Source organism: Monodelphis domestica, chromosome 5, assembly GCF_027887165.1.
Source record: "Monodelphis domestica isolate mMonDom1 chromosome 5, mMonDom1.pri, whole genome shotgun sequence".
In the NCBI taxonomy this organism is placed as follows: Eukaryota; Metazoa; Chordata; class Mammalia; order Didelphimorphia; family Didelphidae; genus Monodelphis; species Monodelphis domestica.
This window is the reverse complement of record NC_077231.1, coordinates 16,743,220-16,991,815: the sequence shown is the minus strand read 5'-3', so window position 1 is coordinate 16,991,815 and position 248,596 is coordinate 16,743,220. Positions and strand designations below refer to the sequence as shown.

The following is a 248,596-nucleotide window of genomic DNA, read 5'->3' as shown; positions in this document are numbered from 1 at the left end:
AAAGTCCTTTTGCAGATTTGTTTCTCATTTTTAAAAGAAGTACCCAAGATACTTAACTTGCACAGTGCTATATGGATTTACATTTTCAGGAAAAATTTTTTTCATATAAGTAGAAAAAAAATAACATCAATCTTAAATGAACAAAAGGTAACTTTAGTATCTTTAGTGAACTTTTGATATTTAAAGCTTTGTTAATTGTATGCCTCTAATATTTTGTAAAAATAAGCCTTATATCTCATTCCTAAACAACTAAGTATACATTTATGAGCCATGAGTATTATAGGATATCTTTACAAATGCAGGAAATGCTTATTTATTGTTTGAACAGGTCATAGTTCCAATAAATCCTTTATTTTAGTTTTTTCAAATATGAATACCTGGGACTAGCCTGATTCTGTCTTTTTCCCACCCTACCTATGTGTAATTCCAGGTTGGGAGCAGTGGATCATATAAATTGGGGGAACACTTGCTCCAAGTGCTTCCCTGGATATCAGAAGAGCTACATCAGGAGGCTCAACTCTGTTCCAGTTAAGCATCCCCTGCTATGCTGAGTAAGCACAGTTTAAAAAAGGCACCACTCCTTACTTATGAACCATGGAGGCCAAGTGCTGGTTTTCTTTATTTTTTTAATTTAATAATACCAGACCCCTAAATCAAGAATAAGCATCTTTCTAGATCCTTTTTAGTGGGATCTTAGGGCATTAATTCCTGTTTACATTTTATGGTTAACACTAGGTAGATATGACTAGGTAGGGGTGACAGAAATGTGAATGACACCTCTATAAATTTTAGAAGTTAATTTTTGATATAGGTTCTCCATATATATATAGATAAAGAACTAGGTTAGAATCAGGAATATCTGTTTTTGAGTCCTTTCTATTAAGCCATATTAATTTTATTGCCCTAGGAAAGTCCCTTAACCTCATAAATATCTTCAGGCAATTCTCAAAGACTTTTAACTTGTAAGAATAGTTGATCTTTGGTAGATGGAGTCTTTTTGCTTCTTACTGTTCATATAGTTTAATCATAGATAAGGTTGAAGGGAGGAAAAATGGGGAATCTTGAGACTAAGTTTAAAGTGTTTCTATATACCATTAAAAACAGTAGGGTCTTAGGTGATGTTCTGTTCATAGCAGATCTATTTACTGTGAAGTTAACCAGAGTGATAGAAGCCAAATGAAGCATAACCGACAAGGTGCTGGTGAGGTGATATGAACTGTAATTCTTAGCTTTAGAATTATCTGATTTGACTAATTTATCCTATAGGCAAAAACTATTCCATGGCATTTAGTGTGACTGTGGTACAATGGAGGGAGCTTTGACTTTGGGGTTAAAGGATTTGGTTTCTGTTGTTATCTTTTTTCCTACCTATCTGACCACAGGCAAATCATTTAACCTACCTGGGCCTTAATATCCTCATCTGTAAAATGAAAGTGTTGGACAGGATGGCCTCTGAGGTCCCATCTAGCCTGTGATATTTTACCATATTGAATAACCAAACCAGCCAGGGCTTTATAAAGAAAAGCTCCTCATCAGTGATAAGCATGTCCCCTCATAATAATAACTTAAATGAATAGTCCTTTAAAGGTTGTAAAGTACTTTCCTTTTAATAACCTTTTAGAGATTAAGAAAACAGGCTTAGATGAATGAGGTGAATTTTAAGTATGGTCACACATTTATTAAATGACTGTTAGGATTTGAACCCATATCTTAGTGTCTAAGTCCACTTCTTATTGCATTACATCATAGCTTAGCAACAACAAAAAAGGAAAGTTCTATGCAGTTTTAGTTTCTGTACTTTTTATAAATGTAAGCCAGAAAATGTTCCCAAAGGGTAATGTAAGAACATAATAAGACAGACTTTAAAGGAATTATTTTCATCCAGAAAGATGTCTAGAAAGACTCAAAAGTCTAAAGTGTAGGGGCAGCTGGATGACTCAGTAGATCGAGAGCCAAGCTTAGAGATGGGAAGTCCTAGGTTCAAGTCTGGCCTCAGATACTTCCTTGCTATGTGACCCTAGACAAGTCATTTCACCCCCATTGCCTAGCCCTTACCATTCTGCTTTGGATCCAATACACAATATTGATTCAAAGACAAAAGGTAAGGGTTTAAAAAAAAGTATAAAACATAGAATTCCAAATAAAAAAAATATATTTGTGCACTGAATTTTGATATTATAACGGTACAGTCCTAGGAACATAGATTAAGAGCTGGATGTTAGAAAACCTTCCAGTCTAATATCATTTTATTGATGAAAAAACAGACCAGAGATTAAGGGACTTGGTCTAAGTCTTTTAGGTAGGAAGCTGAAAGGCAGTATTTGGAGCAAGTCTTCTGGTTTTATAGTTGACATCCTTTTCCATTGTACCAAACCACCCCTACGATATAATTTTTTGAAATTTAAGAGAGGAATATTAGACGATCATAAAGAACTATGTTTTACTTGTTACCTAACTTGGACTGCAAGCCATTCTACTAGTAGACCATCAGTTATGGGAAGTTTATATGCAAGGGGGATGGTCACATTCATAGGTCTTCTAGGAAAATAATTTTCTTTAAATTGGTTTCTCCTTATCTTTTGAAATTGGTGATAGCACTGAGAGGAGGTATTTCACCAAGACATCAAAGGCTGAGTAGAATGGTAAGTGGGACCATCACTGAAATAATGTGATAATTCTTATGATGTATGATTCCGAAAGTGTGGAATTTTGAAAGATGTGGTAGACCACTGAACAGACTTGGAGTCCAAAAAAATAAACCTACCTTTCGATCTTGCTAGCTGGACAAACAAAATCACTTAATCTCTCAACCTTAAGTTATCTGTATAAATGGGGATAATAATTGAATATACTCTTCAAAGTTGAGAGATATAAAATGAAATAATATATGTAAGACCTCTTGCCTAATGAGCAAGTTCATAGATGCTGAAAAATTCAAAGTAATACTTTAAACATAGTAATTTTTGTTTATCAATTTTCAAAACTATTTAAATGTCTTACTAGTGCCTTAATATAGAACAATCCTGGTAAGTATAAGCTCGAATTGGTTAGACAATATTGCTAATAAGGTCAGAGGTCATAAACATGCTCCAGCTAGTCAATTTAATGCAGATAATTTAATACACTATACATTTAACCTTGATCTGCCACCTCAGATATGAATTCTCATTATTCAAAGTGATAACTTAGGCAAGAGACAGAATATTTGTAAAAGCCTATGAATATTACTAGAAAAACGACTAAGCATAATTGATTTAGGCTTAGTCTCCAAATGCAGCATAAGTGTATTTTTAAAAATGGCTATTGTACCTGCTTTCCAGATATCATTTAAGAGATATACATTGAAAAAAAAATTTTTAATTCAGTATCCACCTTCCAACCCCCAAAATCCCCCCTGCCCCCCCAAAATTGAGTTCTGGTTGTTGGCCAGGAAAGGGGGCTTTACTTTTGAATTTCTGCCTGTCCTTTACAGGATAAACTCATATGTCCACTTATAGGAAAAGCCTTCTCTGATTTCTACCACCATTCCATTTAATAGTTTTCTCATTGTTTTAAGATCTTCAGTAATGAATTCTAAATTCCTCCAGTCATCCTATTCTATTTTTGCAGTTCGCTTTTTTCCTTATTTGGGGCCAAAATATGCTTCCATATAGTTTACATCTGTTGGGTCTAACCTCCATTCCTAGGACTAGACAAATACAAGCCCTCCTAATTCCTCCATTCTGCACAAAACAATTGTGAGGCCTCAGTGAAATCTCTTTAACATCTAAAGTTTTAGTAAAGTTCACAGAAATTACCACACTAATTCATTTTCTACATTAACAACTCTTCAAATAGTGAAGGAACAAGAAGTTTTACAACTCATACAGTGGCCTGCTGGTTGTGGTACCTACATCAAGGCCAAATACATTTTTGGTACCTTATTTTTAGTTTCATCTTTCTTTCCAAACTCCCTATTACAATCTGAGGTCATGACTGTCCTTCAGTCATTCATGTTTTTGGACTTCTGGTGACTTCAGCTTCACACTTCAGTTCCCTCACCCCACATCCACATATCCAGTTGCCAAATCTTATTGGTTCTTTCTACCTATCTCACATCTGTTCTCGCACAACTACAATCCTACTTGTCACCACATCTAAACTATTTGTTGTTAGCTTCCTAGTTGGACCTCTTGCCTTAATCTTCTCACTCCAAAGTGATTTTCAGTAAATTCTAGTGACTAGTATCAAAATATTTCATCTTATTTTTGAAATGTGTATTTACATAAGTAATTTATAATTTAGAGATATACACTGGAGGAATAGGTAGTTATTTTAGTGACATCTAAAAAATTTGGAATGAGCTTTATTTTTTTTTAAAAATTAAACATTTAAAATAATTTTTTAAAATTTCGAGTTCTAGATTCTCCCTCTCCCCATTCCCCCACTCACTTTGTAGGCAAACACTATATCAGTAATACATGTGAGGTCATACAAAACATTTCTATATTAGCTATATTAAAAAAAACTTGAGACAAGTGTACTTCAGTCTACACTAAGGATTCAGTTCTTTCTTTGGAGGCAGATAGTACTTTAACATCATGAGAACTTTGGAATCGTCTTAGATTATCATACTGATCAGAGAAGCCATGTTTTTCACAGTTGATCATCAGTATACATTACAGAATTGCTGTGCATAATAATGGTTCTTTGATTATTATTGAGAAATGGCTTATTTTTATAAATTTGAAATGAGACCTTTGTCAGAGAAAATTATAAAATTTTTAGTTGTCACTTCATTGTCTATGGTACTTTTTTACAAAATGTAGTTTCCTTGATTATCTCTTTTAATTAGGTTTCTGCTTTTGCTTTGTCTGAGATTATGGTTGCTACTCCTTTTTTTACTTCAGCTGAAGCATAATAGATTCTGCTTTAGTCCTTTATTTTAACTGTATATGGTTTTGTGTTTCAAGAGTGTTTCTTGTACGTACCATATTGTTGGATTTTGGTTTCTATTTCTGCTATCTGCTTCCATTTTATAATTCAACTCATTCTATTCACATTTATAATTATGATTACTATATATTTCTTTCCTCACTGTTTTCTTTTTATCCTCTCTTTTTTATTATACTGTTCCTCCTCATCTATTTTTTTATTCTATTTAATTTTTTAAAATTAATTTAGAATATTTTTCCAGGATTACAAAAATCATGTTCTTTCCCTACCCTTCCTCCACCCCCCTCCTGTAGGCAATGCACAATCCATTGGGTTTCACACGTGTCATTAGTTAAGACCTATTTCCATATTATTAATATCTGCACTAGGGTGATCATTTCTCAAGTCTATTTTTACTTCTGACCACTGTCTTAACCAATCTGTGTGTGCATGCTTCCCTCCATTACCAATTCCGATGAGAATGAGATTTAAACATTGCCCCTTCCCCCCATTTTCTCCTTCACTATAAAAGCTTTTTCTTTGCATGCCTTTTTTTATATAAGAAAAAATTTCCCCTTCTCCCTAGGCATCCTTCTTTCTTACCCATTCAATTAAAAAAAAAAATTTTTTTAGTTCATCCTAAACAATTAGATCACATTCAGTCCTCTATGTGTAGACTCTTAACTGCCCCCTAATGGTAAAGTTCTTAATAATTACATGTAGGCCTTGAATACCAGGCTATTCATGTCAGGCTTAAATAGTTTATATTGAATGGGAGCCTAATTAAAGTTTTGTGACATGAAAAGACTTTTGATTATGAGGACAATTTTTAAAGGTTGGATTGTATAGGGGAGAAATTACAAAACAATCTCAAGTAGGAGCTGGTTAAAATAATCCACGTGAGAGGTAATGAAAGCTTAAACTAAGATAAAATGGGATTCTGGCTTGCATTTTTATCCTGAAACAATTTGTAATCTGGCAGATTGGAGATGGAATCCCATATAATGGAAACCAGTGATAAAGAATCAGAACTCTTATTAAGAGATTCTTTGGAGGGTGTGTGTCTCTGTGTGTCTGTGTCCCATATAATGGAAAGCAGTGATAAAGAATCAGAAGTCTTATAAAGAGATTCTTTGGAAAGGGTGGGTGTGTATGTTGAAAAGTATTTTATTCCCCCCCCCGAAAAAAACTAAATAAATATAAGCACAAATAAAGACATATCAGTGAAAGGAGGAGGAAATACTCATTTTTATTCAATTTTTTTTCTTAATCAAAAATAAAAATGTGATTATTTGATTAATTAAATTATTGAAATTGCTGAACATAATCAAAATGCATAGCCAGTAATTTCTTAAAACTTTTGTCCCCATCCCAGTGATACATTTTGATTTGTATATTTTAAAATCATATTTGTTTTGTATCTCTATATTTCTTTAGCTAGCATCTGAAAAAACTCAAAAGATTTCTTCCCACCTGCTTTGTCCCAGAGTTGGGATGAAGTTAAATACTTTGGACTGTAGGAAATTTGGGCGTTTTCCCAAGAGGACCCTCTTATGGAGCCCAGGGATTGAACCTTTGATTCATTGGTTCAGAAAAATAAATGAGGAAACCTTCTACCATTGCAGATTCCCACCTTTTCTGCAATTTACAGGCTTAGAGAATTGCTTTTGACAAAGAAGTTAGTAACTTGCTTAGTCATGAAGCTAATTATATATCAGAAGGGAAACTTGAACCCAAATCTTAACTCTGAAGTAGGCCTTTCCTATTCCATTCTACTTTGTCTTCAAAAATCTCTAATCTTATTGAATGTCATCCCAATATTTGAATATAAACTAGCTGTTTTATTACTATATTTTGCATACATTATTCTTTAGCAATTTAGAGTGTTTACTCATTGCTCTTTTAGTTGTTGAAAAGAAAGTTGTTGCCACCAAAGTCCTTGACACTGTCAAATAAGTTCAACATCCAGAAATGGATAGTTTTATCACTGGAAATTATGTTAAAGAAGGGAAATTAACATCTGCTTTGATGCTATATGCTAAGGGCAATAGGACTTCTCCATTTTATGTGCATCAGAAATCTCTCTGTGTTGTTTCTCCTAATAGAATGTGAGCTCTTTTGAGAGCAAGGATAGTCTTTTTTATTTGTATTTCCAGTCTTTAGCAAAGAGCTTTGCATATAGTAAGTAGTTAATAAATTATTTTATGCACCTATTCTACTCCAAACAAAGGCTGATTTGGAGTCAGAGAACTTTGGCTTGAATCTCAGATCTGCCATAGGGCTAGGTGACCTCTTCCATTCCTTCCCGCTTGATCTGTGATCATATAAATGAACTGTATTTTTGGAGTGAGTGGTTTAATACCATCTAGCAAGCACTAATTACTAGGAAAGATGGGAAAGAAAATGCTATAATAGTGTTTTGAAAAACAGTTGTTCTGATATCATTAGCCCAATCAAATTAGCTTGTTTCATACTTCACCTGAAAATACAATAAACTTAACACTAATCAGTATGCCCAAGATTATAAACTCTTCCTCTGTACATAGTATACTTAACACTGAGTCAACTAGACTTATCAGGTTACTTATAAATAGAGCAATATTTTCAATCTAAGAACTATAAATACCTAGTTTTAAATCCTGCTTGACTTAATACTTTTATAATATATTCTAATTTTCAATTAAGAAATGATTTTTAAATTTGTCTCTGAAAACCACTCCCACCACTTGCCCTAATTGAAGTAACAGCTGGATGAGGCCTAAATATAAATAGGATTTACGGTGAAAATGGAGTTCTAACTAGCACAGTGGTATGATAGAAGAGGATAGGGAAATGATTTAGAAAAAAGTAATAGGCTACTTGAGGAGTAGTAAGTAAAAGGAATTTATATCAAGTCTGAGCCTTGGTTTAAACTTATATCCTAAATACAAAAGATTTGTGTCATGAACATGTTTTTCTTTAGTAATATTACTTTCCTAATTAAGGAACTTTTTTCTACCAAGACTTGAATATATTAATCACATGTAGAAGAAGGGGAGAAAGTTAAAAGATTAGCAATTTCTCCCTACAACACTTGTTAATGAGTTAAGAATGTTCTCTGTCCTTTTTTATTTTTAACTTTTAATTTAATCCCCAGAATGGTGCCACAGTACACCCTTGCCCTTAAAATTCACATTTTTCAATTCTATTCTTTGACATGTTTTGTGCCTTTGACAATACCAAAATGTAGCAAAGGGGGGAAAAAGGAAGGACAAAGACGTTATTTCCACATATATGAATGTCAAATACAGTAATTGGGTAATTATTCTAGGATCATTTTTTCCTACAAAGTTCATGATTATGGCTTAAGAGATTGCAATGAGGTTTTATTTTCATTAAGCATCCTCTGGAATATGAAGTACATACAACATGAATTGAGAAAATAGGAATTGAGATGAATACATGACTACACATATGCCCTGTAACAGGTAAAAGGACAAGTTCCTGCATGATTTCTAATGTTTGATGGCCACAGTTTGGTGTGTTCAAGGAGCTCAACAGAAGATGCCTTAATTTTGATTGTTCTCAGTGCCTGAAGGTGCTGGATGCCCTGAAGTAGGAAAGGAATTTATAGCAGAGGCTCACCACAAAGTACCAGATATTCCGAGCCATCTGTGATCTTGCAATGAAGAAGCGCCAGATGATGAGGAAGACGACGGTGTTAAAGAGGTAGTAAATGTTTCTGAGCCTGAGAAACAGACACGTGTGATTTAGGGTGGGGGGGAGTAAAACAGTACTCTAAACCTTAAAAGTATTAAGCACCTACAAAGTATGTAGAATTACATTTCAAAGAATGTGTCCTATTAAAGGTTAGGACATAAACTGTAAAAGTGTCAGGATTAGGAAATTCTTAAGTAAAAGCTATAATAAAAGCAAATTAATTTATAAAGTACGAAGCAGGCTGGAAGTAGTTTATTTACATGTGATAAAATCAGTGTGTTTGGTTTGTAAAATGGAATTGATGTATTAAAGAATTTGGTACAATTAATTCCCCAAACAGTTAAGAATGAGATTTTTTTTTTCCTTAGGCCAGGACATCTTGCTGAAGACTCTTACCTTAGCTAATTTTCAGAGAATTCGCACCTGATCTGTTCTAGGTCTTTGGTCTAAGGATATTTTCATATTTCGTGTACTCTAAGTGGAAATGACTAACTCTAGCCCAGTACAGCAGAGCTAAGATTCAGTATTCTGTTGAGTACTCTGAAAGAGTACTAATAGGAATAACAATAGTAAAATTCAAGTAATTAGAGAATTGTATCATCTAATATGGAGCAAGTGATTTCTAAATCTAAACTATCCAACATTGCTAATATTATCAGAAGCTACATTGACACTGTATGATTCTAGTGCCACAAAACACTGAACTCCAAACATTCTCTTCCTCCCCCCCTCCCCCAAATAATTTGGATTTGGCCTAGCAATTCTAGCCTCATCAACCATTTAGGAAGCTACTTGATCATTGGCAGGTCTTTGGTGATGAGAATACACCATTCCTCTTAAACTGTACATTTATTCTCATGTGAATATGCCTAATTAAGGAGCAAGTTCCACCCTACCATACCCACACACAAAAAGTACCACATCAATCATTTTTTATATGTTGGGGAAGGAGACCACTCCTTTTCATCAGTGTAAATGATTGGCTAAACTTCTGAATCAGAAGTAGGCCAGCTAAGGAAAGGTTTTGATTAGTCCTTATAGATGTACTGAATGTTTTTTGTACATGGCTGTCCTGAAGCCACATGTTCAGACAACCAGTGATATAAATGCTGAAAGATAGCTTCCTCTTTGTTTTTATTCCACTGATTGAAAATATGTTCCCATGCAGGAAATTTGAGGTTACTTGGTGAACCCTTTAAGCATCCCTTAAGTGAATATGATTGCATTGCCTGGCATGTGTTAAGCACTTAAATGATTTATGTCTCTATTGAACTCTCAAATTGATGTTTACTTTAAAAACAATTATTTTATTGCCTCAAAAACATTAACTTTATTGCTTTAAAAATAATTGAGGAAGAGCAATTTTAAGTTGAGTCTTAGTTGTCCCAGTACTACCGCCCTGTAGACACTTCATACTTAGCACAAAGCCAGAAGAATATTGATGTAGAAAAATGCCCTCTGTAATACACTTTAAATAAATTTGGAGCAAGTTATTAATTCCATTGGTAAAATTTAGTTAGAAATTCATTTAAATCATGCTAGATTCTGGATATGCAAAGCAAAAAATAAAATCAGTTTTTGGCCCTCAATGAAGTTATACTCTAATAGAAATAAATTTCTACTAAAAACAAACTTCCTTTAGATTTATTGCTTTTTTTTAAAGCAAAAATTTTACATTATTACCAGGTACTCTTAGAAGCATGAAATTTTATTAGTTGCTTAATTTTTTGAGAATCAACTTTGACTCCTTCCTATATTTCTTGCTTCCTACTTCTAGTAATTTATGAGGAAGACTACAAAATTTTTCTTTGTATATGAGAGTATATCTTTCAAATTCTACTACCACTTGGGTTCAGGTTCTTATTACCTCTTCCTCAATAACTAATAGCTTCTCTCTCTATCTATTCTTCTCTTCTCTCTTTCCTATGTTATCAAGGCAGATGATTATTCATAAGAACATTTTTATCATGTTAATATTTTATCTTCTCAAAAACTTTAAAATAAAATCCAAATTAAGCCTAGCAATTCAAGGCAGTCTGAGCTCAACCTCTACTATATTTTCCATTGTTCTCCAATTTTTACTCCTTGCTCCAATCAGGCTAATAAACAAATACCATAAACAAGTTTTGCATATTTAAAACTCCATGAGGAACATCTTTCAAATCCCTAGCCACAGATACATAAACACTCAGATTTGATTGGAATGGCCTCCCCAACATCCAAATCTTGTCTAATATCAACCCACAGTTTTCTTTTTCACAGTTATCTCTTTCAAGAAATAGGTTTTGAAGTCTTTAAAAATTATTGACTAATCCTCTTGTTTTGAATTTGTCAAATACTCTTCTGTTTAACAATTTTTTTTATTGCCTCCCTGCTTCACTTATAACTTCCTTGTGGTTATACAGTTGGTAGTACTCAATAATTATTAATTGACTGTTGATACTTACATTCTTAAATGTTTCTTTGCTGCAGGAATCCCAGCCATATCCTCCTTCAGTAGGTATTTCTTAACTCCAATGCAATAGTTTTCAGTGTACTCCAGCCAATTCAAGTGGCGCACATCAAAGTTGAATAACTGAAAGGAAATAACTGGTTTTACGGCAAAGACTGAATAGTTGAGCAGTAATGAATAATATAAAATTGAAAAACTTTTATACATAACCAAGTTTTGGAGAGTGGAGATTTAAGTTTGTTTTTGCTTGGGGAAAGACTAATGGTAATGGTGGAAACCTGTAATGTAGAAAGAGATGAGCAAATGTCTTGCTCTAACTGGTTACATTAAAGAATTATTTAAATATTTATTAAGAATGAAAGGAGAGGATAGAAACCAAGGGAGTGTATATTAGGGAAAGTTTATACATTAAATGAAATTAGAGCTATAAAAAAAAGAATTGACTACTTTAGAAGGTAGTGATTTTTTTTTTTTTGAGGTGTTAGGGGAGAGGCTGGATGACTACTTGTAAAGCATGTTAGAATGGGATTCACTTTTGCTGTTAATTGGACTAGAAGGCTTCCAACTCTAAATTCTAGACATTTTAAAGAATTTGAAGGGCTGTCACATGGAATTGTTGAGGGCTTGGACTATGGTAATACCAGTGGGACTGATAAAGAGGAAAATAAGAGACCTTAGAGAGAAGGAAGAAGGGAAGAAGAAGAGAGGGAAGGATGAAGGAAAGAAAAATAAAAATAAAAAAGAAAGTTTCAGTTTGCACTCTTGAGTCCAATAGCTTTCTTTCTGGAAATGGATAGCATGGTTCAACATGAGTCCTTTGAAATTGTAGTTGGCCATCTCGTGTTTCTTACAATATTATGTAAAGGGTCAGAGGAGTGGTCCCAGTCAGTATGTGACTTTCCAGCAATGTTCTTGGTTGCTTAAGTAGGTTAAGCTGATTACCTATAATTTTGTTTGTGCTGTTAATTTACTTGCTTTGCAAAATTTTTCTACACTAACCAGCATACTCTAAATCACCATAAATTCTCAATTAATAATTAATAAAATTATCCAAATTAATAAGGTTGAACATAATACTTACTTTCTGGTCTTCATTACTCAGCTGAGACATTAACATTTCTGTATTATATGTACTCCATTCCCAACTGTGATTAATGAAATACTCCAACATGGAAATGGTTTTCAACATGCGATTCATGAGTTTTGCCATTCTGAAGTAGAGATTAAACAGAAGTCTCTCAATTTTTCTACAAAATATATCTACTGGACAACCCACACTGTGAAAAGTTATCTTTAAGTACACACTAAAATTATTTTGAATTATTCTCAAGAATATATAGAGTTTTAAGTGAGAACTTTTAACTCTTATTTCTTCATATATTCCGTTAGGTGAAGGAACTGAAAAGAATCTTTAAATGCTTCAGTTTTCTTAGACCGCCATTTCTTTTTTATTCTTTACTCATTTCCACTATTCAGGTCTTCAGCAGGCCCATCACCAAAATTTTTAAAAAGCCTCAAAATTTACCCTTTTACCTTTATTAATATACATAAACACATACACATACATAATACATGCTTTAGATGTAGTGGGGGAAAAAAAACAGAATTCTCTATCCAGCCCAGAAACAATCTCATCTGTTTATAACATTGCATGATATTATACATTAAAAAAATGATCAGGTCTATGGGCTATATAGAGCACTATGATCATAATTACCCATATTATAAGAGCCAAAACTTCATTTAGTATTTATGAAGCCCAAGTAAGCCAACTTTGATAATATCACCTTAAAATGTAAATTTTTTCTATACATTTACCAGGAGTCAAAGCACTAGGAATATAAAGAAACCCAAAAAGACAGCTCTCCTCAAGAAGCTCAAATGCTAATGGGAGAGATGACATAAAAAAAATTGTGTGGACAAAAATACAAATAGTATACATGGAAGTTAATCCAAGAGGGAAAGTGCTAGCAATTTACACTGTAAATTCCAATTCCTCAACTTTTCAGTTCTCTTCCAAACCTTTCCTTTGTTCTAACCAGTCTCTTTTCCCTATCTTGACTCCTTGAACTACTTCAACTCTAAATACTTTTCTGAGTCTTTGGTTCCCTTATCATATCACTGCCCTGTCAAATTTTGGCATTGAATTGGTGAGTCTTAACATCTACCACTTTACTTCAATACAAATAGTGCTGAACATAGGAAGAGAAAATCACATATCTGTTCTGACTGGGTCCATTAGAAATTTATGTTATACAGCCTCATCTATGATCTCACTGCTACTACTATGTCCTACAACTCCTTTATCAGCTCTCTATCCCTCTCTCCAAAGTGGTTCCCATCAAACCTTTTCATCCTTCCTCAAAACTCCCATGGCTCACTTCCCAGCTGTGTGACCCTGGACAAGTCACTTGACTCCCATTGCCTAGCCCTTACCACTCTTCTGCCTTGGAGCCAATACACAGTAATGACTCCGAGACAGAAGGTAAGGGTTTAAAAAACAAACCAAAAAACTCCCATGGCTCACCTTCCCAGCTGATAAATTTTCATATTTTATAGAAAAAGAGACCATTTGCTTGAGGAGTCTCTTCTACCCCATACCTAACCTCTTAACATTCAGATGTCTTCTGCCATTATCTCCTCTGTCTCTGTCTCACACAAGGAAGTGTGAGTCTTTACTAAGACCCAACTCTTCACAAGTCCTTCCACTTCTTCCCATCTCCTCTGACAGATTGTCCCTCTCTGTCATCCTCACTCTCACGATTTATCTTCAATCTCTCCCAGGCTTCTGGCTAAATTCTTCCTGCTTACAAATACATCTACATCTCTGCTCAAAAACTTCTCATTTGATCCTTCTAGTCCTGCTAATTATTCTTATTTATTTCTTCTGCCTTTTTGGCAAAACTCCTTGAAACAGTCTTCATCTACAATGGCTACCTTCATTTCTCTCCTCTTATTATTCTTAACCCCTTACAATCTTGTTTATAATCTTATAATTTCTCTGAAACTGTTCCTCTGAAGTTATCAATGATCTCTTGATTGTCAAATCTAATGATTTCTTCTCAATCCTCATTCTTCTTTACTTCTTGTAGCCTTTGACACTATTGAGCACTCTCTTTGAAATTTGTCTTCTTTCTAGGTTTTAAGGACACTACTCTATCAGTTCTCTTCCCATCTATCAAACCACGCCTCAGTTTATTTTGTTAAATCCTCATCTAAGTTATATCCATTTAATATAAGAGTCTCACAGAGACTCTGTTCTGGCTATTTTATCTCTATTCACTTATTGATATCATCAACTCCTATGGATTTAATTACAATCTTTATGCTAATAATTCTCAAATCTGTCTATCATCCCTTAATTTCCATGCTGATCCTCAGTCTTGTATTTCCAGTTGTCTTTCAGACATCTTGAACTGGATGTCGTGGAGTCATTGTAAACTCAACATGTCCAAAACTGAACTCATCTTTCCCACAAAACCTTAGCCCCTCACATCTGTTAATATTTATGTCAACACCATTCTCCCAGTCTTTCAGGTTCATAACCTAGTTGTTTTCGATTCCTCTCTGTCACCCCCCCCCCACCAATATTCCTGCCAAGACATCAGTTTCACCTTTGCAAATTTCTCTAGTCAAGAGTTTTTGAATATTTTTCATATAATTATTGATAGCTTTGATTTCTTCATTTGAAAAGTGCTTATTCATATCCTTTGACCATTTGTCAATTAGGGAATGGTTTTTCATTCTTATTAATTTGATATAGTTTTCTATAAATTTAGTAATGGAAACCTTTATCAGAGAAATGTAACATCTCTTAAATATACTTTTTCCCCTCCTTTGATATTATCACTGCTCTAGTACATACAGCTCTTATCACTTCACACTTAGACTGTTATTTTGCTGGTAGCCTGCCTCAATTCTCTTTCTACTTCCATTCAGCTATAAAAGTTATTTTCCTAAAGCACAGATCTGACCATGTCATGCCTTACTCAATAAATCCAGTAGCTCTCCAGGATCAAATACAAAATGGTCTGTTGAGCATTCAAAACCTTTCATAACCTAGTTCCTCCCCTTTCCCAGTCTTCTTACACCTCATTCTCCAACATGTACCACAGTGGCACTGGGTCTCCTTGTTATTCCATAAAGAAGATATTTTTCTTTTCTCTATTTTTCATTCCATTCCTGGAATGCTTTCCCTCCTCTTATTTATTTACAGATATCCCTGATTTCCTTCAAGTTCCAACTGAAATCTATCTTTCTTAGGTAACTTTTCCCAGCTTCTCTTGATTCTAATGTTTTCTCCCATTTAACTATTTCCTTTTGGTGTTTGGGGTGAGGACTTGCCAAATCCTTTTCAGGACTGCTTTCCTTTGGCGGGTCAAATTGTTCTCTTTTCGCTGACCAGTTCTCATAGCTCCAAGAAACTGTCACATGCACAGTGACCACACCCTGTTAAACTGTCTTGGCAGGTAAGCTAAACCAAATTGAGGATAACTCACTCATTGGTGAGTTAGGTAGGGTGTCTGCCCCAGGCATATGAAGACTTACCCCAGCATAAGGAGTGAATGAGAACAATTTGACCTACTGGTCATGAAGTCAGCAGAAGCATGTACTGTGGATCACTTAGATTGGTTAGACATCAAAGAAGGCAAGGTCATCTTGACTTTTGTTTTTCCACTGGGCTTTGCTGACCCTGGAAGAGAGTCTTTGTGCAACTCTCACTTAAATCTAATTTATCTGCAAGTCAAAAGATATCACTCATATATCCTTTCAGTCCTCTTTTGAGTGTGAAGGCCCACAACCATTTATTTTGTATATAGTAGCTTGTTATATTTGTTTGTGAGCTACTTAATAACAGGAACTGTCTTTTGCCTGTTTTTGTGTCCTCAGTGCTTAGCACAGTACCTGGCACATAGTAAGCACTGAATGAATGTTTACTGACTGACTAGGGATGAGGAGATCACCAGGAGAGTCTTTCTGCAGAAGATAGACTTTGATCTAGATTTAGAAGGAAGCCAGGAGGCAGAGGCCAATAGGAAAAGCATTCCAAAAATGAAGAATAGCCAGTGAAAAGAAAGGGAGATGGGAAATGTACTATTGTGTTAGAGGAAGTAAACTAGTGTATCTAGATTGCAAATTGCTTGGAAGGGAAAAACATGTCAAACTTGAAAGGAAGAAAAGGGTTAGATTATGAAAGCCAGACATAGGATTTTATATTTGATCCTGGAAGTAATAGGGAGCCATGGGAGTTTATTGAATAGGGAAGTGAAATGGTTAGATCTGCATTTTAGGAAGATCACTTAAGCAATTGAGTGGAGGATGGATGGAGTGTGACAGACTAACCAGGAGGTTACTGAAATAATTTAAGTAAATATAAATTAAAAGGTAAATAATGAATTAGGATGGTAGCTATGTTAATTGACAAGACTCGGCAGAAGATTGGATATGTGGGATGAATGTCAGTAAGGAATGTTATAAGTAATGGTGATATTTAAGCCTGAGTGTTTAGAAAAATGGTGGAAGTTAAGAGAGAAGGATAAGGAGGAAAAGATTAGATCAATTTAGTGTTTTGATATCTTTAGGACTTATCCAGTTTGAGATAACCAAACAGCAGCTGTAAATGTGAGACTACAATTCAGTGGAGAAATTAGGGAAAATCCATATGCTAATCTAACTCATAAGAGCTAGAGAAATCACCACACAAGAAATTATATAACGAGAAGAGGTCTCAGGACAAATATTTAGGTGACACCCAAGGTTGATAGGAGTGATCTAGATGAAGATTCAGCAAAGAAGATTGAAAAGCAGTCAAACAAGGCAAAAGAGGAACCAATGTGTACAAGAAGGGAGGTTTATCAGTGTAAAAGTTTACAAAGGAAAACAACTATTAGATTCAGCAGTTGTGTGCACTGTCAGTTGAATAAGGAAGCTGGATAATGCCTATATTTCCTTTCCCTTTCTTGGTTAAACATCTTGAGAAAGATCTATGATCAGTCTCTTCTCCTCTTGACTTATTTATTAATTCTCTGCAGTCTGGCTTCCTATCTCATTAGTAAGAAAGTGAGGATTTTAGAGGGGTCAGTATGCTGGAGAAGAAGATAGTATAGAGGAATTTGTTTTGACAAAGGGAAGAACCATCTCTTCATGTGCAAGTCAAGTGAGAGGAGGAAAGAAGAAAAATAAGCTCTTGGTAAATGTTCTCATTTTTTTGGTAAAGTATGACCCAAGGACCTCAGATAAATAGTTACTATGGGAAGTTTGAGGATGGATAAAAAGGCCTTTGTGGTGATTGGGAGAATAAATTGATTAGAGATTATAAAAGGGATAGTCTTGATGCAAGGCTCAGTTTAAACTGTGTAATAAAATTTTAGGCATAGTTTCATGATTTTCTGTCTTTTAGTAGCACATTAATAGCGATGAAGTTATTGGATGGTGGAAATAAACCCATTTGGTACAGTGTGATTGGTGATAGTGCAAGGGATCAAAGGACTAGAGTGTAGTGTAGAGAATAGTGTAGAAATGGACTAATTCACAATGAGGTTGAGATAATAAGGAGGAAAGTATAGCTAGTTCAGGGATCTTGATCAGTTCAGAAAGAACTGAGGAGGACTCGGAGAACTCGAGGAATTAGATAGAGGTCATGGTGTAGATGAAGAACGGGTTGAGGTTGTAAGAAAGAAGGAAACATTAAGAGAAACTATGCCTACAAATTTATTTATTAAGAGTTAAAAGATTTTGATCAGATAAAGTAATCTTGGAATTCATGAATATGGCAGTGAAATATATGTGGGTGAAGCTAACATCTAGGGTATGAACTTTGTGTAACTAAGGTAGAAAGGAGGAGAATGAATGAGACACTTCTCACAATCTTACTATTCCATGGATTCAATTATGTGCCAAGTTTTATATATATACATGGTAACCCAAAATTACAAAAATATGGTATATAAATTTTTTATAAGTACAATCCTTTAAAATTGTCATTGTTTTTCTTATCCACTTTACTGTCTTTTCTGTCCTTCATTTTTCTCCTTGGGTATTTTTTCTGGATCCTTATACAAATTATAGACTTGCACAACAAAATATTGCTTCTTCAATTCTTTCTCTTTCCTCTTTCAATAAGAACCTCAAACAATAACCCAAATCTGGTAAATACCAATCTCCTTGAATTCATAGCTTTACTATTCCTTTTTTCCTCACAACTTCCTGGATGGGAGCAGATTGGCATTATTTTCACATTGCCAAAGAACATTAAGTAGCGATAAAATTCTCCTTCCTTAGGTTTTAAATTCTATTAATCAAACAACGAACACCAGACATCATAGTGCTCACAAAAGGGCCAGAAAAAAATAACATTATTTAAGCATAAAGTAGCATAAAGCTGATGATTATAATAACAGAACTATATTTTGTACTTTTCTAGCCAATTTCATACACTTCAAAGTAAAACTCTTGATCTTCAGAGTCTATAAGCCAAAAGAAGGGCATAGGGCACAATCTTCTTATAGATGAGAATACTGAAGGTGGAAAAGTTGGAATCACTTGCTTAAGTCATTTCAAAATGACTTGGCCAATAGTCAAACCCAAGTCTACTGGCTCCAAATCCAGTGTTCTTTCCATTAATTATATTCTCTTATTTTTTTATTCGTATCTGAAGGGTGCTTATACCTTCAATGTATTCCAAACTCATTCAGCATGAATTTAGTTTGCCCAGGATTCTACCACTCAATGACACTTTTTCAGAGTAGTTTGTCTTCTCACCTGGGTTTTCTTCCTGTGAGGCGAAGGTAGAAGTCATATATCACTGCTGGAGCCATGTGACTAATTGTGTTCCAAAGGTAAGTTGAAAAGCTGTTGGTTGTAAAGTCAGCCTTTGGCCTCCTAAATGCTTTCTCAAGAGGAGCTTTTTCAAAAGTGGCTAAGACTTGAAATCCTGGAAAAGAGAGAATACAATCAGTAAGTTCAGTTATGATAATATAACACCAAATTTATTGGAATATATGAAGTATTATATAAGTGAAGGGAAGTAACAGTATTTATTGTACTTTTTAATGATGAGCCCCTTCTTTCAGAAAATAAGAAATTTTTCCTTGTTCATGACAAAAATTAATACTCTAAACATGCTATTCCCAACTCTATCTACCTTTTTTTTTTAAATAAAGACAGAAAATTGGGTTATTCTCATCATTGGCTACATAGAGAAGTTGACTTTGGATATTGACTTTAAAGAAAAAACATTCTTTATTCCCAGATAAACTTGACACTGCCTCTAAGCACAAAGTCAAGTAGCAACCAGCAAAAAGAAATATATGAGTATTCTGTATAAATGTTAAGGAAGTAGTCCTCTCTGATGAATTTTAACTCTTAAAACAGATTTATTAAAAAGTGTTATGAGAGACTCTAACTGAAGTTACTGTCATTAAGACTCTAGGAATACAACGGATCCTTAGACTATAAAGAATTGACAATTCTGCTCAAATTGTGTTGATCTGAACAATGTAAGAGTCTCTCATAACACTTTCACAAATCCGTATTAGAGTTATCAGAGGACCAAATGACTGAAAAAATTAAGTTAGGCAATAATTATTAAGAATTCAAGCATTTTACTACACCTGGGATACAAAGAAGGGCAAAAAGTTCACAATCTAATGGAGAAGATCACATGTAACAATATGTAGAAATAATAAGTTTTACTCATATTTATAGACTCCAATCTATCTTCCTCAATATTCTGTTTCACAAACGGGCTTATTATTAGTTACCAAACTTGACATTTCATCTCCCAACTCCATTCATGAGCATAGACTGTCTCCAATGCCTGGAATGTATTCTCCCCTCATTGTTGCCACCTCCTTGAGACCATTGCTGATTTACTCAGTTATTAGTGGTCTCTTCTTTCTCATATTCTTGTATTTGGCTTATCTCCATACACCTTGTATTCTCCATTAGAATGTGAGCTCTTTAAGCTTAATGTTTAATATTTACTTTTCATTTTCCATCATTTAATTTATTGCCTTTCACATAGAAGGCATTATTAGATGTTTGTTAAGCTGATATTGGATACAATTACTAAATTAAAAGAAAATGTTATGCTGTATTTAGTAATATATTTATACATTGATATGCATATGTATGAATTTATAAATTATAAATAGATGGCTCAAATTACTAGATACTGACACCAAAGCAAAATTTGCTTTTCTGCAACTTTTACCCATCGTTCCTAGTTCTTTCCTCTTGGGCTGATGAGAAATATCTAATCTGGTGGCACTCCTTCAAGTACATGAAAGACAGATATCATGTTCCACTAAGTCTTCTCTTCTTCAAAATATAAACATCAACTTTTCTTCATGTGACATAATCGTAAACATCCACTTATTCTAATTGCCCTTCTTTGGATACAGGTTTGGCAAACAGAAATGGACATACCAGGCCTGATCACAGTGTAGAACTTTCACATCCCTAGTGCTGGTCACTTTGCCTTTCTTAATGCAACCTGTTTTAGATTTTCTGGCTAACATATATTGCTGACTCATATCAACTTTATAACCTATTAATCCTTAGATCTTTTCTAGATGAACTCTTTTATACTTGTGAAGTTGGTTTTTTTAGCTTAATATAAGACATTTTTCTTTACTAAATTTCATTCTGAAGCAATGAGCTAGCCTTAGTCAAAAAACTATTCAAGGCCTATTTTTGGCATATGCTGGCTGGGCTACCATAGGTAAAAGTTCATTTAAACTTTCAGGGTAACAGGCAACTCTTAAAGTTATAGACAGATTATCAATATCTCTGAGAGGGTGTTTCCAGACTTATTAGGCATTTACAACACCAAAGGGGTCTGAATCTCTTCCCCTTCTATCTATTTTTCCCCAGTCATAAAATTTGGACTGATATTCTATATTAAGGTATTTCTGGATCCTTACTCAAAGTCTAAGTAGTCCCAATGTCTAGGAAATTTGCATATGCTGTATCATTTGCAAATTTGACAAGCAATTCATATGTTTCACTGATTAAAAAAAAAAAAGTTAGTGCAGGGCCAAGCACAAAATCTCTGAGACAGTACTGGAAACTTTCCAAATTGACCAACCTAAATCAAATCAATCCAGCAAGCATATTTAAGCACCCACTATAGGTCATGCATTGTGTTAAGGAGTGGGGCAACAAAAAGAGGGGTGGGGAAGGGGAAATAGCTTCTTTAGAGGTGCTCTTGGGGAAGATAACATGCGAAAATGTATGTACACACAAGATATATGCAAGGTAAAAGAAGATAATCTCAGAAAGAAGGCAGTATGTGATTGGGAAAGGCTTCTTTTAGAAATTATGATTTTAGTTGAGACTTGAAGGAAGCCAGTAGAAGAATGAACAGGAAAGAGTGAAAATTCATTAGAATCAAGGAACAGCAAAGTGGACAGTGTCACTGGATCACAAAATAAGTGAAAGGGGCAGTAAGGTGTAAAAAGACACCAAAGATAGGAAGGGGACAGTTTATAAAGGGCTTTAAAAACCAAGTATACTACAGGAAGATCATTTTGATAGCTGAGTCGGGAATGAGCTAGAGTGGAGAGAGACCAACCAGCATTCTATTGAAATAGTTTAGGTGTGCAGTGATGAAACTTGTACCAGATGGCAGTATCAGAGTAGAGAAAGGGACAATGAACAGAACTTGATAGTTGATGGAATGGTGAGAAAGTGATCAAGGCTGGATCCTGGGTTACTAGGAGGATAGAGGTGTTCTTGTACTGAACTTTAAGATTTCAATAGGCAATTGGAGATATGAGACCATAATATAGGAGAGAAGTTACGGCTAGGCAGATCTGCTAGTGTGACAAGCCCTTTTAGTCTAGTCATTCAGCCAGTTCTAAATGTATTTAACTATACTGCCTAATTTATATCTTCATATCATGTCTACTCTGTTCATCCATATATTTTGTTTTAAAAAATATTAATTCAGTTTCATTATAGTTTTGTTGACATATAATTGATAAAATAGTTTGTAACAATTTTCTTTGTTTTCTTTTCATTTCTACTCTGAGTCTCCACTCTTCCTGATTGGTGATTCCATCTCCTCCTAGGTTGGCAAACCTATGGCATGTGTGTCAGAGGGGGCTGCTCCCTTCCCCCTCTCCACATAGGCCTAAGGAAATTTCTCACAAAACCTGTCCCTCTATTCAGCAGCTCAATGGGAGCACTTTCTCCCTTCCCTGTCTGGGGTAAGGCAAGGGAGTTCACTTGTGGTGTGAGGGTTGCATTTTGGACACTCACTCTCTAAAAGGTTAGCCATTCAGTATCACTTCATTCCTAATTCAACTTATTCAGTGAATTTCTCTACGTCCTTGCGAACCATCTTGCCCACACTGTAGAACCCATCCACATACACCTCCCTTTGCATTTTTCATCTCACCTTTTATGAGTCTCCCCTCATTAGAATATAAGCTTGAGTGTAGTAATTGTCTGCATTTTCAGAAATTAGCACAATGCCTAGTGCATAGTAATTGCTTACTAAATGCTCTATCCATTTTCTGTTGTAAATTCTCCTTTTTCATCTTTCATTTTAACTATTTGGTTTTCTTCCCTTTTAAATTAAATGAGCTAATGGTTTGTCTTTTATTGATTTTAAAAAACAACTCCTAGCTTTATTTTACTTAATAGGTTTTGAGTTTTCCCCCAATTTTATCTAAATCCTCAATGGCAGAATATTAGGTTAGTGGTTAGTCAGTTAGCAATAAGCATTTATTAAGAATCTACTTATTATGTTTATGTAATATTATGTTATAGGTTAAAAAAAGGCACTCAAAGAATTCACAAAGCTATTGAAGGAAAAACCATGCAAACAATTGTATATAGATAAGACATAGAAGATAAAATGGGATAGTCTCATTAGAGAAGGCCTGGAAAGCTTGTTGATGAGATTTTGATTGGGACTTGAAGGAATCTGGTAAAGTCGATGAGGAGGGGGAGAGCATTGGGAATAGCCAGTGAAAATGCTTATTTGGGAGATAGAGTGCTGTTTGTGAAGAACAGCAAAGTCAAATACAGAACAAGGAAAGGTGAACTTAAGACCTGGGAATAATTTTTCTCTAGTTTATATTGTTTTAATAGGAGAAAGAAAAAGAGAGAAGAAACAAATCAGGAAAGAATGAGGAAATAGAGTGAGGCAATTACTATTTCTCTTAACTCAGATTTCAAATACATCAAGAGATGTCTATATAAGCATGAAGGCAGTAGGGAAGGGAAGCTGGAATCTCATGAACCTCACTGTTATCTGAACTAAACCAAAGAAGGTGGAAAACACACTCAATACTCAAATAGGTTTGATCAAATGCTGATAATTCTCAAAAGCATAATAGGATCTTATATTTTCTATGTCTTTCAGTCAATTTTGAAATGATAAAGATGTGACCCATTATAGAATGTCATTTGTGAAACTCTACTTTTTCCTTACTAACACTCTTATTAAGAATGTTCTCCAAGGGGGCAGCTGGGTAGCTCAGTGGATTGAGAGCCAGGTTCAAATCTGGCCTGGCCTCAGACACTTCCCAGCTGTGTGACCCTGGGCAAGTCACTTGACCCCTATTGCCTAGCCCTTACCACTCTTCTGCCTTGGAGCCAATACACAGTAATGACTCCAAGATGAAAGGTAAGGGTTTAAAAAGAAAAAAAAAGAATGCTCTCCAGTTGAGATCAGATGATTATTTGAATGACAGATTGGAATTATTTGAATGTATGGATGGGAAAATAAACATATTTGTCAATAGTTGCCTATATATATTTTATATAGATATATACACAAATTTATATATAAATCTGAAAGCTCTGGATTGAATCTTTGACATTTCTGTAGAATTTGAGGTTTCTTTCATATCAGTGGCCTGTGGAGAGTTGCAAAGAGGACCTTCAAACAATGGCTGCAAGTTCAAATGAATATATAAATGCCTGTGTGTATATATGTATATATATATATATATGTTATATTCAAATAGTGATTACTGATGTGTGTATGTATGTATTGTGGATAGGTACACAACCCTTGATCATATATTACTGTCCTCTATTACATACACCCATAAAACCAATTGTTGAATATAGTTATACACACACACACACAAATTCTGATCAGTGACCAACCAGAGGACCATCATATTTATTTCCTGATAAAGAGGTAAAAGACAAACTTTTTTTTCACAAGGTGATGGTGTGGGTATGTTTTGCCCAACTATACTTGTTACAAGGGGTGTGGCTTTTTTTATTCATTTGTTAAAAAAGTTTGGAGGGGAAAAGGAGCCATTGTGATATCAAAAAAAGGGCAATTTTCCCATTTACAAAAAAATGCATAAAAGAGAAAAGAATTAAATAAAATAATTAGGACAGTTAAAAAATAATTTGAGAATTTGTTACATTTTTTAAAGCAAGTGGTATGAAATGGAAGTTCCTGGTTTCACATATTTTTGTGTTTTGTTATATATGTGAAATGCTTGTTTTGTATGTGTGTTCAGAATAAAAATATGAAGTTAAAAAATAAAATGAGTAAAGCTCCTAGGAGTCATTCAGGTTTCAACATTGCATATATATCTTTAAAAGTTCCCAAAATGTTTGTCTATTACTAGGCATGAGTTTAATTTTATTAAACTGAAATATCTTAAATGTTAAAAAATCATAGAAAGTCCAAAAGTAAGAAATACTTGGAGATTCCCCACAAATCAATCAGAAGGGAAATGGGTCAAAGATTTAACCCTTTCACTTTGTAGTTCTGTAGTCTAGGAATCAACCAAACCATTGAGGAAGTAGACTCTACTAGGCCTCATGGTCCACATTACTTCTCTCTAATTCTCTATCATATTCCTCACAGTAAATGTTCCAAATCTTTTCTCTTCAAACCTCTCAGACTACCCCTTTCTCTACCCTCTCATTAAAAGACATCACTCTATCCTTTACTATGAAAAAGGACCATTTGCCATGAATTTCCTCTTATTTACTTAATTTAGTTTAATGCATTAGCTATATCTCAAAATCCCTTGACATCATCCCTTATTCTTTCCTCATAGGCTGGTACCTAGTAAGGTAATGCAATGGATAGAGAACTGGACCTGAAGTTAGAAAGACCCGAGTTCAAATGCAGTCTTAGACACTTACTTGCTGTGCCCCTGGACAAATCACTATTTGTCTCAGCTCTTCATATATAAAATGGGGACTCACTGGAGAAGGAAATGGCAAACCATTCACTGGATAATGACTGAACAAAAAAAATGAATAGGTAGCCTTTTTACCCACCAAGGCCAGTCTTGCATGTTATTTGCTCCCATCCCTTATTTTTCTCCAGAATCTTGTCCCCATAATTGCTTTCTCTCTCTCTCTCTGATATTCAGTGTCTCTTCATGTGGCCAATAAATCCTTAGTTCTTAAAAAATAAGCCCTTATTCTTTAAAAAAAAAAAACCCTTTACTTGACTCTACCATGCCTTAAAGGTATCACTCTATATCTTTCTTTTATAGCTAAAGCCCTAGGGGGGAAAAAAACCTTTATTTTTGTCTCCATTTCCTTTCTTCTTATCTTTCAGTCTTTTGCAATCTGGTTTCTAGGCTTATTATTGAACTCAAATTCCTCTCTCTGAAGTTATCAGTGATCTCTCTTCGTTGTCAAATATGATCTTTTCTAAATTTTTATGCTTCTTGACCTCTACAACATTTGGTACTATTGTCCTAACTATTGTATACTTTTATTTTTCTGAGATTTTGTGACACTATTCCCTGTCTGACTACTCTTTCTTAGTCTCCTTGAATGGATCATCATTAATATCATGCCGTCTAACTGTCTTACCCCAAAGAGTCTATCCTTGATTATCTTCTCTCACTGACCTCTTAAACTCCCAAGAGTCTGATTAACATGTCCGTATAGATAACTTAATGATAACCTTTTATCCAGCCACAATCACTCCTGAGTGCTAATCTTGCAATATCAACTCTAAAAGTCATTAAATTGTGCTATTTAAATGCTATACATTTTGTACATTTCCTAGTAGTAATATCCATTCTTACAGACTACAGAATTAAAAACAAAAGAAAAGAGAATAATGAAAAACATGAAATGATACAAAATGTAGAATTCAACTGATTGAGAAGAGAGGGAAAACTAAATCAATCCAGTTTCATTGGGTCAAGGTCAAGAGATTTAAGTTAGTCTAGTGACTAGACTAACATGACTACTCAGATAAAATGAAAGCATATTGAAATTGTTTGTCCCAGGTGATTTATATGCTATTGTAGAAAACTTACCCAGGTCTATCCACGAGCAAGGATTGAGACTTCCGCTTGTGCAATGGTAGATTAAAATAGATTTTGGTCTGGAAAATAAGAGGAAAGTTGGATAAGTATAGCATTATGGTGAAGAAAATAAAATTATGTCTCAGGAAAGCAACTGTTGCTTAATAATAAGTAATGATTTTGAGTACCTTAGAGTTTCCTATAAAAGCCTGGAACATTCTCATTTTTTGCTTATACTTTAGGATTTATTTTGCTAAGTGGATTAGCAAAATTAAGCTGAGGTGGGACAGTTTAGGGGTCAAACATATGATGACTGCTCATGTGAGGTTTATGGGGATACAAGATATACCATGGAGATGAAAACGTTTATAGCCTACAAGTAACTCTTGGACATATTTGCAGAGCAAACAATTAGGCGGTGTTTTTTTCTTAATGTAATTAAGATATGTTGGATTAGGAAAAAAATAAATATTTGATTTTTCACATAGTAAATGACATTCTACTAATTATTATGAAATTATCTCCTAGAAATGAAAAATTGGAGCTATTTGCCATGAACTTTATCCTTTTCCATTTTCTTCATATTCTATCACATGTGTTTTCTGCCACTTTCTTCTCTTTATTCCTGTCTCACATGAACCTTACTCCTCAACCAGCCTAAGTCTTCTGTTTGTTCAAGTAATCCTATTCCATCCTGTTTTCTCCAAAAGATTGTTCCCTCACTCATCCCCTCCTCTCTTTCACTTATTTTCTGAAATACCATAGCTTGTTTAGCCATTCTCCAATTGAGAGATATGGCAGAAGAATTGGAAATTGCAGGCAACACGTAATGAGCTGCTACTATATTTTTGTGCATATAGGTTCTTTTCCTTTTTTTAAAAAATCTCTTTGAGATACAGACCTAGTACTGTTATTACTAAGTCAAAAGATTGAGTTCTTGTGCTGAAAGCTAGGATCTTTGCATTTCTTGAACAGTGTTGTGTACTCAATCTCTTCCACTGATCCACCACACAATTACCAGTACCAGATTGTTGGTGATTACTACTTTGAAATATATTTGAGATCTGATATGGCTAGGCCACCTTCTTTCACATTTTTTCTCATTAATTCCCTTGATATTCTTGATCTTTTGTTCTTTCCAATATAGATGAATTTGATCATTTTTTCAAGGTCTATAATTTCCTTTTTTGGTAGTTTGATTGGTATGACATTGAATAAGTAAATCAAATAAAATTTTCATTTTTGTTATTGGCTTGAACTACTGATGAGTAATTAATCTTTTTCAAGTTATTTTGGAAATGTGTGTAAATTTTTTTTGTAATTATATTTGTATATTTTTTCAGTTTGTGTTGCAGATATACTCCCAAGTATTTCATATTGTCTACAGTTATTTTAAATGGAATTTCTCTTTCTATCTCTTGCTGTGGAAACTTGTTACCAATCTGTGGATATGCTGATGATTTATTTGGGTTCATTTTTGATCCTTCAATTTTTCTAAAGCTATCAATTATTTGAACTAGTTTTTTAGTTGATTCCCCATAGTTCTCCAAATACATTATCATATCATATGCAAAGAAGTCCTGAAGTTATTTCCATAAAGCATAGATCTGATCATGTCACTCCCCAAACCCCTGATTTCTATTGCCTTCTGGAGCAAATATAAAATGTTCTATTTGGCATTCAAAGTTCTTCATAAACTAGTTTCCTCCTTCCTTTCCAGTCTTCTAATATACTCTTTAATCCAGTGACATTGGCCACCTGGATGTTTCATCAACAAGATGATCTACTTCTCTGCTCCAGGCAAAGCTGTCCCCTATTCCTAGAACACCCTTCTTCCTCCACTCTGACAACTGACCTCTCTGATTTTTTAAAATCCCAACTAAAATCCCACCTTCTCAAGCTTCCTCAACCCATTTTAATTCCAGTACCTTCCTTCTGTTAATTGTTTCCTATTTATCCCATATATAGCATGTTTTGTATATACTTGTTTTCATCTTGTCTCCTCCCGTTAGATTGAGAGCTTGTTAAAGGTAGGGACTGTTTTTTGCTCTTTCTGTTTACCCAGAGCTTAGCACAATACCTGGCATATAGTTGGGTCTTATGGTTGGTTGATTGATTGACTCCTAGGGTCAAATAGACAAATAAACCCTAATAACAAAGTTCCACACACAAGCTAATAAGAACTTTTAACATTGTTCTGGTAATAAGTTTTGAAGTGCCCTTGACTTCCCTGAAAGATCCTGTGAGAAATCGTAGTAATGTAGCAAATGCATTAGATTTAGAGTCATATGGTTTGCTTTTTTGCATTTATATCTGTGCTTAAAAATTGTGTGGGCTTATACAAATCTCTTAACCTCTCTTTGAGGCTTAGTTTTTTCATCTTTAAAACTTGATTAATATTAATTAAATTAAGCAATGAAACCAAATAATTATAAATGTATATAAATAAAAATAATTATAATATTAATTAATTTCTAGCAAATATCAATAAATAATTAATAAAAGTGCGAACAATATTGTCAACCTTATGGAGTTATGGTGAGAAAAAAATCACTTCATAAAAAATACACAAAGCATTATATAAACATGAGGGGTTTTATCCATAACTAATTTTTATGGGCTTATCTACTGAAACTCTTATGTCACTAAATAAATCTCTCTATTTACTTTGTACATGACAGAAGTAAAAGAGTAACAAGCAGTAACTGCAGGATTTGCTACAAAGCTTAAATATTTAATGAATAAAACATTTAATAAGGTACCCTTGTCCTTTATATGGTATTATACTCAGTCCTTTAATATTAAGAAAGGGTTAATAAACACTGCTTAATTGAGATCTTCCATTAGAAAAATCTTTATTTTCATATATACTCAACACATTAATCTTACTTGTCACCAATATTACCATAAACACATCCATACCTGTGAACCGCAGTGTGCCACCCTACTGCCAGGGTGAGGTTAATGACTAGATCCACTGGGACTACATCTGCCACAGCTCTTGGAGTGGCCTTTATGGCTCGGAGAAACCCTTTCCCAGTCTGCATAATGAGCAAGAATATGATTACAATCAGAGTTTTCAGTAAATGATATAACTCAAATATCTATAAATTCAATTTTTAAAGTCTCACGAATATTTTTTGGCCCTCCTGGGGACTGACTATAAAAGCATCCCTTTGCTCATCAGATTACGTCTAAACTCCTCATCCAGTGTAGAATGGTTGAAAGATTGCTGAGATTTGAACCTGGGTTCAAATGCTGCCATTGATACTTATTAGTTGTAGATCAGGCAGGTGCCTAATAGTTTGTGGCTACTGAAGCTCTGTGTAACTGTTTTGGGCCTACACAAGAATAACTGCTGGAGACAGATGTAAAAAAACCCTCTATTTAATAAATTTTGGGAAAGGTTTGAGGAAAAGTAGGGAAAGGTAATGAAGGTTGAGGATTAGGATTGATTCCCTAGTCTTAAAGGGTTCTAAGCTTTTTCCCCCACCACTAGTCTGCAAAGGTTGGCTTCTTGCTGGAGAAACTAGAGCTTCTTTAAAACCCTCCTTAAAACTATCACAGGGTCTATACTAAGTAAGCTATGCTAATCCTCTCAGTTATATAAATAAGTTAACTGTCTCCTTAGATCTCTTTCAGATTTAAATCGGTTCGGCTATTCACTCTCTCTGCCCACTGCCGGCCCTTCCAGGCCTACCTAGGCTTTAGGCCTAAGCAGGGCTCAAAATGGCTTGGCCCTCTCAGCATCCACACAAAGGAAAAACAGTCTCTCTCCTCTTTGCTGTTGATTTTCCCCACAGACTTATTCCAGAAACTATAACCTGTTCTCCTCCTTTACCTGCCACTTGCTTTTTTCAGTGTTCCAGGGAAGAGAACAACATTCTTCTTAACTAGCCTCCTTCTAAGGAAAAAACCTCTAGGAGTCCGTTGGCAGTTGGAAAACCCCAACTGACTCAGACTACCCAAAATTCCAACAGGCATCCTTCCCAAGATTCTGTCTGGACTTAAAGAAACCTTACTCCACTATTCCTTATCCTGTCCTTAGCTGTTAAGATCCCAATTACTCGAAATGTTCCTCATTAACCCTATGGCTTAATTAATCCTAATACATGCCTAGTACCCTGGGCAAGTAATTTATCTGATTATTATATTAGGTTAGCCCCCTAAAACTATAATTTGCAGAGCTGCATTGATAGAGGACATATTCTCACTTGGAATTTCATATGCCAATAAAATCAGAGTTTGAAAAAAAACAAACTTGTAGTTTTGATTTCACTCTGTCTTTGTAAGATTGAAATGAAATAACATGTGTAAAACGCTTCACAAATTTTAAGGTGCTACAGAATTACAATCTCTAGAGATTTCAAGGTCTCTAATTTAGTCCTTACCAGACCTTGTCTTCTACTATCCTCTAATATGAACTTTCTTCTAAATACTCCAACATTCATGTAATTTTCTCTACCTGGAATGTCCTCTTCCCCTATCGCTAAACTTTTCTAAATTCTATCCGTCTTTATTCCATTTCAAGGCTCACTTTGTCCATGAAGCTAATAGCTTTTAGGCTACAATGGTCTCTTTCCTTCTGAGCTTCCCACAATTCTTATTGTCATATTAATGTATCCTAAGGATATCTGAAATTTGACATAAAACCAAAACTCAACTTGTTATCTTTCACCCCAAATTTTCCCTCTTTCCAATCTGTTATTTCTATCAAGGGTACTACAATTCTTCCACTCCCCAAGGTTTGTAACTTTGATGTTATGTTAATATCTTGATATGTTATCTTGCTATTTCCACCTTCATTACATACCTGCCCTCTGGCCTGTGTTATATTTACATATATAAAATTATATGTGTGTGTGTACATATATATATATATTCAGCTACTACCTTTGTTCAGTCCTTTTAACGCCTCATGTCTCTGTTTCATGTCTCACCATTTTGATACATTATACAAGCTGCTGCCAAACTGATTTTTCTTAAGTAAAGCTCTGACCATGTTATTTTCACACTTAATTAACTCTCATTTGTCACTAGAGGAAAAATATAAACTCACATGTTTACCTTTTAAGGCCCTTCATAACCTGACTCCAAACATTTTTTCAGCTTCATTCTTCTCACATTCTGTGATCCAGCCAAACTGGCTTTCTCTCCATTCCCCACACATGATACTCCTCCTATGTTTGTGCTTTTGCACTGACCATCCCATATGCCTAGGATACATGTCCTCGCCTCTGCTTCAGAATTCTTTTCTTCCTTCAATTTGCAGCTCAAGTTTCTATGATAAGTTTTTACTGATCTTCCTAACTGCTAATTTCCTTCCTCCCAAAACTGCCTTGTCTTTAATTAACTTTTTTTTTCAATAGTCTGACTATTGAAGACCCTATTTGAGGTTTTCTTGGCAAAGATACTAGTGGAGTAGTTTGCCATTTCCTCCTGCAACCCTTTTTACATATGAGGAAACTGACACAAACTTGAACTGAATTTAAACTGAAATGAATTGGGGCCAAAAAGACAGATATTGAAAGTGCTCCTAGAAATGGGGCTATGGGGAATGAAAATATTCAGTCTCAGAACCCTGGTTATATAACTGTCCATTGATTTGTCCAGGAGGGAGCCTGGGAGGTCCTGGAATTACATTTTCTCTATTTCTCCTTTTGCCCCCAAGTATTTGGAACTTTGTACCCAGACGAATTTATTTAGTGAAAAGTTGTTGAATTTCAAGTGTTTATAATTAGACTTTAAGAAAAACTCTGACCAAACAGAGCCAATGTCCAGTTTTGCCTCTCCATAAAATAAATTGTTTTCAAACAAAGTGGAAAAAATAGAAATGTGAAATAATAGGACACACAGTATCCTGGTAGGTCTGCATCCTTTTGGGAGAAAAGAAATCCCTTGAAAGCTCAAAACCAGAAATGAATGCAAAAGTATTAAGATATAAATCTGGGGAAACACCACTTAATGGGTTACTACGTCTGTTTGTGGTAACTTTTTCCCCTTATGACATAATCCTGGGTGCTAAGTCAAATTATAATAAAATCATTGCATGTTAGAGTAATTGCTGAGTCTTTGGGATAATTACTAGGAGTTACATTAGAATCCAGGTCTCTTAATTTTTAGTCCTGTTTTGTTAGCCACACAAATAATGCTCTTACAGAATATGCTTTTAAAATAAAGAACATTTCAAGGTAAAAAATGGATATACATTGTCAGAAATTTTCTTAACCAGACTCCTATCTAAAACATATCACAGCCCCTATTTCCCATGAGCAAAATAAGGGTGATGTGTTTCAACCAATGTTATTGAAATCTATATATGTATATACATATTTACATATATATTTATACATAGTTTCTGCTTTCATAGCATATGTTTTTGTATATTATATTTAGTGTTTATATTATATGTGGTATAATATACAAATTATGTGTACATAGCATATGCTATACTATTCATAGTATTGTACATATAGTATATATACCTCTTTATATAAATATTTACTAAATATACCCTGTATATATATATATATGTATATATACAAACACATGTACTATCACTTGCTTAAATCCTAGAGAAACAAATTATTTTTTCATGTATATACATACCGCAATAATGAGTCCACTTGGTCCATTTAAGTTATCCACCCAACCCTGAAAAAGAAAGTTCTGCATTTTACACAAAGCATGCATGATCTGTGAGGTTTTTCTTTTTCTGAAAATGTAAACAATCTCAAAGCATAAACTAGCTTTGCCCAGTTCCTACCAAGCCAGAGAGTTTAAAATTTCAATAGAATAGAATCTCAAATGATGTTGTTTTAATTATAGGTACCTGGGGCAGTAGACAAAATTTGTCTTATATGTACAGTGGCATTTTATGGGAGTTTGGTTCTAAAAGCTTTTTTCATCAAAACTACCCTTGATAATCCATTAAGTTGCTCATAAAATGCAGTATGTTATTTTTAAGTAGCTGTAGCTAGAAAGGGGGTAGGGTAGCTTTAAAAGAGGGTACTCCGTATCAATAGATCTAATGGCTCTAGGATGATTATGGAAACAATCGAGTATGAATTTTATTTACACTCAGCTAACTTATTCACCAAAAGAAAGGGCTAAACTAGGACTTCTATTCAAAAGAAAAAACAAAAACAGGTAAATACTAAGTTGGCAGGAAAATTTAGGATGGGGGGGGGATATTCTCAGAGGACCTTCACATATAAGTACGATTATACTATAGAATAATACCCCATCACATAAGGGTTTCTTTTTCTTGTTATAAAGCAAGAGAGAACACAAGAAGGTCAAAGAGAAACACATCAGGGGAAGTTTAGTTAACCAATTGAGACTTTACCACTTGTTACTTTTATCAGAAAAAGCTAGATGGAAAACCAAACTGTAGGGTTTGTAAGTTGAAAAATCTAGACTTATACTTGTTCCTACAAAATGCCTGCACTATAGGAGTTGTGCAAGAACTGAGACCAACTCAAGTAGCAGCAAATGTATGTCTCTCCTATTCATTTTAGGGCCTACACTCATTGAAGGTAATGGCAGGGCACAATTTTTCTTTTCTTCTAGTCCATATCATTAAATTCACATAAGCTTAAATGCCGTATTATACCATTCCATTGCTCTTAGTCTTTAGATGAATAGAAGACTCCAGTAAGTTTTTAATGCACATATTTTTAAGGTATATTTTTCAATATCTCAAAGCAAAGATCACTGCCACAGGTCATGGAAACTTTCTTCTGAAACTCAAGAGAAGTAAATATACCACATTTCTGCTTCTAAATTGAAATTTCCCACACTATGATAATGGCAGGAAGCTAAAAGTTAAAAATGGATTATTAAACTTACAACATTCTTGAGACTGGTCTAGTTCTAGCTAAATACCTGAGTCACCCAGGACTACTTCAGCTGGGCACCTTATTCTCATCGGCAATGGTCCTATGTAATTCATACTGGGTTTGAGACAGACATGGGTAGTGGGAAGAATAGAGAGAGAACCAAGGCAGGTAGAAACCTGGATTCTTGTAGCTTTCTTGTTAACTAGGGTAATGTCCTTCCTAAGAGATCCTCAGATAAGATTTCTTAAATATATCTCCTGAGTTTCTGTTTGAAATGGACCACTGTTCATATCATAAGAGCATCTCCTTTAGTTCCCTGAGATGGAACCCTAAGAGGAAAGAAGGCTGTCAAAGTAAAATGAGTCAGGAAGCAAAACTAGGTTGCTGAGGAAGTGGGTGGGCTTACTGGAAAAGGCTCTTGCCAGCTAGCTCCAACGATGGATGGTCTTATGATGGCAATGTTTAAGTTCCCACTTTCTTGATATACCACCATCTCTCCCAAGGCCTTGGTATATGTATAAGTGTTGGGCCGATTTTCAATCAACTTGGGTGTGATTTCTTCAATGATTGAATCATCTAACCATCTGGAGGATAGAGAAAGGAAAAAGAATCCTATTGGTTTCTATTAAATGTGTCAACAAGAAAATGCAGGAAGTCAGCAGAGTAGGGATTGCTCTTAAGGTTTGTGGGGATTTTTTTAGTTAAAAAAATTTTTTTCTATAGCTACATGATTTATGAGTTGACAAGCAATTCATATATATATATATAATAACTCAATACCTGTATTAGTTCTTAAAACCTATTTCCATATTATTCATTTTTGTAATAATCTTTTAAAACTAAAATCTCAAATCACATACTGATATAAACAAGTGATAAATTATATGTTTTCTGCTGCATTTCTACTCCAACAGTTCTTTCTCTAACTGTGAATAACATTCTTTCTAGTAAGTCTCTTAGAATTGTCCTGGATCATTGCATTGCAATTAGTAGCAAAGTCTATTATATTTGATCATTCCACAATGTTTCAGTTAATGTGTATAATGTTCTCCTGATTCTGCTTATTTTACTCTGCATCAGTTCATGTAGATCTTTCCAGTTGGTAAAGAAATCAACCGGTTCATCATTCCTTATAGCACAATAGTATTCCATCACCATCATATACCACAGTTTGTGTTCAGCTTTTCTCCAGTTAAGGGACATCCTCTCATTTTCCAATTTTTTTTTGCCACCACAAAAAGCACAGCTATAAATATTTTTGTACACACAGGTCCAGGCCCATTTTATTTTATCTCTTTTGGATATAAACCTAGTAGTGGTATTTCTGGATCAAAGGGTATGCATTCTTTTAAAGTCCTTTGGGCATAATTCCAATGCATTAGTATCCCAATTTTGCCACATTCCCTCCAACATTTATTATTTCCTTTACTTTCATATTGGCCAATCTGCTAGATGTGAGGTGGTACTCCAGAGTTGTTTTGAATTTTATTTTGCTAATTAGGAGGGATTTAAAACACTTTTTTCATGTGATTATTGATAGTTTTTATTTCATCTGTATTTATATCCTCTGACCATTTGTCAATTGGGGAATGGCTTGATTTTGTGTGCATTTGACTTACATATATATATATATATGTTATATATATATATATATCTATATATAAAAAGAATGCTATCCACATTGAAAGTTACATATATATATATATATATATATATATAACTTTCTCTCAATGTGGATAGCATTCTTTTTAATAAGTCCCCTGGGATTGTCCTGGATCAGTAGCAAAGTCGATTATTTATGATTGTTCCACAATGTTTCAGTCTCTGTGTACAATGTTCTTCTGGTTCTTCTTATTTCACTCCATATTAGTTTGTGGAGGTCTTGCCAGCTCATATGGAAATAAAGCAGTTCATCGTTCCTTTTTGCACAGTAGTATTTCATCACCATCATATACCACAATTTGTTCAGCTATTCCCCAACTGAGGGATACCCCATCATATACTGCTGATGGAGTTGTGAATTGATCCAACTATTCTGGAAGGCAATTTGAAATTATGCCCAAAGGGCTTTAAAAGAATGCATACTCTTTAATCCAAATGTAACTTTTTCCGTACTATTTTCCAATTTTTCCAGCAGATTTTTTTTTGTCAAATATGAGTTGTTTTTTTTTTCCAAAAAGCTGGTGTCTTTGGGTTTATCAAATACTAGATTGCTAAGGTCATTTACTCCTAGTGTATTGATTTGCCCTACTTTTAGCCAGTTCCAGATTGTTTTGATGATCGCTGCTTTATAGTAGTTTAAGACAGTGTTAGCAAATGTATGGCACACATATGAAAGATGGCACATAAAGCACTCTCTGTGGCCATGTGTGCCACTCCCCCCCTCCAGAGTTCATTACTAGAAAAGCAGGAGGACTTGAGCAGGGCTGCTCCCTTACCCCTCTTCCTGTGCCTGATGATATTTTTTCACATCACCTGACCTTCTGGGTGGCTCACAGGTGGCAGAGCTGGAGGGGAGCAGAAGGCTCAGGCCACTCCTCTCCTCCTCTTCACCTGCACTGAGGATATTTTTTCATTTCACCTACCCCTCTGCCCAGCAGCCCAATGGGAGCATTTTCTCCCTCCAGTGTGGGGGAAGGAAATTGTGGAGTATGGCACTTGGTCTTCAGGGGGGTGGGGCACAGCATGCAGTCTCTAAAAGGTTCACCATCACTGGTTTAAGATCTGGTACTGCTAGGTCACCATCTATCATGTTTTTTTTTTATCATTAGTTCCCTTGATATTCTTGATCTTTTGTTCTTCCAGATAAATTTTGTTATTATTTTTTCTAGTTCTATAAAATAGTTTTTTGTTAGTTTGATAGGTAAGACACTGAATAAGTAAATTAATTTAGATAGGATTGTCATTTTTATTATATTAGTTCATCCTGCCTATGAGCTATTAATGCTTTTCAAATTGTTTTGATCTAGTTTTATTTGTGTGAAAATTGTTTTGTAGTTGTGTTCACATAATTCCTGAGTTTGTCCTGGCAGATAGATTCCCAAACATTTTATGTTGTCCAGAATGATTTTAAATAGTTTCTCTTTCTGACTCTTGCTGCTGAGTTTTGTTGGAAATATATAAAAATGCTGACAATTTGTGAGGATTTATTTTGTATCCTGCAACTTTGTTAACATTGTTGATTATTTCCACTAGAGCTTTTTAGTTGATTTTCTAGAATTCTCTAAGTATACCATTATATCATCTCCAAAGAGTGATTGTTTAGGTTCCTCATTTCCTACTTGACTTCCTTCAATGTCTTTTTCTTCTCTAATCACTATAGTTAACATTTCTAAGACAATATTAAATAATAGTGGCAATAATGGGCATCCTTGCTTCACTCCTGATCTTATTGGGAAGGCTTCTAATTTATCCCCATTGCAGATGATACTTGCTGAAGGTTTTAAATAAATACTACTCATTATTTTGAGGAAAGACCCTTTAAAAATTCCTATGCTTTCTAGTGTTTTCAGTAGGAATAGGTATTGTATTTTGTCAAAGGATTTTTCTGCATCTATTGGAATAATCATTTGATTTCTGTCCATTTGATTACTGATATGGCCAACTGCATGGTTGGTTTTCCTAATATTAAACCAGCCTTGCATACCTGGTATAAATCCCACCTGGTCATAGTGAATAATCCTTGTGATATATTGCTGTAGTCTCTTTGCTAGTATTTTATTTGAGATTTTTGAATCTATGTTAGTTAAGGAGATTAATCTATGATTTTCTTTATCTGTTTTTGGTCTTCCTGGCTTGGGAATCAGTACCATATTTATGCCATAAAAAGAATTTGGTAAGACTCTTTCTTTGCTTATTTTGTCAAATAGTTTTTATAGTATTGGGATTAGTTGTACTTTAAATGTTTGATAGAATTCACTTGTGAATCCATCTGGTCCTGGGAATTTTTTCCTGGGGAGTTCATTGATTGCCTGTTCAATTTCTTTTTCTGATATGGGATTATTTGAGTATTCTATTTCCTCTTTTGTAAATCTAGGAAATTTATATTTTTGTAAATATATTCTTTAATGTCTTAGCTTAAGTCCCATATTCTGTGTAAGAAACTTTTTTTCAGTCCTTCTCACTTTGAGTGCCTTCCCTCTAAAATTACCTATATATTTTTCATCTATATTTTTCTTGTTTGTACATTGTTATTTGCATGTTTTCTTCCTCATTAGAACGAAAGCTTCTTGAGACCAGGAACTGTCTTTTACTTTTGTAATACTTGGTACCATTCCATTTAAAATATCAACTGAAATATAAGTGTAACAGAAAAAGTATAAACACCTCTGAAAAGACAAGTTATGATATGATATAATCTAAGTCCCTTGGTGCCACCTAAGCTTGTGTAGACATTTTGTATCTAATTTGGTCTGCCCATATATGGCCAGGAAAAATCTTTTCAATTGACTAGGTAACTAGAACTGAGAAAACCTTCAAAAAGCACTGGGTTTAGTGCCTCAGGCATTCTCTGATTTATCTTGGTTTGATTCTGATGAGAGATAATGCTGCTTTAGGGGGAAAGGGAGCAGCTAACATATTAGAAAACAGACACTATAAAAAGATTCTGGTAGGATAGCAGAAACTGAATAAGATGAAACATAACATAGGGGCAGCTGTGTGGCTGAGTAAATAGAGAGTCAGGCCTGGAGGTAGGAAGTTCTGGGTTCAAATATAAACTCAGACACTTCCTAGCTATGTAAATCACTTAACCCCCACTGTCTAGCCTTTATAGCTCTTTTGCCTTGTAATGGATACTTAGTATTGACTCTAAGATAGAAGTTAAGGGTTTAAAAAATTAATAAAGATAAATGCAAAAAATCTTACACAAGTCTAAAAATTCAGCTTCACAAGTACAAAACAGGAAAGGAAATCTGCCATTTTTAGTGGACTGCAATCTCAATATGTTATAGCAGCCAAAACAGCTAATGTAATCTTAGACTGCACTAAGAAGAGTAAGTGTTTAAAGTGAGAGAGATGTTATAGTCTTGCTGCACTGGGCCTTCATATCAGACTGCACATTGAGTTCTAGGTGCATCGAAGTAGGAAGGGCATCAATAATTTGGAAAGCATCCAGAAGAAGGCAAAAAGGGTAGTGAATGGCCTCCAGATCATGTCATATTTGGATTGGTTGAAGGAACTGAAAAAGAGAAGACTTGTGGAGATATGAATGGAGTGTAGCACACAATAGCTGTTTTCAAATATACACATAAATATATACCCACATATGATAGAATCATTGAGTACAGCCTCCTGCCCACTATAGGGTTTATATCCTACAATTATTCTTCTTGAATATTCAGACTACTTAAATGTCTTTAAATGGCAGGGTGTTCACTGAAACAAGGCAGTCAGTTTCATTTTTGGACATCTCAAATCGCTAGAAAGTTATTATATGGAGTTAAAAATCTGTCTCCTTGTAGCTATTTGTTCTAACATTTTAATAATCCATTACCAACATCAAGTCTAGTAAACCATCGTGAAAGACCCAGCAAGATATGACCTTAGAATTAGACAACAGAATTTCATTATTCTTTTACTGAAAGACAATACATCACTAAACTACAATTATAGGCTTCAATATAGATTGGAGAACTCAACAAATAAACTGTACTGGGGCCAAACCATTATTACAGATTGAAATCTTTATTTCCTGCAGTTGCTTAGCATAACGCTATTACTTAAAACATTAAAAATATCAAATCTGGCCTCATACACGTCCCAGCAGTGTGACCCTGGGCAAGTCACTTGACCCCCTTACCACTCTTCTGCCTTGGAACCAATACACAGTATGGATTCCAAGACAGAAGGTAAGGGTTTTAATAAAAAATGAAAAAAAAAACCTTAAAAACAACACCTTTAATAAATATTGACATACTAAATAACTAAAATTGCCAAGCTATATGAATCAAAAGATTAAAAAAGATGGAGCATAAATAATAATCCTATGAGAGTAAAATCAGGTGCACAGCAACCCTGCTGCCTTGTCACTGGAGTTGTACTGAGAACATTTTCACTGAGGCTCTAAAAGATATTTACATTCTAACTTTGAAATTCAAGCATTGAAAAATTGTTTATCCAACTTAATAATTATTATAATAATAATAACACAACTTTATGAAAAATTTAGAATGTGAAATGTAAAAGATAATGGGAAAGTGACTTATCCCAGGACTGTTTTGCTCTGTAGTTCACTGAAAAAGATGAGATGGATGAGATAAAATTGCTTTAATAATAATAATAATTTGTGAGTTTATAAAGAAGAGTGAACTTCAGCTATATATTTCTAGTTCCCTGATTATGTCTTCCTAAGTATCTAGTAGATGCCACCTTTTTGCAACCTACCTTGATTGATATATTGCATGATTTCTACCACTTAATTGCATATCCTGCATCAATCTTATAATAATAAAACTCTCCCAGTAATATATGTTATTTGTCACTTATCATCCTGCCTGCAGCTGTTGCTATACCGAGGATGCTTGCAGTCCAGTCTATGAAAGATAAGTTTACTTTTAATTATTTAGCCACAAAAATGAAATTACTTTTTAATTCTGCATATAATAGTAATAGCAGGATAGTAACTTGTTACAGGAAATCTCTCTGAACCTTATTGAATAAGATAGGAAGAATGAAATGAAAATGATGACTAACATTTATACAGGCCTTTTAGTTTCACAAAGGATGTCACACACATTATCTCATAAGACCAAGCTAGATAAACCCTTCTGTTGCCAAGTGTGGTTACAATAGGGTGAATGTGGGTTAAGCAAAAATGATCATATCTTACTTCTGGCCAATTTTTTAGTCCTTATTTTATACAGTCCTTTACTAATGCCTTTCCATTCCTCATCATGGACTCTACTAGGACCCATATTTCAGATCTAGAAGAGTTAAGTCATATGGATTTCAGGACAATTTTTTTTAACCATTACTTTTTGTCTTAGAGTCAATACATACTATGTATCAGTTCTAAGGCAGAAGAGTAGTAAGGGTTAGGGTTAAATTGGGTTAAATGACTTTCCCAGGGTCATACAGCTAGAAAAATATCTGAAATCAGATTTCAACCTAGGATCTCTCACCTCTGGGTCTGGCTCTCTATCCAATGAGCCACTTAGCTAATCCAGGATACCTCATTCTTAATTGTTATGAAAATCCTGGCTGCATGGAGGCATGGAAAGGTAATAGATACATCTCTTTCTCTATGTAGTAAGATGAACTATCCAACAGGAGGTTATCCCATGGAATGTATTCATAGCTCCTATTCCTGGACCACATGGGGACCTTTATGATCTACTTCTTATGATCTCGGCATGTGTGACTCAGTGCTAAAGGGATTATATTTTGAGATGACAGAGTTCCCTTTAGGGGTAAGACCACCTGATGATTCTGAGGATATATAAAAAGGATTCATCATTAGGACTGCTTTGGGGCTGCTCCCTGAGAAGAGGATGGAAGAAAGGAAGCTTGTTCTCATCTTTATCCTAGTGCCCAGGAAGCTGTAAATGCATGGCAATTAAAACAAATATGTAACCTACATTAGCCTAAGCCTTGGTTTTGGCTGCTTTTTGATGTTTTTTATTTCCTGATCTTAGGCAAATGAATAACCTGAGGTAGATGTATCCATTTGGAGACAAATTTGTGAGTCTGAGAGATCCAAAAATCCCTCTGAGTTGTAATTGAAAGGCAGCAGAGGAACAGTTTCTTCAATGTTTTTGCAGAGGATGGCCACTGGCAAGAGGATTGGCCTTAGGCTGGCCATTTAGCAGATATGTATTGGGAGTTCCTTGGACCCTGCAGATCCAAGGTAAAATGTAAAATACCTAATTAGCAGTCTTACAAACTGCTTTACATTTTGATGTTTTACATATTAGTCTCTCTTCAAATGGTAATAGAAGTTATGTATTAAGTTGTTGAATGCAGTTTAAGTTTGTACTTTGGCATATGTGCACTTATGTGTCTTAGTTTAGGGTTTCATATGAGTGCAAAAACAAGTTATTTGACCCATATCTGATATACATCAAACTGAAACATCTTTGAATACAGGCCTGGCAACAGATTTTGTGTCCGTCAATTGAGAACTATTATCACCAGATGCCAGTCTATGAATTTTTGGCTAACAACTCAAAAACTATCTACCTAGTTGCAAATTAAATACCATATTCTTGAAGAAGGAAAATATTAAGTAATTATCCAATAAAAGCCTCTATTCTAAACAGACATAATTGGGCTGAACCTGCCAATTAAGATGTATTGATCTATTTTTCTAAATACTAAGTTTTTATATAGGATTCAAAACCACTAAAAATGAGTATCAGTTGAAGATGTCTAGTGATAAAATGTTATAAACTAGAGGCAGTTAGATAATGTGGTGGATTAAGTATTTGATTTGGAGACAGAAAGACTTGAGTTGAAAACTAGATTCCACTATGGATGTCATGAAACCCATTTGCCTCAGTTTTCTCTTTTGTAAAATGAGAATAGCAACTAATTCATAGGGTTGTTGTAAAGACAAAATTAAATAATATTTGTAAAGAACTTTTAAACCCTAAAATGTGAAATAAATGCCATCTACCATCATCATGATTATTATCTCTCAGACTCTAAAAATACCACAATTACTGCAGAAAAACATGCAAATTTACATAAGATTATGTTCTGAGAAGGCTTTAAGCCCAATACTTAAAAATTGTTTGAAATTGTAACATTGGCAGATTTTCATAGGGGCTGTGAACGTGGCAAACACTCTTAACCTTTCCCTAAAGGTCTGCTAATATAATGCTTAACTCTGGTGTTTGGGTGACCTTTGATACCAGGAGAACATAGATTTACCAGGATGGCAAATTTTTAATAATTAGCCTAGGGATATGCCTTTTTAAATATCTTTTATCAGTCTACCTAAGTTTATCACTAGAAGTTTGGGTACAAGGTGATAAAAATTTTTGAAACTAGTAATTCATGAAGAGGAACAGATCACATTCTCTTATCATTCCATTTCTCTATATGCTTTAATACTCTCCGATTGGTTCTTCCTCCCCACAATGACCGGCAGTCTCTCCATTATTCAGCATTTTGCCAGGCCAGCACCTATGCTTTCACTATCCTCCCAATTGCAATCCCTTAGTGACCTTTTAAAATTCATTATTCTTCTGCCTTTGAGACCTTGCTTCATTGTCTTATTGCATTAATGCCTACTAGTCAAACCTCAATCCAGAGTCCTCCACTCCTACTCATGTGCAACTGAACAGAGCTGGAGGAAGTAATGCACTCATATTGACTGAATCCAATCCAAATTTATGTTATCCCATTTTAACTTACTACAGCAAGACCATCCTTTCACTCACCACTACCTCATTCACTCATTGTCTACCTCATTCTCAACATGACTATACCAAACATTTTAATCACTAAAGCCTATCCTCTGAATTAAGGCTTTCACCTTACTCTTAAACATAAATTGATAGATTATTTGCCAAGTATTCACTCTTCTACCCGTCTTATTTCACACACAACCCCTCAATTTTATCGCCCATACTTTATTTACTTTTGTATTTAATGAAGAAGCTGCCCTTATCACCTACACTAACCCCTCAAATGCTATCCTTTCTCAATTTGCCCCCACTATCATCTTCCTTATTTACCCAATTGCTCCTCAGTCATGGATTCAATCATGCCTACTAACTCTAGATGTGCTTGATGGCTCTCTTTTTTTTTTTCTTTACACACCCTCTCCCAGTGACCTCATAAGCTTCCATGGATTCAATTTTTGCCTCTATTTCCTTATCTGTAAAATGAACTGCCCAAGGAAATGGCAAACCACTTGAGTATCTTTGCCAAGAAAACCTCAAATGGGGTTTAGAAGAGTCAGGCATGATTGAAAATTACACACCAACAAAAAAGAATGTGTTAATATTTCTAGAAAAGCAGATATTGGTTGACAAAAGGGGAGAACTGGCAAAGGGACTCTAGTGGGGAAGGATGTGAGAATTAAAATTAATATACAATAACTCAAGTATTATATTTATAAGATTTATTAAAATAAAAACTAGAGTTAAAAAGGAGTTAACTCAAGCCAAGATCTCGAGAAAGAAGAAGGAGGAGGAGTTACAGAAACTTATAAGCAATAACACAAAGACACGTTAAACAAAGGGAAAAGGATGCAGGGGAATATAAAAGGAATTATGAAGAACATAGTCCTGGGGTTCAAGATTTCCACTTATACAAGGAAGAAAGAAAGGAGGCAAGGGCATGTTGGTGGCTTAGTGGGAAAAGAGCCAGCCCTAGATATAGGAAATTCTGGATTCAAATCTAGCTTCAGACACTTCCTAGCTGTGTTACCCTGGACAAGCCACCCAACTGCCCAGCCTTTATAGCTCTTCCACTTTGGAACTGATTCTTAGTATTGATTAGAAGGCAAGAATTTAAAAAGGCAAGAAAGAAATTAGGCAATTAAAACTGATGAGAAGTTGGCAGAAAATAAAGATTCAAAACAGGAAACTCTTAAGTATCACACTCATCAAATACACAGCCATCTCTAACACATAAAAGTGGTTTAAAAAATCCAACAATATCCAGACTACTTATAAATCAAGTATTTGAATTAATGGTCAGTTAGATGGCACTATGGATAAAGAACTTGGCCTGGAATCAGGAAGACCTGAGTTCAAATCCAGCCTCAGACATTTACATAGCTATATGACCCTGGAAAAGTCATTTAACTCTGTTTGCCTCAATTTCCTTATCTATAAAATAAACTGGAGGAGAAAATGGCAGACCACTTGAGAAAACCCAAATGGAATCTTAAAGTATCAGAAAATGATATAACAATTTGAATAATTAATTCAAAAAAGAGCTTTTCTTATACCTAGACATGGTGACTCAGATATCAAATTTTCTCTTTCCAGCTAAGTCATTTAAAATCTTGACAAGTGGGGGGGATTCTATAGCATGTTTTCCCTAAAGATATATGCTCCCAATTAAGCAAATCATTCACTTTTTTTGTGTCCTCTGGGGTCATTAGATGACTTTGGTTCTACAATATCATAGATATTATTGGGTTACAAGTAAAAGCGTTATCCTTATAACTGTAGACAATGAAGACATTTGCACTGATTGAACTGGATTATTTTGCCTGAATTCAATTTGAATTTTTTGGAACATTAGTAAATGAAACTTCAACTTAAAACAACCTTGTCTTGAAAAGGCAAATTACTCATGCTTTTGATTTATTTCAACATTCTCTTGGAACTTTTAAAACTAAAGTAGCCTCATTTTAGAATAACCTCATAATATATAGTCTAACATAATATATATAACATATAGAGAGAACCTCATAAATGGTGTAGAGGGAAAGAAACAGAATATGGAAACATAGTAATAGGTCTTATTCTGAGAGCAAGCCATTGTCTTTAGAAGAAAAGGATCCCTGTAAAGGATGACAGAAATAGAGAACTACTAGAAACTGTTTAGTTTTTGCTGAATGATCAGAAGGAAAATAAAGATTACCCTATTTGGATAGGTCAGCATCCTGATGCCTTTCTACCAATATCTTAAAATTTTAAAATAGCTTATAACAAAAAGTACAATTCTTGTCCTTTTTGAAGAGAAATCTTTCCAGCTTGTAGTACTTTTCTTCTCAATTAGTCTTCTCACCACTATTAAGCAATCTTATCTTTTGGGGGAAATACTGCTTTCATTGGAAAATGTAGAATTATTGCCATTTCTGATCTCAAAGTGCCTTTTGGAATTTTGCTCTTTTTCACTTCCCTTTCTTTACAACCACATATCCAAAATTATTTTTCCCTTCCTGAAATACGAAAGACCAGTGGCACTGATAAAGTAGACAGAACTAGCATCACATTGAAGAGTATCTTACATTCGTCACATCATAGTCACACCCAGGTGGTTTGAGAAGTAGGAGAAATTTCTGTAGAAAACTAGAATAGGAAAGGTCATAATTAAGGTCATAAAGTCATAATTAGATCCAACTTACTCTACTGAGTCAATCAGTTTCTTGGGTTCCACAGAACATGGGTAGATAACTTCATCAATGTGCTTCAGGTTACAGTTTGCGTAGGCAGTGGAGAAATGGATGAAGACTTCGAGCTTTGGCATCTGGCTGGCCATTAACAGAAGCTGCTGAGTGGCAATGACATTGAGTTGCAAAGCATGTCTAGAGGATAGAAATAGAGGTAGAAATAAAAACAAAGGGATTTAGCTTGTTTTTATATTTCTGTAATGGTGGTTACTGCAGTAATTAATTTTTCTAAAAGCTCATGTTGACTATACCTAGTAAATTCTTTCAATCACAAGAATGATGATAGGGGTTGAAACCCTCTACCAACACCTTCTCTGCAACTTCATAGTTTCAAAGACTTGCCTATGGCACTGAGAGGTTATGTGACTTGCAATCAAGTAACTGTTAGAGGGAAAAATTGGACCCAGGCCTTCCTGGGTTTCTGCAAAGGGTAGATCTCTATCAGTTATGCGACACTGCCTTTCATAATGTAGATCATACTTAAAAATACATAATATTTAATGCTTACATGACGATGCTATACTTCATGAATATGAGCCACCCTATGAAGCACCATACTTAACAGTTTTATTTATAAGCAAGAAAGAGAAGGAAGATTTCCTACTGCTTTTGATATAAGTAGGACATCAGTGAAGTTCTCTGAAAATCAGACATCATGGAAATGGAAAACAGGCCCAAACAAATGGAACAGGTTTGTGTAAAGGGCACTATAGATTGAATGTGTCTAGAGGAAGCTTAGAATCTAGAATTAAGAACTCAGACTTGGAAGGGATCCGATAGGCCACCTAGTCCAATGTAGCAGTTATTTGTCCACAGAGTTCCCATCATTTAAATTATTATCTTATTTGCTATCCATACATAACTTCTGTTAATATAGTCCCTCACTACAGCTAGATAACCATTCTTTCTTCCAAAAGATTTGCTATCCCATTTTCTAGAGTAGTTATTCCAAACATTTTAATCTCTTCTCAAACCCTTTTTGATACTCCAGTCATTACCACAGATCTTGCCTTATATTTCACTTAAAACATCTAAGCCTTTCACCAACATTTTCCCTGTTTCTTTTCCTCTTTCTGTCATCTCATTCAAATAGCTTCTCCTATTTTTATTCATTCTAGCTTGGATAAAGAGGTGGCCTTTTTTAACCTCTCTAGATGAACTTGATGGCATCCCCTTCTACTTCAGCAGCATACTGCCTCCATTTTTATCCCTCTCCCCATCTTCTATCTTGGGGCAAACCCTTATTTATTGAACAAGCCTTTTAGATAGAAATTATATTCCAAGGCATTTCAAATGGTTTGGCAACAAAAAGCTACACAATGACTAGATGATGAAATTTCTTAGTTTGCATTTCCTAGTACTTGGTATATGAGATATGTCTATAAAGACATGATGCTGATTCTGTATATCATAATGGCAGCTGCTGGTTCATCTTTAATGGAGTGTTAGATAAATTACATAAAATTTGAGATCTGACATTTTATGTTCCTTTGTCACAAGTTAAAAATAGCTGTGGTATTTTGCTTTCAGGGCTGTTGTAAGGTTCAGTTAAATAATGTATGGATAAAAGTGCTTTGCAAACTTTACAATACTATGGAAATATGAAATATTATTAGTACTATGTTTAATCTAGAACTGTTCAATTCAATTTAGCAAACAAAAGTCCTGGAAAATAATCTGCAATGAATTAAAAGCAGTGGTATGGAAGCAGAGTGGTATGGAACTCTTCTCATACTGGGTTGAAGTTCACAGAAGAATTTGTATGAATGGATTTTAAGGGTTTGAAAAGTCGATCATAGCATAGTTTCATAAGTATTTTTTTTCAAATGCACAACTTTACACTCAACTATTGTCCTAAAAGAAAAGATAGCTAGATGTTCTTTCAGGCTTCTAGTTTCAGTCATAGATTATAACCATCTTATTTCACAAATAAACATAGGGAGGTGAAGTGACTTGCCCAACAGATTAAAGCTAGAGGTAGCAGGGCTGGGGCTCAGATCCAAGTTTCCTGACTCCTGGCCAAGTGTATTCTTTCAGTTGTGCTACAAATCCAGGATTTAATCCATTTAAGGCATATAGAACCTTTCTAGAGTCCACAGAATATCCTTAAGGAAAAGTTTGCCATAGGATGCTTCCCAAATATTAAATAGCAATACTTCCAAAGCTAAAACTTCTTTCCTCATTTCTTTTTTCATTGAGCTGATTTTTTTTCTCTCCCTCATTATCTCTCCCATCAGTGAATTATATCCTAGGAGAGGATCAAAATCTAACCCATGTAAGAGAACTTGATGAGGAGACTGTTAGATGAGTTCACTAACCAACCTGACCACATTTATAGGTATAATACCTACTTATAATAATGAGCTCATTTTAAGCCCTAAGGTCCACTTGGTTCCTGCCTCTTTAACTTGAGGGAGTTTTAGATGAAAAGTTCTTAGTTCAGGCACCATAGCTCCAAGCATCAAGTTGGGAAAGTTTCTAAAGTTTGGGCAGAAGTTGAATATTATTCTCTAGATAACCTTTGGCCTCTGTGATAAAGGCAAAATTCAGTCTACCAGAAACATCTAGATAACAAAATAGCAGATTATGTTAAAGCATCTGTGAATAGTCAGGAATTAGGAGGAAGGGTTGGAGGAAAAGCTGACCTTTTCTTGAGATTTCTCATAGCCCAAGTCCTCTTCCTGAAATGCCTATTGAGCCAATAACTTTCCTCAATATTTTTCTGATACATCTCAATTCACTTCTCTTTTCTCTCTCTCTCTCTCTCTCTCTCTCTCTCTCTCTCTCTCTCTCTCTCTCTCTCTCTCTCTCTCTCTCTCTCAATACTCTCAAAACGGAACACAGAATCTCTTTTTTCCCTCCAATTCGGAGATAGCTTCTTCCTTTTATGTATACTCTCAGGGAGACAACATATATACAGCACTTTGCAAACCTTAAAAGCACTTTGCAAAAAACTAGGTAACTGTTACTCAGGGTACAATCCAGTGTCTCACAAAACAGCTTTGGTTGATTCAATGAAGAGTATAGATCCTGGTTACAACAGACAATGACTGAGTCAATAAAAAGTTATTCCTATAAGGCACCAGAGAAGATGGGGCATCAACCCCACTCTTAAATTTATGAAATGGATTAGGATAATTAAAATTTCTAATGACATGACTTGATGAAACTTGTTTCCTCACCTTGAGGAAAGTGAAGTGTTCTAATTTGTTCTTCGGTCTGAGTTAAATGATGATGATTTTAATCACAAGTAATAGGTGCCTAAGAAAAACACTACACCAAATGACCAGTTCCTTGGGCTTAACACAGTTGTGAAACAAAACAAAAAACAAATGTCACTGCCACTGGCTAAACCTTTTGGGACTTTGTTTTGTTATTGTTTTAATATAGAAGCCTGGTTTAGGCCTGATTGCTAGATCACATCAGATTTCATTGGATTAGATGGCTTTATCCAGACATTTAGTCTTTTTGGCCATGATTTTCTGTTCTGAATCACCAGTTGCTAAAAAGAAAAAAATAGGAACATACCTTAGTGAGTCATCGAAGCGAACTGTGGCAGCACAATGAAAAATGATATTGGTGTGGTCCAGGAGTTCCTCTAAGTCTTCCTTGCTAATGCCCAAATCTGGCTTTGTGAGATCTGCATAAATAGGTCTAATCTTCTCGAATATATTGGGGCAAATTTCTTTGGCCTTTTCAAAAAGCTGAAACACAGATGTAAATACATATACTTAGTCATTATTTAATTCTCCCTTTTCACATTTTTGAATTAATTTTGTAAAATTGGCTAGGTTTCCCAACAAACCCAATAAAGAAAACTATTTTTTTATAATCCTTACCTTCTGCTTTGCAATTAATACTGTGTATTGGTTCCAAGGCAGAAGAGTGGTAAGGGCTGGGCAAGGGGTGTTAAGTAACTTGCCCAGGATCACACAGCTAGGAAGTGTCTGAGGCTAGATTTGAAGCCAGAACCTCCCATCTCTAGGCTAGGCTGTCAATCCACTGAGCTAAAGCAGCTGTCCCCTGTTGTTATTTTTTTTAAGTTGTGTTTCACTCATTTTCTGTACTTCTTATGCTCCAAACAAAGTAAATAATTTTTAAAAATGATATACAGACCACATCAACAAGCAAACCAACAAGAACCACATGATTATCTCAATAAATGCAGAAAAAGCCTTTGATAAAATACAACACCCATTCCTATTAAAAACACTCGAAAGCATAGGAATAGAAGGGTTGTTCCTAAAAATAATAAACAGTATATATCTAAAACCATCAACTAATATCATCTGCAATGGGGATAAACTAAATCCATTCCCATTAAGAACAGGAGTGAAACAAGGATGCCCATTATCACCTCTATTGTTTGACATTGTATTAGAAACACTAGCAGTAGCAATTAGAGAAGAAAAAGAAATTGAAGGCATTAAAATAGGCAAGGGGGAGACCAAATTATTGCTCTTTGCAGATGATATGATGGTCTACTTAAAGAATCCTAGAGATTCAACCAAAAAGCTAATTGAAATAATCAACAACTTCAGCAAAGTTGCAGGATACAAAATAAACCCACATAAGTCATCAGCATTTCTATATAATTCCAACACAGCTCAGCAGCAAGAACTAGAAAGAGAAATCCCATTCAAAATTACCTTAGACAAAATAAAATACTTAGGAATCTATCTCCCAAGACAAACACAGGAACTATATGAATACAACTACAAAACACTCTCCACACAACTAAAACTAGACTTGAACAATTGGAAGAACATTAACTGCTCATGGGTAGGACGAGCCAATATAATAAAAATGACCATCCTACCCAAACTCATCTATCTATTTAGTGCCATATCCATGGAACTTCCAAAAATTTTTTTTTTACTGACTTAGAAAAAACCATAACAAAGTTCATTTGGAAGAACAAAAGATCAAGGATATCCAGGGAAATAATGAAAAAAAATTCAAAGGAAGGGGGCCTTGCAGTCCCAGATCTCAGACTATATTATAAAGCAGCAGTCATCAAAACAATTTGGTACTGGCTAAGAGACAGAAAGGAGGATCAGTGGAATAGACTGGGGGCAAGCGACCTCAGCAAGACAGTATATGACAAACCCAAAGATCCCAGCTTTTGGGACAAAAATCCACTATTTCATAAAAACTGCTGGGAAAATTGGAGGACAGTGTGGGAAAGATTAGGTTTAGATCAACACCTTACAACCTACACCAAGATAAATTCAAAATGGGTGAATGACTTGAACATAAAGAAGGAAACTATAAGAAAATTAGGCGAACACAGAATAGCATACATGTCAGACCTTTGGGAAGGGAAAGACTTCAAAACCAAGCAAGAATTAGAAAGTTACAAAATGCAAAATAAATAATCTGGAATACATCAAATTAAAACGTTTTTGTACAAACAAAACCAATGTAACCAAAATCAGAAGGGTAGCAACAAATTGGGAAACAATCTTCATAAAAACCTCTGACAAAGGTTTAATTACTCAAATTTACAAAGAACTAAATCAATTGTACAAAAAATCAAGCCATTCTCCAATTGATAAATGGGCAAGGGACATGAACAGGCAGTTCTCAGCCAAAGAAATCAAAACTATTAATAAGCACATGAAAAAGTGCTCTACATCCCTTATAATCAGAGAGATGCAAATCAAAACAACTCTAAGGTATCACCTCACACCTAGCAGATTGGCTAACATAACAGCTATGGAAAATAATGAATGCTGGAGGGGATGTGGCAAAGTGGGGACACTAATTCATTGCTGGTGGAGTTGTGAATTGATCCAGCCATTCTGGAGGGCAATTTGGAACTATGCCCAAAGGGCGATAAAAGACTGTCTGCCCTTTGATCCAGCCATAGCACTGCTGGGTTTGTACCCCAAAGAGATAAGGAAAAAGACTTGTACAAGAATATTCATAGCTGCACTCTTTGTGGTGGCCAAAAATTGGAAAATGAGGGGATGCCCATCAATTGGGGAGTGGCTGAACAAATTGTGGTATATGTTGGTGATGGAATACTATTGTGCTAAAAGGAATAATAAAGTAGAGGAATTCCATGGAGTCTGGAACAACCTCCAGGAAGTGATGCAGAGCGAAAGGAGCAGAACCAGGAAAACATTGTACACAGAGACTGATACACTATGGTACAATCGAAGGTGATGGACATTAGTGGCAATGCAATGTCCCTGAACAATCTGCAGGCATCTAAAAAATACTATCCACAAGCAGAGGATAAACTGTGGGAGTAAAAACACTGATGAAAAGCAACTGCTTGACTACAGGGGTTGAGGGAATATAACTGAGGAGAGACTCTAAATGAACACTCTAATGCAAATACCAACAACAGGGAAATGGGTTCGAATCAAGAACACATGTGATAACCAGTGGAATCGTGCATCAGTTATGGGAGAGGGAAAGGTGGTGGGAGGGGGGGCGGGGAGGAAAAGAAAATGATCTTTGTTTCCAGCGAATAATGTTTGGAAATGACCAAATAAAATAATGTTTAAAATTTTAAAAAAAATGATATACAATGTTAACCTTGACTGAAAAAGCTCAAAATGTATACTTTACTCGTATATCAGAATAGTGATATGACATTGACTCAAATTCCCTGATTACCCTCATAAAAAGCAGCACCAATATACAAGATTCCTATGCAGCTCCTAATTGAGAATAGAATAGTTCAAGGATGCAGCAGAAAGATTGCTGAATTTGGTGTCATAGGACCTGGGTTTGAGTTTTGGCTCTGCACCTTAACAACTTCTAGCACATTGCCCAAGTCACTTAACCTCTCTAGCTTGTTTTCTCATACATGAAATGAAGGGGATGGATTAGATGACCTCTTAAGTCCTTTCAAGTGCTAAGTTTTATATCCTATGATCAGATTCATGTCCTCGGACACAATGTGATTCAAGCTAAGTGGGATAACTTATCCCAGAATAATAATTATAAGTAGACAAAGCAATTATAGTGAGTGGAAAGAACGCTAGATCCAGAATCAGAGACAGGGTCAGAATTAGAACTATTTTCAAATCCTAGTTCTGTCACATTTCCTGAACAAATATTTTGCTTTCCCTGGGCCTCCAAAGCAACCAGATGAAGGAGTCAATCCCAGATCTGACAAGAACTTGTTATGTCACTATAAAAAAGTCCTTTAACAACTGTTACCTTAGCTTCCTTGTATGTAAAATGAAGGGACTTATGTAATTAGAATCTGTTACCCTAAATACTACAATTCCCAGCACCCCACTCTCCTCACATTACATGCTAACATAAGGAGGATATAAATTTGGTGTAGCCCCACCTCTCACTCTCTTCTCTTCCTGTCCTGGCTTTGGTGGAGCAGGCTTTTTAAACAGGCCAGGAGAACTTAGTTAAATAATTAGGTTTTTTAAATTTCTATTTCCCTTTCATTCCTTCTACTTCAAGTAATTATTAATAAACTTCATAAAATATAATTCTTGGAGTGTTGGAAATTAATTCAAATCTTACAGACAGAATTGGATATGATTAGATTAAATCTAATGGATTAGATGAACTCTCAAGTCTCTTCTAACTCTTAACATCTTAGATATAATGCTGAAAGACAGTGGTCAGAAGGCTTGTATTTGATTACAGTTCTGCTACTTATTAGCTCTGTGACTTTCTGTAAGTGATCAGCTCTCTGAACCTCAGTTCATTCCTCTGTAAAACAGATATAACATTACTAATTATACTACACATTAAGTGATGCATATAAAGTACTCTATCAACATTAAAGGATAATTTATTTATTTTTTAAAAACCCTTCCCTTCCATCTTAGAATCAATACTGTGTATTGGTTCTAAGGCAAAAGAGCAATAAGGGCTAGACGATGAGGATTGAGTGACTTGCTCAGGGTCATATAGATAGAAAATATCTGAGGCCACATTTGAACCCAAGATCTATCTCTGGGCCTGGCTCTCAATCCACTAAGCCACCTAAAGGATTATTTAAATGTAAATTGCAGTTAATTTAAGAAGAATACTGACATGTTTTGTTTTCATTATTATTATAAAGATGGAATTGTTATTATTCAGATTGAATTATTCCTTTTTTCTTGCAAAAGGATTTTTGGCCAAGTTGCCAATATTTCCTAATAAATTCTTCCCTATTCCCTTTGTAGAAAGTCATCAATTTAAATAAATAAATAAAAGAAGACAGCCGAGATAAACCAACCAAGATATTGAGGAAAGTTTGACATTTACTTAGTATTTTATACCTTTACAAAGAAAGTGGGGGACTTCTCCTTTGTTCAACTATAACTAACTATTCCTTTTTTAAAACTGGAATTCTCTTAAGTTTTGACATGGCAACATGTCAAAAGCTCTCTTGTAGAGAATGTATCTTGTAGTTAGAATGGGCCAAAATTTTTCTTCTAATTTATTTTTGAGCATGATGAACTTTTCTTTTTATAGCAATAGTTACTTAAAGACCAAAGGCAAGACAGAAAACCTGCCAAGTCAACAAAATAGTTAATTTAGAAGAATGACAAAACAGGTTTCTCATTTCAAGAAATTGTCTCTATTGCTGCTATATGTTTAGCTTGCATTGTGATGACAGAAAGTATTTGAAAAAAACATTAATATAGCACTTGGTATACTTCTCAGTGGATTACCACATCTTGAAGGCTGACTAAAATACTGACCAATTTCTTGTCTCTTATGATCCTAGATTTTTTTTTCCCCAGAGGCACTTATATGTAGCTAGTCTCTTCCTCCAGTGATAGTTTCATTGCCAACCAAATGTACTTTTTTGACTTTATGTCATAATCATTTCCCATTCCCTTTCCATAATGAGGATTCCTCTGTGACTAAGAAAGATTATTAAACTCATCTGATAGAGACCATATCTGAAAATGTGTACAATATTCTGATTTAGTAGTCTTTCACCTCTTGCTATGAAAGGGGGATATGTTTTATTATCTATTTTCCATGACCTTCATTGGCTTTGGTATTTAAGTTTAAATTCTTTTCCATGACTTTATTTATCTTGGTGAAGTCATTGTGAATATTGTTCACTTATTTGGGACTTCATCAGTTCATACTTCCTTATTTCTCAGAATTTTTAATGATTACCTGTACAATAACATCCCAATACATTTACACACCATGGTTTTCTTCATCCATTCCTTCATTAATGGACACCCCCTTTATTTCCAATCCTTTGCTAGCATAAAGTACTACTGTGATTTGTTGGCATATATTGGACTTGACTGCTGTAGCATCTGTTTTTGTAGCATATGCTCGACAGCCAAATCACTGGGTCAGTGGTGTGGATACCGTAGTTACTTTTGGTTTTGCTCACATGTACCAATTTTCATTTGCCATATTGAATTTAATTTTGTCTTCTTACTACCCTTCTCTGTCATACCAATGAAATTCTTATATCAGCCTTCATTCCTGTAATTTGGCCTCAGCTTTAGGAAGATGCTCTTAATTCTATCATTTGTGATGATCAATTGATAAAATGAGTGGTCACCATTTAGTCCAAGATTGATTCTGTGGCACTGCACCTTGCATGGTCCCTCAAGATTTATACTGAAACATTGACAATAATCTCCTCTGTATGAATTAGGTCGCATGAATTTTTTAAATATATTTTAAAATATTTAAATTAAAAAAATTTTAAATAATTTTCTTATTTATAAGATTTGAAAGGGAGCTTAGAAAAGCATCTGAATCAACCAGTGCTAGTGCTCCTCAAAAACAATACTCCTGCTTTTAGACCACTCTTCATTGTCCAGTGAAGCTACTGCTATGGAAAAGGGGGTCAGACATCTATACCAGCTGCCAACTAACCACCATTCATAGGGCAGATTGGCTAGCCTAACCAAAGCTAGGGGATACCCGAGGGAGAAATAGGAGGGAGCATGTGCCAGACATGTTGAACAGTCAATATGATCTGACCAGCATTTCTCCATAGATCTATTGGAGACACAGTAGGACCCTGATGCCACTGGACAAAAGTTCAAGTGCTTCCTGGTAAACAATAACTTGTCATCTGCTTATAAGAATGAGAGGAAATTTGGGTCTGATTAAGGTGATTGGAAGAATTTGGGCAAAGAGATACCGGATAAAACAACCTGCATAATTACAAGTTATTGAGAGGGATTAATTAACTCCATAGAGCTAAGAAAGAAAATTCTAATAAAATCTGACTTCTGGTTGAAGGTTATAATGAAAGAAGTTAGATCAAAAGGACTTTGAAATAAACTATAGAGATAAAAAAGTAACCATTTCTTGGGTGAGGTGGTTGCAAAGAAAGCCATTTTGGCCTCAACTCAATTATATTGGGAATGTACCTCTAAGAGAAAAACTTATAAAGTGTTGAGAGCTTTAGGAAAATAGCCCACTGATGTAGGAGTGATATAAAATAAATTGGACCCAGCAGTCAAATGTTATGTTAAATTGGCCTCTATGCAACATATATAGTTGAACTGCTGATCTATATGTACTTTATACTCTAGGATTCCTCACATTTATAAAGTAGATTACTTCTATGGAATAGTTGTCTGAGGGTATTTTGTGTTGACCAAGATCTGTCAATAAATGCTCTGACTTTATACAAGAAAGAAGAGTAACTAGAGATCCTATTTAGAGATAGTCAATCAATCAACAAGCATTTATTAATCGTCAGGCACTGTGTTAAGTGCTGGGAAGACAAAAGAAAGGCAAAAATTGTCCATCCTAATACAGGAAACAACATGTAAAAATCATAGATAGAAGACATAGAATAGATGGTAGGTGATTAGAAAGATACTAGAAGCAGAGAGTATAGGAAGGAGGGCTTCAGTTACAATAGCAACAAATATATGGGTACAACTGAAGTATATATTAACCTAAAGACCCTTCAGGCCGAAAAAAAATTAATATATGGAAATTGATATGTAACTCAGGCTTACACAGCTCTTGAACTTTGTCATTAACACAGTGAAAGGAAAGAAATACTTCTTCCATTTTGTGTTAAAAATGTTGGGCCAATATTTACTTATTACTATTTACTTATGAGTAGATGATATATTTTTTTTCACCATTAACTGTATCCTAGGTTGTTGACAGCAAAGCTAAGCTGAAAGAAGTCAGACTCTGGCATAGAAAACATCACATATGCATATGTATGTATCATATATAATTTATGAAGCTAGGTGTATGTGGTTAGAGCATTGGATTCAAATCTTCAAATCCAGCCTCAGAAACTTAATATCTGTGTGACCTTGGGCAAGTCACTTAACCTCTATCTGCCTCAATTTCCTCCTCTAAAAATGGGGATGATAAAGTATACCTACCTCCAAGGGTTGTTGATAGTTTGACTCTATAACCCTCTATAAAGTGCTTTGTAAATTTATAAAATGCTAGTTGTTTTATTGTTATTCTAAAGTTAAATGGAAATGGCTTTAGATATCTATATAAATAAATATATATGTGTATGTGTTAAATATAAATTTATTGACTGATTAATTGTTCAGCTGAGTGACTGCTTAAATCTTTTGATTGTTTGTTTTTCAAACCCTTACCTTCCCTCTTGGAGTCAATACAGTGTATTAGCTCCAAGGCAGAAGAGTGGTAAGGGCTAGGCAATGGGGGTTAAGTGACTTGCCCAGGGTCATACAGCTGGGAAGTGTCTGAGGCCGGATTTGAACCCAGGACCTCCGTCTCTGGGCCTGGTTCTCAATCCACTGAGCTACCCCCAACTGCTTAAGTTTTAATGTATATTAATGCATCAGTGGCTTAGAGAGTTGGTCTTAAGAGTCCAATTTAGGAGCTTAAATCCTGACACTGACACTTACTTTGGGAATTTCTTAATATGTAAAATAACAGGGTTGTATTAGATGACCAATAAGATCTCTTTAACTTTTAAATCTATGTTCCTATGTACAAACAATCCACTTAATGGGTAGTGGGCAATTGATGATATGACCCTAGAACTCAAGGGGGAGAAGATGGCAGTATAGACATCACTGTGTGAAGATGATAATTAAACCCTCTAGTTTTGATTTCTTTATTTAAAAACTGCCTATCAATAAGCACATGAAAGTGTTCTAAATCTCTCATAATTAGAGAAATGCAAAACAAATCAACCCTGAGGTACCACCTCAAACCTAGCAATTGGCCAACATAATAGCAAAGGAAAGTAATAAATGTTGGAGGGGATGTGGAAAAATTGGGACACGAATGCATTGCTGGTGGAGTTGTGAATTGATCCTATCATTCTGGAAGGCAATTTGGAATTATGCCCAAGGGCTTTAAAAGACTGCCTGTCCTTTGATCCAGCCATACCACTGCTGGGTTTATACCTCAAAGAAATAATTGGGGAAAATACGTGTACAAAAATATTCATAGCTGCGCTCTTTGTGGTGGCAAAAAATTGGAAGCTGAGGGGGTGTCCATTGATTGAGGAATGGCTGAACAAATTGTGGTATCTGTTGGTGATGGACTACTATTGTACTCAAAGGAATAATGAACTGGAGGAATTCCATGTGAACTGGAACAACCTCCAGGAATTGATGCAGAATGAAAGGAGCAGAACCATGAGAACATTATACACAGAGCCTGATACACTGTGGTACAATCAAATGTAATGGACTTCTCTACTATCAGCAATGCAGTGATCCAGGATAATTCTGAGGGACTTATGAGAAAGAAGGCTATCAACATCCAGAGAAAGAACTGTGGGAGTAGAAATGCAGAAGAAAAACATACGACTTATCACATGGTTTGATGGGGACATGATTGGGGATGCAGACTATAAATAATCACCCTAGAGTAAATATTGATAATATGGAAATACGTTTTGAATAATGATACATGTAAAACCCAGTGCAATTGCTCGTTGGCTATGGGAGAGGGGGAGGAAAGGGGGAGGGAAAGAACAGGAATCATGGAAAAATATTCTAAATTTATTAATAAAAAAATAATTTGAACTGTAAGTCATGAAAATGCATATTCAGTTACTTAATCTTCTCTTTTGTTAGTGTATATTTATCTGTGTTGTATTTTATTTTTATTTACTTTGCTAAACATTTCCCAATTACATTTTAAGATAGTTCAGCAATGAGCTTGACTATTTTGGTCTACACTACGACAGATCAAACATTTTATTCTATTCTATTATTATTCTTTCTACCTCAAACACTCAAAAGGATCTGTGATTGTATTGATTTGGATGTACCTTCCAGAAGGCATAGCACATCTTCTACAATTGCAATTTCAGTCTTCCTGAAAGTTTGACTCAAGGAGTTTACCCAGTGTAAGAGACCTTTCTTGCTTTTCCTGGAATTGTGAGCATTCTATGGAATGCTTAGGTGATCCATCTGTCCTCCCTTACCAGTTCATCTTCTTGTCCTATCATATTGTCCTTACTACATAATTTACTTTTTTTTTAAAAAACCCTTACCTTCTGCCTTAGAATCAATGCTCTGTATTGGCTCCAAGGCAGAAGAGTGATATGGGCTCAGCAATGGGGGTCAAGTGACTTGCCCAGGATCACACAGCTAGGAAGTGGCTGAGGCCAAATTTGAACCTAGGACCTCCCACATCTCTAGGCCTGGTTCTCAATTCACTGAGTTATCCAGCTGCCCCCCATAATTTACTTTTAAATTTTATTTGCTGTTCCACACACACACAGAGAGTTATCTCATATTCACTTTGTAACTCTCCAATTTTCCTCTGTGTGATATTCATTTAAATTACATTTGAAGAATGTTGTTTCATGTTTCTTATCTTTGAAGAAATACCTAGAGTATTAGTATGGGAAAAAAAAAAAGATGATCCTTTTGCCTGTGGGTATGGAAGCTGGAGATTATTAAAGAAGTTTCATAATTTCTCCAAGGTAATCTATCCTACTATCCTCCTAATTCTGGGTACATATATATTTTCATATATATGTATATTTACATATACATAAACACATACACATATATATGATTTGCATATGAGAATTGCTCTTTTGCTAGGCTCAAAGTCAGGTAGGTGGCCCAGTAGAATGAAGACTAATCCTCCTGAGTTCAAATCTGGTTTCAGTTTTGCCACCTGTATGACTGTGTCAGAAGTTTTGCACTCAAAGAAGAGTGGCAGGCTGAAGGGCTGCTGAATCTTTTCTCCTCGATGGGGGAGGGGCCCCAGGAGTTCTGGAATCTTGAGAAGCAAGAAGATTCTGACTGAGATTCAGTTAGCTCTCTCATCTTGAGAAGCCTAGGAGGGAGGTCTGGCCAAGACTTTCTCCTGAGGAGATACTCACCTTTTTCCTCTCCTAGTGACTGGATATCCTTCCCCCCACCAATTCCCAACTGAAGTGTTAGATGAAGAAGACATTGAGCCTCTGTCAAACTAACCTCACAGCTCCTGGTGCCCTGGGTCTGAACTGTGCCAGATGGGCCAAGATCAGGACAAGCCAAGCCCAACTCTCTCAGGGAGCCCAAGGCTGCCAAGGCCTGGGTTCCCCAACTCAAGGAGGGAGGAAAAGAGTAGCTAGAGTAGGGACACCTCCCCTGCTTTCTTCACAAACCTTTCCCTGCCAGCCATTTCTTAGTATTATCCCTGGCTGACTTAGTTTATAATAAAGTTGTTGTCTTTTCCCCAAAGTGACTCAAGTGCAAGTGGGCCAGCTTGATAGGGAAAGTAACCTATCTGAAAAGAAAGCTTTAGACACCAGTATTGGAGGAAGCCAAAGCCAGTTTGTGAGAACAACCATAGCCGAGGAGGGAAGGCTGAAGGGGGAAACTACTCGACCTGCCTCTCATTGAATGCTGGAATCATTAAACTCTTCTGAGGGACTAAAGCTCTGAGGAGTCCATGCTTATATTCCTAGGAATAGTAAACTGATTTACTTGTGATTCTTGAGTGCTGTCTTCTTGGTACTTAACCAAAAATCTTCTCACATAAACACTCTCTTGTAGGTGGGCAACAAACATGAGTTACACACTTGAACTTCCTTGGGTGGATAATCAGGTCACATTCTTTAGAATCATTATGAATCTCTTCCAGTAAGTTCTACAGTGTTACAAGATGTGATGTGACCAACACAATATCATTCACAAACAGGAGCAAATGGAGGATCTCACCATTCAAAGTTAATGATTCTTCAACTTGAGCTACATGCTGGATCTCCTCCACAACAATAGCAAATATTTACATCTCTCCACTTCGTGTCTCACCTGATGTTTGTGATCACAGAGCCACTGAACAAGGTTATCTCTTATTCAAGGAATTTTGATCATTTCGAATGGATTGGAATAATTTTGATGAAAGGCTGTCTTTAAAATAGTATTATGCTCTATCAAGTTAAACTTTTTTTCCCATAAGAAACAAGCAATAAATATAGTATAATATCATATTCTTTACATCTTTCAGTAAACGTTTGATGGCAAAGGTATAGTCCACTATGGAATATTGATTGTGAAGGGCTGTCTCTTGCTTAATATCAGTATTGACTGCATTTAATATACATCTGTGCAATTTTTATGAATAGGAAAGCAAGCATATAAAATTTTAGCTGCTGATTATCTTTTTAGTTTTTTATTTATTTTTTAAATATTATTTTTTATTTGGTCAATTTCAAACATTATTCTTTGGTTACAAAAATCATTTTCTATTCCTCCTTCCCCTGCCCCAACCCCTCCCAACATGCAATTCTACATGTGTCCTTGATCAGAATCCATTTGCATGTTGTTGTTTGCACTTGGATGTTCATTTAGAGTCTATATCCCCAGCCATATCCCCTCGATCCATGTATTCAAGCAGTTGTTTTTCTTCAGTGTTTCTACTCCCACAGTTTTTCCTCTGGATGTGGATAGTGTTCTTTCTCATAAATCCCTCCGAGTTGTTGATCGCTGTATGTCCATTGCATTCGATTGTACCACAGTGTATCCGTCTCTGTACATAATGTTCTTCTGGTTTGACTCCTCTCACTCTGCATCAATTCCTGGAGGTTGTTCCAGTTCACATGGAATTCCTCCTGTTCATTATTCCTTTTGAGCACAATACTATTCCATCACCAACATATACCACAATTTGTTCAGCCATTCCCCAATTGAAGGGCATCTCTTCATTTTCCAATTTTTTGCCATCCCAGAGAGTGCAGCTATGAATATTCTCGTACATGTCTTTTTCCTTATTTCTTTGGGGTACAAACCCAGCACTGCTATGGCTGGATCAAAGGGCAGACAGTCTTTTAGTACCCTTTGGGCATAGTTCCAAATTGCCCTCCAGAATGGTTATATCAATTCACAACTCCACCAGCAATGAATTAATGTCCCAACTTTGCCACATCTCCTCCAATATTTATTACTTTCCGTTGCTGTCATGTTAGCCAATCTACTAGGTGCGAGGTGGTACCTCAGAGTTGTATTGATTTGCATCTCTCTGATTATAAGAGATTTAGAACACTTTTTCATGTGCTTATTAATAATTTTGATTTCTTTAACTGAAAACTGCCTATTCATGTTCCTTGTCCATTTATCAATTGGAGAATAGCTTGATTTTTTGTACAACTGGTTTAGCTCTTTGTAAATTTGAGTAATTAGACCTTTGTCAGAGGTTTTTGTTATGAAGATTGTTTTCCAGTTTGTTATTTCCCTTCTAATTTTGGTTACATTGGTTTTGTTTGTTCAAAACCTTTTTTAATTTGATGTAATTAAAATTATTGATTTTACATTTTCTGACTCTTTCTACATCTTGCTTAGTTTTAAAAATCTTTCCCTTCCCAAAGGGAACATGTATACTATTCTGTGTTCACATAGTTTACTTATAGTTTCCTTCTTTATGTCATTCACCCATTCTGAGTTTATCTTGGTGTAGGGTGTGAGGTGTTGATCCAAACCTAATCTCTCCCAAACTGTCTTCCAATTTTCCCAGCAGTTTTTATCAAATAGTGGATTTTTGTCACAAAAGCTTGGATCTTTGGGTTTATCATATACTGTCTTGCTGAAGTCACTTGCCCCAAGTCTATTCCACTGATCCTCCTTTCTGTCTCTTAGCCAGTACCAAACTGTTTTGATAACCACTGCTTTATAGTATAGTTTGAGATCTGGGACTACAAGTCCTCCTTCCTTTGCATTTTTTTCCCATTATTTCCCTGGATATCCTTGATCTATTTATCTATTTATCATTTAGCTATGAGGTCTTTGAGAAAGCAATTTTGTAAAAATGACTCTATTTTAAATAGATAGGAAGATATATCACATATCTGTAAATCTGTGTATGTGTACTTACTTCATCAAGAGTGGATTGCTACCTGTGTGGAATGAGAAATTAGTGTGTTATTCTCATGTTATTAATAGTTATTCATATCTAAAAGTTGGTGTTCCCACCAAATCCTTACAAATGCTTTACAGCTTTAAGTGAGTCTGTCTGGAAACCAATCTTGTCTTAGAAGACTCCCTATTGTATCTTTGTAGTGACTGATCCTCTCATCAGCCCCTCCTATGTAATCCAGTCCTGAACTACTCCCCTCCTTGTATCTGTCTCTAACTTCCTGGTCATTTCTTTAATATATTAATTTGCTTGGATGTATACATTGTGAAGCTAGTCTCCAATTTCTTGAAGATGTTAATTAGCTTGAATATGTTCATTGTAAAGCCAATGTAAAACTATTCAACGTTCTGTCTTCAACTATTGGAAAATGTTATAATCCCTTCTGGGAGACTTATTTATATCAGGATTCTCCTATAAAAAAGGGATTTTTCTGTGAATTTTGGGGCATTTTGTCTTAGGTCAATAATTTGAGGCAGTACTCCCCATTTTCTTTCTCAATAAAATCATATCTTGAGCAATTAATTTCCCAAGCCATATATATCTTTTTTAATAAGTGGTAAAAGAGGGGGCAACTGGGTGGCTCAGTGGATGGAGAGTCAGGTCTAGAGATGGAAGGTCCTAGGTTCAAATTTGGCCTCAGACACTTTCTAGCTGTGTGACCTGGGCAAGTCACTTAACCCCCATTGCCTAGCCCTTACCACTCTTCTGCCTTGGAACCAATACACAGTACTGATTCCAAGGCAGAAGGTGAGGGTTTAAAAAAAATAAGTGGTAAAAGAGGTTGAACTTTGAAATTTTGAAGGCCCTCTCAATTTCCACTCCACACACTACCTATTTATAACTTAGTAGATTAATCTTCAAGGAGGCCTGTCTTGCGTTGTGACTTGCATACATACAGCTAGTAAGTGCATGACAGCATTTTTTTGACTTCAGGTTTTCCTGACCAAACCAGTCACTCTCCTGTATGCGGGCTTCCTCTTTGTATGGCAATGAAGATTTGGCAGTGTAGAAACTACTATTAATACCTCCCAAGAAAGACAGTCACTTCCCACCCAGATTCCTAATGCTTTGGTCTAATAGGATGTCTTCTCCTCCTACATGTGATACATGGGGTCACTGGAGTAGTGATTACAGTTTTAGATGGCAGAGGAAGAGAATGTCCATGGGCAACCACTAGATGGCAATCTCCTCAAGCTCTCTCTTCTCAGCAGTCATTTCTTTTCTTCTTCTATACCTACAGGTCACATAGCTCACAAAGAGCTCCAGCATCTTTCATTCTTTGACCAGGGGCTACAGGCCTGTTTCTTCCTCCCTCTCAACCTCCAAGTTCCTCTAAACACAGAGTAACTCAGAAATGGGACTCTCTAATACATGAGTGGGTGTTCACATTCAATGATCAGCCAGCCAGCCATTCACTCAGCCACCTACAAGGAATAACTTGTCAAGCAGGAAGTCTGAATCTTAGTGGAATCCTAATGGGTAGGGGAAAGGAAAAGGCAGGCAGCCAATCCCATACACAAGCATTCACCTCTGAGGCCTCCTTTATTCTCCTGTGTGCCTCTAGGCCATCATGGGGAAGCTTGGAGCAATATAGTCTCCTGATATCTTATAAATAAATCTTATAAATCTTATTAAAAAAATACTTCCCTCTTTTGAGATACTGGGACCCTCAGATCTTCACAGAAAGGAATGATTCAGGAGAAACAATTTGTTACAATAATACACAAAGTTTTCCTGTGTAAAGTATATAGTCCATTTTTCTAGGAAGTTACTTTGTTAGAAAAGTTAATAGGTACTACTGCTAACACTATCCTTTCTGACCTCCCCCAAACACCTCCCATAGCCTTTATATCACATAAACATAGTAAATAGAGAAAAATTATTCTCCATGGTGACCCTGTCACACATGTATATCTCTGGACCCATGGTGACCCTGTCACAAATGTATATCTCTGGACCCTATGTCTATCACATCTCTGTCAAGGGATGGGTGGGTGAAAGGGAATTCTTTATTCTCTTTGTCTATTTTGAGTTAATCAATCAAGAAACCCCTACTTAACACTTTGTTAGTCATCAAGTAAAAGAATTCACAAATCACTTTCTTAGAGAGCTCCACCCTTTTAACTTAGTCAGAAACTTGTGAATCTTTTGGTAAGAGTTTACCCCCTCAGGGGACAAGAGGTAGATCCCACAGACACTGCCCCCCTGGGCAATGCTAGGCAATTTGGAAGATGTGATTGGCTCCTGTGAAGAGAGAAAGAGACAGGAAGTGACATGGAAAAAAGGACTATAAAAATTCCGGAACTTCCTGTCCTTGTCACTTCTCCTTTGGACTTCTTCTTTGGAGGACTTCTCCTTTGGACTTCTGGCTTGGAGAGATTCCTACCTTGGTGACCCTCTCTGTTCATTGGTGCTTCGGTAGGACACTCCTTTCAGTGTGAGTCCTGTAGAGAGACTCTTTTCCTTAGATCCTGCATCAGCTTGCTGGTGAGTGATTCAGACTTCCATGTGGAGATTGGAACTCTGTGTTGGTGAGCTGAGCTGGAGGAAGACTCTTGAAAGTAGTCATGTTGATCTAGACTCATCCTTGACTGGAGAATTCTGCACTGGAAATGCTTGCTGGGTGAGGGACTAGAACTGAAGGAGGAGGCTTGCATTGGTGGACTTCTGGCTGAAGATTATTGTGACTTCCATGTGGAGGTTGGGACTTGAGGGAGTCCTAGCTGGTGCTGAGCTGGACTTCACCAGAGCAGAACTTAGGGTGGTAGGCTAGACAATTCTCTGCCATCTTCCTACATTCACTTTAATATCTTTACCTTATTGTAAATAAAGTTGCTAACAGTCATTTGGACTATTATTACATATTATATTATATTATATCATATTGTGTTATATAATTGGTGACCACAGTCCGTTTTTAACTCATATTTTGTCAAACCAACTTTTTACCTTTACATGCCTCATGATAGGTCCTGCATGGTTTTAATTGACCATTGTTAGGTTAGAATTCTCAGATCTTTCAAAGGTGCTTTTCTTTATATTGTTATTATCTTTCATGGCTAATGTGGAAATTTATTACATGACTATACTTGTAATGAATTTTGGTTTTCTTGCTTTTTTCAATGGACAGGGGATGGGGGAAATTTGGAACTGGAAATATTAATTTTTTTAAAAAAGAAAAAAGAAAGAAAAGTTAATATGTGTATACTCAGTGATTACTTCCATGATTCACTCTCCATTTATTACTTTGAACATACTTTGCATCTCTTTACTTGTCTACATTTTGTTTTGTCTCTGAGGGCTAGGTCTCTCCATTTTTATTTGCATTACTAAGAGCTAGTAGAGTGCCTTGCATGTAGCAAATATTTAGTAAATGTTTGTAGAATTAGTTATTAACTAGTCAAGAATAAACAAATTTTCAGGATTAAAAACATTCTTAAAACTTATTACTAGGGGCACTCTAGCATTTAGGACTAATACCAGTCCTCTGTGAAAAGTATTGTCAACGTGGAATCTAGAAACCAATCTAGAAACCCCAAGTTTGTGAATCTGGAGACCCCCAACTTTGCCCGAGGAAGGTCTCAGACTCTCCCTATCAGACTGAATGATAGACCTTAAAAGCATTTGGTTTGACCAGCTTAGGTGGAGTTAACCACCTTAAGCATATGCTAAATACTTTTTTTGTCCTGGTAGTTTCTCCCAGTATCAAAGTCCTTTTCCCAAGTAGCCCAACCCTAGTAGGGATGTTCCCTTTAGTATCTATTATAAGCAGTCCACTCCCTGACACCCTAGCCTCAGGCTATGTTTCCTTTCCCAAGCCAGTTTGTAATCCTGTCAGTGTAGCTTGGACACTCCCATTTCCTTGTAGCCATGGTGATGTTAATCAAGCCTATCTCCCTGTCCTCAGTTCCCCAAATGGTTCCTCAAATTTATATAAATTCCCCAATTTTCATGAAGTTGTCATCTAAAGAGGTGTCATTCACAGGGACATGGTACCCACAATAGCCAGAGCTTTAGACTCTGTGTGGTTTTGTGTGCATTACTCTGTATGGAAGCCTAAATATTGTACTGTATCCCTCTCCTGATTAAAGCCTTGGTTTTTCTGACTAATAGTTCTATTTTTTCCCAAGTTAACAGTATGAAATAATGATTTCCATAAACCAAAGTATAGCAGTTTTCAGAGCACAGATTGCATTTATCAGTTTTTTTGCTTTTATTTTAACTTTTTTGAACTAGACACAGATTTCTTCAATTAGAACTTCTAGTTGCTGTTTTGTTTTCCCTACTAGTCCCATTCAAAATCACTGATTTTTATTTCAGTTTGAAGATATTAGATAGCAACATAACCAGTCACCTGGAATAATGGATTCTAGCGATGGAAATAAATTTAGAAATGACCTAATTTAATCCTGGGAAAGTTGAAGTCCAGAGAGGTGGAATGATCCAAATGATTTAGAAACCTACCTTACAGTTGATCATCTGGGAAACCCTCTGCTGCAGAGACTGTCCAGCTTTGGGCCTCACGAGGATATAAATGACTTTTAAGTCTGGACTGGTTCGAAATAGTTTTTCCACCAGCACTTTGCCCATGAAACCTGTGGCCCCTGTGATGAGTATCGACTTGCCACCATAGTAAGCTGCGATCGCAGACATGGTGATCTCTTGCTTTTTTCTTGCAAGCTTCCTAATTGAGGTACCTGAAAGTACAAAGAAAGTTCAAAGATGACACTCTGTAAATTTCCAGAATATGAGATTCCTGAAAAAACTTCTGATAGAGTAGGGAAATACAGAAAATGTTTACTGACTTTGACTATCACAAGCTTTAAAAACCAGATGCCAGTTCTGAGATTTAATATGATATTCAGAATTTTTTAACTAGTGTGTGGAGTGAGAAATTAGTGTGTTATTCTCAAGTTATTAATAGTTATTAATATTGCCAAAAAGTTAGTAAAAGCTGGTACACCCCCACTCCCATCCATTTTTAAGTGTTCTTGGTTAAATCTTTTGAATTTTGGTTGGGAAATTGTTTGAGGCAGGTGTCCCAGACTGACTCAATGACCAATCTTGAGTATTCATTTGTCTTGGAATCATCTTCCAAGAAGTCATGCCCAGATGGCTGGTCTGATCCCCACATAGGCCCCTTCTAGATAACCATCCTCTCTTTAGATAATATTCCTGCTCTTTTATTTCTGGATTTACAATCTTTGTTTCCAAAGGTTGGCCTTTGACCTTTTCTTTAAAATATGAATTTGTTTGAATGTACCCACTGTAAAGTTATTCTTCAATCTCCTAAAGATGTTAATTTACTTGAAGGTATCCATTGGAAATCATTGTATAGCTATTCAAAATACTGTTTCCCACTCTTGAAATGTTAATTCTATTGTATCTTCTTTTAAATTGGGAGTGTCTCTGTAAATGAAGGGAGGAACATTTTGCATAGAGATTTTTTCTGTAAGTCAACCAGTGAAGACTGACTTTGGCGAGTCTGAGGCAGACATGGTCATTTCTCTCTCTCTGTAAATCTTTGGGGGCAGTTGCCTTAGGTCAATGACCCCACATTTCTTTCTCAATAAGGCATTATATTTTAAGTTATTGATTTCCCCCATCATATTGTTTAACGGTCATTAGAGAGGGTGAACTTTGGAATTTTCAAGGTCCCCTCAATTTCCACTCCATATACCTAACATGATAAGGTATCAGAAAAAAGGATCAGAGATATCACAAGGGTCAAGGCATCATTTACTTATTTTGCTCATTTTATTTTTAAATTTATAATAGGCAAGTAAAAATTTTCTACAAATTATAATCATACCTACTAATATTCTTTCCCCCTTTTTCATAAGAAAACCCATTCTAAATAATTTCGATTACATTAAATTAAAAACATTTTGTACAAACAAAACCAATGCATCCAAAATTAGAAGGGAAGCAACAAACTGGGGGGGGGGGAAATGTTTATAACAAGAACCTCTGGCAAAAGTCTAAAATCTCAAATATATAAGGGACTAAATCAATTGTACAAAAAAAAAAATCAAGTTAATCCTCAGTTGATAAATGGGCAAGGGACAGGAATAGGCAGTTTTCAGATAAAGAAATCAAAACTATCAATAAGCACATGAAAACGTGTTCTAATTCCCTCCTGATTAGAGAAATGCAAATCAAAACAACTCTGAGGTACCACCTGACACCTAGCAGACTATCTAATGACAGCAAAGGAAAGTGATAAATGTTGGAGGGGTTGTGGCAAAATTGGGGCACTGCTGGTGGAGTTGTGAATAGATCCAACCATATTGGAAGGCAATTTGGAACTGTGCCCAAAGGGATTTAAATGACTGCCTGCCCTTTGTCCCAGCCTTACCACTGGTGGGTCTGTACTCCAAAGAGATAAAAAGGAAAAATACTTGTACAAAAATATTTATAGCAGCACTCTTTTTGGTGGCAAAAAAATTGGAAAATGAGGGAGTGTCCATTGATTGGGGAATAAATGAACAAATTGTGGTATCTGAAGGGGATGGAATACTATTGTGCTGAAAGGAATAATGAACTGGAAGAATTCCATGTGAACTGGAACAACCTCCAGGAATTGATGCAGAGTAAAAGGAGCAGAACCAGGAGAACATACACAGAGACTGACAAACTGTGGTACAATCGAATGTAATGGACTTTTCTACTAGTAGCAATGCAATGATCCAGGACAATTCTGAGGGATTTATGAGAAAGTACACTAACCACATCCAGAGAAAGAACTGTGGGAGTAGAAACAGAGAAGAAGGAGTAGAAACAGAGAAGAAAAAACATTTCCTTGATCACATGGTTTGATGGGGATATGATTGGGGATATAGACTCTAAATGATCCCTCTAGTGCAAATATTAATAATAAGGAAATAGGTTTTTATCAATGATACATGTAAAACCCAGTGGAATTGCTTGTTGGCTAAGGGAGGGGGGAGGATCATGTAACCATGGAAAAATAGTTTAAATTAATTAATTACATAAATTAATTTTTAAAAAATGAAAAAAGAAAAGAAAAAAGAAAACCCATTCTATTAGACAACATAACTTTAATATTTTCTTGAGCAGTGATCATAAGATCATGGAATTTTTGCAGTAAAATAGGATCTAAGATCCTTTAGCCTAATCCTTTCATTTTATAGAATCAGTTTGATAATTTTACAATTATTTGGCAGGGGCTAACTGTGAAAAAGATTATGGTAGATCTAATTACTAAATCTAAAAAAAATCAAACTCAAACCTATTCTATTAAACATTCGAAATGTAAATATTTACCAACCTCATTATTATTCATTGCTTTAATCCTAATCCCTCTTTTCTATATATACTATTTACTTGGTGATCTGATCAGTTCTTCTGGATTCAATTATCTCTATTCTGACGATTCACAAATATATCTATCCAGATCTAACTTCACTACAGTCCTACAATTTCACATTTTGAACCAGTGTTGGATATCTTAAACTGGATGTTCTATTTTAAAATTAACATAGTAAAAAATGGAAATCTTCTGAACTTCTTCTCTATTACTGTTGTCAACATGGAATCTAGAAACCCCAAACATGTCGCCTAGTAAGATCTGATGAACCCCAAGTTTTAGAACTAGCAGTAAATTGGACACCCCAAAGCTTGTACTTGTTCCCTGTTCCCCAGAGAATCCACCCTGAGGGGAATCTCAGGCTAGCAGTTTCATACTGAGTAATGGACCCTAAGGTAAATGATAATCCACTTGAAGTGGATCCATTCTTGAATTCCTGGTATGAATCCTACCTGGTCATAGTGAATAACCCTTATAATAACTTGCTGGAGTCTTTTTGCTAGTATCCTATTTAAGATTTTTGAACCTATATTTGTAGATAAAGTTTTGAATACTGTTTCAGTATATTTTAAGGAGAAATTAGTGTATAACCTATTCTGGGAAAGATAGGAAAGGCTTTCCCTGCCCTCATGGTAGGGGTGGTTTTGTTAGATAACATTGCATCAACCATAACTCTTTTTCCAGCATCTTCTAAAAAATCCCACAAATTAAAAAAAATGGATCAAAACACTTGAAGAAAAGAGAAAAAGGTTTTTTTTTTTAATTTAGAGCACTGCTAACTGAGCATTTCTTTTTTTTTCTTTTAAGTATTATTTTATTAGGTCATTTTCAAATATTATTCATTGGAAACAAAGACCTTTCTTTTTTAATTGAGCATTTCTTATAATACCTTGTTTTGAAAACTGATTACAAAACAGTACCCCAAAAGTAAAAATTTAAGGTTCAACTTTCTGCTTATAAAGTAAGGCTCAACCCAATCCAGAAGTATTTTTAAATCATTGATTCAATAAATTGATCATAGTAACATATCTTAAAAATGTAAGTAACAAATTTTAAAACTAAGGCAGCTAGATAAGAATGCTGGACTTTGAATCACAAAGACTTAAATTCAAATCCTCCCTCAAAATCCTAGAGGTACAGCCAATTAATCTGGGAGGGAAGCCCAGAGAAACCAAAATGATTGGGACTTGAGCCCAAAGTAAGACTTTGGCTTTGAACTAGGTCTGTATGCTGTAGAAACCAAACTAAATTATAAAGCCAATCCCCTTCTTTTCCTCAGAGAATAAAGTAGTGCTCAAGGAAAGAGGAGGATTATGTCTATGTGATGGAGGGAATTTTTATATCTGTGATTATACCTTTTGAAGCAAATGTTCCTTTGTAAAGGCTAATCTGACTGTTAGTACTAAATAAAACAGGTATACAGGGAAGCAGTCCTTATACTTGAGGAAATGCCATCAGTGGTCAATGGAGCTATTTGTAGAGAAGCTAGACACACTGGGTCCCCTTAAGGGTCCTGAAGAATCTAGGGGAAGAGCTATAATCTAACATACCTAGTCATTCAGGCAGTTAATTAGAGCTGAGGTAGATAATGTTATATGGGAATAATTTTGAACATTTAGGAAACAGGTTCCATAGAGCAGTAAGTAATGTCATCTGTATACAACTATAGTTTTTTCAAATGAGTAGTAAGTTTAATGATTGAAGTTAAGGTGCATTTTTAGAACTTTCCCCATAAAGGAGGAATTTATAGAAGGCACAACAACATAGTTCTCTCTCTTTTTTAAAAGAAAGTAAAAAAACTCACAAAATCAGTAAATAGCTTTTTCTCTGCTACCTAATTAAAATCCTGGAAATTCTTCTGGAGGTACTCACATTTTGGACCAATTTGAATTTTAGATGTGAATGTATGTACATCAATACAGAGACTGAATCTCTCAGGGACAACCCACTTGGGAGCCTAAAACTTTAGCTTGTATACTGGTTAACATGTATCATTAATACATCCTTTGCTTGAAAATGCAGTATATTTCTGGTGATTGTACAGAACTGCTTCTAAGCCTTCCAGGCTAGAATCAATGTGTTAGAGCATACTTGCATAGGCACTGCACATGTGATGGAGTGTATCAAATTACATAAAGCTTGTTCGCATTTCCCATTCCAGTGTTTCCCAAAAGGTTTTCAAGGCAAATTATATTTGCCCATAATTGTTGAGTGGTTTAGCTTCTTCCCAAGTGATAATGTATGATGTGATAATGTGTGATTTGATACAGCCACTGAGATTTCCTAGAAAAGTCTTTTAAGTCTGGAAAGTGCTTTGGATATTGAGGTACCAGTTGAGGTACACTTCTATCTTCTTTGAGAAATATGGCCACATATTTCATAGAGTCTCTACAAAACTGGTACTTTTCTACAGACTGTTTCAGTTGGTCATTCCCCAAGCATTTATGAAGTACTAACTGTGTACCAGGCACTATGCTCAGTTCTGCTTCAGGTCAGCTTCTTCTGGTTGATCCAGTGCTTTCAGAAGTCATTTTTCATGTTTTTTTCCAAAGTCAATGAGGTGGTTTAAGTACATGTAGTGTATGTTTCCTATTTCTAAATTTTACCTTTTCTAAAAGTCACTGAAAAATAGAAGGTCCATTTTACATTTCTTTGACTTCCTCTGACATAAGAATCTTGTAGTGTCTATTGCAAATGCCCAGGGCTGAAAATGACTGGCTTCTTAGCAAACAGCCCAGAACATCTTAAAGTACTGATTCAACAAAGTTCTCTTGTTCAGATTCTGGAAGTCTACACACATCATTTGGTAGACCAAGTTTCTCCTTTGGTAGTTTCCCATATTGAGTCATACTGTTAGGGCTAGACATAATCTCTATTACATTCTTAAGTAGCACTGTCTCCTCTATCTTGTGGCTAAGATGAAATTCTTGGCTAGGGCACTGTTAAGCCTCTTTCAAAAAGAATCAGAACCATAACTCTATCACCAAGAGAAAGCCTTGAGTTCTTTTATTCTGGATCCCAGCTCTAGGTGCCAAGCTTCTCTCTTCCAACCTTTCCCCAAAGGTTGGTTCCCCCATTTTTAAACTCTTGTTTCTCTCAGTAGATGATGGAAATGAATATTCAGAGAAAGGGTACCTAGACACATGCATTACACGTAAATCCCATACAGGTAGGGAGGGCTTTTCAAGGGGCAAATTCATTGTATCTGCCAATTCTCAGTCAGTTTTTCTGACTCTCTAACATTCAAAAATAACCACTCAAAGACTGAAGCCCTTAACAAGTTTTAAATTACCTTTATCTGATAGATTATGAGTTCTATTAAATGATGTTTTAAAAGCAAACTCAACACTATGAGACTGAAAGCAATAATATTCTCTTAAAATAAAGAAAGCCCACAATCTTATCATTATCTAGAGGCACAATTTGAATATAGAAGATAAATCAAATACAAGAGGAAAAATACTTTATGATTTGAGACAATGAGACACTTTTGCTGATTTCTTGGCATCTATGCTGTCACTTCAAAATGAATCTCAGAAGGCAATTAACTAGTTAAGGAGGGAGGTGAGAATTACCACTTTCTTCTGTATTTTCCTATTTATAAAAATTTCTCAGGGACCAAAATGGATACAGTAAAAAAAAAAAACACTAGTTTTACAGTCAGAGAACTTGAGTACAACTTGTACTTTTGATGTTTACTAATTTGCATTAGAAATTTAACTGTGGGTATCATTTCATCATCAGAGGCTTTGATTTCCTCATCTGTCAAAATGGAGGGACTGGATTAAATGGCCTCTAAGGTCCTTTAAGCTCTAGGTCTATGATCCTAAGAGAAAAGAGGTTTAGTCCTAACAGAATGATGGATCACTTTAATGTAACTTTAAAATATGATCCTGTGTTATAAAAGATACCCCAATGACATCATACATATACACATTATATCAGAGAAAGATTAAAACATAAAAATGGACAGAATTCATAAAATGAAAGAGAAGTTCCAATCAAGAATCAATGTCACTCTAGTACTACTTTAAACTGCCTTCACATTTTTGGGCTAGTAATGCTGGAATTAGAAGCACCCTGCTATTTTAGTTGCTGCAGTAACACTAATAATGGAGAGAACTCTTGGCCTACTTTCTTTACCTTTGCAGCATACCACATTTGTTTCATTCATGCAAGATATATTCTTTTGGCTTTCAATTAAATTGTGCGATATGTAAACATGTAGGCATATATAAATTATATATGAGAAAATGTAAATATCTCATTAATACATAAAATTCCAAGCTTGAAATTTACAAAGTCACTCATTTTCATATTAAATGTTTTTTCTTTCCTTTACTGTTTTCAATATATTCAAAATTATAAAATGCCTTCTCTGTGGGCTTTTTTTATACAAAACTATCTTAGGAAACTGTTTCAGGTATTCAATTTAGTACTTTAAGTGGTAGAAACTTAACCCTGCATACATCCTTGGCTATTGACACATCAAGGCAGTAATGTTTGGTGTTTAAAGTTTAAAGTTTAAAGTTCAAAGTGAGTGGGGGAGGAAGACATTCTTGTGGGCTCGGTATACTTTAAACAAATGGACCATGGAAAAAAGTAGGGAGCTTTGATACTTTAAATATACAGGGTCCAAAGGGCTATAAAACTGCACAACCTTAGATCTAGCAATACCACTACTACATCTGTATCCCAAAGAGATAGGAAAAAGGACCTATTTGAACAAAAATATTTATATCAGCTCTATTTGTAGTGGCAAAGATTTAGAAATTGTTGGGATGTCCATCAATTGGGGAATGGGCGAACAGGTTGTGGCATGTGATTATAATGGAATGCTATTGTGCTTTAAGAAATGATGAGTAGCTGCAAGCATTATCTGTAATTAAATTAAATACCTTTCCCATATGATCAGGGGTGAAACCCATTCTCACCACTATTATTCAATATTGTAATAGAAATGCTAGCTATAGCAGTAAGAGAAGAAAAAAGGAATGGAAGGAATTTGGCAATTAAGAAATAAAACTATCACTTTGCAGATGATATGATGATATGCTTAGAGAGCCCTAAAAAGTCCCAAAAGGCCTTTAAAAAGCCTTAAAAACTGATTGAAATAATTAATAACTTTAGCAAAGTTGCAGGATATAAAATAAATCCACATAAATCATCAACATTTCTTTATATTACTGACAAAGTCCAGCAACAAGATAGAAATAAAAATTTCATTTAAATTAACTGTATATAATATAAAATACTTGGGTGTCTATCTGCTAAGATAGACCTAGGAATTAATATGAACACAGTTACAAAACACTTTAAAGTCAGATGTAAAAAATTGCAAAAATGTTAATTGTTCACGGATTGGTCAAGCCAATATCATGAAAATGACAATCCTACCTAAATTAATCTATTTATTCAGTGCCATAACAATTAAATTGTCCCCAAATTATTTTACAGAACTAGAAAAAGTAACAGAATTCATATGGAAAGAACAAAAGATCAAGTATAACAAGGGAAAGAATGTATCATATCAAACTATATTGCAAAATTGTAATCAAATCAGTTTGGTCCTGGCAAAGAAATAAAGTGTAGATCCAATACATAGTAGTAAGTGACCATAGTTATTTAGTGTTTAATAAAACCAAGCTTTTGGGACAAGAAATCACTATTTGATAAAAACTCCTTGGACAACTGGAAAAAGGTATGGCAGAGGTTGGGTATAAACATCTTCCACCCTATACCAAGACAAAGTCAAAATGGAGCAACAAAGGTGAAATTTGTTTTCTAAATTTTTCTCTAGAGATGGTTGGTTGGTGGGGAGAGATGGAGGAGTATTTCAATCTGTTACATGCTTTGTGTTTAAAGAAAACTTCTTATTGAAAATATATGAAATCAGAAAATGATTTAGACATCATGGGTATAACCATTAGCAAATTAGAGGAGCCCAGAATAGTCCACCTGTCAAATCTATAGATAAGGGAAGAATTTATGATTAAACAAGAGATAGCATAATAGGATATAAAATGGATAACTTTGATTATATTAAACAAATGAAACCAATGCAACCAATATTAGAAGGAAAGAAGAGAACTGGGGAAAAATTTTTTATAGCAGGTATCTCTCATAAAGGCCTTATTTCTCAAATATATAGAGAACTGAGGCAAATTTGTAAGAATACAAATCATTCCCCAATTTATAAATGGTCAAAAGATATGACCAGGCAGTTTTCAGATGAAGAAATCAAAGCTATATAAAATCACATGAAAAAATGTTCTAAGTCACTCTTGATTAGAGAAATGCAAATTAAAACAACCCTGAGGTACCTCCTCACACCTATCAGATTAGCTAATGTGACCATAAAGGAAAATCATAAATGCTGTGTGTGTGTGTGTGTGTGTGTGTGTGTGTGTGTGTGTGTGTGTGTGTGAAAATTGAGTCACTAATGTATTACTGGTGGAGCTGTGAACTGATCCAACCATTCTGGGGAGCAATTTGAACTGTGTCCAAAGAACTTTAAAACTGTCCATATCCTTTTACTGAGGAACACCACTACTAGTTCTGTATCCCAAAGAAATTTTTTGAAGGGGGAAAGGACCTATTTGTGCAAAAATATTTACAGAAGCTCTTTTTGCAGTGCAAAAAATTAGAAACTGAAGGGATGTCTGTCAGTTACAGAATGGCAGAACAAGTTGTTGGCATATGAGTGTAATGGAATACTACTGAGCTATAAGAAATGATATGAGAAAGAACGAGAAAGATTTATATGAACTGATGGAATGAGGAGTAAGCTTCAGAACTAGGTAAACATTTTACATAGTCACAGTGTAAAAGAATTCTTTATTCCTTTTTTAAGTTAATGGGGGACCTGGAGGTCCTCTTACCATAGAGATGTGTAGGGATTAACCAGGCCACAGTGACAGAAAGTAGAAACCATAGAGACAGGAAGTAAAGTAGAAAAGGGGTATAAAAGGGGCCAGCATCAGTTAGTCTGGTGGTCAGTTGCTGATAGATAAGTGCTGGCAGTTGCAGGGAAGTTGGCTGCTGGGAGTATGTTGGGTTGGTGTTTGGCTTTTAGTTGCTGGAATATAAAAGGTAAGCCTGAGCTTACTGATAGGACTTTTTGCCTTTAGCCTTTAGAGGACTTTTGGCTTTAGCCTTTAGAGGGCTTTTTGGCTTTTGGGTTTTTGACTTTTGGTTTGGGCTGTTAGGTTTTTTTCTTTCTTGAACTTTTTTGGTAGGTGGTTGGTCTTCATTGACAGACCTAAATGGGGTTGGATTAAACACTGATTGGGTTGGTTTTGATTAAGGTGGATTGGGTTGGAACTTTGTGGGGTGGTTATTATTAGCAGTAGTTATAGGCAATTATAGGTAGACTTAGGTAGTTTTAGGATAACTAGTATAGACATTAGAAAATTTTCTTTCTCTACTTCTTTCCTATATTTCCTTCCTTTACTATATTCTTTTCTATCTCTATTTTAATAAAACTAAATTGTTAATTGTTAAAAGCTGCTCTTTTATTTTTGTCAAACCCCTATTTTAAACCTTACAACAGCATCATTATGTGATGACATTTATGAATATGAATGATTTATCAATTCCTAGTAATATAGTGATACAAGAAAATGTTCAAGGACTCATGACAAGAAATGCCATCTTCTTCCAGTGAAAGAACTGATGGAGTTTGAATGCAGACTGAGACAAAATATACTTCACTTTATTTCTTCACTTTTCTTTCATTTGTCTGAATTCTCTTTCACAAAAGGACTAATATGAAAAGATGTTTTACACTATTACACATATAAAATCTTTACCAGATTGCTTGCTGCCTCAGGCAGGGGAGAGGAGGAGAAAAGCTAAGTTTCTTTTAAACTTCTTCTAAACTTAAAAGAAAATGAAGGCTAAAGTTGTTTTTTCATGCAATTGAGTTAATTCTAAACTTAAAAGAAAATGAAGGCTAAAGTTGTTTTTTCATGCAATTGAGTTAAAAAAAAAAAACAAGCAAAAAAAATGAGGAGCTGGAGGAATTCAGAAAAACCTGCAAAGAATTGTAAGAACTGATACAATGTAAAATAAGTAGAACCAACAGAACATTGTGCATAGTAACAATATTGTATGTTGATCAAATGTGAGTGACTTAACTATTGCCAGTAATACAATGATCCCCAAGGACACATGATGAAAAATGTTATTTACCTCCAAAGAAAAATCTGAATATAGATCAAAGCATACCGTTTTTCACTTTGCTTTCTTTGAATTTTTTGTGTCCTGTTCCACAACATGACAAATATAGAAATACATTTTGCTTGATAGCATATATATAACCTATATCAAATTATTTTTCCATCTAATTGTGAAAAAAATTAAAATGTTACTGAACTAAAAATATGATTGATTGGCTCAGTGAAAGAAGTTCATGCAAATGGTCAAAGGCTATGTTCATTGCTTGTCCAAGCAATTTTCAGATGAAAAAATCAAAGCCATCAATAGTCATATAAATAATAAATAATCATATAAAAATCTCCCAAGTGATCATCCCATGAAGAAATCATTGTATATGTATGCTTAAATACAGTTCTGTCAAAATATGCTTTAATGTATTCAGATTTTAAAAAAACCTAACTTATTTAAGGAGCAGAATAAGAGTAAGTTTAGATATTGGGTGGTTAATATGTCACCTTGAGCAATTTGGAGCAAAATAATTTTCTTGCCAAGGTCAGTTTCAAAAGACAGAAGAGAAGAAAGAATCCAGCAGAAGTGGAAAGGAATTTATTTTCCAGATGGGAAAGAGATCACCATGAACCTAAGAGTCTTGTAGTTTCCTGACTATGGGCACACGTGTGGGTGGAAATTGCCCTCTGACCAGATGAAACCTGAAAGTCACATAAGTAGTTAAGAAAAGAACAAGTTTCCTTTTAGAGTGAATTCGAGTCTTTAGAGAAAGAAAAAGGAATGCTAATATTTTTCCTCTAGTAAGAATAAAATTATCACTAGGATTTCTAATGTCAAGAATGCTTAAGCCCCAAGTAGAATCAATCTGCAGCAAACCATGGAAAATATGAATAAATGCTCAAAAATATTGGCTAACAATATTTAATTTCAAGTTAAAAGTTTCTTAATTTTTATCTGTTTCTTTTATTTTTTTCAATTACATGTAGAAACTTTTTGCAATCCAATTCTCCCTCCCTCATTGCTCCCCAGATGGTAAACAGCTCGATATGTTTGTACAGTGTCATCATGCAATATAAATTTCCATATTCCTCATTGTGAAAGAAGTATATCACACATACAAGAAAAAAAATCATGAAGGAAATAAGGTGAGCAGTTCAATAACAGTTGAAGTTTAATCTGTAAAATATTTCAGTGATGTTTATATTTCTTCAAATATTACTTAATATATCTTTTAATATTGACTGTAAATTTTTATAATTAGTGATTAGATTCATTCAATTTGATTCAGTAAGTATTTATTAATAGCTTAGTATATGCAAAGGTCTGTGATGAGAGTACAAAATAAAAAATGAAAGTCTTTGCCCTCAAAGAGACATTTTTTTACACTTATTTTTGACATCCAAGGCAGAAGGGCTAGGCAATTGGGGTTAAGGGATTTGCCCAGGATTACATATCTATGAAGTATATGGTCAAATTTGAACCCAGGTTCTCCTGTTTCCAGGCCTGGAGCCACCAAGCTCTGCCTCAAAGAGATTTTTAAAAAATAAATAACATTTTTTAAAGAAAATGAAAAACAAAACCAATAAGGTAATCTATTATATTCCAGTTTTCTACATGCAAGTGTTACATACTTGCCCCTTGATTTTTTGGGATTTGCAGGAATTTTTAGTTTGGGATTTGCAGGAATAGCATTTCATTGGCTTATTGATTGAGTGTATACTAGCAGTATATATAGAGAGAGTCAATACTCTGGGGCTACAACCAAATTTACTTCCCAACTTACTATAACATTATTTTAGATGTAGAGAACTGGAATATAAAAAAAAAAAAAGCACAATATTCATACGTTTAATGTGGGAGCCCAGAACGTCAATGATTGCATTTTTATTCCAGAGCTCCAAAAACAAAGAAACATTTTTATTAAAATGTTCTATAAATGATAGTTCTCTAAGATGTACATTATTTATTGCAGTTTGTGACTTCTTAAATATATATTTAAAATTACTATCTTTCTAGTCTCCAATTGTTTCTGTTCACATTTCCTTTTTACACTTCCAGCTACATGACTATTTGTAATCAATACTGACCAGATCTCCTCAAGTTGCGCCTCACCTCTTATTTGCTTTAATTTCTCAGCAGAATTCACTTCTTTGAAAAATGCGCACAACATTCTATTCTGTTTAAGAAAAAATCCCCTAGCACTAATGGTCAGGCTTCACATTCTCACCTTTGGTCTACTTTCCTACCATTGTTAACCTTCTCTTACTGTGCTGAAATTATAAATAATGGCCACTGGGGTGTAGAGTTTTATTTCTAAAACCAACTCATGATCTGTTCAGAATAAGTATCATCAAAAAGTTAGGGGGAGGTACAGGTCAGTGGCTTTACTAGATTGAGATCTAGGTTTAGAGATAGGAAGTCTTGGGTTCAAATTTGATTTCCAGACACTTCCTAGTTGTGTGACCCTGGGCAAGTCACTTAACCCCCATTGCCTACCCCTTACCATTCTTCTCCCTTGCAACCAATACATAGTATTAATTCTAAGACAGAAGGTAGGGTTTTTTAAGCTTAGGGAAACAATGCTGATGAGAATATGATGCTAAATACTGGGCATGGTTTCCATATAGCAGAAATCTAGTCTGAATGAGTATTAAAGGTTGATTATACTTTGGGGATTCTAAAATGATCCACTAACTATTGGACTTATTGATATCTTTTAATTTTTCAACATTTCTTAGACATCAAATATCCTTTCTAGGTTTTGAAAATTGGATCCTTTGAAAATTTGAAAATGAGTTACTTTGTGCATTCCTCTCCATCCATGAAAATCAAAATGGTGATTGGTGGCTTTGCTTTTTCCTATTGTTATAACATTCAGAAAACCTGACCATTTCTTGCTACCTTACCATTTAGGGCGTGGAACTAGAAGAGTCAGAAGATCATCTCTAAAGAGATTCTGCCTCACAAGTGTTAGGGTTGATATCTTTTCCTAGTATGGGACATGAGAGAGTCTGGTTAGAAGGGCTAGTTGGGAGAATCCTTATGGAACTCATAGTCCTAACGTTAGGAATCAATGAATGAACATTTATTTAATAATTAACTGTGTCTAGAGGGATGTTTTTAAGTATTAGGGGAAATACAAAAATTAGAGGCAGTAGTACAACTAATCTAATTTAATCCATAAATACATACAGACCAGATATATAGCTGGCCTATTAAACAGAAAGCCTTAAGTCCAAATTCTACCTCAAATACACACCGGCCATTTGACTCTGCTACAAGCTACTTTGTACGGTAGACTTGAGGGGGTCTAACTCATAACTACAGAAGAACCAGATTAAAATGTAATTGAGAAATATTTAACAAAATGAATAAAACTATAATGCAATATAAGACAATGTTAATTTTTGGTTTTCAAAGCCAATATGCGGTCAGTGTCAAAATCTTCTGAAACTTTGGCTTTTGATCTAGGTTCTAATGTGTCAAATCAGAGCCTCCAGGGACCTCCATCTTCAGTTGAAAACTCTAGTTTCACATTTCTGATAGATAATTATATAAATTATATAAATAATCCTAACAGACTTTCTTATAGTCCCCAAACCACCTTGGATTTAGTTTCCCAGAAAAAAACAAAACACCAAACATCAAAAAAAATTTTCAGAAAAGCTGCTGGGAGTGTATACTAAGCTTATAATTAACAAGTTCTGCTATCCATCTTTGGCGTTGGCCAAAATATGCTAATCTATATAGATAGTTTTTTAATTTCTTGTTGATAGTCTCCTTCAAAGAAAAGAACATATATGGAATATGAGTCTGATTTGTTGAATGTAACAGGTTTTTGATGATCATCTTATCTCTTGGTACAAAATTGTTCCCAAGCCTTCTAAGCCAGCCATGATATTTAGCATAATTTACTTGGGCCTATATAAGCCAACATGAATGCATACATAAGGTTTTTAACTAATCTTGAAAAGCTTTTTTCACATTTTTTTCACATTCACATTCTCTCAGTGACTACCATGGAGCCTAACTGATTTTTCTTGTTCTTCTGCTACTTACTCCACTACACTGAAAAGATCAGGGGAAAAATTTGGTATAACAAATTTATTCAAGCTCCCAATAATCTACTGACAATCCCCAGGTACAGTCAATGAGGCATATAAGTTTATTATAAAGGAAGTTTGTATGAGGAAATATAGGCCACTGTTCCTTTCTTAACATAAATATTTTATTTACTCACAGGGACAGAAAAAATTTATTCATCTGAAAAAGAGACAAAAAAGTGGCACACAAAAGACTTGAGAGAAAATAGCTCCTGAGATAAAAAAATATTTATAAGAACTGAGTGAAAGTAGTACAGAGGCAGAATTAACTGAAGACTGATATTAGAAGTGGTTATGGTACATTGTTTCCCAGCAGTTAATGTATATGTGACTATTCTTAGGACTTTACATTTTATTTCCAGGAAATTTCTGAATCAAAAGTACTGTTTGAGAACTCTGGGGCAATCATCTATGGACTCCTTATGTCATATCTGACAGACTTGCAGATTTTAATTTTCTCAGCCTACAATAGAGGTTGGTTATACTCCCTAATTTTATGCATAAGAAGCCAGAAAACATATCTTCAAGAAGACATTTCAGAAGTAAGCTGAGAAGGCTCAGAACCGCTTTAAGAGAAGCCGCTTATAAAAGATGGACTATCTAAGTCTTCAGAATTGAAAATTCAAGAGAGGAGAAGTTAAGAGAAGGCAACAAAAATAAAAAGAGGTGAAGATAGCTAAGAATAGCTAATATTATTGACATAGAGAATAGATCAGATAGGATAAATGTAATTGATGTTAGGAGCTGTTTGGGGAGAGAACTGAATGAGAAAATGATATATCTTGCTCACTAGTGCCATTTTCAGCCTGAGAGAGGGGAAACCCCAAAGAAACTTCCTTGTTTCCCTTTATTGCCTTCACTGCCTCAAGAGGGGAAAATTCCTCAAAGTCTAAGGAGATCAAGACTTAAATAGTGTGTAGATCCAAGGATTAAAGGATCCACTCTTCACTAAAAGTATCATTCCATCACTGCAATAGGAGCAGACCTTAGAAATTTCATAGGCTTAAGATTTTTTGTTTTTAAAAAAGTGAAAAAATAAACTCCAATTCTTTCTCTGGAGATTGATAGGATATGTTGTTATAAGTCATTTGGGATTGTCTTGGATCACTGTGTTGATTAGAATAGCTAAGTCATAAGACAATTGATCATCAAATGATATTGGCACTTTGTATCAGTTCATATGTCTTCCCAGGTTTTTCTGAAACCATCATATTCTTCATTTTTTTTTAGCACAATAAGTATTCTACCACAATCTTATACCACAACTTGTTCAGCATTCCCCAATTAGTGGCCATCCCCTCAATTTCCAATTCTTAGGTTTAAGGCTGATGTTAGTAGCTAAAAGAGCATAGAGAAGACCAGTCAAGATGGTAGAGTCAGAGGAAGCATATGGACAAGCTCCATCCTTCTCTTTCCCCATATCAATCCTACAAGGACCTAGTTACCATTAGGAAACCTAAGAAAAAGTTCCAGTATTTTTCAAGAGGTAAATATAGGAATTCAGAGCTCAGCAGACACAGAAGGGATATAATGAAAATGATGCAATATAAAGCCTCCCATCATATAGATTGAACTGGGGCCTGCAGTTGTACACTAATGCAAAAAAGACATGAAACATCTAGCACAGAGTGGGAACAGTAGTCAATTAGTATCTCTGCTGTTGGTAACTCAGTACAGAATGAGGAAAGTATTTGCACTTGGAAGTAGTAGTCCAGGGGAGCAACTACCTAGTTTCTAGGAACTGTGCTGTGTTGTGTAAATATGGTAAATCATTTGATTCTTATAACAACCTGGGAAGAAGGCTTTATTATACCCATTTTACAGTTGAGAAACTGAGGCAGGCAGAGATTAATGACTTGCCAAGAGTCTCAGGTAAAACTTGAACTCAGGCTTCCTCATTTAAGGCCCAGTGCTCAAGTGCCCATGGCACCATCTAGCTAGCTGCCCAGATATTCTCTAGAGAAATCTCTGGGGTAGAGAACATATTTCCTTTTCTTTTTTTTAAATCCTTACCTTCTGTCTTAGAATCAATACTAGGTATTGGTTCCAAGGCAGATCAGTGGTAAGGGCTAGGCAAGGGGGGTCAAGTGACTTGCCCAGGGTCACATAGCTGGGAAGTGTCTGAAGCCAGATTTGAACCTAGGACTTCCTGTCTCTAGGTCTGGCTCTCAATCCACTGAACTACCCAGCTGCCCCCAAGAACATATTTTCTACATGTTGTTTATTAGGTCTGCCTTTTTTTTTTTAACGACCTCTTCACCTGGGTAGTCAATACATCCATTAAATACTAATACAGCAACAACCATTTGTTCTTTGTGTTGGTGAGATAACTTTTCCATAGATTTAATAATAATGAGATGATGTTTAAAATTCAGTAATCAAATTGTAGACTATAAAATTCAGCTTTTTATCACTTCTAACTCAACTCTGTCTCCTTGCTGCTGCTTTTCTCCTTACCAGCTTGCCTACATCTGGATGATTGTGCCTTAAAGTTTGCTCTCTTGATTGGTGAATATCTGCCGGAGACTGCTGTTACTTTGAGGGTGCCCAGCCATGCAGCTCTCTCATTGTCTGACTCCTTCTCTTCCTTTCTCTTCCCTGCTCCTCTTTATGTTTTGATGTACCCATTCGAATGTAAGTTCCTTGAAATCTAGCTCTCTATCTAGCCATCTAGCTCCCAAATGAGGAAACCCCCTCTATCATTGCAGGTTAGCACCTTCTCAACAACTGATAGCTTTAGGGTTGCCATCAGTACAGAGGGATGAAGTAACTCACCCAGAGTTGCATAACCAGTAGGTGTGAAGAGTTGAACTTGTCTTGTTGTTTTAAGACCAATTCTATTTCTACTATGTTGAGCTGCCTCTACTACTTGAGAATTGAAAGAACCCTGTTCAAAGGCTACAAAGAGTATAAAAGTTAATCCCCTCCCTCCTTTTTTGACATGCTGTCAGAAAACCCAAAAGACTGATTCTAAAGCCGACAGAAGCCCAGCAGTCCCAAGGCATCCAATCAGGTTGATATTTCTGAGTGGGATAAAAGTTCAGCAGTATTCTCAGTCAGACTTTTCCCTTCCTATTTAAAGTCAATGGATGTATAAATTTTGGGGATGGACCCCTACCCAACTGTGCCCAAGCTCCTACCACAAGAAAATTAGGAAGAAAAAATCACCATATATATATATACACAAATATATATGTATATATATAAATCACTTCCTTGCCTTTCCTCTTTGACCACCTTCTTCCTCCACTCAAATACTCCAACATTTGTGTAGTTCAGATTCAATTTGGGGTGTAAATTTTAGAGAAATAAAAAAAGCAAAAAAGAGAGAGAACAGGATCTAAACTCATTGGTGAAAAAAAACCCAAAAGGAAATTAGGAAAACTTTCCAAGTTGAATAACCGGCACTTTCACATCAATCTGTTATCTCCTCCCTTTGGAAATAAGGAAAGCTGAAATCAGTTGTATTAGAGGAAAACTAGGGGTGGTCTTTGGATTCCAGAAGGCAACCAAAGGGACTTAATTATTTTACAAAACTTTTGCAGCTTCATGTAAAAATCAAAATGCTCTTTCTGACCTCCCACTCAGGGTTCTTTTAGAACCTTCTATTGATGCTTTGTGTCTTACTACCTATTGGGCCTGGAGTGGGGTATTGATCAGTCAATCAGTAAGCATTGATTGTCCATTCTGTGCCACTTACTGTTCTGGCTGCTGGAAATACAAAACTGAAAACAATGAAAGGGAAGGGAAAATGCCAATTACACTTATAAGCATAATAAGAGTAGAAGGGGAAGAGGATAATGGTAGTCAATCTGCCAAAGATAAAAGTGCCTCAATTTAATAGAGAAACTTTTTTCTTTGGCAGATTGCTCTTAACATTAAATGGCATCACACACACATACATGCAGACATAAAGTATATTGTGTATATATGTGTGTATATATATATAACAACACATATACAAACATACACATTTACATACACATATATTTATATATACATATTATACATATACAAATAAACAAAATATGTACACAAAAATATATAAATATACATGTGTCTATGTATTACAGTGAAACTTTTTTGGGGGAGTGGGGAATCTAACAACTTAGGTGGGACATTAGGAAAGGCCTCCTCTAGGAAGTTGCTCTTGAACTGACCTCTGAAGGAAGCTAGGGAACTAGGTGCAAGGAGGGAATATATTCATGGCATAAGGAAAAGCCTGGATCAAAGAATGGGAATGCTGTCTACAAAGCAAGCAGAGGGCTTTAAATGCCAAACAGAAGTATGTATTTTATCCTTGAGGTAAAAGGCAATCATTTGAACTTTTGGAGTAAAAAGTAATATGATTAGATTTGTTCTTCACAAATAACGTGTGAAGGACAGAATGGGAAGCTTGGGTCAAGAGAGAAAAATCAGGAGACTACAACAATAGTTTGGGAGGGAAGTGACAAGGTATGGTAGCCATGTGACTAGAGAGAAGGAAATTAATGTAAGAGATGATATAGAGATAGAATTGGTAAGACTAATCAAGGGAGGGAGAACGTAGGGTTAAGGATGATATTGAGGTTGCACACCTGGGTAATCCTCGACAGAAAATAAAAGTGAGTTTGGGGAAGACAACAATGCAATCTGTTTGGGGCATATTGAGTTTGAGATAGCTACAGGACAAGAAGATGGTTCAAAAGGTTCAAAAAGCAATTGGTGGTATACGACTGGAACTCATAAGAGATTGGGATTGGATATAAAGATCTAGAAATCATTAGTCTAGAGCTGATAATTGGGAATTGATGAAAAAACGGATGGTATATAAGAAGAAAAAGAAAAGAGATTCCAGGACAAAATTCAGGACAACCTATAGTTGGGAAAGGAGGGGCCAGTAGAGGTGGGAAATGGATAATGACCCAACACAGGAGATTAAGAGAAAGAACAGTCAGATAGGTAGAAGGAAAACCAAAAAAGAGTATTATGAAAATTCAGAGTGCCCAAGACAAGAGGACTGTAATGTATCAAATGCTGCAGAGAAGTCTATAAAGATGGAGAAAAGGACTTTGAACTTGGCAACTAAAAGATTAAGTTAAATTTGGGGCAGCTATGTGACACAGTGGACAGAGTGCCAGCCCTGGAATCTGGAAGAAAAATTCATCTTCCTAAATTCAAATCTAATCTTAGACACTTATTAGCTGTGTAACCCTGGGCAAGTCACTAAATTCTGCTTACCTCAGTTTCCTCATCTGTAAAATGAGCTGAAGAAGGAAAAGGCAAACCCCTCTAGTGTTTGTCAAGAAAATCTTAAATAGGGTCACATAGAGTTGGACACGACTGAAAAAAAGTGACTGAACTAACAACAATAACAAATTTGGAGAAGGTAGCGTTAGTTGAGTTCTGAGGTTGGAAGTTATATTGCAAAGAGTTGAGAAATGAGTGAGAGATGTAGCTACAAGGATTATGGATACATATGGAATAACAAAATTTGATTTTAAAGACTCAGGAGATGATGAGCATGTCTGTGGGCATTAGGGAAGGAGGTAGTGGATAGGAAGAAAGTAAAAATGGGAGTGTTGGGGAGAAGATGATAGTAGAGGCAATTTGCCAAAGGAAAAAGGATCAAGAGGAGCAGATCTTTGCAAGGAGAAGGGGCTGGCTACCTTTTCACTAGAGAGAGGAACAACTTAACCAGTGTTCCGTTCATTATACTCCTAAAGAACATCAAATCAAAGTAGTCCCAAACTTCTTTATTCTGATATCACATGGTACTTTATTATGGTATTTTGCTATTCTCTAATCTACTATATTAAATCTCCCAAATTACTGCAAACTTTAGCTTCTTAATTGCCAAATCAAAATTGTTCACTTATCACATTAACATGTTCAGTTACATTTTTAATACAGGTCTGAATCGTAAATAGAAAAATTATGATTCATAAGATACTTTTAAACACCATTCCAAACTACTTGTGTAACCTTGTACAAGTTATTTAACCTTTCTGGGTTTCAGTTTCTTCATCTATAAAGAGAGAAGGTTAGACTAGATGACCTCTGAGGTTCCTTCCAATCTATGATCTAAGCAATATGCTACTTTGGCAGGTAAAAGTTTTGTATATTTAATACAGGTAAAGAAGTTGAGGCACAAAGAGAGGAACTATTTAAAGAATGAAGCTCAGAATATCCAAATAATCCCCCTCCTGAAGTAACAGAACTGATTTTTTTTCCCTTCCTTTGGGATTTCATGAAGAAATGTATTCCTGTCAAAAGTGAGCAGCACTATATAATCTGTGAACAGGGTATGAAAAAAGTCCATCCTAGTTCTACTAATTTCACCAAACTAAACCACGAAACTGAATATATCTTTGAAATTCTGTCCTGGGATATGAGAAGTCACAATGGTCCTTCATGGTTCTGATTTAAACTATACATTTTTAACATATGTAAAAATATTTGATGAGTCATCTGCAATAACAGATCTTGGTTACTGCACATACTCAAGACAGAAATGAATGTTTAAGGTGACCAATAATCCCCGATCCCACTGAAAATGACTTAGCACTCCATAGTATGATATGCAAGACCAAAAGAATCCTCTTCATTCAAAAATCTTGCCAAAATTATTTGGCTTGTCACTTTCAATAGAAATTGAACCAAGAATCTCTTCTCATCCCAGTGGGAAACAGCCATTTTTTTTAGTTGACTTTAAAGAAATACAGCTATCATTGTCATTTGTATTTCTATAGAGATTTGGGACATGGATAAATGGAAATTAAGGAATAAAAGAGGAAAACACAGTTTTCTTTTTCTAAAATAGCTTCAGATTGAGTGTCTCCTTTCTTTCCTTTCAGTTTCAGAGAAATATAACCTGAACTGATCGAAATGAATTGTTATTTTCTCCTTACCTTCTTGTCTTGCTTCTGACTTGTATTTTCTTTAGGTGTAAAAGGTATGACAAAGAGCTACATGTGGTATTCAACAGAAGAATCTAAATGGAGCTCCCAAAATTCTTCAAGGTTGCCCACAGGAACTTGTCTGTCATTAATGGATTTATACCACCAACAGATGAGAAGGTACCAGGTAGGATGCTCTTATATCCCCTAACTACTATAAACTGAGATATATATGTTCTTGTAGGCTGGACCTCCCACGGATAATTGCAACTACCTTTGTATTGTGCAATGCGGATAAAGCCCTCTGGTCCTTAAGAAAAAATGGAGCCCTCAATAGGCCAAAGTTGACAAGATGTTATTTTGTTGCAAACACCAAACAGGTTACAGTGAAGTAATGTGAAAAAGATTATGTTCTAAAAAGTAAATTAGATACTTTCTTGTAAAATCTATTATCTGGGATTAAGCATTTAATACTTCTTAATAATATAGAGTTTATTGCAGGGAAGAAAAAAGAATGAATTTTATAGAAATGTTCTTAGCATGTGAAGAATATTACAAATTCCTGGATTTTTATTGGCACTGAAGTGCTCCCCAATATCTGTTAAAAGAGGATCCTGGATCTGCTAATAAAGAACACTGAATCTGGAGTCAGGATCTGGTTCAAATGCTTACTCTGTTTCTTAATATCCCTTGTGTGACTGCAGGAAAGTAATTTCACATGGGCTTCAGTAACCTCATTTGTTAAATGAGATAGGCTTGATTTCTAGGTCTCTTCTAATCCTAGGAGTGTACTTTAGGACTTTGTCTTGGCCCCCCTTCCTCTTTTCTCTCATTTAGTAATCAAGTTAATTTCCATATATATGCAAAAGACTTTCAAATCCACATATCTAGCCCCTGAATTTATTTTGAGCTCCAAAAATGTCAACTGTCCACTTGACATTTATACCTCAATTTCCATTGGCTTCTCAAACTCAATATGCCCCAAACAAAATGCATTATATTTCTTTCTGAACCCAAATGTCTTCTGACCTTGTTTTTTGGTCAAGAGTACTACCATTTTTCTCTTCACCTAGGTTCATTACCTAGAATTCATTCACTCTTGATTCTTCATTCTCATTCCTTTTCATACTCAACCAATTGCTAAGTGGTGTTGATTCCACTTTTTCAACACCTCTCACAACTTTCTTCTCTCTTATCACACCACACCCAGCTAATCCTAGTACTCACCATTCTCCCAAGCAAGAAATCAGTCTCTCTCTTTCCAATATATCTTTTACCCAGCTGCCAAAATGATTTTTTTCCCCTAAGGTTCAGACATGAACATATTCTTCTTCTAAAGAAACCTCAGTGAACCCCTGTTGCCTGATTGGCATTGAAAGCTCTTTACCTTTCTAGGGTGATTTACGTATTATATTCCTATCTCACTGTCCTTACACAGTTTAGATTCTGGTCAAACTGGCCTGCTTGCTGTACAAAGCTTTCCATATCCTATTCATGTGCCTTTGAGCAGTTGTCAGCCATGCCTAGAACTCTCTTCTTTATCACTTCCTCCTTTCGGAATTCCTAATTCATCAACTGTAAGTTCACGTGCTGCCTACCAAACCAAAGCTTTACATTATTTCTGCTTCTCCTACTTATTAGCCCATCTTCCCCTGTGTAGTGACTTTGTATATATTTATATATGTATATTTATAAAACTTTTAACATGTAGAATATAGAATTGTAGAATGTAAACTTTTTCAGGACAAGGTCTGTCTTATTTTTGTATTTGTATTCCTAGCATCTAAAATAGTGCCTAGAACATAATAAGCACTTAATATTTGTTGAGTTTTTTTTAATCAATTGATGCAGTATTGAATAGGAAATAGGAAGGTCACAGATATCAAGCATTATAAATATCATCTGAAATATATGAACAATATTTTGAACTTACAAATAGGTCCTTAAGATGCTGCTGGATCCAAATGTAGTATTTTTTCCAAATGTAGTATTGATAATCCTGAAACAGTAAGTTTTCTTTTGTCAGAATTAGGTAATATTTCTTTATAAAAAGGACAAAGGGGAAATGTTTTGACAGAAGGAAATAGCTTATGAAAGGGTCAATCATCCAGAAAGTGCTTGACAAATGAAATGCTATGAAAAAGAGTGAAAATGGGTTGTGAAAGTCACCATCAAAATTTGTGAGTATCCTGGAAATTCTTCAGCATTTCCATCAGAGAGATTTCCAAAGAACCCTTTTCCTTAGAAATTCTTTTTTTGGCTGACCTGGGAGTAAACTCATTTAAAATCAATTGCAGGAACAATTTACTGTATCAAATCAGACTTACATCATTATTATTTCAATTTAGCCACAGGACTAAGCCAGTAAAAATAGGCTCTGAGGAAGGAAATCATGACTAGAAAACTCAGCTTTCTCCATGTAACAAGTATGTTTAGTATATAACCAACACCATTTTGTTTAAAGCCTCTGTAGAGTTGACTATTAACTAGCCCATACATTAAATGATAGTCTAAGAGTTAGTCTAAATTACAATAATAATAAACCTTTCCTTCAGGACTCTAGAGACAACTACCCACACCATCCTCAGTTGGGCTCCATTTCCAACTCCTTCTTTAACTGTTTGTTCCCAATGGATCAGCCTCAGGCCAGTCCTCAGGCCTTTGGTGGTAGAATGATATTTTGATAGGTCAGGGAGCATTCAGCAAGGGGATTGTTTATTCTGGTGACATCATTTTATGGGAGCTAAGTTGACATGTAAACAGTAGAGACAGCTATTTCCTTTTGAAGATCACTTGTCTTGGTTTCCCCAGATTGGCTCTATTGGTTAGAAGTCATTTCCACTTAAATGCGGAACTGTGAGGTAATTGTTCCAACATGTTTATCAGGGATGAATTTGGCCCATGCTATTGTAGGGATTGCTGTTGATGGTATCAGTTTGGGTCAAACCTTTGATTTCCATAATATACTGATAGAGTTCTCTTTTCCATAATGTATCTCTAGTTTGTGAGCCAATCATCTTTTGAGTTCAAAACCCAACTGGTAAATAAGTCTCCTTATTCTTCTCCTTTGACTTGGTCCACAATGGTCAAGTCATAAAGTCTTCCTCATTGTTAACTTCTAACCTAGCAGAATAACTTGTCTTCCATTTAAAGTGCCTGGGTTAATGTTATCTAAATCCTGTTTTCACAAATTATGACATGACACTGGGCTATTAATATATTCTTGAAACAGTCTACTTTTTCCTATAAAGGCCAATTTCTCTTGACTTTGTTTAGTCCCTGGAACCACAAAGAACATAATGTTTAGGTTAATAACTGAAAACCAAGGTTCATCATGTCCTTTAATTCCTTCCAAACTTTTAGGGAAGATTTGCTTTATGTGTTTGGTCTCAATAGTTTTGGTCTTTATAGTTTTCTATAGTACACTATGAAACTCCGTCCACTAGTCTTTTTCACTGGCCAGAATGGAAATTTATAAGGGCTAATTGTTTTCCAAATTACATCTTACTGTTCTAAATCTTTTAAGTTTATAACAATTTACTAATCTCCTTTAATTCTACTTAGGGAAATGTTTACTTGACTTGAGGCAGACAAGACAATTATATAAACATTTTCTACTAGTAACCTGACAATTTTTTTGGCCATAATGCAAAATTTTTATTTAGTACATCCATTCAAACTATTATTTCATTTGAGTTTGGGATACCAACCATTCTATAAATTTCTTTGGGCAAATTTGCAATTTAAAATTTTCTGAATATTTCCCAATGTACGGTTTGTATATCTCTAAAATGGTTTATCCAACCCTAATTCCAGAAAGTTTCTCATTTTTCTCTTATTGTGTCAGGTTACTTGGTCTTATAGTTACTTGGGAGCCAGCATTTATTAGGGTCAACATGGAGTGGTGTTGGCCATTATTGTGTTGAATAATTAATTCCAGAAAGGGGTTACTTTCCCTTAATTTTAGGGGAAAAAAATCCTTGCCTTCTGTCTTAAAATGGATACTGATTCTAAAGCAGAATTGCCATATGGCCAATGTAGTTGGGGTTAAGTGACTTACCTAGTGTCACACCACTAGGAAGTATCTGAGACCAAATTTGAATCCAGATCCTCCTGACTCCAGGTCTAATGCTCTATCCACTGTGCTATCTAGATAATCTATTTATTTCTAATTGGATCTTAACAAGGGGACCATTAAATCCCTGTGGTGAAATTAGGTCTTGTTCTATCAGTTCAGGTACCAGTTTTGGCTTGATTGAGGTAGAAAGGGTTGACAAATTTTGTTTCTTTGGTTTTGTGGGAGAAGATAGAATTAATAGCTATTGAGATAAAACCTGACAATGATTTGCCAATGATAATGATAGGTGATAACTCTGCCTTAATTTGGATCATATTTCTTTTTTTAATGGGAATTGACTAATTATATGATCTATTCTACCACTGACCATAATTTCTGAATTTGCCTTAATTCCTATCATTTCATTCCTTTCAAGGCATTATTGTCATTTCCTGTTTTGTACTCTTGAATCAAATTTGTATCAACTATCCATAAACAAGTCTCATACACAGAAAAAGGCAAATAGATTCCTGAGGTATTTTATATTGTCTAGAGTGATTTAAATAGAGTTTCTCTTTCTAACTCTTGCTGCTGAGCTTTGTTGGAAATATATAGAAATGCTGATGATTCATGTGGATTTTTTAGCCTGAAACTTTGCTAAAGATATTAATCATCTCAACTAGTTTTTCAGTTTATTTTCTAGGATTCTTTAAATATACCAAGGTATCATCCACAAAGAGGGATAGTTTAGTTTCCTTATTGCCAACTTTAATTGCTTCAATTTCTGTTTCTTCTCTAATTGCTAAAATTAGCATTTCTAGTATAATATTAAATAACAACTTCTGTATAATGAACTGAAGTGGGGAAATTAGTACATGGTAGACAAAAATAAATATTTTTAATAACACAATGGGATGAAACTTCAAGCAAGATATATTTTGAAGGATGTTTAAGAAATAAATATACAATCTTTGGTACATTAGCATACTTGGAGCAAGGTGAAGAGACATATGTTAGCTTATTAAGTAGATATCATTTAGCTATTTTGACATCTGCATTCATTAGTGGTTATTTAACAGATTAACATTCATTTATGTATTCAAAAAGCATTTGTTAAGCACCCAACATATTTAATGAAGTTAGTTCAGTGTGAGAGAGATATCAAGATGAATGAAGTAACTGATATTTTTGCTACACTCCTTTTTATGTACTTAAACAGTTTGAGACCTAAGTATGTTTATTATACAAGTAAAGATGCAGTGCAAATGAATGGCAAATATTGTAGTAAAACAAAAACCCCATGTATTGAATATTTTTTAGGCTTTTTGCTTTTGTGATTTTTTTTTATATTTGCCTAACATGCATGTGCATGTTAACAGGAAAATAACTTAAGATAATGACTAATTATGTTTAACGTCTTATGATGTTTTCATAAATAATCCAAGCGTAATTGTTAAGAACATGTGTTTTAAATAACTGAACTACACTATCAGTATCCTTTTCATCTTTGGGAGATTAGTTCCCAGATAATTCTTACTCACTAGGATGTCTTCCATTTTTTATAATGATGCTGTATCATATACATAATACATTTTGGTACTTGATTCAATCATATATATGTAGGTGTGTATACATGCATATAGTGGTAAATATATGTTTACTATTAAAAAGAACATGTGTTTTAAATTAATGTAAGTGAAATAAGAGCTTTATGAATAACTGTTTTCCCTACAGCTTTTCATGTGAATCAGAGCTTTAATTTTGAAACTCCTCTAAAGGCAATTGTGCATTTTAAAGATTTCCCACTTGGTTGGGCTTAAAAAAAAACAACAAAATAAAAATTTGAGTGTAAAAATATCAATTTGGGAAAAGTTCCATGTGCTCCTTCCTTATTGTTTCGAACATTACTCATTTCTCCAACACCCTGAATTTCAGTTTCTCTTTTAAAATTAAAAGTGGCGTTCTGAATAAAATCATACTTAAAAAAAAAAGCAATTGAACCTAGCAACAAGATAGATAAGAGGTTCTGTCTTTATTCTTTTAGTCTTATGTTGCTATAACTTTATATATATATATATAAAACTTGAAATATATATATATATAAAACTTGAAATATATATATATATATATAAAACTTGAAATATATATATATATAAATATATATAAATAAAAAATATATAAACACTTGAAATCTATAAAAGCCTGGCATCCTGAATAGAGAGTGTGATGATGAACAAGTTGCTTCAGTATCCCAGACAACAAAGACAGTAATTTGGTGAAGGGAATTTAAACATTAGGAATGTGCTCTTCCAATGAAACCATAGTTTAGGCCCAAAAACCTGTGGCTACAGTCACCCTAATACTTTTACTAGGAAAGGCTATTCTTTCCTAGGCATGGAAAGCTCACCACAGTTGACAATGCTACTTTCAGCTCTTAGAATACTCCCCATTTTAACTAAATGCCTAGCTCAGCTATCTCTTCAATGAAGCTTCTTCTGACTACCCACCACTACTTCTGCCCCAAGGCAGCATATTTTATACTTTTCTTATGCTCTTAGATTTTATTTTACACAATAGTTATTTGTGGCTATTGTTTATATTTCTTCTTTCCCTTCCTAGTTTTAGTCCCTTTTCTATATTACAAGCAAAGAATAGATCTTATTCATCTCATTTTTGCATCTCCTCTCCATTCCTGCTCCCAACACCTAACACAGTGTAAGGAACTTAAATGCTTTTTGAATTGAGTATTAAGTAATGAAATATATTTCATCCCCCACTACTCCACTTTCCAAAGAATTTAAGTTCTTTTTTTTTTTTTAAACCCTTACCTTCCGTCTTGGAGTCAATACTATGTATTGGCTCCAAGGCAGAAGAGTGGTAAGGGCTAGGCAATGGGGGTTAAGTGACTTGCCCAGGGTCACACAGCTGGGAAGTGTCTGAGGCCAGATTTGAACCTAGGACCTCCCGTCTCTAGGCCTGGCTCTTAATTCACTGAGCTACTCAGCTGCCCCCAAGAATTTAAGTTCTTGGAGGGGTGGTATAACTTTTTTATTTTGTCTTAGTAAGCCCACTATCCAGTAAACACTTAAAGGACCATCAAAGAAAATGGAATTTTCTGTGTATGATCCATAGAATTAGATCTCATTATTTTGTAGCCATCCCTTGCATGTTTGTATACATGTGTGTACACATAATTAGCATCTTTCTTTTCATAAGAATGACTTAGTACCATTTCCCATTTAAAGCTGACCCTCAAGATTCTTTTCCACATCAGCCTGTCAAGCCACTCTCATTTCACATTTGCTTCTGCTAGAACAGGAAGGGATGACTCTCACAGTATGAGGTAGTGGTTGAAGTGATACATTCACCTGACTCAACCAACCCTGAAATCTCAGAAATAGGGCAACCAAAACAGCCTTATCCTTCCTTAACTTGAATTTTAAAGTTTCCAGTTCAACTCCCACAGCCAACATCCTGGGAAACAAGTCCTATGGAGATGTAACCTGGCAACTATTTCTGCAGGTATAGCATCTATCTTCTCAGCAGCCACAGCTATAAAGCCACAGCAGTAAAGGTTCTTGATACCAAAATCTATAGTAGTGTCAAAAAGTTTAAAACCAGAAACAGAGAGGACTTTATAGGTTAAAACAATATCAAGGAAGATATTCTCCAATCTGCTGATGTACCCTAAGGACCATGGGACCTTTTTCATCTGACTTGCTGCTAAAGCCTTCCAGATATGTCCCACTTCATTAGTGGGTGAGTTCCTTAGAGCAAGGACTGCTTCTGCTTTCCTATTTGTATCTTTATTGCTTAGCACAGGGCTTTGTCCATAGTAAGTACTTAATAATGCATGCTCCTTCTCTTGAAAAGATAATATGGTGGCAGATATCTTTTGTTTGGATTCAGCACTGTGCAGACAAGACTTGCCTAATTAAAGTTTCAATATAATAACCAAGAATTTTATCTTCTTTCTGTCCTAACCCTCAGAGAATAGACAATCCTCTGAGGAAAGGTCAATCACAATTGCAACTTGAATTAAATGACTTCTGAGGTCTCTTTTAACTTTCCCGTCTGTGATTCTATGAAACGGCCTTAGTATTAAAAAAAAATCTTCCTTTTCTTTTCCCTAGGGATAAATATACACTATTAAACAATTTCAGGGAAAAGAAAATCAGTTGGTAAAGGTTCCATACTACATTTGGCTTGGACAGTCATCCCCATCCAGACAAGTATATTTATTTCATTGAAGCTAAAGAAATGTCTCTCCTCTCCTTGCTGTTGTTCCAAAGCATGGAGTTCCTAGTGAATTCAGGGAAAATTGAACGATGTCCCTTTCTCCCTTTACCCTCTAAAACAAGAGCACTTCAGGCCTTAGTGCCTGGGGATTTCTAGTAACATGATGATCCTCCCTACCATTCTGAGAGCCATTTTTGGAAAAGGCATCCCTCAGAAAATTTTTGAAACAGAATAAGAGAACTTGACATACCTTATCTCCCTTGCCTACCATCCTACTCAAAAGAAAAGTAAATGAAAGTTGCCTAATGTGATAAATTATATAATACAATTAAACTTTCTTATCTTTCGGCAGCAAACCCTAAAGCCAGTTGTTAGCAATAAGATTATCAGTCCTGTCCACCATGCGATACCTAGACATCAAGAAAGTCTTTGTGACCGACTTTGTTGTACCATCTGATTACAGAGGGGTATATGGTATTCTATGATATCTGGAGGCAACCAACCAGTGGCTCTAACAGGTTATTTTGAAGGTGTTTTGTAAGGAAGCATACACATTTTCTACACCTCCAAGGACTCCATAAAATAAAGTTAAAAGCATGGAAATAATATTGTTTGGAAGGCCAGATGTCTATGGATAATCAAAACATACCATAATGTGGTTAATATTAATATATATATATATTTTTACGATTTCACATGCATGATCAATATCCCTTTTCAATGGGTGGGAGAAAGGGAGAGAATTCTGAACTAAATTTTTTGAGAAACTCTTAAAAAAGCTCAAGATGCAGTTCTTCCTCCCCCTCCCCCATCTCTTCTAGGCTAAGCATAGACTTAGGCAACTGTTACCAAATGGGTGGGTCCAGAACTCCTTATGGCATTCATTCAAGGCTGGCCCTAACCTCTTTCTCTAACTTTATCTTGCCCTACTTTCATACAGAAATTATTCATCAAAGTCTTTCCTCTCCTCTTCCCCAGTCCCTATTTTTTTTGTCATTCTCTTAATTTGCCTTTAATCGCACTACCTTAAATTAATCCATGCCTACCCTGACTTTTTTGAAAGGTCCAGATTAAGTCTAATCTCCTTCATGATGCCCTCCAATACAAAGCAATTTTTAATCTTTCCCTTCTTTGAACTTGTGAGCTTTAGTGTTTCTAGTACTCATTTGGAAATCCATTCTAATGCATTATTCAATCTGTCCAGCAGTGGCCTAAGAACTACATTTAGAACTAGAGAACTTGGGTTCAAAAGTCACTTTCTCTGAGACTCAGTTATTTTTGTTTTACTTTTGCCTTGATTTTTCACTCATTTATTTATTGACATTCTTATTTTTTTTAAAATACAAATTCTCTCCCTCCCAAAACTCCTTCCCCACCCATTGAGAAGGCAAGCAATGTATCGATTATACATGTGATGAAACTCAATTTCTATACTGTAAAATGAAGATGTTGGATTAGATGACCTCATAGTGCCCTTTGAATGCCAGACTGTATTCTTGAGTCAGTTATATACTACTAATTTGACACATGCTCCTTAAGGACAGGGACATTAGATTTTTTGGTATTCCCCCCAAGTGCTTCAAATGTAGTAGATACTCAATAAAGATTTGTTGATTAACTGATAGTGCCAGAGGAATCAGATCGTCCCAAATAACAATGAAATAAAGACTGTTTAAAGCACCCCCAAAAGAACTTTGTGTCAAAGTCATACCTCCGGTTTAGCATGGTAAGCAAACGAGCACTTAAGAAACATTGGAACAAATTTCTCAATTTCACAAATAGTACCAAAGAGCCAAGGATGTAGGTCAGATAAATACCACAGTCACTTTTGTATATGCTAACTAGATTGCTCAACTTACATGTTGCCTTAATGCTGTTGCAGTAATGGGAAAATACTAAGATGTAAAAAGTCATGGCAAAAATTAGAGGGCTTGGGAGGATGAAGAAATTCAATCTGGCTCATTTGAGCTTTAGGGTGAGTATTATTAGATGCTCAGGTGATATCCCCTAGAAGTCCTAGGGAACTCTTCCAAGAACAACTAATGGTGGTGTAATTTCATTCTCACTTGCTAATACTAGATGCTAGATTTTATGTGAAGGAAAATATCGAAAAGCCATGATTTATTTATTCTATGAACTCTGACACACTGTAGAATAGAGTAAATGTGCGGGGAGAGAGTTTCTAAAACTATGGTCAACACTCTTCTGCTCCTTAGTTATTGAAGTTTACTAAGATATATTTAGTGGGCTTTATTTTAACCTCAAGAACTTAGTTTTTTGGAAATGTGCTTTCCATGGTGGTCATATGTCTCACATGGGAGAAAAATTAAGACTAGCTATAGTCATTAGAGTAGTTTAGTAATGCCTACTTATTTTATGTCATATGATCACAGTTTTAAAGCAGAAAGGTACCATAAAGGTTGAATCTAAACCTCTCATTTTATAAATAAGGAACTTGAGGCTGGAAAGGATAATTGACTTACCCTAGGAAATTATATAAGAGAGGATTTGAACACAGGACTTCCTGAATCTAAAATCAATGCTTTATCCACTTATACTTTCCCCATGTTTTCTCCTCCTTTAAATTTTAAACCCAAGACTCACAAAATCACAGAATTTGAGAATTGGAAAAGATCTCAACATACATGGAGCCCAACCCAAACAAGGAATTCCTACTGTAACATACCATGATGAAGGATGTTTTGTCCCTTTTGATAGAGAGGTGAAAGACTCAAGGTGCAGATGTGTCCTTTAGTTTTTCTTGACAATGGTTACTGGATACAAGGGGATTTTCCCCTTTCTCTTGGTTTTTAATGAAGGGGTTAGAGTGGCAATTGGTGGAGGAAAAGAGGTTAGCAATAGTGTTGCCAAAAAAAAGGACCATTGAAACATTTTTTTAAATGCATAGAATAAAACTGAAGGAAGCAAACTTAAGCAGGACAGTTTTGAAAGGAACATGGTAGACTGTGTTAGCATATGCTTTTTCAAAAGGAGGTAATATGAAATGGAGACTCAGTTTCACAGAAAATCCTCTTTTTGTCATTTGTGGCATTTATGTGCAGAACACAAAAATGAATTTTTTTAAAAGTGTTTAGTTGCTCAGAATTTGGCTGATCTATCAAATTGCTGAATAACTGAAATTCCCATCACCATTTATCATGCCTTCTGATGGGTTTGTGATCTGTTTCCTAAATTCCTTATCTGTTTCCTTTTTTCTGAACAGGTTGTCTATATGTAGCTTATTACAATAACAAAGTCACTTCTGTTTTTACCTCTTTTGACCTTCAGTTAAATACTCTCTTCTTTATGTTTCCCCATTTTGAACTCCTGGATCTCCTCTTTTTAAAAGTATATTCTTCTTTTTTAAAAATTAAGTTATATTTTTTATTATATTTTAAGTTGTCAGCTATCTCCTCCTTCCTTTGCTACACGTCTACCCTAGAGGAGGTTACTGAGCAGAACCAAGAGAACATTGTATACAGTGATGGCAATATTATTTGAAGAATAACTATGATGTGCATATTTACATTATTATTTCATGCAGGTCTTCCCATATTTTCTAAACTCAACCTGCTCATTGTTTCTTATAACACAGCAGTAGTATTCCATCACAATCATGTACTACAACTCAGTTAGCATTCCCAAACTGATAGAGAGCCCCTCAGTTTCCAGTTCTTTGCCACCACAAAGAGAGCTGCTATGAATATTTTAGAACACAGAGGCTCTTAATCCTTTTTCCTTGATCATCTTTGGAAAAAGCTCTAAATAACCCCTCAACATACAGTGTTAATCCTAATATGTAATATTGATCTAGGTGGCATGATACATAGGACACTGGATTTGGGATTAGGAGACATAAGTTGAATCTGGCTTATATACTTAGTTGTTTTATGACCCTCGGTAAGTCAGTTAACATCTTTTAGCTTCTTTCCTCATCAGTAAAATGGGGATAATAACAGCATCTACCTCCAAGGATTATCATGAAGTTTAAATGGAAAAAAACTTTGTGAACCTTAAGATGTGCTTTCTATTATTATCATGATCTATTTCTTTGGAATAAAGTATACTCATACAAAGCCATCAAATCTTTTTGTTTTTAAACCCTTACCTTCTGTCTTGGAGTCAATACTGTGTATTGACTCCAAGGCAGAAGGGTGGTAAGGACTAGGCAGTGGGGGTCAAGTGACTTGCCCAGGGTCAAACAGCTGGGAAGTGTCTGAGGCCAGATTTGAACCTAGAACCTCCCATCTCTAGGCCTAGCACTCAATCCACTGAGCTACCCAGTTGCACCCCCCCCCCAAAAGTCATCAAATCTTAATGATACCTATTAAGTTGAAATTTGTAACCTTGTTTTAGGAATTCTAGTTCTTATTTATACCCTAAATTTATTTCCTAAATTTAGGCATTTATAATATAGATACTTGAGCCTACAAACCACATTGATTTATTCCTTTCTTAGATTTCATCTTCTGTGATTTTGTGGGTTTTCCCCACAAAGAAAGAGCTTTTCTTCTTCCTTCTTTGTCTCTAGTCAATATAGAGTCCAACGCTGACTACATACATACAAACACATATGTGAGCACATGGTCTCTTTGCTTTTCAGTTTCGAGCTTAAAAACTTTATTTTTTAACTCAAAGATTCTATTTTTCCCAATTACATTAATAACAATTGTTAACATGCATTTTCCAAAATTTTAAGATCCAAATCATCATCTTTTCTTCCTTCCTTCCCCATAGGCAGAGATGGTAAGCAATTTGCTCTGGATCATATTTGTATTATCATGCAAAACACCTTTCCATCTTGGCCAAATTATTGTGAGAGCACACTTATACAAAACCCAAATCCTAAAATAAAACTAAATAAGCTGGTGAAATGTTATATAAACTATATATATATATATATATGTATATATATATAAATAAACATATAAACTATGTTTTGACCTGCATCTGACTCTGGAGGTAGATAGCATTCCCTATCATAAAGTCCTTCAGAATTGTCTGAGATCATTATGTTGCTGAGAGTAACCACGTTTTCACAAATGATCATTGTACAATATTGCTGTTACTGTGTACAGTATTCTCTTGGTTCTTGTTATTTCTACTGCATCATCCTGCTTATTGTTTCTTATAGCGCATTAGCATTAGTGTTCCACCACCAGCATACACCACAATTTGTTCAGCCACATCCCTTCAATTACCAATTCTTTGACAACACAAAAAGAGCTGCTATTTGTTATGACCTCTTTAGGATACAGCCCCAGGACTGGTATTAGAGGATCAAGGTATGCTCAATTTATGGCTCTTTGGGCATAGTTCCAAATTGCCCTCCAGAACAGTTGGATCAGTTCAGAATTCCACCAGCAATGCATTAATGTCCCAATTTTGCCACATCCCCTCCAACATTTTTTACTTTCCTTTACTGTCATATTGGCCAATCTGGTAGGCGTAAGGATACCTCAGAGTTATTTTGATTTGCATTCTCAAATCAAGAGTGATTTAGAACATCTTCTTTCATATGATTATTGATAGCTTTGATCTCTTCATCTGAAAATTGCTTGTTCATATCCTTTGACCAATTATCAATTAGGGAATGCTTTGTCTTCTTGTAAATCTTAAAGGTTTTGTTTTGTTTTTAATTAGATTTGTAAGATACAGGACAAAGGCATTTTTTTTTCAAAAATGAGCTCTCCATCTCTAGTTAGAAATTTCAACCTTATATTGTAAGCCATGGTCTAGAAATAAAATTTTCATTTCTAGACATCACCTCTTCAGCCATCACTTTACTTCTCAAATTAAGTTTTTTTTTTCTATATCTCTTGCTTATAATGGGCAAAAGTGAAGTCTGTTTTCTTATGGTCTTTAACTTTTAGCTCAAGACTTCATAATCACTGGCAATACTTTTTAGGTTACTCTTCAGTGTCACTTATGCCGACATCATATCACCTCCTCAATACCTACCTGTATACTCTGGGAAACAAATTCTAATATTAGTCATGTCAAGATGTATGTCCTTTCAGCATTTTGAATCTATACCTCTTTGTCAGGTGATTGGCATATATATTTATTCTTTTGGACTAATGGTTTATCAGTGATTAATAAGAGCTCTGGAATCCTTCAAAGTCATTTTTCTCTATAATGTTATCATTGTATTATTTCTCTCCTATTTCTGCAAATGTTATTCTGTATCAATCCATAGAAGTCATTACATTTTCCTCTGAAATTATAATTTCTTATGGCCCAGTTTAGCCATTCTTCAGATAGGGTGACAATCTTTTAATTTCTAACTTTTGACTACCATGAAAATGTTATAAATATTTTTGTATAGATTATTGGAGGTGGAGTGCCATGTCTGTTATGTTTTGGACCTATGTCCCAGAAAAACAACATGCCTTTCTATTATCATTATCAGGTGACAAATTGTAGCCTTGATAACTCTGAGCTGAAAACTAACAACTACTTTGATTCTCCTTCTGCCTCTTCCTCGATAATCGCTTACCTATGATTCTATTACATCATTCTTAGGAAGACAAACAACTTCTTCCTCCCTAGAGCTTCCAGTTATTCCCTTCTGTTTAGGAAGTGTTAGGAAGTTAGATTTGTTTTCAAATTCTAATTGTGTTAGTAATCTTTTTTTCAGCTAAATGGCTGCCATCTTTAATCTCCTTTTAAAAGGCATAGTGGATACTGGAAGAGGAGAAAGCAAGATCTGAGTTAAATTTTTGCCTTACACACTAATTGTGTGACCCTGAGGAAGTCACGACTTCTCAGGCTCAGTTGTGGGGTTACTGTGAAGATAAAATATCATATCATGTCATATAAAAATACTTTAAAAATCTTAAAGCACTATATGGATGCTCACTAAAACAATGATGATAATTATTATTGTCAATATATTTCCTGTGGAACTTTGGGAAAATCATTTAACCTTGACTTCATTTTCTCCATCTGCAAGACAGTAATAATAATCTTATTCTACCTGCCTGCCTCATGGAGTTGTTTTTCTTTTTTTGAGAATCAAGCTTTGCAAAACTTAAAGCACTAAACATCAGCTAATATCATTAGTATGCCAACCGCAACATCATCAGAAGCAGGATAGTAAGACAAACATATTATGTACATTGGAAAAACCACAGTCCATTTCTTGGTAAGATCAGAGAAAAAGCTGTTTTACTTTCACATTCATAGAAAAGGTCTTGTTAAACATAATGCTTTACTATCAAACATAATGACCATAAAGCTTTGCTATCAAATGACAATATTTCCTTTGGGAGAGTGTTAAGAGGATATAAATTTTGGTTTATTTAAATAGCATCACTACTACTTAACTATGAAGCTAAGCATGTGACTATTAGGTACTGTGAAGACAACGTGTGTTTATGCTTGGGCCCAAAGGGGAAGTTGCTGGCTCTCCACAAAAAAACATTTCCCTTTAATACCATGCTGCTAATCATGATGGGGAAAGATGGGGCATTAAAAAGACACATGCCTATCAGAAGATGAGAACTACATATTATGCTGAACTTGGAATAGCATTTGAATCATCTTAATTCTTCTGGCAATAGTTCCTTTGTCTAACCTCCCTGCAGTTCTACCCTCAACTAGCTTGTGCCTTTTGTTACCAAACCAATGCACAGATATTCTATGACTAATCTTTATATCTTTATATATCCTGACCACTCAACCTACTGATGCCTCCCCTAAAAAAGTGCCATAAATTTACTTTGTATCTATTTTATAATCATTGATAATGTGTACATGTTGTTCCTCTCAATAGAATATAACTCCATGAGATTAAGGACTGTTACATTTTTGTCTTCTTGATCTCTTGGAAATTTAACATAGTATCTGGGCCAGGTGGTCCTGAGAAAGTCAGTGAAACTCAGTGCCCCACACAATCCTTTTAGACTGTAAACATCTGGCATGCAGTTGGCAGAAAATCAATGCTTTGTTGACTAATTGAAATCTGTGGAATTTGCTTCTGAAAAAGTTATTAGTTCAAACTTGAATAGATCACCCCTGAAACATTCTCTCCAAGATTATCCACATCAATGTCCTTAATTGCCAAATGTACTGGTCTTTTCTCAATCCCAATCCCTTTTGATCCCATAGATATCCCATAAATACTGATGTTGATGATCACTTCCTTCTCCTTGATATTCATTTCTTTCTAGTTTTTCTCACTTTCTCCTGGTTCTCTTTCCTCCTATCTGACTGCATTGTCTAAGTCTCCTTTGCTGGATCTTGACTATATGTCCACTAACTATGAGTCTAGAATTCAACAAACTGTGCTTCAATACAATACAGACTATGTATGCCAAAGAGATGAGAGAGAAGGGGAAAAGACCTACCTGTCCCAAAATATTTTTAGCTGTGGATAGTTAGAAATAGCTAGAGATAGCTAGCTGTGGGAGTCTGATTGCAGATCAAAGCATGCCATCTTCCACTTTATTTTCTTCATGAGATTTTTATTGTACATATGATATGTGTCGTCTATCATGACATGAACATTATTGAAATATGTATTACATGAAAGTACTGGTATAACTTAGACTATCACCTCAGGGGGATGGATTGAGGAAGGGAGAAAATCTGAATGTTTAAATGTCAGAAAACGATTATCAAAAATTTTTTCTATGTGTAACTGAAAAAAATTAATTACTTTTAAAAAATCCTTATATGTGTGAGACAGAGGTGTCAAACTCAGAGCCCATGACACTTAAGGAGTGCTCCCTGAAGCAGATTGTGGTGGTTAACAAAATAAGTAAAAATACAATAAAACATAGATAATGTTTAGTTGTGGTTTTCCAAGTCAATATATATCCATTAGGGCTGTATTAATATTTGATTTTGACACCAATGATATAAGGTATATAGCCAAGGCAATTCAAAACTCAGGTACCAAGGGCCCTAATATCCTTTCAACTATTGATAAGAATCCTTATGAGGTTCCCTCCTGGATGTAATGTATTAGCTGAGTGGGTTGTTCAACAGGATCAACTCCTCTCCAAAGTTCAAACCTTGATTTACAGAGATTGCTCTTTCGTGTGAAGAGGTAGCCCTTCTCAATGCCAAAGCAAATCTCGCTTGTTGTTCATTTGTGACTGACTCTTTGTGACTCCATGGACAAGCTATTTTCTTTCTATTCTCTCAAAGTCTGTCCAGGCTCATGTTTGTTGCTTCCATGACACTGCCTATCTATCTCCCCTTCTCTTTTGCCTTCAAGCTTTCCCAACATCAGAGTCTTCTCCAATTAATCCTGTCTTCTCATCATGAGGCCAAAATATTTAAGCTTCAGCTTCAATATCTGTCCATCTCATGAATAGTCTGAATTAATTTCTTTTAAGTATTGACTGATTTGATCTTCTTGCTGTCCAAGGGAGTCTGAAAAATATTCTCCAGCATTGATTTGGGATACTCATCTTTTCTTATAGTCACATTGCTATTAGAAAAGCCATAGATTTTAACATAGGAAGATTTGTTTGGCAAGGTGATATCTCTGCTTTTTAATATGCTGTCCAAATTTGCCATAGCTTTCCTTCCAAAGATCAAGCATCTTTCCTGTTGTAGTAGCCATCTGCAGGGATCTTTGAGACCAAGAATATAAAATTAGATATTCCTATTTCTCCTGCCTCAGTTTGCCAGGCAGTAATGGGACTAGTTGTCATGATCTTAGATTTTTTTTAAAGTTATACTTCAAAAGCCAGCTTTTAGATTCTTTTCTTTCACCCTCATCAAAATGCTTCTTAGTTATTCTTTACTTTCTGCCACCACAGTGGTATTTTCTATATAACTTGAGATTGTTGCTATTTTCCTTGCATAGGAATCTGACATGTAAAATCTATGAACCTCTATGAACCAAGGTAAGCTGTATATGTATAAACAGAAGATGGAAAGTTTAAACACTGACATCTTGGGTGGCAGTGAAATCCTGCAAATTGAATCTGCTTTTTTTTTTCAAACCTTCAAAAAATTGTCCCAAATCATCCCCACTTTATTTTCTTCAGTCTTTTCTTTTCTATCTCCTTTTCTTCCATTTAAAACATATCCATGTCTTCTTTATTATTAAAAAAGTCTTTACTTAATCCTACCATCCTCTAACTATTGTCTTATTCTCTCCTTAATGACTAAACTTGAGAAATCCATTTACATTCATTGTCTCCACTTTCTCAGTGCCTCTCTTTTTCCAAATACTATGCAGCATGAATTCTGACATTATTAAATTAAATCTTCCTTGCAAAGTTAGCAGTAATCATTTAGTTATTAAACCCTTTCTCAATCCTGATTTTTCTTGATTTCTTTGTAACACCTAATTGACTGTGTGGAACATCTTCTCTTCTTAGACACTCTCCTCTCTGGAAAACCTCTTCTTGTTTCTCTTCTTATCTGTCCCACTTCACAGGCTTCTCTGTATCAGGTCCTATTTACTCTTCTGAGCTTACAGTTAAACTCCATGAATTATCTTTTAAGCACCTCAAAATGGGAGTACTGGAGGCATCTCAAACTCAAGATGTCTAAAATAGAACTAATCATCCACCTCTCACAAATCTTCCCCTCTTCCAAACTTCCCTCTGACTATTGAAGGTATCAACATCTTTCTAGTCACCCAGGCTTGCAACTTCAGGTTCATCTTTAATTTCTCACTCTTATTCCATATATTAAATTTATTGTCAAATTCTAGCTCTCTATATGCCACACCATGATACACTTCTTCTTCATTATTCCCCTTCATATACACTTCTGTCAAGCATTCCTCTAGGCCCATGATGATGAACCTACAGCATGCTTGTGAAAGACGGCATGTAGATATGGCTCTGTGGGCACACCTGCACCTGTCCTGGCAGTCCCCCCCCCCATCCTTCTGCACTTACTCCCTTCCCTGAGTAGAAGAGAGGGTTTGGGGGGGCCTGGAAGACTAGGCCACCTCCCCCAATGTAGGGGTGGGGTAGGGGCATTGCACACAGTGGGGGGCTTGGCACAGGATCCCTAAAAACCTCTAAAAGGTTTACCATCACCTAAGTCCAATGAAAGACCCCATATGGTTGGATTTTTAAATTTTACACACCTCTCTTTTCCCTTTATATTACACACCAACCAATTTGGGAACTACTTCCTTCCTCTGATCTTTAGTACAACAGAAGACATAAGTTATATTATTGTGGAAGATGTTAATATGGAATGTGATTTTTAAAAAATAAAATGGGTTTTTCCTTATTAAAAAAAGGTTTGCCATCACTGCTCTGGACAATCAAATTGTCCTACAAGATGTTCTCCATACATGACATCCCATCCCTACTTCTTTCCCTTTGCATAAGGCAGTCTATGCTGGTAATGAAATCTTTCTTTATCTCCACTTATCAGAACCACTAACATAACCTTAAATCTCAACTCAGATACCACCTATCACATAGGCTTTTTTTCTGATCTTTCTCTTTAAATTTGCTCAGGGGTAGAGTGATAGAATGTCCCCTCCAGGGCAGCTGATGAGAATATAATCATATGTAATGACATTTAATAAATATGTAAGCAAGATGCCCTGTGACTTCTTAATGAAGTATAATCCTCTTTGTGACAATAAGAGAACTGTATAATGACCCAAATAAACAATTTAGCCACCTCCTGGGAGGGCTTTAAATAGCTGGATGAATTTTAGCAGTCTGAATTTTGGGTTGAAAGTAGGAAAGAGTAGATGAGGCTAGGCCCAGGAGCACTTTGTGGAGGCAGATACTTGTGACTATATTAGAGATACAGTTGGGGGTGGGTGGGTGGAGATGTCAAGAAAGAAAAGGAGAGATTTTCCTTCCCATCACACTTTTCTTTTTATCATTGGAGCAATTGGGCAAGAAGGAGATAATACATTCTAAGGAGAGACACAAATACAGAGAAACAATCTCATAGGACCAAAGTAGGTTCTCTTACCACAGAGTGCTAGGCTGTGGACTCCAAATCAGAAGCTAGACGAAAATCCCAACCAGAAAAGATCCTGCACTCAAACAAAGCTATGTAAAGACTTTGCCTTAATAAATGAATGGATGAATGAATAGATAGATGAATAAACAAATTAAAAACTTCCAGAAGTTGTAAGTTACCTTTATGTATTCTATACACCTGTTTTATTGCCTTTGTTCTCTTAAGTTGTTTTTGTTTTTTTTTTTTACTCCTTACCTTTTGTCTTGGAATCCATACCAAGTATTGGATCCAAGGCAAAAAAGTGGTAAGGGCTAAGTAATGGGTGTTAAGTGCCTTGCTCTTTGTTCTTTTAGTCTGAATCTATACTTCTCACGGAGTTTGAGAGCCTGAGATATTTATCAGAGGCCTTGCTCATGTCCAGACAAGAAGTCTTATTTGGTGCTAAATCACCAGAAGAACAAGAGCAAATGGGGGGAGGGGCTGCCTGATTTAAACCTTTTATTGGAATTTTTAACTCTCTTCACAAATTTTTCCTAAACTTTAGTAAGATAGTCTGTAATTTGGTTTTATTAGTCACTTATATTAATCGACTCCTCAAAAGCCTATAAAATAGATGTTGAGGTCTTTCAACCCAGACTGGGTGCCCACAACAAAATAAAGTTGGACTTTCAACTCAGAATTTTGGCCCAGCTTGCTTTATTTCTTTAATGATATCTCTCATTAATCTGTGAGGTCTTTGAGAGCAGGCACTGCATTTTGCCTTTCTTTGTATCCCCACTCATAGTAAATGAATGACTTGATTTGATTCATCTTTTTATTTACACTGCTTTGTGCTAAATAAATTAATTGAGCTGAATTGTTGAATTGAAGTCAAAAGGAAATTTACCTATTAAATTGAAGCTTAGCTCTAGCAAAAGCCCTATTCAATCGGTACAGTCAAATAACTGAGTATTTGACAAGAATATAGCATTTACTAGCCCAGACGCATTGATCACAGCCTAAACTGTCAAGGATGCAAATTGTGAATGACCTTTGGAAAAAGAATTAAGCTTCGTGTTTTGGTGGGGAGAGGAAAGGAAAGGAAAAAGCATTTACATAATGCCTCCCATGTGCTAGGCACAGTTTCATTTGATCCTTACAACAATACTGCGAGAGTAGATATTGTCATTATCCACATTTTACAGATGAGTAAACTGAGGTCAATAGAGACTAAAAGACCTGCCCAGGGTCAAATAGCTTGCTTTCTTAACTGTAAGTCCAGTGCTCTACACTGTGCATTAGAATAGCAAATGGATTCATTTCTCATTTTGAATTTTAAAAAAAATATTCTTTTTCTCAGAACTCAAATATAGGTATTATTTCCACAATATAGATGTTAGGGTTACAGCCCCCACCTACAACTGGGCAAATTCATGTAAAATTATTTGACCCTCCCTTCATACCAGAGAAGAAGGCTGATCTTTTTCTTTTTCTTTTATGGGGTATTTACAGTACTTGTGTGTATTTATGACTTACTAAACCTTTTAAGATATCTCTACATTTCAAGCTTTTGTGTGTTATTTTTTGTGTGCATTTCTTATTCTTGTCACAAATTTTAACTTTTTACATATTTTAACTTTTAAAAAATGTTTATGTTTGTGGTATTAAAAGATAAAATGTGTTGATATTATGCCACACAATACATATAATTTTATGCATTTCTGAGACTTTTTCTGTGTCATCTGCTGGCCTTTGGATGTTGTCTGCAGTTCTCCAAAACCTCCCAAACTCTTATTTTTTTTATTATTATTATTCTTATGCTGAACCATGTTATATCAAAACCATATATTGAAACCACAATGGGAAAAGTCTTGATGTGGAAGGAACATCTGTATCAGTTAATCTCCTTGTAAGCTTAAAAAAAGGCAATTACGATAATTTCAACCTTAAAAAAGGACACAGAAGTCAAGTTTATAGGACATCCAGTTCAAGATGTCCTACAGAGAAATGGAGATGGGAGATTAGAATTCATAAGAAAGATTAGAGCCAGAAAAATAGATCTTTAGATCCATCAATCATCTTAAAATATCAATCATTTACCAATGATGAGCCAGTCATAGAGATGATACTTGAATCCATGGGAGGTGATGAGATTACCAGAGAAAATAGTAAAGAGGGAGAAAGGAAGAAGACACAGGACAGAACTTTTAGGGACATCCATAGGAAGCAGGCATGACTTCTTTACATTGTTGACACTTATCCTTGTCAACAACGTCTCTTTTTTTCTCTAGATTTCTCCTTTTTTCTCTAGATTTTTATGAAACTTCTCTTTCCTAGTTCTCCTATCTGTCTGACCTCTTCTTAGTCTCTTTTGCTCAATATTGATCTAGGTCACTATCCCTCATTCCCTTCTAGATAAGATCTTGAGCTAAACATAATTTCTACCAAGTTTATTTCTAATTTTCCTCACATTTCTTGTCAAATAAGGAAATCTTCTCCAACTTAAAGCAACATAATAGCTTAGAGTTAGGAATTCCTGAAACAAATATGTGACTCCATCAGTGACTTAGGGTCCACTTTTTATTGTTAATGTTGAGTAATATAGATACCCAAGTAACAAATGCAATAGGGTGTAGAACTGGAACTTGATTAGTTTTTCTTTAAAGAAGTTAGATATTGTACTATTCAATTCATATGTATTAAGTATTTATCTTATTTCCTTACCTATGGTTTCTTTTATGGATAAAGGTGGCTTCCCTACTTCTCTTTTTAAAAAAATATATCTTTTTTTAAACTGTTGACTTTTCTAAGATCATGATTTCTACTCCTACTTTTTTGGATTCACCTGAGACATGATGAATTTTGAACTAACCCCTCATTTCCAATATATTACTCATTTTATGTGTGTTTCTTATATTTTAAAAAGGTTGAATTCTGCTTTTGGATTCATTTTGTTCCCTCCTCCAATTTATGAGTGAGTTCATCCCATTCATCGTCATGTTTATGATTGTTCATTGGATTTTTACCTTTTTTCTCCCTCTGTCCATCCTGTAAAAGATGATCTAATTAAATATCTCCAGTCTATATTTATTGTTTTATGCCTCTATATAACAATATATTCTCTTTTTGTAATCCCACTAATCAATATTGTAAAGATAATTTGTAATCATAATAGATTTAATAGTAAGAAATATTTCCAATTATTAGTTAAGTAACTATGTATGACAACCAGTAATCAATAATTATAGTGTGCTTAAAATTAGTAATAGAATATAAAAACTGATTTTTTTTTGCCAAGGAAATGCCTTTAGTATATCTTGGAATATATCCAGGCGTTCCTGAGACTATTATCTCATTTGGTTCTGCAGTGACAGAATAACTTTGGCTATCATCATCATCATCTATTGAATAGAGGGGTAAGTAATCTGTCCTATAGAAAAGAGGCATGATAAGGTCTAACCATCTTGCCAAGAAAAACCTTAGACCTTCTTGTCAAGAAGATGTCTGGTCTTCAGGGGAAAACTTGGCCTTCATAAGAAAAAACCCGACCTGTCAGTCCTTGCCAAGAGAGTACCAATGTCTTCAAAGGGGAAAAAACATCCTTTTTTTTTTTAATTTTTGTCAAAAAAGAGCCAGTTGGCAGACTTCTTCTAAACAAAATTTATTTGCATAATCTAACTACTGTCTCAATTCAAAGTTCAGTATTTCAAGCTACCAGGAAGCCTGGAGACCAAGGATTTAAATGAGATGTGCATTTATAGTAAATTTTGTTTCATTCAAAAGTTTGTTCCTAGTACTTTTACAATCCTTGGCCCCTTACTATGAAAATGTGTGGCAAGAAAAAGGAGCATGATCAGTTCTAGCAACTAATAATAAGAGTGACCTAATCTTACTTTCTGTCCCTGATTACTTATTCTTTTACTTTTTTCACCATTCAATACTCTCTTTTTGATATACCCCTTGTAAATTACATTTGTTTTGCTTGTGACTATTTCATTCCTAACTCTACCTGTACTCTTAAATTCTCCTCTGTCTATTTATTGGTTATATTTTTACATTAAACTTTGTGTTGGTTCAACCCTTCTCTGCCTATTTCAGATATTGAGATTCATGCTATTCCCACTTCTCATGAACTGATGATGAATAAGCAAAGTAAGTAGAACTCTAATTCCATATCATGAATAGGTGCAAACTACAATAAAGGTAAACCTCTTGCACTGAGATGAGGAAGGTAGACACTATAACCAATTTGCCAGTCAGAGATAAGTTAAGAACCATTTAGGATTATGCCAGCTTCAAATGGTAAAAATTGCTTCAATTGGCAAGAGAAGCAGCCCAGGTCAGAGGTAGCTGCATTAACCTTAGAAAAATCTTATGATTCAATACCCACAGCAACAAAGAAATTCCAGATGGTTCAGAAGAGATATGAGAAGCTTGAGAGAAGTTAGAAGGGAACAAATGTCAGAATTTATGGTTGCTTTAGCAGAAATAATTAACAGAATAGAAAACCTCTTGAATTCATAGTGAAAAAGTCTCTCCACAGAAGTGAAATAAAAGACAACAGACTGGAAATGCAAATACAATGAAATGCAGAAAAATCTGGAAGAAGAGAAGCAAAAAGCAATAACTTTAAATAACACATGATTTCTATGCAATAAAAAATGACTGATCTACAGGAAACACAAAGACAGCCCCCAAATCACAAACTTTCTAGAAGAACATGGCAAGTCAAAAAAGCCTGACAACTATAAGGAAAGAGATATACAAGAAACCTACCCAGAATTTCTGAATATAGAAAACAAAGCATAAATATGAAGAATCTACACATTGTCTCTGGAAAATATTTTCAAAAAGCAATGAGGCTTTAAACTTCAAGACACAGTGGTTTAAATTTTATAATTCCATGGACAAGAGATTCTGTAAGTCAATGGGAGAAATGTCTTCAAATATAAAGGAAAGGAAATTTGAATGGCACAAGATTTTTCTTTACCTATTGGCATCTACAAAGGGGATGAAATAATGTAATCCAAAAAGCAAAAGAACTCAAGATGAAGCCTAAAATGACATATCCTGCAAAACTGAGCATAATAATCAATAAAAAAGATATTTAACAAGGGTTTGTTGAAACATTCCTATTTTTAAAAACCGAAATATATATGAGCAGACTTTTCTGCTTATAGCATTCTCTTAACAATGGGAACCAACTATGTTGTGCTCTACTTATCTTGTTATAAAGGTCATCTTGAATCACCTAAAATAGGCAAAGATGATGATATGAATCTCAATTATTCATTCATTAGTTACAAAGGCCCAACAACAGGCAAACTTTTTTTTTTATGGCATATTCAGTGGCTACTTCAGGAAGCTTGGATCTAGAATCCTCATGTTTGTCATGTCATGTCATCATGCCAAAGACTCTGTCCTGATCCTTTTGGACCTCCAAAAACATGAGCCCAAGGGGAAGAGGAGACCTTGGAATACAATAAAAGTCAAAAGATATTATGACCAAGAATTATTTACCCTAAAAGCTGAGTATAATTCTGTAAGGGAAAAATGTTTTTTTGTTTTTTTTTTTATAGAAGGGAGGGTCATTAAGCTTTCCTGATGAGACCAGAACTTTGTTGGAGTTAAGAGAAAGCTAATGTAACCCTAAGGATTCTTAATCTCAATTTTGCTCTTGCAGACAAGCCTTCATTCCCAGAGTAAAGGAATACCTCACCCCCCAGGTTGTGGGTGTACCTTTGAGTTGAAAAATATCTCTTCACATATTTGTAACACTCTTCCACAAGTACATACAGAATTCAGAGGAAAAGTGGATCCTGCTAAGAGACCACATAATTAAAGGGAAAATAATAGCTTCTGGTTACTGGAAGTCTTTCTCCCTCATTTGTGAGGGGCTAAAAACTCTCCCTTAAGCACAGGATCCTTAAAGAGTAATGGTTTTCATTGCAGACAACGTGAACATTCACTGCTGTCCTGGGGTGATGATGCCAGGATGCCAAAGGAAAGTTGCACATTTTCTAGACCCTTGAAAACTCCCATGCCCTCTTCTAACCAAAGTGGACAGGATGGTGGTCTAATCAAGTCAAATTTTTTTCTTTTCTCCCCTCTCTAGGCAGTTCCTCTTTAAAGTTGTGCTAGATAACCTTACTTCCTCTAATTTCTGGAAATCAGTTTCTTATCAAGTCATTTGATAATTTGTAGTTTATTCCTGAGGTGTGTCCAAATTTCTTTCAAATATTCAAATTAAGATTTTTGTTTATCTTTATAGTTGGAAGGGCTTTTAGCATCTTAACTTATTTAAAAAAATAACCCTTAATTTAAGGACTATGAATGTATGATTTGAATGTTTGAAATATGTTTTCAACTAGTTAAAGTATCAAGGTTAAAATGGAATGTGGTAGCTTCAAACCCATCTTAATACTAAAATTTGTTTGAGCAAATGAAAGTGACTATGATGATATGGAGAAAGAAAATACTTTCTCCTTAGAACCTTAATGTCTTTGAAGAGAGAAATAAAGTAGAGGATCAGGGTGTGGATTTATTCTATTACTAGAGTTTTAAGAGGATAAAGAAAAGAGAGGAGAAAAGGAATACATGCTTGAAACAAGGAGCAAAAAAGAGTTAGAACATAATTTTCTTAGAATTGGGGTTCATAAGAAGTGAATATAGAGAATGGGCTAGGTAGAATGAGTACTGGATGAAACTCACTCATCTGAAACAAAGGAGGGAAACGCAGTTTGGTTTAGAAATGAATCAAACTCATCAAGGAAACAAGTTGGGATTAGACTATAATAATATAAAATGCGGAATAGTCACAAAGCAAATTTCTGATACTATATATGGATATGGGAAGAAAAGAAAAAGAGAGAACTAGAATCTAGAGACATATACTAATTGAAGCATAGCTGAACAAATTATAGTATATGAATATGATAGAATGTTGTGACAAGAGAATTATAAGAAGCAGAAAGTGTTGGAGTTAAAATGAACAGAACAAGGAGAACACCTTTATACACTAACAACAATTCAAAGAACTTTTAAATAAGACTTGAGAATTTTTTTTCAAAGAAATTACTCACTTTATCTCCAGAGGGTCTATATTATTCACTGCCTGACAGGGGGTGATAGACTCAAGGACAATAGATACACATGTTTGGTTAGGGACATTTTGTAGATTTGTTCTATGCTTATTTATTAAGTAATAGGAGATAGGGCACATTCACATAATACCTATACCAATACTCTCTAAATAGGAGAGACTTGGAAGCCTGTTTTGTAGAGAGTCATGAAGGCATATAATGAAAGTGCCTTGGAGAGTTATTAGTACATATTTGTCAGTCAATACACTTTTATTAAGAACCTACTATGTGCTAAGCACTTTGCTAAGTACTGAGGGTTACAAAAAAAAGGTAAAAGATTATATCTGCTCTTGAGGAGCTCACACTCTAATGGAAGAGACAGCATGCAAACAAGTGCAAACAACTATGTATAATTTACCTAATTACAGGATGAATTAGAAATAATCAATAGAGAGAAAGCATTAGAATTAAGAGAAATTGGGAAAGGGTTACTGTAGAAGGTATGATTTTCAATTCTACCTTTTGTAGAAGGTAAGAATTTGAAGGAAGTCATGTAAGTCATAAGGTAGAGATGAGGAGGAAGAACATTCTGGTATAGGGGACAGTCAATGAATTGTCAGATAGACAGTCTTATGTGAGGAATAGCGAGGAGATCGCTGTCACTGGATTAAAAACTAGTATGTGGACTGTGGGAAGTGATGAGATGTAAGTTATAAGAAGATTAGAAAGGTATGACTGAGGGGCAGGTGATAAAGGACTTTTAATGCCAAGCAGAGAATTTCACATTTAATCTTAAAGGTAATAGGGAGCCACTGCTTCTACTGAGTAGAAAGGTGACATGGTTAGATCTGTGCTTTAGGAAGATCACTTTGTTAACTGGGCAGAGGGGAGGGAAAAGACTTGTTGCAGACAGAGCTATTGAAATAGTCCAGGTATGTGGTGATGAGGACCTACAACAGGGTGTTGGTAATGTCAGAGGAGAGAAGGGAATATGAGAGATGTTTTGAAAGTAAAATGGACAGGTCTTGGCAACAGATTTGTCCCCATTCAAGGAAGGATGAACTCAGATAAATATGTTGATATACTGAGCAGAATTGATTCACAATTACACATAATCCCAAACAGAAGTGGCATATTGTACCATGGCCTTATATAATGTCATAAATCACAAAAAAAGTTAAGAAATTTGTCCAAGATAAATATTTTTCTGTATCCTGGCAATTATCTGATTTACACCCCCTTAAAAAAACTATGGGCAGGGGCAGCTGGGTAGCTCACTGGATTGAGAGCCAGGCCTAGAGACAGGAGGTCCTAGGTTCAAATCTGGCCTCAGACACTTCCCAGCTGTGTGACCCTAGGCAAGTCACTTGACCCCCCATTGCCTAGCCCTTACCACTCTTCTGCCTTGACTCCAAGACGGAAGGTAAGGGTTTTAATAAAAAAAAAAACAAAAAAAAAACTATGGGCTTGGGGACAGCTAGGTGGTGCAATGGATTGAGGTGAAATCTGGTCACAGACACTTCCTAGCTCTGTGACCCTGGGGCCCCCTCAGCTCCCCACTGCCTAGCCCTTACTCTTCTATCTTGCTCTTCTATCTTGGAACTTATACACAATATTGATTCTAAGATGGAAGGTAAGGGTTTAAAAAAAGCCCATGAACTATAATCAATGCAAAACTTGGGGAAAAAAGACTTTGTCAAAGGTATGCCTAATATTCAATGTGATAAAATCCATCTCTCTTATTCTTAATATCCAAAGTTGTTTCCTGATGAAGAATTAAAGAATATATATCAACATCTTATGAACAAGTGATTGGGGCAAAAGGAGTACATGTATATATCAATGTGCTTCTTCTGCAGAAGCACATTGATTGATATATATATTTGAATAAATAAGCAAAGATACTGGAGTGGTTTGGCATTTCCTTCTTCAGGTCATTTTGTAGATGAGAAAACTGCAGCAAATGTGACTTTCCTAAGGTCCCACAGCTAGCAAGTGTCTGAGGCCAGATCTGAACTCGGGAAGATGAGCATTCCTGACTCCAGTGTACGAACGAAATGCCTTAATTAAATTTAATAGATGTTTTTAAAAAAACTAGATAATGTAAATATATAATTTCATATGTCTTCTTTTTTGTTTTTGTATGTTGAAATGCAATTTCAATGAAATTTGTTTATTACTATTAAGTTAATTAAAACAAAGAAAATTTAAAGTAAAAAGGTCATTGCATATTAAGCTCAATTCCTTTTGTGTGTTTCTTAATAGAATTACTAAATTGGTAGATAAGGAAAATGATGTCAATGTAATGTAAAATGTAGCATGTAAAATGTCTCATGATTTTCTTATGGATAAAATGGTGCTATGGCTAGGTTATTTAGAGGCCAGACTCATAGTTATTAATGTGTTAATGTCTATGAAAGAATCAGTAGCCTGACTCCTGATGCCCAAGCAAATTAGGTTAGTTTTTCCTTACAAGGCTCTAAATTCATTTTTTGAGACTCAGTTGGATTAGGAAACTAATGGCTCAGGTTGTTGACATCACTTCCTGGTCCACTGAGAACAAAATATTCATTCCTGGGGAGCCAGTAGTCAGATACAGGGGAGTTTTGTTATACCAATTCAACTTGTGACATCTTTGATAGCCCCATCTGTCTGTTTGTCTATCTGTTGAATAGCCTTTTCTAGCTGTGGCTAACTAAGCTGTCTTTTGTTAACTGTTGAATGAACTCGGAGTATTTAGTCTCCTTCCATTTTTGGACTTAGACAATGTAAATTTAAAAATTAATATCCAATACTCCAAGTATTATATTTAATAAGATTTATTAAAATTAACTTGAAACAAAAAGGGGAAAAAAAAGGCTAGAGAAACAGAGAGTTCACCCAGCCTCACAAGTGGAAAAAAGAGAGTGAAAGGGAGGAGTGACAAAATGATATACACACACACAACAAACACAACCGTGAACAAAGGGAAACGGATTCTTGCAACAAGAAAAGAATTCTGGGAGATGGAGTCCAAATTTTTGTAATTATACAACAAATAGGGTGCTGACCTGAGTCAGGCTCAGACCAGATCACAACCTAAAGCAAGGGTTCTTAACCAGGGTCCCTTAGACCCTGGATAATTTCAAAGGATTTGTAAACTTGGGGGGAAATTACCTTTTTATTTCCATGATCCTCTAACTGAAATTTAGCATTTCCTTCAATTATTTGGAAACATTCCAAGGAGGGATCTATAGATTTCACCAGATTGCAAAAGAGTTGGGTCCATAACAGAAAAAAAGGTTAAGAACCCCTGACCTAAAGGGAAGTCATTTATGCAATGGTTTTCAATATTTTTTTGCTTATGATGCAATATTCTTTGTTACACAGAATTATTGCACCTCGAAATTGGCAACACTACAGCAGATTAGGAAGGTTCATACATATACATGTAATTGCAAATGTAACTTCCATACAATGTATGGAAGGCAGACCTGCAAGTATAAGTTCACAACACAGCTTCTGAACTATCTTTGGTATATTATACCAAATATAATATATATAGATATACATACACATTTGGTGTATGGGGTGTATGGAGTGCTCAGGGAGGGGTAGTATCTCTGGTATGGAGGGCTCCAGCCTCTGACCCTCACCTGACACCCAGCTCTCACTTGTGGCTCCCAGTAATTGCTAGCATGCGGCAGCGGCCACACCCCGGGCAACAGCTTCGATAGGCCAGCCAAACCTTGTGAGAGTAGCCATTGGGTCGTCGGCCCCTAGTGAACCAGGGCTTTGCTCACCCAGCATGTGAAGACTGTTTCAGTGGAACAGGTGGAAGAAACCAACAAGAAGGTTCAACGGCTGAGATGGCGACGCAGCAAGGCACTGTGGAGTGCTCAGGGCGTGATGGAGCACAAAAGACAACAGGGCCATCCAATGCAGCTGAGGAAGTCTCTAGCTGTAACGACTTTTCGTGCCAATGGACCCAGGCTTCCAACGCCGAGAGAGTGGGACTGTCTCTGTGCATCGACTTTTCCACTTAAATCTCCCTAACACACTAGTGTCTTTGTGTATACTCATCTATCCATAGATGAATATGCACAAAGACAATCGTCATCCTCGGTTACCAAGAGACTACCACTATATATATATATATATATATATATATATCTATATATATATATATATAGATATATATATATATATATATATAGATATATATAGATATAGATATAGATATAGATATATATATATATATATATATCTTTGGTATAAGCACAGTTCCTAACAATTAGAACCATATAGAAATGGAATGAGTTTTCTCAATAGGTAATGAATAGTTTATCACTGAGCTTTAAGGTAGAAACTGAATAACCACTTGTTTGGAATATTGCTAAGTGCAGTGGATAGAGTGTTTGGTTTGAAGTCAGGAGGATCTAAATTCAAATTTGACCTCAAACATTTACTAGCCGCCTGATCCTGGGAAAGTTACTTAACCTATTTGCCTCAATAGCCTCAACTATTAAATGCGAATAATAGGAGTACCTCCCTCCCAGAGGTGGTGTAAGGATCAAATGAAATAATAATTGTAAAGAACCTCGTCATACTAAGTGTTACACAAATGTTAGCTATTATTATTATTATTGTTGTTGTTGTTGTTATATTTGAGGGTATATTACTACTCAGGTATGAACTGAACTAAATGCTCTCTAAAGTTCCTGACTATTAAGATTCTTTAATTGAAAAAAGTCAAAGGGAAGAAACTTGGAAAGAGAACCACTTGGGGCAGAGCCAAGAGGCAGCATAGTAGTAGTGAAAGCTGAAACTGCTCTGAGATTCCTTCCAAATGAAGCCCTGAAAAGCAACTCAAAATGGCAGAAGTCAAAAGCCAAAAGCAAGATAGAGAGGGCTCTCCTATAGAACAACTTGAAAGTGGGGAGAGAGCATCAATTTTCACAAGCTCTACTGCACCAGGTTCTGAGACTGAGGATAGACCAACTTTGGGATCCCGGGACCCAGCCTACACCAACAACAGAATAGTTCACACATACCCCTTAAAGTCCCAAGCCCTGGCACCAGTCCATAGTGGCACCTGAAAGTCCATAGGGTTTAGCCCTTTAAAGCCTTTGCTGCGGTGAAGACCTAGCCCCAGGGCAAAATAGTTGAGTGCTACATCCAGCAAGCTATCAGCAGAGGAGACAGAATCATTAGCTTTCAGAACTCCCAGGCCACAGGCAAAAAAAACCTGGAAAATGAGCAAACATCAAAAGAAACACTTAAGCATAGAAAATTTCTATGGCAAAAAAGAGCAAAGAATCAATAGGGAACAGTGAGATCCAAGTAGCCATATGTAAAACTTCAAGAAAAATGAAAATTGTCTCAGGTGCCAAAGAACTGAAAAAGGAATTCAAAATTCAATATAAGAGAGGTGGAAGAAAAATGGGAAAAAAGAAATGAAAGTTAGCAAAATGCAAATAACAGTTTATAAAACAAAATTGGTCAACTGAAAAAAGAGGCACAAAAATCCAATTAAAAAAAAGAGTTTCATGAAAAGTAGAATGGACAAAATGGAAAAAAAAGGATCAAAATGTTATGGAAGAAATTCATTCTTTAAAAATTAGAATTAGGTAAATAGAAGCTAATGACTCCATGAGACATCAAGAAACACTAAAACAAAATGAAATGAATGAAAGAGTAGAAGAAAATATGAAATATTTCACTGAAAAACAACTGTCCAGGAAAATCTATCCAGGAGCGACAACTTAAAAATGATTGGGCGACTTCAAAGTCATGATAAAAAAAAATACCCAGATATTATATTACAAGAAATTATCAGAGAAAACTGCCCAAATATTCTTGAACAAGAAGGTAAAAATAGAAATTTAATGAATCCACAGATCACCTGCAATAAATCCCCAAAAGACAACTTCTAGGAATGCTACAGCCAAGTTCAAGAACTCCTAGGCCAAGAAGAAAATACTGCAAGCAGACAGAAAAAAAAAATTCCGATATCATGGAGCTCCAATCAGGATTACACAGGATCTGGAAGCTTCCACATTAGAGGATCAGAAGGTAAGATAATTGTGTTTACAACCAAGAATCACCTACCCATCAAAAACTGACTATATTCCTTTAGAGGCAAATATGGTTATTTAATAAAATAGAAGGTTTCCAAGCATTCCTGAAGCAAAGACTAGACTTAAACAGAAAATCTGATGTCCAAACACAAAATTCAAGACAAGAATAAAAAGGTAAATAAGAAAGAAAAAAAATTTAAGGGCCTCAATAAGGCTGAAATGTTTATATTCCTATATGGAAAGATATTTGTAACTCTTCAAATTTTTTATCATTATCATGGTAGAAGAAGTATAGATAAGCAGAGGGTGTGGTACCAAGCTGTTTAGGATGATATGGAAAAAAATCAAGAGGTGAAAAAGACAATTGCACTATGAGACATGGGAAGAGAGAAGTAAAATGGGGTAAATTTATCACATAAAGAGACTCTAAACTATTACAGTAGAGGGAAAGATGAGACTGGTGATGGGTGATACTTAAACCTTACTTTCATTAAAATTGGCTCAAAGTGAAGAAGAGAAATTCATTGAGGTTTAGAATTCTTTTACTCTGTAAAGAAGTAGAAGGGAAATAAGAATGGGTTATGGGTAGGGGAGTAATACAAAAAAAGGTCAAAGGAAAGCTCCTTGAAGACAGAGACTTCAAAAAAAAAAAAGCTTTGTATCTCTAGTACCTTACACAATTACACATAATTGACAAATGCCAACATTTTTAGTTTGGATAAGAATATAGAAGGTGTGTTTACATAGTTTGCAAATGACACAAAACTAAAACACAAATTCTGTATGATAAAGCTGGATATTTTAAAAAATTGAAAGAATAAGTGACTGAATGTAAGATGAAATTTAATTGGAATAATGTAAAGTTCTATATTTGACAAAAATCAACTTTATATAAAACACAAAATAATGATGTAAATTAGACATGAAAGGCCTGTATTTAAGAGGAAAATGTTAAACTATGATGATTATGATGCCTTGTCTGGCTGGAACAGAAGGTATATAAAATGGGAGAAAGGTAGTCAGGAAATGTCCCATGTATATTTCTTCTGAAAGTGTTACTCTCTCCTACCACTTCATTCCTGGATTATGTTAACAATATCCTATATGACTTCTCCATATTTAATTTCAAGCGACAGCTCTTAATTCAGATTCTGTCTCTGCCTCTTTTAGTTGCATGATCTTGGACAAACACTTAACTGCCCTTGTCTTCAGTGCTTTCATCTGTAAAATGAGGTGGCTGGAGTAAGTGATCATTAAAGTCTCTTTTCACCTCTAAATCTATGTTCTTTTCATGTTTCTCCTCTAATCCATATTGAACATTTATGTCAGATTAATCTTTCTCCAAGTCACTCTTCTACTCCAAAATCCTTTATATAGATAAAGCATTTATTAAGCACTCACTCAGTATTAGGAACTGTGCTGATGTTCCAAATTCTATTCAGGATAAAGTTAAGACCTTTAAATGGGTATTTAAGGTACTTTACAATCTAGGATGTCAAAGTTCTACAGAAGAGATATAACTGAACTGAATGCATGGAGCCCTAATTTCTAAACCTTGCTCTGCTATTGACTAACTGGCATTCTGAAGAAGGTCTAAGGTAGTAGAAAGAGAATCTAATAACAGCAGAAGACTGGTGTAAATCCTAGCTCTGCCACATACTTTGATGCGTGACTTTGGGTAAGTCACTTGGTTTCTCTAGGCCTCAGTTTCTTCATCTCTAAAATGAGGAAGATGGTCTAGATGATTAAGACCATTCCAGCCATATTATACTTGTATGAGTTGTTGGTTTTTTTCACATACTTTAACTCCAACTAGACTTAGCAATTCATTATCCTCCAGAGGTCAATTTGATTCTGGTCTTTGTTCATTTTCTAGCCCCACATAGAAAGTCTTCTTTATTCCACTCTCCCTGACAAGCTGCTTTCCTTCCAAGGTCATTCACATCCTTGATAGAGGACATCACTTCTCCACATATATCCTCTGGTCACTTCAATTTGAAGTACTGAGCCATAAGCTTCATAGTATTAATTGTTGATATCTTAGAGAAGGCATTTTATTTTACAAACAAAAGTGAGACCTAGAGATGTAAAGCTACTTGTCTAAAGTTACACAGGTGGCAAAGCAATGGTGCAAATCCAGGTTCTCTGACTCCAAAACCTGTACTACTTTCATGTGCCTTATTAGTTGCTTAGTGAACTATTTATGTTTAATAGTTTAGATTCACCATTTTATATATAATAATTTTATCCATTTCCCCCCTCTTCACTTTTTCCTTTTCCCCCATCAATTCTATGATAATAGGGAGGAGTCTAGAAAGCAAAGGAAGTTGAAATAAGCATGAATATGAGGGCATGAGAGGGTTTTTTTCTGTAGTTGTGAGAAAAGAAAGGGAAGGATATAAAGCTTCCTGACAAACTGCCTTAGTTTCTCTTTTTATTTAACTTATTTTTGAGTATCAAAAACTAAAGAAGATAAAGACAACTTGGTAGGGTAAGAAAAAATAAAATAGAGGTTGAAGTCCTTGCACTTGGTTTTTAAAGTTCATGGGAGACTTTGAAGAATTTTATAGGGAATATATGTCAAAATTTTTGAAATTCTGATTTATAAAATTATATGATATAAAAAACCAGGATTATTATCCCAAAATATTAACCAAATCTTTGGGCTATATATTTGATCTTTGGATAAGATATACCCAGAAATCCAAAATTTTAGCTTACTATCATTCCTAAATCATCACTTCATAGTGCTAATTCTGTTTCTGTTTAGATTGCTAAGTTTTTACGATATAGGATTTGCCATTTTTCAGATCCTTGAGATTAATTTAAAGACCCTTCCAATCAGAAGCTTGAGACTATTATGACTTATAATCTACTGGCAGTATTATAGAGTTTTAGTTTTGAAACCAGGTTCTAATTATATTTGACACTAGGGGTATGACCATGAGCAAATCAGTAAGACTCCATTTCTTCATCTTATAAAAAGAGGAAAACATTTTATGGGTTTTTGTGAAGCTCAAATGCAATAATATCTGTAAAAATGCTTTGCAAACTTTAAAGCAATATATGCCCTTATTATCTTTCAACCACCTTTACTTGGTCTACTTTGGGAGGAAAAGATAAAACAACTTTTCACATAGGCTACAAAGACTGGAATTTTGAGGTTGTCTAAAAATATAAGGCTCCATTTGCATGGGATAATTGACTTTTTTCAAAATAATTTTACAGATTTTTATAATTTTCACAAGCCTGTAAAGAAAGCAGTTCAGATATTATCTTCCCATTTTTTCAGATGAGGAAATGAAAACAGAGATAGATAACTGGCTTATCCAAAGTTATAAAAATAGTGAGCAGCTCAGACATTTATAGAGCACAGATCTCCCACCTCCAAATAATATACTTTCCCCCCCCCTATTGTATCATACTTCCAGATCTGACTCTTCAGGTGTGAGTTCTTTGAGGACATTGCTGTTATTCAAGAAGTATAAAATATCCTCACTGTGCCTGGCCTTGGATTTGTGAGGAAAGAATACAAGTGCTGATTTCAGCTATATTCATTAAAATTCCACATGCTAATCTTTGAGTACATTTGTGCATGTTTAGGGTGCAGGGGAGTGGAAGAGTATGTTTTGTGTTCATTTATGAATACAGTAAAATACTGAACTTTCAAGTCTTTCCAGATGGAACCATTAAGAAGCAATCCTCAGTAACACATGTTTGAAATTATGAAAAGCAAATAAATAAATCAAGGACTATTGGCCATTATATACTTGCAATGTTTCCCATTAATTTAAAAACAGATCCCTAGAATAATACATTTGAAATGATTTAAATATTATCTGATCCAGTCATTTCAATTCCAAGATAACTGGGGCCCAAGTTTTCTGACTTCTAATTCAACCTTGACAATCCTGTTCAAAACGGAACTCAGTATCTTCCCTCCCATATGCCTTTCCTTTTTCCAATTTTCCTATTGCCACCCAATTCTCACTGGTGGCTCCAAGAAGCTGTAGGATATGCAGCAACAAAACCCCAGTAAGTCATCTTGGCAGGCAGGCTAAACCAGGTTGAAGAAAACTGACTTGAAAGCTAGTGGGAGTCTACCCCAGGCATGTGAAAAGAAAGTGAGGCCAATGACTGTATAATTTTTCCTCACTTAAATCCAATTCATGCACAAGTCAAGACATTACTAGTCATGTAACTTTGGTCCTCTCAAAGTACAAAGAACAATAATGAACTACCAACCATTACTATCGAGAGTTCAGCCATCCTTAGTCACCCAGGTTTGCATCCTTGGTATCTCTGGACTCTTATTTCACTCCACATATCCAATCTATTGTCAAATCTTGTTGATTTGACATTCATAGCATCTCTTTGTCTCCAATGATACAGATACTATTCTAGTAGAGGTCTCATCACGTTTTACTTAGACTGTTACAATAATCTCGTTGCTATTCTTGCCTCAATTCTCTCCCTTCTCCCATCCATCTTTTACTTAGTTGCTAAGTGACCATCACTTCATCCCTCAAAAGCTCCAGCAGATTCCTGTTAGCCTCTAGGATAAAAATAGGAAGTCCTCTGGCATTTAAAACTTTCACAACCTAGTCCCTTTCTATCTTCCAGTCTTCTTAACCTTTATGTATCCACTTATTCTGAGTCCAGCTACACTGTACCACTCACAGTCTTTGAACCCATCTCTATATCTTTTCACTGGTTCTCACTGATTCATATCAATTAGACTGTGCACTCCTGGAGAGCAGGAACTCTCATTTGCCCTTCTTTATATTCCTCATGCTTAGTACAGGGTCAGGTTCATAGTAGGAATTTTGCCTTTTAGCTTGTCTGGCTTCCTTCAAGACTTGGTTCAAATCTTATCTTCTACAGGAGGCCTTTTCCAGTCTCACTCTGCTCCACGATTACATTCTATCTACTTTTTAAATATGTTCCACATACAACACCCAGTTATTTTCATGTTGACTTCCTTATTATAATGCTAATTCCCTGAGAATTGGAACAGCATTTTTGCCTTTGTATTCCTAGTACGTAATAGAACGCTGGAATATAGCAAGCATTTAATAAAAAATTTATTGACTGTTTCTTCCACCATGCTAAAAGTTCTGTAATTCAGGTTTTTCAAATAGCATAAATATATATTTATTTCCTGTCAGACATACTCCATCATTGTCAATGTATCTTTTCAAAAACTGAAGTTTCTGAGTCTCATTTCTGCGGTCTGAATCTTACATATATATCTTCTAAACTCAATTTTCTGCATACAATCTAAATTCTTAGTGTGATGCCAAACGCATATAATAAGGCAATTGATAAATATACTTACAAGTAATGTTAACCTTCCTACTTTGGAGGGAAGAAAGAATATATGTTCTTTATCATAAAATTCTTTTTCAGTCCCATTCTTTCTGAGTGCCTTGATGATCCCCTGTGGCAAAACCACATTGGAGATAGGAAAAGATGACAAGAAAATGGACTTTAAAATTTTGAGGATAACTAGGGTTAACCTAGATGATATACCAAGAGCAAATGAATAGGACAGGAGAAAAAGGGGCAAGCAATTCCTGCCACTACTAAGAAAATTAGATGATATCATTCTTTTGAAGATATAAGAAGATAAGGGATTCTTTTTCTCATTCACTATGGTCTAGAATGTTCATTGATGACATAGTTGTGTTTGATTAATATTCTTCTTACATTAAGACTTTTTACAGATTTTTTCCCTAATTCAATAAAAGGTCTTCCTATACTAATCTCACATATTACTTGCTTATCTTGAATGATTTTGTAATTAGTAGACTGATGTCTTTCTCAATTTCAGCTGGCACCCTAGACTTCATCTTTATAATCCCCACTATTCAACTCATATTACAGAGAGCCTACTTTGAGAATATCTCTGATAATCTGACCCCAATATATTCTGGTCTTGATCTCATATTATTCCATTCCATTTTCTAGTCTATTTTGAGCTTTTTCGATCATCCCTGTTACCTGGTCTAGACTTACTTTTGTCTTAGAAAAGTAGGATACTCATTTTTTCTTATTGGATACAATACCTCCCTTTTGGACTGTCTAGAAACTTGTGATTCTTGAAATCAGAGGATGGTAGGATGTAGAAAAGAAATATTAAGCTCCGTTCCTCCTGTCAACATGGAAATCTAGAGAACCCCAGTTTAGTTTGAAGGTAGAAACCCCAGGTTTTGACCTTGTCACAGGAGAGGTTTCCGCTGAGGGAAGGTCCCATTCCATCAGACAATAGACAACAACTTCAGGTGGGAGGCAGACCCCATTTGAGCTTTCCCAAATATCACACCCTCCTTCCAAGGATTGAACTCAGGACCTTCAGCTTGCAAGACTGATGTGCTACCCACTGAACCAAAGCTGACCTTTGTTCCTAGACAGAAGGACTATTTTCATGCCCTTGGTAGTTATACATACATATTAATAGTTAAATACCTATCAGATAATTAGTAAATAAATTCAATGATAATGATAAAAATGAGAATTGGGAATTTCAAAATGGCAGAAAATACCTTCTTTTATTACCCAATTGGTGGATGTTTATAGGGCTAAAATGAGGAAAAGTCAAAACATTTTCAAGCTAGAAAAACTATAAAACAAATTCTTAGTCTCTTGATCTGGATCAAATATGCCACTGCCTCTCCAGTGAAAATTAGTATCTGACTGGTTATAACCTCTTAAAATTCATCTTTACCAGAAATTTAGGGCTTTAAGGATAGGAAGAATATTATTTGCTTTTATTTGACCATCTAGAAACTAATAGATGAGAACTAGGTATTAACTTCATAAAGGACCAAGGAGTCCTTAATGAAAAGGCTAGGTAGATTATTGGATATATTGACATTGTATGATTTTGTTTTGCATTTGTTTGCTTGTTTTTCTTCATTAGGAAAGAGTTCAATCTGGGGAAGGAGAATTGCTTCTTCTCTCCCTTCTTCAAGAAATGACTTATGTACAGGCTAGAAGTATTGATAAAACACACGCATATACATATATTTAAATTTATATGCAAAATGGAATAAGGCCAGAAGATGCCATGAAAACTGTGTCCCTGAAATCTTTACTCCACTTTTATAGAGACTTCAACTTGTACAACTCCAGGTTCGTTACAAAACATGTTCCTAAATGTACTCATTTGCAAATAATATCTGGTGTAAGGAGTTTAATTAAAACCATGTTTCATCCCTAGCATTGTGATACTTGGACCCAAGTAGCACACTCACACCAAAGCTCAATGAAAGGCAAAGAGTAAAGATGGTTGCAACCCATCAAATAAACCCCAAACTTTCACAGGTGCACAAATAGTTTAGATACCTTCCCTGTAAAATCTCCTACCACAATGCCTGAAGTTCAGGAAGTAAGAATTTAATATTAAAAAATTTAAAACCCTTACCTTTTGTTTTAGAATCAATACTATGTATTGATTCTAAGGCAGAAGAGCAGTAAAGGCTAGGCAATAGGGGGTCACAGCTAGAAAGTATCTGAGGTCAAATTTGAACCCAGGACCTCCTGTCTCTGAATTCAGTGAGCCACACTGCTGCCTCCCTGAATGTTCTTCACCAATCCTCAGCTAGCAGTCTATGACCCAGCTGCCTCCTAATCATGGTATTGAAAAACATTCATTTGAATTTTCCTTCTCTGGTCCAGCTCTTGTGGGAGGTGTTTTTAAACCCTTACCTTCTGCCTTAAGAGTGGTAAGGGTTAGGCAATGGGGGTTAAGTGACTTGCCCAGGGTCACACAGCTAGGAAGTGCCTGAGGCCAGATTTGAACCTAGGAGGACCTCCCCTCTCAGCCTGGCTCTGAATCCAGTGAGCCACACTGCTGCCTCCCTGAATGTTCTTGAACAATCCTCAGCTGGCAGTCTATGAAACACTCAATCAGCTCTCAAAATAAACAGAAACCAACCACCACCAATCCAAAACAATATCCACAACAGAGCCACCAGAGTGAACCTGGGAAAGGAAAACCATTTCCTAATCACCTTCCAAAGCAACACACTTTAGCAAAGCAATAGTTCCATCTCGGCATGATAAACTGTTCAACGTGCTCAGCAAAGTTAATAGAGAGCAAGCAGAGGAAACAGCTTGGCACCATTCCTGTGGCTCCAAGCGAAGACTTAAACCGTAAATGTGCACATACGGAGGCCCGGTGGGACGAACATTAAACGGTCCTCAGAGAGGGGCAGATTAACGCAGAAGCCTCAGCAGAACCCCACCGAACAAGCGAAGTTGTTGAGGCCTGGGGACTTCCTAAAGGAGAGGGGCAAATGGGCTAAGTCCTATTAGCAGATGCCTGAGGATCTCCCTGGATTCTTGCCAGCCTCGCCCCAAGATGCCTAGGCGGCAGGTGGGGAGGGACGTTTGAAACTTCGTCCGGGGCAGGTCCCACCTTAACGGATTCCAGCTGCTTCTTTACTGCATGGGCAAAAACGGATTCACCTGCTCTTGGGAACTGGCTGGCGGGTCTGGGAGTAAGAGCAGGTGGGAGGCGAGTGACGACTTTCAGAAGGCTAGGGGCTCAGCTAAAGACGACTGAGGGTAGTTTATCCAAGGGATGCTGTCCCCAACTCTGTCTCGCGGTTGAAAAGCAGACTCGGGGTCCAAGCGCTCGCCCCAAGGCCTGCGTCCTCCCCTCCAGCTCTAGCTGTCTAGGAATATCCCGAGGGAACCACTGCAGCTCCAGCAAGGCCGCACCCAGGGCTCGTTTTGCAGTCTCTTCCCAAACAGGGGAACCCCAGTCCTTTCCCTGGAACCCGACCCCCAAAAGACAGCCTCATGCCAGTGAAGCTTCCAAGCCCCTGCTTCCAAAATTCAGCCTTCCTCCCAAGCCAGACCCAAGCTTCGTTTCCCAATTTCCTAAATTTGGCCTTGTAGCTGCCAGGTTCGTTTCTCTGATAGCCTCGGGGCTCCAAAATGCCACTTCTCTCTCCCCCCTCCTCCTCCAATTCATTTTTCCCTGAGCGCCCCGAGACGCCGGGCCCTCTAAAAGCCCGTCCTCTGCCCAGCCATGCTCCACAAGCCTTTTCCTTCAGAGGAAGAAGCCGCAGCTAGCTTTACCTTTCTCCCGCTCCTTCCCCGAGTAGGGTAGGGAAAGACACCAAATGAGCCCAACTCCGGCGGCGAGGACAGGGCTCCTCGGTCTTCCTCTTACAACCAATGACTTCTAGAATATCCGGCTCGGAGGCCGGGTGTGGAGCGGGAGGAAGTTACTCCTACCTTCCCCTTTGCTGCTGCTGCTGCTGCTGCTGCTGCCGCCTCCCTCCCTCTCAGCTCAGAGGCGGCTTCCACCTTTCCGCGTGGAGCTGAAGGACGCCACACCGAGAGAAGGGGCGACAGGACAGTGCTGCTAGCCCCCAGGCTCGAAGCCGCCTAATCCTCCCTCGTGAGAGCATCTTAGCTAGATGGGCGCGAGCCGTAGCTCGGCTCGCTTCTGCCCAAAGACCTTGGTGTGGGCAACATCTTTCCATTCATTCTGGATTATGCTCTCAGATCCTCCCGGCCCACTTTCTTTTTCTTTTTTCTTTTTTTGGGGGGAGGGGGGGGAGAAAGGGGGTGGGTGGGTGGGAGGGCAAGGAGAGGAGGGAATGAAGGTGGGGAAAGCCTAACAGGAAAAAGGTCTTTAGCCCTGCCAGGGGAAGGACAGAAGGGTCGTGGAGCTTCTTCTAGTGGGGATGGGAGAGTGTGGGGACCTCGGTTTCTAAATGGAGGGGGAGGGGTGGAGAGGAAAAGGCAGGGTTCTTAAGCTCTAGGTCTGAACGCCCCTGTGAGACAGCCAGAAAGCCAGGCATACGATTTCTCCCATCTCTGGTATTGCATGCCTCTATGGGGTAGGGAGGTGGGGGTGGGCCCCCGAGCTGCCAGCTATAATTGTTCCTCCGAGATTTCAGGGGTACTAGCAAGGTGGAGTTAGGGCTCTTACCCCAGTACGGGTGCCTCCTAAATCCGCGGTTGGAATGGGCGGGGACAGGGGCCTCTTCTTGAGCTGACTGATGTGGCACTAGAGGCTGGTGGGATGCCTACCTAGCAGTTCCTCTCCTTCCTTGATTTTTTAAAAAATGCCTCATTTCATTGTCTTATATCTTTCTTGGCATTCGACAATTCTTGCATTTTAAATAGTGATAGCTAAAGCTGGCAAAAAGTGTTTTGTGGGGTGGTCAGTACCTGACCACTCAGATAACAGAGGCTAAAAAAAAGAGCTTTTTTACTAGGTAAAAAATAAACTGAAGTAAATAAACCTACTATGGCAAATAAGAAGGAAAGGAATCCTTTGAACTCATTTAAACTTTGTTTCTTAGCTTTTGTAGCAGCCATTGAGTTTGGCATTCAGGGAAATCAGAATAATATAAAAACAATTTATTTCCTCACAACAATCTGTTGTGCTTCCCATTTTACAGAAGGAAATTCCCTAAGAGGTTAAGTGTCTTGTCCAGGATCAAAGTCAGCAAATGTAGGAGAGATCCAGATTTAAAACTGGAGTCTCTCCTTAAGCCAAATCTATAGCTGGTTTCACTACAGGCTCCTGTCCTTCTACCCAGCTGTAGTTTTCAATCTCATCTTTATTTATAGGCCTGAACTGAACAGATTAGGTCTTATTGAGTTTCCCCAACTTGTTTCACAAAATATAAAGATATTTTGCAAATAGCTAATTCCATATTAAATATTATAAAAACTTGGAAATTTTCTCAATTAGCTTTTTAGTCCAAGTGTTTAGAGTCTTCCTTTTCAGATTACAGTTGCCAAATTTGTACATTTTAAACTGAGAATGACCCATTTTTACCTTGTGGAAGAAAACATAAAAGAGATGTTTACATTTCATTACTATTTTAGGTGTATTGGAGAAGTTTTTCAAACAAATGCTTGATGAAATTAGGATGGAGAAGGGTGGCTGGCTTAATAAGGAGTAAGTTGAGAGACCATCATTAATGGTCAAGAAAATCATATAGGGTGCCAGCCCCCACCTGCCAACCCCCCCCCCCCCAACCGAGATCTTGAGAGGGAGTTGTCATTTGATTTTTCTACCGAACCTCGGGCAGATTGGAGGGTGAGGAGGGGATTTTTGTCTTGTCCTTTCCAATCAACAATAGTAGTGGAACAACTAATATAATAGGATTTGCTAGACCTATCTTTGAGGAGGCTGAGAGAGTCCAGTTATGGGGTTAACCTGTAGAGAGAAGGCAGCCAGGAAATCCAGAGGAAAATGATATAACCAACAGAAATGCTGCATCCAAGTAGAATAGCATGAAGGTACCATACAAAAATATATTGGGATCCTACAGTGCCAGGAGTAGCTTTGGTCATGAATATTTCCTAATTATGCCCCTCTATTTGTGAATTCTTTGGATGTACTATGTCTTCCCATTTCTGGAAGAATATGCCCTAAGTTTATAGGAGTAATATTTTAGCAAATGTCTTTGCTTTTAGTTAATTGTGTCAACTTGCTGACAACTTAAGGTAAGTGCACTGGTAGGGGCTTGTGAGTTATATAGCTTTAGAGGTTAGAGGTGTGGACTTATAAAATACTTTCAAATTAGGATAGTAATCATATCTTAATTGTGAATACAAGTTAAGGACAGGGAATATCCCTTCAGAGGATGCGACATTTAAATTCTTTCGTATGAAAATATTTTGTCAATTTCAATCCAACAAAGTTTTGTTAGTTGCCTTGTTTTTGATAGGCATTATGCCATTGAATTCAGTTGTTTCTAACCAAGATGCTACTTAAAAAAAAAAACACACACACAAAAAACACACACACACACACACCCTTACCTTCCATTTTAGAATCAGTACTGTGTATTGGTTCTAAGGCAGAAGAGTGGTAAGACTAGACAGTAGGCAATGGGGATTAAGTGACTTGCCCAGGGTCACACAGCCAGGAAGTATCTGAGGCCATATTTGAAACTAGGACCTCCCCGTCTCTAGACCAGGTTCTCAATCTACTGAGCCACCTAGCTGTCTCCAATGCTACTTTTTTTTTGAGAGCAGAAAATATCATCAAAGCAGAACATGGATATACCAGTATTTTTCAAACTTACTTGGCAAACAAAATCTTTTGGAGTGTGAAATAATCTTAGAGGGCACCTTAAGAGCACTTCAAGAGAGATGTGATACATCAGAATTTTTTAGCAAAATAGAGAAAATCTTCATTAACATGATAAAAAATAATGGTTTTTTTGCAAATAGCTAATTCCATATTAAAAATTATAAAAACTTGGAAATTTTCTCAATGAGCTTTTTAGTCCTATCATATGGTTGGAATTCCATAGAATACATTTTGGGCAGTCAATTTCTTTATGTAGGATAAAACAACCTTAAAATTCCTCAAGCATTTGAGACTACTACCACCTCAAAACAAGTGAAGTGGTTTAACTAAAAAACCAATTCAAATAATTCTTGACTTCAGCAGGGTTGCAGGATATTACCAACAAAGCCCAACAGGAAGAGATAGAATGAGAAATTCCATTTAAAATAACTACTGAAAGTATAAAATATTTGGGAATATGCCTGTCAATACAATTACCAAAAATTCCTTAGACAAATAAGAATATCTTGATAATTAGATAACTATTCATTGCCCATGAGTAGACTAAGCTAATATAGTAAAATAACAACACCACTTAAATTAATTCACTTATTCTGTTAACATACCAACCAATCTATCGGAGAATTACTTTATAGTTAGGAAAAATAACAAAATTTACATTAAAGTCAGAATCTTAAGGGACACAATGAAAAAAAGAAGGGGGCTTAATAGGCCTTGGTCTCAAGCTGTACTAAAAAGTAGAAATTAACAAAATAATTTGGTACTGTTAAAAAGTAGAGACATGCATCAGTAGAACAGATTATGCACAGACGCAAACAAATATAGTAGCCTAGTGTTTAATAAACCCAAAGATCCCAGCTACTGGAACAAGAACTTATATTTGACAAAATTGTTGGAAATTTGGAAAGCAATCTGACAGAAACTATATAAAATCAGTTTCTCAAGTGACAGACCAAGATAAGTTTCAAATGAATACATGACTTAGATTTGAAGGGTAACTGGCATAAAAAGGAGAAGTTTGGGAATAAGCTGACCTTTTCTTAGAAATTTCCTCAGTGACTTTGGCTGAAGTCTTCTACTACAAGATGCATGTAGGGGTTGATGAACCTCCTTTAATGTTGTCTTCTCTGCCACAGCTCAGTCCTTTCAGTCTCTTTAACCTATTGATTTCTCCTTTTATGGAATCTATAATTTTTTTTTCCAGTTTAGGTTGTTAAGTTCTGGGTAGGATTAGGGAGCCTGATCACATTACTGATGCTGCTCAGCTATTAGGTCCCTACCACTATTCATCTAAGGCTGTTTCTTACAGACTGTCTCTCTTTAATGATTTGGAGGAGTGACTCAATTCTACCTACTAGCTCAAATATTACAATGCTTTTAAATTTTTTTCCCAAGGCTTAGAGGGAAATGCTTGTTCCTGGGAACTATAAATATCAAGATTGTAATAAATTCTAGAGTACTGAGAAGTTGACTGATTTATCTAGAATCACAAAGCCAGTACAAATAAGAGTCTGGACTGGAATACCAGTCTTCCAGTCTCTAAGACTGACTCAATACCCACTACAGCAGATTGCTTTAACAAAAAAAAGTTAGAGAAATTAAAAAGGTTGAAAAAATGGGGGGGAAAATTATCTACCATAAAAAACAACTGACCTAGAAAACTGTCCAAGGAGAATTCTAAGAATCATTAGACTTCCTGAAAATAATGAACAAAAAAGGTTTGAAAACACATTTCAAAAAATTATAAATGAAAACTTCCAGATCTTTTAGAACCATACTGTTAAGTACAAATAGAAAGAATCCATTATCACCTCTTGAAAGTCTTTTAAAAAAAAACAATAAGAAAAAGAAAATCCTAGGAAGGTCATAGTCAATATCTAGAGCTTTTAGATAAAAGAAAAAAAATATTGCAAGAAGGATCATATAAGACAGCTACTACTATTAGGGAACAGAATATGGCCTGCAGACTTACATCCAAAACTTAATATATAAAAATGGATCTTGAATGAAATAGAAGACTTGAAGCATTCCTGATAAAAAGACCAGAGCAAAACAGAAACTTTAAAATGATAGGTTTGTTTTGGCAAAAGGCGGGGGGGAAATGATAGTTATTGTAGGAGGTTAAGAAATTCATAGAAGAGAGCATAAGGAGGTCAGAAAGAAATAGACTAGCACACCACCTTTTTAGGTTATATGCGGGGACAGCTAGATGGCACAGATGGTAGAATGTTAGACATGAAGTCAAAAAGAATCATTTTCTTGATTTGAAATCTGGCTTCAGATATTAGCTAGGCAAGTCATTTAAACCTGTTTGCCTCAGTTTCCTCATTTATAAAATGAACTGGAGAAGCAAGCCACTCCTTTTCCAAGGCAGCCCTAAAAAGGATTATGAAAAGTCAGAAGCAATTGAAAAAATTATTGAACAACAAATATCATAAGGGGAAGCTAGATGACAATAGAGTTCCAGACCTGGAGTAGGGAGGACCTGGGTTCAAGTCAGTTACTCTCTAGCTGTGTGACCTTGGGCTTAATTCCATTTGCCAGCCCTTGTTCTTCTGTATTAGTGTTGTTACCAAGATAGAAAGTAAGGGTTTAAGGCGGGGGGGGGGGGGGGGAGTTATAAGCTGAATATACTATATGCTTAAAAGGAAATATGTAATATTTGGTTTCATGTACAAATATTTTTTGTTTTGTGGAATACTTATTCCATTTTGTGTTTATTATTTTCAGATGAATAAAAATAAAGGTCACTATATGAGTAAAGAGAAAGAAAGAAAAATACATTTGAACAATTAGAAAGGGTTAAAAGATGATGAAGTACTTACATTCTAATGGACAGTAAAAAGACACATGTTCCTTCAGGATCCTAATGACTTCAAACCTTCAGTGGGCTAAATAAGACAAAGGAAGGTTTAGGAGAGATTTTGTTCTGTATTTATGGGTTTGAAAGAAGAAAGAAAAGGACAAAAAAGGGAAACAGGGAAGAGATGAGAAAGAGGTGGTGGAATTTACTATTTGTTACAATTGGAATATGAGAGGTAGAGACTATTAAAATGAACAAAGATGGGAAGAGAAAGCATTACATGGTCCCCATTCATCTGAACTGGGAAAAGGAAGACTGAACATAGAAACATATATACACACAGAGTTTGATGGAGTAGTCTTAAATACTCAAGTATTAAATTCAAGAAGGAAAAAAGTATGGTGAAGGAGAATGGGTTTAAGAGGAAGTATAGTAGTAGTATTCTCTCAGTAACCGAGGATGACGATTGTCTTTGTGCGTTTTCATCCATGATAGATGAGTGTGCACAAAGACACTTGTGCGTGAAGGAGATTTAAGTGGAAAAGTCGATGCACAGAGACAGTCCCACTTTCTCGGCTTTGGAAGCCTGGGTCCATTGGCATGAAAAGTCGTTACAGCTGGAGACTTCCTCAGCTGCATTGGATGACCATATTGTCTTTTGTTTTCCAACTCGCCCTAAGCACTCCACAGTGCTTTGCTGCATCGCCCTCTCAGCTGTTGAACATTCTTATTGGTTTCTTCTGTCTGTTCAGCTGAAGCAGTCTTCACATGCTGGATGAGCAAAGCCCTGGTTCACCAGGGGTCCACGATGACCCGATGGCTACCCTCAAAAGGTTTGGCTGGCCTGTCGAAGCTGTTGCCTGGGGTGTGGCTGCTGTCGCATGCTAGCAGCTACTAGGAGCCACAAGTGAGAGCTGGGTGTCAGGTGGGGGTCAGAGGCTGGAGAGCTGCCCTAGAAGGGCACGACAAGCCCTCCATACCAGAGATACTACCCCTCCCTGAACACCCCATACACCCCAAGAGGAAGTATAGGATTGGAGAAAGAACAATGACAAATGAAATAAAGTTCAACTTTCTAGAATGAAGGAAGGGATTAAAAGAAAAGAAGGTGTTAGAGCCAGTGATTGTGGTTTGGACAAGAGGAACAATGAAGAAGCAGAGGAATGCTATCAGATTAATTATAGATTATATGTTCTTATTCTTTCTTTTCCACCTCCTTTTTCTTATCCATAGAAATAAGGAACAAGGGATGAATAAAGGAAAATTTATCAGATAATAGGATGGAGGGAAACATACAATGGTCACAACTGTGAATTTAAATGGGAAGAACTCACCCATAAAATGGAGAATTACAGCATGAATTAGAAAAGAGAATCAAACAGTAACCCTAAACCCATTTAAAATATATAAGTTCACTTAGAATTAAAATGTGGAACTGGAGCAAAATTGTTTTTGATGCTTTAGACAAACTCTTCCAATTGTGCATCTCTATAACTTTTTCATCTTTCCTCAAGAGTTTTCTGGAATTTACAATGACATCTACATAACTGAATAAATATGTATCTATATTTATTCCTATGGTCCTTCCATAGGTATGTCTAGAACACATCAGGAACACTTTAAAAAGTCTAAAGATAATTTATCTAAAGCATTCACAAATGAATTATGGAAATAATGTGAGATATATGGACAAGACAGGATTCTTTTTTTAAAAAACTTGGATTAAAGAATGTATTTCACCTTTAATAATTTGATTTTGAAGACCTCAAGTCAAGCTAGGTTTAAACCTTCATGTTAAGTTTTAATGTTTTATTTAGCTTCTTTAGCATGTCAACAAACCTTCAAAAGGACATTATACTTCAGTTACTTTCTTGATTTTAATAACCAATAAATAGAATGCCATCTAATATTCCCAAATAGAGACATATATTTAAAAAGTAAAACAATTTTAGAGATTTTTATTTTGAAAAATATACTGTGCTTGGATTTAAGATAAGGGAACAATATCTCCTACAAATCACTGTTAGCCTTAACAGAGGGAGGCTATCATTCAGGGTAACCTAAATAGTATATATTTGTTATATATATATATATATATATATATATATATATATATATATATATATATATGTTTAGACATGCTTAATACTTATATGTGTAACATAGGTGTTATATAAACATTTTGCAATGTTTATATTTTCCCCTAGTGACCATTTATAAATCAGATTTCTTTTTAAAAAGTTTGAAAAACTCCTACACAGGCTATAATTATTGTTACTGTAGTTTCAAGAATCTAATGGAATGTTATGGAAATAGCTATTTTAACTGTAATTTTAGGTTACCCTGAATGTTAGCCCAAGAGAAGTTTCTGTTATCTCAGAAGATCTATAGTAGATACTATTCTGTCATCATGACTACAGAGAAGACAGAAAAACTAAGAAAAAGAGATGATGGAACTATTTTTAGATAGAAGTTAGCTATCTTCTGGAAAAATAATAAAGAAAATTCTTGTTAATTCTTGTTTAAGAGCATTTGTTATCCCAAATGAATTAATTTGTGTGGGATTATGCTTTCTTAAGAACAGAGAATTCACCTGCCTATACAGTAGCAATTTGTTAATTCTCAGTTTAATATTTTAAATAATAATTTATATATTATTGATTTCATTAAATATTCAATATCTTTAACATTTGTTTATTCCTAGGAAATTAAGGTATTTAATATAGAAAGATATGAATAACATGTATTGGGAAAGTATAAGTTGTTTGTCCTTTATCATATGCTATAGATTCTTGGAGCCACAGATAAGAGTTGGGTAAAATGGTAGATGAGCAGCCCTGAAAAGGGCTCAACATGTCCTCACACCAGAGGTGCTAGTCCTCTATGAACACTCTATACATTGTAAAAAAGTATAAGTAATACTTGATGAACTAATATAGTCTCTGAACATAGCTGAGGGATGACAAAGGAGGGAGGTTATAAGAGTTTGGGATGATAAAATTAAATATGTGAATGAGTTAAGTAGCAGGCTGAGGGGTGACATATAAGTGAGGTTGGCAGATCTTGTAATCCTTGCTACACACCTAATTCAAGAAAGATTGGAAACTTTAAATAAAGATTAGTCCCCCTCTAAAATAAACAAGAGCTCCATTTTTTCCTATGTCCATATTTTGGTTTGTGTACATTTTCAGATTGGATTATAGAGGTAGTACTCTGAAAGACACAGACTCATTTTAAATAGGAAAACATAGAAACTCTTTCTGTAGCAACCTTTTGTTGCTATTGAGCAATTCTGTGTTCATACTTTTAGAACACTGATAGGACTAAGCAAAAGAAATGTGTCAACACCAAGAGATTTTTAGGCTTGAGCTACTTGCCTTGTAAGTTTTTTTCAGAAGCTAAGTACAGATAGGAGACATAGGGCAAAGCAAGGGCATATAATAAATCTTTTTAAAAATATTTTATTTTAATCAGCCAAGATTTTTCTTCTCATATTCCCATGCCCCCTCTTAAATTGAGAATACAAGTCAAACAAAACTCATTATGAATCATTTCCACATTGGCCATATTAAAAAAAAAATTGCCTCCTTCTACATTCTAAAATTTTTCTATCAGGAGGTGGAGAGCAAGTTTTATTATCATTCCTTTGTAGTTTTGGTTAGTCTTTATCTTAATAAGGGTTTAGCATAGTATTTTATCATATATGTGTACCTTAAGTTGTTTATCCATTCCTGATTTATGGATATTTCCTCTAATTCCCTTCCTTTGTCTCCTCAAAAAAGATTATACACATTTTTATATATCCTTAGTGTTTGCTTTATTTAGGACTATTCTCTCCCTTAATCTATCCTCCTAATTTACTATCCTCCCCCCTTATTTCTTTTCCCTTCTATTTCCCTATTGAGGAAATTGCATTAATCCATCCCCCACCTCTCTCTCAATCTCTCCCTCTTTCCCCCTCTCCATTTTTCCTTTCTTTGACCATTTCAGATGAGAGTGAGATACAATTGTCAATTGCTCCCCCCCATCAATTCTTTCTTGTGGTAGACCTATGCACATTGATTATAATATATTCCTCCTACCTTTTCCATCAATTTTTCTTTAAAGATCATCAAGACCTAACAGAATCTAGCTGTGTGACCCTGAGCAAGGTCACTTACCCCCTAGTTGCCTAGTCCTTACTGTTTTGGAACTGATTCTTAGTATTAATTCTAAGAAGTCAGGGTGGTTTTTTGTTTGTTTTGTTTTGTTTTATGTCCTAACCCAACCATTCCTAGGCCTTGTCCAATTGGACTCTATTTATGAACCATGATGATGATAGCGTTCAGAGGGGACATGTACATCATCTTCCAATCTTTATTTTTTCATTCCTTTGATTCTACTTTATTGTTTCTTGATTTTTCATGAAATCATTAGTTTCTAGATGGCCAATTCTGATTTTTAAGACCTGGTTTTCCTCTGTCAGTTTTTGGTTCTCAATTGGCCCATTTCTTCTTGCATCACTTTCATTTCTTCTTGCATTACTTTCCTTTCCTCTTGCATCATTTTTATTTCTCTTCCCCATTTTTCTTCTACCTCTCTTAATTGGTTTTTGACGTCTTTTGAGTTCTTTCACACGCTGTGTCCAATCCATATTTTTCTTTTGGACTTTGCATGTGTTTCTTTTGCTTTTGCTGTTCCCTTCTGTGTCTTCACCTTACTCTTTTTCTCCATAAAAACTCTTTAGACTTAGGTGCTCTTTTGGTTGTTTGTTCATTTTTCTGATCTAATTATAGGTTAACTGTTTTCTGGGAAGTTGGGGTGCCCTCTTAAACTTCAGCCCTTCCTTGAGGCTATTTTCTGGGTTGTTACTAGTTTATCAGATGGTCTCAGGGCTGAGAGCTCTGATAGCTCCCTCCCCATGCTGATTCAACTCATCTTTGAGATGTTGCTAGCTCAAAGACTTTCCTCAGGCTTGGGTATAGATTTTTTTTATCCCAATCTGAACTTGATCAGGTGCTGATCAAATTCTAGCCCTAGGCTTAGGCTCAAGGGTTTTTTTTTTTGTTGTTGTTGTTTTTTGTCTCAAGGTGTTCTTGATTCAATCGGGCACACCTTTGATTGCTCTGTCCTAGAATTTACTGTGTTCTCACCCCATACTGTAGATTATTTCCTCATCGGATCTGTTATGATTACAATTTAGGAACTGAGGCAGGTAGAAATTAGTTTCTCTCTGCAAGGAGTATTATATTGGATTCAAGTCTCCATTTTTACAATCCCAAACCCAGACTGGAATTCCTGGCTTTGCTCTGTGCCCACTTGGATTAGCCCCTTTCAGTCCAGTTTGCCTGGGCTGGGACTCTAGACTTCTCCACAGGTTTGAAATTTCAAGAGATGTGAGTTGGCTTGGACCACTATTTACCCCAGCAGAATCTCGGAGTCACACTTAGCTAGTACTTAAGATTGGAACCTGTGAGAACAGATATGATGTGGGGGTAGAGTTGGGGTTTGCGGTTTGTTCTTGGCTTGTTCTTCACTAGCTGCTATACCTCCTGCTAGCTCTGCTCCCCTCTCACCTTAGATTCCCAAATGGTCTCTGTCTACTTTTTGGGTTTTTCTTTTTTTGAAGGTTGTTTCACTCAATCTCCTTTTGGTTCTTTCATTCCTGTATTTGTTTTATGGCAATATTTAACTCTTGTCCAGAGAGGATTTTTGTGGTGAAATGGAGCTGCTACCCTAGTTACTCCTCCATTTTGGCTCCATCCCTGGAAGTCCTATCTTCCAGTCTTTGAATGTAAACAGTTTATCTTTGTTTTATTCCTTTATCATTGCCCATTTGCATTTACCATGTTATTTATAAATGGAGGAATAACAATTAGGATCAAACAAGATTTCACAAAATAGATATAAATATAGAGGTCAAGAGAAAAATAAAAAGATGATTACAAGTAAATAATCAAAAGAGACTTTGTAAAGATGAACTTTTAAAATTCTAACAAAGAGGACAGATATAAAAGGTACTGCTTACCACTGCAGAAAAGGGATAGTGGGGGATGGTTGCCTGGGTGAAAGAAAGGGAGAGAATTTGGAACTCAAAATTGAATGTTAAAATTGTCTTTACATTGGGAGCAAATAAAATGTTACTTAAAAATAAAATATTTTAGAAGCTAAAGAAAAGAATATAGTGATCAACAAGGGCTCAAAGAAATAGTCATTTAAGATAGATTACCTAGAAATCATTTTGCTACCTTTTGGAGATGTAAGAAAAAAGAAAAGGAGGATATGTTAATTAAAAATTGGATAAAAGATGAGAGAACTTCTTAAGATACATAATTAGGTTGTTTAAATATATTTAAATATGCAATCAGAGAAAGTGGGGGAGGAAACACCACTTGATTTGACTTTTATCTAAATTGGTCAAAAGACAGAAGAACACAAACACACATTTGGTGTAAAAATTCATTAAACTCAATGTACATTCAGATAGGAACAGGAAAAGAGGAGTATCAGAGGGAGTCATAAGCATAAATAAACTTCAGGCTGAAAAAGAAGAGTGAATGATTTGAAATAAGTAGGGAGAGAGAAGTAAAGAGAAGAAAAAAGTAAAAGTAGAATAGAAAGAAATAAACAATTAGCCATCATGACTGTGAATGTGGAAAAACACCCATAAAATGGTGTACAGTGTGTTTTGGTTTCTGAGGATTAAGACCATTTCCTGATATTTCTCTTTTTATGAAGGAAACATGCCTGATTCTGGTAAGAGCACTCTGCATAGATGTATGGTTCTTACCAAGTCATAGTTGCAATGGCCTCCCCTAAATTATTTTTGTTCTTCTCAAAGCCTACATTCCTTCTGGCTACTCTCTAAATGAATTCATTAAAATGAAATGTATTCATTAAATGTGTTTTGTCGATTTTTTCTCTAGATTTTCCTCCTTATGTCTTTAAAAAAAATTTACCTTCCATCTTAGAATCAATACTATGTATTTGTTCCAAGGAAGAAGAGAGGTAAGTGCTAGGAAATGCAGGTTAACTGACTGGCCAGGGTTACATATCTAGGAAGTATCTGAGGCCAAGTATGAACCCAAGACCTCCTGTCTCAAGCCTTAACTCGCAAAACACTGAGACATCTAGCTGCCTCCTTATTTCTTTTATTCCTAGTTAAATTTATACTTTTCTACTGTCTTTGGAGTATGTCTTCATTTTGACTATGCAAACAATTAGATATTAATAGAAGTAATAGGTCAAAGACTATCATATTCTGAATTCAAGTTCAATAGTTTACTAGTTTCTTTTCTTTTTTTTGGACATTATTTTATTTGGTCATTTTCAAACATTATTCATTAGAAACAAAGATCATTTTCTTTTTCTCCACCCCCCCCCCACTCTCTCATAGCCGAAGCGCAATTCCACCGAGTATCACATATGTCCTTGATTCGAACCCATTCCCATGTTGTTGGTATTTGCATTAGAGTGTTCATTTAGAGTCTCTCCTCAATCATATCCCCTCAACACCTGTAGTTAAGCAGTTTCTTTTCATCGGTGTTTTTACTCCCACAGTTTATCCTCTGCTTGTAGATGTGTTTTTTCTCCTAGATCCCTGCAGATTATTCAGGGACATTGACACTAATGGAGAAGTCCATTACGTTCGATTGAACCACAGTATATCAGTCTCTTTGTACAATATTTTCCTGGTTCTGCTCCTTTCACTCTGCATCACTTCCTGGAGGTTGTTCCAATCTCCATGGAATTCCTCCACTTTATTATTCCTTTGAGCACAATAGTATTCCATCACCAACATATACCACAATTTGCTCAGCCATTCCCCAATTTTCCAATTTTTTGCCACCACAGAGTGCAGCTATGTACAAGTCTTGTACAAGTCTCTTGTACAAGACTTTTTCCTTATTATCTCTTTGGGGTACAAACCCTTATGGCTGGATCAAAGTCTTTTATCGCCCTTTGGGCATAGTTCCAAATTGCCCTCCAGAATGGTTGGATCAATTCACAATCCTTCCAGCAATGAATTAATGTCCCTACTTTGCCACACCCCCTCCAGCACTCATTACTTTCCTTTGCTGTCATGTTAGCCAATCTGCTAGGTGTGAGGTGATACCTCAGAGTTGTTTTGATTTGCATCTCTCTGATTATAAGAGATTTAGAACACTTTTTCATGTGCTTATTAATAGTCTTGATTTCTTTATCTGAAAATTGCCTGTTCATGTCCCTTGCCCATTTATCAATTGGAGAATGGCTTGATTTTTTTGTACAATTGATTTAGCTCTTTGTAAATTTGAGTAATTAAACCTTTGTCAGAGGTTTTTATGAAGATTGTTTCCCAATTTGTTGCTTCCCTTCTGATTTTAGTTACATTGGTTTTGTTTGTACAAAACCTTTTTAATTTGATGTAGTCAAAATTATTTATTTTACATTTTGTGACTCTTTCTAAGTCTTGCTTGGTTTTAAAATCTTTCCCTTCCCAAAGGTCTGACATGTATGCTATTCTGTGTTCACCTAATTTACTTATACTTTCCTTCTTTATATTCAGGTCATTCACTCATTCTGAATTTATCTTAGTGTACGGTGTGAGGTGTTTGTCCAGACCTAATCTCTCCTTCACTGTCTTCCAATTTTCCCAGCAGTTTTTATCAAATAGTGGATTTTTGTCCCAAAAGCTGGGGTCTTTGGGTTTGTCATAGACTTTCTTGCTGAGGTCATTTATACCATGTCTATTCCACTGATCCTCTTTTCTGTCTTTTAGCCAGTACCAAATTGTTTTGATGACCACTGCTTTATAGTATAGTTTGAGATCTGGGACTGCAAGTCCTCCTTCCTTTGCATTTTTTTTTCATGATTTCCCTGGATATCCTTGATCTTTTGTTCTTCCAAATGAACTTAGTTATGTTTTTTTCTAATTCAATAAAGAAGTTTTTTGGCAGTTCAATGGGTATGGCACTAAATAAGTAAATTAATTTGGGTAGGATTGCCATTTTTATTATGTTAGCTCGTCCCACTCATGAGCAATCAATATTTTTCCAATTGTTTAGATCTAGTTTTAACTGTGTGGAGTGTGTTTTGTAGTTGTGTTCATATAGTTCCTGTGTTTGTCTAGGCAGATAGATTCCTAAGTATCTTATATTGTCTAGGGTGATTTTAGGTGGTATTTCTCTTTCTAATTCCTGCTGCTGAAATGGGTTAGAGATATTTAGAAATGCTGACGACTTATGTGGGTTTATTTCATATCCTGCAACTTTGCTAAAGTTGATGATTATTTCTAGTAACTTTTTGGTTGATTCTCTAGGATTCCTTAAGTAAACCATCATATCATCCACAAAGAGTGATAGCTTGGTCTCCTCATTGCCAATTTTAATACATTCAATTTCTTTTTCTTCTCTAATTTCTAGTACAATGTTAAATAATAGAGGTAATAATGGGCATCCTTGTTTCACTCCTTATCTTATTGGAAAGGCTTCTAGTTTATCCCCATTGTAGATGATGCTTGCTGATGGTTTTAGATATATACTGTTTATTATTTTTAGGAAAGGTCCTTCTATTCCTATGCTTTCTAGTGTTTTCAATAGGAATGGGTGTTGTATTTTATCAAAGGCTTTTTCTGCATCTAGAGATAATCATGTGATTTTTGTCAGTTTGCTTGTTAATATGGTCAATTATGTGGATGGTTTTCCTAATATTGAACCATCCTTGCATTCCTGGAATGAATCCTGCCTAGTCACAGTGGATGACCCTTGTGATGACTTGCTGGAGTCTTTTTTCAAGTATCCTATTTAAGATTTTTGCATCTATATTCATTAGGGAGATTGGCCTATAGTTTTCTTTCTCTGTTTTTGACCTGCCTGGCTTTGGAATCAGAACCATGTTTGTGTCATAAAATGAATTTGGTAGAACTCCTTCTTGGCTTATTCTGTCAAATAGTTTGTTTAACATTGGGATTAGTTGTTCTTTGAATGTTTGATAGAATTCATTTGTGAATCCATCTGGACCTGGGGGCGGGGGGGTTCTTAGGGCTTTCTTTGATGGCTTGTTCAAATTCTTTTTCTGATATGGGGTTTGTAAAAAATAGACTTGATTACAGGACTACAATCCCCACGTGCCTTTGCTCCACTTCCCCAGAATGCCTTGTAATCTGGGCTGAGATCGAGAAGGTATTTAAGCTGATTCAAAGGCTTTTGAGGTCGCTCTCTCTCTCTTGGCTCTTTTTGGACTTCCATTTTGGAGCAGGCGGTCTCTTGCATGATGTGAGGTTATTTTGTCTAGGCCTCTGGCCTAGGCACATGTTTCTTACTTGTATATTCTTTAATCTTTAACCTTTAATAAACCTCTAAAAAAATATAATACTCCTTGCAGAGAGAAACTAATTTCTACCTGCCTCAGTCTCCCCATCTCCCCTAAATTTTAATCTTTACAGTTTGGCGACCTAATGGGGAAAAAAAAGCTCAATCTTCTGAATTCTTTTCTGATCTTTAGTTCAACTTTTAATAGCTAGTACCTAGAAAAAAATTTTTTTTGAGCCATATCTCTCTGACCAAGGTTTTCTACCCTCACAAAGCTGCTACAGGCTCTGGACCTGCTGCCCACCCCACCTGGCTCTGCCCCGCCGCTTCCTGCCTGCAGCCTGCAGCCCTGATCGTCCTCACCTGGTACCTGGACCCGGCCTTGCCCACCCCCGCAGCCGCTCCTGCTCCTGGCCTCTCACCGGCCCGCTGCCTGCCTATTTCTGCGCCCCAGACCCTCGAGCACAACCCCAGTTGGCTCATCACCCAGATCCTTGGAGCAGATCGCTCAGGACTCATTGCGACCAGCTGGTAACAGTATTGGCCACGTGGGTGGAGGGGAGAGAGTAGAGGGAAAGGAGACCAGGTAATTTTCCCTTAGGCTAAGCCTCCACGTGGATGTGGGTATTGGCCACAGGGGTATCAGAGAGGGGAAAGAGAGAAAAGACTAGAGAGGAGAAGAAACAGATCTTTTCAAACAGAAACCTAAAAAGCAATGGGTTTAAAAGGATTTTTGACTCTTCTGGCAATTTCATTGATTTTACCTGCCTGTCTGGGAGCAGACTCAGCCCAATGATTCAACTTTAACTTTGGGGAGGAAAATGGGTGGCCCAACGAACTGGAAGCCAGGCCCAGAGACGGGAGGTCTCTAGTTAAAATCTGGCCTCCGATGCTTCCCAGCTATGGGGCCCTGGACGGATCCCTTGAACCTCATAGCCTAGCCTTTACTACTCTACCTTCGGACAATAGACATTTAAATGAATAATTAAAATTAAAAAAAAAAAACCCAAGGAACTTTGAAGAGACTAAAGGCTATATTCTAAGGCATTTCAGACTCCAATGGTTTATAAAAAAATCTCTGTATTCTATTGCATTGTTTTGTTTAAGATATAACTTTGTGATTTTAAGTTCATATATTACTGAATTGAATATTATTCTGTGAATTGAAGGTTGATTGAATTTATTTTGAATGTACTGAGTTTTAAAATTCTGTTGTTTTCCCCCTATAACTGTGTTGAACAAATATTATTGTGAATAAGCCCATATATGAAAAAACAGCTTTTTTCTATTTTGCTGAGGATAGATGAACTTCAGAACTGGTTATAATTATATTAACAACCTTGGAAATTTTAATGGGCTAAATACCTTAAATGATTTGATTTTAAGGGTTTTTTAAATATGATTTTTGGAATTTTTTTTTAACAATCTGGTTATTTTTGCCTGCCTCTACCACAAGGTAAGGCCCATTAGCTGACGTGAAATACATTTTATAAACCCCAACCTTCCCACATGTGAATGGAAGTTGGGCAGTTAATCTCAAGGCATTTGTATCCCTATAATCCTCCAAGAAAAAGGAGCACCCCTTTATTTATGCTCTTCAGCTCACTACTTTACTTCTACCAGAATGATATATAGATTTCTTGATTATGTTCTAAACCCAAGATGAGTTTTACTTTGTTTTAAAAAATATGTTTAAATACCAAGGTTGAAGGATTGCTATGTTTGTAAAAATTGTGACAAATGTCCATCAATTCATAGGTTTTAAAAATGTCATACAGCAACTTATGTGAAATATGAAAGTGTGTTTGTTTGCTATTGTAATTAATTGGGCTATTGAGAATTTTGGGGATTTTGATATCTACATATTTGTACTACTATATTTTTAAAGATGAAAAAATTGTTAACCTTATTCAATTCATTTGCCTTCTACTCACAGTGATCATGGCCAGATACAAAGAGGAAATGGATCTCATTTTTTGGTGAGAAAGCCTTGTATTTTATATTTTCTTAACTGACAAAGAGTGTCAATGGTTATAAGCTATATTTTTGAATTTTTTAAAGCTCTTTTATTATTATATTTTTATTGCATGTGCAATATACTTTTTCAGGTTTTTTTTAATTATTTTTCTCTCCTTTTTATATTTGAAGCACATGTCACCAGTATTAAGATTTTCTTTAACATTTTGATTTTTAAGTTTAAGATACATTTGCTAATACATGCCCTAAAAGGCTTGTGACTATAAAAATGATGCCACTAATTATTTAAATAAATTATGGGACTTTGCTTAATGATTCTGTCTGATTCCAGGACAAGAGATACACACAAGAGCCATTTCATAGGGCCAAAGAAAGGCCAATCTAGGATGGATTGATGCACTTCTAGGCCAATACAAAGGTCTTGAACCTAGTGTGAAGACTCGAGGTTACTATGTTTAACATGTGTTAAGACATAGGCTTTCCTTGTGTCCACACTCACCCTGAAGATACTCACAGACGAGTGTCCCCAAACCTTGGCTCCTACTTGGCTCCTATAATCTGGTCCCCTTTTCTGCCTCTCATAGTGTGGTACCTTTCTGTAGTCCTGGCACTGATTGGGTAAATGCATCATTACTTAGATCATTTTGACTGGGCCCTGATTGAAGGACCTGTTATAGATTTATTTTTCTTCTACTTGGAATTTTTACAGATAAGACTTTGATAGTCTATATTTTCATCCAGAAATTTTTCTTTTCTTTTGGATTTTCTGATGTCTTTTTAATATCTCTTGCCAATTGATTCATATACCTCATACCTCAGCCATGCATCCCTAACTGATTCTGAATCTTTCAATCACCCACAACACAGGGGAATGTAAAAAAAATCATTATTTAAATTGCAAAGTTTAAATTCCTTTTGAGAAGAATTTTAGGTAAAAAAGATGCTACCTCTCTGAATCCAGAACTGAACTTTTGGAGAAGCCACCATGAAGAAGCCTCCAGACCACAAGTTGCACAAAATTGAACTTTGGGTGTGGTTGATTGAACATTTATTTGTATGTATACTTTTATGCCAAAGGGGACTGCCCCCTAATGGCTTTTTGTCAATGTGTTCAGCAATTATTGGTTTTATTCTTTTTTCTCTTATCTTCACACTATTGTAATCTTTTAAGTTTATTATGTTTTTATGATCCTTTTGGGGAAAAATTAATTTTTCCAAAAATGATCATACGAGGATATGTAAAAAATAGACTCGAATACAGGACTACAATCCCCATGAGCCTTTGCTCCACTTCCCCAGAATGCCTTGTAATCTCACCTGGGCCGAGATCGAGAAGGTATTTAAGCTGATTCAAAGGCTTTTGAGGTCGCTCTCTCTCTCTTGGCTCTTTTTGGACTTCCGTTTTGGAGCAGGTGGTCTCTTGCGTGATGTGAGGTTATTTTGTCTAGGCCTCTGGCCTAGGCACATGTTTCTTACTTGTATATTCTTTAATCTTTAACCTTTAATAAACCTCTAAAAAAATATAATACTCCTTGCAGAAAGAAACTAATTTCTACCTGCCTCAGTCTCCCCATCTCCCCTAAATTTTGACCTGCCTGGCTTTGGAATCAGAACCATGTTTGTGTCATAAAATGAATTTGGTAGAACTCCTTTTTGGCTTATTCTGTCAAATAGTTTGTTTAACATTGGGATTAGTTGTTCTTTGAATGTTTGATACAATTCATTTGTGAATCCATCTGGACCGGGGGGAGGCGGGGGTTCTTAGGGCTTTCTTTGATGGCTTGTTCAAATTCTTTTTCTGATATGGGGTTGTTTAGGTAATTTATTTCTTCCTCTGTTAGTCTAGGCAATTTATATTTTTGTAAGTATTCATCCACATCACCTAGATTGCCATATTTGTTGCCATATAATTGGGCATAGTAGTTTTTAATGATTGCCTTAATTTCCTCTTCATTTGAGGTGAGATCTCCTTTTTCATCTTGGATATTGTCAATTTGGTTTTTTTTCTTTCATTTTTTAAATTAGACTGTCTAGTACTTTGTCTATTTTATTTGTTTTTTCAAAGTACCAGCTTCTAGTCTTATTTATTAAATCAATAGTTCTTTGACTTTCAATTTTATTAATTTCTACTTTGAGTTTTAGGATCTCTAATTTAGTTTTCATCGGAAAATTTTTAATTTGTATGCTTTCTAATTTTTTAATTTGCATGGCCAATTCATTGGCCTTTGCCCTTCTTAATTTGTTTATATATGAACTCATGGATATACATTTCTCCCTGAGTACTGCTTTGGCTGTGTCCCATAGGTTTTGAAAGGATGTCTCATCATTATCATTTTCTTCAATGAAGTTATTAATTGTTTCTACGATTTGTTCTTTAACTAACTGGTTTTGGAGAATCATATTCTTTGATTTCCAATTAATTTTTGATTTACCTCTCCATATTCCCTGACTAATTATTATTTACATTGCATTGTGATCTGAGAAGTTTGCATTTATTATTTCTGTTCTTTTGCTCTTGTTTGCAATATTTTTATGCCCTAATACATGGTCAATTTTTTGTGAATGTACCATGGACTGCAGAAAAGAAGGTATATTCCTTTTTGTCCCTATTTATTTTTCTCCACATGTCTACTAACTCTAATTTTTCTAAGATTTCATTCACTTCTCTTACTTCTTTCTTATTTATTTTTTGGTTTGATTTATCTAGTTTGGATAGAGGAAGGTTCACTTCTCCCACTAGTACAGTTTTTCTATCTATTTCGTCTTTGAGCTCCTCTAGTTTCTCCTTTAGAAATTTGGATGCTATGCCATTTGGTGCATACATGTTGAGTACAGATATTTCCTCATTGTCTATATTGCCTTTTATCAGGATGTAATTACCTTCCCTATCTCTTTTAACTAGATTTATTTTTACGTTGGCTTTGTCAGATATCATGATTGCGACTCCTGCCTTCTTTTTATCAGTCGATGCCCAATAGATTTGGCTCCATCCTCTTACTTTCACCCTAAGCGTATCTATCTTCCTCATGTGTGTTTCTTGTAGACAGCATATGGTAGGGTTTTGGATTCTAATCCATTTTGCTATTAGCTTGCGTTTTATGGGTGAGTTCATTCCATTCACATTCAGAGTTATGATTACAAGCTGTGTATTACCCAGCATTTTGATTTCTATTCCTGTTCCTGCCTTTTCTTCTTTCACTATTTCCTTCTATACCAATGTTTGTTTATATTCAATCCCCCTAGTTCCCACCCTTATTTTACTTCCCTTTATACCCCCCTCCCTTCTTATCCTCCCCTTATTTTCCCTGTAGTCTTTCTAAAATTGACCCCCTGCCCCCTTCCTCCCTTTTACTGCTTCCCTTCCCACCAGTCCATTTGTTACGCCTTCTGCTCCCCTATATGGCGCAAATCTATGCTCTGCCCCAATGGATTGGATTGTTTTCCCCTCTTTGAGTCAATTTCAAAGCACATAAAAGTTGAGTATTTCCTGTCTCCGACCTCTTTACCCTTCCAGTATATTGATGTTCTCCCCCCTTCCACCATGAGTTTCTTTGTGACATATAAATTTACCCCCATTTTTTCTTTTCCCATTTCTTTTAATATTAACCTTTTTAAGCTCTAGTTATATATATACATATATATATGCATACACATGTGTTTGTATTTATGCATGCATATATTTATATACCTATTTATGTCTTGTCCTTTCATCCTATACAGTTTGTCACTGTTCCCTCTAAGTGTACTTCTTTTTGCTGCCCAGGTAATAACAACAGTTTTTAAGAGTTACCAATGACCTCTTTTATTATAGGGATACATATCATTTTAACTTATTGAGTCTCTTTAAGAAGAGTTTGTTTTTTGTTTTGTTTTTCTTTTTTCCCTCTTTTTTAATTACCTTCTGATGATTCTCTTCAGTTCTGTGCTTGGACATCAAATTTTCTGCTCAGGTCTGGTCTTTTCTTTACAAATTCTTGGAATTCTTCTATTTTGTTGAATGACCATACTTTCCCCTGTAAGAATATAGTCAGTTTTTCTGGGTAGTTGATTCTTGGTTGTCCACCTAGTTCCCTTGCTTTCTGGAATATCATATTCCATGCCTTTCGGTTTTTCAGTATTGATGCAGCCAGATCCTGTGTTATCCTCACTGTGGTTCCATGGTATCTGAATGGCTTCTTCTTGGCAACTTGTAATATCTTTTCTTTGTTCTTATAGTTCTTGAATTTGGCTATAACATTCCTGGGTGCTGTCAGTTGGGGATTAAATACAGGAGGTATTTAATGGATTCTTTATGGTATGGTATGGTATGGATTCTTTCAATCTCCACTTTTCCCTATTGTTCTAGGATATCCGGAAAGTTTTCTTTAATAATTTCCTTTAGTATGATGTCCAGGTTTTTTCTTTTGTCATGGTCTTCTGGTAGACCAATGATTCTTAAATTGTCTCTCCTTGAACGATTTTCTAAATCTTCTGTTTTGTGAATGAGATGCTTCATATTTTCCTCATTTTTTTCATTCTTTTGGTTTTGTTTTATAGTGTCCTGCTGCCTTGTGAGGTCACTTAATTCTAGTTGTTGTATTCTGGTTCTTAGAGACTGGATTTCATCCCTGGCTTTTTGGTCATCTTTTTCCTTTTGGTCTGATTTTCTTTGGAGGTCATCTTTCATCCTCTTTACCTCATCTTTCATCTGCTTTTTCTCATCTTTCATTTTCTTCACCTCATCTTTCATCTTCTTTGCCTCATTTTCCAGCTGGTTGATTTTGGCTTTCAAGATACTATTTTCTGTTTCCAGATGATTTATCTTAGTTTTTAATTTCTTTTCCCAATTGTCTTCAGCCTCTCTTAATTGTGTTTTGAATTGCATTTTGAGTTCTTCCAAAGCCTGTATCCAATTCACTGGGATTTCTGATTTTTCCTTTGCTGATCCCTCCCCCTCTGTTTCGTTCGCTCTTTGCTTATTACCTGTACAGAAGCTGTCTATTGTAATTTCTTTCTTCTTTTTCTGTTGTTTGCTCGAGTTTACCCCTTCTTTACTCCCCGTATTTGTCTGTGCTCTTGCTCCTCTCATTTTTTTTTGTTTTAGGGCTGTCAGTCTCCCCTCTTGGAGCTTTGTCAGATCTCTTGGTACAGTCTCTAGGGGAGGAATGTTGGCTTCCCTGTCCTATGGAGGCTTTTGATCGGTTTAAGTTCAACTGGGTTGGGCTGTATGTGCTCTGAGGCCGAAGACTCCTGGAAGGCTGGAGCTGCCCATGCTCTCTCCAGTTCTCTCCAGCTGCTTCTCTGCTGTCAGCAAGGCAGCCATTGCCTGCCCTGAGGTTCCTGTCCTTGTGGGAGGCCCTGCACTCTGCGGGGGGGGGGAGGGGTCCTGACCTCCCTGAGCTCTAAGGAGTCCTAATGGGATTAGGTTCAACTGGGTTGGTCTGAATGTGCCCCGAGGCAAAAACCTCCAGTAAGATTGGAGCCAAAAGGAACAACCCAGCCAGGGGGCTGCAGGGTCCCTGTCTCTTCCTGGATGCCTCCCCACCACCTGTGCTGGATGCTCCGAGCTCGGTGCCCTGCTGCTCACAAGGTAGATCCTCCAAACCAGCACCTTTGCCTGCCCAGAGGTTCCCGTTGCTGCTGGGGGCGCAGCACTCTGGGTTGGGGGTGAGGGGTCCTGGGACCTTCCTTCTGCCTTCCCCTTAGACCCAAGTGTTCTCGGATTCAGGCTTTTGGGGGGTGTACCTTTTGATTTGAGTCCAGAACGAGGGTTCCCCACCTCTGTCCTGTTGTTAAGTTTGAATTTTAGTCCCCTAGGAGCATTCAGTTTGTGATTGGTAAGGAAGGGTTTTCAGAGGTTTGAACTTTTGTTGCTTCTAAGCCGCCATCTTGACTCTGCCCCTCAATTTACTAGTTTCTGAACATAAGATTAATCAGCTTCCAACTTAATCTAAACAAAATGATTATTTAGCTACAATCTTTTGCTTCTTGTTCCATATGTCCTTATTGTGACTTCACCAAGACAGTTAAGGGACTTAGAGGGAGTTATATTAAAGAATCAAATGGGACAGTAAAAGTCATGAAACAATAGAATTTTATTATGGCATGTTTAATCTAATGCAAGTGAGAGCCCAAGGCCTAACATGAAACACTTGGAGACAGTGGGGTGGAAAAATAAGGAAAATGATGAAAGAAAGATATAGGAAAAAATTTAGAAATTTAGGTTGGGAAATTAGAAAAAGATATTGCTAGATTAGTGTCTGGAAAGCTGGAGCTGCCCATGCTCTCTCCAGTTCTCTCCAGCTGCTTCTCCTCTGTCAGCAAGGCAGCCATTGCCTGCCCTGAGGTTCCTGTCCTTGTGGGAGGCCCTGCACTCTGCTGGGGGGGGGGGAGGGGTCCTGACCTCCCTGAGCTCTAAGGAGTCCTAATGGGATTAGGTTCAACTGGGTTGGTCTGAATGTGCCCCGAGGCAAAAACCTCACAGTCCAGAAGAAGAGAAGTAAAGTCTTTGGAAAAGTTGCCCTTAGTCTTGTATGCAGTTTCACCAAGCTTTTCACAACTCCTCCTAGTTGATATGTGAACATAATCTTAAATGGAGTTATAAAACAATGTTCAAGAAAACAAACCATTTGAAATTGTTCTCTTCAAAGTAACTGGTGATCGATGGGCCTTTTCTCAACCCTCATCCTTCTTGGTTTATCTGCAGCATTTGGCAGTTGATCATCTTCTCTTGAATACTCTGTCTCTCTTGTCTTAGTTTTCATGACACTGCTATTAATATCTAGCATCAGAGCTTCGAATATGGTATTCCAGACCAGGTTGCCATTAAAGCCAAGCATTTCATTGCTGACAGTAGATTTTCCTTTTAAGGTGTTCCAAGAGTTTAGTGCAGTCATAAACTATTAAAGCTCAAAGGAGAAAAGTTTCAAATTGTCTTCAACTGCTTGACCATCCATGGTTGAAGTACAGGATGTTTTAAGCTTTCAGAGCTTAAAACCACATTAAAACATTTGGGACTCCATGTACCTCAAACACAGGTGGTTTCACAATGGAACACAGTTTGAATCTTCCTCTCTTCAATACAGTGATGTAAGGGAAAGGAAAATCAGAAATTGTGATTATCCTCCTGTTCATGGACTCAACAGAATCTTTGCATGAGACGGGTCTTAGAAACAATCTAGCTAAGACCATGCCTACACTTTTCAAGACTGAATGCTTTCTTTTCCAAAAAGACTTTCAGGAAATGAGATTTTATAATATCTATATAATAATGTGCTTTATCTTTTTAATGATTAGAAAATTCTTTACATGTGTCTATAATATCACATTCCAGTTCATTTCTCTCTGCATTTGCAATTATCCCTTGTCCATTTTGTAAACCTCAACCCTGACTAACTTAGCATATGCTTTCTGTGATCATATATGCATTCTATTAAAATAAGAAGGCATACAATTCTATTGAGTAGATCCTCTACAAATTTATGGGTAAGAAATGTGTTCCCATGTAATATATATATATAAGACTATAAGTTGTAAAGAATGTGCTAAACTGATTTGATGTGTGTGTGTGTAATGTTTCTTCTCCAGGATTTCTCTATATCAATGAAATCAAGATTCTACTCTCTATCATCACCCCTCATGTTTTTAGTCAGTAGGCAACCAAGCACTTATTGTGTGCCAGACACTGTTCTATATGTGTCATGAGTGGATTTATACTGATTGAAAAGAAAAAAAATGAGCAATGTGAGTGGGTCCAAGGCCCTTCAGCAGGTACAAGGACCCTGAATACAGATCTTGCGGATTTTTTATATATGAAAAGAAAACAAAGAAACAGGATGTGAACAAGGGTAAGATGAGGAATTTTATTCCCTATTACAAGAAAGACTTTGGACTTTCTGAAATAGGAAGGGGAGATCAAACAAAGAGAATTCCCGAAATCGGGTGACTTGACAGAGAAATGAAGCTTATGTCTCAAAATGGAAGTTTTTCACAAAATGGAATCTGTTTGATTCTCAGAGATATTATGGAATTTTGCATCACACTGGAGTTTCAAGTTCTATTCTTTCTGAGAATCTTATAAAATTTGTTGCCTTTCTTTTTAATAGTCCACTTTCTGTCATAAAATCTTTCATTTTATCATGACTTTGTATTTTACTCATTTTTTCTTTTTACTTTGTGAATCTGCTTATTCTTTATGTGTTTGGATGCTATGGTTATTATACCCACACTCAATTTTTTTTTGGTCTTCTTTCTGATTAAGTAGCTTTTGAATTATTTGACTCCTCTCTACCCCCAAACTATAGCCATGGCCTTTACTACTGTCCATACCAAAATTGTAAGACAGATTCCAAAGATTTTTTTATATTTATAAGTTAGAGTGCCTGGCTGTCTCTCTGCCATGCAAAATATCACAAGTGATCCTTGAGACGACTTCTTACTCTCCTCATCTTACCTTGATCAGCACAGAATATTGGCTCTACTTTGCTAGCCTACTTCTATTACTCCTACCCAGACACAATTGTTAATTTTGTTTAGTTTTTATTTTGGTAAGGCAACTTTCTCCCTATCCCTTCTTCAAGTTAAAGAGTAGAAATAGGGATCCAGACTATGTTACTTTTGAGTTAGGAATAATAGAAGCCAACTCAACCAAAACTCATAATGAATTCAATAGCATAGGGCAGCACTGACAAAGGTTTTCAAGTTTGTGTGCCCAAACTGCAACTTCAAGCTGCCTGTGTGCCCCCTATATTGCCCCAGAGAGTAGAGGGAGGAAGTACTCACTTTAGGTGGCTGGACAGAGGGGCTGAGCATGCAAAAAAATGTCTTCAGGGTCTGGGAACAGGGGAAACAGAGAAGATCCTCCAGTGCTGGCCCAGCACATGTGCCAATATTTCCCCAATTTTGGTGTTGGGTATCAGGCAAAGTGGCAAGAATGGTTTCTTGATTTACTTCCCAATGTTTTTTAAATGATTTAAAAATAATGTGTGAAGGTGTGTCACAATTTCTCTCTTTTTTGTAATATTTTAGTAACGATATATCTGGTATACTCCTTGTTCATTACAGGTCAATAATAGGATTTGGGAATTATATTATTATGTTTACTCTGCAATCTTCCTATTCTTATGGCTCCACTAATTCCCTTTTGATTAACAAGTTAACAAATCCTAATGCCAATAAGGAGGTGTTAGAATAGGTTTTAAAATATATATATATATATATATACACACACACACATAAGGTTTTGAAGTTTCTGTGTTAAAATATTACATACCTGTACATTCATATGGCTGTCTAAACTTTACCAGGCTTGCTGAAGGATTAGCATCAGAGGTTGATATCTCTGGGTCTATCTTAGATAAAGATCTGAGAGCCCTCCTCAGGGTCAAATTCTCAAGGTCTTTCTGAGAACAGGTCTGAGTGCCCTCACCTCCACTTTCTTTTAGTTTCCCATAACAATATGGCTGACCATTCCATAAACTCCGGATGATTCCTGGAACCATTGTCTTACCCCAACCATTATCTTACCAGCTACACTATCTGCATTCTTGTTACACTTTTCCATGGACCTTTCTCATGGGAGATTGTAATTTCTGTGGTTTTACCTTTAAAAGACCTAATAATAATAATAAACTCGAACCCTTTGCCACCAGCATTGAGTCCCTTCTGACCCCACTCTGTGATTGTGACTTTGATTCTCATCTTTTCCCGAGCCCTTATCTTCAGGTGAGGTCCTTCTTACTTCTACCTTTGCATTTCCTCTTACCATTTTCACCATTCCTTAGGGGGTCCTGGTCCTGCCCCCCACTCTGGGGGCTTCAACAGATTAGATATCAAAATGAATACCTTACAGTTGAAGGCACTAATAAGATTGCTGTATAGCCACGCTTTTTGTCGTGGCAAAATTTTGGAAAATAAGGGGATGCCCTTCAATTGGGGAATGTCTGAATAAATTGTGGTATTTACTGGTGATGGAATACTATTGTGCTCAAAGGAATAAAAAACTGGAGGAATGCCATGTGAACTGGAAGACCTCCAGGAATGGATGAAAAGAGGAACAGAACCAGGAGAACATTGTTCACAGAGACTGATACACTGATAATCAAATGTAATGAACTTCTCTACTAGCAGCAATGCAAAGATCCAGGACAATTCTGAGGGACTTAGGAGAAAGAAACTATCTGCATTCAGAGGAAGAACTGTGGGAGTGGAAATGCAGAAGAAAAACAACTGCTTGATCACATGGGTTGATGGGGATATGATTGGGATGTAGATTCTAAAAGATCATCCTGGTGCAAATATTAATAATATGGAACTAGGTCTTGATCAATGACACATGTAAAACCCAGTGGAATTCCGTGTCAGCTATGGGAGGGGAGGAGGGAGGCGGGGAGGGAAAGAACATGAATCTTGTAACCATGGAAAAATCTTCTAAATTAATTAAAATTTTCAAAATTAAAAAAAATTGCTGGTATTTATTTCTTGGACCTTATCAGGTGTTTTGCTAAAATCTTGAATATCTATCTTGCCCATAGCTAAAAACAATTACCCCTAAAATATAATACTATTTTTACGTTGATGATTATATTTAAAAGATCAGAAATTTTAAAAATAGAGACAAGGGTGTAACTATTTTGTATTAATGTGGCCCTAGAAATGGTTGACTTTATAGATTTATCGACAGAGACCCAGACTGTTTATCAAATGTTAGTGAAAGAGGGTGCCTACCATTAAAAAGACTGCATTTCACAGTAGTAACTAAGAAGAGAACATACTTCTCTTATGTTAGATAATAACATATTATTATTATGTTAGATAATGTGTGATGCTGATTTTTATTGGAATGACTTCCCCAAACATTCACAACCTTCACTCAAACTTTTGGTACTAAGGAAAGTACTGGAGGTTCTCAAGTGGAGAAAGCTTGATATCCATTTGTCACTGATGTTCTATAGGAATGCCCTGTTTAGGATTAAATGGGGTATGTTCTTTTCAACTCACATTCTGTAATTATGCATAATAAACTTGTTCATTGCCATGAATAGGATACAAAAAGAAATAAAAATGAAAAGGGACATCTAAAAGAGGAAATAAGTATGTCTTTGGTTTACCACTTACTAGTTTTGTTACTATATGAATATCACTTCATTTCTCTGAGAATGAGTTAACTCATCCATATGTCACAAATGCACACATGAATATATATTCATGAAAAAACCAACCTTCTTGGAATATAATGGTTTGGGAATATAAATATGTGTAATTTGGGAAAAGTAGATAGAAAGTTTTGACACAACTTTAAAATTGACTTCAAATTTATATAAGCCAAAGGTTGAAGTAGACCTTCAGAAAATGTCAGAAGGCATGAATGAAAGTAATTACAATATAGTTCCCTGCATATGACTAGATTTCTTCTTTATCAATCATTTATGAAAAATATATGAAACTTTGATTAAACATCTATTTTTAGATCTGAAAACTTTGAATCAATCATTTATGATTTTTTTCTTGATATACTTGTGCTACCAGGAGAATATATATCAAAAGAATAGCAGTTATCGATGCATAAGAACACTTTTATGGACTATTGTAGTCACATATTAGTATTCCTGGAAAAATTTTTAAAAATTACCTTTTTGCTTTTATAAATATATTCAAATGGTTTTTAAATAATGAAATACTTTGTTATATTATTTTACCTTTATTATACCAAGAGATAAATGGAGCAACATTATTATTCCCAGTTTATAGATGAGGAGACTGAGACTCATAGAAGTTAAGGGATTTGTTTAAGGTTTCCATTTAGTAAATGGCAAATCTAGGACTTGAACCCAGATCCAATGCACTTTCCATATAACTCTATTTCTAAATTATTAAACCTTTTAAAGTTCTTTAGAGAAACTGAAACATAAGAATCTTAAGAGTTTCATTGGACATTAAAGGTCAGCTTTATCCACATTCTGAGCAAGTATTACCTCACTTTACATTTATTTATTTTAGTGAATCTTTTAAAATGCTGTTACTAATTTCTTTAATTTCCATTGTCTTTTATGCAATATTTCCTTAGAAAGGACCTTCCTTTCCACCTCTTTTAAAATTATTTTTTTAGATTATATGGCAATTTGTTACTATTTTTACGATGACTAAGGGGAGTTGGAGCTTGAATTTGACCATTGATTCTACCATATTGTCAAAAGTTCCCAACATATCTTCAATATGTACTCAATCTGGTCTATACTATGAATGTCTCTGTGTGAGCAAATTCACCCTGCCAAATGAGAAAAGAACCTCATTTTCTGATATGTAAAATTGTTAAGGAAAATTATGCTTGGACAATATAAATCTTACAATTAGTCTGGAAATTAAGTCTTAGAATGACTGCAAAATTAGTCTTATCTTTATTCTATAAAATTGTATAAATCTGGGTGGGGATCTTCTTGAGGCATTTAATAAATATGTGTTGATTGATTCATACTATTTAGTGAACACTAAATAGAGCTTTTTTGTTTACCTAACCAAACCATAGCAGCTATGGATGCCAGTTATAGTGTTTTCTCACTGATTTCATCACATGTGAAAAAAAAAAACAACTCCAATTTCTAGGGTAGTAGCTCTAGTTGGTCACAATTCGGTTGCCTTTAGTTTTGGTCACATATTTTCCTGTGCCACCAAAATTTTCCAGGAACAAGTATTCATAAAGCACCTATAAGATTCATAATGTTATATCAGGTAAAGAGAGTGTCTCATATGCTTTCATGAAAGAAATAATTTTATTCCTTTCTACTTTCCCTCTCAAGACATGACTTGAATATTTGTTATAGTCAGAGCCTTTGGAGCATGCTTAGAGTTGGTCTTCCTAGTTCTGGCTGAACATGTTGGTGATGGGTTCTTAATTGTGGACATGTGAAAGCACAGCACTAGAGGATTGAGCATTTTGGCAAACTCTCAGTGCTTTCTTAGTGCTCTCCTTACCCCATAACAGTGGGGGGGGGGGATAGAGTGGGGTGATATTCTGGTTTATCCTCTTTTCTTTTAATCTCCCAGGTAGTATCATATGCCTTTAAGATTTCCAGTGAAGGGAATAGATCTGGTTTTCTACCTCATAATGTCATGACAATTTCACTTACCTAACATCTACTGCCAGAGAACCCATACAGGTATTCTTGCATCCAGGTCCCTGACTGCCTTTTCTGCTTTTGTGTTTGTTTTCCTAATCTTATGTGAATGTGTATGAAATAGTGTACATTTCTTTTATCAGTAGAAATTTGGCTATTTTCTATATGGTTACTGATAGCCTGTATTTCTTCTTTTGAAAACTGATTATGTCCTTTGATCAAGCTATTGTGGAAGTAGCACTTGTTCTTATATGTTTATATTAATTTCCCACATATCTTAGATCTTTATTAGAAAAATTTGAAGCAAAAGTATTTCCCAATTAAGTTGTGATCTTTAAAAATCTAACTAATTATTTTGCTTGGCCAAACTTTTCAATTTTATATAGTCAAAATGACCTATTCTATCATCTATACCCCTTGTTAATAAAAAAGTGTTTCCTCTGTGTTTCTTTTCCCACAGTTCTTCCAATGGATGTGGATAATGTTCTTTCTCATATGTCCCTCCGAATAGTTCTGGATCATTGCATTACTGCTAGTAGAGAAGTCCATTACAAGTGATTTGAAAAATTCCTTCCAATAATTAGTCAAGCTGAAAATAGGCTTTCAAAATGAGACAAATGCTCTCATGAAAATAATAGTCAAAAGCTATTAAATAATGGGTTAAAAGAATCAATAAAAATTTCAATAAAAATGAATGTAAGGTTAAAATATTACTGAGCTCCTTCTTCAGAATGAGCACCTCCAGGAAAACATTATCCTGAGGGCAACAACTGGCAAAGTTGGTAGTCAGGGTTGAACATTAACATCTCTAGTCATTTAAATATGCAAAATTCTTTAAAAGACACTAAAGTCTGTACCACTAAGGGGTAGAATGTTTTAGGAGAAATATCCTCATCCCTTCCTGATTTTGGTTAGGCTACTGTTTTTTACTTAAAAGATATTAGGACAGTCCTTGAGATATGTTTGACCTAGAGTTTTAAAAAGCTCTTTTTTAAGCTTTATGGTTTATGCTTTATATTTTATTTATTTATATAATATTTTTACCAATTACATGTAAACAAATTTCCACACAAATTTTCCCAAGTTATATGATCAAATTAATCTCCTTCCCTCCCTTCCCTTTTTCCTCTTGGTACTGACAGGATATTTAATCTGGGTTATATATGAAACACCATGCAAAACATATTTCCATATTGAAACCCTTTCTTTTTTAGTAACAACTCTTAAGACAGAATGGCAAAGATTAGACAAATGAAATGTCTGAGGCCAAATTTGAATCCAGGCCTTCCCAACACCAGGACTGCCTGGCACTCTATCCATTAAACTGCCTAGCTGCCCCTCAGATTGTTTATATTACCAATGACATGTTAAAACAAATTTCCAGACAAGTTTTCCTAAGTTATATAATTGAATTTATCTCTCTCCCTCCCTTCCCTTCTCCATCCTGGTGCTGGCAGGTGATTTGATCTGGGTCATATATGTTTTATCATGTAAAACATTTCTATATTTTTAAAGGAAAAGTAAAATGAGTCTTCTCTTCATGTCTTCCTTAATGCTACCCCAGATGGTTGAATCAAACTTCCTGCTTACCTAGTTGCTATTAATTGGAAAATGTCTGTATTCTTCAAGACCAAGTTCAAGTGTCATCTATTACATGAAGCTTTCCTTGATTACTCTAAGTTAAAGTGATTCCTCCCTTCTTGAAACTCTCTGGTTCCTCTGTTTGACTTCTCTAGTGTCTTTAATAATTTCCTATCTTATATGGTAATTGTCTTTATTTCTATGTCATGCCAATATAAGAATGTAAGCTTCTTGAAGGCAAGGTTAGTGTTTTACTTTGAACTCCCAGTACATAATAAAAGTTTATTGACTTGAAAAACTCCTATATGCCTTTGGGGAACCAGATTTAGCCAACTTTATCTCACATAAATAGTGTGAAGAGTGAATCAAACTTCCTTTGCCTAAGAGCAACTTTTAAATTAATCAAAAACTTAAAACACCCCTACTTAACACTAAATATGAGAGTTTATAAGTCACTTGCCAGAGTGGGTGACAAATCCAGAGGCCACTGCCAACCCGCTTGGGAAGTGCTAGGCAAATTGAAAGTCTGCAATTGGTTCCCATAAAGTAGAGAAAGGGACAGGAAGTGATGGGGGGAAAGGACCATAAAAAGTCCTGAACTTCCTGTCTAAGGGGACTTCTTTTGATTTTTGAAGAATTCGGCTTTTGGGAGTTCAGTTCTTTGACTTCAACTTCCCTTTTGGAGTTCATCTTGGAAGACTCTGCATTGGTGAGCTGGACTGAAGGAGGAGACTCTTTCCCTGGATCCTGTGTTGGCTTGCCGGGTGAGTAGCTAGCCTTCCTTTCCTGGTTTCTGGAGAGATTGGTTCCAGAGAGACCTTCCTTTCCTAGAGGAGGCTGCATTGGTGAAACCCTTGCTGAAGACACCACCAGGTCCTCTGGCTGAAGATTACTGAGCCCTGCTGGGGCTGAGTTGGACACTAGAGCAATACTTAGGATGATAGGCTAGACATTTTCTCTACCCTCTTTTTATATTTCTCCACTTTCACTCTTTCCACCTCTTTGTAAATACAGCTACCAAGTCATTTTGACTTAAGCTATAATATTTTTAAATCAGCAACCATAATATTACTTTAGAACTTTCATATTTGCATAAAAACCTAATTTTTTATAGTCTTACAATAGCATATGTAAAGAGAAACTTATATTGCAAGGTGGGGAAGTAGGCAGGAGAAGGGACAACTTTTGAACTTCTCTGTCATCTTAATTGGTTAAAGGACAGAAGAATAAATAAATATACATAATTGGGTACATAGATATGCCTTTTTCAATAGGAAAAAGGACAGAAAAGGGGTTAAAGAAAAAGCAGAAAATAAGAAGAAAGACAAAGTAAAAGAAGTAGAAGTTGGAAGCAAAACATACTCCTAAAGAGGGGCAGAGTAAAAAAGAGAAGGATAAATATAAGAAAATACGATGCAGGGAAATACACAGTTAGTGATTATTACTGTGAATGTGAATGGGATGAATTCACCTACAAGATGGAAGAGGATACCAGAATAGATAAGTAGAATCTAACAATAGCTTCTTATTGTTTACAGTAAGCAAACTTATAATAGAAATATTCACATGAAGTTAAAATAATTAATAAGTATATACTAATTACCTACTATATGCCAGGTATTATTCTAAGTAGGGGATACTAAAACAAAAGAGGTACAGTCTCTCTCCTCAGAAGCATACAATCTGCTGAAAGGAATGATGAACTGGATGAATTCCAGATGAACTGGAATGACCTCCAGGAATTGATACAGAGTAAAAGGAGCAGAACCAGGAGAACATTGTACACAGAGACCAATACATTGTGGCACAATCAAATGTAATGAATTTCTCTACTAGCAGCAATGCAATGATCCAGGACAATTCTTAGAGACTTATAAGAAAGAATGCTATCCCTATCCAGAAAAAGAATTGTGGGAATAAAAATGCAGAAGAAAAACATATGATTGACCACATGGTTCAATGGGGATATGATTGGGGATGTTGAATTTAAATGATTGCTCTATTACAAATATTAATAATATGAAAAATAGGTTTTGAACAATGATGTATGTAAAACCCAGTGGAATTGCTCATTGGCTTTGGGAGGGGAAAGGGAGGAGGAAAGGGAAAGAACATGAATCATGTAGCCATGGAAATATATTCTAAATTAATTAATTAAATTAAAAAGAAGCATACAATCTAATGGGGAAGACAATGCAAAATGAAGTTGAAAACTAGAGATGAAAAGAAAGTTCTCAATGTAGGAGCATAGTGGAGAAGAAGGAAAAGTTTGAATAGTGTATCCAGATTAAGAAAAAAAGAATATATTTGAGCTGAGCTCCCTTCTTAAGTGGAGGATTTCAGTGTTCATCCAATCAAAGGTGGATTGCTGTGACTGATGATGTCTTGCAGGAAAATGAAGTTTTCACAATAATCAACATCTTAGGATGTGATGAGAGATGAAAATTGACCCAGAATTTATTATCACACTTAATCTAAAGTAAAAAATGTCACTCATAATTTCAGATAAAATAAAAGAAAAAATATGTGTAATTTTTAAAACAATGAATTAATATCAGTACTAAACATATAAGGACCAAATGCTATAGTGTCTACATTCTTTAAAATTTTTTTTTATTTGTTTTAAAAATATTTTTCCATGTTCATATGATTTCTTTTATTTCCCTTCCTTCTTCCCTCCCAGAGCCAACAAGCAATTCTACTGGGTTGTACAAATGTTATCACTTGATACGTATTTACATATTATTCATTTTTGCTCTAGAGAAGTCTTTTAAAGTCAAAACCCCAAATCATATACCCATATATACAAGTGATAATTTTGACAAGTCATGTTTATCTTTAGTGTTTTTACTCCCATAGTTCTTTCTCACAATGTGTAATAGACTTTCTCATTAGTCCTTCAGTAGTGCCCTAGATTATTGCATTGCTAATAGTAGTAAAATCCATTACATTAGATAGTTCCATAATGTTTCACCCTTTATGTACACGGTTCTGCTCATTTCACTCTGCGTCAGTTCACTGAGGTTTTTTCCAGTTCATATAGAAATTCTCCAGATCATTATTCCTTATAGCACCATAGTATTCCATCACCATCATATTCCACAATTTGTTCAACCATTCTCCAATCGATGGATACCTCCTCATTTCCCAATTTTTTTTGCCACCATAAAGAGCATGGCTGTGAATATTTTTGAATAAATATTTTTTCTTTATTATCTCTTTGAGGTACAAACCCAATAGTGGTATTACTGGATCAAAGAGCATGGAATCTTTTAAAGCCCTTTGGACATAATTCCAAATTACCTTCCAGAATGCTTAGACCAATTCACAACTCCACCAGCAATGTAGTAGTAGTAGTAGTCTCTCGGTAACCGAGGATGACGATTGTCTTTTTGCACTTTCATCTGTGATGTTGATGAGTGTGCACAAAAACACTTGTGCATGAAGGAGATTTAAGTGGAAAAGTCGATGCACAGAGACAGTCCCACTCTCTCGGCTTTGGAAGCCTGGGTCCAGTGGCACGAAAAGTTGTTACACCTGGAGACTTCCTCAGCTGCATTGGATGGCCATGCTGTCCTTTGTGCTCCAACACCCCCTCAGCACTCTACAGTGCTTTGCTGCATTGCCATCTCAGCCGTTGAACCTTCTTATTGGTTTCTTCTGTCTGTTCAGTTGAAGCAGTCTTCATATGCTGGGTGAGCAAAGCCCTGGTTCACCAGGGGTCTACGACCCGATGGCTACCATCACAAGGTTTAGCTGGCCTGTCGAAACCGTTGCCAGGGTGTGGCCACTGCCGAATGCTAGCAGCTACTAGGAGCCACAAGTGAGAGCTGGGTGTCAGAGGTTGGAGAGCTGCCCTAGGAGGGCACGACAAGCCCTCCATACCAGAGATACTACCCCTCCCTGAACACCCCATACACCCCACCAGCAATGTATTAGTATCCCAATTTTGCCACATCCCCTCCAACATTTGTTATTTTTCTTTACTCTAATATTGGCCAATCTGCTAGGTATGAGATGGTACTTCAGGATTGTTTTGTTTTTTAAATCTTTAATCAGGAGGGATTTAGAACACTTTTTTATGATTATTGATAGTTTTGATTTCTTCATTTGAAAAGGCTATTCATGTCCTTTGACCATTTTGTCAATTGGGGAATGGCTTGATTTCTTGTTCAATTGATTTAGTTCCTTATAAATTTATGAAATTAGACCTCTGTCAGAGTTTTTTTGTTATGAAATACCTTTTGTTCCCTTCTAATTTTGGTTGCATTGGTTTTGTTTGTACAAAACATTTTTAATTTAATATAATCAAACTTATTCACTTTATATTTTGTAATGTTCCCTATGTCTTGCTTGGTCTTAAAATTCCTTCCTTTCCTATCAATCTGACAGGTATACTATTCTATAGTTACCTAATTTGTTTATAATTTCCCTCTTCATATTTAAGTCATTTACCCAATTTGAATTTATTTTGGAATAGGGTGCAAGATGTTTCCCAATTCTCCCAGCAGTTTTTGTCAAATAGCAGGTTCTTGTCCCAAAAGCTAGGATATTTGGGTTTATCAAACGCTATCTTGCTGTTATCATTTACCCAAAATCGATTCCATTGACCTACCTTTCTATCTCTTAGTACCATTTTGTTTTGATGATCACTGCTTCTACAGTTTGAGCAAAACAGTTTGAGATCTGGTACTGCTAGGCCCATATCCATCACATTTTTTTTCTCATTAGTTCTGTGAAGATTGGATCTCCTGATTGTAACAATGAAGGTAATTAGCTCTTCTTTATTGGGAAGATTGAATTGTAATCCCCAGTCTATTTTTAGATTTAAATCCCTAAAAGCATTAACTCAGTATTTGAAGTAGATCTACTCATTTTAGTCTACAAAAAAGTAACTAACTACTAAAGGTGCGAACTAACTACAAAAGGTGTGATACAACCAAAAAAAGTATAATCTAACCAAAAAAGGTGTGAACTAAAGAGTAGGCAGTCCTGGAGAAAGTGTCTGCTGTGATTGGTAGATGTGAAATTTAGGGGAGATGACACAAGAGAAAAAGATCTTTAAATAGAGGACCATAGAGGCCAGAAGATATAGATTCAATAGATCAAAGAACTCTGACTCGGAGTTGAACTGGAGGATCAGTTTCTCAAGCTTGGAGTGAAGAAGAGTTAATCAGAGGAATAGCCTGGAAGACAGACACTCAAATTTGGCTGTGGAACTGGAACCCTGGAGGAGCTAGTGCAGGAGACCTCAGATTGCTTTTTTTTTAGATAGTCACAATGGTGAGTGTAAAGGCTGACTTAGTTTCCCTGACTTTCTGGAGGTGTGAACCTCTGAGAAAGGCCCATCATCTTGGAACTCTTTTTCCCTGATTAGGGGCTTAGAATTTCTATCCGGCTCAGAGGAAGTCAGAGTTTCTCTCTCTCTCTCTCTCTCTCTCTCTCTCTCTCTCTCTCTCTCTCTCTCTCTCTCTCTCTTATTCCTTAATATCTTCCCTGTATTGTAAATAAAACTACCACAAATTATATTTTACTTTAGTAATTAATTTTGGAATTTAGTCATTAAATCCCTAGTGACCACCTATTAATATATTCAAGTCCAACCACATATAAATTTAATAGTTCCCTTGATATTTTTGATCTTTTGATCTCTAGATGAACTTTGTAATAATTTTTTGCTAATTCCACAAAAAAGTGTTTTGGTAGTTTGATAGGTATAGCATTGAATAAGTAAATTAGCTTAGGTGGGATTGTCATTTTTATTATATTAGCTTGTCCTACCTATGAGAAATTAACGTTTTTCCAATTGTTTAGATCTAGTTTTCTTTACGTGAAAAGTGTTTTGTAGTTATGTTCATATATTTCCTGAATTTATTTTGGCAAGTAGATTCTTGTTTAGAGTGATTTTAAATGCAGTTTCTCTTTCTAACTTTTGTTGTTGGAAACATATAGGAATGATAATTTATGTGTGTTTATTTTGTACCCTCCAACTTTGTTCAAATTATTATTTCTACTAGCTTTTTATTTGATTTTCTTGGATTCTCTAGGTATGCCATCATGTTATCTGAATAGAGTGATAGTTTAGTTTCCTCATTGCCCATGTTGATCCCTTCAATTTCTTTTTCTTATCTAATTGCTATTGTTATCATTTCTAATACAATAATGGGCTTCAGTGCTAGTCTTATTGGGAATGCTGCTAACTTATTCCCATTGCAGATGATACTTGCTGATGGTTTTAAATAAATACTGCTTATTAATTTGAGGAAAGGCCCTTTTATTCATATATTTTCTAATGTTTTCAATAGGATTTGGTGTTATAGTTTGGTTGTTGATATAGTCAATTATGTTTTTCCTAATATTGAATCAGCCTTGCATTCTTAGTATAAATCCCACCTGGTTATAGTGAATAATCCTTGTGATAACTTGCCGTAGACTCTTTGCTAGTGTTTCATTTACATCAATGTCCATTAAGAAGATTGGTCTATAGTTTTCTTTCTCTATTTTTGGTCTTCCTGACTTGGGAATCAGTATCATATTTGTATCTTAAAAAGGATTTGGTAAGACTCCTTCTTTGCCTATTTTGCCAAATAGTTTGTAGAACATTGGGATGAATTGTCCTTTAAATATTTGATAGAATTTACTTTTAAGTCCATTTAGCCCTGGTGATTTTTTTCTTAGGGAGTTCCTTGATGACTTGTTCAATTTCCTTTTCTGATATGGGATTATTTAAGTATACTATTTCCTCTTTTGTTAATATAGGCAATTTATATTTTTGTAAATATTCATCCATATCACCTAGATTGCCATATTTATTGTCATAGAATTGGGCAAAATAACTCTTAATAATTGCCTTAATTTCCTTTTCATTAGAAGTGAGATTACCCTTTTCATTCATGATCCTGTTAATTTGGTTCTCTTCTTTCTTTTTTTTTTAATAAAATTAACCAACACTTTATCCCCCACCCGACCCAAATACTAGCTCCTAGTCTTATTTATTAGTTCAATAGTTCTTTTACTTTCAATTTTATTAATTTCTCCTTTGATCTTTAGGATTTCCAACTTGGTCTTTATCTGAGGGTTTTTAATTTGTTCTTTTTAGGGTTGTTGTTGTTGTTGTTGTTGTTGCATGCCCAATTCATTAATCTCCTCTTTCTCTTTTTTGATAATATAGGCAATCAAGGATATACATTTTCCTCTTGGTACTGCTTTGGCTGTATCCTACAAATTTTGACATGTTGTTTCCTCATTGTTATTCTCTTCAATTAAATCAGTAATTTCTATGATTTGTTCTTTAACCCAAAAATTTTGGAGAATTACATTATTTAATTTCCAATTAATTTTTAATTTGCCTCTCCACATACCCTTACTAATTATAATTTTATAGCATTATGATGTGGAAAAGTTGCATTTATTATTTCTGCTTTTCTGCATGTTTGCAATGTTTTTATGCTGTAATTCATGATAAATCTTTGTAAATGTATCATGTATTGCTGAAAAGAAGGTATATTCCTTTTATCTTTATTTACTTTTCTTCATATGTCTATTAATTCTAAGTTTTTAAAAATTTCATTCACATCTCTTACTCTTATTATTTTTTTGACTGATTTGTCTAGATCTGATAGATTGTTAGATTTAAAAATGGTTGAAGGCCTTAAACTGTAATAATTAAAATGGTTGATGTTGTAAACTGTGATAGATATAAGAGAGGGTGAGTAAATTTGACTGCAGAAAATATGTTTCACTACAGTGTCTTGGTTTTTAAATCAAATATAAGGTGGTCGCCAGGGAAATATTCCCAATTATTCAAATACCCAAGTCAACTGAGTTTTATAGAGATTTTAATTAATACAAATGTGGAATTAAAGAAAAGAGAGAAAGAGAGAAAAAGGAAGTAAGTATGAAGGACCTTAAGCCAACATGGCCTAGATCTGAGTCTTAAGAGAGAGAGATCAGTCAGTCAGTCTTTTAACACTCACCACAAGGTCTGTCTAAGCAAGGATTCTAGTGACACCAGGCCAGCTCCATCTCAGCTGACTTCACCAGAGAGAGTTCCAGCCAGAGTCCTCCTTAAAGAGCCTTCCAGCTAGAGACTGTTCCAAAGGGCCTCTCTCCAGAGCCTCCAGAGGGACAGAGTCCCCTCAGAGGAGCTCCAGCGAGACCTCCTTAGAGATTGTCCTCCAAGAGCTTCCCTTCTCCAAAGCCTCTCTCAAGAAATTCTTCCCAAGCTATCCTCATCAGAGATCCTCCAAAAGGATTTTTTCTCAAGAGATTCTGCTTTTTCTTATATAGGGGTTTTTCTCCTATGTCACCTCCCCTAAGTCCTTACATCTACCAATCACTGTAGATGTTTTCCAAAGGACTGCCCATCTGAATTCCTGCTAAGTCGACTAATCTCCTCAGTAAGTCTGAACCAGTGAAAACATAGCTGAGTCAACTAATCTCATTAAGAGAAAACTTGCCCGACCCTTTTAGGTACCTAGCATCCCATTGTATCAATTCTAAAAACAGGCCTGGCTCAAAGAACTCCTTGCCTTATTATAAGCATGGGTCCAAGTACTTTCATTGTTTAGCAAGGAGTTTTCTCCCCTAAAGCAGTCTTAAGTACGGGTGGAGTAGAGGTCCTCCCATTTCTGATCCTGACGAGTTCTCACATCAAAATGGGGAATGTTTCCAGTAGGGAATTTGTTCCAATGGAGGATTCCTCAATGTGGAAATTTTTAACATTCACAAGTCTGAGAAATTTCAAGATTTACAAGATGAAGGTTCAGTTCTCCCACTATTATAGTTTTACTATCTATTTCCTCTTTAATTTACAATAGTTTCTCCTTTAAAAGTCTGGATGTTATAGCATTTGGTACATACATGTTGAGTACTGATATTTCTTCATTGTCTATACTGCCTTCTTTTTCTCAGTTGATGCCCAATAAATTCTGCTCCAGCTTCTTACCTTTACCCTGTGTGTGTCTATCTGCCTCAGGTGTGTTTCTTGTAGGAAACATATGGTTGCATTTTGGTTTTTAAATCACTGATATCTGCTTCCTTTTAATGGGTGAGTTTATCCTATTCACATTTAGAGTTATGATTACCATCTGTGTAATCCCCATCATTTTGATTGCCTCTTTTAATCCTGCCCTTTCTTTTTTCATTATTTCCCTAAATACCAGTGTTCTGCTTTTAATCAGTCCTCCTTTCCCCTATCCTTATTTTACTCTCCTTCCCACCCTTCCCTTCTTATTCCCCTCTTATTTCTCTTTAAGGTCTTTTAATCACCCCCCCACACAATTTTCCCTCCATTTTAATACCCCCTCCCCCTTTCTTATTTTCTTTCTACTTCTCTATAGGGTTAGATAGAATTCTATATCCTAATCAATCTGACTCTTCTTTCCTCTCAGAACTGATTCCACAGAGAGTAAGGTTTAAGTATTAACTATCACCACTCTCTTCTTCCCCTTCTTATAATAGTATTCTCCCCTCAAGCCCATGTACCTCTTTGTGTGTATAATTTACCCTATTTTACTTTTCCTTTCATGTTTCTATTAATACAATCCTCCTTTTCCCCCATATTTTTACATGTCATCCTAAACAGTTTAATACCACAACTTCTGCCTATATATATTTCTTCTATCTACTATGATAATGAAAACAATTTTAAGAGTTACAGATATAATTTTTCTACATAGGAATATAATCAATTTGACCTTATTGAAGCCCTTAAATTTTTTCCTCTTTCTTGTTAACCTTTTTATAGTTCTTTTGAATTTTGTATTTGGAAATCAAATTTTCCATTTAATTCTGGTATATTCTTTAGGAATGCTTGGAAATCTCTTTTATTGAATGTCCATACTTTTCTCTGAAAGCATATAGTCAGTTTTAATGGGTAGGTAATTCTTTGTTGTAGACCCAGTTTTCTTGCCTTCCAGAATATCATATTGTAAGCCTTGTGGTCTTTAGTATAGTATCCTGTATAATCCTGACTGGGGCTCCATGGTATCTGAATTATTTCTTTCTAGCTACTTGTAGTATTTTCTTCTTAGCCTGGAAGCTCTTGAACTTGGATATAATATTCCTAGGAGTTGTCATTTGGGGATTTAATGTAGGGGGTGATCTGTGGAATCTTTCAATGTCAATATCAGAGCAGTTTTCTTGTATAATTTCTTTTAATATGGTATCTAGACTTTTTTGTGGTCATAGATTTAATGACCAAAATTTTAGTGCAATAATTCTCAAATGGTCATTCTTGGATCTGTTTTCCATGTCAGTTTTTTTTTTTCATTAGATACTTCATGATTCCTTCTATTTTTTTCATTCTTTTTATTTTGTTTTATTATTTCTTGCTGTCTTGTGAAATCATTAATTTCTACTTGACCAATTCTAGTCTTTAAAGACTGATTTTCAAATATGATCTTTTGATTTTCCTTTTCAGTTTCATATATGCTGCTTTTCATGGCTTCCAGCAGGCCAATTCTGGCCTCTAATTTGCTTATTACTTCATTTGATTTCTGTGCCTCTTTTTCGATTTGGGCAATTTTGTCTTTTAAGTTGTTATTTTCTTTTTGAATTACTTGCATTTCTTTTTTCCACATTTCTTCCCATTTTTCTTCTATCTTTCTTACTTGATTCTTGAACTCCTTTTTGAGTTTCTCCAGAGCCTGTGACCAATTTGCATTTGGGGGGGGGGAGGAATTTGCATGTGTTTGCATGTTTCTTGCTCTCTTCTGTTACTTCTGTATTTCTTTGGAAAACTGGAGAAAACTGGAGAAAAACTACAGAGAAATTTTCAAGGATCAAAAGCTTTTTTGTTGTTGTTGCTGTTTACTCATTTTCCCACTGGAGGATTGGGATTCCCTCTTCCGGAAAGTGGATTTTGAAGTCTCACCCATGGAAAGGATTCCTTGTCTGAGGTTTTCCTGAACAGGACCCTGGAATGCTGAACAAAGGGACTTCCCAGCTAAGAATATTCAGGTTTTGGAGTATCCCCCATTTAATGATGAATCCTTCTTTTCTATCTCTCTCTTAGTATTGCTGGTATTATTATATTTATTTATGTTTTTTGTTGATTCATTTATGTTTTCAGTTGTAAGCTAAATTGCTGGATCTTTTCATAACAACAATGAATATATTTTTACCTTTTTACTTAAAAATTGTGTGGAGTAATGTCTCATATATTGTAAGGGGAAATCATCAACTGCAAATAGTTAAGTTAAGTAGCTGCATATATAACACCTTATAGTTATACAACACTAGATAAATCTAAACAAAAAATGAAGAATAAAGAAATTGGGACTTGAATAGGAATTTTAATTTATAATTTATATATATAAGTATATGATATATACATATATTTGATATATATTTAAATGTATTATTAAATAAATAAAATCAATTATTTAGTTAATTAAAATAAATTGGTTACATAATATAAAATACAATATATTTATTCATTATTTATTAATTACAATATAATAAATATAAAATAAAATAAAGAAATATATTTAATTTAAAAATATAATAATATATCATATATCATATATTATAATAATATAATATATAAATATATTTTTATACATAAATATAATTTATAATTTAATTTGTAAAAGTTAGATATAGGAGAATATCTGGAAAATATTCAAAAGGAAAAGAAAATAATATTTAATAATTTTTCAACTGTGTTTAGCACCTTAAAAGAAACTGACTTTTAATTGGGGCATATAAACCTTATAAATATAAGCAGAAATATTAAGTACATCTTTTATCAACCATAGTGTAATAAAAATACAGTAAAGAACCTTTAAAGCAAACATTTAACATTAATTGGAATCTAAATCTAAAAAACTAAAACCTAAAGAATGGATGAATCAAAGAACAGATCATAGTAACAACAATTTCATTAAAGACAATAATAACAATTACACAATATATCAAAATTTGTGGGATATTGCCAAAGTAGAATTGAGGGCAAATATTTATATCACTGAACTTTTTCATCAATAAAAGAGAAAAAAATGGAACTAAAAAAAAAAGAAAGAAAACCAGCAAATTAGAAAATTCCCAGTTAAACATGATAGTACAAAGCTTGAAAATTAGACAGATTAGCAAAATTGAAAGTAACTCCCTTGTACTAATAAATAAAAGTAGAAGCTAGTTTTCAAAAATTAAATTTTATTCCCCTCCAATTATACATAAAAACTGTTTCTAATGTTTTTATTTTTTCCAATCCCAGTTGTGTTCTTTATTATTTAATATAGCTTCAAGTTACTTCCTTTCTTTTTTGAAAAATTGTATTTAATTAATTAATTTAGAATATTTTTCTATGTTTACAAGATTCATGTACTTTCCCATCTCTTCTCCCTTCCCCCTCCCATAGCCAACGAGCAATTCCACTGGGTTTTACAGGTGTCACTGATCAAGACTTATTTCCATAATATTTATATTTGTAATAGGGTGATTGTTTAGTCCATATCCCCAATCATATCCCCATCAACCCATGTGATTAAGCAGTTGCTTTTCTTCTGTGTTTCTTTTCTCACAGTTCTTCCTCTGAATGTGGATAATGTTCTTTCTCATAAGTCCCTCAGAATTGTCCTGGATTGCTGCTAGTAGAGAAATCCATTACTTTTGATTGTGCCATAGTGTCCTTCTCTGTGTACAGTGTTCTCCTGGTTCTTCTCCTTTCTCTCTGCATCAATTCCTGGAAGTCATTCTAGTTCACATGAAATTCCTCCAGTTCATTATTCCTTCCAGCACAATAGTTTTCCATCACAAACATATACCACAATTTGTTCAGCTATTCCCCAACTGAAAGGCAGCCCCTCATTTTCCAAATTTTTTTTGCCACCACAAACAGCACGGCTATGAATATTTTTGTACAGGTATCCAGTAATATATCAAAGGGCAGGTAGTCTTTTAGTGCCCTTTGGGCATAGTTCCAAATTGCCATCCAGAATGGTTGGATCAATTCACAACTCCATCAGCAATGCATTAATGTCCCAATTTTGCCACATCCCCTCCAGCATTTATTACTTTCCTTTCTTATCATATTAGCCAAGGTATTGTAAAATGGAGATTTGAACCCCAGACTTCAATTCTCAGAAGCCCTTTGTAGTTCCCAGAAAGTCCTATAATCTCCCTGAGTCCTCACCTGAATGCAAGAACACAATGGCTATTTAAACTGACTGTACTGCCTACTTGCACCTCTCCCTGCTTCCACTTCTAAGCACATGAGGCTCTTGACCTAGCAGGCAAGATGTAGAGTAAGTGGTTGTGAATGGGCTCTGTGCCTAGCCATGTGCTTACTTATTTTGTATTTTCTTTATTTCTTAATTCTAATAATCTTTAATAAACCTCATAAAATATAATACTTTTAGCAGAGAAACTAATTTTAATTGTTACAGTTATGGCAACCACTAGATCAGATGAGAACTTCTCAAACTTTTTAGACTAGATAATGATTTCTAAGCCACGTTTCTCCAAGATGCTTTTTTAAAAAAACCATCTTGATCAGCTCCTGCCAGCAGCCATCTGATTTGGACTTTATTGATTCAATATCACTCATCTGGTCCCAGCCCTTCCGGCCTGGCTCAGGCCACCTCAACCCGGTTCCTGTTGCCTGCTTCTGCACTCCTGACCCAGATCTCCATCACCTGGTCATGACCCGCCTGCCCAGCCCCAGCAAACTTTAGCCTTTGAGCACATCGCTCATCGCCCCAGGCCCAGGACTCACTTCCACCAGCTGGTAAAAAAACGGGGGTGGTTCTCCTTAGGCTACAATTAGCCTCCACATGAACTGGAGGCAGGGGATCACAGGGAGGGAAAAAGAAGGAAGAGACTTTTCCAAACAGTAACTTACAAGCATGGGGTATTTAAAAGGATATCTTTTGACTGTACTGATGATTTCATTTATCTCACCTGAGATTCAGGGGAAAAATTTAGCTCCCCGCAACTCTTTAGCCAAATTTGAGATTCCAAACACCCACCCTCACTATGGGAAGGCAACTCAGTGGCTCAGTGAATTGAGAGCCAGGCCTAGAGACTGGAGGTCCTGGGTTAAAATCTGGCCTCAGACACTTCCTGGTGGTGTGACCCTGGGCAAGTCACTTGACCCCCATTGTCTACTATCCCTTGCCAATCTTCTGCCCTCTGACAATAGGCATCTAAATGGATAAAAAACCCAAGGAACTTTAAAAAGATTGGAGGTTATTATTATTCTTTTTTTTTGTTAAAACCCTTACCTTCCGTCTTAGAGTCAATACTGTGTATTGGCTTCAAGGCAGAAGAATGGTAAGGGCTAGGCAATGGGGGTCAAGTGACTTGCCCAGGGTCACACAGCTGGGAAGTGTCTGAGGCCAGATTTGAACCTAGAACCTCCCATCTCTAAGCCTAGCACTCAATCCACTGAGCTACCCAGCTGCCCCCAGGAGGTTATATTTTTAAGGCTTTTAGGACTCCAGTGTTTTATTTTTTTAAATCTCTGTATTCTATTGCATTTTACTGATTGTTTTGTTTAAGGTTTAACTTTGTGATTTTAAGTTCATATATTATGGCATTCAATACTATTCTGTTTCACGGAATCATTTTAATGTACTGGGTTTTAACTACTGTTATATTCTGTTGCTTTTCCCCTATAACCATACTGAACAAACATTATTGAGTAGGCCCATTTAAAAACAGCTTTTCTTGTTTTGACTTTGTAAATTGTCACATAGAGGATAGATGGACTCCATCAGAAAATTGCTATAACAACCTTTGGGAAATGTAATGAGCTAGATATCTCAAATTGATTTTAAGGGTTCTTTAGACCTGATTTTTTGAATTTTTTTCTTAACAATCTCTAGTCATTTTGCCTACCCCTAACACGAGGTAAGGCTCATTTTAATAGCTGAAGTGAAATACAATTATAAACCCCAACTTCCACATTTATAAAACTGTGAATGGAATCTGGGAAGTTAATCCCAGGGCATTATGCCCCTAGAAGCCTCCCTCCCCCCAAAAAAAGGGAGAATCTCTCATTTATACTCTTCAGATCACTTTACAGAGGTTTGAGTTTTTCCTAGACTCCTCTGCCACATTTTTTGCAATGATATCTAGATTTTTTGATGATGTTCTAAATCCCAAAATGAGTTTTACTTTGTTCAAAAATATGTTTACCAAGGTTGAAAGATTTGCTATGTTTGTAAAAATTGTGACAAATATCCATCAGTTCATAGGCTTTTAAAAATGCTATACAGCAATTCATGTGTAAAAAATTATAGTGTGTTTGTTTGCTATTGTAATTAACTGGGCTATTGAGAATTTGGGGGATAATGTTTGTACTACTGTTCTTTATTTAAAAAAAAAAACTGTTACCTTATAAAATTCATTTGCTTGTACTCACACTGGATCATGGCCAGATATGAAGAGGAAATGGATTTCATTTTTGGTGAGAAAGCCTTGTATTCTATATTTTCTTAGCTGACACAGTGTGTCAATGATTATAAGCTACATTTTTGAATTTTTAAAACTTTTATTATATTTTCTTGCATGTGCAAAATACTATTTCAATTTTTTCTCTCCTTTTTATATTTGAAGCACATGTCACCAGTATTAAGGTTTTCTTCAACTTTTTGATTTTGCAGTAATATAAGTTGAAAATGGATTTGCTATAAGGTCAATGCATGCCCCCAAAAGCTTGAGACTGTAAAAATGATGCCACTCATTGTTTAAAAAAAATTATGGGACTTTACTTAATGATTCTGTCTGATTCCAGGAAAAGATATACAAAAGAGCCATTGCACAGGGCAAAAGATAAACCAATCCAGGAAGGATTGATGTACTTCTAAGCCAATACAAAGGACTTGAAGCTAGTGTGAAGACTCATGGTTGTGACGCTTGACATACTTTAAGACATAGGCCTTCCTTGTATCCACACTCTTTGTGAAAATACTTACAGACTAGTATCCCAAACGAGGCTCCTATTTGGCTCCTATAATCTAGTCCCTTTTCTGTTGTTCATAGTGTGGCAAACTTTCTGTAGTCCTGACTACTGACTGGGTAAATGCATCATTGCTTAGATAATTTTAATTGGGCACTGATTCAAGGACCTGTTATAGATTTACTTTTCCTTCACTTGGAATTTTTACACATAAGACTTTGATAGTCTATATTTTCATACAGAAATTTTTTTAAATTTGGATTTTTCTGATGTCTTTTTAATTCCTCTTGCCAATTGATTCATATACCTTGTAACTCAGCCATGCATCCCTAAGTGATCCTGTATTTTTCAATCACCCTCCTCATGGGGAAATGTAAAGATATTATTTTAAATTGCAAAGTTTAAATTCCTTTTGAGAAAATTTTTAGGTTAAGAAACATGATACCTCTCCAAATCCAGAAACTGAACTGTTTGGAGAAGACACCATGAAGATGCCTCTAGACCACAAGCTGCATGAGAAGATCAAGAATGAACTTTGGGTGTGGTTGATTAAACATTTATTTGTATTTATACTTTCATGCCAAAGGGGGCTGTGTTTTACTTTTCATCTTATCTTAGTTACTCCAGTTTAGTTTCTGATCTCTAGCTTCCTCAATTTTCCCTTTTCTCTATCAGCCCCATTCTCATTTCCATCATCCCTTTCCTCTCCTACTTTCCTGTAGGTTAAGATATTTTTTGATTGTGTATGTTCTGCTGTCATTGAGTTAATTCTGATGAAAGTAAGATTCACATGCTCTCCTCCCCACCTCCCAATCTTCACCTCCACTGTGAATGCTTTCATGCCTCTTTTATGCTTAATAATTTACCCCCATTCTGTTATTCCCTTCCTGCCCCTCCCAAATGCATTCTTCTTTCTCATGCCTTAATTTAATTTTTTTAGACTGTGTGAAATTAACATAAAAATATAACTCATAGTTGGCATATGTGCATTAAGGTAGGATGCAGAGTGTCAGTGTAGTTTTTGATTTCTGGAATGGGCAGGCAGATGCCCCCTTGCCTGTCCTCTGACCCAGTGGCATGGCATGATTTCCTTTCTGGATGTTAGAACACACAATCCAGATTGTCCAGTTGAACACAGAGCTGGTATAAAATCATGAACAAGGTATAAGAGCCAGGACAAGCAGGAACTGGGTCTCTCTGCCATTTTTTGGCTTGTAAATAAAACTCTCTTACTGGTGAACTGTCCTGACATTTATCTGTGTAAGCCACCAACCAGCACAACATTCAGTCAATGGGGGACCACACAGAATTGGGGCTCCAAGAATCCAGGAAGTGAGCAAGTACCAGAAACTTTGGGTAGTTAGGCTGGCACAATACCTTTTTTCTCTCTCTTTTTCTTTACTAGTACATACTTATAAATTTAGTATAAAGTCCCCAGGATTAATTTTTATTTATTACAATACCATCCCATCATATTCAACTCATACCCTCACCCTCTATTAACTGCCCTCATAATGACAAAGTTCTTTGGCATTACAAGAATCTCCATGTAGAGATATGTACAATTTTACCTTATTGAATGTCTTTTGATTTCTTTTTTGTGTTTACTTTTTATGATTCTCTTGAGCTTTTTGAGAGAAAAATTTTCCGTTCAACTCTGGTCTTTTCATTAGGAATGTTTGAAAGTCTTCTATTTTATTGAGTACCCATTTTTTAATCCTGAAGGATCATGCTCAGTTCTGCTGGGTAAGTGATTCTTGATTGAAATCTTGGCTCCTTTGTCCTCTGAATATTATATTCCAGGCTCTTTCACTGTCTGATTCCTTAATAGAACCTGACAAGTCTTGTGTTATCCTTACTGTGGCCACATGTTATTTGAATTTATTTTTGCTGCTTGTAACATTTTCTCCTTGATCTGGGAATTTTAGAATTTTACTATAATATTTCTGGGAGTTATCTTTTTGGGATTTCTTTTAGGAGATGATGAGTAGATTTGCTTTTTCTATCTTGTCCTCAATTTTCCTTGATGATTTCTTTTTTTTTTTAATCTGTGCACTTTTATTTGAACTGATCTTAGATCAGTGTACAGGTAAAGCTCCTCTCCTCCTCCAAGTACTGGCACCAATTTCATTAAACTCCCAGGGAGACTGTTAAAATCTTCATTCACTTCTATGTTGGGGGCAGGGAGAGAATTTAGGGAGCCATTCATTATGACTGACAGTTAAAAAAAGGAACATGTATTAAGGCGGAAGATAGACAAAGTTTTTTTTTTAAGGATTACATAATTTACACATAAAGCAATACTACTGCCACCCCCACTTCCTCCCCCTGGCCTGGATTTATGTTAAGTCACTCTGCTCCTGTGGGGATAGAGCAAGACATCCTTCATAGAGGCAAGTAACTCTTTGTAACAATGCATTATACAATATGTGGAATGACTTACTTTTTTTTTTAAAATGAAACTTGATTTATTAATGGACAGTTTTAATCTGTTGAATAGTTGTACAATTAAAGTTATACTCAACATGACAGAGACACCTGGGATTGTTAGCACTAGTTAAAAACAGTCTTGAGCATCAAAAGCACCAATTTAGCTGAGATCACTGCTTAGTACAGTGCCTGGCACATAGTAGGCACTTAACATTCACTGATTATTCTTATTTTCCAGATCTTGTTTTGGTTAACTGGTTATATCCCAAGCTGCTTTTTTTCTGTGGCGTTTTTCGTATATATCCCTTCCCCTTACATGATTACAGATGGAATTTCCACTGAAAAACCACTACTTGGATTGTGAATACTTCCATACTCTGTCTCAGTACCTTTCCATAGAGTTTACCATTCTCACTATCATCACCATCAAGGACTGATTTTCCTGTGACATCTGGAAGCTGGAATGCCCATCACCGGCCTAACTCGTTAGCTAATGATCGAAGATGGGCTGGCTATGATATGAATAACTTACTAAGCAGACAACTATTAGAAATCTTTGGTGTGCTGGTTTATTCTGAGTAAAATCCTTAATTCTTGTCATCAATAGATTTGAGCAGCTGGACGGTTTCTTTTTGTACCTGCTTGTCCTCCTCTGTGTGAGCTGGGTAGTCCTTGGCTTTCAGTAACCAGAGGGCAGCAAGCTTTTTGTTTTTTCATTTCAAATAAGTCTTTCCCAAGTAAAGCAAATTTTTGCTGTAAAAGTTTGAATTCACTTTTGCTGCCATTTGAAAGTATTTTAGAGCCTCCTCAAATGTGGAAGTGGGAGGAGTTGCAAACAATGTTTTAGCAATTTTTCTTTGGAGCCAAGGCATTTCAGCAAATGAAAAACACCAAATACCAATAATATGAATTGAGGTGGCATCCTTAGGGTTCAGTTCAATTGCTTTCGTGTGAGCTGCAAAACTTGAATTATTTTTTTGAAGTGCCTTTTTTGCATATCCAAAAGCTTCATATACCAGCTGTTTCTTTTCTTGTTTGGAGGAAATGCTATGTTGAGATATATCCTGGGATGCCCGTGCCAGACGCCATAACAACTCTGCATCCTCACTTCTTTTGTATTTGGCTAGTAACTGATAAAGTTTTTTTTATTTCTCCACTGCCATATAGGTAGTCCGCTTGTTCAAGGATTTCCTCAGCATTGGCTTCAGCATGAACCATAGCAGATTGAGAAATCAGTTGAAAAGTTTCAAAGCCCAAATAAGACAGTGCTGAAATTATAAGGCCCCTTTTGAAAACTACAGCATTTCCAAGGATCTCGCTGCCACCTAGTCATAGGTGGGGGCCGCCACACCACGGCCCAAGCCTTGACCTGGAGCCCCCTGCAAAGGGAACTGCCTGCGCAGTTGTGCCGCCAACGCCATGGCTTGGACTGCACCAGAATGACTTATTTTTAAAAATGTAGAATCAGAGTCCTGAAGATGCACTGTAGAACTTTGGAGATTTTGCCTTCAACATTACTTTAGACTGCTCATCACCTTTACCATTCCAGTTTTTAAATCCTGTGTCAAGTGCCCCCCCCCAAAAAAAATAAATAACAAATAAAGCTATGCCAATCTCATGTTTTTTAATCCTGTTTTTAAATCCTGAGTCAAGCACCAAAAACAAAAACAGAACAAATAAAGCCATGCCAATCTCATCTCGTTTTGGGTGACAATTATCATGTCACACGCTGACAAAAAAAATGAAGGAAAAAACCCCACCAACAATCTATTTAGAAGCATTTGTAGTGGACAATGGAAGGCCCAGATTCACTGTACTCCTGCTTACTGATCCACATCTGTTGGAAGGTGGAGAGGGAGGCCAGGTTGGAGCCTCTGATCCAGACAGTATTTGTGCTCAGGTGGGGAAATGATCTTCATTTTCATTGTGCCAGGGGAGAAGGCTGTAATCTCCCTCTGCGTCCCGTCACCAATGCTTGGGTACATGGTGGTACCACCAGATAATATGGTACTGGCATACAAATCATTATGGATGTCAATATCACACTTCATGATTGAGTTGAAGGAAGTTTCATGGATTCCAGAGGACTCCATGCCTAAGAAAGATGGCGAGCCTCTGGGCACTGGAACCTCTCATTGCCAGTGGTGGTAACCTGACTATCCGGGAGCTCATAGCTCTTCTTCAGAGAAGAGCTGGACACAGCAGGGACTATCTCCTGCTCGAAGTCAAGGGCTACGTAACACAGCTTCTCCTTGATGTCATGCATGATTTCCCTTTCAGCTGTGGTGGTGAAACTGTACCCTCTGTAAGGATAATTTTAGGGTTGTGACCTAATCTAAAGTAATTTGGTAGTCAGAGAAAATTCCAAATAAAATACCCAAGTCAGTTGGGAAATTTATGGTGATTTTAATTAATATAGAGGGAAGGAATTAAGGAGAAGAGAGAGAAAGTGGGTATAGGATATCTCTCGCCTGGCCTGTGCCAGGGGAGTTCAAAGACCTCAGCCATGAGGTCTTTGAAGAAGATTAAAGGCTTTTCTAAGAGGATAGTGTTTGGAAGGTAAAGGAGAAAAGAATCAGCCTAAACTCTGAGAGAGCTCCATGAAGATGCCTCACCTGAACTAGGCTACTAAGCTTCTCCCAGTATAGTATCAAGGAAAACTCACTGCCAAACTGTAATGATTAAAATTTAGGGGATACTGAGGCAGGTAGAAATTAGTTTCTTTCTGTAAGGAGTATTATATTTTTATGAGGTTTATTAAAGATTAAGGATTAAAGAAAATACAGGATAAGAAACATGTGCCTAGGCCAGAGGGGCCTAGACAAGATAATCTCACATCATGGAAGAGCCATGTCTGCTCCAAAATGGAAGTCCAAAAGAGAGACCGAGCCTATTCACAACCAGGTTTAAATACCTTCTCCATCTCGGCCCATGTGAGAATTCAGTGAGATTAGAGGGCATTCTGGGAGCTAGCAAGGACTCCTGGGGAATGGAGTCCAGAGTTCAAATCTCAATTTTACATTCCCCCCATTTGATCCTCTGGGAAGAAGTCCTACCCCAAAGGATCATAAAAACATAATGAATATAAAGATTAAAATAATTTGAGGATAAGAGAAAAAAAGAACAAAACCAATAATTGCTGGACACATTGACAGAAAGCCAGTTAGGGGGCAGTCCCCTTTGGCATGAAAGTATACATACAAATAAATGTTCAATCAACTACACCCAAAGTTCATTTTTGTGCAGCTTGTGGTCTGGAGGCTTCTTCATGGTGGCTTCTCCAACAGTTCAGTTCTGGATTCAGAGAGGTATCATCTTTATTTACCTAAAATTCTTCTTAAAAGGAATTTAAACTTTGCAATTTAAATAATGATATTTTTTTACATTCCCCCCATTAAGAGGGTGATTAAAAAAACAGGATCACTTAGGGATGCATGGCTGAGGTATATGAATCAATTGGCAAGAGATATTAAAAAGATATCAGAAAAATCCAAATTAAAAAAGAAAAAACTCTGGATGAAAATATAGACTATCAAAATCTTATGTGAAAAAAATTCTAAGTAAAAGAAAAATAAATCTATAACATGTCCTTGAATCAGGGCCCAATCAAAATGATCTAAGCAATGATGCATTTATCCAGTCAGTAGCCAGGACTACAGAAAGGTACCACACTATGAAAGGCAGAAAAGGGGACCAGATTATATGAGCCAATATTTTGAGGACACTCGTCTGTGAGTATCTTCAGGGTGAGTGTGGACACAAGGAAAGCCTATGTCTTAACAACATGTTAAACACAGTAACCTCGAGTCTTCACACTAGAACAAGACCTTTGTATTGGCCTAGAAGTGCATCAATCCATCCTGGATTGGCTTTTCTTTGGCCCTGTGCAATGGCTCTTGTGTGTATATCTTGTCCTGGAATCAGACAGAATCATTAAGCAAAGTCCCATAATTTATTTAAATAATTAGTGGCATCATTTTTATAGTCACAAGCTTTTTAGGGCATGCATTAGCAAATGTATCTTAAACTTGTACTACTGAAAAATCAAAAGGTTAAAGAAAATCTTAATGCTGGTGACATGTGCTTCAAATATAAAAGGAGAGAAATAATAAAAAAAAAAACAAATAGTATATTGCACATGCAAGAAAAATATAATAAAAGTCTTTAAAAAATTCAAAAATGTAGCTTATAATCATTGACACACTGTGTCAGCTAAGAAAATATAGAATACAAGGCTTTCTCACCAAAAATGAGATCCATTTCCTCTTAATATCTGGCCATGATCCACTGTAGTAAATGAATTGAACAAGGTAACAATTTTTCATTTTTAAAAATACAGTAGTACAAATATGTAGATATCAATATCCCCAAAATTCTCAATAGCCCAATTAATTACAATAGCAAACAAAAACTATCATATTTCACATAAGTTTTCTTCTACCTTTCTTATTTGATTTTTAAATTCCTTTTTTAGTTTTTCCATTAATTCTTTTTGGGCATAAGAGCAACTGCTATTTTTCTTCGAGGCTCTAGATACAGTAATATTGACTTGTTATCTTTTTCAGAGTTTGAGTCTACTCTGCCACCAAAATAACTTTCCATGTTGTTTCTTTTTTTGTTTGTTTGTTTGCTCATTTTCCTGCCTTATCTGCTTTCAGTTTTTCCAAGGTGATATGATGTAAGAAGAAGTGTGTTTAATATTCGCCTGTCCAGGTCTGGAATTGGGAGGTTCTGGGTTCAAATCTGACCTCAGCTTAGTTATGTGACTTTGGGCAAGCCACTTGACCCCAATGGCTTAGCCCTTACCACTTTTCTGCCTTGGAATCAACTCTAAGATAGAAGAAAAGGGGTTTTAAAAAGGTGAGTAGTCAGTGGATTGAAAGTCATAACTAGAGATGGGAGGTCCCTGGGTTCTAATCTGACCTCAACTACTTTCTAGCTATGTGACCCTGGGCAAGTCACTTAACTCCACCCCCTTCCATTACCTAAACTTTACCACTCCTCTACCTTGAAATCAATATTTAATATTGATTTTAAGATAGAAGGTAAGGGTTTAAAAACTCAATATAACTAAAATTAGAATAAAAGTTGGAAATGGGGAAAATCTTTTTAGCAAATTTTTCTGATCAAGGTCTCATTTCTAAGAAACAGGGAATGGAGTCAAATTCATATGAATGAGAGCCATTTCTTGATTGACAAATGCTCAAAAGATTTGAAAGATTTTTCAGTCAAAGAAATCCAAGCCATTGATAACTCTATGAACAAATTATCTAAATCACTAATAATTAAAGAAATACAGCTTCAAACATCTCTCCTATGCCACCTCATACCCATCAGATTACCTAATTTAACAAGAAAGGAAAATGACAAATGCTGGAGGGACTGTGGGAACACAGAGTGTTGGAGAAGGTGTGGCCTGGTCTAATCATTGTGGAAAGCAATTTAGAGCTAAGCTGTAAAAGCCCTTAAACTGTGCATACCCTTTGGCCCAGTGATACTGCTAGTAGGTCAAAGGAGGAAAAAAAAACCCTTTATGTACAAATATATTTATGGAAGCGTTTTTCTGTGGAGGCAAAGAAGTAGAAGCTGAAGAGATGCCCAACATTTGGGGAATGACTGAACACCTTATGTTATGTGAATGTGACTGAACACTATTTTGCTATAAGAAATGAAGGAGATGATTTCAGAAAAACCTAGAAAGACTTGTAGGAAATAATGCAGTAAGCAAAACCAGGAGAACAATTTATGCAACAATAATAACAATTCTGTAAAGATAATAACCTTTTAAATATTATTTTAAATATTATGTAATACTAATCAACATAATTAGTAACACTAACAAATCATAATTAAAAAGAATTCTTAAAAATGAAATACTAGGGGTGCAGTCAAGATAGCAGCATAGAGGCAGCAAAAGTTCAGACTTCTGAAAACCCTTCCTTACCAATTACAAACTAAATGCTCCTAGGGTCTGACAAACCTAACAACAAGGCAGAGCCAAGGGACCCTCCTGCTGGACGAAATTTAAAAGATACACCCCCAAAAGACAGAAAATGAGAACACTCAGGTTTAAGGGGAAGGGAGAAGGACCATAACCCCACCCCCCATCCCCTAACACACACACCTAGAGTGCTAAGCCTCCAGAGGCAGCTGGAACCTCTGGGCAGGCAAAAGCACTAGTCTGGAGAGAGTACCTTTTGGGCAAAAGTGTGCCAGGCTCAGAGTGTCAAACACAGGTGGTGGGGAAGGAGTTAGAGAAGGAGAGCAAAGTGGGCAGCCTACTTACAGCAGAAGAGACCATTCTAGGAGGTTTTGGCCTCAGGGCACATACAGCCCAACCCAGCTAGACTTAATCCCATCAACAGTCTTCAGAAGGCAGGAAAGCTCAAGTTCCAACACCCTTCCCCCACAGACTGCTAGACTTTAATCCAATCAAAACCTCCAGGAGGCAGGGAAGCAAAATATCCAATACCCCTCCCCCACAGACTGCCCTGAGAGACTTGCTGACAAAACTCCAAGAGGGAAGACTGACAGAAAATCCCAACCCCCCCCCCCAAAAAAATGAGAGGAGCAAGAGCACAGACAACTGCAGGGAGTAAAGAAGGAGGAGTAAATATGAGCAAACAACAGAAAAAGAAAAAAGAAATGACAATTGACAGCTTCTACAGGCAATGAACAAAGAGCAAAAGGAACAGAGGAGGATCAAGGAAAGTCAACACAGAAAAAACACAGGAACTCCAGCAAATTGGACACAGTCTTACAATTCAAAACACAATTAAGAGAGGCTGAAGACAACTGGGAAAAGCACTTAAAAACTAAGATCAGTCATCTGGAAACCAAAAATAGTGTCTTGAAAGCCAAAATCAACCAGCTTGAAAATGAGGCAAAGGAGATGAAACATGAGGCAAAGGAGATGAAAGATGAGGTAAAGAGGATGAAAGATGAGGCAAAGGAAATGAGAGATGAGGTAAAGAGAATGAAAGATGACCTCCAAAGAAAATCAGAACAGAAGGAGAAGGATGACCAAAAAGCCAGGAATGAAATCCAGTCTTTAAGAACCAGAATACAACAACTAGAATTAAGGGACCTCACGAGGCAGCAGGACACTAAAAAACAAAATGAAAGAATGAAAAAATTGAGGAAAATATGAAGCATCTCATTCACAAAACAGAAGATTTAGAAAATCACTTGAGGAGAGACAACTTAAGAATCATTCTACCAGAAGACTATGACAAAAGAAAAAGCCTGGACATCATACTACAGGAAATTATTAAAGAAAACTGCCCCAATATTCTAGAACAAGAGGGAAAACTGGAGATTGAAAGAATCCACAGATCAACTCCTGTATTTAATCCCCAACTGACAACACCCAAGAATGTTATAACCAAATTCAAGAACTATCAGACCAAAGAAAAGATATTACAAGCTGCCAAGAAGAAGTCATTCAGGTACCATGGAACCACAGTGAGGATAACACAGGATCTGACTGCATCAACACTGAAGGACTGAAAGGCATGGAATATGATAGTCTGGAAAACAAGGGAACTAGGTCTACAACCATGAATCAACTACCCAGCAAAACTGACTATATTCTTACAGAGGAAAGTATGGTCATTCAACAAAATAGAAGAATTCCAAGCACTTGTAAAGAAAAGACCATACCTGAACAGAAAATTTGATGCCCAAACACAGAACTCGTGAGAATCATCAAAAGGCAATTTAAAAACAGGGAAAAAAGAAAAACAAAACAAAACAAAACAAAAAACCAAACTTTTTTTTTAAAGAGACCCAATAAGTTAAAATATGTATCCAAATAAGAAAAGTGGTCATTGGTAACTCTTAAAAATTGTGATTATCACCTGGGCAAGAAGAATTACATGTAGAGGGATGTGAATTTTAAAACTACTCCACCTTACTCAGACTATACTTTAGAAGATCTGATTTAGCTATTTCATGATTAGTAACAATGGAGATACTTGGTTTAACAGAATCAGGTCTTGGGAACTCTACATTTCTCCATCCTAATTAGTTTAACAAGGTCAAGAATGCGTGCACCATACTCAAAGGTTAAGTATCTGAGGAAATGGCCTTCAACAGACATGTGCAGAAACAGCAGACAGACCCCTGGGCTGTCCTAAGTCAAGCTAAGCTATCATTGGTACAGATGAGATGTAGGAAAGTGACGTAAAACTGTCTATATAAGGCACATCACTTCCTCTCTCTCCCTCTGTTCTTGGAGAGGCATCTCTGGCTGGCAGTGTACAAAGCGTTCTGACAACTTGGCTTGGTGGCAGCTATTTGTCTGGGTTTTGGCGGTAAGTTTCCCTTGAGCTAATTCAGGTTCAGGCATCTTGGCTGAGCCCTCTTGGAGTTCAGGCTGATTCCTTCCTCTTTCACACTCCAAACCATTACTTTCTAGATACCCTAATCTTCCCGCCCGGTACAAGCCAGGCAGGAGAAAATCCTACACTGTTTTCCTTCTCTTTTCTTCTTAAATTTCTTTCTACTATATTAATTAAATCACCATAAAATTTCAGACTGACCTGGGTATTTTTATTTTATTATTTGGGATATCCGTGGTGACCAATAATTAATATAATTTAGGTCACAACACTAAAATTATACTTTACAGGGAATAATGACAAACTGTATACGATGAAATGACAAGATATAGATATGTATATAGATATATGTATGCATAAATACATATACATATGTGTATAAATATATATATATATATACACACACACACACATATATATATATATATACAAATAGAGCTAAAAAAAGAGGTTAATACTAAAAGAAACAAAACGGGGTAAGTTTATATGTCACAAAGAAGCTCATGATGGGAGGGGGGGAGAACATCAATACACTGGAAGGGTAAAGAGGTTGGAGATAGGAAGTACTCAACTCTTACGTGCATTGAAATTGACTCAAAGAAGGAAGAACAATCTAATCCATTGGGGCAGAGGATAGATTTGCGCCCTATAGGGAAGTAGAAGGGTAACAAATGTACTGGTGGAGAGGGAAGCAATACAAAGGAGGGAGGGGGGGGAAATTTTAGAAAGACTACAGGGAAAATAATGGGGGAATAAGAAGGGAGGGGGGTAGAAATGGAAGCAAAATAAGAGTGGGAACTAGGGGGACTGATTAAAAACAAACATTGTAGAGGTGTAGAAGGAAATAGTAGAAGAAGAAAAGGCAGGAACAGGAATAGAAATCAAAATGCTGGGAAATACACAGCTAGTAATCATAACTCTGAATGTGAATGGAATGAACTCATCCATAAAACACAAGCGAATGACAGAGTGCATTAGAATCCCAAACCCAACCATATGCTGTCTACAAGAAATACACATGAGGAAGGTAGAAACGCATAGGGTGAAAGTAAGAGGATGGAGCCAAATCTATTGGGCATCAACTGATAAAAAGAAGGCAGGAGTCACAATCATGATATCCAACAAAGCCAAAGTAAAAATAAACTTAGTTAAAAGAGATAGGGAAGGTAATTATATCCTGATAAAAGGCAGTATAGACAATGAGGAAATATCAGTACTCAACATGTATGCACCAAATGGCATAGCACCCAAATTTCTAAAGGAGAAACTAGTGAAGCTCAAGGATGAAATAGATAGAAAAACTATACTAGTGGGAGATCTGAACCTTCCTCTATCTGAACTAGAAAAATCAAACCAAAAAATAAATAAGAAAGAAGTAAGAGAACTGAATGAAATCTTAGAAAATTTAGAGTTAGTTGATATGTGGAGAAAAATAAATAGGGACACAAAGGAGTACAACTTCTTTTCAGCAGCACATGGTACATTCACAAAAACTGACCATGTATTAGGATATAAAATCATTGCAAACAAGTGCAAAAGAGCAGAAATAATAAATGCAACCTTCTCAGATCACAATGCAATGAAAATAATAATTAGTAAGGGTACATGAAAAGATAAATAAAAATTAATTGGAAATTAAACAATATGATTCTTGAAAACCTGTTAGTTAAAGAACAAATCATAGAAACTATTAATAATTTTATTGAAGAAAATGACAAATATGAGACATCTTTTCAAAACCTATGGGATACAGCTAAAGCAGTACTTGGGGGGAAATTTATATCCTTGAGTTCATATATTAACAAACTAGAGAGGGCAGGGTTCAATGAATTGGGCATGCAAATTAAAAAACTAGAAAGTGAACAAATTAAAAATCCTCAGATGAAGACTAAATTAGAGATCCTAAAACTCACAGGAGAAATTAATAAAATTGAATGTAAAAGAACTATTGATTTAATAAATAAGACTAGAAGCTGGTACTTTGAAAAAACAAATAAAATAGACAAAGTACTGGTCAATCTAATTAAGAAAAAGGAAAGAAGAAAACCAAATTAATAGTATCCAAGATGAAAAGTGAGACCCCACCTCTAACGAAGAGGAAATTAAGGCAATCATTAAAAACTACTATGCCCAATTATATGGCAACAAACATGGCAATCTAGGTGATATGGATGAATATTTACAAAAACATAAATTGCCTAGACTAACAGAGGAAGAAATAGATCACCTAAACAATCCCATATCAGAAAAAGAAATTGAACAAGCCATCAAAGAACTCCCTAAGAAAAAATACCCAGGTCCAGATGGATTCACAAATGAATTCTATCAAACATTCAAAGAACAACTAATCCCAATATTATACAAACTATTTGACAGAATAAGCAAAGGAGTTCTACCAAATTCCTTTTTTGACACAAATATGGTACTGATTCCAAAGACAAGCAGGTCAAAAACAGAGAAAGAAAACTACAGATCAATCTCCTTAATGAATATAGATGCAAATATCTTAAATAGGATACTAGCAAAAAGACTCCAGCAAGTCATCACAAGGGTTATTCACTATGACCACGTAAGATTCATACAGGAATGTAAGAATGGTTCAATATTAGGAAAACCATCCACATAATTGACCATATTAACCAGCAAACCAACAAAAACCACATGATTATCTCAACAGATGCAAAAAAAAAGCCTTTGATAAAATACAACACCATTTCCTATTGAAAACACTAGAAAATATAGAAATAGGAGGGCCTTTCCTAAAAATAATAAACAGTATATTTTTAAAACCATCAGTAAGCATCATCTGCAATGGGCATAATCTAGAAGCCTTTCCAATAAGATCAGGAGTGAAACAAGGATGCCCATTATCACCTCTATTATTTAACATTTTACTAGAAACCCTAGCTGTAGTCATTAGAGAAGAAAAAGAAATTTAAGGTATCAAAATAGGCAATGAGGAGACCAAGCTATCACTCTTTGCAGATGATATGATGGTCTACTTAGAGTCCTAGAGAATCAATCAAAAAGCTAATTGAAATAGTCAACAACTTTATCAAGTTTCAGGATATGAAATAAACCCACATAAGTCATCAGCATTTCTGTATATCTCCAACATATCTCAGCAGCAAGAATTAGAAAGAGAAATTCCATTTAAAATCACCCTAGAAAATACTTAGGAATCTATTTGCTGAGACAAACACAGGAACTATATGAACACAACTACAAAACGCTATCCACACAATTAAAACCAGATCTAAAGAATTGGAAAAACATTGACTGCTCATGGGTAGGATGAGCTAACATAATAAAAATGACAATCCTCCCCAAATTAATTTACTTATTCAATGCCATACCCTTTGAACTACCAAAAAACTTTTTTACTGAATTAGAATAAAACATAACAAAGTTAATTTGGAAGAGCAAAAGATTAAGGATATCCAGGGAAATCATGAAAAAAAATGTGAAGGAAGGAGGACGTACAGTTCCAGATCTCAAATTATACTATAAAGCAGTGGTCATCAAAACAATTTGGTACTGGCTAAGAGACAGAAAGGAGGATCAGTGGAATAGACTTGGCGTAAATGACCTCAGCAAGACAGTCTATGATAAGTCCAAAAATCCCTGCTTTGGGGACCAAAACCCACTATTTGATAAAAACTGCTGGGAAAATTGGAAGACAGTATGGAGAGATTAGATTTGGATCAACATCTCACACCAAGATAAACTCAGAATGGGTGAATGACCTGAATATAAAGAAGGAAACTATAAGTAAATTAGGTGAACACAGAATAGTATACTTGTCAGATCTTTGGGAAAGGAAAGACTTTAAAACCAAGCAAGAGCTAGAAAAAAATCACAAAATGTAAAATCAATAATTTTGATTACATCAAATTAAAAAGTTTTTGTACAAACAAAACTAATGCATCCAAAATTAGAAGGGAAGAAGCAAATTGGGAAACAATCTTCATTACAAAAACTTCTGACAAAGGTATAATTACTCAAATTTATAAAGAACTAAACCAATTGTACAAAAAAATCAAGCCATTCTCCAATTGATAAATGGGCAAGGGACATGAATAGGCAATTTTCAGTTAAAGAAATCAAAACTATTAATAAGCACACGAAAAAGTGCTCTAAATCTCTCATAAGCAGAGAAATGCAAATCAAAATAGCTCTGAGGTATCACCTCACACCTAGCACATTGTCTAACATGACAGCAAAGGAAAGTAATGAATGCTGGAGGAGATGTGGCAAAGTAGGGACATTAATGCATTGCTGGTGGAGTTGTGAATTGATCCAACCGTTCTAAAGAGCAATTTGGAACTATGCCCAAAGGGTACTAAAAGACTGTCTGCCCTTTGATCCAGCCATAGCACTGCTGGGTTTGTATCCCAAAGAGACAATAAAGAAAAAGATATGTACAAAAATATTCATAGCTGCGCTCTTTGTGGTGGCAAATAATTGGAAAATGAGGGGATGCCCTCCATTTGGGGAATGGCTGAACAAATTGTGGCATATGTTGGTGATGGAATAATATTGTTCTCAAAGGAATAATAAAGTGGAGGAATTCCATGGGAACTGGAACAACCTTTAGGAAGTGATGCAGAGTGAGAGGAGCAGAACCAGGAGGACATTGTACACAGAGACTGATATCCTGTGGTATAATCGAATGTAATGGACTTCTCCATTAGTGGCAATGCAGATCTTGAACAAATTGGAGGAATATAGGAGAAAAACCACTATCCACATTCAGAGGAAAAACTGTGGGAGTAGAAACACTGAAGAAAAACAACTGCTTGAATACATAAGTCTAGGGGATACAGTTGGGGATGTAGACTCTAAATCAGTGGTTCTCAACTTTTCTAATGCCGTGACCCTGCAATACAGTTCCTCATGTTGCAGTGACCCCAAAGCAAAAAATTATTTTGGAGGCTACTTCAAAACTGTAATTTTGATACAGTTATGATTCGGAATGTAAATACCTGATATGCGTTATGTATTCTCATTGCTAAAAATTGAGAGGTTGAGAACCGCTGCTCTAAATGAACATCCTAGTGCAAACATCAACAGCATTGAAATTGGTTCTGATGAAGGACACATGTAATACCCAATGAAATTGCGCATTGGCTGTGGGAAGGGTGAGTGGAGGGGAGGGAGGGAAATATTGTGATTGTTGTAACCAAGGAATAATGTTCTAAATTAACTAAATAAATTAATTTTTAAAACACAATTAAGAGAGGCTGAAGACAATTGTGAAAAGAACTTAAAAACTAAGATAATTCATCTGGAAACAGAGGCACTTGAACTAAAATGAGAAAATAGTGTCTTGAAAGCCAAAATCAACCAGCAAATGTGGCACAGGAGATGAAAGATGAGGTAAAGAGGATGAAAGATGACCTCCCAAAAAATGAAATACTATTCACCTTTAGATTAAAAGATGGTGGACTCATAATACAGATTGAAGTATTTTTTCTTTTGTTTGCCTTCTCTCCTCTCCTCTCCTCTCCTCTCCTCTCCTCTCCTCTCCTCTCCTCTCCTCTCCTCTCCTCTCCTCTCCTCTCCTCTCCTCTCCTCTTCTCTTTTTTGGGGGTGGATGGACATTGTCACTCTTAACCAGGAATAACTTGATTTCTTCATCTAGACATTGATATCCTAAGATCATGATTTTCCATTATCATCAAAGAATCAAGGAGGGATTGAGAGAATGTTGGCCCATCTCCTTATTCAGCAATTAGAAATGTCTTTGGATTAGGGGTAAGGTTGAATAATGAACTTCCAAAATTGCATTTAATGTATTTAATGAATCAAGATGCTATATATCTGTTCTTTTTGATCACAAAGAGAGAAATAACTGACCAGTTAATTTATTTGTTATTTCTAGCTGATTAAGCTAAGTGATAAATTAAATTGATTCTTACCCCAACCCAGGTTCTTGGAATTTTTAATCATTACATCATTCCAATTACATTTGCAATCCTGATACAACTGACTTAGGGAGAGCATTGGACTTAAAATTGACATATATGTTCATATTGTTGTATTTTTGTGGAAGTTACTGTGTTTCAGGGTCTCAGTTTCTTCATTAGGAAAAATGAGGAGACTGGATAAGATAAACTTTAAGGTCTTTTTCAGTTGTAAAATTCTATCCAAATTCTATGATTTGTATATAGTAGATAGATAGATAGATAGATAGATAGATAGATAGATAGATAGATAGATAGATAGATAGTAGTATATAGGATCTCTGCATTTGGAGTTGGAAGGGACCAGAGAAAACATACTTTAACCCAATCTTTTTTCAGGAAACTTAGGACCAGAGCTCATAAGAGCTAGGTCTACATGCAGAAAGTAGAAGAGGTAGTATTTGAACTCAGATCTTCTGACTCCAGATCTTTTTTGTGACACCATACATGCTCTTGCTACAATACTTTCCTTCTTTCCTTAGACTATCGTAACTGAATTAATGTAAAAAGATCTTGGTTTTTCTGAGGATTAAATAAGCTAATATTTTCAAAATAGCACAGTGTATATGCTTAATAAATGCTTGTTCTGTTTCCCTCCCCTTCTCTTTTGAAAGAAAATCCTTTCTTAAAAATTCCAAGAGAGAAAGGTAAGCATGAGGGAAACACGATTAAGTGTCTTGCCCAGAGATAGGAAGTGTCTGAGGCTAGACATGAACTCAGGTCTTCTTGATTCCAGGCTTGGCACTACTTGGCACTGTCCTACTACCTGCCAAACCATACCACCTTCCCTTTCCAAAGTGTCTGAATCAAGCTAAAATCATTGGGTTTTGACTACCCACGAAATCAAAAGTCTCTTTCTACAATGTGATTTTAGCCTCACCTCCAACTCAAGAAAATTTATTCTTAAAGTATATCCATAAGTACACACATATTTCCTCCCTGATTTTGAGCTAGGAAGTTTGAACTACAATTATACTTGTAGGTGGGAATTGTTGTCTAGCTCTCTGGGCTCCCTGCAAAGCAGATATGTTGCTGACTTCAGGGGAGACTGCCTGTCATGGCATTCTTAAATAAATATTGCACTCCTTACTAACCAAGATTTACAAAAGCATGAAAGGTGTAGTAAATGACTGGTTGCACTTTAATCCCAATGCAGCCCACAGTTGTCCAATTTATTGTTCTCTCTAAAGGCATTCAGGGCCAAGTGTATGCAAAAGTTGGAACAATATTGCAGATAAAATTTGGCAGAGAGCCTTGTTCAGCTTTTCAAACCAGTGCTGCTTTCCATCACAGACTTGCTGGTTCACTCCTTTCTTTCTTTTTTTTTCTTCCAGCTCAGTTTAATTTCCTATTTCTCCATGAAGTAATGTTGCTCTAGCCTTAATTCTATAACACCAAGAAAAATCATGGTGGTTAATACATTCTGAGCAAAGATCTCAGGATAAAGAGAAGGTAAATTATTGTAAGGGAGTTAGATGGTACAGTGGGCAGATTGCTGGGCTTACGTCTGGTCTCAGATACATTCTAGTTGTGAGACCCTGGCCAAGTCACTTCACCTGTTTGACTCAATTTCCTCATCTATAAAATCTGGTTCATTCCTTTCTTTAATGACTAGGGAAAGCAGGGAATCAAACAACCATCCCTGAGATCTTTGGAGCATATTTTGGTACCTGTAATTTGCATGATTATGTGGAGTTTTACTTATGCTAATTCCTGGACCATACTCTTTTATTTAGTCATCCTTTCCCTTTGAAACAATTTGGGGTCTTGAGTTTGGAAAGTATGTTCTCTGGGATCTCAAAGGTTAGGAACAAATTCAGAGAAAGTTTTTTTGGTTTTGGGAAAAGTCACACTTCAAAGTTAAAAAATGAACTCCAGCAAAGCCTTAGAATTCTCTTACTATAGTACTGCAGATAAAAAACTTTCAGCGTTCAGCAATAAACATCTCATTTTATAACACAACTCACTGTGAGAGAAAGCACTAACAGCACTGGGGACTGATTTCTGTGCCCCATGACACTGCATCTCTCCTCAGATCCAGGCTCAATTATGTCAACGTCTTGTTTTTTTTTAAGGAGACCTGGGATATGAATAGTGTTGGGTCTGGAGTCAGGGAAATATACATTGAAATGCATACTAAGATTTTTCCTAGTTGTATGACCCTGATGAAGTCTTCTTGGTTTTATATAAGGGAGTTTTTCCCTAGGGAAAAACTTCTGTCTGTCCCAATTTCTTCAACTGTAAAATGAGGATAATAATAGCATGTACCTTACAAGGTTGTTTTAAAGATCAAATGAGATAATATTTGTCTACTGCTTAGCACAAATACCTGGAACATGGTAGGAGAATAATCAATACTTATTCCCTTCTCCCTATTTCAGCAGACTATGCCACTATCTCTGACTCTTATGCTTTTTCTGTTATGGTTGACTTCTTTGGCCCTCAGGCTGATACTTTGGTCCTTTACATCTTTCCTTCCTTCCTTCCTTCCTTCCTTCCTTCCTTCCTTCCTTCCTTCCTTCCTTCCTTCCTTCCTTCCTTCCTTCCTTCCTTCCTTCCTTCCTTCCTTCCTTCCTTCCTTCCTTCCTTCCTTCCTTCCTTCCTTTCTTTCTTTCTTTCTTTCTTTCTTTCTTTCTTTCTTTCTTTCTTTCTTTCTTTCTTTCTTTCTTTCTTTCTTTCTTTCTTTCTTTCTTTCTTTCTTTCTTTCTTCCTTCCTTCCTTCCTTCCTTCCTTCCTTCCTTCCTTCCTTCCTTCCTTCCTTCCTTCCTTCCTTCCTTCCTTCCTTCCTTCCTTTCTTTCTTTCTTTCTTTCTTTCTTTCTTTCTTTCTTTCTTTCTTTCTTTCTTTCTTTCTTTCTTTCTTTCTTTCTTTCTTTTCTTTTTTTTTGTACCACCAAGACCTTTTTTTCCTGGCAAAACTGTCTTCTTTTTATTTTCCTTCCTATTTTGGTCTAGTATTCCATGGGGTAAATGGGATATAATACATTATTATGTACTCCTTTGTATAAAACCAAGTGAGAAGTTCCTATCTCTGGAATGAAGGTAGATTCTATGTTCTGAAAATAATTTGATCTAGGCCATAGAAGGGAGTGAAGGAAACAGGTTGAAGAAGGAGAAATGTGTCATTTTAATATATTTTCACTTCCATTTATAATGCAAAATAGTGATAATATGTATGGAAATAGTTCCAAGACTTCTTGTGTCTCTACATTACTCTAGTCTGGGTTACCAGTCTACTAATAAAAGCTTTACTTGTACATTCACTTACTAGACTTAAATGGACTCAGAAGTATGAAGAAAACAGAATAAGGCACTAAAGACAAACACTTCCTTTGTAATTTGGTGGAGGGCATATCCTGCCTCCAGCACAATAAAGAAGTAACATTTCTCACTTCCTTCATGAAAGAAGAGTTCCAGTGTATAATCAAGGGATTAGGAAGAGGGATATTTGGAAAGTATTGGCCTATCTATAGTGGTAGTCTCTTGGTGATCGAGAATGACTATTGTCTTTGTGCAGTTTCATCTACGGTGTACCCTCATGTGGCTTTGAAGTCCAAAGGCAGAGGCTCAAAGTTTGTGGCACATGGGGCATGGGACTCCAGTTGTTACGGGAGGTGCGGTTGTGGCCTGGTGTCGGCGTTCACGCGCAACAGCAAGACGTTGACATTGCTCATCTTCAAAGGTGGTGGCGGCATGGTGAATGTGGGTTCGCCAGCTGCTTCTGTCAGAGGCAGCGAATTCTAGTTGCTTTGGTGTAATGCCAGCCCACTTCAAGTTGGACTTTAGCTGATCCTTGAATCTTTTCTTTGGTCGGCCTTGTTTCCTGAGTCCAGCTGACAGTTCACCATAGAATAGCTGTCTTGGTATTCGCTGTGGGTCCATGCGGATGATGTGTCCAGACCATCGTAGCTGGGTTTGGAGGACCATGACTTTGATGCTGGTGGAGTTGGCTCTGTTGAGGACTTCCTGGTTGGTGATTCAGTCCTGCCATTGGATCCTCATGATTGACTGGAGGGAGCATTGGTGGAATTGTTCCAACTGTTTCATGTGCTTCCAGTACAGTGTCCATGTCTCACAACCGTACAGGAGCGAGCTGAGGACCACTGCGTTGTACACTTTGATCTTCGTCGCAGTGCTTACACCTCTGTGTTGGAGGACTTTGCAGCGCAGCCGCCCGAGTGCCTGGCTAGCCTTTTGGATCCTGGCATTAATCTCGTGGTCTAGGGACCCGTTGTTGGCGATGGTGCTGCCCAGGTACTTGAAAGTGTTGACGTTAGAAAGCTGCGTGCTGTCGATTGTAATGCACGGCTGGTTAGTTGGCCTCCCTGGTGTGGGTTGGAACAGCACCTCTGTTTTGCTGAGGCTGATAGTCAGGCCAAACAGTTTTGTTGAGGTGGAGAATCTTTCCACAATGGTTTGAAGATGATTTTCTTGGTGGGCCATGAGAGCACAGTCATCTGTGAAGAGAGCTTCCAGGATGAGTTTCTCTGTTGTCTTTGTTTTTGCAGGCAGGCGGCGAAGGTTGAATAGTGAGCCATCCAGTCGGTATTTGATGTAGATGCCCAGGTCTAGATCCATCACAGCATGTCGTAATACTTGGGTGAAAAATAGGTTGAATAGCACCAGAGCAAGGACACAGCCTTGTTTCACGCCATTGGAGATGTTGAAGCGATCGGAAGTCTCTCCACCAGATAGGACTTCCCCTGTCATGTTGACATGAAAGAGCTGGATCAGTTTGATGAATTTTACTGGGCAACCGAGCTTGCTGAGGATCACCCACAATGCATCCCTATTCACTGTGTCAAACGCCTTTGTCAGGTCTATGAAGACAATGTAGAGACTCAGGTTCTGCTCAAGGCATTTTTCCTGCATTTGTGTCACTGTGAAGACCATGTTGATGGTGCTGCGATCTGGTCGGAAGCCATATTGTGATTCAGGCAGGTTCTGCTCTGAAACAGATGACAGGAGTCTGTTGAGTATAACATGGGTGAGGATCTTTCCGGCAGTGGAGAGTAGTGAGATGCCTCTGTAGTTGTCACAGGCTGCTTGTGAGCCTTTGTTCTTGTATAGGGCCTTTGTTCTCATAATACCAACCACCAATGCATATTTGTGGCCTATCTATAGATATTAACAAATATGCATTGGTGGTTGGTACTATGAGAATTTAATGCCTGATCCTGGATTTAAGTATTTTATTTTTGCTTAAAATAGATCCTTTGAATATAAAATAATAGTCAATATATGTGATCAGATAAATTATAAATATTTTTCTATTTTCTTTTGGTTAAAATAACCATTGCTCATAAAGATAAATTCTCAGTCTCTTAGACTAAACATCTGCTTCCCCAAGGTGATAGAATATTTTCCTTCTAATATAAAAAAGAAGCAAGATATATTGGAAGGACACCATATGGCATTAAAATGGTCTGTAAAAGTGTAAGAATTAATGTCCAACACTCCATGTATTAATTTTATGAAGTTTATTAATAATCATTTGAAGTAGAAGGAATAAAAAGGAAATGGAAATATAAAAACCTAATTATCTAACAAAAGTAAACTCACTTGAGTAAGTTCTCCTGGCTCTCAAAAAGCTGAGTCCATAGCTGCCTGCAATCACAAGAAAAGAGAGTGAGAGGCAGGGCTACACAAAATTTATGTCCTGCCTAGCATATAACCTGAGGAGAGTGGGGTGCTGGGAGTTGTAGTTCTGAGGTTCAGATTCTAATTACTGAAAGAGAATTCTTTGTTCTCTTTCCTGAGTTTACACTTGTAAAAGGGAATTCTTTGTTCCCCGTGTCTATTTTGAGTTAACACTAACTTAAGTACCCCTACTTAGCCTCCTAGACGATTTGGAAACTGTGATTGACCCCTATGAAGAGGGGCAAGAACAAAAAGTCACTATAAAAGCCATGAATCCTTTGGCTTGAATCTGTAGTTTCCTGACTGGAGAGAGTCTTGGAGGGAGCTTCACTTAAGAGTGTGGCTTGAATCATAGGCTTGGAGCTTGGCTTCAACTTGGACTCTGACTCCTGACTACTTTGAGGGATGAGTGAAAAGTTGACTCCTTTCCTAGTTTCTGAAGAGACTAGCTTCCATCTTGAAGGAGGCCTCATGATTACTCACTACTGGCCTTCCTGGTTGAGAGCTAATTAATCTCTGCTTGGATTAAAATAGGATAGACCACCTCTCAAACCCCCTCACATTTCTCTTCTTTATTGTTTCTTATCTATTTGTAAATAAATTTCTGACTTGAAGTATAATAAATATTGGCTACCATATAATTTAATAAAATTATTGTCCAACCATTAAATTTAACCCTTACATTACATAATTCTCCCTGTGATTCCCATGGAAAATGAGCATGTAGAAATATCACAGATTCACATGCCTAGTTTCCCCATGGAATCAGTATATATAACCAACATACATCTCTGAAGATCTTCAACTAGAGGTACATACAATATTGAACTTTTTAAGGGGAAATTACAACAATTTGGGGACAAGAGGGAAATAAAAGAAAGAGAATAAAACTATTGACTATTAGGCTATTGACAAAAAAGCCAATTAGGGGGCAGACCCCTTTGGCATAAGATTATATATTAAAAATAAATGCATTCAACCTCCCACAGTTCAATTTCACTACATCCCAAAGTTCATTCTTTATCCTTTGGTACAGTGTGAGGTTTTTGTAGGCATTTCCATGGCAGCTTCTCCAAATAGTTCACTTTCTGGATTCAGGGAGGTAGCAAGTTTCTTATCCTAAAATTAATCTCAAACAAGAAAATTTTTATAAACCTAGAATTATATGACAATAATACAATCCCCCTGAGGAGGGTATTGACAAACAAATGGATTCCCCAGGGATACATGGCTGAGTTATGAGGTATGTGAATTAATTATTAGAAGGAAGTAAAAAAAAATAGAAGAAAAGAGAAAAATCAAAATTAAATAGTATATAAAATTCTGAGTAAGCAAGAATAAACCCATAACAGGTCCTAGAATCAAGGCTCAATAAAGTGATTTATGTCACACAATCCTGTAGGACCATTGCAGCAATATGCACTGACCCAATCAGCAGCCAGAACTATAGAAAATTGCTACATTGTGAAGAAGAAAGAAAAAGGACTAAATTTTTTTTGCAGCAAATGGGAAATATCATTCCCTGGTTTGATTGTACCTTTGCTTTCAAGGATAGGGGAGCCAAAATGGCAGCTAAACTGAGGGACTTTGTCTGAATTTGGCACAGGGAATTCTTTGTCTGATATTGTCAAATAGACACTTTCTTGAATTCTAAAACAAGTTCTTTGTCTTGGCACAGCTTCTGATCAATCCTGTAAAAATTAAATTTATATCTCTAATAAAAAATATTATATTTTATGAGGTTTATTAAGGATCATTCGAAATCAAGGAATAAAGAGGATACAAAATAAAAACCATGTGCCCATGGCTGGTTAGTCATTTTCATATTTTCCCTACCTTACCACCATCACTGCTGATGCTACATCATGCAAGAAGAGAGAGAATTGGAGGCTTTACTGCTAGTTAAATAACAATAATGTGATCTCGCCAATGTGGAGACACAGGAGAGATTATAGAGAATTTTGGGAACTATTAGGACTTCTGGGGAATGAAATCCAAGGGTTCAAAATCTCCATTCATACAATCCCACCTGGATTGATTGGTCTTCTTGACCTTGTGCTTCTTGGCACTGTATAATGGCTCTTTTGTGATCCCTTCTCCTAGAATCAGACACAATCATTAATCAAAATCCCATAATATCTAAGAATCAGTGCCAGTTTCCATAGTCTAAAGCTTTTGGGTATGCATTAATATTAGGGCTAATGGACTAAACCCATTAGTGCAAAATTGAAAAAAAAACTATTAATACTGGTAATGTACTATAAATACAAAAAATGAGAGAAAAAAGAAAACTCAGATACTCTATTGCACATACAAGGAAAAACAATAATGAAATTAAATATATGTGTGTGTGTGTGTGTGTGTGTGTGTGTGTTTTACCCAAGGAGAGGCAAAATACAAAGGTTTCTCACCCAAAAATTTTATCCATTTCCTTTATAACTTGGCCATGATCCATGGTGTGAGTGCAAATGATTTTCAACAAGTAACACCTTTATAAAACAGTCGTATAACAGGTTAAGTACATTCAAAGAAGTGCCAAAATCACAAGAGCCTATTTAATGACAATAGCAAACAAACCTAGTATCATTAGGATTCACATGAGTGAAGCCACTTGCTGTGTGACATTTAACAAAAAAACCCTTTGAAGCTCATGGATACTTGTTACAAGTTCTCCAGATCTAGCCAATCTTTCAACCTTGGCTCAGCTATTTTTAACAAAGTTGATTACTGCCATCATTCCAAAATATGGCAGAGGAGCCTAGAAAAAACACAAAGCTCTGTACTGCTGATGAAAACCTTTTGGGCCTAAAATGTCACCAAGAATCTAGATCATTCTGTTGGAAGGGTAGAGTAAACTGAATAGTTAGAAATATAAAAATCATCCAGAAGTCACTAGGTTTCATGGGAAATGCTCCCTCTTGAGAACAATCCAGAGGTATCACACACCCTAGGAATGAACACCTTCCCACCTCCTGGATGAAACTGTAATAGTAATAAAATCCATGTCTTGATATGTATCATCCATTAAATTTTTATAAATGTGGAGGTAAGGAATACAATAGTGCTATTGCAGTTTACTTCAACTACTAAATGCACCCTTATCTTTTTTTACAAACAACTCAAAGGCAGGCAAATGATCAGTGAGAGGTAGTCATGCTCTGAGATAGCCTGAAAAATCACTTCTGAAGACCCATTAAAATCAGTTGAGTTTTTAGCTCATTAAATTCTCCAAAGGTTGTATACAGGTTGCGACCAGTTTAATGGAGTCCATCCATCATCATCTATGTGACAATTAAAAAAGGCAAAAAGGAAGAAAAGACCATTGAGGCAACATGTGACCTCAATGGATCTTGTGACAAACCCAGCATCCATAAGGACCTACGGTTTCACCATGGAAAATGGTTTGTGCAAGCTATTTATGGACTTTTACAATGATATTTTCTCCAGTCCAGTCATAGAGGGAGGTACAAATAAAGACAATGTAATAGCAAATATAGTTAGGGGCCAAAACACAGTAACAGAAAGTGACATAGTGTAACAGAATATATTACATTAGATCAATATGTGAACTTAACAAACAAAATTAAATCTTAAAGCAAACAATCAGAAAATACAATATATGTGACAGGATATGGGCACTGAATTCAAGAGTCCTTTTCTCCAATTCCAATAGCTGCATTACAAAGACATCATCACTATTTGGGGAGGAACAAACTAAAACAGTTAGCAATGGAGTCTGTAAAGCTAAAAATTCACCTCCAAACTCTTTAAGGTTCTTTCCCATCCCCAGCAACATCATCCATCTAGATTCCTTTGGTTACACCTCTGGAGTTCCCCACTGGGTATAGTGTGGACTATATTGGGTGTCTTGCAGAGACTGGGCAGGCCAAAATTGCAAGGGGGTGTAGGGCAATGAATCTCTCTCTTGATTCTCAGGATTCCACAAACTTCTAATAAAACAAAATGAGCTGAAATTATTAACTTCCTCCAACTCTCAGGGATTCTGTGTTGCGAGATGGTAGTTTATTGGGGGATCAGGGTTGCTTTACCCAGGTGAAAAGAGTCAGGAGGGTTAGAGGCTAATTGTTGCTAAAATACACACACAGGTCACAGCTAGCAATGACTATCCAGCTGCTTTCAGTTTAAGAGGAGAAAATGGGATTTAGATCTCACCCTTCTGCTTCCAAATGACTGGGGGTGGGGGGAAATCAGCTGTTAGCAATGTAATGGAAAGAGGGATTTATACTTTACCAGTTGCCTAGAGAAAGGCTCACAAGGACTCCCAACTTGTGTGTTCAAGAGATGTGGTGGCAGGCTCACAGCAGCAGCAGCAACAGTAGTAGCAGTAACAGCTTGAGTTCCCTAGAGTGTGTGGGGGGGGAGACAGAGGCAGGAGAGAAACACTTTTTTTAAAATACTAATCTACTCACTTAGTAAGGGTCCTATAATCTCTTCATGGTCACCAAAATATAAGATTTAAATTAATGTCCAATACTTTAAGTATTAATTTTATAAACTTTATTAATTAATATCTTAATATTAATATATTATATTTATTAATAAACATAATATAATATATCAAATATTAATAATAAAATATTCCTTATACTTAAAGTATAAGGAATAACAAATAAATAGAAGTATAAAAACCTAATTATCTAACAATAGAAAACCACATGAGCAAGTTCTACTGGCTCTCAATAAGCCCTTGTCCACAGCTGTCTTTACAAGAGACACACAAAATTTATATCCTGCCTATGTCAGCATGGGCATTTAGATCTCACCCTTCTGGGTGATCCCCTCAGAAGGGGAGTAGGGTGCTGGGAATTGTGGTTCTGGGGTTCAGATTCCAATTACACAAAAGCTCTTGCTGTCAGAGAGAGGTTTGCATATGAAGACCTTGGAGTAGTCCTACATGTTCTCACAATGATGAAGGTTGCTGGTGAGTTATTTACAGCATTCATATCAACATCAAATGATCAGTCAGTAAACTGACTATTGGAAATGTAAAGTTTTTCCTTTAGCTTACTGAATACTAACTAGAACACCATTATGAACACTGAGAATATCCTCCTCAACTTGGCACATTGCCCTTCTCACTCAAGATTTACCTTACTTTTCTACTGTGCTCTTTGGAATGCCTGCTTCATAGATAACTTGCTTTTGTTTTAATTCTTGTCCTTTTTTAAGCCTTTCATTTTACACTGACTGAGACACCGGTTCTTTATCATTATCTGACCCTCCTAGCTTCCTTCTCCAGCAGTGGTTGAACTTTCACTAATATTCGATTTCCCTTCCCCACAATGTCTCTATTCTCCCACTAATTTAGGAGAATTAGAATATTCCTTGATTCTCATTGCCACTTGTAGACTCTATTACCATCTCTAAGGAAACTTTCCTCCACTGAGGTTCTTTCACCCATATTTATCACCTGGTCAAGATTCTGGTAGCTATTATTTATTGCTCTACAATATATTCTCCTACATGAATAACATATTTGCTGGCACACACAAATCTATCCCTCTCTCCCACAACTCCGCTACTTACTGAAATGCAATAACAACAGAATGGATATTTCCTTGGGATAAAGATTTTAATAAACAGTCTTCTAGTAAAATATTTTTAAAACATAACCACAATAAAGAAGCATCTTCTCCCCTTCAAAAGCTCTTTAATATGTTTTATGATAATTATATTTTTCAATTATATTTTTCATTAAAGCCCTATTCCAATGTTTCATCTTGGTATGGGTGTTGCCATTGCATTCTTGAAGGCTCTGCCAGTAGAGTGCAAATAGCAGATAGGGGCTACCAAGTTGAAAAGTCATTGAATTTAATATTTAATTTGAGGACCAGACAAGTTAAAAAAGGATCAACTGAGGAAGCTTCAATAATCCAAATACAAAGATTTAATAGGAGAGTCTTCTAGGACAAAAGGATGCTCAAGATTAGTACTTAAGATTTGGTCACCAGAACCTCAGACTGCCTGGGGCAGTTTCCAGACAGACTTCCTTAAAACTGTAATGCTTTTTGTAATTGGGGGGAGGGGGCAGGGGAGACCCATCTTTCAATATTAAGAACTTTAAATAGCTTGAGAATAACACTCTAATTTCTCATTTCACACAAAAGGAATCCAAATTTCCTAAAATTTGCCAGTTAAAAAGTAGATATAACACAGTGCTTTATCCAATACATATCAAAACATTAATTTAGTCCATACTACAATTTGGTTAACTGACATTAACTTCTCATAAGATTAAACAATTAAATAAAATCCCTGTACATTGGTACAGGGTACACATTGAGAACATAGTACAAATTACCCAATATTATATTTTTACATACAATCAATGAAATTATTCATATTCCAAACTAACTGATTGATGTTCAATCTTGAATTTACTCATTTAAAAATTTCTCTTTTTTGGTGCTTGCATTTAAATATATAAAGAAACTTCAGAATACTTTTTCCTTGACTAAAAAAAAAAAAAAAAACCCAGTGCTTAAATTGCCTCTTCCGTCTATAAAGATAGTAATAATCTCCATTATTACAGGCTACTGAGTTATTGCATTTAATTGAGTAGTTAGTAATTCAGGTTTATTTCCAATTAAAGAAGAGTTAATTTTTCTAATGATTTAAAATAAGCAGAAATCCTCCTTATGCCAAATTTTGTATTAAACTATACAACTATTAGAATGTGGTTGTGAATATCACATTGGTTCAGTTATGTGTAAATTAAACAATAAAATATAAATTTTAAATTTATAGTTATTTATGTAAGTAAATTAGTAGTCACTTATAGAAAGAGACTGATATAGCCTTGAAATAGTCTTCGCTGATGAATTTATAAAGCTTTGCCCCTGTCCCTTGGGAACTTGCCTTAGGGGAAGTCCCAGGCTGACTTTATCTTAGACTAAACAATAAACCTTAAAATACCCAATGATCTCAGCTTAGAGAGAATTAGTAGATATAATCAAATCTTAGGTATCTTTTTGTCTTAGAGGTTTCTCCTATTGTATCAGAGGCCTCTTCCAACCTTTGGCTGGAATCATCCTTGCCTTGTATCCACTGTTAAAGCCTATCAATTGAACATTTCAGACCTTTATTCCCCATAAGAGGCCCAAGTTCTTCAGCTCATTGGAAAATCTCCTTTTGAGGTGCTTTTTCCCGGAGACATTGTTCCCAGAGTCCCAGAGTTTTGTCTCTGTGCAGTATCTAGTGCTTGACTGTGTAGTGGTTGATCAGAGCTTTGTCTACCTTGTTCTGATTAAAGACTTGTTTTTTTCTAACTACTTTAGTGGTTCTGTGTTTTTCAAGGTTGACATATGAATGGGTTGGGATTGTGAACAGTGGACCCAGCCTCTACAATCAGTTTACAAACATGGAGTTGAGGGACCAGAATATAAGAGAGCAGTTTATTCTCTTGTGGAAGGGACATTCCCCTCTTTGGATGCTTGAGGAATGTAAAAGAATTAAGTTGAAAGATACAATTTATCTGCTTTTATTAAAAATCATCAACAAGAATATTAATTAGAGCTAAAGATTCCACTATTTTAAAAAAGCATCTGAAGACTGAATTTTTTTGAAAGTATAACTTTTATTCACTTTCCTTTCAAATGATATAGAGATTAAATCTATCTTTTCAGTTTTCTTCCTCTAAATCAGTGGTTCTCAACCCTTCTAATGCCGTGACCCCACAATACAGTTCCTCATGTTGCAGTGACCCCAAACCAAAAAATTATTTTGGTGGCTACTTCAAAATTGTAATTTTGCCACAGTTATTATTCGGACTGTAAATACCTGATATGCATTATGTATTCTCATTGCTACAAATTGAGAGGCTGAGAACCGCTACTCTAAATAATTATAGAAAGCATTAATTTTTATTTACTTTTTATCTGCTTGCTAACCTCAAAATAAGTTTTTCTATCTCTGTGCTGATAATAGGGCTTTTTGGGGTGTCTGTAGAAAAGATTTGGTCAAGAGCAGCTAGGTGACCAATAGATAGAGAGGTAGACAGGATGATGTGGGTTCAAATTTGGCCTCACATATTTACTAGTTACATGATCCTGGGCAAGTCACAGCCCAAATTGCCTAGCTCTTACCACTCTTCTGCCTTGGAATCTATACCTACCATTGATTCCAAGACAGAAAGTAAAGTTTTTTTTTTTTAAACTTAGATTTACAGTGTTAATTTCTGATCATCAGGCTAGTTATTTTACTAAGAAGAGATTCAATTCAGAAAGCTACTTGCAAAGTAAAGGACAATCAAGTCTTATTTTATTTTGACCTGGATGGAAACCATTCATCACATATTTTACAGTTTAAAACCCTTTAAGTATTGTAGTCAACACTTTGTAGACTTTTTAGTCCAATTCCTTTTCAGCTCTTTAACAATTTATCATAAATTGTTTGAACCTCATAGACTTGATTTTATCCACCAGATTTTCCCATTTATATTGGCATGAGAATTGTAACCCCCAAACTCAGGCAAACTGTAAGCAGAGAAATTCCTTTGCTCCCTTCTGTCCTTGTGACTCCTAACCCAATAACATCTGATAATTTCTTTAAGACCCTGAGATTATTATCATCCTTGGACTGTCCTTTTAGATTTGCGATGGACAGTTACACCTCGATACCATCAGACTGTATCTCAGACATCCATCTGTCCCCTAAACTACTGTGTCACTTTTATAACATTTCAATTCCATACTTTCATGCAATAGGATTAATACACACTTCGCTTTCAGCTTTATTCATTTATAAGGACAAAGTGTGTTTAGATTAAAAGAAGAGTAATAGGAGCATGATGGAACTATACTCAGGCTTATATGGACATAATATTTTGGAGCAAACTAATGCAACACAAACAGACACTCAGAGATTCAAATTTTCAGGACCGTTCATTACCCCTGCTGCCTGGGACAACCACTCTTAATGGGAGTCGTGCCGAACGAAGGGTGGCTATAGTTTTATAGAGGGACAGGGAAGTACACCAAAGGAGAGGATTGGTAGGTTTGAACAAAGCATACATATGTGTACATATTTGGATTCTGCAGAGGAAGAAAACAATAAATCACAGAGGTAGACTATTTATACTTTTAGCAATTTCCCAGGATTCCAGTGTTTATCAGTGGAGGCATTTGTCCTGCCATAAATTTAACCCTAGCATGGACTGTGTCTGAATCCTTGGGTAATCTGCAGCTTCCAGAGTAGATTAGCAGGCACTGCCTGGGACTATGGGTCTTCTTCAATAGTTTAAAAGGATTTCTAGCAGTGCAGTATTGTAAAGATAATTTGAAGGTTGTAACTTAAAAATTTAAATTTAATTGGTCGCCAGGGGAAATCCCAAATAAAATATCCAAGTCAGTCTGGAATTTTATTTAATTTAATTATTATAGAGGGAAGGAATTTAAGGAGAAGGAAGGAAGAGGACATAGGATTTCTCCCACCTGGCCTGTGCCAGGGGGAGTTTAAAATCTCCACCTCTAGGTCTCTGAAGAAGATGAGAGGCTTTTAAGAGAATAAAGTTGGAAAGTAAAGTAGGGAAACTTCAGCCAGAAACTCACCACCGAACTGGGAAATAGCTTGTAGCCACGCTAAGATGCTGAAAGGCCCAGCACGCTGCCACCAACCAACTCTCTGCCTCCAGAAAGGTGCTGAAGAGAGGAAGTGACCCAAATATATAGATCTTTTACCCTTGGGTCTCCTCCTCTAAATTTTCACGTCTACCAATCACATCAAAGGCTTTTCTCCAGGACTGCCCATACTTTTAGTTCTCATCTTCTTTTGATTAGATTATATCTTTAGAGTTATTTAACACTTCTTTGTTAAGTTCACCTTTTGTTAGTTACTTGTCCTTTTTGTGACTAATTTAACCTTTATAGTTACTTAACACCTTTTTGTATTAAGATCTAAAAATAGACTTATCTTAAAGTTCTAGCTTCTCTATAAGGTAAGAGCTAAGTACCTTCATTGTTCAATCAGGAGATCACAACTTTATCTTCCCCTAAAGTAAGGTTTAAGTAGGGTGGAGTAATTTGAAGTTCACAGTATATAATTCAGAAGATGTGTCTCCTGTCAAGAGATTTAACAGAAAAACTTACTTTTAAATAACATAAGATAACAGAGTATAACAGACTCTAAATGATCACCCTAGTGTCAATATTAATAATATGGAAATAGGTCTTGATCAGTGATGCATGTAAAACCCAGTGGAATTGCTCATTGACGATGGGAGGGGGGGTGGGAGGAGAGGAGGGAAAGAACATGAATCATGTAACTATGGAAAAATATTTTTTATTTTATTTTATAGTATTTTATTTGATCATTTCCATGCATTATTCATTAAAGACAAAGATAATTTTCTTTTCCTCCCTCCCACCCCCCGTAGCCGATGCGTGATTCCACTGGATATCACATGTGTTCTTGATTCGAATCCATTGCTTTGTTGTTAGTATTTGCATTAGAGTGTTCGTTTAGAGTCTCTCCTCTGTCATGTCCCCTCAGCCACTGTAGTCAGGCAGTTGCTTTTCCTCGGTGTTTCTACTCCCTCAGTTTGTCCTCTGCTTATGGATAGTGTTTTTTCTCCTAGATCCCTGCAGATTGTTCAGGGACATTACACTTCCATTAATGGAGAAGTATGGAAAACTATTTTAAATTAATTAAATAAACTTAAAAATAAACAAAAAAATTTCTTCCAGTAGTTATTATAGGAATTCTTCTTAGGCTCATGTACAACCTTAACTTTTTTTCTGCTTCTTTGCTTAGAGATGTTTTTAAGTTACGGTCTTCATTTAATTTTCTGGTTTGAGCTGCCCTATTACCATAAACATTTTAATGGCTAAAAAAAATGTTTCCTTCTTCAAGAAAGTAAAGTCTTATCTTGTGACTGACTACATCCTCTCTGTTCTATATATGGTAACAGTCACCTTTGTAGTCATTTTATAGCTTCAAAGCCAACTGTGATGTTATAAATCTCCCACCATAGGGGAATCTGGACCCATTCCAAGATGCTAAAGACATATGTACAACTTTCTTTGGCAAGGATGTCTTGTCAATTGAAATATTTGGGTAAACTGAGGTGTGTGGATGTTGTTTGTTATCTACCAAGGGACACTTCAGTCCCCTTTAGTGAAGTAAGGCAGATTTGGCCTTACCACACTAGAGCCAGAGCACAAACTAGTCTTCAAAACTTCTTGGTGTAACAGTAGCAGTTTATTAGTTAAACAAAAAGATAATGAGGGGGATTTAAGAATGAGGATGCTCTAATCTCTAAGGTCTCTTATTTCCCTCTTCCCCTAAGGCCATTGCTAGATGGAGTCTTTGAGATTTTCAAGCTCCTTAACACTCCCTGCTTCTGGCTAAATATTCCTAAACCCTCTCTATGCTACCTGACACTAAAAAAATCCTCCCTTATTGGTTTATATGGATGTTATTAGTTTTTCCAAGATGGATAAGGATCAACTCAAGGTGACTGAGTTCACCCTGGCTGGACCAGATCTGAGGTGAATACCTCAGCCCTCACCCAACATCAGACTCTAAAGTTTCTTCTTAGTCAGGGTTGGTAGTATAAAGATCTTCTTTAAGTATGTTTCTTCTGTGAGAAAAGGTACTCCCAAAGGAATTCAAAAGGTTTCCCTTTTCTCACCAACAGGCTTGGTTAGACAGGCTCAGCAGTGAGAAATCGCTCCTTCCTCTCAGGCTTCAGGACAGGAAGAGAGTGCTATTGACCATTGCACCTTCAAACCCTCTCCTTCCTCTGTCACTGCATTCCTGAATCCTTTCTCCAGAGTTCCTAGGATGTGCACGCTCATGCTAGCCTTGGCAAGCCAACTTTCAACTTTACTTAAACTCTTAATTTTATTCCCCTATCTCAATACAAGGCATTTCAGAGGATTTTTCCTTGTTATTTTGCTCACAATATGATTATTGATTCTCATACACAGTTGTTCAGTCAACAATTGTGATTTTTACTTACTATTAAATCTATGGCCATCATTATAAAATTTTGTAACAATGGGATTACATTCAGAGGATAGAGTTCTAAAAAGGCATTAAACAATAACCATAAACTGATAAAAGTTGCTTAATTAGGTTTTTTTTTCTAAATTCTAAATTTTTTTTTTCTAAATTGCCACTATAATGACAGAAAACAAGAGCCACAAATACCAGATTCTGAGGCCTTTGTAATGGGTGTTAGATTAGGATTAGTCAGTCAAAAAGCATTTAATAATTAACTATGTTATGTGCTGACTCCTAAGAACTAGGAATATAGAGAAAGGCAAAAGATGGTTCCTGCTTTCAAGGTGTGACTGGTGCATTGACTCTAGAACTGGAGATCTCAGAGATAATCCAATCTACTCATTTTATAGATGAACAATTTCAGATCCAGAGAGACTTATTGAAGGCTATCCAGTTAATAGGTGACAGAGCCAGTGTTCAGAACAGAAGACCGGCAAATCTCAGTGTTCTTACTCTGTCCACTGTAATAGCCCTCCTGAATGCTTTGAAAAATTCCATAAATGCAGCATGAAGTTGATCAACTTCATCTGTTGATCTCATCTCCTAGGTTATTGTACGACATGCCCATAGCCTTATACAGACTCTGTGGAATGCAAGAAAAAGTCATGAGCTGTGCTCAAACTGAGAAGACTCCGAGCACCTCTGTATGAGGAAGGGAACCCAACTTACCTTGAATCCTCCACAGCTCCCAACTTCTGACCTCCCTTTGACAGACGTACACCTCACACTGCTCTTGCCCATGCCACTAGCTAAAGCCTGCATTGTTAATCTCTGAGAGTTCATAGATACTTTTTCCTACATCCAGGGCCAGTGTGCAGTGTTCTCTTGCCTATGTTCAATCAGTTTCTGAATACTCCATGTCCCTGCTTGCTGATACCTAGGAAAGAAATACAAACAAGATACTTTGAGAATAATACATCTAGAGAAGATGGCTTCTTCTCTCTTCTTCTCCTGCCCTGTCATCCCAGGGATGGAGAGCTCACTTCTGGAGTGGAGGATCAGGAAAGGCTTTGTGATGGAGGCAACTTCTGGAAATGATCCTGAAGGATAGATCAAAACTGGACAGATGTCTCTAGGAAAGAAAACATTTTAGATGTAGAGAATGGCATACATAAAGTGATTGTTAGAAAAGGGTGGGAAAATTAGCAAGGAAGAGAAAAGAGTATTAAAATGTCATAATTTTTTTTCTAGCTCATTGCAAACTCCTAACTCAGGTTTCAGTCTCTTTTAATGGATATGGCACATCCTTTCTTGTGGTGCTATCTCAGGACCTGAAAAGGGATTCATTGCTAGAAATATGAACATTTTGAAATTTTGTTGTTTAAGTGAAACTTCAATTAAATACCATATGTTTATTAATACTAAGGGAAAAACATTTTTCTCATTTTAAGCATTTCAAAGTTTTGTGTTTGATAATGGACTAGGTGAGCACTCTCATGTTGATCTCTTGAAAAAAATAAAGCAAATTACAAACTTTTCCCTTAAACTGCTAATTCTAGTATAAGCACTAAGCTAGCCTTTAGGTTTTAGAAGTGTTAATTTCAGAGAAACTACCAGACAAAATCAAATACTAATGAAATAAAACTTTTCTTTAAAAATTTTAAAATTGTCCACATCTACAGAAAGAACTGTGGAACCAGAAATGCATCAGGAAAATATATGATCAACCATGTAGTGCAAGAGGGATGTGATTAGGGTACTGATGTTAAAGAAATGCTCTACTGCAAATATGAATGACATGGAAATGGGTTTTGAACAACGATACATGTATAACCCAGTGGAACTGCTTGTCGGCTTTGGGAGGGGAAAGGAAAGAGCTAGGGCGGGAGGATCGTGAATCATGTAACCATGGAAAAATGTTCTAAATAAAAATTTAAGAAAAAGAAAAAATTTAAAATCGGTATTCTTTATTATTAAATTACCTCTATTTTTTAAAAGTATTTCTTTTCCCTCCCCTTCTCAGAAAGTCAACCTGATGGAACAACCTCCAGGAAGTGATGCAGAGCGAAAGGAGCAGAACCAGGAAAACATTATACACAGAGACTGATACATTGTGGTACAATCGAAGGTGATGGACTTCTCCATAAGTATCAATGCAATTTCCCTGAACAATCTGCAGGGATCTAAAAAAAAATACTACCCACAAGCAGAGGATAAACTGTGGGAGTAAAAACACCGCTGAAAAGCAACTGCTCGCCCACAGGGTTGGAGGAGATAAGACTGAGGAGAGACTCTAAATGAACACTATAATGCAAACTCCAACAACAGGGAAATGGGTTCGAGTCAAGAACACATGTGATAACCAGTGGAATCATGCGTCGGCTATGGGAGAGGGAAAGGCGGGGGGGGGGAGGGGAGGAAAAGAAAACGATCTTTGTTTCCAGTGAATAATGTATGAAAACGACCAAATAAAATAATATTAAAATTAAAAAAAAAAAAAAAAGAAAGTCAACCTGACATGGGCACTGTACCTCCAGAAGCTCAGGCAAACTATTATCAGGGAAATTCCTTTGCTACTCCTAGCCTAAAACATCCAATGACCCCTGTAGGACCCTGACATGATTTTATGAGGGTCATTCCCTATGACTCCAAGCAGACCCCAGTCAGATGACCAACCCACCCCAACAAATACCTGACTGATGACCACTCTAGAGTCATGTCCACACTATGATGCAGCATTTGTTGCAAGAGTATAAAATCCCCAGAATTGATGGGTTCTGGGAGCAGCCTTCCATCTTGCTGTTCCACCTTGCTATCCTCCTGGCCATTCTCAACATTACTTTCTTAAATTAATAAATTTCTCTTTTTGTTTTTAGCTAAGTTTTGGAGTCTTTCATGCTTGAAAAAGGTATCCTTCCTGAACCCCAGGGGTGCACATCTGAACCCCATAACATTTTTGACACCCAATATTTTTGACTCTCTTGAAAGCTACTCCTGTACCTCGGATCATCCACAAGGACACAGCTTCTCAGGTAGGAAGGAGCCTTTTCTTTGACTCCTGAAACCCCCATCTTTTAGGTGATATCTTTGTGGGAACTCTTTCGTGCTCTCTCTCCCATCAGCCCCAGATCAGTCTGACCGCTGGACTTTGGGGTCTATCTGTTGGCTTCCCCTTCTGATACTGGAAGACATTCTGGTGTATGGGGAGTCTCGCCTCAGTAAACTGAGTGCTCTTGGTCAGGCAACCTCTGTGGATGCATAGTTGTTGACCTTCCAGGGTGGAATTGGCCATTCTACATCTAAATGGGACAGAGACAGAGCGTACCCCGAGATTCCCCTTTGGGGTGTATACTTAAAAATTGGAAAAAATTGGCACTAAATAGCTTAAAGAAAAAGCAACTAATTTCTTTTTGTAATGTTGACTGGCCATGTTGACTGGCCTATCCTTGGTAATCAAGAGACATGGCCTTTCCATGGTACTCTAAATTGTAACACCGTGAGACAACTGGATTGGTTTTGCAGAAGGGAGGGGGAATAGACAGACATTCCCTATATTTCTGCCTTTATTAAACACTGCCAGAACTCTGAGCTAAGACAACTCTGTCGCATGGGCCTCATTGCATCTTTACTGACCCCTTCTGGGGAAAGCCCCCAACAGGATGTTCTGGATGATTTAGCTCTCCCAGGCAATTTAGCTTCCCTGAGGGATAGGGAGATAACATCTCCTACACTGGCTGCAGAGCAGCCAAGACCTTCCCCTTCCCCAGAATTAACTTCAACTTTAGAATCCCCTCCAGATTTTCCTGGTTCCTCTCCCCAACCCTCAGTTCCGAAACTCCCGCCTTACTCTCAGGGTTCAGAGCCTGAGACCACTCTTCTCTCTACTCCCAACTGTAATATCCTTTTGTACCCACCACTGCCTAAGGATAATGTTACTTTACCCATTCCTCAACCAAGCCCACTCCACACCCGGAGCGGACTGAGTTATGGTGACAGGGCCCACCTCCTCCCTATGAAAGAGGTACCCTCACCAGATGGGCTGGCTTGGGTACCTGTTCCCTTTTCTATCACGGATCTAGCCCAGATGAAGGAGAAGTTAGGTTATTACTCAGAGAACCATACCAAATTCATTGAGAGTTTTAAATCCCTCACCCTGCAGTTTGACTTGTCCTGGAGAGAAGTGCATATTATTATCTCCACCTGTTGCACCCCAGATGAGAAAAAACGGATCTGGGATTTGGCTGTAGAAATAGGTGATGAGAAGGCCCTAGGTGGCCCGTGGACAGGAGTTCCTGATGCCACCACAGTCCCAGGGCAAGATCCTGGATGGGACTATATGGATGAAAGGGACAGGAGAGACCATAAGAGACCATAAGATAGATTGTTTCCTTGAGGCCCTGCAAAAAGGGATTAGAAAGCGAGTGAATTACAATAAGCTCAAAGAAATCACTCAGGGAAAGGAGGAGAATGCAGCCCTCTTTCTGTCCCCATTAGTGGAAGCCATGAAGCAATATACCAACGTCCACCCAGACACTGATGAGGGGGCACTTATCTGAAGGCTCCACTTTATAGGGCAGTCAGCCCCAGATATCAGGCGAAAACTGCAAAAGCTGGATCTGGGACCTCAGACTACAATTAACCAATTAATGGATGCTGCGTTTAAGGTTTTTCACAACAGGGACCTAGTTGAGACAGAAGGACAAAGATGTGAGAAACTCCTCACGGCAGCTCTCACCTCTCTGACCTATGGGCAGAGGCCAAGGGGCTCTTGCTATACCTGTGGACGGGATGGGCACTGGTCGAAGGACTGTCCTTCAAAGGGAAGACCGCCCACGACTCCGTGTCCAGCCTGTGGCCAAAAGGGACACTGGAAAAGGCAGTTCCCCACCAACCAGAGACCCCGGCGACCCCAGAGGCACATTCCTGACCTCCAGACTCCTGAGAACTAGGAATAGGACTGCCCTAGGGTTTGCTCGCTCCCAGTTTCCATCACCATGGTGTAAACCTCAAAATTTCTTAGACTTATAAATGTTGGAAATTTCACCATTGGGAAATTTCATACTTGAAAAATTTCCTATTGATAGTGGATCTTGGCTATTGGAATGTGAACCCCATTGGCATGGGAGGTTCCTCCTCCTCCCTACTTAAGATTACTTTAGGACAGAAACCTTTTGCTGAACAATGGAAAGGGCTTTGACCTATGCTTAAGCATAGAACAGGAAGTTCTTTGAGTCATGATTGATTTTAGAATTGATACAATGGAGATACTTGGAATGACAGAACCAAGTCTTGGAAATTGCAATCTCCACCCTACTCAGTCCTAACAGGATTTAGGAAGGGCTGCAGCATAGATCAAAATTTAATTATTCCAATCTCTACCCTACTCAGGGTAACAGGATTTAGGAAGGGCTGTAGAAAAAGATCAAGATTTAATTATTTGAGAATATGACCTCCAACAGACATGTGCAAAGCCACAGACCTCTGGGCGGTTCTGGGTTAAGCTAGAGCCACCATTGGCACAGGGAAGACATGGACAGTGATTGGTAGGTGTGAGAACTGAGGGGAGGGAACTTGGATGGTTTCCTTAAAGATAGAGGGGTCTGAGGACTAGGGTGTGGTTGGAGAGTTTTGGCTCTGAGTGGTTGGAGAGGTGCTCTGGGAAGCTTGCTCTGAAGGAAGCTGGAGGTGGAGGCCCGGGAGACTGTTTCTCCATTTTGGTCAGGTGAGTAATAGGGACTGATCTCCTTTCTTTGCCCCAGCTATCTAAGGGCTTGGGCCTTTTGGCCCAGCCTAAACAGAGGGGGTATTTAAGCCCTATTCCCTTCTCTCCCCTTTCTCTCTCTCTCTCTCTCTCTCTCTCTCTCTCTCTCTAATTCCTTTCTTCCTCCTGTTTGTAATTAAACTCTATAAAAGGCTGACGGCTGACTTGAGTTTTCATTTAGGAATTACATAGCTGAATTCCTTGGTGACCTTAAATTAATATATATCAGTCTTTTAAAGTGATTTCCTTGTCACAATGGCCAAACCCAGGGTTATTCTCGAGGTTGAAGGTAAGAAAGTTACCTTTCTAATTGACACGGGAGCTACCTATTCTGTTCCCCAAACTCACAATGGTCCTACATTCCATTCACAGCATAAGCTAATTGGAGTTGGGGGAAAGACATTTAGCTGTAGAGAAATGGCACCACTAACATGTGCCCATGAAGACAAATTATTCCAACATATACTCCTGGACATTCCTTTTTCTAAACTCTCCAAACACTGCTTTGCAGAAACCAGCAACAATCTCTTCAGAAATCTGGGAGAAAGTGCATTCCATTGTCTGGGATCAAGGCCTACGGGGAAGAGCCCTCCAGGCTGATCCCATAATGATAAGCCTCAAGCCTGATTCCCTTTACCCACACAGGAAGCAATATCCCATTTTCCCAGAGGCCAGAGAAGGATTACAACCTCTCATAGATAAATTCCTAGCCTATGGCCTCTTAGAAGAGTGCTCTTCACCTTGCAATTCTCCCCTCCTGCCAGTGAAAAAGCCAAATGGTAGCTGGTGTATGTTCAAGATCTCAGGCATGTTAATGAGGCAATAATTTCTGTTCACCCCACTGTCCCAAACCCGTATACAATCCTAACTAAGATACCAGGGAATTCTCAGGGGTTCTCTGGTATTGACTTGAAAGATGCCTTCTTTTGCACACCCTTGCACCCAAAATGCAGATTTCTTTTTGCCTTTGAGTGGGTTTCTTCCTCAGACCCCTGAATCTTATAAGTTCACGTGGTCCATGCTCCCACAAGGATTAAGGGACAGCCCCCACTACTTTGGGGCTGCCCTCAACAAAGACCTTAGAGCCCTGAGCCTCACAAGCAGCTCAGTCTTGCAGTATGTCGATGGCATTTTAACATCTGAGGCTGCTTGTATCACAGGCACCATTTCTACCCTCACTTTTCTAGGAGAACGGGGTTACAAGGTTTCTGCTTCTAGAGCCCAACTTGTCTCCCAGTCTGTCACTTATTTGGGGCACACCCTAACCCCAAATTCCTGCTCCTTGACCACAGACAGGAAACAAGCCATACTGTCCATTCTTGTCACCTCCACCAAAAGACAGCTCCGAACTTTTCTGGGTATGGCAGGGTTTTGCTGTATTTGGATACCTAATTTCAGGATCGCTGCAAAACCTCTCTATGAAGCCACTAAGGGGCCTGATTCTGAACCCCTAAACTGGGGGGGAGACCAGGAACAAGCCTTTCCACTTTAAAAAAAACCGCTTTCTTCTGCCCCACCCTAGGGATTCCAGAGCTTGAAAAGCTGTTTTTCTTGTTTACCCAGGAGAGAAAGCAGTTCGCCCTAGGCGTTCTAGAGCAGTACCTAGGACCTGACCTTTGTCCCATTGCTTGCTTTTCCAAGCAACTCAGTTAGCAGGGGATGGCCACCATGCTTGAGGGCAGTCTCTGCCTCGGTTCTCATGGCAGAAGAGGCATTTAAACTAACTCTGGGTCAACCTCTAGAAATCCTGACCCCCCATCGGGTCCTCAGCATTCTGGAGGCTAGAGGGGGCCGCCTCACTAAGTACCAGGCTCTTTTACTGGACACCCTGAAGGTATGCAGGACACTGAACCCAGCCACCCTCCTCCCTCTTCCCCAGACCCCTCCTCCCATGACGGTGAGGAGCAGATACACTTTCTCCAGCCGACCAGACCCCAAAGATTCTCCTCTCCCTGAGGCAGAGGTCAGCTGGTCCTCCTTTATGGAGAATGGGGTAAGGAAAGCGGGTACTCCGTAGTCTCTCAGACAGCCACCACTGAGGCAAAGGGACTCCCCCAGGGCCTTCAGCACAGAAAGCAGAGCTGATCGCCCTCACAAGAGCATTGCAGCTTGCTGAAGGGAAAAAGGCAAATATTTTCACAGACTCACAATATGCCTGTCATGTTTTACATGCTCAGGGGGCCATATGGAAAGAAAGAGGTTTATTAACTACCCCAAACTGTCCCTTGAAACACGGGAAGGAAATCCTGAGTGTACTTGAGGCAGTCACTTTGCCCAGCCAAATAGCTGTCGTCCACTGCCGAGGACAGCAGGGTCTAGATGCCAACACAGCCCGAGGGAATCATAGGGCAGACCTAGCGGCCAAAGAGGCTGCAAGAGCCACTTCTCTGCCGGCTCTGACCCTAACCCCACGCCACCCCACAGTACCGAGGGGCATTTCTCCCTCCTACACTGAGGAGGAAATCGCACAGGCAGAACTTCAGGGATTCACCCTTGAAGAGAGCTGGTGGTGGCGTTCTCCCTCCGGACCTCTGCTCCTCCCTAGTAACCTAATGTGGAAGCTGGTTATGGGATGACATAACTCCACACACTTGGGCGGGGAGGCCCTAACCACTCTGATAAAGCCACTTTTCACAGGCAAAGGCAGCTCTACAACCAACTGGGAAATCTGTAGATCCTGTGCCCTCTGTGCCCAAACCAACAGCACAGGAGCTCTTAGGCCACCTCCCCTCCTCAAGCCCGTCCAGAGGAGAGAGGAATCACCTGGTGAGGATTGGCAGATAGATTTCACCCACTTGTCACCTTGCAAGAGGTACAAGATCCTTTTAGTCTTTGTAGACACCTTCACAGGCTGGCCTGAAGCATTTCCCTCCAGATCAGAGAAAGCGCAAGATGTCGCAAAGGCCTTACTCAATGAAATCATCCCTAGGTTTGGCCTTCCAAAAACCCTTCAGAGTGATAATGGTCCTGCCTTGATTTCACAGACCACTCAGATGGTCTCCAAGGCTTTGGGCATCACTTACCATTTACATTCAGCCTGGCATCCCCAATCTTCAGGGGAAACGGAATGGATGAATCAGACCCTAAAAAGAGCCCTGACCAAGCTCTGTGAGGAGGCAAAGATTGATTGGATCCAAGCTCTCCCCATTGCCCTAACTAGAATCAGAATTGCTCCCTGGGCAAAGTTAGGGCTGAGTCCATTTGAATTGCTCTATGGGAGACCCTTTCTTTTAGATACAGAAATACACAGCCTTGTTCGTCTCCAGACAACTTGGCCCAATCCACCAGGTTCTGAGAGAATATACTAATCAAATCCTCCCCAAACCCTCCACAGAGGATACAGAGGACTCTCTCCACCCAGCCCAAACAGGAAATTTGGTATACCTGAAGACATGGAGTGGGTCAAACCACCTAACACCCCAATGGGAGGGCCCCCATAGGGTTATTTTATCCACTCCTACAGCTGTAAAATTAGAGGGGCAGAATACATGGATTCATATCCCTCCAGAAACAGGTGGTGAAGGGGGAACGGAAGCCACTTATTCCTGTGAGCCACTGGAAGACCTCAAATTCCTCTTCCACAGAAAGACCCAACCTAAGGAAACTTTGGAATAAGAAGCTCTAACCCATCCTCCTTGTGAGCTTAAATTTCTCTCGCTCTGGCCATGACTATCTCTTTCCTTACAGTCTTTGTCCCGGCCTTAGACCTGGCACGTTAGTCTCCTGCAATAAGTCCTCTGAATGGGGAATTAATGCTTCCTAAATGCTAAAATCTGCAGACAGATCTCTTTGTGCCCCTGCAGGATACAGATTCATCTGTGGCTATCACATGGCATCTCTAGCCTCTCAGGCCAGTGCCCCATTTTATGCCCCAGGGTGGTCACCTAAAGAGTCTTTTGAATCAGTAGTTTTAACTTCATCCTGCCTTAGCCCCTACATCAACTATGGGGAATGTACTTTAGGGCTCCTAGACCCCCAAGTACATTTATACCAGAATCCCCTGACTCCTTTTCCCTACTGAAGTATGGAGGGCAAAGAGGAGCTCTTGGGATAATTTCCTCTGGTGGATGGAGAAGACCACATCATTGACAATTCCCTGGGTAGGGTACTTAACCTGACCTTGGCTATTAAAAAAATTTCCAATGTGACAGCTATGGGCCTTGAGGATCTTCAGGAATCTCTGGATTCCCTGGCTAATGTGGTGATGGACAATAGAATTGCCTTAGACTATCTGCTGGCAGCAGAAGGCGGAGTTTGTATGGTTCAGAACACTTCCTGTTATATCTATATCAATAATTCCCACAAAGTGGAAGTACCAGTCCAAGAGTTACATGAGGTGTCCACTTGGATGGGTGATGCCCATAGAAAGCTGTTTCCTGGCTCATCCTCCTGGAAATCCTGGTTATATGCCCTCCTTTCCCCTTTTATCCCTATCATCTTGATAATTGGGGATATCTTGATATGTGGACCTTGTATTTGTAATCGTGTCATCTCTCTAGTTGCTTCTAGGGTGAAAGCATTCATGGGAGTCACAGAGATGTCACTGCAACCTCTGCAACCATCCCAGCCTGAACCCCTGGACATGGCCTACAGTCAATACCTCTCTCTCCTAACAGATAGGCAGGGAAAACTCTATGCCCATTCTTAGCTCTGAGGAAGTTACAGAATACTGAGACCATCGCCCCTTTTCCCTTACATATTAGGAGAGGGGGGAGATGACATGGGCACTGTACCTCCAGAAGCTCAGGCAAACTATTATCAGGGAAATTCCTTTGCTACTCCTAGCCTAAAACATCCAATGACCCTGACATGATTTTATGAGGGTCATTCCTATGTCTCCAGGCAGACCCCAGTCAGATGACCAACCCACCCCAACAAATACCTGACTGATGACCACTCTAGAGTCATGTCCACACTATGATGCAGCATTTGTTGCAAGAGTATAAAATCCCCAGAATTGATGGGTTCTGGGAGCAGCCTTCCATCTTGCTGTTCCACCTTGCTATCCTCCTGGCCATTCTCAACATTACTTTCCTAAATTAATACATTTCTCTTTTTGTTTTTAAGCTAAGTTTTGGAGTCTTGCATTCTTGCAAAAGGTATCCTTCCCAAACCCCAGGGGTGCACATCTGAACCCCATAACAAACCTTTATTATAAAATATAAAGAAGTTTGACAAAAACACATTGGAAAACCTGAAAATATGCAGTGATTTACGCCTATGGTCATTTACCTTTACAAAGGTGAAAGGGAGTTTTTGCTCCCATATTGCTACTTTGTGGTCAAGTTTGATTATTAAATATTCCCTAGCACTCAACCCCAACTAATTTCCTATCGTCCTTTCCTTATACATTGCTATAATGATATTTTAAGTTGTTTTCCTGTTTCTTATATTATTTAAAATCAGTTCATAGAATTCTCAAGTTCTCTGAATTTCTTATATAAATCCTTTCTTACAGCACAGTTATATGTTGTATTCATGCTTTACAACTTGTTCCCATTTGATGGGCATCATTTTGTTTCCATTTCTTTGAAACTACAAAAAATACTGCTATAAGAAATTTTGAGTTCTATGAGGCCTTTCTTTTCCCAATTGATCTCCTCAGGAGTATATACTTAGCAGTGAAATCTCTGGATCAGAGGGTATGGAAATTTTAGTTACTTTCTTTAAATAATTTCAAATTACTCTCTAGAATAATAGTAGGGTCATTTTCATAGCTCCACCAATTGTGTGTGTGTGTGTGTTTATGCCTTTATTTGCACACCAATCCCTTTCTTGACTTTTCCATCCTTTTTATCAATTGTAAAGTATGAGGTAAACCTGACTTATTTTAATTTGCATGTTTTATTATTATTAACTTAGAACATTCTTTCATATGGTACATATATCTTAAAAATCTAATGCATTTTGTATGCAAGTATTGCTTAACTCTTTCCTAGTTCCTGGTTTTGTACTGACCTCTTCCTTTCTTTGTAGTTACAAGAGTGAAATAGCTTCAAGATTATCTAAATTTAAATATTAAACCTAAGCTCCTAAGTTCTTAGCCTAAGGTGGATACACTTTAGCAAGGCTGCTTTTCTTCTTTAGAACCTATTTCCCAATATTGTTTTTAACTCATCTTATAAAAGGTATTGATTTACTTACTTGCCAAAGATTTTCTTCATGAACTATTGCACACACTCCAAAGAACTCAAAGACATTTCTCTCACACCTACCAAAGATTCATGTCATTTAGAAACAGTTTGAAGTTATGGGAAGAGTCTTGGACTTGGGATAAGATATGGCTTTGAGTTCAGTTGTCATTTACTAGTTGTGAGCTCATATAGGCAAGCTGCTTAGATACCTGATGCCTGCCATGCCTACTCATCTACTGTTTTGTTGTCTTTTGCAATTTGTCTCTACCACTAAACAAAAATGGTTCTCTCAAAGGTCACTTCCTTATTACTAAATTCAAGAGGGCTAGTTAGGAGTCATCTACATAGATAGTTTAAATCCCTTTCTCAGTCTTCATCCTTTATCTCTCTTCAGCAATTGACACTGTTGCTCTCTCTTTTTTTAAAGAGTGTATTTATTTATTTATTTAAAGTTTTTAAAACATTATTTTATTTGGTCATTTTCATACATTATTCATTGGAAACAGAGATCATTTTCTTTTCCTCCCTCTCCCCCTCCCCTCTCTCCATCCCTCCCCTAGCTGATGCGGGATTCCTCTGGGTATCACATGTGTCCTTGCTCCAAACCCATTTCTTTGTTGTTGGTATTTGCATTAGGGTGCTCATTTAGCATCTCTCCTGGATCATGTCCTCTCAACCTCTATAGTCAAGCAGTTGCTTTTCCTCGGTGTTTTTACTCCCACAGTTTATCTTCTGCTTGTGGATAGTGTTTTTTAGATCCCTGCAGATTGTTCAGGGACATTGCATTGACCCTAATGGAGAAGTCCATTACCTTCCATTGTACCACAGTGTGTCAGTCTCTGTGTACAATGTTTTCCTAGTTCTGCTCCTTTTGCTCTGCATCACTTCCTGGAGGTTGTTCCAGTCTCTATGGAATTCCTCCACTTTATTATTCCTTTGAGCACAATAGTATTCTATCACCAACATATACCACAATTTGTTCAGCCATTCCCCAATTGAAGGGCATCCCCTCATTTTCCAATTTTTGGCCACTACAAAGAGCGCAGCTATGAATATTCTTGTACAAGTCTTTTTCCTTATTATCTCTTTGGGGTACAAACCCAGCAGTGCTATGGCTAGATCAAAGAGCTGACAGTCTTTTATTGCCCTTTGGGCATAGTTCCAAATTGCCCTCCAGAATGGTTGGATCAATTCACAACTCCACCAGCAATGCATTAATGTCCCTACTTTGCTACATCCCCTCCAGCATTCATTACTTTCCTTTGCTGTCATGTTAGCCAATCTGCTAGGTGTGAGGTGATACCTCAGAGCTGTTTTGATTTGCATTTCTCTGATTATAAGAGATTTAGAACACTTTTTCATGTGCTTATTAATAGTTTTGATTTCTTTATCTGAAAACTGCCTATTCATGTCCCTTGCCCATTTATCAATTGGAGAATGGCTCGATTTTTTTGTACAATTGATTTAGCTCTTTGTAAATTTGAGTAATTAAACCTTTGTCAGAGGTTTTTATGAAGATTGTTTCCCAATTTGTTGCTTCCCTTCTAATTTTAGTTACATTGGTTTTGTTTGTACAAAACCTTTTTAATTTGATGTAATCAAAATTATTTATTTTACATTTTATGACTCTTTCTAATTCTTGCTTGGTTTTGAAGTATTTCCCTTCCCAAAGGTCTGACATGTATACTATTCTGTGTTCACCTAATTTACTTATAGTTTCCTTCTTTATATTCAAGTCATTCACCCATTCTGAGTTTATCTTGGTTTAGGGTGTGAGGTGTTGATCCAAACCTAATCTCTCCCACACTGTCTTCCAGCAGTTTTTATCAAATAGTGGATTTTTTTGTCCCCAAAGCTGGGGTCTTTGGGTTTGTCATAGACTGTCTTGCTGAGGTCATTTACCTCAAGTCTATTCCACTGATCCTCCTTTCTGTCTCTTAGCCAGTACCAAATTGTTTTGATGAACACTGCTTTATAGTAGAGTTTGAGATCTGGGACTGCAAGGCCACCTTCCTTTATATTTTTTTTCATTATTTCCCTGCATATCCTTGATTCTTTGTTCTTCCAAATGAACTTTGTTATGGTTTTCTCTAATTCAGTAAAAAAGTTTTTTGGAAGTTCAATGGGTATGGCACTAAATAGATAGATAAGTTTGGGTAGGATGATCATTTTTATTATGTTAGGTTGTTACCCATGAGCAATCAATGTTTTTCCAATTGTTTAAATCTAGTTTTAATTATGTGGAGAGTGTTTTGTAGTTGTGTTCATATAGTTCCTGTGTTTGTCTCGGCAGATAGACTCCTAAGTATTTTATATTGTCTCAGGTGACTTTAAATGGAATTTCTCTTTCTAATTCTTGCTGCTGAACTGGGTTGGAGATATATAAAAATCCTGATGACTTATGTGGGTTTATTTTGTATCCTGCAACTTTGCTAAAGTTGTTGATTATTTCAATTAGCTTTTTGGTTGATTCTCTAGGATTCTTTAAGTAAATCATCATATCATCTACAATGAGTGACAGAGTCCTCATTGTCAATTTTAATACCTTCAATTCCTTTATCTTCTCTAATTGCTACTGCTAGTGTTTCTAGTACAATATTAAATAATAGAGGTGATAATGGGCATCCTTGTTTGACTCCTGATCTTATTGGGAAGGCTTCTAGTTTATCCCCATTGCAGATGATGTTTGCTGATGGTTTTAGATATATACTGTTAATTATTTTTAGGAAAGGCCCTTGTATTCCTATACTTTTTCATGTTTTCAATAGGAATGGGTGTTGTATTTTGTCAAAGGCTTTTTCTGCATCTATTGAGATCATCATGTGATTTTTGTTGGTTTGCTTGTTAATATGGTCAATTATGTGGATGGTTTTCCTAATATTGAACCATCCTTGCATTTCTGGTATGAATCCTACCTGATCATAGTCAATAACCCTCCTGATCACTTCCTGGAGTCTTTTTGCTAGTATCCTATTTAAGATTTTTGCATCTATATTCATTAGGGAAATTGGCCTATAGTTTTCTTTCTCTGTTTTTAACTTGCCTGGCTTTGGGATCAGTAACATGTTTGTGTCGTAAAAAGAATTTGGTAGAACCCCTTCTTGGCTTATTCTGTCAAATAGTTTGCATAATATTGGGATTATCTGTTCTTTGAATGTTTGATAGAATTCATTTGTGAATCTGTCTGGACCTGGGGATTTTTTCTAGCACCATACCTACTGGTTTTCTCAATATCCATGGCTCATTATTTCCCCATTGAACTTTTAATTCTCTTATGCTTAGATGTTTAGTAGCTGTGTGACTAGTCATTTGACCTCTATGTGACTCAGTTTTCTCAACTGCTAATTGGGGATAAATAACATTCCACAGGGTTGTTTTGAGGATCAAATGTCATAATATTTATAAAGCACTTAACATAGTCCCTAGAACATAGCAAGTACTTAAGTCTTTTTTTTTCTTTTCTTCCTTCCTTCCAGGGTGGCATGGAGCTGTTCCTTTCTACCTCTCCACAATGCCCAAAGACATTTTTGCATGCCCTGCCCCTATGGCCATCCATCCGATGCGAGCACTTCCTCCCTCTGCTGTTTGGGGTAATGGGGGTGGGGGGTAGGATGGTGGTGGTGGTGCTGGTGGTGGAGGGGGCTCATAGGCAGCTTGAAGTTGCAGTTTCAGCACACGATCTCAGATCTCAAAAACTTTCATCAACACTGGGATAGAGGAAAAGAAAACAGAGAATTTCTCTCTCTTTCTCTCTACCTCCCTCCCTTTCTGACTTATTGTTATATCAGGTGGCAGATAGAAGAGAGAATGAAAAGAAAAAAAACCAATAAAAATTATTTGGAAAATGATTGGAAAAGCAAATATTGATCAGAATTCCCAAGAGACAAGGCAACTGCAGCTTTTTTTTTTCTATCTTTGTGTTTGTTTGGAGTGCTATTTGTATTAGGATGTAATGCTCTACCCAAAAAAATCCCTCTATATATACTTCCTTGGAGAACTTTTTTGGGTCCCTAAAGAGAGTCTCTGGATTTACCTAAGGGAAGGTCTTTAGACTTTGTTTAAAACCTTGAAAAATAAGATCATTATTTCAAAGTTTTAGAAAGCTTGTTGGTTCTCCAGAAAACCCTCTGGGAAGATCCCTTTCAAGAGAAGGTACTTTTTCTTTAAATAGACCCCTTGCCTTATGATGGGGTTAGGGAAGAAAGGTAAACATTTCTGTATAGAGTGTGGTATTTGGAGAAATCTACTAAACAAAACTGAGTTTAGGACTAAAATATATACCCTCTACTGTCAATCCCTTGATTCCCATGAAAAGTAAATAGGTTTGTTTAAAACATCTAGTTATATACTTGGGGAGTCTTATAAAGTTAAGTACAGATCAACTTAAAAATAACTTTTTAAATTTCATATCTCAAAATTAGAAATTTAGCAGTAAATTATATTAACTCCTATACACTTTTGCAATAGGTTATATTCAATTTTTGTTTTAAGAATTATCTTGTTTCCTCTCAGAAAAAGAGAAATTTATTTAAAGGAACAGGAGGAGTGAGCCCAAGTCTCCCTGAGAACTCCTGGATAGATAAACTGCAATTGCTTGAGAAAAATCATACCAGAAAGGTCCATTACTGAGTGATAAGACTTGGTAAGGCCTAGAAAAATTCTCTAAAAAAGACAACAAATTGGTAATTACTGTGTGAGTAAAGGGTCAAAGAAAAGATCTTGTAGATTCTCCTCATCTGAAAACTTGCCAGGTTTCTTGAAGCCATCTGCCTGATCAAGGTCATCAGCCATGTGGAAGACATTGTTAGGGTTGTGCAATTCCAAAATTACAAATTAGTTTACTCAGAATTTGTAAATTTGTTTATGACATAGAAGTAATTTGCCCCCCTTTTTAATTTAGAATATTTTTCCATGGTTAGATGATTCATGATCCTCCCTTGCCAGCTCTTTCCTCCTCCCTCTGAAAACTGACAAGCAGTTCCATTGGTTTATACATGTAACATTGTTCAAAACCCATTTCCTTGTTATTCATATTTGCAGTAGAGTGATCCTTTAACATCAAAACTCTAATCATATCCCTTCAAACTATATGATTGATCATATATTTTTCTTCTGCATTTCTGTTTCCACAGTTCTTTCTCTGGATGTGGATAGCATTCTTCCTAAAAGTCCCTCAGAATTGTCTGGGGTCATTGCATTACTGCTAGTAGAAAAGTCTATTATATTTGATTGTGCCGTGTTGTATCAGTCTCTATGTTCAATGTTCTCCTGGTTCTGCTCCTTTCATTCTGCATCAATTTGTGGAGGTCTTTCCAGTTCACATAGAATTCCTCTACTTCATCATTCCTTTCAGCACAATAATATTCCATCATGGATAGACACCACAATTTATTGAGCCATTCCCCAATTGAGGGACACCCCTTCATTTTCCAATTTTTTTTTTGCCATCACAAAGAATGTAGCTATAAATATTTTTGTACAAGTCTTTTTCCTTATTATCTCTTTGGGGTTGTGAAGGGTTAAATTTTTGGGGTAGGAATTTGAACAAAAGCCAGTGCTGTTTATTAAATGAAAAACACTTATAGGAAATATGAATAGGAAGAAGGAAAGTGAAAGTAATCTTACAAAGGTTGTACACATACCTAAGATCCCAATTCTAACTAAATTTATCTAAAAAATCCTAAATCTATCTGCCTCAGAGGGCAGTATCTTCTGCTAGGTCAAACCCTCATCTACTCTCACTATCTAAAAATTTAACAACTATCTATCTACCTTATCTACCCAAGTTCTTAATAATCAATAAGGCTATTAAGGCTTTAATTTGTTTCCCTGTCTCCAACCAGAGAGAGTGCTAGCAGCATACTCTCTCCCCAGGAGACCCAGAAACAAAAAACAAACAAAAAACTCCAAAACAATCCTTTGCAATTCTCTGCAACTGACTAACTCCCCTGGGCCACACCTTTCTAACTGTCACTAACTGATAAGCAGCACAGCAGGGGATCTCTAACTGAAAAAAAATATTATTTCCACTTTTACTCTTAAATATAAAAAAGGAGAAATTAATAAAGTCTCTTTTAACAGGTTCTCCTGTTAAACAGGTAACCAGTAGTGGTATGGTTGGGTCAAAGGGAAAGCAGTCTTTTAAAGCCCTTTGGACATAGTTCCAAATTGACCTCTAGAATGGTTGGACCAATTCACAACTCCACCAGAAGTGTATTAGTGCTCCCAATTTTGCCATATTTCCTCCAACATTTATCACTTTCCTTTGCTGCCTGTCTGATAAGTGTAAGGTGGTACCTCCTGATTGTTTTACTTTGCATTTCTCTAATTAGGAGGGATTTAGAACACTTTTTCAGGTGCTTATTGATAGTTTTAATTTCTTAAACTGAAAATTGCCTATTCATGCCCCTTGACCATTTGTTTATTGGGGAATGGCTAGAAGTAATTTTTAATAGCTAATTTAAAAAATAGCATGATGAATTTAAAGTTGAGAAGAAAAAAGTAAAAGGCATTAATTGAAATCTTTTATATGAATATAAGTTCTGGCACACACTTTTATTGCATAATGCAACAACTATTTTGCTGAGATTAGTAAAACTTGCTATTTGAGATTTTTACCTCTTGGGAATATAATTCATACTGTTTTGAGTTTTGAATTCAGGTACAGTTATCTGATGAATCTCATGTAATCCACCATTTAAGAGAAATGTCACAAAGTAGTTGAAGGAAGTATAAACTTACAGATGGATGTTTTTATCTGAGGAAAGATGAAAGGACCAACTTTGTCTCCTCTTGACTTAGGATCCTCTGGACTCAGTTTCCACATTGTTTTATTTTTTTTTTGGAACAAGAATGTTTCCCACCTGGTTAATCCCGAATCTGGCTATGAGACAGAATTGATATTATATGATTGACTTTCAACTATAACACCTGGAATCAAAGAGAGCCATCTTTCTGTGTCCTTGGGCTTAGGATCAATTTGATGCTGTTATAATTATGCACCTGCTCTTTTCTTTTATAGCAAATGTTTATATCAGGGCAGGAGAACAGTAGAAGTTCATCATTGCAATACTAAAATCTTACTATTCAGTCTGCAGGTTCAGTCATTCCATATCCCATATAATCATGTAAACTAGTGGTTGGGCTTGTCATTTGCCTACTAATATTTTTATAGTCATATATAAGACAGAGTCCCTAAAGTAGCTTTTTCTTTTAGAATGAGATGGGAGTAATTGTAAAAAAACTTGTGAAACAAAGATATGAATCTATTTGTGAAGTTAAAATCAGAAATCTATTTATTTTAAGAAATGGAATTTTAGCACAATCAGGCATTTTAGTGGAGAATAATTTTTGTGTAAATCTATTCCATTTGAATATGGTAAACAATTGAACATTTTTTACTACAGACATGTCATTTGATATACACTGTTCTCTGTATATAATTGGAAATTAATTACTTGGTGTATTTATGTATCTCATCCCAGGTCTTTTGTTTCAGTTGTAGTAAAATCAGCCTCTTTTAAGTAAATTCATTTGTGTAACCAATGAACCTAGGGGTGGAAAGCCTTACTCACATAGAGTATTTACCTATATTTTCATGTATTGAATTAGATTTTTAATAGCATCTGATCTTTCTAGGGGGATTGGAATTAATTGGAGTAGAAAATTTTAAGAAAGCAACAAGATTAGACAATCACATATTTTAAATTTACATGATACTAATTTGACATATGGAAACAATTCTCTGAAGTTTCACGTGAACTATGGGCTTCTAATTTGTTATTCTTATAGCTTATAATTTTGATCTGATTAATAATTATTAATATTAATAATAATGTTATAGATAATAAATGTCTTTTATTTATCATTTAATATAGCATATTATTATGTATAATTATATAACAATATGTTATGTAATGATATATTTATATTAATATATAATATATAATTAATAAGATCCAAGCTGTTTTACAACATATGAACTAGATACTGGAGACAGTTTTGAGAAGCTATATTAACTTGTATTGAGATGTGTTTTATAAAAATATTTTTAGCAGCAACATCCTTGCATATAACGGAACCAGAGAAGCAAATTTATTGAAGAGGAAATTGCTTCAGAAAAGCTACAAGAATAGGAATTATTTCAGAATCCTTAAGAGAAGATGTTTTTAAAGACCAGACAACTACAAAGAACACCTGAAATCCAAGATGAAATGTCTTGATTAAAGGGATATTCAGAACGGGTTACTAAAATGCAAAAATACTTGATTTAAGTTGACATTAATGATCATTATTGTACTACTTTGGCTTTCTGTTTCACTATATTTGTATATGGAGTTCTCTCAGTTCTCTTGATGTCATGTGCATTTCCCTTCTAAAGTTAGTGTATGGTTTTAGTAATTCTTACTTTGACTTGTACTCTGATTTGTTAATCTTCTAGTGAAAATTATGACATGTCTTTCATAGTCAAGAAAGGGGGAAATTAAGAAACTCAAATTATTCTATCATTCTGTATCATTCCCCAATATGTTGTAAACTTGCCTAAGGTACATTTTTTTTTTTGTCTCTGAATTTAGTTCAGAAAATTCAGCTAGGCTGTAATAAGTTAAGTTCAGAAATTCAGTTCTCTCACTAATCAAGTGATGCCATTGATTCATCTTTCTTCTCTCTTGGGATATGGTGGAAGAAAATTATTTGTGGTAATTCTCTTTTTAGTTTTTTTCCTACTAATACTTGCTTCTCTATTTGTGCTTGTATTGCTGTTTGTGGATTGTGTCACCAATGTAGTTGACTAGTAGGTTCTTCTCTGCTACACTAATGAAATTGCTCACACACTGCTTAGTGAATCTTGACAAAGAAATTCACAGAAAATGCATGAACAGACCTTAAGGGATGGGATCTAGAATGTGGAAATATGTTCTCAAGTAAAGAGCAAAATAGTTCTATTATACAACTGTCCCTAAGAAACTAGGTTTGTGAGCTAGGACCACCCCTGGATGTCTCTTTAGTTTTGTTTCTATATAGTATCTGGCCTATCCTAAAGTTGTTGTAGAGATCTATCACTGTCTTCCTGCTACCAAGGACCAGGCCTTGTGAGTTAGCTCCCTTCATTATGTTATTTTAAAAATATTTTAAAAAGATTTACTTCCATTGCAGCATGGAATGCCTTTCATCAGTATCTCAGTAATCTCTCATCAGTGAAATTGTCCCTCTAGATCCATGATGGCAAACTTATGGCACATATGCCACAAAGGACATACAGAGTCTTTTCTGTAGGCACACCTGCAGTCTCCTGCCAGAGTTTGTTACTAGAAAGCCAGAGAGACTTTCCCTCCCCTTCTCCATGTGCCTGAGGACATTCCTCACTTCCCTTGCCCCTCTGCCCAGCAGCCCAATGGGACCCCTTCCTCTCTCCCCTGTCTGGGGTAAGGGGAGGCATGGTATTTGGTTTGGGGGGGGGCTCAGCACTCTGTCTTTAAAAGGTTTGCCATCACTGCTCTAGATGGTCTGCTATAATACAATTGTCATAACCAGAGCAGAACAGATCTGCTACTTTACGATTGATATACTCTTCCCTCTTCCTTACCTTCCATGCTTCAGTTACTCATTTCTGACAATTCTATTTCCTCAATAGCTTTGACCTGCTCTCTGTAACCCCCTCCCATCTTTCATGCAACTTTCTTGTGGATCTGGTCCCATAATTCTTCTATGACTTCTATGACTTACCATTGTGTACTGAAAAAAATTCAGACTTTTTTGGCTTGGTATTTAAGGTCCTCAATAATCTAGTGCCAAGTAATTTTTTTCAAGTTTATCTCTTTATTGTCTTCTTTATATTGCAGTCAAACTGGTCTCTTCACTGATACTTAAATATGTTTTCTTATCTCCATACTTTTGAGCATTTTATTGTCTGTGTCTGAGTGTATTTCTTTTAGCTTTTGCCTGTTGAAAGACTATCCATCCTTCAAACACCAAATCAAATGCTCCTTCCTGCCACAGGGACTTTAGTGACCTTCCTTGCTTGGAACCCCTTATTGCATTTTGCTTTCCCTTTTCTAATATGCTTATTATGTATCATGACACTATGGGTCATATCTCTCTAGTCAACTCCATAAAGAGAGAGACTATATTTTATCTAATCTTAATATCACCTTTCAGTGACTAGAATAGTACTCTATGGACAGAATGTCCTTAGTCAATTTTATGTTAAGTCATTTTGCAAAAGAAAGAATTCATGCATCTTGTTCCCTTCCACACTATATTTGAACAGGATGTAAACTTGGAATGGTGTTAGAGCCCATAGGGAATTTGGACTTTAACCAAATTTGATTTAGAATTCCTTTCTAATTTGATACTTAAGTGTAAGCTTTTCTTAACTATGGAACTCCTCTTTAATTCAGGTATAGTGTGAGATATTTTAGACTCTTAATATAACTAATATTCATTTCAGGCTCATTTGATATCCTCTTCAATTATTATTTATCTGAGGGCCCAGCATGGGGTTAAATTTGAGGGTTCAAAAAAGGGATTGATAAAAGTCATTTCAACTCCTTTATCATTATGATTCTGGCTCTTTTCATTTTCCAACTTCTTCAGGAATTAGGGAACATGCAATTATTCTGGGGTAAGTGGAACGCTGACAAAGAAACATCTTTGGAGGCTTTTCTCTTCTCCCACTCTTCCATTTGCCTTCGAGATACTGGTTTTGTTTTGTTTTTTACCATTTTGGAGAATGGTAGTTACTTTCTCCGTACAGGAAGCAGAGAGAGAAACCCTTAGGATTGGCCTTTTGCCATTGAAAATGAAAACTTTCAGAAGGGTCATGTGGATGATTGCTGCCAGTTATTGCTGAATGCTTCTGTCAACATCTGCCATTATGGTTCCTTGTGGGAACTAATAGGACATAGAACTGATACCCACTTTGGAAAGCATTGAAGGTACAGACCATAGATGGAGGCAAGACGGGTAGCTACTGATCAACTGATAAAAAGTCTTGGGAGGATGGAGACAAAATGGTGGATTAAAGGCAGCTACTTAGCTGAACTCTCCTAATATGACCCTCCAAACAACTTAAAAATAATGACTCAAATGAAATTTTGAAGTAGTAGAAACAAAAGTGTGGGGTGAGATATTTTTCTAACCTTGGGAGATCAGGAGAAATCCATCACCTCATTCAAATGTCAATGGCAACAGCAGTCATAGTAGCTACAGTAGCAGCAACAGTAGCTTTAGGAATTCTCAGCGATAGTAAGCACAGAGCTGGTAAGGAAGCCAGAGCTTAGAAAGAAAGAGTTCATAGAGAACTCTTTGCTAGCAATGGGAACAACTGGTGCTCATTAGCAATTCTATTGCACATAAGCAGTTCTGTGTCACAGTTCCAGGGTGGAGAGGAGTGCTGGTGCTCAGTAACAAGGGATCAGGGGCCCTAGTCACAGTTCCCAAGAAAAGAGGAGCACTAGCACTTGTGGCTGTGGGATTCTAGGGGTCCTTCCTGGATAAAGACCAGAGCGATCATTCCTCCCCCAGGATCATACCTCCTTTGAAATACCAAACTGCAAACTCTCAGAACTGGCTTTCAAAATAGCAGTATGAAAAAGCCTGAAATTTCAAATGATGTCTTCCCATGTATGCATACCTGGAATGCATACCTTCATCTCTACCTCCTGGCTTCTTTGGCTTCCTTCAACTGACAGCTAAAATTCCCCTTCCTATAGAAAGTCATTACTTTTCTTTGTTGCTGCTTGCTTCCTAGTTATCCTACATATAGTTTGTTTGTACATGGTTATGTGTATGTTGTTTTCCCTATTAAATTGTGAACTCCTTGAGAGCAGGGACTGTCTTTTACTTTTCTTTGTATCCCCAATGCTTAGCATTATGCCTGGAATATTATAGATGCTTAATGGTTGCTTACTGAAAGGGAAAGAACATGAATCTTGTAACCATGGAAAAATATTCTAAATTAACTAATTAAATGAAATTTTCAAAATTAAAAAAAAATAATTGCTTACTGGCTGTATGACATCTCAATAAATTCTCATGTATCAATCAATGAGAGGATCAGTGCCTATAATTTTTTGTTTCATGACTTCTATAGCTCAAAAAATGTCTTCATATTCTTTTAGAGTACACACATACACATTGCTCATTGTTCAGTTCTTTGGCATCATTGTTGGCTTCTTTACATGAAGATCACCCTCAGTCAATTCTTCCAAGGGCAAATGAAACAATTGAAGAACTTTGTCATTTTTTTTTATATCGTTCATCAAATCAAACTTTCTCCCTGTGGATTCTATTTCTTCTATACTAGTTTTGATCAAGAAAACCACCAAAATCACTGTTTGCTAAATGTGGGAAAATGCATTTCATCACTGTAAACATGTTGCTTTTAGCTATTTGTTACCATGAAGAGATCATGGGTAGCTTTGAAGATAGAAGTTTCAGGTGAATTATGTGGTTCAAAGTCATATTTCAAAGAGTTAAGAAAATAGTGAGAGGAAGGTAGAGGCATTGATTGTAGGTGGTCTTCCCAATGAGTTTCATCATGAAAGAACATGTGAAATATAGGATTACTCAAAAGAATGGATAGAACAATGAAGATTTTGTGGATAGAGAGGATTTGGACATATTTATAAACATCAAAGAAAAAATAAGTAGACAGAGGCTAAATATTATTGAGGGAGTGGGAACGACAGAGGAGAAGGTAGAATGGATTATTATTATGTGCATGTAAAGAGGTTTACTTGGGCAAGGAGAAGGACTTCCTCTTTGTGTGAGACAAAGGTGAAAAAAGAGATAGTGGGGAATAAGCAGAGTAATAGAAAGAAGAAAAAAAAGATGAGGCTCTCAGCAAATGGACTTATTTTTTTTCAGTGAAATATGAGGCAAGGTTCCTTCTGATATGAGTGAGTTAGAATGAGAAGCTCTAGGAGTTTTGCAGAAGGATAAAGATGTTTAGAAAAACCATTACCAAGGTGAGAGTTATAGTGAATTGAATAGGGAGGTGTTAAAAAGGATTTCCTTGTAAAAATGAGGGTTCAGTTTTTTTTTAGAAAAAAAATTGTAATTAAACCATCATTATAGTTTTATAGTTAATTCTATCTCTTTTGAGTAGCACAGGAATCTGAGTGAATTATGCATATTGTAGGAGTAATATAATGATGGAGCTTGATGTGGATAAAGGGATAAAAGATGGGACAATTGAGAATACTGTGCAGCTGAATTGGTTCACTAGGGCATCATGGTGATGTGAGATTTAAAAGTGAAGCCCATAAACTGTAGTGAGTTAAAATGGTGGAAGATATAAATTGTGATAGATATAAGGGAGGGTGAGTAAATTTGACCGCAGAAATATGTTTCACTACGGTGTCTTGGTTTTTAAATCAAATATAAGGTGGTCGCCAGGGAAATATTCCCAATTATTCAAATACCCAAGTCAACTGGGTTTTATAGAGATTTTAATTAATACAAATGTGGAATTAAAGAAAAGAGAGAAAGAGAGAAAAAGGAAATAAGTATGAAGGGGCTTAAGCCAACATGACCTAGACCTAAGTCTTAAGAGAGAGATCAGTCAGTCAGTCTTTTAACACTCACCACAAGGTCTGCCTAAACAAGGATTCTAGTGACACCAGGCCAGCTCCATCTCAGCTGACTTCACCAGAGAGCCTTCCAGCCAGAGACTGTTCCAAAAGGCCTCTCTCCAGAGCCTCCAGAGGGACAGAGTCCCCTTAGAGGAGCTCCAGCGAGACCTCCTTAGAGATTGTCCTCCAAGAGCTTCCCTTCTCCAGAGCCTCTCTCAAGAGATTCTTCCTAAGCGGTCCTCATCAGAGATCCTCCAAAAGGAATTCCTTCAAAAGGATATCTCCTCAAGAGATTCTGCTTTTTCTTATATAGAGGTTTTTCTCCCATGTCACCTCCCCTAAGTCCTTACATCTACCAATCACTGTAGACGCTTTCCAAAGGACTGCCCATCTAAATCCCTGCTAAGTTGACCAATCTCCTCAGTAAGTCTGAATCAGAAAAAATGCTGCTGTGTCGACCAAGATCCTCAGTAAGTCTGAACGAGAGAAAACACAGCTGAGTCAACTAATCTCATCAAGAGAAAACTTGCCTGACCCTTTTAGGTACCTAGCATCTCATTTTATCAATTCTAAAAACAGGCCTGGCTCAAAGAACTCCTTGCCTTATTATAAGCATGGGTCCAAGTATTTTCATTGTTTAGCAATGAGTTTTCTCTCCTAAAACAGTCTTAAGTACCGGTAGAGTAGGGGTCCTCCCATAGCAAGGAGTTTTCTCCCCTAAAGCAGTTTTAAGTACGGTTGGAGTAGAGGTCCTCCCATTTCTGATCCTGGCGAGTTCTCACATCAAAATGGGGAATGTTTCTCAGTAGGGAATTTGTTCCAATTAAGAATTCCCCGATGGGGAAATTTTTAACATTCACAAGTCTGAGAGATTTCAAGATTTACAGTGAGTAAGGTAGGAGGATATTACTAGTATAGGAGTTATAGCCAAAGAAAGAACTGAAGGCTAGGGGGATGAGAAGTCATAGCAAGGATGAGGAACAGAGCTAGGGGTTGTAAGGCAGATGGAAAAAAATAGAATTTATTAGATAAAATTTTATGAGCAGATAAAATAATCTCAGAATTCAATTCACAAACATTCAAGTAGAATACTTGTGAGTGATGGCAAGATCAAGGGTAAGATTATTTCTTTGGGTACTGTTGAGATGGAGTGAAAGAAAACACAGAAATTGAGAATGTGAAAAATTAGAGGTTTTGTGGAAGTCTCTACATGTATGTAGAAATCCTCTAGTATAAGAATATAAACTAGGGAGGAAAGACTATAAGCCAAACTCTATTCAGAAACAGAGTACCCTAGGGATTAGAATATAACAATTAATAGAATCTTGATTGGGTGATAAATATGGATTAAATGAACCTGAAAGGGGTAGAGTTTATGGAGTGGTGGCAGAAGAGATTCTGGAAGTAGCAATGGAGAGTCATGAAGTATTTAGAATTCTCCATCACCATAAGTGAGAGATGGGTGTTATAGGAGATGCTGTGTGAATGTTAAACTAGTCCTGGAAAGGGTGATCAGTGATGTAGTTTCATCTAGAAGTATTCAGGTATTAGTGTGTGCTTGAAGACAGAAAGAGTTAAGAAAGGAAAGGGTTTAAAATCAAAGCAAATTTCTTAATTATGATTATTCTATAATATAATTATCCTATAATTAGAATTTTAATTAATTCTGGAAAGCATGGTGGAAGGACACATTATGGTGTGTTTGTCAGTTTGGGAGGTGACAAAGAGAGGAAGCAGTGAGGAATGGGAGCAGGGTAGATTAATCAGTGGAATTGGGGGAGAGTTTTATGGGGTATGGAAGTGGAATACGTTAGCCACTGTAGGATGAGTTCAGGCAGGCTGAGTCACAGGAAAGAAATTCATTGAGGGAAGAAAGTGGTTAGACTGATCAGAGATCTCCATTCATGTCTAACTTTGGGGTATGTTATCATAGGGCCCAGGAAGGCTACCTCAAAACAGGCAGAAACTGCAGGTAAAGAAAGGCACAGACTATAAAGGCACTGTTAATTGTAACAACAACAAAATAGCAGTTAGCATTTAAATGGTGCTTTAAGGTTTGCAAAATATCTTACAAATACATACTTTTATACTTTGATATTGTTCTCATTTTACAAATGAAGTAACTGAGAAATAGAAAAGTTAAGTGACTTGCTCAGGGTATCTGAAGTTGGATTTGAAATATATATATATACATATATATAATATCATATTCAAAATACACATATATGTAGATGTATACAATACTATACATACACATGAGGGAGGCAGCTCGGTGGGACAGCGGATAAATCACTGGGTTTAGAGTCAGGAAAACCTGAATTGAAATCTGACCTTAGACACTAGCAAATTGCTTAACGCTGTTTGCCTCAGTTTCCTCATATGTAACATGAGCTGGAGAAAGAAATGACAAACCACTCCAATGTCTTTGCCAAGAAAGGTTGGTTGTCTCTCGAACTGAGGATGACGATTGTCTTTGTGCGTTTTTGTGCACAAAGACACCTGTGCACAAAGATGTAAGTGGAAAAGTCGATGCACAGAGACAGTCCCACTCTCTCGGCTTTGGAAGCCTGGGTCCATTGGCACGAAAAGTCGTTAAACCTGGAGACTTCCTCAGCTGCATTGGATGGCCGTGTTGTCTTTTGTGCTCCATCATGCCATAAGCACTCCACAGTGCCTTGCTGCGTTGCCATCTCAGCCGCTGAACCTTCTTGTTGATTTCTTCCACCTGTTCCGTCGAAGTAGTCTTCACATGCTGGGTGAGCAAAGCCCTGGTTCACCAGGGGTCGACGTCGACCCGATGGCTACTCTCAAAAGGTTTAGTCGGCCTGTCCAAGCCGTTGCCCAGGGTGTGGCCGCTGCCACATGCTAGCAGCTACTGGGAGCCACAAGTGAGAGCTGGGTGTCAGGTAAGGGTCAGTGGTCAGAAGGTCAAGGTCAGTGGCCAAGAAAGGATCAACTGATAAACGACAACTACACACATATGTAGATGAATTTTTTTGAATTTAGAATCAAACTGCAAGAAAGAAAAGATAGAACTGAAAGCCAGATTCTTTTGTTTTTATTTGACTAGCTGGTTCCTTTGTAACACTAGGTTACTATGTTCATTTGCTAATAAGCATACTGAAAACTTAATTTGTTCCAAACATTCAACTTCTCTATTCTTAACTAACGACAAGTCATCTTTGATTAATACTTTTTTAGAATATTTTGAAGTCTGATACTGTTGGGCCTCTTTCCTTCATTTCCTTCATTTTTTAAATTAATTCCCTTGGAATTTGTAACTTTTTGTTCCTCCCGGTTAACTTAATTATTATCATTTTTCTAGTTCTATAAAGTAATCCTTAGTTAGGTTGGTAGGGCAGTATTGATATTTTTTATTTTGATATTGATAAGTATTGATAATTTTATTATGGTGGCTTGGCACACATGCAATTAATATTCTTTCAATTATTTAACCTATATTTCTACAAAGAGAGATTGCATTTTTTAATTTGAAAATTATAAACTTCTGCACTTTCATTTCAATTTACATTACATTACAATTTAAGAGATATTTGCAATATCACATTAGAATTTGGTTATCTTAGGGAAATGCTAATTCAAGGAAAAATACATACATTATTATTTTAATAAAATGAGGAGAGGCAAAAATTATTACAACTTCCTTTACAGCTTCTAATAATCACTCAAGCAAAAGCAAAAATAATCTAAGATTACTGTTTGTTTAAATGATGTTTTTACACAACCAAAAGCTCTCCATGGCTCTATTCTCAACAAAATCCTTTTGGGATCTTGGGAAAATACAAACATCTATTAAGTAGGAAAAAGACAAATTCTTGTATTCTGTAATTATTTTTTTTTACCTCTGTGATTGTCAAGGATCAGAAGACTAGCACACATGCATACACATATATAACATATTCATCTACACTTTCCAATTCATAAGATTCTCAGGAAGTTCAATAGAAAGGCATTAATTAAAAATATTATTTATTTTTTGTTAGCTTTCATTTAACAAAACAAAACAAAACCTTTACCTTTTGTCTTAGATCAATACTGTGTATTGGTTCCAAGGCAGAATAGTGGCAAGGACTAGGAAATGGAGGTTAAGTGACTTGCTCATAGTTATATTGCTAAGAAGTGTCTGAGGCAAGATCCGAACCTAGGCTCTTTCTACTCTTGGCCTGACTTTCAATTCACTGAGCCACCTAGCTTCCCTGTTAACATTCATTAAAAAAAATAGAGTTCTTAGTTCTCCCCTCCCCTACCTTCCCCATACATTGAGAGAGCAAGAAGTGTGATAGCAGCTATGCATGTGAAATCATATAAAACATTTCTATATTAGCCATATTGCAAAAAAAAGCAAGAAACTGAAAGAATTATACTTTAATCTACACAGATTCCATTATTTTTCTCTCTAGTGTTGGAAAGTATTTTGCATCATAAGTTCTTTGGAATTATTTTGGATCATTACATTGATCAGAATAACCAAAGCACTCAAAGATGCTCATAGTACAAAATTGCTTTTATTATGGACAATATTCTCTTGGCTCTGCTTACCTCGCTCTGTATTAATTAGTTTATAGTCTTCCCAGGTTTTTCTGAAACTATCCTGCTTGTCATTTCTTATAGCATAATAGTATTCCATTTCAATTATATACCACAAATTTGTTAGCCATTACCCAATTGATGGGAATCATCTCAATTTCCAATTTTAAAAAATTAAAACCCAGACCTTCCATCTTGGAATCAATACTGTGTATTGGTTCCAAGGCAGAAAAGTGTTAAGGGCTAGGCAATGGGGGTTAAAGTGACTTGCCCAGGGTCACACAGCTGGGAAGTGTCTGAGGTCACATTTGAACCCAGGACCTCCCATCTCTGGGCCTGGTTCTCAATCCACTGAGCTACCCAGCTGCCCCCCAATTTCCAATTTTTTGACACCACAAAGAGATGCCATATTTTTGCACATATCATCCCTTTTCTTTTACCTCTTTGTGATATGGACCTAGTGAAGGTAGTGTTAGATCAAAGTGTAAATGCAGTTTTAATGACCTTTGAGCATAGTTCCAAATTGTTCTCCAGAATGATTGGACCAGTTCACAACTCCATCAATGTTGAGTGTGTCAGTATCCCTATTTATCTACATCCCCTCCAATATTTGTCATTTTTCTTTTCTATCATTTTAGCTAATATGAAAGATGTAAGGTGATACCTTAGTTGTTTTAATTTGCATTTCTCTAATCAGTTGTGATGTAGAGAATTTTTACATGACTATAGGTAGCTTTGATTTCTTCTTCTGAAAACTATCTTTTCATATCCTTTGACCATTTATTAAGTGGGGAATGACTTTTATTTTTTGTAAATTGGACTTAATTCCTTATATATTTGAGAAATGAGTCTTCTACCAGAGAAAACTACTGCAAAATATTTTCCCAGGTTTCCTGCTTTCTTTCTAATCTTGTGGATTTATTTTATAACCTGTAATTTTGCTAAATTTGTCCATTATTTCAGCTAGTTTTTAGCTGATTTTCTAGGATTCTTCAAATATAACCATCGTATGCTCTACAAAGAGTCATAGTTTGGTTTCCTCATTGCCTATTCTGATTTCTTCAATTTCTTTTCTTGCCTTATTGCCATAGCTGGCATCTCTGGTGCAATATTGAATAAAATGGTAATAAAGGGCATCCTTGCTTCCCCCTTGATTTTGCTATGAAAAGAACTTATCCTCATCATAATACTTGCTAATGGTTTTAGATAGCCGTAACTCGTCATTTTAAGGAAAACTCCCATTATTCTGTGCTTTTCAGTGTTTTTAATTGGAATGAATGTCATATTTTGTCAAATGTTTTTTTTTTCTGCATCTATTGAGGTAAACATATAAACACACTGACATGGTCAATTATGGATAGTTTCCCTAAAACTGACCCAGTCCTGCATTCCTGGTATAAGTCTTACCTGATTATAGTGTATGATCCTTGTGATATATTGCTGTCATCACTTTATTTTTGAAAATTTTATTAGATTAATTAATTTAGAATATTTTTCTATGGTTACATGATTCGTGTTCTTTCCCTCCCCTTCCCTCACCCCATTCCCATAGCTGATGGACTTTACATGCTTTCCTGTATTTTATTTCAAAATTATGCAACATTATTCATTAGGGAAATTCTCCCCTAGTTCTCTATGGACACTGTTTTGGCCTGTGCGCTCATCTTGTGCCCAGAAAGTTTCCCTGTTGTCACCAATGCTTATGGTCCTCTTGGCCCTGGAACTGAGCTGCAAATGATAGTTCTCCTTTCTGCCTTGGAACTTAGACCATGGCCCCTGCTTCCCTGGGACTGGCCAGTACCAGAACCAGAACCATCACTCTTCTCTGTTCTGGAATTGTGAGCAGGGTCTCCTCCTGAGTCATCAGTGCTTGGGCACTGGAACTGCAGATGGGCCATGCAAAGGGTCTTGATCCCTTTCTGACCATTTGTCTGGCTTGGTTTTTCTGGGCTGAGAGCCTCGGAAGCTGCTGTGATTGTCACAGGGGCTTCGGAGGTCTGCTATGGTTGTGGTTCTGACTTCTGTAGGTCAGATCTCTCCTTGCAGCTTTCTATTTTCATTTTACCTACACATTCTTTTAATGGAAGCCAGATTATTTGTGGCTTCTCTTTAGTCATTTTTAATGGCCATTTGTGAAAAAGCCCGATTGAGTTTCTGTCCATTTCCCCCTCCCTCTTGCAAAATGAATCCAATTGAAAGACTGTATCAAGTCATTTCTGTAAATCGAACTTTTCCAGTTAAAAGGGGCGCCCCAGCAGAGAGTCCTGTGGGACTGAAGAAGCTTGTTCCATAGTGAAAGACAAGGAGTGTGCAGGTGGAACATTTGCCATGCCTGAGCTCCATTCCCAGCATCCCTTTAAGTTCAGTCCTCATTTTACATAAACATGCTTAGGAGATAAATTTGGCCAAGACCCTCGCTGCGGAGCTCTTTTTTTGGAGCTTGTGTTCTTGGTAAAGTGCTGCAGGTGTGAGTCTCTGGCTCTCTTTGCTCTGCTCACTTGACTGAAAGAACGCTTTTTCTTTTCCTTCTCTTTTAATTATTATTAAAATCCTATAGGAGACAGGCACATTGGCAGCCTGCTAAGGCTCCCAAAATGAGGAATATGGGAAGGGGAGAGAAGAAAAACCCAGGCACGGACGCAGAGTGAATCTAGCTAAGGGCCTCCCTGACACCTAGAGGAGGAGATGGGGAAGGGACTGGTCACTTACCTTGGATGGAGAGAGCTGTAGTTGAAGACAATGGACCTCATGTTGGGCACCAAAGTAATGTGGGAAGTGACATCAGGGTCTCGTCCAAAGAATTGACAACTCAGGAAATCTCCATGTTGAGTCAGCTTTATTGTTTTTAGGGAGAAATGGCGGTGGTTTGGCCATGGTGATAGAAAGACCAAGGCCTGAGGGAATTTTGAGAGTCCTTTTTATCTCATTTGGTTGGCACAGATGTTGATTGAGTGGTTACTGTAATCAGGGAAAATGGGCATTGTTTGAACCTAGCCCTGCGTGACTGGAAAACTGACCCATGTGTACTTGTTATTTGGCCTTAACCAATGACCTAGGCTATGCTGACCAGATCCAAAAACTGATGTAAAGAATTTTCTCTTAATTATAAATATCAAGCAACCTATATATGTTCCTTTGATTGTTGAAAGAATCTTGGCAGCGAATAGAAACCTCTTTTCCTGAACTCAGAGAATTGAAT

General features: G+C 36.3%; 1 protein-coding gene and 1 pseudogene across 4 annotated transcripts; both read right to left on the bottom strand.

Moving 5' to 3' along the window:
- Nucleotides 1-6,138: 6,138 nt before the first annotated feature.
- On the bottom strand, nt 6,139-132,715 carry FAR2 (fatty acyl-CoA reductase 2). 4 transcript variants are annotated; one of them, XM_007502843.3, is made up of 13 exons: nt 132,422-132,684; nt 91,939-92,004; nt 67,990-68,222; nt 49,771-49,946; nt 46,198-46,377; nt 34,573-34,750; nt 32,935-32,979; nt 29,248-29,366; nt 26,338-26,405; nt 18,827-18,998; nt 12,147-12,276; nt 11,061-11,188; nt 6,139-8,641 (listed from the first exon to the last, which is right to left on the bottom strand). In XM_007502843.3, the coding sequence occupies exons 3-13, from the start codon at nt 68,176-68,178 to the stop codon at nt 8,479-8,481; spliced, it is 1,548 nt and encodes a 515-aa protein (XP_007502905.1). In that variant the 5' UTR covers nt 68,179-68,222; nt 91,939-92,004; nt 132,422-132,684; the 3' UTR covers nt 6,139-8,478. The 4 variants fall into 4 exon arrangements, with proteins under 4 accessions (XP_007502905.1, XP_007502906.1, XP_007502908.1 ...); XM_007502844.3 differs by lacking the exon at nt 132,422-132,684 and adding an exon at nt 131,804-131,919; XM_007502846.3 differs by lacking the exon at nt 91,939-92,004 and having other exon boundaries at nt 132,422-132,715.
- A 51,117-nt stretch (nt 132,716-183,832) lies between these two features.
- On the bottom strand, nt 183,833-185,560 carry LOC100020477 (regulator of microtubule dynamics protein 1-like; annotated as a pseudogene).
- Between the last annotated feature and the right edge of the window lie 63,036 nt (nt 185,561-248,596).

Bases quoted from the DNA above. Each gene is read 5' to 3' on its own strand.
- FAR2 (XM_007502846.3), bottom strand. From the start codon at position 68,178: ATGTCTGCGATCGCAGCTTACTATGGTGGCAAGTCGATACTCATCACA. The intron at 46,378-49,770 runs GTATGTTCCTAT...TCTATCCTCTAG, and splicing joins CGCTTCGATGACTCACTAAG to ACATGCTTTGCAACTCAATG. The intron at 12,277-18,826 runs GTGAGAAGACAA...TCTCTACTTCAG, and splicing joins CTCACAGGAAGAAAACCCAG to AATGGCAAAACTCATGAATC.